Source organism: Trachinotus anak, unplaced genomic scaffold (assembly GCF_046630095.1).
Source record: "Trachinotus anak isolate AG129_WGS33_773 ecotype Australia unplaced genomic scaffold, CSIRO_AGI_Tana_v1 ptg000014l, whole genome shotgun sequence".
Lineage (NCBI taxonomy): Eukaryota > Metazoa > Chordata > Actinopteri > Carangiformes > Carangidae > Trachinotus > Trachinotus anak.
In genome coordinates this window covers 6,643,064-6,931,421 of record NW_027273865.1, presented here as the reverse complement: position 1 = coordinate 6,931,421, position 288,358 = coordinate 6,643,064, and the positions used below count along the sequence as shown (strand labels likewise).

The window sequence follows — 288,358 nt, the reverse complement described above, 5'->3', positions numbered from 1 at the left end:
CTCTTTACTTTACTATAGGTAATGGCAGAAAATCCTTGCAGGAGTCACCCTGGACAAGACCTGAAAACACATGACTCTTCTTGTTTATTTTGGCGTTTTCAGATAGAAATCACCCTTTCACAAGGTTGATCTCCAGTTGAGCGGTGACCCTCACACCCCCCCAAACACACTGTGTTATCCAGTTCATTAATTCACTATAGTGCTGTTATGTTGCAACAAACATCCTATTAGAGTGTCAAACTCTAATTGGATTTGAGTTTTCCATTATAAAAGTGTGTGTATCGGATCTCAAGAGGAATCTCAGAGGAAAGATACAATTACTGATTGTAGAAATTCTTTAAGATCATAAAGAAAATGAACCAAATACATATATAATGCCAACACTTCATAGTGAATGATAAATTACTCTGACGGTAGAGATTAAACAGCTGCTTTGCCAATATTTTTTCTGAACAATTCCCTGCTCTCTTGAGACATGACATGACAGTCAGATAGAGTCAGATAAAAACAACATCAGGGTGTTCGAACAAGTATGAATCTCACCGTGTATGCCGACAACACTGAAAAATAGATTTGCAAAGGTTTGACAAATACCTCAAAGGCTTTATCAGATCCAGACAAGTCAGGGTCATTAATCACCATTTTAGGACAACACACTCACTAACTTCCATCCCCATCCATCAGTTCCACTGAAGCTGGCTCTTTTAGAGAAATAGACATCCAAAATGACCTCAGAGGACCATTTTCCTTTGACTGGAAAATTAAATATTTTGCAGATATGCACCAACCTCTGAAATTACCATGTTCAACTAATTCCTGAATACTCTCCTACCCACCTGTTAGAGAATTAAGATTTGTGGCTGCCTGTTTGAAGGAGCGACACACTGAGGATCTGATTATCAACTGGATGCCCTTGCTGCGAGGCTGTTGAGCAGACTGCTGAATCTTGGCTGATAAACAAAGGTTCCATTCTCTCACTCAAAACTTGGGATGCTCAGCAGTGACTGATAATTTCAGTGGTGTCGCTCAGTTTGATTGATGGACCCTCGCCCTGCTCAGCCCCCTCTAGGTACCACAGAGAGATGTTTCTCATAAAAGATGATATATCAAACTGCATGTGAATTCCAAATGCAATTGTAGGGTCTAAATTGTCAGCATCCGTGAGAAGGAGGTGGGGTTGAGTATGCGTCTCTAGAGCTTTGCCAGTACCTAAGGTGTTTTATTTTAGCAGTGACACTTAATTTCAGTTACAGTAATGAAACTGTGATATGTTACAACAAGACATGTATACAATTCCTCAAAGGCCTGAGCCAGAATGCTAACACTTGAATTTATGCCATGAAACTATGATGAAAAACAATATAAAAATATTGAGGAAGACAAACTTTTCATGACTTCATACATATTTTACAGGGCAATTAACTTACTCTCACAATATTCTCTTCTCTAAACTGTGCAGATGAAAAAAATCTGGTATTATTTATAACTAAGAGCTAGAAAATCTACCACTGTCTTCAAAGAAAATGTACACAGTCTATCCCAGTGATAACAGCACAAATTAATCCTTGCTGTAAAGTATAAAAACGTCAAAAATATTTTAAGGGTTTTATTTCAGGCACTGAAAAATGCCCCCTGCTGTTTTGGATGCACAATAAAAGGCTAAAGGGAATTTGTATCCATGTTTTTATCTCTCTCACCTTTGAATGTAATGTATCACAATATTCAGTATGTTGCTATGAACTCAGTATGTGTTGTTATGACCATGTGCTAAAAAGGAGAGTCAACTTTAGATTGGGTTAAGGTTTGAACACCTGCGCTACTGAAGTTTCCTTGAGAAGAACGCCAGATTTTCTTAGAGGTCAATGACTCACTTTACTTTTCTTATTTCATATTGTAGTACATTTTAACTGACACATCAAAATGAGATAATCCAGTATGTAAAAAGCTACTTCTATTTGAGAGTGAAACATGATACTTGTAAAGAGCTGCTGTACCTTTTATTTGGCTGTATCCTTCTGTCTCCTCTCTTCCACGTAATCCGTGGTTTGGGCGATGCTCTGGGTTTGCATTCAATGGATACATCTTTTCCAAGCGTGGCAATGACCCGTATGGGATTGGGGACAAAAACAGGTGCAGATGCTGTGCAAGACAAACACACAACAGTTTAATGTGTGTTTAAAAAAATAAATTAGGAAAATATCAAGAGATGTGATGGGATCAAACCAGCTGCAACGCCCGTCAACAAGTAACGCTGAGCCATGTGTACTCATGAAATGAGAATTATTGTGAATCTAAAATATGTGGCTGTCTTTCTTTACTTAGAACTTAGTGCAAAAGACTTGAGACTTGTCTCTATGACTGTGTATTATCTTGGTTTAATCTTATTTATCTGGTAGACAGTCTTTTGTGTGTGTGTGTGCTCCTGTATCTGAGACATATGGTACTGAACATGGTGTTCCTCAAGGAAGCATTCTTGGTCCGATTTTGTTTTTATTATATATGCTCCCACTGGGAAACATTATTAACCATTACCATGTCAATTACCATTTTAGTCTGATGATAGACAATTGAACATCTGTCACCAAATGACCACAATGCACCACATGCTCTTATTGCCTGTCTCACGGACATTTGATGTATGGATGGGCAATAACTTTTTAAAAGTACATGAGGAAAATGGTTTTAATAGGAGTGTAAATGCATTTAATAGGAACAATACCAGCCCTGCTGTCCCAACTGGTGCTTATAGTTGTATCATGGTCAACACACAAAAAAACTTGCCTAATGTGGTTTTAATCACTGTCTGGTTGCTAAAATGAAATGTAATATAATTATAAACATCATACTCATTCCACCTCTTCAGCTTTGGTATTTTAAATTAATTATTTCAAAAATGCTACACTGTTTGTGTGACACATCATGACTTAAAGCAAAGTTGGATCAAAAGACTTCAACATTCATACACTACATAAATATTTTACATACTGTATAATATACCATACTTTGTCTTAATTCTGTGCTAATAGTAGCCACTGCAATTATACATATATCGCATTGTGTTGTGAAGCCTAATTACTAAATAACTGTCATCATGTTGATGATGTCATGGGTGGGTAATTTGAACTGCTTTGAGGAAATTTGTTTTAACCCACATTTAACCAGGCTGCCTGAGTGAATAATAAATACTAATATAAACATTTTAACAATTATGAGAACAAATGAAGTAGCAACGGTCTAAATAAGGCTTAAGGCATTAAAGGTGGTGTGCTACTGGTATGGAGTTGTAGTACACATCAAGGCCATCTACTGGCTGCAAGGCTTTGTCAGATGTGATTATTCAAATCCTGAATGATGCTTTATCCGTGACATTATACACAATGACAATTCAATCCCATCTGCAGCTCCAGGCTGACCCCTCTCCCGGTAACACTTGTGTCTTTGAGCCTGAGTAGTTGCCTGAGTGGCAGAGGTCCCTCTAGACAGGAGAAGCAGCTGAAAACAGAGCAGTTGCTGTGAGTATTTGTTTTAATCAAAATAAGAGCAGGCCTGCAGCTGGTAGCAGCAGTGCCCTTATTGCTTCACCCGCAACTCTCCCAGAAGAGCTGGATCTGGGACAAGATCACAGGCATGAGGGCAGCCGCTGCCCCCATGTAGCCTCCAGTGATCGCTCATCTTCAGCCTGTTATTAGCCATGTAATCTGTCCTGATAGTGTTTGCTTGTGGATATCTCCATGGAGTACAGGTCATTGGGATGAGATGCCTGGGGGGTATACTTATGAAAACATTCATCACCAGCTTCCAAATATCATCATTGTGACTATGACTCTAAGAAAGGCAAAAGCACCTCCTCCTCAGCACAAATAAAGCTTATCAAATCTATAACTTTTGACTCTTTCAGACAACACTGTGAATTAAAGTCAACTAAACAATGGTCATTGTACACAGATTGCCAACTGATGGTTTAGGAAAAAAACATCAGTTACTGCAAGTGGACAAAAAAAATTGTGTATTTGCCTTTGTGTATTTGCAGTCAGATTTTCAAAATGCCACAGATTCCCTTCAAAAAAGGGCATGCCACACAGACAGTAAATCAAACTGTCCCCGAGGGAAACAAGGAAGGGGAATGGGTGTCACCAGATGTGTCCCAGTATAGAAGATGACAAGGAGAAAATAGTGCATCAACACAGAACAGTGAACAGCCATTCAGTATGACTGTTGTGTTTTTAGCCTGAAGCCTTAAAGGCTGAAGAACACAGTTTCCTTGACTTTTAATGTCCTTAAATTTCTAAGTACTTGTTATACACGTTTTGCTATGTACAAAAAAAGTAGTTGTTTCAAAATAATGGCACATTTGTACAATCTGTGAGTTGGCAATTATGGATAATAATAATTTATTATTCAGTGATAATAGCACTGACTAATAAATATCTGATGAAAGTCATGCCAAAGTGAAGGTTTGTTTTCTCTAAGTAATGGGGATTGCAATGTAGTCTGTGCTTTGATGACAAACAATAGAGCAGAGATAAGACCCTAATGGAGTCATTAAACTCCATCAAAGAAACCATTGATGTCTCTCTTCAAGTGTTTGCTCCCATTAGTATAAATCTATACCTACAAGTCATTGCTTTTCATTCTCCTCAGGATAATGTAGAACTGTTCAAGGCTCTCCTCAACTTGATGTGTGCAGACACCTCATTGAATATAACCATAAGGGTCCCTCTTTTATTCATGCAGTCCACTACCAGGGTTAAATCAGGGACCATTGATTGGCAATCAGCACATCTCACAGTTCAGGGTTCACCACTTGCATTTCAATCTACCATACCTGTCATCTAGTACCTTATTCAGATGCTCATACTTGGTCTGCAACTTTCCTCTTTGCAAAGTATCAAGAAATATACACGGCGAAGCACAAAAATTACCTCATAAACTTTACACAAATTATTTTTTATTTGACTGCTTTGTTTAGTCTAATTTAAATCATGAACCAAATGTGTAAATACCTAAAATCTTCAGTTCAGCATTGGAGTAAATGGCCCCATATTTATTTTCTGCAACACACTGGTACATTCCTGAGTCCGCCTGCTGCACTTTGTGAATGGTCAGATCTCCATTCACTATTTCAACGTGACTCTGTAACGAGAAAAAAAACATATAAAGGAAGCTCATGCCTGAATATAGATATGCTATACATACTGCTGTGCATAGTGGACATGTACTTCCATAGGAATCATTCAGATGTTTCATAGTGCAATCAACAAAAGGAGAGGGTACTGTGAAGTGAAGAGGGTACCTGGGATGTCAAGGGCAAACCATTACGAAGCCAGCGATAGGTGGGCCGGGGCCTCCCTGTGGCCTTGCACTCCCATTGGAGCTTCTCTCCACTATCCATCTGAGTATCATTAATCATTCTAACCCACTGAGGAAAGGCTTTAAGACAGGAAAAAAAGATATAAGAATAAGTGAAATATCCTTGAAACACACAAGTATGGACACCTATACTTATGTGAGAAAGAACACACATGCACCATCAACACAAAGTACAAGAGGCTGTATTTACAATAGTGGATGCAGTAATGTACTAAACCACTTTTTTGTAATCCGTTAATGCTACAATCCTAAAAGGAGCAAAAACTATATTATACTTTAGGACAACAATAGAAAATGTTGCCTATTTGCTATTTATTTATTTCTTCTCTTTTGTGTGACTTATTTTTTGTGTACTGCCTTTTTATGTAACATGTTTTTTCAGTCTTTTAATGTCACTTTACATAAAAATCCTTGAATCCTTAAATATCCTCGACACACTGACATTCACTGGTTCTGCACCTTTGCCCCCTGCAAAACTTATAAATCACTTTATATGTCCAGTAATAAGACATCTTCTTTTTGTGATCCTCTGTTGCTCTCTTTAAACCTGAAGAACTGAGAGAAAATGCATATGTAATCTAGTGAAACTTGTTCAGGACCAAAGTGGCCTCCTAAACCAGTTTATCTCAGACTTGCTTTCTTAGAAACGTTTGTGGTTTTAACTAAGCTTGAATTACCTGAACTGGTTTCTTGAGAGAAGATTAAGTTATTCTCTGACTAATTTAATTCTTAAATCAAACCCCAAAGCAAGCAGTTTTAACTTCAGATTAATTCTATCTGAGTGGAGATTTATAATATTAGTGGTGTGTCTGTTCAAATGTTCAAGACGTGATTTTTGGTCAAACACCCTATAGACCAGCACACCTCGAGTCAAGACTAGTACAGTCACAATACCAGACTTTTGGTACTGATAAATTTTCACAATTCTTGATATCAACAAAACCACAGCAAAAAACACAACAGAGGCTTCTTTGCAGTGTGCTAACACACGAGCACATGCACGCACCTCCATACAGTCAGTGCACGATCAGGAGTTTACATTGACTAACAGGGTGACAGACCCAAGGTGTGAAAATAGACATTTAAAAAGTCAGTGTTATATTTTGTCAGTCTTAATGGTAATGATGGTAACCTAGTTACAAGCTCCCAGCTAACGCTGTTGCTATCTTAGCCTAGACAAGATAACGTTAGTCTTTGCGATACTAGCTGCCCTAATTCACAAACAATAACAGTAACATTTCAGGACATTAACATTTTGACGACATGTTGTTCATATAAAGTTAAACTGAAACTCACCCACCCTGAATTCTGTCTACACATTCGCATGTATGTTTTTAAGCTGCCTAGATAAGTTTGAGATGTTTCCTTCTTTCATTTGAAATGCTCTGTGGCACCGTCTGTATACTGGCTTTTGGCCGTATATAACTTGTTCCTGATAACCTGTGAAAAAATACAAAATATCTCCAAGGTTTGTTTTTTTTCAGCGGACCTGTTGCTGCACCTGCATTTGCTTCTGCCATTCCATGTGTTGTTGTTATTGTTTACTGTGCCTGCTTTCCTCTCTTCCAGTTTTAATGTCAGACTAGGATGCCTGTAGGGTTATTATACCATCCTTGTCAGTCCTGGACTCACATCTCCAGTACCTACATGTCTGGTATCTATGATGCTGTAGAAAAACAAGTACCATCACATTTTCAGAATTTTGGCATCGACTTGGTACCAAAGAATCAGTTCTCGTGACATCCCGAAGTCAAGACCAACAAATACCAAAAACCAACCAGAGAGTTACTGACAGAAACTAACTCTGAGTTCGATTAAATCCCTCTCTGAGATAGTTTTTTTGCTAAGTCCACAGAAAATACAGTAGGGATTTTTACTGATGGGGCCCAGAGTTACATGGTTGTCAAAAAGAGGAAAGCCATCCTCTCCCGTCCTCTCCTTTCCCCTCCTCATGCAGATCATGTTCATTTTTTGTATCATGTTCGTGAACATGTTCCTTTGTCTTCTTCCACAGCATGGCTGGTACATGCCATAGTAAAACTAGGCAACTGCCTTTCCTGCGGGCCCCTTCAACATCAAGCTTTTTTTTTTTTCTTTTTTCCACAGCCTACTTGCTTGTGTTTCTGAGCTGCATAGAGAGTTCCTGTCCAACTCCACAAGCTACACAGAATATCTGTCACAACTCCAGATCTGAACACTGTATGGGCTGTATGTACTTACTCTTCATCTTGTCTCTTTTCATCTACTGGGTCTTACATGTCATTGGGCATTTTAAAATTTTTATACATTTACGAGAATATAAAATTTACGAGGACCTTTTACTGGGACTGGATCATCCAGTCAGTGTTGTTTAAAGGAGAGAATGTTAATCAGTCAGTCACTAACCAAAGCTTTTTTCTTTTTTTATTTTAGTCTCCTTTATTTGTACTTTTTGCTATAATGTTTTTATACTTAAATGAGACATTTATAAATGCACATACATATGCAGCTGTAATCACCACTTTGTATTGTTTAGATAAAGCTTCCATGTAGATTTCTGACATGTTTTGCTTTTTCTTTGTTCTGTTTATACTATGAATCTATAAAATAATCTCTTCCAGATTAGTGTATAGTGTGACACACCATCTTAGACGCAAATGATGTACATTGCGCAGTGGTGTGTTTCTTGTACAGTGTGTGCAGAAAAAAGAAAACCCCGTCATTGTATTGCCTTCTCTACACTAACATGCCAAGCACATTCTTTGCTGTTCTTTGCATATAGCACCTTCAGTAGAAAGCTTTTTTGTGTGGTTTGAATGATTGAATGATTATGGTCAGGAAGGTCTCCCTCACAATGAAAGTTCACACTACCAGCTGACCTGTGTAAATTACATTTAGCGTGAGCCTGCTACAAATTAGGCTCCCTATTCTCCTTGTGATGTCAACAGAATGGAGGTTGCCAAGAAGTGCAGGGCCTTGGAAATGTGTCCTACTGAGGCTGAGGCAGTCCATTATCTTGGTACTGTGCACATGGCACAGACAGAGAAGAATGGAGGACATGCAACCTCATAGATAACTTTATGATCACAGGCAAAGGCAGTAATTCAACAAGCTTACTAGTACCTCACATTGCTTAGAAAACTAAGAACTGCTCTTCACTGTGGTCCATCCTGAAAGTGATGGAATTAGAGTAAAATTCTCAATGATTTTAGTTGATATTTGTGGGGATAAGCATAAATTTGGTAAAATAAATTACAGTAGTACATACCTGCATTGGATTTAAGCTGTGAAAATTAGAAAGTAGGTATAGATAAACTAGGCTAATTATTGGTATTTGCACCAACAGTTTATGTAATTAATGAGTTATTCATTTTTAAATCACTATTCCAATCTGTTAACTTAAAACCCATTAGAAACAGATGCAAACAGCAAATTTATAGAGGGCAGTATGTGTCCAATACCTTGAATGTGTAAGATTACCAGAGGAAAGAAAAATCTACATAAATTAAATAAATTAAAATAAAAACTAACAAGAGAAATATTTCAGAGCATTTTCTGCGTGGAACAAAACACCCCTAACAGTTAAAATGAGGGTGTTTAAGAGACCCACGCTTCTTCAGCTAAAAGAAACAGCTCATTCATTAAGATGATGAACACTTGTTGTTGAATTATCTGCGATGGGTATATAATTAGTCCTTGGGCTGCTCAACAAATTCACAGGGACCAGTACTGGTCCCCAGCCATGAGATTTGAGAATACTTTAACTGCCAAAGATTATATCATGAAAAATCTGGGGAAGCTGCAGAGCTTCCATAATAGCTTATCAAGCAGCTGAATAGTAGTTTAGACAACTATACAATTCCTGGAATACAACACATCAACACTTGTTTTCTTATACTGCATAATGTATGATGGCTGTGGAAAAGTAATAGATTAAAAAATTACAGGAACATGAACATGCTCAGACTCACTGTAGACTTGGAGATGCCCTTTGAAAGCAGTGCCTCCTCTTGGGTTCTCAGCTTTACACTCATACGTTCCCGAGTCCTCCAGCTGAATGCTGGGAATCTCCAGCACAGCCTGGGACTTCCGAAGCCTTGCTTTCTTGGGGATGTTGCCATTTATCTTCCTCCATGTGATTGTTGGCACTGGACTGAGGGAATAGAGGAATAAAATAATATACTTAACACGGTCTAGGAGAGGTAGCAGTAATTACAGTATATGATATTATAAGAGCTGCATTTTTCTTCCTTTAAGAGAAGAACATTACCATGAAGAAGGGTAAAATTCATATATACACATAGATTAATCTATCATTTGACAAATACCGTTTAACAAAAACTACAATTACTGAGGATGTTTTTGTATTATCTCTTAGGTAATATCAAAAAGATTCCCTTTTCCCTATTCCCTGGTTTGATTCTGTGGGAGAACTTAAAAAAAATATTTAAACCTTTTACAATTTATGAATCTTAACACTCTTACTAATTGTGCATGTATTAACTTTTAGATGTTGAACTTGTGCTTAATGCTCAATTCAATTGATCAATTTATTGATTAATCAAGTTCCTTGAGTTTTGGACAGTTAGTAGTAAAAAAAAAAAGAAAAGGCAATTTGTGACTTCAGTTTCTGGAAATTGTTGTGGGCTTTCTTACATTTTTGAATACATACTTATTCAAAGAATAACTGTGAAATCAGTAAAGGAAATCATTGTTAGTTGTAGCCTATCAATTAGATTTAAAAAGAATAACATTTAACTATAGAAAACATCGGCAATGACCTATAGATCCCAGAAGTCCTTAATTTGCAATTATGAATTGACACACCATGATGCCTATTTAATGCTGGTTCTGCTCTACATGTGGATCATTAACCTTTTGACCACTCATGATGTATTTACTGTACCAAATGACCAACCACATAGACCCCAGGTTTCAGAGGGACAGTGACAATATTCTAATCAGGTTATTACAACAGTCAGAGTGATTTTTATGATTAGTTTACGAGCAGTGTTATTTATCCTTGCTTATTCATGGGTTGCCCTATAGATCCTTATGATAGATGACTAGCACATGCAGAGAGTGTCTTACCACGCACTCAGTATCAGTAATGCTCTCTTGTATGACAACTAGAATAGACGGGTCTCTGAAAGATGGAAATGTGACACCATGCAAACCTCCAGTGAACCCATCAATCATTTAGCCAAGATGGAAATGTTACATCCCTGAGCTTTTTTATCTGTTCTAAATTCACAAGGACATAGACGTGCTCGGCTACAATGGCTCAAATTAAGATTCAGAGCATGTTTGATATTAAGCAAAGTGTTTTTCCCATTTGGGAGTTTTGATGTTTTGTGTCACATGTTTTTTTGTAGACAAATGGTTTAAACATTTTCTTTTACTTTTTTTTTCCTGCATTTTTTTGAACAGCTAGCTCATTACCTTACAGCATGCATTTAGGTTTCCTCACAGCACTGAGAGTGTAAAGCAACATACTGAATAAAAATGTAGATGTTTCAGACAAATTTCAGTAATTGGAGCTCTAAATTTCTGCTTGATATTTATGTAACATGCATTCCACTTAATCCCAGACAAAATCAAGAAATGTAATTTTACCTATTTGACAGTGATATTTCACATTAATCCAGACAAATGGTGTACAAAAACTATCATCGGTGTCATCATCGGTACATCCTCACCTACAGACAGTTTTATATATAGTGTGTTAAATCAAATATAGAATGGTTCCATACAGTGTGGGTACCAGTGGCAAAATGTGAGGTAAAATCAGATAGTATTTTCATTTTAATGCGCCTGTGGCAAGTGAGAACAACATAAACACACACTAACCAAAGGCATAGAGATTAACACAGTACTCATGAATATGGCTTGCAGTTATGAGGCACTTCCTTATATGTTACTGGTTGAGAATTCTGCAAGAGACCTCTGCTCCAAACAAAACTCTTGACTGACCAGAGAACATAGCAAATCTATAGAGAACTTGAGTAATAGGCTCACTCAGTTTGGAGATGAGAAACTCTGCCTGTCTGTGTCTTCTGTATGAAACTTCTGGGATAAACTCCCAAACTACGAAGCTCTGGTCATTCTGGTTGATTTTATCAAAGCTTACAAACTGAGTATTTTACACCCTCTCATCCTGAATGTGTTGCACACTGGCGTTTATGTAAGGTGTTACAGTTTTCAATTTAAGAAGATGCCCATAGGCAAGCTCTGTAGATTAAATCTTAATTAGCATTCCACACAATTGCTGTGGAAGAATTGGTTGGCTTCAGATCATTAAGATCTAAATATTATCTCACGATTTCGATTTCTTGGTCCCTTTAGGAAATTCTGCACTATTTTTAGGGGAGAGTCTACCTGAAACACAAAGCCACATTTTGCCTGTATGATCTGAGCAAAACAACTGTCTTTCAAAGGCATTAACCACAGCAGTATAAAATGTGTTGTCATTAAGAGGCACTCTCTGTTGCTGCTGACAATGTGGTCCTTGTGCTCCTGTGTAGCTCAATGAGGAAAGTAACTGCAAAGGGTTCAAGAGTTTGATTCCCTACGGGGTCACTGAAGCTAAAAGTATATCTACTACTCCAAGGCAATTTGGATGAAAGCATCCACCACACGCCACATATTATATTTTAAGTGGAAATGAGTGGGAGAATGTGTATCCCATCAAATATACAAGGCTTTTTGAACTACAGAGAACGTCATACTCCAATATCCCTTGAAATGCATGTAGCTAACAGAACTGCACTTTGCAGAGCTTCTTATGAATCAGACTATGAAGCCAGGGTTTTAAATTGAATTTGTGTTGTTTGAAAATTAGCAAATAGCACATCGCTGTCAATGGTGGCAAAAATTACTGCTCTGCATTAGCTAACAATAAGGAAACAGAACGAATATCTCTGTATATAGTACAGTAGTGATGCGCGCCTGTCACCCACCCAACAAATTCTTTTCCATGATTTAGCGACCTGAAAAGTTTGAAATATGTTCACATTTTAGAGAATTTAATTAATATTTTCCATGTATATTATATATTATTTCATCCACAACCCATCCGCTGTTCACCAGCATGTTAATTTTGAAAATCCACAGCTTAACCACAGTGCCTGTGAATATAACGACGATTCAAGCATCTCTATTGTAATTGAAATTAAGTAATTGAAGTAAACACTGGGGGTAGGTGATACCACAAAATTTTTTTTTGATCCGGTATCAAGTAATACACATGTCAATCTCAATACCGATATTACTACTGAATGCTTTGTCAAAGGTTTATAAACATTTTAAGTTGGCAGAATTTATACTGCTACCTGTGAGACCTGGGTTTGATTCCCAACTGACGCATGTATGAAGCAAGAGAAGCAGAACAAAAATTGTCTCCATTCATTCATGCAGCACTTTGTAAAAAAGTGCTAAATAGATGACAGTATCCCTCTTATTTGCAGGCGTCCCTGCATTCATTTTTAAAAGTTATTTTTTTAATGTGATAGGGACAGAGAGACAGGAAAGCTGGGAGACAGAGAGGTGATGACATGCATCGAACAGCCTGGAGTGGATTCGAGCCACCGAGGTGCCTTATGACTGCTTTTATGTGTCGGAATGGCACAGGTACCCTGTGCTTTGGTTCATGTTTGAGTGCACACAACGTAAAAATGACACAAGTACAGGTTGGGTGCACTTATTTGTGTTCACGTCAACGGAACATAATTTGCACAGATAGTTCTACTCTGAGTCCAACATAGAAGAGAGAAACTGAAACTGTTAGCGATCCTATTGAAGCTAGAATCAGTCTTCCAAAACAAGACGTAGTATCGGCAGTATTGGTATTCTGGGATCCATCTGCCCATCCCTAGTAAAAACGAATCTTGCAAATTGTTTGCTGCAGATTTCCATCCAGAAACCAGTGACTGTAAGCTGGAACCAACACAAACCAGCAAAGTAGTGGTTCAGATGATGACAGTGAGCAGTGCCATATTCTGCTCTAAGCTGTGCACTACATTTGGTTTGCAACTCTGCTTGAAGAATGAGCTAATTACTTGTGAAGTAACACTGGTCTGTGTCTACCGACAGCTCTTATGTAATGAAAAAGCCTGATGAGCTTTGTTAGGCCACACAATAATTTGTTTGAGTCCTTTTCACATAATAGATCTGCTCTGTAGGACAGTGTTAATGATGCCTTTTTCCAGCCACAGTTTTACTTGGTTTTATTTATCTTTATATTTATATGAAGTAATTTGAGACATCAGAAGGACACAGTGTTGGCCAACAATAGTAAACAGCAGTTATCATTCTACAATGAATTCATTTTCAAATACACACAAGTTACAAAATCATCATTAATTATCAGTCTTGGAGACATAACTAAAAATAACATTACAAGGTGACCAGAATGCGAAACACTTTAAATCTAAGAAGGGCTGTGTTTTTATTGCTCTCTCTTTCATTTTCCTCGTCTAATTGTTCTCTTTGTCCTTGACTGTGGCGTACAAAGTACAAAGTAGGCAAATATCACATCAGACAATCACATCAAGAAGCTCTGGCAAGAGCTTTTCTGCCCCATCTTAGCTAGTGGTGCCATCATACATATTGATCAACAGGAGAACAAAACCCATTTTAACTTCATTTTCGGTGCTATATAAAGACTGGCATTCCTTAATAGGGTGCACTGATAAATCATTCATCTCTATGTACAAGGGTAAGTCATTGGGATCACTGTCAGACTGAAAGCTATCATGCACAAATTACTTCATTCATAGAGCAAGGACTCAAGCTGCTTGGCCCTTCTACAAGCACCTCAAAACTCCTGCTCAGCTTCATGGGAAAACAAAGTGGTGTGAGATTAGAATGCAGTGTCTATATATTTAGGAAATGACTAACCATAATGCTGATAATTAATTGAAACAAAGGTAAACAATTATGAGGTCCTTAGTCATCTGTAGATTAGCGACTGTTTGCACATAAGACAGGAGTCGGCAATGAATAATTCATTCTGAATAATTATAAACAAAATGGAGTAGTATGTTGTAATATATTTAATTCTTTCTTGTAATGTCAAACACCACTTCAACTATGCTTTGAAAAAGAACAGACTGAAAATGTTTTGCAATCATTTTGATTTCAGTCTTTAAATTTTAAAAGTAATTGTGACTTTATTTTTGGTCCAGCCTAAAATTTCAAAAATATTTTAATGTAAAAAGGCAATAGTTTCATAAACCATGAACCCAGCAATGCTAACTTTAGTAACTGTGGTAAGTGCTTTGGATTTCAGTCTCTGTGGACAAAAGTGTTTTCCCTCCTGGCAGACAACTATTACCAATTTCATTTTTTCATAGACATAACCTTGGCTTTCTACATTCATAACAGGCCCTGAAAGCACCCAGGAAACACAGATACATTAGGGCTCTCAATTATGAGAACACATGGGTCCCTAGGGCTGAATTCCCTATTCAGTCTTCCCCACATGCACTAACATGTCATCTAACAGCAGAGCTACGATGCTGCACTTCTCTACACTCACTTAACATCCTGCCTGAAGACAAGACATGCCTGGTTCCCACTCAGGTAATGTAATTTAAAGAAGAGAGAAAAACACACGGGGCATTATCTAAAGGATCTCACAGTAACAGAGCAGTGATAGGCTGTAGTTTATTGTTCCTGGTGATTAATATTGTACTGCTGTAATAAACAGCTACCTATATTTGTGTAATATGTCCTTGTTTACTTACTTCCCCAGAGCAAAGCACTCCAGCCTGACAGTGACTCCTTTGGCAGCCAGAACAGATGTAGGAAAATGCACTTCAATTTTGGGCTCATATTCACCCATGACACCTGGAAAAGGTTAAGAAAGAGGAATTGCAGACATTAGAACCAAGCAGATTGAAACAGTCACTTACCCTCCCATTACCCATCATCCTCATCTTTTCTAGCAATATGCTACACAGAAACTGGGTATAGCGATTTAAAAATAATAGGGATGTCCACTTCCTTTTGCCACAGGACATGCTTTATAAGTATGAAAGCAACAACTGAGGAAAAAAATTAAATTTTGTGAGGATTCCTGATCTTTAAGCCTCTGACATACACACAGCACATTAAACCACATTGTACAGGTGTGGGACTGCACATTATGCACGCCATCTGGCATATCATTTGACAATCCACCTTCACTTTACACACTGTTTATCAATAGGGTTAGTGATACTGGTTAAATACAGATTCATGCGACTGAATAATATTTTTGATCTGTACAAAAAAGCATGGATTAAAGGATACACAGCATTATCCATGTCAAACAGATGGTATATTACATTTCAATATATTTTCATCATTTTTATGTAGTCAAAGTCTGTTGCAAAATACAGGAATATGAATTAAATTCTGCATCGGTAGCATACTGCTGTCTATGTACAACCATGTCTACTGTGTATGACATGATGGAAAAGCTCAAAAGTCATCACAAAACCAAAACATTAAGAGTAAGTTAGTTAGAGATATTCCCAAGAGCCAATGGGGAAAAGTAGTGTATTGTTCTCAAGAATTAGTACTCCACTCTACAATTCACAAAGACATTACGAAGTATACAAGTGTTAACGTAATATCAGTCTTGCTAAGTGCCACTAAGAGTAACACCTCCACTCTCAGAGCCAGAGGATATGTTTTCTTTGTTTCTGTATCATAAGGTGGCATTTATATCCATTTGCCAGAGCGATGTCAGATGACATTGAGCAAATTTGGAGTAACAAAGGAAAGCACCTTCTCCTGGGATCTAATTAATATTATCTGTCTTATTAAATGGACGTTTGCAATATGAATATTACACGAGTGATTTACTCTTTACAGAATAATGTTAAATGCACACACAATCATCACATGAAAACCACGGATGGACACACTGCTAACCCCAGCACCTGCTGAATTCACAAGAAAACATAGCAGACCATATGCAGTGCTGCTCCAGATGCACTGTAATGTACATAATCAGTAAGACAAATGACCAGCATGACATTTGAGAAACCATAATTATACCTCCTACATGTGCCTGACACTTTTTATGTGAAAAATGACTGCTGTAAAGAACGAGTGGAGTTATTGAATTGTAGCCCACTATGTATGGAAAAGGAGTTTTATGATATTTGTTCCAAAGAACTTTTCAATTTCAATCTCATTCTCAACATTTATGGCTCCAAAGCAGCCCTTCACATATAATGAATTTGCAATATTTCATTGGCTCATGCCATAGTATATTCAGTATCATATTCAGTCTCAGTGGCTGGACCTAATAGAAATGAAAAAAATACTGTCCAGGGTTGGCGTGCTAAAACATTTCTGTCCCTCAGTTTAGTGTAGCGTTATATACTATGTTCCAATTTTATTTATTAATCACATGAAAATTACATTTTCCTATTGTGGTTTGTTTTTCAATTTCAAAGCATGATGCCTGTCCTATAATTTACTACGACTCCGAGCTTATGGCACTGAAAAAGTAAGTGTTTTATTAGCTCTCTGGTCCAGTAATAGGTAGGCATTTAGGATGCCTCTCAGAGGCACTAATGCAGCTGAACTTTTGGAACTTAGCTAAGAAAATAGAAAATGTAGAAAAAAACATAATTTGTAGGTTTATATGTTTAAATTAATTAATTTCAACTACTTTCATATATATAAAACCTTTATTTCATATTCATAAATGTAAATTCCTTTGTATTTGTGAATTAGTCAAACCAGATTTCCCAGTGCAATAAAATTGTAATAGTCTAATAAAAACTTCCTTTTACTTTCTCCATCTCCATAGATTTGAATTGGTTCAGCCAATTCCAGGACAGCTGGATGGGTCTCCTTAATTGGATTGTCACACTCCTACTGTAGCACTCATTGAGAAAGCTGCCCTGAAGGCATTGATCCTCCATCTATACTGCGTCAGCAGTGCAGCCATGCTTAGTAATAAGTAATATACCAGACAATCTCTGGTAATTTAATTATTGATTTTTGATGATTTCGTTTTTTAAATGCATTTATTCTTGGGGACAGGACAGTGCTTTGACATGCAGGCAGGGCCAACGGCCCATTTACAATTGCTGCATGTTCTCAATGAACACAGTACATCCAAAATAGTCTTCTAATCCAGTTTTTTAAAAGCACTGACATGACCACAACATGTTGTTCTTTACCATAACATGGTTTTATATTTATAGACTGTATGTTGGTACTTTGTTGATATTTGGGCTAACAAAAAAACAAATTATTTTGACTACACCACTAAAATAAAAAAACAAAAAAAGTCATGCTGACATCCAATATGGCTATGGGCTGAAATTCCTCAATAATAATTTATTGTCCAGTGCAGAAAACATGCCCATGTGGAGATGACATGTGCCTGCAAACATTATGTTTCACTGATACTACTGTCAGTGTGGAGAGAGAAAATTTCTTATGGCAATAATAACGCCACTGGTTCTGCAGTCCAACTGCAAGCTTTATCACTTATTTGTAAGTCAGAACAATGGGTCAAGGCCCAGTCTGTAATTTTTTATGAGGTAGACTCTCATATAGAAGAGCTTTACATATAGATAGATAATTTGCATTTTGTGTGTTTTACTCTAGTATTTACCAACATTAATGAACAAACCTTTAAAAAATTAATAACACAGATATAGGTACTGTTTAGTGTTACCCCATACATTAAATGACCTGTCATACAGTTTGAGAACAACAGCATCTTTTTATCAGTAACTATTTTGATTAAAATCATTTTATAATACATGAGTGCCTATAAAACAATGTGTCCTTCTAACAGTAAGTAAATAATCAGACATAGTGGCAATTTTACAGTGATCTGGCATTTACTAAACAACTCATGTAAATGTGAACCACATGTCACTATAAACACAAATGTGTGTACACATAAATAAAATATAGGCCACTCCTGCATGGTAAACCAGGATGTAGCACATAAAACCTCTCTGAAGCTTGAGTTCCAGTGGAATGTTATTATAACTAATAGACAGGGGAAAAATATGGATGATACATGATAAATTACTGTATATAAAAGGTTGTGTAAAATATCTAAATGTTTTATTTGTAGCAATTGCAGTGACAGTAATATTTCCCTTTAATTTTACAGACATATGCTTCTCATGTGTTCTGATCCAGGACCATTTCACAGTTACTGCTATCTGCAGTAATACGATGCACACCAAAGAGATAAATCAAAGGGAGGGTGTTTCTGAGATGAACTGTATGTCTGTTTAAAAACAGTGCATTAGTCCAGAGTTCAGTGATCTGCTCAGGGTGGATTGCGAATTGACGATCAATGGCTTCCAGCGGGGTATAATGGAGCCCAGATGCTTGTTCTGATTAAGAGAGTCAGGGTTAGAGCTGACAGTGGTGAGCCACACACAGATCCAGCTTGAACTGTCTACTGTGTAATAATCACTCACTTTTACTGAGGCACAGATTGCAGTGTCTGATTGGTCAGACTCCAATGAATGAGGGGTGTACCCAGCATCGGAACATTTGGGTGTCTGCTGTGAGGTGTGCCAATGTAATTTTCGGCATTTTAGACCCAATTTCACAATATAGAGGGCTGCCGAGCAACATGAGATTTGCAGAGCAAGAGATGCCAAGACATTTTTTGGCATTATGGGCTTACAACTGTAGAGATTTGATTTGGCCATGTTATGCTGCTGCAGGTGCGAGTGCTGTCCTTCAGCCCATGTGTCATGTGTGTTTTTTATCCATCCATGAAGCATATTAAAACAATGACAGGACACTGACTACAGCCCTTCTGACTGTATTTTGCATTTGGTTAATGACACAAACCAATTATGAATGGTTATGAGGTCCAATTCATGCAAATACAGAGGGTAAGAAATCTTGCAGGAAGGCATGTAATCCTTAAGAGGTAAATTTGTGTTGCAACATTTAGAGCAAACCTGGTTCCGAGGCACAGAGGCCTTTTCACAGCTTCACTGGGGATGTAATCTCAGTGGCTCTTTGAAACCTTGACAATGACAGGCACCTGTGTGAAGTGATGGACGTTTCTCTGTGTAGTCAGATGTAAAAAGCCTGTAGGTGAAATCCACACCTGAATCCAGCAAACAGCTCCACAGCATGGCTCCTGAGAGGCTAGTATAAAAGAACAAAATCCCATCCACAGCAAGGGCCATTGATTCAGTTAATTTTATGCTGGAAAATGATTTCCCTGATGGCCAGTTTCACCAAAGCACATTGTGAGTGAAGAAGGCTCCCCACACTAATGTTAAAGCATTGCTCACTATCTATTTACAGTGTGTATGGAATTCAGAACGCCCTCCACTAACATGAGACTCAGTGGAAAGCAGAAGACCGCCCCACTTTTATTATCCTATCTGATCAAAATTTTTTTCTCCAAATGCATTATGATACAATAAAACGCACCAGCAGAATTTAAAATATGCTTTTACATTTTCATCTGTGCTGAACAAGTTCAGCAGGGGGAAGCAGTGTAATAGATCTAAAAAAAAATGTTTACACTTTCAGATGAACAGAGGGAGGACTTTCTGTGTAGTGTGTGCTTCATCCAGTGAAATCCATTAGATTTGTCTGCCTAGGGCATTCAAACAAATCAGGGCCTATCATGTGTGTGAGGTGCTATAAATCTGAGAGCCTCACCATCAGTTTTCAGTGTTAGAGGTGTTGGAGGGCTCATAACCCTTGCATTTGTCACCATGTTCTTCACCAGACAGATGTAACTTCCTACGTCAGAGGGCTGCACCTTCGAGATGTACAGGTTTCCTGTGTCCTGGGAGATGAAGCGCCGACTGTCCTCAGCAACAAATGAGGGGAACTCATTAAACACCCAGCTGTAGATAATCTCTGTAAAAGCAAGGGGAGACCATACAGATTAGAAAAATGCAGGACCTAGCTTTGTGCCTATTTTGACCTGCCCTTTATATTTGTAATAGTCATCTATACATTCTGTCAACATACTGTGCAATAAAATGTAAAGTTTCTAAAAGTTTCAGTGAGGAAAACTCTGTAAGCTTCATTTCTACATAAAAAAATACAGAGGCTTTCTTCATCTAGTCATCTGAGACATCTAGTCTCAGTCTCTCATTTTAGACTATTAATAACAGCATTAATAGTAAATCCTTGTAGAATAACAATAGCTGATTGTTGACTGAGTTTGTGGCACAAGCATCAAATCAACTACTGAAGCACAGAAATGGTTCTTGTAGTCTAACGGCATGAAAGACTTCACTATGAAAAAGATGCATCTGATCTGACATGTTAACTGCACTCTGAAATATAGTAGTGACATACCATCAGTAGAATACAGTGCGATTTCATGTAAAACAGTAAACACGAAGAAAACTATTAAACACAGATAAAGTCATTAATGCCACTGCTATTATTCATTGCTCAATACCTATGAAATAATAATATTTTAAAGAACTAATGAGTGTGGGATTTGAACAACAACAAGGGATCAGCTTGCTCATCAGTATGAAATGACTGCTGGTTTGTACAAAGTCCAGGAAAATAATACTAAGGCCCCTAAAGATGAAAAATAACAGGGTCTTAATGAGTCTGTTATTTGCAGAAAGGCTATTTTAATTAATTGTTGATGGTAAAGCTGGAGAACGATAACTGATTATTCCAAGGTAGTCTGATTCCAGTGGGCTTGGTTGTGTGAGTGCATGTGTGAAGGGTCCCCAAATGACAGGATAAGTCTTCTTTTAACCAAAAAATACAGGGCACAGAACGGGATTTCTCTCACTTCATAAATAATAATCTTCATAAGACATCAAAACTATTTGCATATAAGTTGAGTCTTTTACATTTCATTCATGAATTATAGTGTGTGATAGTGCAGGATATAAACTTCTGACTCCTGACAGACTTGGCAGCACAGATGTTCTTATGTATTTAGTATTCTTTAGTATCAAGTAATTCATGCTGATATACAAATTAAATTGTAATAAAAGAAAGATTACACAGTTGTTTACAACCAAATATGTGGGTTTGAAGAAAAAAACAAAAGATCCAGACATAGTCATCAAAATGACCCTGAAGAGGAATAAGTGGGTAATAAAATGGATGGATAGATGGATGGCTGGATGGAATATGACTATGATGAACACAGAGCTGACTGTTGACAGCATGCTGTTTGCTCTTTGTCCATTGTGCATAGTTCTACACGACCACATCCATCATTAAATAAAGAAAATGTGACTGTCAGTGACAAATTAATCTATTCAATGTTGCCTAGCAATATTTCACAACTCTTTGACTCTGCATCCATAATCTGTCTGTCCTGGAGAAAAAAAGAGGACGGCTATATTTTCTTTACACTTATCAGAGTCCTCTTGGTAAATAATGATTAACTGCTGTTTCAAAGATGCTCAGATCTGTAAGATTTGAACTGAATTCAACGCTTGATGTGAGCTCAAAAGGAATGGCTGGCGTGAGATAGAAAACAATATTTGAAATACAAGCTTTTCAAATTTTGTATGTCAACCAATGACTGTATATAAAGATAAATATACAGTCATTGTTGTTGTCAACAAAATAATTTTGAGATATTTGACAATTGACATTTGCTTAATCTACTGAGACAACTAACTGATAAGTAGAGGAGGCACAGTTATACACAACACAGTTATAATCCAGTGTCTGGGGTACTATGGAAACTACACCAGCTGCATCTGTTAAATAGAGAATAATAACTTATACTTAATACACGACATGTATAGGTGCTTTAAAATATAATACAACAGAAATGAAAATCATTTTTGCTACAAAGAAACAGCATTCTAAAAGACACCTAAGTTCCAATAGGTTTTATTCAAAGCTCATCATACTTTAGTCTCATGAAAGTAAAACACTATTTACCAAAGACACATAAAAACTGATCAAAAGCGCTCAAAGCCATGAAATAGAAAATAATAAACTTTACACATTTGAGTGATTTCAAATTATTTTCACTCATGAGACCTATCAAATTTAACCCAAACATTGTTTAACACTCCCTATACAATATGAATTTCAATTGTGACATGCCCTGAGTCACCGCAGCATTCATCACACTGGCAAATTTTATGGCTGTGGCATTTTTAAAAATTATTTAGTTGTTGGAGGTCATTTTTCATTTAAGTTAGCACTGTTGAATAAATAAATGATAAGCTTACTTGTTTTGTGTTTTTGTGCATAATCTATAAACATGAAAAATAAGCATCAAAATAAAGGCTCAACAGCCTGCTGAGGCTGTTGAGCCTGTTGTATGGTTATTATCAGACCACTGTTTGTACAGATAAATTAACCTAAACATTAAAGCTGTTAAATTGAACAGGTACATTTTAAAGCTGAAGTTGAGGAACTTTATAATATATAAATTAATGTTTCTTTTAACAATATTCATCTAGGTTGCTTTATCAAGTACATTTTTCAACATACATATGCTGCGAAAGGGAGCAGGAAACCTTCCAAAAACTTTGATAGCAATTTCTTAGATGTTGCACTGTTATTACACGGCAGTAATATTCAACTTACTTCAGTTATTCTTTGTTTTCAAGTGGCATAAATCAGACTTTGTAGATATGATCTTTTCTAATTTGTTGAACTGTTTGCTTCAACCTCTCTCACAATTAATTTAGCGACTTCATTCAGACAATAAAAACAAGAATGCAAATTATTACTACACTACAGTGTTTCTTCACACAATACTTTTGATATTGAGGTTATTTGATGATATCAGATGTAAATCTCTTTGTTCTGAATTCCACTTTTACTGGTTGAGTGATTATATACATATAACATACTCTGTATTGATCTGCTCTACTGATCTTACACAAGAAATGTTAACAAGAGGGTGTTTAACTGTATGTGATCATGGCTGAAACCTGGATCACTTTTACAGCTTTTACAAACCTTAAATGACAGAAAAATCATTGTATCCATTGCAGTGATCTCACTCCACAACATCATCTCCAGTATTTGATTCTAATCTTATTTCAATCACACTTCTAACCACACATGTACAGTGGTTTACTGTAAATGCAGTATGAAAACCAACATACAGCTGAAGCCAAGGCAACACCTGTGCTGTGACTGACAGAAAACTTTAAGGAAAATGAAAATCATCTGGGCTACACTTCATCTGTCAATAATTAAGAATCATGAATTTGTCTTTTTTTTTTGGTCAGCAATTCTGTTGATGACTCTGGTTGCTATCACGTCATGCAAAATGACATCCAGAAACAGGAGCAGGTACTGAAAAGCACTTGGCAAACATTCCCATGGGTGCAGTGCTGCAGTACAACAGAGCTGATGCAAACAGAAAGCCTGGATGATTCATGGCTCACATAACATCTTACATTAGAGGACAACTGCAGAGAAAGATATTCAAGATACGCCATTAAAGACCAGTGCCTATGCTTTGTCTATGTGAAATAATTGGCAATGTAACATTTTCTTTTCATTTCTAATGATCCAGCAAATTTGATCTCTGAGAATCAGTGTTCTGACTCTGTTATTGTCATAGCTTATCACACTCATCATTTGAACAGCATGGATTGATGGATGTATGGGAGAATGCACAGGTACTAAAACTTACCAACAAAATACAATGCAATAGATGATTACATAATAATAATAAATAATGGGAACATTCATAGTGAACAGTGCTGAGTTTATTGGCCACCCCAAAGGCAGTGAAGAGAAGAAAATATTTTTTCCTGTGACTGTGACTTTAAGTTCCTCTCCAAACAATTTAACAAGACTGGGTCACAGCCCAGTATATGGCTGTCATGCCTCAGCTGGATAGCTGAGTTCCCTTTTTTGTTTCCCCTAGTGTTTTGTCTTGTACTTCCTGTTTTATTTTGATACTCACCTCTTTTCTCGTTTCAGGTTCCTCACTTCCTGCCCTCATGTGTCCTCCCCTTGTGTGATTACCTGCCCTGCCCTAATGTGCTGCACCTGTGTCTCATTGTCTTCCCTCTCCCTGAGTATTTAGTCTCTGTGTTCCCTCCCTTCTGTGCCAGTTCTTCTAGTTCTGTATGACTACGTTCCAGCCTTTATTCCCCGTGTGCCTTACTCGTATCTTGTCTAGTTTTTGGTTTTTGACCCTGCCTTTGCCCACCGATTTTGATACCTTTGCTCCGCGGACTGATCTCCAGTGTACCGACTTTTGCCTGATTAAAGGACATTGTGAACTCACTTACTTGTGTCAATCTGCATCTGAGTCCGAGCCATTGTTCAGCCCTGACAATGGCTGCACCACCTACAGTCAAATCTTATAACCGTGACGTAGTCCGACAAAACCTACAAACACATTCATTAAAGACAAAGACTGGGCTGTGGTTTCAGTTATATTTACTTATAAAATGATGGCTCAGATAGTGTTAGATCCGACAGAATATCTTCCTTATTCTGTCTCTCAGACTACTCACAGCCTTCATCTAGGTTAAAGTTACTGCCTTACATGTTAATATAAACTCAACACTTCCTGTAATTGTTTCAAATTCAAAGCCCTCTAATAGAGCCTGTTTGTGCCAGAAACTCCAAATCAGTGACAAGGCAATCAGCTGACCAATGGTGGTAATATGATCACTCAGTCAGTCAGTCAATCAGTCAGGGACATTCCAGATCAAGGGCTGGCCCCACTGTTGCAGTCCAGCCAAAAATACTTTGCTATTGTTAATATTTTGTTGAACCTGGTGTTTCCCCTTAAAAAAAGAAAAAAAAAAAAGAAAACTGGGGCTGTAAACACATCAACGCTTATTTCCTTATTGCGAAATTCTTGATCAGGCCTTGTGCCCCGCCCACAACCGCTGCTTGCGCTAGGTTGACAGGTGAAAGAGCAGTGCATATCAAGATGGTTAGCGGACGAAACATGAAAGAGACTTCGCCACTGACTCTGGAGTTTACTGAGGAGTGAGGAGTTTATTATGCATCAAAGAAGGTGTATTAGAACGTTAAGCATAGTTATTCGTTTATGTTGTTTGTGAGCATGTAACTGGCAGTGGCTGAAACAGTGTCAGTAGCTGTGCTAATGCAAACTCACATGTTCACTGTACCGACTAGGTTTTGGTGACTGGTGAAAAGACAAGAGTGTATCAAGATAGTGTTAGAGAAAACATCAGAGATAGACAGCCCCATGTTTGAGCCTCAGTCAGACCCAGACTCACATGAGGAGTCTGTTGTGCACCAAAATCTGCAGCTAGCAGACATATCAGAATGCTTAGTGGGAGTTACCATCTTTTATTTGTTTATGCCATTTGTTGGCTTGTTACTGGCTGATAAAATGTTATATGGACACATTAGCAAGGTTAAAAACGTTCATTTTCATTGGATAGGGTTTTTAAGTAAAATTTCTTACCTGGTGAATGAGGAGGAGGGGTACACATGAGCACCACACCTTGGCCTTCACGCACAGAAACCCCACCTCTGGTCTTTGCACTGAAAGCACCAAGATCTGAAACAGCACGCAGAGACAATCCTTCTCAGCAACAGTCAAATTTATCTACCTAGTTACCTGGAATTATTTAGAAAGGGCCAGAACATTTATTTTTGTCCCTGCAGTCAGCCTTTAACTGAGGTATGTAAAAAAACACTAATGCATCAACAGGCTTGAATTTTTAGTTGGTGTTGCAAGGATAAAGCTTTTATCCACCACTCAATTCCAGGTGGTAGTTACCTTGTGTTTTGTTCTTTGCTCAGACACATTAGTTGAGTTCAGGTGTTCTCATCCTTGTAGCTGCACTGGTAACTTCTACTGGTTGTCTGTCTGGCTACAACTAATGATGATTATCATTAATTATTCATTTGCCAGATAATAATCGTTTGCTATGATATGTTAGAAAATAGTGAAAAATGTTGTTTTAATGTCCCAAAGCCCAAGGTCATATATTCAGATTGCCTGCTCAATCTGATCAACAGTCTGCCCCCTAACTATAATCAATTTATTATCATATATGAAAAAGAAAAGTATCAAATACTCACACTGAAGAATTTGCAAACAGAGAACCTTTGCAATGGTTGAGGTCAAGCAAATTAAAGGCAGTCGAATGCTTTACATGCCTGTTCACCACCCCAATTACCCCCTGAAGTTGTTAAAAATTATAATGAGAATCTATTTCTAAACTTTGGATTTTTCAAACAATTGAACTGAGTCTTTAGAATTAAATCATCCCAAATATAATATTACTGTTTCTCAAAAAAACTTAGTTTTTGCCTGCTTGTTTTTCTGAGTAAGTAGAACAAAACACATTTAATCCAAAAATCCCAGAGCTGCAGCCCTTCAGAAACTAATACTGCCCATTTAATTTCTAGTTGAAACGATGCCAAAATGTGGAAATTGAGCGACAGGGTGCTGACCCAGGGCAGGTCTCTGTGTCTCCACCACTTTCATCCCCTCACTTTGAGGGACACTGTTTACTGTTACCCTGGAAGTGGTCGATAATTATGCCTTAGAGTGACTTATGAAACCTGCATTTCCTCTAAATTTCTGGCACATTTAATAATGATCACGGTTCATGGCCTTCATTTTAAAATGCAGCACATGGTCAATTTCACCTCAACGTGTATTTTTAGTTTATTTTTATTTTCAGTGTGGTCACTTGTCTATTTTTTCTTCAATAAAGCACATAGTTGCATTTACTTTATGTATTGGTCATTTAGATTTTTTTTTAAAAACGTTCTGACTCAGGTAATGGCCACATTCAATTTGACCCACACCGGTTCAGAAGAAGCTGAAAGATCAATAGAATAAATTTAAAAGACAAAAATTCACAAGGCCATGGTAAGAAGAAATAGCCTGCCAAGTCAAAAAAAAAAATGCAGGAAGAATGTAAATGTATTATACTGCAGCTTTTCAGTAGAATCAGTCAGGGGAGTAGGCTGTCATACTAGCTGGATTTCTATGCATGCAATCTACACCACAACTCAGTCTGCAATGCTGAACCCTTCCTATGCTTAAAACAAGGCAGACTCAAACTGAACAGACTCAATCATCCAGACAGCATCCAATGTTGGAACAACAAAGCTAATATTGCCGAATTGTAGATACGCTCTCTTGGTGTCCAACCTTGTTTGAAAGGTTGTCTTGTGCTGCTATCCTAGAGTTACTCAATCCCATCATCCTGGCCCATTTGGTATGTATGTCTAGTGTTGATTTATTTCTGCTAACAATGTGCCACCACAATGCAGAGATGGAGAGCTTCTGATTGTCACCATGTTCACTACTGATTCACCAGCAGCTGTCACACCCTGTCCCTCTACCTCTTTGTCATTTTTTATTCATCCAACATGTAACATGACTTATTGCTGGTCAATGCCCTCTATTGTTAATGAGCAAATAGACAAAAGGTAAGCTAAGTGGATTTCTTATCTATTGATAAACAGGGTAAGGAAAGAAGCAAATGCGTCAGTAAATAAGTAACATAAACACCAACTGTCTGAGTACTATTGACCAAGGCTTTTTACATCCGCCTGCTGAAGTACAACAGCAGAAATTGCTGACCTACAACATGACTGGTACTTGGCAGAAACCCTATGTGAGTATGTGGTGTGTTTCTGTAGATATTCCTTTCTCTTCAATTATTCAGCCAGGCCATATATTGTGGAAACACAAGTCTTCTTAGCCAGCTTGTCTAATTTAATAAATATTGAATGTAATTTTCATCTTTATGTATTTCCATCTAGTTATTCTGTATAACCAACTGCTATAGCACAGTAACAATTCATCCCACAGTACAGTATATCCAGAGACCCATTACACTGGCACATGGGAAATTATACATTTTACATTTCGGGCAGAAGAAACACTGGTTGTTTGGATTAAATAAGTCATGGTTAGCATGAGCAGTAATAGTGAAATGAGAAAGAAGAACAAATCTGAGAGCCACCTACATAAACCTCTATTACTGTTTGATTGTGAAGTGAGAAGTGCAATGTAGAGCACCACAGCAATAATCATTTTACATGTAATGTTAGAAACAGAAAAAAGTTTTCATTTTCCTTTGCAGACTACAGTTATGTAAGTGACTCAATATTAATGACTTTTTAACAATGTAAAACCAGCATGGTCGTTAAAGCATCCACACAAATTACAACTCAACATATGTCTGTATAAATATTCAAAATCCAGAAATGCAGTGAGGAAATTTGCAGCAAGTACAAGGTGCTCAATGCAAATTAGCTATTTCAAGATCAGTATGAATTCAATCAATGGCCATTAACTTCTGATCATTTCAAATTTGTAGAACATTTCAGAGTGGGGTGTGTGTGTGGGTATTCAAATGCTCAAGTCAAAGCATCCTGTTAATTTCATTACTACTGTGCAGCTCAGAGTGGCTTCGATACCTGAGCCTCAGCCAGACTCTCGTCTGCAGAGAGAGAAGAACTCTATGGGGAGAAAGATCAGAAGCCTCCTTTCTGCTTGCTACCTTCAAAGTCACGGCTGAAAAACAGCCCAAGTGTGAGTTCAGCAGCTCAGAATTTCAAAACAAAGAGAGAAAAAAAACCCATCCTTCTCAAACATCTTTGGAGCAGAGTACATGACCAGTGGATAGGACATAGACAGCCTTGACTGAACCTTTCCCTCACGCACTCGGGCTGGTCCACTCTTACCTCTCCCCTGATTCCCTGCATGAAACTGAGCTGCGTTCAGTACGCCAGCTTGACATAACAACCCTCTGGAGTAGTGGGTATAGTGAAGTGCTGCACAGGCACATCATTTCAGCATTTGCCCAACCCAGCAGAATTCATTCAGGCCAGCCCGATCGAAACAATTGCATTTTTCTACCATATCTTTGCCCAAAACTTAAATTTTAACATCAATAAATCACAAATCTTTCATATGCGCACACACAAGAAAAGACTAAATACCGTAAACATAGACAAACTCTTAAAACCTTTCCACAAATAAATATCATAAGATCATCATAAGATCAAACCCTTACAGTGCCCAACTATTCAGGTCAGTTGGCTAGCATATCCAGAACTTCCAGGGCTCTACCACCAATGCCAGTAGAAATTATTACATCTTTATGAAATCTAATATTAACTGCACTATGTATATGCACACTGCATTCAAGCCTAATCAAAAAGGGTCTAGTGTACTCTACTTGAAATTATAGCAGGTACAGTTTGTAATATGGGAGGATACTGTTCCCTATCTAAAAACACAGTTACAAGGACCTGACGGTTGACTGTATGTGATGTCTTAATGCACATTCAAGTCTTAAAAACAAATAAAACCAGGTAATAACTTCTTTAACACATTCAGTCAATGAGGAAAGGAATTGCTCACGTGTATCTGAACTAGTTAAAGCAGTTGACAACGCATGTCATGTCAACGCAAGGAAATGTGCAGTGCCAACATGAAAAGAGAAGGAAAAGTTGTGCTCCACGCTGAGTGATAAATACCCACCATTTGTTATGCTGAAAGAGAGAGGGAAGGTTCTGCATCCAAATGTGTGCTGCAGGGCACCTCTCTTTGTTTCTGTGGCAAGCCTTCTGAAGGGTTGCATTTTAAACAAATGCAGGCTGAGTATGAGACTATTATACATTCGTGGTGTTGAATATATGTTTGGTATGAAGCTGAAAAAACAGCCACACGAATATGTCACCTGATATGCTAAACAGCAATGGATAAAATTATAGGAAAAAGAAATATGGTCATGGGATTAAATGACTAGACAGGTTTTCCTAATATAGCTCAGTGAAGCTCAGGAGCCAGCAACATATACTTAGCTCTTATGTCAAGTTAAGTGTGCTTAGGAAACAAGCTCAACAGGCATCTTATTTAAGGGCTGGGTGATGAATCTAATTTTATTTTCGATTACAATTTTGGCTTCCAACGATTATGAAAACAAGATTATCGATAAAACAATTATTGTGCTTCATTCTGTTTCACAACAAATTTCATCCCCCCTAAAAAAACCATCCCCTCATCCACTTCAGGGTTACATTTTGGTGCACATTAGCAACAGATTGAGCAGTTTGCCAGTTCTGAAACTTTCTATGTATAGTCAGGAGAGACCATGCCCTGTTTGGCTGCTATTCCATGCTCAGATATTTCCAACTAATATTGTGTATAACTGGAAAAACTACACAGACACAACACTTTTTGTTGTGAAATCTGTTTTTTTTATTTTGTTTTTTGTTTTTTTAGGTGGTGCTTGAAATTAGCTTTACTATCAACACGTGTGCTGCAAGGGTTGATGTGTTGTATTGCTTGCACACTAGGCGTTCGAAAATGTTAAATTAAAAAAAATGCTTTGTTGTTTTTAAAAAAAAGTTATAAATAAGTAATAAATGCGTGGTGTTTCCAAAGCCAATGAGTAATCATGTTAAATAATCGTGATCTCAGTATTGATAAAAATAATTGTGAGTATGATTTTTGCCATAATTGAGCAGCACGAACTTGTTAATTATTTTTTCACTTTCTGCTAAATAGTTGGACTATATTTTTGAACTGTACTCTGTATCCTGTAATCATCTTGTATATTTTCTTGTTCATTCTATGTCTTATCATCCTTATATGGTGTCTTATCTTATATTTGTTGCATTGTGGAGAACGAAATTTTGCTCACATATATGTTGAGTGTTCTACTGAAGTAACAATAAAGAACCTGAACTTCAACTTAATGAAGACGGGTTTTTAAAAATGACAGAAATTTGTAACATTTGTTTTTTATCACAACTTACTTCTTATTACATGATTACAGAATTTGCATTTTTGTAACTGCGGTATAACCAATCAGATTTTACTGTTTATGGAAATTATTAAATTTCCACCACCCATATTATCTTATTTTTATATTTTAATCTCTATTACGAAAAGTATTTAAACTATGTCACAAACTGAACAAATATTTGTTTCAGTGTTTCTTTCTATTACCATGAAAGAAAGAATCATTCATTCTCCCACTTGGATATTTCTGACAGGTTCTTCAGATCTCACAACAACAACAGTTGGCGAGATGTGGGATTTGTTGCTGACTCAACAGTACAACTTTAATAGTCGCACATGTTTATTCAGCGCGTGACATTTTACGGCAGTGGCTCCAAACCCCCAAGCCACAGACGGCAAGGCAATAATGTGATTCAGCAAAAAGAGTTGAATAATAATGATATAACTTTATAGGTGATTATAAGATTTTTTGCTGTAATCCCGTGAAGTTGGTGCAGTCTGCCTTTGCTGCATCTTTCTACTCCCTGTCACGCCTGGACAACAGGATACTGACTGACCTGTCTGTTACTGAGACTACAAAATCCAATTTTGTGTACAGATGGCTTGAGTGAAGCTGATGTGTGACAAACAAGTGGCCATCTCAACTGACATACCTGTCATTCAACCAAACATAACCCCAAATATACCCTCTGCTTCTGACTTCATATGCTTCAAAGAAATACTGCCAAGGCGCCTCTAAGGAGAACTGCAATTAGCTATACAGACCATAGCAAATGGATGCATATCTATCATGGACTACACTGTGAAAATGATGATTTGGATTTGAAGACAGCTTTGCTGGTGCTCCCATTTGCTTCAATATAGTCCAGTTTTTTGGGGATCTAGCCCACAATACAGGTGGCACTATACTTGTGTAATCATGTTGGTTGCTGCTTAGCAGGCAGTTATTGAGAAGGAAGATAATACTTTCCAATGTGAGATCATTCTATACTGTATTGTGCTATTAGGTTTTAATCATTTAAATACAGGAAAGCGCACAAAATAAAAGCTACAAATACTGGCAACCATTTCCAATATACTGTGTGGCATATCTATGGTTCAATTAGTTTTGTTTTAAGGATGAGCAACTACCGTCACCTTTAACAGAAAAAGAAGTGAAAGGTATCTTTCTTTATTGAATGAAATGCACTATAGAGAAGGTGCAATGCGAAACACTACACTGATTCCTTCCAACAAAAATGCTGGAAAAATAGCATAGGATGAGAATCTTGCATTGCCACTGTGAATCTAATGGATAATACAGTGTCAAGCAAACAGGCGGTATTTATGCAAAACCAAAAATAGCTGCCCATGTCCCAGCTTGAAGCTTAGACTAATAAATGAGTGCCTTCATGTTACATTGCTCATTTTCAGGCAAGTTCATTTTTCAGGAAAAAAAAGGGCTCAAGCCCAATTTTTTCCATACAGATTTGGCACTCAAGTGGAAAGAGAAGGAGGAAGAGCAAAAGATCTGGACAGTTGAGAGGACAGATGAGGGTACATGTTGAGGCGCAGCTTCTGTCCCTCAGAAACTAGCAGCACTGTTTTTAAGTGTGTCTGTGCTTTACCATCTGGGCATTTCAGCCTGCCAGTGGTATATGGTTTATATTTCATTTAGGACCAGTTTCCTTTGATTTTCGTTCACTTTTTTGATCATGTTCATATATATGTAGCTTTGTCAAGGAAAAACAAAACAAAACAAAACAAAAGAGTAAAGAAAACCTTCATGTGTTTCTGTTGGCCTGAAGAAAATTGTGTTTTTATAGAACAGAACTCTATCCCTTTTTCCTGTCTACAAAGTTTCAGGCTAATCTAGACATTTGTGTCCTAAGAAATTCCTATAACAAGTGTAAGTCCCCATAACAACACATGAGACCATGTACTATACTTAATAAGAACAGCCCAGTGACTGAGAATGGTAGCTCCCTGTAGACATGCCAATAAGGCTATTATGCTCCAGAGCAAACTATAGAGAAAACCAACAATGCATTTTCCTCTGAACATAGTGCACCTGGTCTTGCCATGTGTGCTGCCTTAGTCTCTGATGATGTTTTGGAGGTAGGCCAGGGGATTACTGGGGAAGAAATGTGCCTTTTGCTCTCATTTACCATAAAGACGTGGTATTTGAGGGAAGATACCCTGTTAGCAGTGCAACCCAACAGTATCAGTATCAGCTGGTGGGGACTAAATTCAGCATCAAAACCTTACTGTAGACGGTGCAGAGTTTATCTTGCCCTGGAACCAAACAGGTTTATTCTAACTCATTTAGGAGAAGAGGTTGAAGCTAATTATCTGCTATGAGAACTGTGATATTCACCCCTTCTAAAGACTAAAAAGTACATTTTTAAAATTTTGCACACACAGACACATGGAGCTACATGCTACTGTATACAGAACATCAGACTATTACTAGACTTCCTGTGAGTAGAATTGTAAAAAATAGTTGAATTAAGTCTACTCACATGCAAACTGTAACAGAGCGTCTCGACTTAGGACGGTCCCAAAGCTGTTCTCTGCTTTACACTGGTACTTCCCATAGTCAGTGATCTCACTTGCATTTGTAATGATGAAGTTTCCATCAATGAAGCTGTAGCGGTAATCTGCCTCCGCATCCACCTCCGTCCCATTGATGTACCACCTGAAAAACATGAAAAGGAGATTTTAATATGTTCGTGGTGAATGAAAAGCTAATGAGCTGTGTGAGTAGGATTGCAATAAGGAGACAGACAAATATATGTCACACCTGTATGTGGGTGGTGGATTCCCCCGTGCTTCGCAGTGCATAACCACTTTCTTTTCATCAGAATCCAAAGGAAAAACAACATCATCTGGCTCCCGGACAAAAACAGGCCCAAACTCTTCACTTTCTGTGAGAAAAACAGATGTAAAGACAAGGATGATTACAAGTATCACAACAGGAGCGCCAATCAGTTTTATTGTCCAGTTACTTCTTCTATTACTCCCCAGTTTGCTTAGTGTAAGCACATATTTTGTACAAACATCCCTGTAGGAAACAAGATAATAGGAAGATGTACACCTCCACAGTGTGATGAAATTATAAGCAACAAAGCAGACTGTAACAATAACTAGCATGACATTCTGCAGCAGAAGGCAGATTTTCAGACAGATACTAACACTGCTGTGACATATTGTATAACTGATGCAGTTCATTCAGGCAGGCATTCTAGTAATCCTCTGCGTGAGAGTAAAAATTATTACTTCTCAAGTACATATAGCAAATTTCTTAAATTAGAAGTGTGATCATACAGTTAACTTGGCTGGGTATGATTCATATAGTAAAAACATAAAGGTTTAGAAATGTCACACCTTTAAGCTCAACCTTTAATGTTAACATGGGTCTTAAGACACTGGGACCTGAATTTGCAGTAATAATTCTTGGCCAGGTTTAGGAGGGTTAAGGTTGCACATCTGCAGTCCTCACGAGGAAGCACATATGTTCAGACAATGGTATCCAGTGGTATACAACCAGCATAATAGTACTTATCATCTCTTCTCCCAGATCTGTTTCCTTCTACAAATAATTTTACCAACCCCCCACTGAACAGAACACAGCCAATTTTTTATTTGTCAGGGAGGAAATGTTACAAGAACACAATCTTTCCTTTTTCTGTCAGTGTTCCACCATTGTTTCCTACCATCCTAATGGTCTCTGGCAGTCCTCTTTTTTATATAACAAGCTCTACAAACAAAATTACAAGAAATAAAATAAGCCTGTGGTAAAAACATTATCTATAAAAATGGACCCATCACCATTCAGACATCTATAAATTCTGGGCAAGAAACACTTACTCTAAGTATCCCATCTTTAAAATGGCATTACTCAATTGCAATATACAAATAAATGTAATGAAAAGAGAAAATATTGCATCCACAGGACAACAAGAACTTATTTCAAATGTATACATGATGTATACATGTATGCCACAATAGTTTTGTTTTTTTTGCTTCTTTTCTTCTTACTTTTCATTTTGTGGTGTTGAGATTACAACATCCTTCTCTTCAAAATCTAAGCCAATGTTGCACATGTATCAGGATTAAAATTTCATATATATGGTTTACATATCTGCTCATATCATAGTGCAGGTATCCCCAAGGTATAGAAATATGACATTTGGAGCACTGATGCTCTGTCATGGTGTGTCATTAAGTATACTGTATGCAGGATACATAGGGAGTGCTTTTGTCGTTTTTGTGGCTGGACTTGTGAGGCATACATGAAGATTTCCTTACTGCCTAACAACTCTGCAGATGGTGCACAAGTTGTTACAGAATGTTGCAATGAAATAAATATGAAAAGTGTGTAACATTGGGATAGTCTTCATATTTTTGCAGTAAGGAGTCCATTGAAAGTTTGAATTACAAACGCTTATATAATTTAAAATTTGTGAAATGCTATTTAATATCTACATGACTACCCGTAAGCCAAGCTGTTAAGGTGCTCTTGTTGCTGATTGAAGTGGCTCTCATGTAAAATTTGAACTCTCAATGGCACAAATGCACCCACATATCGATGTACTTCCCAGCCTAATGTGTTCTGCTTTCAGTCTCTGTTGCAATTCTCTTCTGTTCCTTTAGAGTACTCTCCTCTTTGATCCAGCCTTCTGTTAACACAGAAGAGACACACTTATTGTGGGTTTCCTAGGTATATTGCATCACAGAATTCAAGACTTTTCAAAGGACGGCTGAATCTTGTGTCCTTCAGAAGAACTGTTTTTCCATGAGATAATGAATTTTTGAAGAAAGTAAGCCCAGTAAAAACATGCTCTTTGTGTTGACACTTAACAGCCCAAAACTGCAGCTGAATTTCTTTCAGTATACTGTATAGATATTCATGCTGTGTTTAAACAGACACCTGGTACATTAACAATACAACACTGAAAGTCACTAACCTCGAGCACTTCTCACTATTTAGTAGGGCTGAATGATGTGCACACAAATCATGTTGTGATTATATTGGCAGATGTTGTGACTGCGAGGAGTCATGATTTTAGCTGGAATGGTCATTTTTGAATTTCATTTTTACTGAAAAACTTTTAAAATGATGATGATGTGATTTGTTTCCCTATGTGGGGAGAATATGATTTGTCGGCCAGGGCATCTCTCTGACACCACAAGACTCATTTAGGGTCTGAGGTGATACATTTTACTGTGATCAAAAAAACTGTCGCTCCTGAGATTTAGATATTGCACTTAGCCATACTGCGATTTTGATAATAATTGGATTAATTATGCAGCCCTACTATTTAGGAATGTTTTGATGACATGTATCCTCTTTTGCAGGGTACAGTACATTCACAAAGTATTCAGACCCCTTCAATTTATTACACATTTTGTTGTGTTCAGTTTAGAATACATTTTCAAAAATGTCTAAAATTCTCTTTTCACTTTGTCATTATGGGGTATTGAATGTAGACTCACAAGGGACAAACTGAATCGAAATGATTTTAGCAAAAGGCTTCAAAATGTGAAACAAGTGAAGGGGTCTGAATACTTACTGAATGCACTGTATGTGTACAATCTCACCCTTTGTCAGCAATTTACTGCTCTACAGGGAAATAAAAAGCTTTTGAATTAATACCCTAATCTGTGGAGGAAAATTAATCAATATCAGGTTGCAAACCTTGCTGTGCATATAAAGCAAAAGAATCCAGTGCTCGTAGTGTTACTAGTATTAAAACGTAAATAAAATACACACGTCTCTACATCCATTCATACATTCATTCAACAATACCAGGACACTTCACCCGTCTGTGTTTTGCTTGTGGAGGCGGCCATGGTGTGTGATGACATGATCTCTATTTCAAATGAAACCATAAGGTTCCTGGTGCTGAAACAAGCAAGAAGAGAAATTGGATAATATCATGGCCCAGCAGTGTATCCCGAGGGAAGAGACCAAATGTCTGCTGGTGTCTGCTGGTCACAGACTGCAGGCACTCGTTAACTGCAAAGATTTATAAATCAGTAAAAATGATGGCTTTATACGATTTTTCGCAGTTTGTGTTAATTCTCCAAATATATTTTCTTTCCCCTAAAATTGAGGGATGATGCATGTAAAGGGCTACAATTCCCATAGTGTCCATCTGATGTGGATGAAGACAACCTAGAATTAAAGCTGGGAGTTGGCACTTTAACTTCATGGTTATTGCTTTATTTTAAACCCAGTGTGCTTTAGCTAAGAGCCAAAACAACACAAGAAGTGTCATCATCCCTCCTGACTGCCCCGTAATTATGGTTAACTGTTGAGCCTGATCTGAATCCAAACATAATGTATATTGTTCTGCAGGGAGCCATAGAAAAGGCTATGTGTTCTGCTTGAGCTCACAGGCTAAACTAAACATGAGTTTGACTTACTTCAAAGAGGACAACTGAAGAACAAATATCAGATTTTATTCATGCTGTATACCAACGTGGAAGACAACTGACTTGAAGTTAGTCGTTATTGTCTTTTACCTTGTGGGACACCTAGTTGTTTAACTATTGCTGGAACTGTGCCCACTTAAAATACATGTGTGTGAGACCATATGGAATTATTAGAGAGTTGGATGAAGAAAAAACAGGTGCCACAGTCTGTGTGAGTGTGTGTGTAAAATTCAAACTCATACACAAGCTCAGAAGTTGTTTAAATCACTCAACTTCAAGTGCCATGGCCATCTGTCAGTCACAGAGCCAAAAAGCAATATCCTCTTTAAGCCACCAAAGGTGCATTACTTTATGGCATCCATTTCATTCACTGAACATCAATCCAGTGCAATGGTATAATGCTCTTGTCACCACTGACAATGGAGAGGCATTACTCTCACCTTGGTTATAGAGATGTAAGTCATTTTATGGTTACATAGTGAAAATTCTGTCAAAAAGTAAAGGCCGACAGAAAGATAGGCAGAGTTAAAAAAAAGAAAAAAAAAAAGAAACATATATAAGATCAAAACAAAGGTAAACAGAAAAAAAGAAAGATTCCTGCTTCCTGCCTGTGTTTAACTGAACTAATTTCATTCTTGCAAAGTGTGCTATAGCGAGATCCTGTTTGCCAATTCAGCAGCTACTTCAGATTTCCATTAATAAAGCACTCCAGATGCAGTAAGCATGGTGTGATTAATCATATATTAAATTATATGATCATTATATTCTTTAGGATTATTCATACTGTAAGTCAGGACAGCAAGTGACCCATGTAGATTTATGACAGTGTGTTTCCATGCTGTGTTTGGGGTATTAAATCTTACCTTTTGACTAAGATATCCATCATATCTACAGCTTCTACACTGACAGGAACACAGAGAGAGTTGGATATTGCCATGATCCCACTTCAATTTCACAAAGGGCATGACCGTGGTCACTGCAGACCATACAGAGTGATGATGGATAGGTGAGATTCATTTCTAGACCAAATCTAAACAGGCAGACAAGGCTGCACATATCAGGTGAGACCAGAGATGGCAGACTATTGGCAGAGTACAGAGATAGCAGAGTGCATTCGCACCAATCATGTTTGGAGGAGTTTATTCAAGCTCTGGAGTGTCCACCTTATTAGTTTGGTTCATTTCAGCAGGTGAGAACAAAGTCATCTGAACTCATGTGGCATCTCCCATTCAAACTGAGACTACCTGACAATTCAGGTCTCAGTCCTGCATGATGTGACTCCAATGCAGTTGGTTGGGACTGGTAATGTAATCCAGGACCAATAACAGGAAATGACCCAGAAAAGAAAAGTTCTTTTGGCAGAAAGAGACAGATGTTGACATATGATATCTACCAATTACTCCTAACAAAATACACTGAAGGCGAACCACTCTTTACAGATAATCATATTTATTTATTCAGCTTTCTCTTCCTGTTTTCTTAACTAATGAACACCACAGCGCTACACAGTGCTAAGCACTGTGTACACAGGGGTTCATTATCCTAAAGTTATGGATGAAATCTATGGAGAAAGACAAGTTTCCAAATTGCTACATAAACGAGCTATTTGTGAGGTAACTTGACTTTAATATATGGTTTGTTTTCTAAGTGTGAATGTGAACTTTAACAAACCAAAAGTAAAACAAAAAAACAAAACCTTTTTGGTTCAGACAAGAGCAAACAAACGGCAGGTTTGACTGCACGATTAGTTTTACCTTCACTCCGGTAGTCCTCCTGAGAGCTGAGCAGACTCAGGGCTGACAGGGGGTGACTGGAGAAAGCAGGCCAGTCAGGAGTCGCCAGCCCACCACCCTGGTGTTGTCGAGGTCTGCTGCGTGAGTTGAGCACTGACGAAGAGCTTTCTGGTTTCATTCGTAATACTGCTGCATATGAAATAGGCCGTGCTGCAACAGCTCTTGCAAAATCTGGAAAAAAAGGTGAAGCACAGAGAAGCATTACATAATATTTAGTCATGACTGCATGACACTGGTTCTAGGTGACAAAATTTGGGCCAACGAATGGAGTTTTAGATGAATATTTAGTGAAGTGTTGTATATGAGATGTCTAAATTGAGGGAAAGAAATGTTCAAACACTAATTTGACTGTTCCAAATAACTGATGAACTCAGTTTATCATTACAGTATGAGGACTCATTAGCCAAAAAAATGTGTCCTACAGGGCAGAAATCTTGCTGAACAGGGTTTCAGCACTAACAGAATCTAGAACGCAGGATAACAAGGTGTCACGATTCAGAGATAGCTCTGAGTGAAATAGGTGGAAAAACCTAGAATTCATTTCCAACTGCAGAAAAGACATACACTGTTGAAAAACATGAGCAGTAGTATCTGTGATGTAATAGACTTGTGAAAATCCGCATTTTGGCAACAAGGTGTAGATTTGGAGCTCTGAAGCCCGACTGCCCAAATCTTTTTTGTTAAAAGACTTAATATCTACTTAATGGCTCAATAATTTTCCAAATCACCACCAAGACACCTGTTAAAAAGAAGCAAAATTACAAATGAAGACCCCAGCTTCTTGTGTGAAAACTTTTTCATTGTTTATTTTGAGAAATATGCTAGGAGTCTTTCCCCCTTGCCTTTCATGTTATCAGTCTTTTTGTGGAGCACCTAGCACCCAATAGAAACACGTATGTATGTAAAGGCACTTATTATGCCTTAGGTGAAAACATGCACTTCTTACAAGGCACCACAGATACACTGCATATTCTGGAAATCACTCTTATCAAAGTCTCAAATTGGATAAAATGGAAGGTGTAACAGAACAGCAGAGAAACAGCTTCCTTTAAAGTAAAGGAGTCCATGGGGGTTCAGAATGATATTCTCTCTGAAATGTAAACGGCAGTTGAGGCTGTCACTAGTCATTTCTGTCACCATATTCCTCTACCACTCACTTTTAAGGAATTCAATCCACTTTATGTAGGGTAATTTGCCATTGTGTTGTCTTTTGTGATACTATAAATATAACAACTCAAGATTACACACACGCGCTTAGTTTCCCTATGACAGATGATAATCAATACATATTTTTCCCAAAGCAACTGTACAATAGAGCTACAACAAATAGCTGAAATTACTGATCATATGGAACCATTGCTGTACAGTTATAATGCTTAAAACTAAGATGAAAAAGACTAGAAGCTGGAAGCTCTGTAAGAGTCTAATCAGAGTTCTGCAAGGGGGGGGGGTGTTTTGCACTTCATGATAAAGTGCTATGAAGGAACTGAACAAAACTGAGAAATAATTATGTGCCTTCGGGGATTTCTCAGCTGCAAAAATACTACTATCTACAAATGGAGAGTGGGCAATTATGTATCACATATTCTGGGTAGAAGCAGGATATGGAACTCCATTTGAAAATAAAGGTATTGTGAGTTTGGAAATTGATAAGCAAAGCAATTAGTACTTGGTTAGTAGTCAGTTAAATCATTTATCTTGCAGAGAATCAGCTCAGTTGAGGTGTAAACCACATTTCTGCTGTTGATGCCCACAGTTGAGTGAACAATGCAGAGCCTTTCACCTCTTCTCAAAATATGCCTCTTACAGCTGGAAAAGTCAAAAACCACGCTAACTCAAAGTAGTGAAGAATAGAGAAAAATAACAGGATCAGACTAACACACATATTTCTTATTTGTAGCCCCTATGACTGAATACCACCTTAATCATAAAATGTGTACATTGTGTATATTAGCTCATTTTATTGTGTTTAACATACATTTAACATGTAGGAGCAGTCATTTTGTTAAACAACTGGTTTTCTAACATCTAATTAGTCTCGGAAAAATGTGCAGTGACTTAATGTCATTTCTCAAAAGACATGTTTTTGAAAAGGGTCTTTTCATTTACCAGCAATTACTGGGTTTAATGCCCCTTCATTTCAACCACTGGTTTCCTTTTGGTTATGGTTTATTTATTTCTCAGTCTTTTTATTTATTTATTGCACATTGCACTTTCTGAGCAATATAATGATGATCCATTGTCTGGTTTTTCACACTTTTGCATCTCTTGTGCGATTCTGTTTATCCAGTTTTGTCCTTGCTATACACAGTAATTAAGTTCCACTATTACAGCCTCTTCAAAAAGTAACAGTAAATTATAGCAATATAATAGATATAGAAAATGATCTGTTCTCAGAAACATTCTCTCTGACACTCAAAACTCCATCACAAGAATTCAGAAGGTTTTCTAAGCATCAGCTGCCGACTTGCCTTTGTTACTCAGGTGAAGTCAATTTGCACTAATGCCTGGATGGAAACCAGAAGGGAAGCTACTGTTTGCAATGTTTTGTTTAACATGCTCATTTACCCAATACTGAGCAGTGACCATGAGACTCCTGTGTGACAAAAATTTAGCTAAATGCATCATCAAGGAAATTCATGTTATTGATATCCTCCAATCCTACCAAGGAAATATGAAACGGTATTATGTTAAATCAATGTTTAATTGATAACTATTTTCTCATCCTTTATATTTGAAACAAAGCTTTTTTTAGGCTGCCATGCACATCTGGATGGTGAGACCCAGACAGTGGATGCTTAGTAGATCAATGTGAGTCCCACTCATGATCATGTTTCCCGCTTTGATTTGTTTTTTGCTCAATTCAGACCAGAATCTACAGGTTTTTTTTAACTGCCAGGAACCAAGCTGTCAGCAGCAGACTGGACTTTAGTCAGTTTCTTGCATACATTTATATATGACTGAGCACAAATCTGCATCTCTCTGACTGACAACTGTGACACTGCTGTGACAGTTGCAGTGTGTTTGAGAAATTCAACGAGTGATGACAAGGAAACAGCTTGTTATAAAATAAGTTGATCCTGTTAAAAGATGACAGTTGGGCCGAGTTCATTTAAATAAAAGTTCCAAATACTGTCAAGACAGAAGCCTTATATATTTAACTACATGGGAGATGTACAGGTAGACAAGCCATATCATGTCAATGCCAGCTTGCATTGTTCTGTTGTGGTAATGTAAGTAAATCTATCAGACTTAATCCATCATTATACTGATACTAGAAAGGTATCACAATACCCTGGCGCTAAAAACAGTACTAAACCCCATTTTATTAGTATCGACACTTTAGGAGTATGAGTTGCATCAATGTATGACAGTGGAGCTGTGTCTTGTGTGCAGCACTCTGCTTCTAACCGTTTTTTTTGTTTCTTTTTTCCTGTAAGGGATATTCTGTCAGTAAGAGCCTATTCAGTCTGCATACTGTTCTTTCAAGTGAAAGTTATAAAAGGTCGCATTCCCTTTTCCTAGGAAAATAAAATTCCAGACTGGGGCTAAATTCTGACAAATTCAACCTACTAAAAAAAGTCTCTTTTGTTTGTTTGACTACTGAAGCCGACAGGCACTTGCTCTTGTCAACTGTCACCTTCATCTGATAAAAGCAATGACCCTTGCGGATCCCCCTGATCCCTATCTTTCAGAGGGTGCAAAATCACAAACAGTCATTGTTGAAAGGGCTGCACCTGCTGCATTTCAGGAAGCTCTACAGCAATGCCATCGGTGATCGTTTCAGGTCTTAACACCACCATCATGATAACATCAACTAAGGAGACAATGGCCATTTTATCCTTGAACAAAGAAGAAAAAGCCAAATGTTCCTGTTACCATGTCCCTATTAGTATATCTTAGGTTGTTAGGTTGGTTTACTTTAGCGGTGATCACCTTTCAGTTTACTATATTAATGCATTAAGTCTAAGTTATTATGTAGTATGACCAACCAGTGAGACTTACATGGCTTTGAGACAAGGGACTTAATGTATAAATTAACCAACAACAGAGGTTAAGTTGAGGCTAAAGGAGGATGACATGCTTCCAGTGAACCAAAGATAGACCTGGGAAAGGGAAGACTGGGGAGAATCTCACATACTTGTATTAGATTCACTTGTATGGGGCTGTTGGGTTGGCACTGCACAAGAGACAATGTGTGAGTCTTGGTCTTGCCTGCAGCCTCCAGACTGTGGTGTGAAAAATTAATTAGAATAACATGCAGAAAGTAGGTGAGACGCTCGTGGGGGCTCAAGTAGACGGACATGATTAGCCATAGCCTGCAAGATTAATGAAGACCTTCACTGGGAGATTATATTGACTGAAGCTGATTAGGCTTGAGAACATTTATTCAGTGGAATATCATTACAGATAGAACAATCCATACATCATATGCAACCTCACCTCACCTCCTATCACAGTGGACTACTTACTAAAACCCAGTCTTTCTTCCTTATCCTTGGTGGACTATGAGGATTGTATGAGTTGCTTCAACCTTGCCAGAGTAATGAATTGATGAGACTGCTGTGGTGCCGTATGATATATGGTATTAATGCTGTCGTGCTCCTTAATGGGAAGTGTGGGAGTCTCTGTCCAGCATGCTTGGTTTTTACTGATATTATTATTATATGTTTAATTACTTAAAACCTTTGGAGATACAACATAATCCTGCAGTAAAATTACACAAAATTAGAGGCTGTACATGTTCTCTGTTTCTAAAATATGAAGGAAACTTTTCTAATTAACTTGAGGCTATGTGGCACATGATAGCAAGACTCTGTTTCACAAACTTTGGCACCAGCACACAGGCTCATTGTATGCACTTGTGTACTACGGAAATCCAAATTCAAAATCCCCGGGCACTGATTATTGTGTTGATCACTGTACACACCAAAGACAATTGACTGCCAAGACTTGAATGCCGTGCCCAACTTCTCATGCTAACAAAAATCCACAATGACTTCTTTTTTTTCCTTTTTTTTTCAGTGCCTGGATGTTCGTTGTGTGTGTAAGAGAGGCTGTCACAAGTCAGGTTCTCCTGCCAGTTGGAGAAAGTCCATCACTCCCTGATGGTGCCACCAAAAATAGATCCCAAAGCTCTTGTTTTTAGTACAGATTAGCAGTAGAAAGTTAATAACCTACAGGATTGTGACAAATGATTATTGCTTCATGCTTGCAGTGACAGGCATATGCCATTTGGGTTAGTAGGATATTGGGACATTGGGAAATGCAGTTGACCTCTGTGGATTGGAGGTGACTTTTAACAAAGCTCCATATTCTCATGTTTATTTTTCAAGGTATACAATCACAGCAACATATTCATTGCAGGGTCCAGCACTGTGCAGGGCATGCAAATATTCATCAATTTCCCCATACGCAACCATATTTCAGTTGTATGACTCTTTTGCCCTTGGTGAAAATGACTTCCTGCATCACTTATACAGCACTACACATCTATATTCCCTGCAACCACTTTTAATATTGAGACACCTCAGAGTAAGCTGAGGTACAGCTGAATTACCATTCCACACTTAACACTCCAAGCAACATTGTATTGTAGAGACAAGTACAGAGGAAAATAAAACAGAACAGAGGGACTATTGTCTTCAAAAGTGAGCATTTCCAGAATATTCAGAGAGAGCAGTAGGTCAATAATGCATTACACAAGCCATCATGTCAAAAGTATCATAAAAGACAAAGACTGCATCACACCTCTGGGAACAGCTGCTCATGGCTCCTGCTGCTGATAACACTGAAAACCAGTTTGAAGTGCGGCACTTTCACTAAAATATGACATATTTCTGATAGTTGTGAGTGCTAAAAGCATGCTCAGCTCTCAGTGCTGTTTTGACTAAAGTGGAAAACCACTATTATTATAGATTTTCTTGGTTACCAATGGTCCATCTTTAGCCAAGACATTGTTGAGTAAAATTCTCCCTCAAAATCACAATCTACAGACTTCACATCCAACAGGTTTTTTTTTTTTTTTTCCTGTATCACAGTTAAAAAATCAATACCCTGATGTCATCAGAACTGCAGACATAATGGAGGGCAGTAATTTGACTCATTTGATATCAGTTATTGATAAGGCAATGCTCATGTGTTAATGTGTGCATGGATGATGACAGGAAATAAAAGTTCCTTCAGGAGAACTGATAAAAGTCCAGTGAGAGTCATCCCTCTAAAACAGCCAAACAGGAATGAGCCCAGAAATGTTTCCCAAGGTTGAAGAACAAAGAAAGCAAACAAAAGTAAAGAGCTGCCGTTGCTTGTTCTAAGAAAACAATATGCCTGAGGACAATACTGACGTATAGTGTGCATGTACTTTCCAGGGTTTCATGTGATGCCCATAACATTTCATTTGTATACACTGTTATATTTCCTTGCCCTCTCATTTGACAACTAGAATTATCACCTCGTGGTTGTATGCCTCCATCAACCAGTTGAGTTGAAGTTTCTATCCATGTCTGTCCAGGCTCAAATAATGTATGTATTGAAGACTTTGAGGGGATTTAATAAAAGCTAACTGTATTTTATCATAGTTATTGTAATGCTTGACTTATGGCCAAAAATCAGTTTACAGTTCATCACATCAGTTGAGTCCAAGTGGACATTTTGCCAGATGTAGAGGTCACAGTGACCTTGAACTTTGACATTTGACCACTAAAATCTCAGTTCATCCTTGGGTCCAAGTGAATATTTGTGCCAAATTCAAAGAAATTCCCTCAAGGCATTCCTGAAATATTGCCTTCTCAAGCATGGGACGGACAGACAGACAACCTGAAAATATAAAGCCTCCACAGCTGTCACAGGCACAGAGGCAAAACAACATGAGACTTTATGCAGGAAGAAATGTAGCCATAATTGTATAAATGGAAAAATGGATTAATGCAGTATGTACATGAAATATGGTGATCATCTAGTACAGCAAGTTTCATTAAGTGTATGTTATCCATACTTAACAATAACTGTGCAATTAAAAATGTAGACTTTATATATATATATATATATATCCTGTCTACTGTAGATGGAAGTAGAAAACAACTGGGCCACCATATAAAACTCAGTCATGCATGCACAGTATGCTAATGCGACAACTGTGTAACTACAATTTAATTTTCAACCAATTGAAAATTTTTGGTGACATCATCATTGTTGAAAGGTTAATGACCTTTGAGGTTAATGATCATATTTGACTGAATTTAAAAAAATGAACACTACACACAACAGAGTCTTCACTTACATGTAATGCCAATAAGATACAAGATGTACTCAACAGGAGGCTGATTTTACAAGCTTATATTCAGTTTGTCTCAAACTTGGAACATTTTAATTGGTTGTGTTCCAGAAAATCCACATATTGTTCACTTTGATGGCTGAAATGGCAATTTTTATTAAGACAAAATTAGATATGGTCACACTTTTCTCTCTAAATGAGTATGGAATGTAAAGGCGGAAAAATCAATTTCACAGTAAGCCATATAACGCCTATCAGAAAGAGCCAACCATTTTTTTGGAGAGGCAATTATTTTGCAAAGCAGTAAGACAACAAGAGTCTGTTGGCCTCAGATACCTATAATGAACAGGCAGAGCAAATTCTGCCAACTATATGCACCTAAGGTACCAAGGAACCAAATCCTGAGATCAAAAATCAATAGACAGAATTGATTCAGCTGAAACAAATTAGCTGCACAAGACACTGAGTCCCTGTTTATAAACTTGATAAACTAGTTGAAGTCTTGCTAAACAGAAAACCTTTGACTTTTCTATAGCAGGTTCCTTTCTAATATAGAGTTTAGTTCATTCAAGTTACTAATAAGTATCTCTTAGTTTGTGATGGTAATCACAGTAATATGAATAGCAGATGATTACTGCCTATGTTAAGGTTATAAACAGTTGAGTAGAGTTTGGGTGAGGTTAACAATATGGTATAGGAAGACACGTCACCACAAAATAGTTGGGAGAAGGTGGACAAAATAATACTATAGTGAGCAGTGTGGTGGCCCTTGAGGACAAAGTACTGCACATAAAAGAGTGAAAGCACAAACATCAAGGGAAATTTCTTCTAATGTGCAAAGACAGATAGAAATAAGGAAAACACATTCAACAAGAATTGCTACACCAGAGGTGCTGCAGACCAGTAGTGGGAGTGATGGGTTGAAATTAGGCAGCAACATTAACTTTTTTTGCCTGCCCATCAGACTTTATGTACCTAACTCTAACCCTTGATTATCCAAATACTGTATGTTTGGATATTTGTTCTGACATTTTCAGAGATTATTTTGTCGAAGAAGATGAGGTACAGTGTTGAAGCACAACGACCAGAGACCAGCTGAGCTGTCGAGTTTAAACTCATGAGGACAGGAGGACAAACAGCAGCGTTTTTGCTGACATCAACAGCTCAGCTTGGCTCAGGTAAACAGACTTTTTTAGCAAAAAAAAAATCTGGTGAGTGTAGTAAGAGATAATATCTGCTATCTAATCTGTCCAACTATTCAACTGTCCAATAAAACATGTCTTTATTATGTATTCATCTTTACCTTCAGACACACTGGTTGCAAAAAATATCATATTTCAACTCTGAGACCAAATTTTACCTACCAAAAGAAATTATAACATATATTGGAAAGTCTATGGTCAACAGAGCCAGTAACAAATTACCAAAGGGCTTGCCAAGATAACACTGTTCTTCCCAGGATGTTGGTACACACTGACTGGTCATCACAGGATGAGATGACTGCTGGTCGCAACCGACATGGGGGGTTTTCAAATCTCAGTAGGTCTAAACAGACATTATTTAAATAAACTCACCACATATTTAAAATCTAAACGACTACTTTCTTGCCCAAAAAAATATTAAAACTTAATTAAGGGTTAGGTTTGGTCAAGTACATGAAGTGTCATGAGCGGGGAAAAGTAATGCTGCTTATCTAAATCAAGCCCATCACTTCCCTCAGGCGTCCTGGCGCACCTCCAATGTAGCAATGCATGTTCCCAAGGTTGATAAAGTAATTTGGCTATTTAAGTTTCTTGTTTCATCAGTGAGGTCATTGCTGGTGAATATGGATATAAAATCTTTTGGTTGGAGATTTTATTCTGACCAGGGGTTTCTCACTGGTTTGAGTATTTTAGCACTCGCTGTCTTGATGTTGTAATGCTGTTTTTTGGTTCATGGTTTTAATGTGACTTTTTCAGAGAGCGTGAAAGGTCTCTTTAATTGCCTTCATAAGTTTTTGTGGAGTATGGAGTAATGGTCGAAATAAGTAGTGAGTTACTGTTGCCTCACTATTTCTCCTACACATCCCCCACTCCTGTGCTTATGCAAATAAAACTTGTGTATCTGTTAGCATAAATGTAGAAAAGAACACATATACAGTACTAAATAGAGTCTACTATATTGTTGGGTTTCTCACCGACAGCCACACTCACACAGGTGGTGCAAGCCCAGATTTGGTGGCCTCTGGCACATTCTAATGCCACTATTCCATCATATACACTGATCCTAACGAGAATTAGGCTTATTGTGGCCACACAGTTCATATAAAAGCTATCAGTACCTAAAACCACACCTAATCCTGACTGATCAAAACATTCATTCATGGTTCTGAGGTTGTGCTGTCTGAATCCTCTACCCACTCTATAAACAAAAACGCTTTGTCTAATTCTTATTTAACAAGGGATTTAAAACTAAAACACATGCTGCATCAGTACAATAACTGAAAATGTTACACATTTCCATTTCCCATGCCATTAATTCTAAATTAAAATATTCTTCTCAAATATTGAAATTACAATCAAAACTTTAATAAGGAATATTTTCAAATACCCTTGATCAACAAGTTACTGCAACTGGTGTTTTCCCATCTAATGAGGTTGTCCCCTCTCTGTGCAATCAATGCAATTCTTAATGTGTTTTATCATCAATTATTTTGGTAATATTTGTCAAACACTCTCTGCTCTCTAGTCAGCAGGACACAACCTCTCAGGGGCGTGCATGCACGCGCGCGCACACACACACACACACACACACACAAACACACAGACACACATTCAGGGCATGTGTGGGCGGGACTGATAGAAACAGATAAGTACATTTCTCTATCAGTATGCTTTCATTGTTTAGAGGTGGAGGCTAGTGGTGAATGTCCATGCATAGTGAATCGAAACTTGTTAATCAAAACTATTTTATTACAATCAAAAATTAATATAATAAAGCAGCCGGCTGGACATAAATGAGTTGTCGACTGTCTGGCTGGCAGCTGGTGCTTATGGAAAGCCCTGGACAAGTGAGGCTAGCACTGTGTGTTTGACTACCAGAAACTCCCACAGTGTTATTGAGTGCATAAACCCTCCTCTGGTGGGTTGAAAGAACCATTAAAAGGGCAGAATCCATTAGACTGGCAAACACATGCTCTAGACTTACCAAGGGAGACACTTGATCTGGAACTTAAAATTGTGCACTCAATGCTAATCGTGCAAGTAAAGATGTGCTAACAGAAAAGGACTGCCACGGTTTTGGCCACTAAAGCTAGGGAGATGTTTAAAAGCTACTTTGGATTAGCATGCATGTCCACTAAATGGATTTTTTTGTCTTTTTTAATAAAGTAGGAAAGTATTTATCAGGTAATACTTGTCAGGCCAGTCAGCCCTGCTCTTCAAATTGTTGTCATGCAAATGTAGAAATGTGGCTTTATCACTGGCTGATGCTGTTCTGCAGTCTAGAGCCACCATAGACCTTTATTGAAAAGGTGTGGAAAAACACTGTCAAATCTCAACACCACAATGAGAATGCTCAATGAGCCATGGTATCCCCACTTTTTCTCAGATTTAAATGCAAAATTCATCATTTCAAAAATGTGGATTACTCCTCTCCATGTGTGAAAAGACACAAGGCCCCTCTCACATCCATAAATGATGATTCTCCTAGCTGTGTCACATTTACAACTGCTATGTGAATGCAGTAGACTGCAGTGCGTACTGCAACATTTTCCTAATATCAGTGCTAAAAAACATTTTTCCGTAAAACAATTTTTCACTATTATTTCTGCACATTACCTTTGGAATTTCTTACCTGAAAGGCCACTGATGATAGACAGGAACAGAAATGGTTTCCATGGTGACCCCATACTTGTTGAAGAGGGTCCCTTCTGCAAGAATGTTAGCAGGTCTGCTTCTTCATTAAAGCTGTGCCTACAAACAGAGAGAAAAAAAGCACATCAGTTTGTGGGATGATGCATCACATACATTCACACAGCACAACTCTACCACGTTCCAATTCACTGTGCGAATCTCACCGAGTGACATCTTGGTATTTGGTTTCTTGTCTTATGATCATAGCAATGTTGATGACAAGATTAACACACTCCACGGTTACTTGTAAAATAATACAGCTGGTTACAACGAGTTTTGCTTGTGACCTCAATGTGCACTCCATAGTTTGACATGGAACAGCAGTTTATGTTACCTCTGCAGTAACTGGTGTAAAAAACGAAGTCAACAGAGTTTGGACATTTCTTGTTATTTATAGAACATACAGTATGTGGTTTAAAAAAAAAAAAAGCTCTATAGGATTCAAAACATAATTTCTATTTATTCAACAAAAGCAATGTTGATTTGATTGTATGTTGTCAGTTAAATCCTCCTGGCTCCTCTGATCTCTTTATGGTCTATTACGGCTCTTCAACTCTTGAAGGTCTTGTGCTGAGGAAAATGTTTCATGGAATCATTCACACTGTGACTGTCACCGACAGCACTAACGAGACTCTGAAATAAGCAGCCACTCATTTGTCTTTACCTGTCACTAAAATCCAATGCACTTGCCTTAAACGCAAAAAATCAGGTACTCTCTGTTTGCATATCTGAGGTGCAGAGTTTGTTCTTGTTTTTAAGTTTTTACAACTTTCAAAGCAAATGAAAATGAATGGTGTTGCCTAGATAGATATTTGCAGATTTTACTAGTGTGTTACTGAAAAAAAAAACCTCACACACACACACACATACACACACACACACACACACAAGGCTAAAGGGCCTGCCTAAATTGCTGCTGCTGGGAACATATGATTTACTGCACCAATATTTCATATAGTTTTTGGTTAATACTTAATATTCCCTGAATGAAAACACAGTCATCTACGTAAGCATTTAAACACAACAAGGTGAACCAAAAATATACTGCATATAGATGATCATTTTACCTGACCTATTATCTGACATCAACTAAGTGCCCATATATAATAAATATCCCAATGTCCTCCCTGTCGAACTAGGTTGTCTTTTGTCTTATACTTTTTGTGTTCATGTTCCGACAGTAACAAAATGTGAACATAATTGCAACAATGCAGTTAGCTCAAAATAAGTGGTCCTAAAGTTGAGGCTTTCATCATATTTAACTACTGAAATCTTCAATAGCACCATTATGAGTTCAGCATTAAAACATGACCACAATAACAAACTCATTCAGGAGAAAGTGACGTATAAAACACTGCACCTCTACTTATGGATGCAATTGTATTCGCAAACAATGCTAATGGGGTACACTGCTGATGGTGAGTAGGCTCACAGCATAAAGAGAATAAGGTGTGCTGACCTTGGTGTTTTCCCTCAGTGCCATTCATCTCCACACATAAGCAGCATTTTTTCCATTTATCTGATATTTTCAAACAGTCAAGGTGTTTTGAATGCAGACTCCCTCAGCTTGTTTCTCTCTCTCTCTCTCTCTCTCTCTCTTCCTCTCTTATCTCATTCGCAGTCTCTCTCATCTTCATTTAAGTTGTCTGTGTCATTAGGATCATTAATGCAGTGGCAGAGACAGCTCTGAGGGTTGAGGGAAGCATGTCCAGATCCAGCAGGAGTCGTCTCACATTCATCATTTATGCCTCCTTGTCTTTGCCTCACCTCATTTGCCCCCTGTCCTCCCAGAATGCACCAGCAGTAGCACTACTGGGTTAAACAATTAGTGACTTAGCAATTAGGCTATCTGTAATTTAGAGACAGAAAGAAAGAACCAGAAAGAAATAGAGAGAGAGAAACAAAGTGAGATAAACAAACACAATTATCCATTTCCTTCTTTGTAATGAAAGCTGTTTTTGCTGTTTTTTGTTGCTTGTTCCTCATATGTAATCTGCTACTCTTTGCTGTAAGTTTAAGCCTTTCCCTTACTGCTGGTATTTACTGCTTAAATTTAAAAACTGAAAAGGGGGGCTGACACTTAATGTTGCTATTTCTTGGTTCTCGCTCTCTTTGCTCACTGGTGTAAAGCATTAAATAGCTGAAGGCTGATTGTCTAGACAACTTTCTGCAGAGGCTGGTTAAAACTGCTCTCCTTTTTGGAAAAGGTTCTCACCCTCCTTCACCTCTTTATGACCTTCCCTGCATCTCACTTGCATAACGCATAAAAATAGACCCCATCATGACAGTTTGGTAGAACATGAGCAGAAGCCAATTGTATTCAAACGCACAAATCAGCTGAGGAAAGGATGCCTTCTCCATCCCATCTTTCAACACCACACAAACTTCACAACACACCAACTTCCACATAAGCCTCCAGTTAGTACCTGGGGTCAGATACTAACTCTTTGCTTACAGAAATTCATTACAAGCTTCTGTTTTATCTTCTCTGGCCTGGAGGGTGTTTTTGCAGAATAGAAGATAAAGTTCTTCCAAGACGTTCACATCAAACATGGAGTACTGTCATGAAACTCAAAGATTCTCCACTTTTGGTTTGGGTCATTTTGGCAGGTAAGATAATATACTGACACCATCTTAAAATCCCCAAAATATTGCAGGAAATAATTCCAAATAGCAAAATTCCGAATATATAATGAAAATAATTATTGGGTACATATGACAGCCACATTGCAAAACCTGACAGATAAGAACACATATGGATCTAAAATAAGTAAAATTGGACCTTTTTCAAGAACAATATCATAAGTTGCATTTTTACATTTGTACAATACACTTGAGAGCACACGTGATTAACAGTTCAATCAGATGTCAGTCTTACAGTGCACTGGATGATTTGATGTTTTGTTTGACACAAAGTGGCAGACCTAGGTTAAGTGTTTCATGGCTCACATATGTGCAAAGTGCATATGGAACGGCTTATTTAAAGTTTAGGAAGAAGAAGCGTGAGCACTGGATATGTCTCAGTATCAACAGATACCCATCGCTCTGTCAGTGTTGAAAATGAAAAAGTGCTATTAAATAATGGCTATTATTTAAAGTTGCAGTGGTACTAAATAAAGTGTGAGTGCAAGTGCACACAACTTGTATGTTGTTTCAGCAAATGTGGATACAGTGACAAAACCTTTAGAGAACATACACTATCATGAAACTTTATTTACCTGTGCCTTACAATCACTGGGTTATAAGATATAAATATCTCTCGTCTTCTGTCATGTATTTATCATTCTGAGAGAACATGGGTCCCTTGTGTGTATCAAATCAGGTTGGTCTGCACTCAGGCAGCCTGAAGTTCACCTCACTTGACTTCTCCATGTTTCACAGAACTCTGCCAGAAATGTCATTTGTGGACAAGCTTCTACTTTCCAGTCAACCATATATATGTATATGGAAGAAGAAACTGGTAGACCTGTTTTCAATTCACAAGAGACACACCTACACAAAACATATACTGTAGGCTTTAGATCATAATGGCATGTAAATGGGTGTGCAATCAGGCAGGAATATGAAATGTTCAATCCAACAAAACATGAAATTAATGACAGTATGGAACCGACAAGCAAAGCTTAAACATAACAACTTATACACTACCCATCAATTACACAGATAAAAGTATTAACTAAAATGTATATTTAAATCTCTCAAAGTGTATAATGTGGCCAGTCTTCTATCTTTTTTTACTCATGTGACAATTATTATTATTATTATTATTATGAAAACAATTATAAAGGCTTTAACTACAGGACCCTGTACAGCCAGAGCATCATATACCTGAAGCATGCTTACTTTCATGTCAGTGTTTCCCTGAATGAGGAATCTCCCCTGCGACTTGTCCCTGGTGTGGGCCATATACTGTACATTTAAGGGCTGTGGAGCTTGACTGTGCCACACAGGCAATCACAGCTCAGACAGATGATTATTAATGAGGTAACGTGCAGGGTGCAACAAGGTGCACTGACATATCTGAGAGCAGTGCCTCTACTTTGTCTCATTGCTGTCACATCATGTAGATATGGTTTCCCCAGCTAAGGTTCAACAAACCAAGTCTCAAGCGTCACCACAAGCAACACTCTCACATCCTCATCAAATGCTTGTTGAAGAATATTGTGTAATTTCAAGATAATTCAGGACAGGGAAGTGGTCATATGCTTCTGAAAGGACGCAAGAACAGGGGTAATTAGTGGCTGATGGCTGGTTTTTAGTTAGTACCCTGGCAGCTGCAGTTTGAACCAACTGTAAATAATTTAGAGCAGCTTGATTGAGAATTACAATTTTCTATATGGGAGAAAATTAAAGTGAAAGTGTGAAAGTGATCCATGGAAGACAAGACAAATCGATTTTTGCAATATTTCTTAGCTGAAGAAAACAGGACTGGATGAGTTTAGGAACATGACAGTCAAAAGTCATATACTGATAAAAGATGATACCTAAATTCTTAGCAGTACATTTGATATTTAAGTGAAATGGACCAATAAAAAAATGCAAAGTTATCAGGTCCAATTAAAAGAATTTCTGTTTTTATCAGGCTTTACGTAGAGGAATTTAAGAGACATCCTATCTTTGCTGAGCGCTAAGCAATCACCGCTCAGGAAGGCAGTTGGTTTAGCAGAGAAATAGATCCATGTATCATCAGCATAACAGGGGCAGGCTGCGTCTTGAAAGCAGCTGAACAAATGACCCAGAACAGAGGAAGCATGTACAATGGTAAGAGGATTGGTCCAAGGACTGACCCCTGAGGGACTCATGATTGCTGATATGAATATTAAAGCTGTACCTACCCAGTTATGTAACCTATCAAGTAAAATGACATGACCAAGTATCAAACACCGCAGTTACACCAATTAGAAAAAAATGGAATATTCACCTTTACCTGCATGCATAAGGATGTCATTGGTCCCTCTTGGTAATGTGGTCTAAATACTATGCTTGTGGTTAAAGCTGGATTTAAATTTATGAAAGATTTTATGAACCTCAACCATCTTCAGGAGTTGGTCCATAACGATTTTTTCAAGGCTTTTGGATAAAAAGGGGAGCTTGGAGATTGGTCAATAATTCTCTGATGGGGCTGGGTCGAGAGTGGGTTTTTTAAGAAGTGGCTGAACATTGGCAATTTTAAAATAGTCAGGTACGGACCCAGATGTGAGAGAGTAGTTGATAATAGAGAGAAGGCTAAGACCTAAGACATAAAATATGGATTTAAAAGAAATATGGGAACTGTGTCACAAGGACTGAAGGAGGGACACATATGAGCAGCAGTGTTTAAAAGGATCTGCAGGGCAATAAGAGCAAATTCAAATGACCTTGCCAACCAAAAAAAATGCAAAGTTTTCAGTCATTGCAAGATAAATGGGATGGAGGGAGGTATTCACAAACTGGTTAATAGCACTAAACAGAAACCTTGGGTTGTGTTTATTACTATTAATCAAGCCAAAAAAGATGGCAGTTTGCACATTTTAATAGCCTGATTCAGTTTAAACAATAGCTCCCTCATATGGAGGTCATGAACTTCAAGTTTAGATTTTTTCCATCAACATTCAGCCTTCCTATATTTGTTGTCTGATGTGGTCATTGATCCAAGGCATTGCATTACTAACTGGAGCAGTCCTGGAAGTGAAGGAAAAGTCAAGAGCTGATGTACACAAATCATTGTGTAAAGGCAAGCAGAGGCCATGATGACAAATGTCATACCCGGATAAACCCAGATACGGATTGTACGTTTTCACACTCCCTTGTCTCACCTTGTCACCACTGCTAATTAGCATACATCTTGTGCATCAAGGAAGTTAACTCTATCAAAGCATGAGACCAGAAATTTAATCACTGACATTCTAGCAGAGTACTTGTTACTGACAACACACACATACACACAAAGTGTTAAATTCTTCCAAATACAGTAAGCAGACAAAAAAGATAAAAAGGAAATTATCTTTGTCATTTGCATGGTACAATTTTACAACACATTCTTTTGTTTTATTATATGATCTCAATGCAGTCTTCTATTTAATATAAATGGCATACTATGTAATGTGAATCATTTTCAGATTTTATCAAATTAATACGAAATACATGAAATAAATAAAATGAAAAAAGAGAGATATCTTGAGATTAGCTTTTTATTCATCTGATTACTAAATGCAAGTGGTTCCACTCAACATGTGATTTGTGCTAATAGAAATAATAAGTAGAACAGGCAGTGGTGATTACAGAAGTGCTAATGATAGTCATAGCATAGTTCTATACACTGGCATCTGTATGGTACCAATTGCAACAGCACGAGTAGTACTTAGCAGCGTCTGCTTTCTCCTCAGTAATCATTTGAATATAATCACACTAAAAATATGTGCAAGAGGCAAAGGGTGAATGACACTTCAGTGCTCTCTATGGTACTTACTCATTGATTTGTGGATATTGTGACATGAACACTTGAAGACATGGGCATATATTACAGATATCTGATACACTGATATGAACAGACTTTTTGTGTAGATCTCATACATTTCAATGCAGTAAATAAGTGAAATTGTATATTTAATTAGGCCTACAATAAGACAGATTAGGTTGATCTAGGTGGACAAATTGTGTGGTGCCACAGTTCTGTCTTCTGGTATCGCAACATGAGATTATGGACATTTGTGTCACAGTTTTAGTCTCAGTTTCTGTTACACCCCTAAAATATACACAAATAATTTGAATTACATAATATCATTCATAATTACCAGTTATTACTGCAGGTAACTAGTTAGTTCATGTGTATATGAGAAGTAGTTCATACAATACGATGAATGTTTTGGGTCAGAGGGTGGGGGTTCATATTTGTTTTTTTCATTGTGTTTTAAAAGCCTTGGAATTTGTTCATCCTTGAATCAAAATGTACTACATTGAACAAGGACAATATTTTAGGAAAATTATTTATCTAGATAAGTTTCAGCAGCAGTCAATAACTTAATTATCTCTTTTACAGGTCCTGTCTGTTTCTGCATTTCTTGGAAATATTTTAGCAAAATAAAATTAAGGTAACTTTTGTGTGTTGTTAAAGTAGACAGCAAACATTGCTGAGAGATATTTTGCATTTCAGCCTACACACACTACTAAGCTCTTCCGAAGGAGTCTTGTTACACACACTGGAGGCTTTAATTCAAGTGCAAGAGGATGAAGTTAAAACATGATAATACGAGGGATTACGCTCACCACAGTTTCACTCCTTGGACCAAAACAAGCTCTTTGTTAATAGGATGTCTTTTCCAGATTAGCCTTTAGCTGAGTCATATTAAAGCCATGGCAAACTCATAAGAGGGGCGAGGTGCAGGAGGGGATAATGGTGAATGTTTGATAAGTGGGATTTTGATTGGACTTTCACCATGGCAGGGAAAATATGGCTGAAGTAAACAATGTAGATGAGTAACTTCTTACTAAAGCTCAACCCTCTGTGCATGCCCTTCAACAAGGCACTTTACCTTCATTACTTCCAATGGACCTAAAAAGTGCCCTGTCGTAAAACTTACACTGGGAAACTACCAAGTAGCTGTGAGAGTGTAAAGAAAAGAATTTCTAAAAAAGAGCATCTGTACTAGATAAAAAAGGGTTAAAATAGAATGAAAGCTACAGCATGCAACTTTCTGCTTTGAGGCAGGTAGTGTATTGTCTGTTCCACCATCCACCCCCACAGCTGGTCAAGTTCCCACTCCTTCACTTGTCACTCATCTTGATGAGCTGTCTGCTTAGAAATGGCATGTAGCCTGAGGGTGAGGTAAACAGCATCTATAAAGCCATCAAAGGTGTTATAGAAGCAGGTGGCGAATGCAGCCAGCACAGCCAATCTGCACGCAATGTTCACCTTGTTTTAGAAAGGGTCTTGTCTGCTGCACATTTACACATTCTGCTCTGTTTTACCTTTGTTCTCTAATCTGGTGCCAATATACTGTCCTTGACTATGCCCATATTGAAAACAGCCCCCCCAGTAAATGAAATGGAACCAAAATCATTTAATTTCTGGAAAACAGGGTGATGAAATGAAATTAATTTGTTACATAATTTATGTGATGATAAAGGTTACACATTTTAACTTGATGGTAGGCTACTACTTAAAAAAAAAGAAGAAAAAGGAAAATTCACTGATTTTAATTTTTTTTTTTCCATGATCTTTACATTCTGCTTATTTCTGACTGAGATCCGGCTTATCAATTAAATATCCCACAGGCTCTCTGTCAAGTGCATTCATTATTTTTTCATTATACTCACAGCATTCCAGTGTCACCACCCGCAGTTTTTAAAACATACCCATGCCACCCAAAACTGCACTGGGAACAGACAGACCTGTGGGAGTCCTGCTTTAATCCAAACCTCTGCTGTAGAGGATACACTAACTTCTTAAAGCAATATCTGAAGATAATTTCCTTCAACTGCCTTGTACAGTGCACTATGCAGTGTGACAGAAAGAGTCATTCAACATTTAATGTCATGTTTACATGGTGCTATTTGTAGAACTAGCTTTGTGCAAATAAAGAATAAATAAATAAATAAATAAATGAATGCTGATTCTTTTTTATGAAAAGACAAAAAGTGGAAAAAATATTATAGCTGTACAGCATTAGTTGCATTCGTACATTATACGTTGTACAGCAAAATATGACCTTTCTTTATAGAAGTGCAATATTATTACATTTATTATTAAATAAAAACATATACAGTACAGTTTATACATAGACACACAGACATACACAGAATACTTTTTTTTTTTTTTTTTAAGCTCATTCCATTTGTATGCAGCAACAGTATTTGAAACCAGTTTTTCCAAGTTAGTGAGAACAAGAGGTTAAAGTTAAAATGTTCCGTGACCTGACATTTTAAGTACTGTTTTTAATGTAACCAGAGAGCACAGGTAAGTAGGCAGTTTTTGCCTTATAAATTAATAGCCTTATAAATAAACAACATACAACGCTGTTCCATTTGGTTTGTTAAGAAGGACCATCCCACGTTTCCGTATTAAATACAATGGTGAGTGAGAAAAGTATCACCTTTAATGAAACACTGTAACATACACAAGAGGCTTCAGGGCTGTGGGAGATGCATGTACATAAACAGTGTCAACATAATCAAGTGCAAATAGAATTGTAGACTGTACAACGGTCTTTCAAATGACGAGAAACATGGCTTGTTTCTGTACAAAAACCCAATATTTACCTTCAGTGTGCTCGATGGGTTTTCCACATGGGTCTTAAAAGTGAATCTGCTATCCTCCTAGAGTCCTAAGTATTTATAATATTCAACTGTTTCAATTTCATGACCATGAAGGCTTGGATATGGGCAGTAGGCTGGATAATCTTTGGTGACCTAGAGAATAGCATACATTTAGTTTTAGCAGAATTTAAAACAAGCGAGGGAGTTCTGAAATGTGTCAAAAGTAAACTATAAATTTGCTGTGGTCAGATTATGAGAAAAGTTAAGTGGCATATAAAATAGCTTTGTTTTCTTAAAAGTGTACATTACAATTGGGGTGGCAGAGATGATATCGCTTATGTATGTCTTTTTATTCCCTATGCCATACAGGCATTGAACATAAAATGACTGCATCAAGGAACACTTGTTACATGTCTTGTTATTATTTTATCAAATTTCCACTGAGGTGGACAATGAAGTCAATCAATCAATCAATCAATCAATGCAAATGGTGACTAAGAGAGGACCAAGAATTGACCCTTGTGGAACACCTGTGCTAACACTAATGGGACTTGACTTGCCACTGTTAGAGACCACTGTCTTAGTTCTATCTGAGAGACAGTCATGGAACCATTTAACGGACACCAAATTAGTCGAGTTTATCCAGTAGAATATCATGATCGACTGAATCAAATGCTTTGGGTAGGTCAATAAAAAGTGCAGCAAAATGTTGATGACTGGAATTTTACATTTTTAGTTACCAAGCGATAAGCTAAAAATGTAAGCTTGAGGTGCTGCAATTAGATCAGTGCTGAGGTCTAAATTATCTGTACCCTTAGGTTTGTTAGGGTTGTAATTAACCAATTTACTATAAACCTTGCCATGGCTTACTGATCTAAAAGAAAATTTATTGCCAGAGTGGGAAATATTTGGAAGAACCTGTGGATAGACAACCAGCATTTATTGTCATAGTGTACTGTTTGTTAAACACTTTGCTGGATGAAACCTTTATATTACATATAAAGGTATGGTGTCTGTTCAGTATTTGACCTCTGACTTCTGGAAGTAGTTTTCAAAGCATATGGAATCCATCCAGCATGTGTATGAGCACGTTTAAGCATTAAGCTTTAATGACCAACTGATTTTAATAATATTTTAGACAAAATAATGAAAAAATACACTTAAAATTAAAAATACATTCATATTCAAACTGGTTAGTGGTCTATTTTCCAATGAGGTAACTGAGCAAAGACAATACTTTATGAGATCAGTTTATGCCAAATGCTGTTTAACATAGTTACTGAAAAGTTTGAAAATGGTGAAAGCTTGAAAATGTCAAAGCAAGCTGTCAATAGTGGTAACTGGAAGATGAAATGACTCTGATATAGTCTAGGAAATAACTGAGAGGACACACATGCACTACTAGCTAAAAATACCTGGCAAGCTATGTTGGCATAGGACGTTCACCAACAAACAAACAACAAATGTTTAATAAACATGGAAGACTAAATGTGTGCTTGGATTGTAACAGACTGTTGCTGAGGCAGCAATCATTTCAATTTCATTCATCGACCACAGACAGGGACATATATCTTCCAAACATGTTACGTTTGTAATACTGCACTCCTCACTTTATTCATCTAAATATGAATAGTCTCTCCTTAACTGAACAGCAGAGTCAGACTGTAGTGGTGATGTCATCTATAGACAAATCCTGGCGCTGCTACAGAGACAGTGAATAATGACACAACTCCTGGGACAATATAACAGCACCCATGGTGTTTTTACTGGGACATGAGAACATTTTCTGAATCACAGCTGAAAGCCCTACATTCAAACAAAACTCATTTGAATGCAATATTTAAAACCACAATCCTCTGAGCCCACAGCATCATTCATTAATTCAGTCTCGCAGGATCAGCTCTAGAAAGGTCACCTGATGACATCATGATTCAAGTCTTGATGCTCCGATTTACATCTTAGGGAGGCACTGTGTTTGTAGATACTGAATTTGTTGTTGAAAGTAATCTAAGTAGCATAATGTAAGTTCTGTTTAGAGTCGAGCTTCCCTCTTACAATGGTTTTAGTTAACATCTATATACAAGCATTCTTTATGAGATGCAATAAATAGCTGTTTTTCATTTATACCCTATTCAGTCTCAATTACTATTTAGTTTGACACTGATGGAGAAGGATATGACAGCATCCTTAAAGTCTAACAAGAGCAACACCATCAGTGTGTGTCTTTGATGAGGTTTTCAGACGAATGAGAAATGTATGGGACAATAGTGACTATCAGCATTGCCAAGAGAGTTGACATCCTCCCATTTGAAGCCTTTTAGTTATTCATAACAATTCTCCATTGAGTGTGAAGATAGACTGCAGCCTTTCTAACTACATTCAATCCAACTCCAGGGATGATGTCTATTAAAATAGGGTCAGTGATGGTTATCCAAATGGATAATGAAATTCTAATTGGAGTAAACACTTAGTTAATTATTTGGTCTTTAGGAAATGTGCAGTGTAATAAGCATCAGTGCCATGTCCTAAAGCCTCAGTGAGCTGCTATCAATTGGTGCAGTCATTTATCTGCTCAATGCTACTTTTGATGCTTAACCGTCCATTCAGCTGGAAAAGATGTTTAGAAGTTTGTGTCCCCCAAAACCTCTAAAATTCAAATGAAAGTGCAAGATGAATGATTGCTGCTACTGTCTATAACAAAGACAATTAAAGTTGTTTTTTGGAAGACTTGCAAGAAGTGATCACAACAGGAAAACGACAAAACTTCAGCCCTGCAAAATGTTACACACAAGACCTCAGACTATTTAGTGTGTATTATTGCAGATCTACCACCATCTCCCACACAGAAACAGAGGAAACAACTTTGTTCCACCCACGCTCCGCAGCTACACATTCACAGAGAATGGCTAGTGCAGATTAAAAAGCAAAAATGAAATGTTATTGTCACACCATACAGGAGGAATTCCTGGGGATGAGTGTATATTTTCAAACCACGGCCTCATACCTGACATTCAACTGGCTGTTACAGCCGAGGCAAACGATGTGTGAATGCTCAAAAACAGTTTCCTATTCATTATTTGAAGAGTTTATCCGCCTCTATCTCCACCGTCACAAGCGACATCCCAGAAACTACTGACCCGATTTTGACAAAACTTGGCTGAGTGATGTGTCGAATCCTTAAGAACCAGCATTTCACAAAATTACAATGATTTGCCTAAGGGGCCCCACAACAAATAAGCAAAATCACATCTCCAGTTTTGTTGTCGTTGTTTACGTTAATGTGAAGTACAATGCCACTGTACCATTTAATCTGAGGTCAAAGTGCATTAATAACATAACACACAATTTCTTAAAAACAGAGAATTAAGCACTTATGATAACCGATGACACCCTCCTGTTACCATCAATAGATTTTTGAAAAAAAGATATATCATTATTTCACCGTGATAAAGCTGTGTAGATAAAGTATTTCTATAATGTCCTACCCTCACTTCAGTGCGTCTCCCCACACATAATTATCTCTTCTGTACGTTTTGTTCATCCTTTCTACCACCTAGCATAGCTGTTTCAAGTCTCTTGCTGCCTCTTTTCACCCCTCAATGGTTTTAATTGTCCTGATGACCTCAATCAAAAGACAATTACCAAAGGGAAGAGAAGCACAGGCAATTATAGTCTTCACTATGACACAGAGCACACCTGAATGAAGCTAGCACCTTTCACAGTGGTAAAATTACATGTGCAGCCAGTGATGGTTGTCGTGATGAAGAAGTAAGCATGAAGTATGTGCCTGAAATGCTCATGTGTCCTTAGAGAAGACACTGACACTTCAAAGCCCAATGAGCGAGATGGTATGGTTTGAAGTGACATACATACATGAAGTTATGTGGAGGAAATAAGGGCAAGCTGAGATGAGATAGAAAATAGGTTAAGAGGGACTGTTAGCATACAGAGATTTTTTCCTTTAATATTACTCTCCTATTAAGTGACTGAAAGACATTTTCTAAGAATCTGGAAATTTGCTAGAACGTACTTGCAGTGTGACGATTACTGAATGTTTAAATTGTGATTACAGTAAAAATGACACATATTCCATAAACCTATACCATTTCAAAATGCATTGTCTGTCGCTAAAGTCCATCATTGTTTCAAGAATCAATGCACGGATGCACACTGAGGCTGGTTAAATGACAGTCATTTCCTGGACTGAGGGAGGAGGAAGCCACAAAAGTGTTTATCATCTCTGCAGCTGTTGTTGGGGATCATGGGAAGGGCAAACTGTTATTTTGTGTATTTATGAAGACATGGACAAATCCATATCACAACGAAATAAATATGCAAAAGTAAATGCTGAATAATATATTTGAGACTGTGCACAGTTCATGTAGTGGCATATTATGATACCATAATGATGATGCATTTCAAGACATCATCATAATGCAAACCAAAAAGCCAAGTCGATGTATACAACAACAGTACATTCAAGCTACATCCCTATTGAGTTAGGCAGATTTTAAAATGTCACTTTTAAATGTCACCTGTCTTGTCATAATGTCAGTATATTCACAGTCATCTCTGACATCTACTCCTCTAAGATCATTAAATTATAAATAACTGGCCAAACATTAAAAAATAAATAAATAAAACAAATAAACAAGGGATTCATTCTTAATGAGGCACCTTATCAGCATTTAACAACCACCCCTCGTTTCCAAACCATGTACTGTGTTATTTTCTTGAAATAACCAGGATGTCAGGTCATTTTTAATGTTGGATCCAAGGCAGAGGCCACCTAGGGAATTACTCTAACCTGAGGTAGAGATGGCTGCCAAGGGAGCATACACCATCAAGAAGCATGTTAAAGGTTGCAAAGTGACATAAAAATGATGTATCTAGCTATTTCAGCATTGTTCATAAATCGAAATGATGTCTTCAAAATTTAAAGAAAAGTCAGCAGGTGACCATGTTTTTCTTCTTCCTATATAAATACACTGGAAGTTTATGAGCATTTCAGCCTAGATTGTCAAATCAATAGTCCCAGAAAATGTGTGGTTCCAAACTGCACTGAGCTATTCACACTAAAACTTAAACTTACTGGCGTCTGTGCACAAGTAAGCATGAGTAAACAGTTTGGGTGTACACTGTACCTACACAGTGAAAGTCTGCCCTTCATAGTGCATGTGAGGTCAAGACTAGCTTTAGTAATAATTGCTGTGGTAGTTTTACTATGAGCTAAAGCGCCAAAGCAGACAGTGCTAACTTTCCAGAGAAAATGATAACACTAAGTAATACCAAGTCACGGTAACAACTATAAAGCAAAATACAATATTAAGTTAGACAATTGTGATTTCAACACATTCCGTTTAATGACAGTTTTTTTTAATCAAATTTGATATTTAAATAATCAAGTAAATGGATCTTGTCTTTATTTCTATTCAAAGTGCATTTATTAAAATTCCTGAGCCCAATCAATAAGCCTAAGATGAAAAGTTTCTTTGGAGCTGAGCCATACTGGTACAAACAACCCACTCTATTTTGTTGTGGCAGGGAAATGTTGTGTATTTTCCTCAGTTATCTCCTCTAAAAAAGCAAGCACCAGATAACAACATTCCCACTAAGGGCAAGCCTTGTTTTGTTATCGTAGAGATTTCTCATTGAAAGACGCTGAAATCTTTTCTGGTTTAAAATTCGATCAACATTCACAGAAAACACCTAATGAAAAACTACTTTTGTGTATGATGTACTGTAAAGCACAGGTAATTTGCTAATATATCTACCATTTAATTTTAATGTAATATTGACTGACTGACTTGAAACCATCTTTACTCAACAGTATAGATGGCAGGTTTCAAAGAGTACACCACACATCAGCTGTGTTTTCATTTTGTCCTTTGGCCAACTTACACAATTAAAGTTAATTAGCTACACTTAAAAAAAAAATGTCTGGATCAGTATTTCAATAAATTCAGACACTGCGTGACATTAAACAAACTGAAGACATCTGAACTTTCTAAATATTTAACTACAAAAAATTCTTCAAAATGTTAAGACACCCAGCAAGAGTGGCCCCAGAGACAAGGCCATGTCATTACTGACATGATTTGATGAGGTAGAAGGTGGACATGAGAGGATAAATGCAGCTGTAAACCCGGATGCAAACACCTGCTCTATCTCTTAAGGCAGTAGTAGTACTGCTCGAAAGCAGGTCACAAAAATGGCGTTGCCATATACAAATAATTGTAACTGATCATTTATTCTATCAATTGATCAGTCTTTCCACTATCAAGTATTTAACTTCTCATGGAAGGTGGAGAAAAGCTGGCACTTCTGAGCCAGGTGAACAAATGCGGTCAAGAGAAAAAGGTGTCAGATGTTGAACTGGTAAAAGGCTTAGACAGACAGTCCTAACAGTGAGAAAGCGATAAGCATTGAGCCCATCTGAAGTGACCTTATTTCTTCTGACATGTCATTTCTTGTGGGTGACAGATTATTTTACTGGATTCCTGTCTGTGACACTGAAAAAGCTGATTGTACATGTAGAGTGGCAAGTGTACTGGAATACCTTCAGTGCACTAATCAAGAGGCCAGCCAGCTATGGCTCAGTGGATCAAAAGAGCAGATGGTGATTTGTTGGGATGCATTTTACTTTTTAAGTTCAAATTTTAGGAATTTTAGTAATTCTCAGTCATGTTACTTGCTATTGCTCTTTGATAATTTATTCATATGTATGTATATTTTTCATCACTTTTTATTTCAGCTAACTAGATGAACTTCTGTTACAAACTGGACATCAGCCCTTTTTTAACTATTAATCAAAGAGCCCAGTCAGAAATGTGTTAACAATTTGTTCAGAATATGCAAGTTTCTTATAAAAGAACTTGCATTACTTTTGATGGCAGTGGGGTTCATAGTCTAATTGAAAGCTGCATGCTGAGGCTTTCCATTTACTTTCTATTTTCTAAAAACCTATACTCTCTCTGTGCATGCTCACACACTTGAGTTAAATCAAAGATGTTCCCCTGAGAGGAAGCACTACTCACTCTTCTATTGTTTGTCGTTTATGAGCACAGTCTCCCACTTCTGAGTGGGGCATATTTCCCCAGGGATCCTTGAACATGTGACACTAGTTTCAGGGGGATAAACAGAGGGCTCGTCTTCTGTTTGTCTTTGTACGTTAACTCCAATAGTAGCATATTCTAATAAAACTCTGTTGTAAGCTGAGAAAAGAGTCAAGTTGGCTAACTGGAGATAGTGCTGAGCTATTCTTTTTTTGGCTTACTATGAAGCAGGTAAACAAAAAATCATTCTATCTACAAAATGTAAATAATTTGATGGTCATTGTTGATCTGATTGACAATATTCAGTTAAATAATTAAATACATAAACAAGCCAAGCACTCACAGTCACTGATGCAAGTGGTGTCCAACTAAATGTAATAAATACATATAATAAATATGAGTAAAGGCTCGAAGGATCATGCCAATTCCCAGCATTTTAAACAGCATGCCCAAAGGTCACTTACATCCATCCATACTGCATCACAAATTCAACACATGTAATAAAACAAACAGTATAGACATCTGTCACAGAAGTTCCCCAAGAAATACAATTTGCTACTTACAGTTCATCATTTTTCGTTGGACTGCTACAGCAGGGCCAGCCCCTTAATCTAGAATGTTCCTGACTGGCTGACTGACTGACTGACTGACTAACTAGCTGACTGACTGATCTCATTTCAACCACTGGTCAGCCAAATGTCCTGGCGCTTGGGTTCGAGTTTCCGGTGCAAACAGGTTCTATTAGCAGGGTGTTTGCGGCCTGCAGTGTTGCCAAAATTTAGAGACTTTTTCTCAAACAAGACTGGGTATAAAGCTGGTACATGGCTGGACTGTATGGGGAGGCCAACCAGGGGCTTAGGGCTATACTTCTTGTTACAGGCAGTCTCCCGAGCTGCTCTGGTTTCCCAGCTGCTTAGGAACTGCACGGAAGCAGAGGAGCACTTCCAATACACCAAGCCTTGCCTCCATAATGGCAAATAATCAACTTTCTTTATATGTATCATAATTACTAAAGGGGGCAGAGCAAAGAGAGCAGGAGAAAGGGAGGGAGAGAGAGGAGTCATCGGTAAATGGTAAGCTTAAGAAACCTGAATAGCATGTAAACGACAGAAACGCCAGCAAACCAGGAATGAGACGATACGCTTCCTGCAGCACAGCAATAAAAGCCCTTCTAAGAAATAAAGGGTTTCTTCCCACTTAAATGCTAGAGAGCTTTTAATTTGAAATGGTTACAGGAAATGTTGAGTTTATATTAACACGTGATTCAGTAACTTCAACAGAGCAAACATGAGACTGAAAACAAGGCTTCAAACTAAAATAGTGGTATGATCAATTACAGATATAAAACTGAGGGAATAAGAAATAAAGACCTGCCTGAAATAAAAGTCTGTTACATTCTGGAGTTCAGATAAACAAAGGCTATTAGTACCAACTATTGTGGATCCAGTAAGAGGCTGTCCACTGTCTAGACAAAATAGGAAAGATATTCTGTCTCTTCTAACTTTCTCACTGACCATTTTCTAAGTAAATATAGCCAAAATCACAGCACAGTCTTTGTGTTTAATTCATGTATTTGGTGATTTTGTATTTGGTGAAGTGCTACAAGATAACAGAAGAAAAAAAACAAACACTTGTTTGTTGGCAGGTATGGAGAAACTAGCGCGCAAAGGATGGAGTTCCTGACCGACCCACTGAGTTCTTAGTATGATGTTAATAGAAACTACTACATTAACACTTCCTGCACCTGCATGGTTACATGGCTATGCTATTTGTTGTTCTCAGCACCAAGTGCTACACCTCATTCTGGGGAGTTATTTCTTGGAGAAATTCTTCTGCTATAAAAGAAGAAATGCACTGACATCACACCAACTCTTGCTAAATTCAATACACACCATCTCACCCGAGGATCTCCACCTCTTGCATCCATCTAGTTGAGAATAAGATAATGAGACAGCTGACCCTTCTCATAAGGAAAGTAAAGAAAAGAAAAAAAAAAGAAACAAAGAATTCTGAATATCTAAATGCGATAGCTCAGCTGTTTTGAGCTGTTATGTATAGACAAAGGGCAGCACACTTGTCTGGAGTGAAACAGCTCACACAGCAGAGGACTGAAAAAACATATTGAACTAAAACATGTCATGTTAAATTTCAAGTTCAATTATTAATGTATGTAATCACTTATTCATTTCATTTCAATGTGCCAGTTGGTAATAGTGTGTCACCTCAAAGACACAACTTAATAAAAAAATGGGCCATGGTCAGCCACAGATCATCACTGATGGCCCAGGAACACCTGATGGCCGACTATAAGCTCAGTGTACTGGGGTCCTAATCCTCCACAAAGCTGAATGAACCTTCTAATAAAGATTCTGCTTTATTCCCTGTGTCTTATCAGAGGAGGGAGACAGTCACGCAATGTGGTGAATTTACTGGATCTAAAATGGTTCATGGGGCTACTTATGCAATGTAGCATGAGTTGAATTACATTTTGCAGGCACCAAATTGTTGAAATTAAAATCCTTTCTCTCACTGAAAATGTAACACATTTAAAGTGTGACATCTGAGTGTGCCAAATGGCAAAATCCCTAAAAGCATCTATGCAGTTATTTTAAGATCTTACACAATTTTTTTCCTTGGAGAAGATATATATATGAATCAATCAATTCACTCTGACCTTAAAAAATGACAAAAGATTGCTTTTCTACAAGCAGTGGCTGGTACAGACTAAATAACCCAGAAATATCCCTCTGTGGTGACTAAACTCTGCTTTTTGGACAAAGACAACTTCTCTCTATCACTGTGTGATCACATTTACATACCGACTATTTCAAGCAACTATTTTACATGTGTGCACACTGTACATAGTTTTACAGAATCTTAGTGTTCACCAGCCAAGGCTACTGCAGACTTGAAGCTTTGCACTTCAATTTATTCCTATTCACAGAAAACAGCAGAACACAGGTCCTGTGTGTCGCACAATTATTCTTTTAATGAGCTCTGTTGAAAACTGAGATTTAATGAGTATGTGATCTGACACATGAAGGGACTGTCTCAAGGCTCATTGTTGGATCTCTACAACTCAGGTCAGCACAGTTAAAACACCCACTTATGCATGATGTTACACAGTTAACTAAAAAAATGACTCCTTGAATTAATCTGAATCACTCAGTTCTGAGTTAAGATACTGATGGTGTTCTATTCTAAAAAGTAGTATATGCAGTGTCAAGGCTGAAGCTCTTAATGGATGTATCTGAATGGATATACAAAACAAAGAAATGTATAATTTAATAGAAAATCAGCTGGCTGAGATGCAAAACTCAAATTAAAAGAAAAAATTAAGGCTATAAGTGCCTTTGTACCCGAGGTTGTTTTTCTCTTAACTGCAAGCTAGGATAACAGCTTAAATCAGAATTGATCACATAGCAGCGCTGTCAGCCACTCACTTATGCCTCATAAATTTCAAAATCCTTCTCAGAGGATTTCTCTCCTGTATGTTACAAAATCTTCTGAATAGGACATGTTTACCTCTGTATTATTAGTGTATAGTGATGTTATATACACTAATTTATCAGTCCTTTACAATATCCATTACATAATGAAACAGCAGTGATACAAAGTGAGATACCACCTGATGACATACTGAAAGCAAAGAGAAAAAGGAAAAGTACAGATGGGTTTTTAAGAGTCTCTTTTAAAAAGTCTTGCTTTGAAGGTACAATCCCTGCAAATTCGCAAAGCAAAAGATGCTTTTAATCCTGATTAAAATTCATGTTTTGAATTATGTTGATATCCGACTGAATGCAGACAATTAAGGCAAGAAGCAGAGAGGCACACTGAGAGAGTGGTGAAAACCAGCTATTAGATCTGTGGTGAAGTAAAGGTCGCATCTAACATGGCAATAATGTGACCTGATTTCCCCTGCTCAAATCAAGGGGCACAAGTTGCTATGGTAACTATAATATAGCCCATAGAATTAAAGCTGGTCGTAAAGGTGCTTTTGGAAAAGCCAGCAGTTGCTCTTAAATTGCTAGTGTTGTGACAGTGTTATTTTTACGGTGTGGTCAGTTTTGAAGAGTCAAAACTGAAAAGCAGCAAACCAGCCCCTGAAATGCAGCTATGTTCTTCTGTGACACATGCTCATTCCCAGTGCGATGCTGTGTAGTTCCATGGCACATTTGTGGCAAATGATGTATAGTTCTAATTAATTTGCAATGTATTTAAATGCGATCACCACTGTCTGGCTCCGTAGGTGATCAAGTGCCTTCATCTCTTCTATGGAGAATACAGCAATTCTACTTGCTGGTTAATATTAGCAACCAAATTGGGGATTTGCGTTTTATAATTTCATAATTTCTTTAATCCATGGTCATTAATTGTGATGAAAAAATTACAGATAATAGTTGTGGTAAATTTGATCGTGGCATACCAATAAATATGTGATTAATGCAAATGGAAATCTTAATCCTAAACTCTAAGAATCAAAAAAAAGGTTTTCACTCATTAAAAATGCATTAGAGCAAAGCATTAGGCTGATAACATTAGATGAAAAGGCAACATAATCAACGTGGATTACGGAATTTAACTTGTCTTCTGGAGGTTTTGACAGCACAACAGCTCATAAGAAATTGACTTGAGGGTGGGTGATATATTGAATATCCAATATAAATTGTCACATAATTGTTTTAAGATACCAGCATGAAATGTGGTGCTGAATTGCTGCATCTCGCACGCGAGGGTGTTTTCACACCAACTGTGTGTCTGCTGCATCACTGCTACTTCCAGCTATGTCTTTGTACAGAGTTTTCCTAGCCTTTTGTTTACCCTCATTCAGTGCAAGACAAAGACGCACACACACACACACACACACACACATACACACACAGTGAGAGTAACAGAAACAGAGAGAGGGAGAGAGAGAGAAAGAGAGAGAAAGAACACCTCTGCCCTTCACCTGTTAAATTATTGACATCATATGATTTTGGCCTAAATTGGGTTTGTGCTATGACCATATAGTGGCCTCATGTGGCCTCTACTTTCTCCGCATGCAGCTGCTACAATGGTTATACGTGTCATATTCAGATTCAGTCAAGGCACTGCAACTATCGTGAAAGGTGTCAATTTTATGTAATGTTGCTGGCATGATGTCAATTTTACTATCAACAGATGTTTTTCCTGTCTTTTTTTCATGGGAACTGACCTGACAACATGGGCATGAGACGAAAACGAAAACGTTCTGCACACACCACACAGGCACCATGTTTCAGGCCTTAAGGTTTAATGTCTTATGGATTTGTGTCTTTTGTTAGGGGTCAAACTTGGTTTGATTTCACCGTTTTTGCAAATTTGAAATTGTTCCAATAGAAACCACAAATGAATCAACAGTAAACAAGAATGTTTTAAGGCAGACAAGCATTGCAGGGACTAAAAACACCATAATGGTGCCATTTTATGCAACAAAGGGTTAAATTGCACATTTACGAAATGCTCTGGAGGAGATTTCAAAATATGGAAATATTTATTGTGTATCCTGACATAACCAAAAGATATTGCGGTATCATTTATAGGCCATATTGCCCAGCCCTCATTTGGCTTAGTGTTTTGGTAAGATGTTTTAGCTTATTTTTTGAGGAGCTGTGATGTCATCCATCTTTTTTATACAGTCATTGGAACATACCAACACAAAAAGGCTTAAACATAACGTTTATGCAAACACAGTAGAGAGAAACATTGGCCTGATGGTCTGACACTCTGGGGAAATCTTCAGTTGAAACTGTAACATAGAAAACTTACACTGTGCCTTTATTTTCATGTTACCTGCTCAAATGAATAGCGTGAATTTCACACTACCTAAGTACATATAGCGATAACAAACTAGTTTTAAATTTTCCTTCTGCTGAACAGTTAAATCATCACATTTTCTCTAAAATGAGTCTAAAAGTGCAGAACATAATGTGATTTATGATCAAACCTGCTGTTTTACTGTTGTAACTAACACAAATATCCATAATATAATCAATCATCAGTTAATTTTGTAATCTGAAACATCACAGCAATACCAATAACAAAAGGCAACAAAATGCGTCTAAATGTGCATTTAGATTTTAGGTAGATGGTAAGCCATAGTACGCCACATCAAGTCATAAGGATCATTGCATTTAAAGTGCATTCAGAAAGTATTCAGACCCCTTCACTTTTTTCACATTTTGTCACGCTGCATGCTGCCTCATGCTGAAATTGTTTCAATTCATTTTTCCCCTCATCAGTTTACACTATCCTCTAATGACACAGTGAAAATAGAATTTTAGAGATGTTTGTAATTTTTTTTAAAAAGCAAGGTTCAAGGACTTTCCAGGCCCAACTCCCTCAAATTCAATGACCCAACTGCTGTTAAAACACTAAAACTTTTTATAACAAGAACTAGCAGGCTTTACAGGCAACAATTAAAAAGAAAGAGAAGCTTGAATGTTGTCAGCACTTCTAAACTGTGCTTGTGTTGCAGTGATGGTAGACTATGTGGTCTCTCTAACACAGCTCAGCAAACAATATACTGTCTACGTTGAGCAATAAAGACAGAGACTTATTTACAAGTTGAAGAGCTGAGACGGTGGGAGACACACATGCAGACAGCGGCACATAGCCCATTTACTAAAGTTAAGTAAAAAACTATATTTATATCAAATGAACTTCAATTTCTATTTTTGCACAAAATATATCAATTCAAGCACTTTCAATTACCCATGGATATTTTCAAACAACTTTCAAGGTCTTGAATTCACAAACTCTAAAGGATTTCAAGGACCTGTAGGAATCCTGAAAAAAGAAAAACTGAAATATCACATTAACAAAATAAAGTAAAACATGCAAAAAGGGGAATGGTCCCTTGAACAATTTGAGACCATTCTGTGTTCTCCCTTTGAAAGACAACTAATTAAACTAACTAGCTGGAGTAGATACATGTGTCTGTTCCACACCACCTTACTGTTTTGCAGCAGATGTTTGAAGTAGCTGCTTATTAAAGGCTCAGAGGAGAATTCAGCCAAATCATTTTACAGCTATATTGTTAAGTGAATGTTTTGAGCCTTTTCAAAACATGTGCCAAATGCTGCCTTGTATTGTACTGCATTGTTCTGTCATCCCATGCTGTCAAACCTCCTATTCATCTGCCATTATGTTAAACATTACATCTAATGATCTACTGGACGGCTGGAAAATGACACGATTCAGTAGCCTCTCACCCGTTGCTCCTAGGCTGCTTATCTTATCATTTTATTAAGAGCTAATCATTCTGAGAGACATTACAAGAGGGCTGAACTCTGACATGTGAATTAAAATATCAACCATGTGAATTAATTACTACATGTATTGAATTTATTATGGCAGACAAATACAGAATACAGAATTTAAATCAGGACTAGAATTACCGCCTCACAGTTGTACAACAAGCCCAGTTGCCATTGATTAGCATGTGAAGTTATGGCCAAAAATATGTTTTTTGTGGTCTCAGTGACCTTTGACCAGCAAAATCTAATCAGTTCATCTTTGAGTCAAAGTGAATGTTTGTGCCAAATTTAAAGAAATTCCTTCAAGGCATTCTTGATCTATTGTGTTCACGAGAATGGGACAGACGGATGGATAACCCGAAAAACATAATGCCTCCGATGCGAAGGCGTGAAAACACCAACACTGCACATACCAATGTCTTTATCTCATACGTCATATTTTCATTATTCTTTTTCTTTAGGACCACTTGCTAAATCACTGCACCCATGATGCTACCCACAGCAAGCTGACAGTTGATATCGAGAGACCATGTAAAACCAAACATCAGCATTCACCAAACAATAGTTGCTCTGTATAGAATCTTCATAGTGAAGCTTTCCTTTAAAATGCATCAGTTTTTCTGTCTTGTCCCTATGCCTAATGGAGCTTCACACCATCCTAATATCTAGAGGACATTTTCCCGGTAAGTCCCACATTTATTAAAGCATACACTGTATACTGATGTACAGTTTTCTGCTTAATATTAGCAGTTCCCATTCAAGCTGCTCATTCACTGTGTGTCTAGTTAATGTATCAGATCAAGATTTTCATCAGAAAGTCACTGGTAGAAAACATGAAATCACTAAACATCAATCATTATTCATTCAAATGAGTACTGTTATGTCAGAGCATACCGAACGATATTAAGGAAATTATATTACATCTACCTCACTTGGGTAGAATAAGCATAGTGTTTGTCACGAGAATGAACAGGGAGCTACAGCTAACCATAGCAGCCTTGTTAGTTGTATTCTGACAGATACCTCCATACACATTTCATCTCTTGGGAGAAAGGAGGCATGAGAGTGGAACGCAGCAAGTCATCATGAGCCTGCAGGATTCATGACTTTGTACTGTAAGAAAGGTGACTCGAAAACACTCCTCCTCTGTTAATGTACAGCATTGTTGCCTCATGTTAAAAAAAATGCCCACTGGGTAGCAAGCAACATCACTGTGTGGCTTCAGAATGAGTGAGTGGACAATAAGAAGGTCTTCACTAAAAAAGATATGCAATCTACTGAACAGCATTTTGACCTCAGGGGTTATTTTCATAGATTCACACAAATGTTTAATTCTGAAAGCTCAGCTCAAAGTAACATAAAACACAAAGAAATAAGGGTTACGGCAGTTGATAATAAAGATTCCAATAAAAGGTATAAATGATGCAACAACACGAGATTTAACATCCAATTAATTATTTAAAAAATAATCTGGTCGGTTGCCGCGTGTTATTTGTTTTAGGACATACTTTTACAAGAAGCTGAGAAGCAATTTCACATTAATGAGCTAGCAAAGAGGACTGTTAACCAACAGGGCCTAAAGACATTTTCATTAGGGTTAAAGATCAAAATGTAACAAGGTAATTCTACATAATTAGGTATAAAAACAAATGTTACATGAAAATTCATTGATCTCTTGGGGTGTCTTTGATTTCTCTCGACAATGCTGATGCTTGCCCAGAGTTACTCTCTATGTCTTAGGAGGCTTGACTTATTAAGATAGCACAGAATAGACGAAGAATTGTAAAGAAAGGTTTGGGCTCCAATGAATTTTAAACAGGGTAAAAAATTGCCCCTAACTAATTCTTTAGGGGGATCAATGCGCTGTCTAAGGTAATGAGAAACAGAAATAAGTGTAGAGTACTAAAGAGACTGCGAGTGAGATGCTCTCTTATGCTGTTGCCCCCCAAAAAAGAAAATAAACAGATTTTTGAATAGATCTACTGGTCATAGATTGGGGTACAAGAACAGACTGCTCCTACTGGTTCAAGTAAAGTTTATGCACAAACCTTCCCTGCCCCCTTTTCATCCCATTTATTTGTCTGCCACGCATGGTATTGTTTACTAACGCAAAAATGATCAAATCATGCCAGAAGATGAATCATATTTTTTGACTTTTTGAACCTGAAGGTCAAAAGTACGTAAATAATTTAAGCTAATCTTTCATTTTGTACTATCAGCATGATGCAGATATAGCCTTAGACCCTGTATTCGGCAGTATTTGACTCCCCTGAAACCACATAGCCTGTTTTTACACCTTCATCTCACTAATCTGTCTAGAGCATGAGATTGTTAGACGTTTGGAAGATAAAAAATCAAAGAGCGTTGTGCTTCATCATGGCCCTGGTAGATAAGGCCCTTTACTGTCACATAAAATCAGGGGCTGCCTACTGAAAAACACTCCATCCTCAGGCTATTCCCCACCATCACCACTACTTTCTCCATACCATCTCCACAAATACTTGATGTTCACTTCACTGACAAACTATTTCCAAAGACAAATCAAGCTTACTACTACCTATTTCAACATGTGAGTAATGTGACCAAAGTAGAAGTCCTCTGAGTAAGGTGTGCTGCTGTTTAGCTTTAATATTACAGTGTAACAGTTTGCTTTGTTGCTTCAATAAAATACAAGGAGCTACTATTTTAATGATGCTTAGCTAAATGGCCTTCAGCTAATTTTGTTGTGATCTGTGCCTGAAATAGGGTGTGTTTTGGTTTTTTTCTAACAATACTCTCATTTCCAATAACTATTTAAAGGCGCATATATACAATTAATAACCTTTAACATTTTCACAAACACCCATTTAAACAGTGGCACAGAGGAAGCCTGTGGGCATCTGCAGATGACTTGCACAAAGTTAACACAATGAGGACAGCACAAAGACAAACAGATAAAGGGACTGCATAATTAACCAACCTGAGGCTGTGGGACGTATTAGCTAACCACAACAAGTTATTTAAGTCATTTAGATCAGCTGCTAACTAAGGAACAGCAGGTTCCAAAAATCATTGATGCTGTCATTTCACTCGCGTTAATTGCATGACTGCTTACCATACTGTGCACATTTTTCTTGATACAGAGATTTATTGTACAATCAGCTACCTTCATCAAAAAAGCCAGATCAGAGAACTGAGATGATGATATGAGGCCGAAACTGTTTTCCATAAGAGGGATGCCACACTGTAATCAAATTAACAGTTCTTATTTTGTAGTTGACACATGCTTTACTATGACAACATCAGAGTGAGTTAAGATTGTCTGTTTGACTCATTGGACATCAAATCCAAGTCATTCATTACCATGACAGGTGGAGGAGGGTGCTGAAAGTCAGTCTTTCTTACACAGATGCTTCAAAGCAATTATATAAATTAAGTTGTCAGATGGGTCCTGAGGGACGTTTGTCTTCCAGGCTCTGCAAGACCAGTGGGCTTCCCTCACAAACAAAGTGCTAGATATGAATGCAGCCAAGCAAGGGTTTGCCTCTGTCAAGATTACCAACATTTCTTAAAAAGAGCTTCTTTAATCTAACAAATTCACGTCATCTCAAATCTTAGCCGTGAAAGATGCCAAGGACTTATTTTCTTAGTCACTGTTGTGTTTTGGAAACAAAATTACACTCTTGCATTCTCTGGACACTGAAAAGCATGTTTACAGATTTCAGGATGCCCTGCAATTCCCCAGCACTTCCTAACTTCACCTTTGTTACTCTATAGGAATAGCTACACAATGCTCTAAATACTGAAGCCTGCACAGTGTGATATCATATGACTTTTGTATCTTATAAAAACAGCAACCCTCTTCATGGACATGCAGAGTACAAAGTGTGATCTACAAGACATTTTTTTTCCATTTGCACTTTATTAGTCTCAGATTTGTCAGTGAAGATAAAACTCCCTTGGGTGCCATTGTCTTGGTGCGACAGCTTCTATCCCTAGCCTCTCTCTTGTCATTGCTGGTATACAATTTTTCCAGTTTCCCAAGGGTTGTTGTCATTTTCAATTAGCTGCAGTCTAAATGATATCTCTTGGCCCATGTCAATAATCATTTCAGTTAAGAGGATGGGACAGCTGTAACTTCAAGACATATTCCATTTCCATCAAGGTTAGCCAATCTACTAATTTGCATTTCATCTCACACCTGCCCCCAAGTGGATTTACAAACATTTAAAGCCTGTATTGCAAGCAAATAACTGATTTACATCCGATAAGGACAAGGATAACCTCTAATTCGTGCCAAGTGAAACAGGCACAGCTGTTCATTCCCTCCATCTATTCCCCTGATATGCAGGTGAAGCTCCTTTTGATTGGAACTGCGTCTGGCGACTTTAAATATACATCTCTTGGTGAGATAAACCATTTTCAGATGATCTCAGGAAATTAAACTAAGCGGTGGAGTGAGCTAATATGACAATCGTTTAAGCACATTAAGTCTCATGAAATATATATCTAGATTAACATTATGGCAAATTATAACCCGTTTCAAATCACGAGCATGCCTTCATGTTAGGCTTCCATCATTAAGTCTTAATGGATGCTGTATAACACTAACAGGAAACCATAGTAGCATTAGACCATGATATAGGTTACATGATTTTTACTCTGATTTACAGTTCAGTACAGTGCAGGTAAGATTCAAAGATATAGTGTCACTGTAAATTTGAACCCACATTTAGTATTTTTTGAATGGCAACAAATGCAAAACACCCTCGAGTAAAACAGGCTCCAATTCATTAATTAAAGTTAAATACGTTGCCCTCCGTCCCCGTGAAATGATTTACCAAACTGAACTGAATAAAGTTCAGAGAGCAGTTTGAGTAAGAAAAAAACGCCAGATGATTTTGCTGAATCAGGTAGAATTTTACATCGTAGTAAAATTGAATATTGATTGTGCCCATGTTGAAAACGATATATTGTACAACTACAGTAAAGTATATGTGACATGACAGTTGAAGATAGATGTGCTCAACTCACACTCCTTCAAAGAATGTGAATGAAATTGTACTGGAAGTAAAAAAGACTGAGTAGGCTGCTTTGCTCTGTTTATATCCCACTCTCACTTACACATACATACAAACACACAAAAACATACACACCACACAGTAACTCGACCTGGAGCCCTGGACCTGCTGCATGCATCACAAAAAAATTGTGAGCCTCACGATATAAGAAATGTCAAAAACCTATTTCTTCCATACACAAAATTATCCCCACAATGTTTTCTTTCTTTGGTTAAATTTTTGGAGTAAAACTATATTTAAACATAATTTATGTAAAATTGTGGAGTGAGTGAAGCACACAGACCAGTAGACTAGTTTCTTTATTTTTAGAAAGCAAAACTGGTCCAAAGGTACATGGGTGAAATCTTCAGGAGTCTTGAATATTATAGTGACATACTTATTTACTTCAAATTAGAAACCTGCCTTAAAGTAGTATGATGCTGTTTTTGGTGTCTTTGAATGGACCTGCATTATAAATGAAGAAAAGCCACAGCAGCAGAGGGATTCACTGACAACAGACAAACATTTAAAGGTTGAATTTTCCTCTGGCAGACTTTATTCTGTCTGCCATCACTTTGCTAATTGCTGTCATCACAAAGAAAGCCCCACAAACTTCAGGAAAAACAATACAAATAATGTGTAATGGCTTAATAATACCCGGTGCTCTCTTTGCATCCTCCAAACCCAGGACTGAAAAAGCCAGATCAAACAAGAATCTGCGAGCCCCTAAGCCACAATGCACAAACCAACTGTCACCAGCACAGTCAGATGATAGCATTATACTAAACATTCAACCGCAGCAAAACCACAAAATTAGAGTTTGGGAAATTTGCATATCTCTGATTAGATCATTCCTGTGGGTCTACTTGTGCAGTAAGTGGCATGTAAGAAGCCTCCTGCTCTGAAACCTAAAGATGCAATCCCATGCACACAAAGGACCTGCATCTGCCCTTAAAGAAGAGCTCTATATTTCACTAAATATTTTTCATGGGTCCCTTTCAGCTCCTATTAAAAGCAGCTAGACCTCAAAGCCACTTCAGTGTAAAAACATTTTTAAGTGCCTCCCTTGTCAGCACTGTTGAGGGTTCCTCATAGACACCTTTAATTTGTGCACAAACCTGGACATATCATTCCAACTTACTCAACACATAATAAATGGAAGAACTGATTCATTTTGAGACTTTGTAGTTTGTTTGGGCATCTAGACCCATTCAGCAGGTCCATCACCCACATGCTTTAATTTTGACTCCATTCACCCTAAAGAAAAGGTAGAAGTTATTAAAAGAACAAGGGGAGAAAGATATATATATATATATATAAGAGATATAAGAGGAGTGGGTTGTCGGTCAAAGTCGACACTGTTATCTAGTTAAATGACACCATCTGAAACTATTCTGCTCCTTTTAGGTGATTTTATCAAGATTATTATCAGCAGCGTGGTCATCACAACTTGTCCCTCTATCCACAACCTGCGATCACTCACACAGCTGTAGCTACCTTAGAAGGCGAACAAAAACAAATGAAAACACCAAAGTAATATAGTTTACTCACCTGAAATACAAAAAAAAAAGTCGCCCCTCGTCTCACTTTTTCTTTTCTCTCTCAGGTGATTCCGGCTGTGGCGACCGCCGTAGCTTCTCTCCCTCCCGACCCAAACGGCGGAATGGCAGCGGTGTACAGAATATCCAGTGAAGTCCGGATCCTCGTCTCTGCCGCTCTATCTGGTAAGCCAGCGTAAACAGTACATCCTCAAGTGGAAAAAACTGAAATACATAGATCTGTTTCTTTTTCTCAGCCTCTTTCACCCTCGACCGCAAAACCTCGTCTTCCACTTCAGGGAGCTTTCTGCCGGTGCTGTGCGTCGAGGTGGACGGAGGTTTGGTTTGGTCTCCTCTCAGTCAGCCTCCACCGCTGCAGCCGGCTTGAGGCTCTCTCCGCAGCGCAGCATCCCAGCTCACTGGAGCTGAGGAAAAAAAGGTGGCCCCCAGTTAGCTGTGAGGAGTGGCATCACATCACTTCTTGACACTGCTGTATGGTTATTCCTGTCGGGTTTGTTTGTCCATTTGCGTTTCCTTTCTGAAATTGGAAAATGGTAAAGTTGGTTTGATGTAAGGTGTAAAAACAATGGATGCCTGTGTCGTGTATGAAAGTAGCATGAATAATTTTCTGACTTGAGCTACTTCAATTTTAACACATAGGCTAGCAGAGCAGAGTGCACATTTAGCTAAAATTACATCCCAAAGTGACAATACGAGTAAGAGCGTCCTCTGCAGATTCCTTCCTGTTTTTATCAGCTTTTCATTTTTACTTATTGAACAAAGTTATTTAGCTAACTAACTAATTTAGCTAGCCGTTTAAATGTCACCGTTAGTACCAGTTAAGCTAACACTGACTTAGCGTGTCAAGCGAAGTTTAGCTAGCAATATAAAAAAATAAAATTAAAGTTTTCTTCTGGGTTAAATTCATTACACAAAAGGTAAAAGTGAGATAAATACAGATAAAACTTTTACCGTCTTCACGGATGCGAGTCTGAAATTCGCAACCCCCAGCTCCCGACGTGTCGGTGGTGCCCCCCAGTGGCCACAGTGCGCAACGACCTGTGCCGTAAATATTCTTTATTTTGAAGGCGCTAACCGGAACTGTTACAGTGTGCCTGTGGCAAATCCAGAATTCAATTTCAATTAATTATGCTTTATTGTCATGAATGTCAGGTGTACAAAATTGCCAAAGGATAGCACAATTCAATAATTAAAAACAATACATAAAAAATATAGAATTCATTAAGTGAATTAAATAAATAAATTGATAAAAAGAAAAAGAAAATGTCAAAGTGAACAAACTGTGTGTGTGTGTGTGTGTGTGTGTGTGTGTGTGTGTGTGTGTGTGTGTGTGTGTTTCATATGTAAATTAGGTTATGTCAGGATAATCATTTGTCACATTCAGTGATGTTTTAATTATGTGTCCTTCAGTCTGAGACATGCAGTCACATGTCGTGCAGCTTAGTGTGCTGCATATCCCTCTCCTAATAGAATCTGTTGCTTTTCACTGCCATCTGGCTCTGTGAAGTTTAGGATTAACAAATCAAATTTCTTAAGTATCGCACTCTGATGATATTATATTCATCAGATTTCAAGAGAAGTGCATCTCTGCCTCTACCTTTACCTGTCGTGCAGTGACAGGCTCTTTCCTACGATGCTGGCCAGGATTTATTGTGTCACCGTTTGTCTGTGGCTCTGGACTGTGGTCGCAGAGTCTGTCTGCGCTTTGTATCTCTGACAAGAAGGAGATACTCTGCTAATTATTCATTTAGGGCCAGATAGCAATTAAGTTTGTTTTGAATAGTGGTTTCATTCTTCAATGTTCTAGATAGGCATCTTTTGTTAATTTAATGATTTGGTTTACTCTGATTAGTACAGCAGGCTTGGAGCAGTGCCGGACTGATTCTTACGTGCAGGTTGCATAGAGCATATGTTGTACCACCCAGTCACACAGGCAACATCAGGCTACATCTGTGGGCTGACCTTACTTAAATCAAAACTTGTAATAAGTGTCAGTCACAATAGTGTAGCCTACAATATTAACAGTGATGCAATACTATTTACATTACCACTAGGACCGCCTTTACATAAGATTAATAGTTCTAATACATGTGTTAGTCCCACTGAAGAATGTGGACATGTGGTCACCATCTTGCCATCATCTTTCTATTAGTTCATCCAATTGTTTCAATCTGTTTATTTTGAAAGTACTCTCTGAAAATTTTAGTATGAAATCATGTCTGCATTGACACTAGCTTGATTACTGAGAATTAGTTTGATATGTCCATGCTAACGAGGCTACTAATAAAGTCTGAGTGGGGACTTTTGCTTTTTCAACCCTCAGTAGAAAACTCTTTCAAAATAAAACTTTCCAAAAAGACTCAAGTGTAATTATGCACCGTGACCACTGGAGGGTACTGAACACTTTTTTTTTTTTTTTTGCATTAAATACTTATTGGTGAAACATTTGTCAAAACTAGTCAGTTAGTCCCAAGCTTGTGACAGTGTGACATTTCTCCAATCATCCTCATGTCTTCTCCTGTCAAATTCTAATTTTGGTGTTTACCACAAACTGACTTTTATTAGTATTAAGGGGGACAGGTCAGAGTTTACTGCTTTGCCAGAGGACTTTTTGACAGGATAAGTGTCCATTGATATTTGCACTTGGTTGTAGATCCATACAGGCTTCACTAATCAATATGCCACTTTACTACCTCCATGAGCTTCAGAATAAGATTGAGAGGGACCTTTGGTGGAAAGGCTTTGTTTGAAGTTTGAGACAGTTTGATGTTTTTTTTGGTTGTTTGTTTTGTTGTTGTTTGTTTTTTTGTTTGTTTGTTTTGTTTTGTTTTCCATTTGTAGCCTACATAGCGAATTATTAGTTTATTTTAAAGCAGGTCTCTCCAGTGACAGAAGAACAATGAGTAATGTCATAAAAAGGTAAATATAAAGATGAAGCACATACAAAAAAAAGAAAAAAAAGAAAAGAGAAAATAAATAACTAAGTGAATAGTTGTAAATTATTGAGAGTAAGCCTATATCAGGCTGAAAGGGTGAGATGTTTTCTTTTATGTTCTGCACTAAAACTCACCTTACTGTCTGTACATATGTTTTGTGTTTATTGTATCCATTCATTACAACTGGTCCTCTGCATTCAGTCGAAATTATAAAATGTCAGTGTGTCATGCAGCACCGCCACTGCTCTCTTAACACAGCATTAATGGTACTAGACTGGAGAGTATAGATTAGTTCCTTCTGTTGCATGTATCAGTTGCATAGCTCATATTGCCACCCTCTGCTGTGAGTGTCTGACTGACAATATGGAGCTAACAGCCTATCTCTATCCCCATCATTAATTAAACAGTACCCATGACTGAGTGCTCTTCCTATTGCACAAGTGATCGATTCCAGTGCTTGTAGCTCTTATCAGCCCTTAGATGGCATCTTTTGAGGAGCAGTATTTTAAAGATCCCCCTTACAGTTGTGCTTGTTAGCACTGGAGAACTTTGCTCATAGTACACACTATGAAATATATTTCCAAGGATGAGCATATTATTTCTTGTTTTTTTTTTTTTTGTTTTTTGTTTTTTTTACCTTAAGCTTAATACTTTTAGGCTGCACCACCAAACACTGAATAATGTTTCAGATCCAAAGGATATGGCATATACAATTTGTCTTGTACTGTAAAACTACTGGGCAGTAAACTGTTCAGTGTTTCAATACAGTAAATATATACTCTACCATTATCTCTAATGCAGTGGCATCCATTCTGCACATAAGTCCCTTCATACTTGGGCAAGTATTACAAATAAATGTCACAGAGCAAAAATCATAAGCAGTCGAAATGCTAGTAATCAACCTCGATCAAGAAAGGGGCCTGTTCTGTCTCAAATACTGTATCTTTTGAAGATATAAGAATAATTTTGGGAGCTGTACATTAATGTGAATTATTAATTATGTGACAAAAAATTTAACTAAAGCTAAACCGGAACCACACCCACTAAAGCCACATGTTCAAGCACAGCTAATCACATGAATTTGTTAACCAGACAATGTTATCAAGATGGCAGCCCTGTGCACACTGCAGGATTCCAAGTCCAATGCAGCAGCTGTTGTCAGATGCAAACCTGCCATATTGCCTGTGAGAACAGACAAGCTTTGGTTTAGTTCGGAGTGTACTGACACTACAACCTGAGCGCACGAAATAATGAGCACAAAGGTAATGCAGCCATCATGAGGAACCAAATCTGAATGACCTGTAGACGTCGCTGCAACTCATTTTAGGCTACAGTGAGTTGCAGATACACGCTGACCTTTATGAAGCTCCCATGCTAATTTTATAAATTAAGTCCCTTGTTTTTCTTTGTCTTTGTCTTTTCTCTCTTCTCTTGAATGTTAATGGACACTTGCACTTTTAACAAACTGCAAACATATAATTTTCATATGAAACATAATTACAGCGAAGGAGGATAGAATATAGGAAAGCCTCAAATTTCTCAGTTGTAAGTCTTCCACTGGTGCTGAATAAACCTGTCACACCCAACAGAGAAAATGACATGTTGTTGGTGGTAAGAAGACAGCAGTTGCATATTATTAGAGAGGTGGTGCTTTGCAGCAACAAAAGGATTAGAAATTAGGGCCTGACAACAAATGGTAACTGGTGACATAAGTTGTCTGTAAGGATGCAGGACTCTCTTGAGACAAACTTTATATACTTTATATTGTGTTGGTGGGTAAAATCTGTGAGAAGCTGGGAGAACGTAGGAAAACTATCAGAGACAACTTTCCTCCCTGTCCCCCACCCACGTGGGCATGCTAGAAAAAGACCAAACTTGTACTTGAATACTGAACTATTTTCGAGCAGATTCCTGAATGGTGCTGTAAAGGGTTGAAATTGTTCCCCTTTACAATTAAGATGCAGGTAAATGTGGTGACAGCAGCCGGTGCCTGGAGTTACTGTAAATGTGTCTCATAGGAATCAACGGCACATCACTGATCAGTCACAACACTAGGCGGAACCTGTTCCCCACATAATCTTCCTCCACTCATGTCTGTCAATGTGGGAATGAAACCCTTCACACTTCTGAAGACACAAATATCTGACATCTGCGCTTTGCAAGGTGGTGTGTGATGTTGCAGCTGACTGAACCCTAATTTCCCAAGTAAAGGCTAAGGAGAAGGCAATCCTCAGCTTTTGAGCGAACACAGCACTATCCACCAACAAAACGTCTTAATTTATCTTCATTACACACTCTGAGAGCTGTGTTGTGCTACACTGCTTCCCACTTCACTACTGCTCAGACTGCTGCACCAACTTCTGATTCAAACATGGAGGATAGCATGGAGCCTATCTTTTGTGCAAGCTAATAAAATGTATGTTCACATATGATATTTCGGCTGAATAAAAATGGTGATAATATTATTTCTAAGTTTGAAAATAATGCCAGAATAAAAAAGGTTTTATTATTTTTACATGTTCATTCTGTACTTGTGTGTGGGTTTTATTTGGTGAGTGTAAGTCTTGTATCTGCCGGTTCACAGTCTGCTGCTATATAAGTGTCAAGGCGGCATATAGGCCAACTAGTACAGATGGTGAGTTACATTAACATGCTTAGAAAATTTAAGCAATTTATATTTATTGCTCAGCAGATGCTGGCTAGAGAGAGGTGGTAAATTATAATTTAGCTGGTAGACTGATTCTTTTCATTACTGGTAGCACCAACATCTGCTGGGCGGAGAGCTTATGCATGCAAGTGGCTGCATAAAGTCACACTGAGGGATGGAAGATTTAAAGACTATTTAAAGTAAGTAAAAAAAAAAAAAAAAAAGACAGAACAGAAATCACAGGACAGTTTGAATTTATTACAGATCAAACTTGTCTGGGAGTTGGAGACTAAAGGATGCTATGTTTTCACCAGAGACCCTTTAGCACCTCAAGCTTGAAAAGATTAAACTTTGTAAAATACAACCAGTAGCCGATGTGTCAAAGCCAACTTTTCTCCAACATTAGTATAAATATGCTGTGGTTAACTTTGTAAACACCGTAATTATGGTTTTAGTAAATTAACTTGATTATATGAATTCACTTCATTCAACTTGTCTAAAGGGTAAAGTGGAGCACTTAGCTACTAAAGAGTTAGTGAAAACCAAAAACAGAGCTAAAAGAGAGAGAATACTGGACTTGCATCCATCAGGTTGACTCCAAATGAATGCTAAAGTTAATGCTAACATGTTGTCAAAGGTGATATGTCAACTTTGTGTGTGCAACTTGTTAACACTGCCCCAAGTGGCCAAAAATCAGTTATTGCAGATTCAATATTAATAATTCAACACCCCAATTAGGTCGGTGTAAGATCATTGCATTATGTGTCACTGTTTGTCGACTGCTTCTAATTTAGCGGAGAGCAAATCTATCCCATTTATTGCAATTTTTAAATAAAATATTTCAAAATGAACGGAAATATTTTAGAATATTTTTCATGTGTCTTATAGATGGTAACATGTCAGGTAGATCACGCATATGTGGTCCCACTCCACTCTCTGTGCTCTGGGCTCTCTCTCCTCCGTGAAGTGTTGTCCAAGTCATCCAGCTGCCTCAGCGTCCAGTGGATCCACCTGCAGAGAATGTGAGATTGTCTGCTGTCTCCCTGCAGAAATACAGAATGCATTTGTCAGTGCTTGTGCCAGCAGAACGCTTGTATCTCAAATCGCCCCCATCAGAATCATCTAGTGCAGATAGTCACTGTGGTGCTGTCTGCGCTGCTGAAATAACACACTCCGACTCCATTCAGCTGTGATTGGAAATAACAATCATAATTACCAGAGTGTAATCATATCCCTCAGCAATGACTGTCACCAGAGAAATACCATTACTCTAATGTCATAACAAATCAGCTGGTTTCAAGAACCAGAAGAAAGAAGAGGGAGGGAGAGGCTGGACTCTATAATTGGAAAGGTTCAGTATCATGTATCATGTATCATGTATCGTGTAATTTCATGCAATTCTGAAAATGCCGTGTCACAATCCCTGCGGTTGGGTCTGAAATTGAGTTTATAATGCCGAAGTAGGTTGGAAGATATTTGTTCTGTGTCTGTTTCCATCTGAGAGGGGTTTTGCCTTATTCATTCATTCTCCCAGCCATTCACACCCCCTGCCATTCACAGAGTCTTTGTCAATTTAGGAAAAAAATAGCACATATCCAGGAATGAGGGAAAAGAGTGTTGGTGGATGCCGCCACTCACCTTCTGTCTCTGCTCTTTGTGGGAGGATTCCTCATCTCCCATGTGGTGGCCCATTTGTTCTGGAGTAATTCATTACCTGTTCACTCAGTAGTGACAACACCTCAATTCCATCTGGCTCTATTGTCTCCTGGGGGCCCACTAGCCCCAGAATAATAAGGACAGCCACCAGGAAACATATTTGCTCACCTATTACCTCAATAACTATGTAATGATTGATTCCTTGTTGGATTATCCATGTGTCGCAGCACAGCCAAGAGCCTCTTTAATGAGAAAGGCACTGCTCACTCTACCTGTGCCACTCCATTTCAAAACACAGATGATAAACCAAGCATACACCAAAGAATATGTGACAGCCGTTGTCAAAGTTGCGTGATAGGTACTGTGTTTCCCAGAGTGGAGTATATCAGTCAAGTTGCCCGAGCTCTGTTTTTCAGAGCTGAAGGCAATGTAGAATTGGTTCTGTGCTGAGAGCATGAACAATGAAAATGTTGCCCCGACAGATAAAAAACCATTCCACTTGGCCAACAATGTGAAAACTGACCAATTTCTCCCTGGGGAGAAGAAAAACACACAAGTTCAATGAATTGCTACTTTGAAATCACTTGTCCTCATCTAAAAAAAAAGAAGTGTTTTTGCCTCATCCAAATGTATTCATTCACTTCTGCTGGAGCCTCATGTAGTTTGACACTAAAAGACATGGGTTCCTTCAAAAGACAGAGATACTGCAGCCATAATGTTTCTATTATGTAGGGTCAACAATAGCTACACAGTGGCACAAACCCATGGACACATTGATATTTAACAGGGTTACAGCAGTGTCATAACTCAATTGATGGGGCCACCTCAGGAGCTGTGGTCACAACCACCCACTATAGGCTGCACCCACCCGGAGTGTCACTTCAGAGGCCAGCAGCTGCTACTGACAGCTGGACACATGTTGTCGTCCTCTCCCTGCAGGAAGCTCAGGAAAGGCTTTCTGTATCCTGGAGCTACACTTTGAATCCATCCTTGATCACAGTAATATCCCTGTTCCAGAGCTGGGAAAACATAAATTGCAAGGCATGACGCTTCCTGTGGTGCCAGTCACTTCACATTTAGCTAACATTTTGGGCAAGCGATTTCTAGAGCGATTTCCAGTGGATGTAACAGTGGAATAAGCTCACCAATATGAAAACAATTATTTGAGATACGAAGGGATGCAAACATCAGGGAAGAATTCAGGCAAACACTGAGCCAAATTCACAGACTCTACAGTATCTATCGATTCAGCTGCTGTTATCATGGTTTATTTGTGGTCTACAAGACATCATTAGTATTTGAATTTGCCTTCCCTCCACCCCCTCTGTTTCACACACACACACACACACACACACACACACACACACACACACACAGAGCACATTTGTCAGTCTTTTGCTCTTAGTATCATGCGCCTGGGATCTGTTCCAGCTCGGCTAAAATTGATTAATAGTGGCTTTAATTCCACAGAATGCTGACTGCAGACTCGGCAACTGTGGGTCTTGAAACATGCTCCTTCCAGTCTCATCATCAAGATGTGTGTTTTGGAGAAGTTAATGAATAAGTCATTAGGAGGTGACTATGATTGATGCTTTAGAAACAAACAAGCTACCGTCGGCTTCTGCCGGAATCAGCGTGGAGGCCAGACAAACTGCAGGTGAACCAACTGCAGAGTCGAGCAGACGGCACAATCGTTCCACCATATGTGCATTGTCTTCCCGATGACAGACTATTCATATGTTGGTTGCTCTTTAAACATGCTTTTCTTTTGCACAGTCTATGGGATCTCTCGCTGGACGAAGCAGCAAAGCTCAGATCTTCTCAGAAATTTGATGTTTTGCTGTATAGAAACGAAAGCACTAGGACTTGTGCAGAAGTTATAATCAGTGTTGTGATGGCAGACGTCTTTACTGGAAAAAGCTGTTAGCAATATTTCAGTACTTCAAATAGTCAGGCATAAATGCTATCAGCAGTTAACATACAAAAAACAGCAAGTTGTCCTGCTGCTTCAGTTGGATAAATAGCATACAAACAGGGTTTCCCTCTGTTTCTTTATTTTTAGCAGCAAGGAAAAGCCTCCAAAACCAGCACTTAGACGATGGGAGGCTTCAGCCTTCCATTGAAACCTTCACTCATAAAATTCTCTCAGTGGTTTGCAGCCCTTCAGGTGGGTGGTGGAGCATGCATACGTCATCACCTCAGTCTCCTAAGTTTAGACCTGACCTGGGACCGAGGTCACATTTTGTCTGTGGTTCACTGAACTGCAAACTATCAAAGTGAAAATGCAGCAGAGAAAATCTGAACAATAAGAAGACAGCAATCTTGTGACAGTACATTTGTGTGTTTAGGAAAACATAATCTTTTAATTCTGTTTTTTTGTTTTTCTGCTTTACTTGATAATGATGTTATAGGGAGACAGGAAGGGAAGGGAAAGAGAAGGATGACATGCAACAGAGGGCACATGTTAGACTTGAACCCAGACCACTGCGAGGACGGAGTAAGCCTTGATGCATGGTACACGCTCCAGCAGGTGAGCTACCAGGGTGCCCATATGAAAACATATTTTATATTCAGTGTCACGCTGTATGATATGCTATTGCATTTGTCTATTCAAAAGACACTTTGGTGATTTAAAATACCCACTAGACTGTAGGGGACCTGAAAACCTCCTAGAAACGTCTCTTATAGTAATGCAAACTCAACACTCTGCCCTCCCCAGGCTATAATACAGCAGCGAAAGGTAATAAGCTGCTCTAAAGACAAGAATTCATGCAGAGACAAGCTGTTGAAATAGCTCTAAGTTGCATTACCACCCGACCCTTCAGCAAAACAATTTCAAATGAATAACTGCGGTGTAAAACATAAACTCATATAATTCTACCCATGCTTTTAAAACTGCCACATAAAAAGGATGCAGAAATCTTGTGAAAGAGAGCTCTGCAGTCATTACAGATGATTATATTAAACCTGGGTGATGTAGGCTTAACAGAATGACTTTAAAGGTTGCCGGTTGATATTCCCAAACAAATTACTTTAACACAAACCACTGATGTGTCCTCTAAAATGGTTCCCCTGTGCCCGGAATGCTAATCTCAGCATACACTGTGGTCGTACTGGGCAACTTCCAGATGTAGCTGTGTGTGGAGCTGGTTGAGTGTGAAATAAGCATTGCTTGCAGAAAACATTTTCTGAATGAATAAAGGTTTGTTTAAAACTAAGATATTGAAAAAATGTATAGATAGACTGATAACTTATTTTTAGTCTTACTGTATCCAAAATAAAACAAAAGTTGCCTCTGCCTGTTATCCAGCCAACAGTTACATTACCACCACAACAAACACTTCAGTAGTATATGAATGATCATTTCCAGAGTTGCTCTATGAATAAAAAACATTAAAGATCCCCTACACATGTTTTACAACATTTGAAAATACATAGAAAAATTTGCTTTGAATAACTGTGTGATTATTATGTGGATTTTCCACAAAAAAATTGTTTAACTAAAATTACAGCTACTCCTTCTCGCTCCAGCATCCAGAATCTATGACTGTGGACTTGAGGTGTCAGATGTGTAAGTTACTGCACATACTGGACCATGATTGGCCTTGATTCACAAAATCAACATGCTACATGTGCGTCTTCAAGTCCCATTTAAAGAATAATTCCACTTTATTTCAACCTGTTGTATTCAAGTAGCTTTTTAAACGAACATAATTTTCCCATGAATCATCTGAAACACTTGTCTCTTTGAAAGCCGTAACTTGTAGGGGGGCAAATTGGTGGCTGACCTAATCACCCTGCATATTTATCCACGCACAATGGTTTGTTTACACCTGCGCGGCTGACTCTCACTGCAGTTACAATGTTGTCAAAGGAAGCTCAAAAGACCAAATGCAACCGCAGATCATGCTGTGGAGTATTACGAGCACGAATCACATCAATGAGGTGGTCGATTGTATTTATCCAGACTGGAGTAAACAGACGAGCCGCGAAATCAAACAGGCAGAAAGGCAACAGGGCCGACCTTAAAGACAACGTACCTCAGGAAGCTGGTGATGGACTAATGAGGCCTAATGAAGTGGGAGAAAGTTCTGCTGCATAAAAGAATAAGCAAAATAGATGGGTCAGAGGAACACTCAGCTCCTCATACCAAGAAAAGTGATTACAGCATGTCGTATGCTATGTGACCACTTACAAATTGTATGTCCCACCAGCAATAAACACAAGCATTTGGTCCTATTCCTGAGCTGAAATTACAACTATAGTTGAGAGAAAAAGTTGCAATTAAGTTGGGCAATTATCTCCAGTGAAAAAAATATAAGAAAATATAAACAGATATATAATTTGACATCTCATGTAGTGTTACGCAGGGTGATCGCCCTGGATGTATATCCCTGTAGGTCAGACTGTGTTTGACATGACTCGTGTTTATTTGGAAAACTGTATGAGGTCCACGCCGATTGCTCCAATTTACGCCGTTTAATGTGAATCCTCACTTCCCTGAATGTCTACTATGGAGGTGTCACAACCCACGGAGCCGCAATGGCCACGTTCACTGGAATTACACCAGGTCGAAATAATCTGGGATTAGCCTTTAAACTGAGCACAGAGAAACGTTCCTCCTTCAGCAGATGCATGTAAAATCAAGGTCCAGGTGAAAAAAAATCTGCACATGCATCATTCTGCACAGTGAAAGTGAAGTAATAATAAGTCAAACTGCGCAGAGTTAGATCATAACAGTCAAAGTCAACAGGAGCTACTGTAGAAATAATTATGTTTGTCAGTAGGCCTACTGGCAACCTAAAAACCCTCACACACACGGTTTACTGTTGGCCTAAGGGGTCTAACATACACAACACGTACACATACACAAGTAGCCAGTGCTTGTAATATAGAGCAGCACCCTCTTTATTCCTCTGAAGCACCTATGCTTTAGAAAAGTCAGTGCTCATTTGGAGATTTTTCCGACAGAGAGCTGCTGAGCTTTCTCTGTTGATAAGGAAACTAACATCACACAAGCTTCAACGTTGCTACTTGCTCAGCTCACTGTGAGCTCTTTAATTACCGTGCTTGTCTGAGGGGCGAAGGCATGGCTATGCAGCCCAGTGGAGATCCAGGGTGACATTCAGGCCTCTGCTGGAGGACAACAGGAGACCCTCAGCTGCAGAGCTTTAACCTGCATCAACACTTCGCTGTATCAATAAATGAAAACAGTTTCCTGCTGGAGATGCTGCTATTGCTCGAGGGTGTTTATAAGAGATGCCCAAGCTTAATAGGTGTTTATTTATTATATTGATATGTTTTTTTTTTTTATTAATTTAACTTGCATTTATTTTACATATACATTACATACAGGAATCAGTGACTGGGAGGTATCCTCAGTCAGTATCTACAGATCAGAGAAGACTTTAATTGTTGCACTTTTTGAATGGATGAGACTAATTAGTTAGTAATCAGAGCAGGGATCCAGCAGATTCTGGTTCAGCAGATTTGATCGTCACGTCACATCACGTCACATCACGTCACTTAAATAATCTCAGAATGAACAATAAACACAAAAAACGCTTATAAAGTTATTAGAAAATGTACAATTTGCAGTTAAACATAACATTCTCACTACTTGATTTCAAGAGGAACATTTTTATTTCACAACAGCCTTTTTGTGTACATGTGAATATTATCACAAATATTGTTCACATTGTTTTTTTTTTCTAGTTTTTTTCGTCTGTTTTCTCTTGTTATCTGACCTTCCTCAGGCAGGTTGAGTTGGTTTGCAGTAAAAGCAGAATACCTCAGATAATTTAAATGTTTGCAACTGTCGGTCTGTACAAGACTCAAATAGCTGACTTGATTTAGGCTTGTGGTTTTATCGAGCGACTGCTGATCTTATCTTTGTACCTCGCGTGTTATTGTTCAGGTTCCTTCTCTCCTGCTCAACAAGCTACCTTTACTCCTCACCTCCTGCCATGGAAACCTTCTTTATGGGCCTCAGAGGGAATTATTCACAGTCTCCTCAGGGCTCTGACAAGGTCATGGGCTTTCTGTCTCCCCTCTCTCTTGGCTTCTGTTCTGAACCATAATTGATTAGGTTAAGCAGCAAGAGAGGGAAGGTCACGCCTGCAGCGGGTGATCTGGAGAGCTCAACAGCACGCGTGGCCACAGACACATGCTCTCCATCACTTGGAGACAACCACGGCACGGACAGGATGAACCGCAGCTTTGAAATGGATCCAGTCAGGACAAGATCCATTTAGCTGCAATGGGTGCTGCTCAGATTTTACATTCTCCAAACCACTGGATCATGTATCAGGGGCAAAGTGGGAAGTCTGGTACTTTATTGCTCTGTAATGAAGATTCATTTTCATTTTCAAAAATACAACACATATTCATTTTGACATCAAGAGCCTGTCAAAATACAGCATCTGGTCACACATCAGCGCACAAAGAAAATCTCAAACTATATTCTTCAGTCATTGTTCCTGGAAGGAGACGGAAGAAAAAGGATGCTGAGCCCAGTTTGTCGAGCCTCTGAATCAGCTTGGCTTCATTAGTCAGACTAGAATTGTTCTTGAAGGACATAAAACTCACTGAATTGGGAGGATGTGGGTACAATAAAATCTAGGGGAAGATCTGGAGTCGTCCCCCCCCCCCCAGCACTGGAGTCAGTCAGCCAACACAGCAAATCCAAAAGCAGCAGCTGCTGGCCCAGGTTGATGCTATTCTGTGTGAAATATCAAAAACCTGACAATGCTTACATTGTGCGAGCCATGCAGGCACAAAATAGGAGAATTCAGAATTCTGTCTTCAAAAACAAAATAAATCCCACCCCCCACCAAAGAGATTTGTTTGACATGTTGATTTCTGGGCTCTGATGGTGTTCGTGAGGTCATTTTGGATGAACATAAGGAGATAAATATAAAAAAACATTTTTCTTATGCCAACCACAGGGGTTGAGCCTGTGGAGAAACTGAATATCATTCCCATCCCTCTCACAAAGCAGGTGTAAACAACTCTTTTTTTTTTTAGTTTAACGTGATGTGGGAAAAGGTAAACAAAGGATGAGAAGAGTCTCAGCCCTCTGGTTGTTTGACATTCCTTTGTTGTCTCCTTGAATAATCAAAAGGAGTAAAGCCATGGTATTCTCTGTGCTACAATTGTTGTTAGACATGTATCACCTGACTTTATTCACAAACAGTTTTTTTTCCCCAACATGTTGTTATTTTCTGTGCCGCAAGTCCACTGCAGCTCCAAATTGCAAATTGAGAGCTGGCGGACGATTGATTGATTCAGGCACATTTAGATTTTCCTGCAAAACAAACAATTTAAAGGGTCAGTTCAGCCAGGAAGAAAAAAATCCCACCTTATTCCAAGCAGTATGTAGCAATGCAAATACTTCTGGTTTATTTACCAAAGTTTAAAAAAAAATAGCTGTGAGACTAGTGCCTCCAGCCCAGTGAAATGGAGGCTGCATGAAATTTCATATGTGGCACTCCCAGTCATAAAAAAAAAAAAAAATCAGCAAATATCAATCAAACATATCTGCATTGCTACATAGACAGAAGTGAGAAAAATGATTATTAGGTTACTAGGAAGAGAGATGATACAGACGGGATGTGATACCCCAGTGACACTTTGGCATCATTTGAATTATTAATTGGCCATTCATCTGAATGCAGCTGCTGTTTTTAATTTACTCCGACTGACCAGGGATCATTGTGACTCAGAGTCAAGATATATGAAATACTGTACGAACAGCTGCATGCGAATGAGCAGCAGGGCTCTGTTATCCCTATGCAGAGTGTGGCTCAGAGAGAGGCAGGCCAGAGCGATGATGAGTCCATCCCTTGCGAATAAATTGGGGTTGACTTTGTGAGGGCCTTGAAGGAAGGGAAAGGGAATGGAATAAGAATGTGCTGTTGCTATGCTGCAGGATAATATTCATGGGAGATGAGAGGCAGCGGTAATGTTAGGTGAGGGAGGCGGCAAAGCTTCATGAAACCTTTGTGAGGTTGAAGGCCGGATGACCATGGCCACTGGCATCGCCGTGAAAGACGAGGAGGATCTTATTCAAATGGCAAAGTCAAACCGAGACGACGCTCCCGTTTTCATCAGTGACCCGAGAGGGAAAACAATAACACTGTGGGACTCTGCCTCGTGTCCTCGTGTTGTCTCGTCTAGATGCGGAACAGAAGCTTGACAATGAAAAGAAGTCAAAAAATAGCATGTAGCCCAGTGTTAAAACACTCTTGGAAAAAAAAGAGCTTGACAGCATATCACTAAAGGCTGCGCCATCTTTTTTTTTTTTTTTTTTAAAGGGCAAAGCCTGATTTGAATATTCATAAACAGCTCTCTCTGTGTTTGAATGCATTAATGAAACACAAAATGTTTTTTTTAAATGAATGCAGCAGTAAAAATGCAATAAAAGTGTATGACTTTCTGAAGGAGGTCATTAAAATTTGAGGGAATTATAAATCCTTTTCGAGAAATAGGGCTTTGAATGTGGCGATGAAGTTGAGCAATTAAATTATTTAGACCTCCCACAGCGAGAAATGGTGCTAATTAGCATCAGACTACTTCAGCATGATGAGATGAGCCAGTATCACACAGGTGCAATTGTCACTTTGTTTTGTTGAATAATGAAGGCGCTGACATTTGTTTCAAGGGCTCGTTACCTCTTGTACTGAGATCTGTGCAGGAAAGTCGGATCTAGATACGAGTCTTATTCGTAATCTTCCTGGAGCTACATTTTCAGGTAAAATAACAGTTTTTTTTTGTTTTTTTTTAAACCAACCATTTCATTATGCCTATCAAAGACACACACTAACTAAAACAAATTAGCTGACAAACAGAGCATTCTTGTAATGAATTGGGAATTTGAAAAAGCTGTTTGATGGGCTATGACAGGAGGTATTCGTCCGCACATATCTGACTCTGCCATATTTCAGAGCCTTGCGCATTGTGAGTAATCCTGTCATGGTGCGTCTCTGGCTGTAGGAGTGTGACAGTAAAGCGGGGAGGGGGAGTTGGGCTGGAGGGGGCTGTTGGGGGTCTGGAGCGGAGAGCACAGCTTGTTACCCAGACATGAGGATGAGTGGCCGGCTGCTCGGCGAGGAGGAGAAGCTCCCAACAGGGGAGTGACGGCGGTGCGTGCAGGGACAGCATGATGAATGAGGGAGGAAAGCTGCAGGTGGCCATAAATCAATATCTCCACTTCCCTCCTCTCTTTTAAGGTGGATACTCCCATACACATCCTCTTGTTCTGTCTTATTTTAAAGATGATGGAGGAACACCCTGAACTAACACAGTGATATCCCTGAACCTAACCTCTGGGCAGCTGTTAGCCTTTCAGCTGCCCAAATAGCCCCTTCAGAAGAATATCATAGCTTTTCAGCTAAAGCAAACTACACAAATGAAGTCACCCTCAGGGGGGTCTTACAGGACTGAGTGCTGTACCACTAAATGCATTGGTCTGACTCCATGAATGATTTATCAAATGCTTTGTAGCTCATTTTAGAGCTGTTGTGTCTCCAGAGCCAAGACAGGAGAGCATTAATCCCATCTCATTCAGTGTTCCTCTTAACAATGGCATACTGCTGAATAAATACACTGTCTGTTACACCTTTTGAGACTGCCATTATTCATACAACATAATACATAGCATAATGTATTTGGAGACACTAACTGTAAGCTGGGTGGCTATAATAAAGATATTTTACCATTAAAAGATTGGTTCACCCAAATTACATCTCTGTATCGCTGTCCTATTGTAAAAAAAAATGAGCCCATAGGTTGTTTGTGCAGCAGCTTATTATGACCCATAGTTACGTATGTGGTTACAACATTTAGCAGCTGTTGTAGCTAATTATGACAGGAGCAAAGGGAAAAGTAGTCAGGGAGCGACAGGTTCCAGATCAGGCTGGATGGATAGGTCAACAAAACACAGGAATATGACACAGTAGAGTGGTGTTCGATTCCCATGTGAAAGTAGCAGTTGATGTTGTTTCTATTTTCCATGACTGTTGAACAAAGTTGACCATGTTGTTAGTACTGCAACAAAGATCCTCTAATGTTGAGGAAGTGCTTATTTTAACTTTTTCTAAACTTAACCCAGTAGTTTTGGTGCCTAAACCTAACCAAGCCATGATGGTTCATGTAGTAACCATGGCGACGAAGGCACGTATGCTGCTCTCGGTCAGTGGGTGTATTATTGTAACTGTGACAACCAAGGACCAGTACGCCTGCTGCCGTAGGGTCGCTATTTCAGGAGACACTATTGGTCCCATCAGAGGGTTGAAAAAAACGACCTATATGTTTGTTCAGGTTGGAGGACTGGTTGGCACAATAGAGGTGGATGGAATTGTCTTTGTGATATTTGAAAAAATGATAAAACAGATATGACATGTCCTATATAGTTATAGACCTCAACATCAACTGGTCACTTATGTATGTTATTATTGTAAGGTTTTTAAATGCATATGTCAATGGAAATACATTATTTCATAAGTACATCAAAAATGACCCATATAGGTGCAATCATTTTTGTTAATGCTGTTATGTCAGTTTTTTACTAGAAGTGATTTTCAGTACAGCATGTCCATCTTGAACGCACTGTTCCCCAGAGTCCCAGCAGTCATTTCATAGTAGAGATTTCTGTTTTGTGTTTTTGGTCCTCTCACTATAATGGAGCCGGCTCAGCTGGACAAAGGTGATGTCTCACTTTGTGATAGTCATTTATGTGTTGGCCTAATGTTATAGAAAAATACATACTTCCTTATATGAAACCAACTTTTAAGGGCTTCAAAAATACCTATACAAAAACATTTATGTTTTTAATGTATTTGTCACTCTCATCTTCAAACTTGTAAATAGAGTCTATCTCTAGGTTATGTTATGAAGCCACTAAGCTAGTTAGTCATGGCAATGGTTCACCAATTCATATTCACCTTCTGTAGCCTAAATAATGGCTGACAATTTAATGTTAGGTACCTATAAAGCAGAGTAGTTTGGTCATAATAGCAAAGTAAATACCGTTAATACCTGACAAAAACAACTGATAATGAAAAGAAACACATAGATTATATGTTAAAAAAACGTTAAAAAAAATTCAGAAAAATATGTTTGAATAATTTGTGGGATCTGAATTTTGTTACAGAAATATAGCAACAATATTGTATGAGATTGTTGCAAAAAGCAGCACAGAAAGGGTTAAGTTAGATGAATTAGACTGATTGACAGCTCCTAAAAGGAGGTTGAACTCAGGTGTGCATCCTTTTTTTCTGATCACCAGCCGAACACTGAGCTTCTGTGGTGGCAGATGTGTGACTGTGAGGAAATAGAAAACTAGTCAAATAACATTAACACCAGTTAGCAGGAATTATTCAAACCTTTCACACAAATGGATCCTCGCCATGTGCCTAATGTGTACAACCCTCACGCCCCAGTGTATTCATTCAATTTTCATCCTAGAAATCATTGCAATTCATTTAGCAGTCCTGCTGCAACATTTTGCACAGGGCGGAAGCGGACATCTCAGATATTTTAAAGTACTGCCTCTCAAAAGACATTCGGCCAGGCCAGTCTCAGCCACAGAGCAGCTATCTGCTTTGCTTCCTCCATTATTGACTTGTCTGTATCAGGACTTCCCACGAGTATCGAGCAAACACAGTGGCCTGCAGAGAGCTGTCTCTCATCATCCCCTGGCTCTTTACTCTCCTTGACAGCATCTCTGGGCAAATATTTGACTTGAGATAAGTTTCACATTACCAGGAGATCTAAATTTGTTGGTAAAAATGGCACGGCCACAGTCTTCATTTGGGAGCCGAAATTGAGCTGACACATTCAAGCATCACCGGCCAAGTGATCACCACACACTGATATGTGACCTAACTGAACAGTGTTCAGTTTTGCAGTCTTTCTATGTACTCTTCTGCTGTGAAGAAACTCTTCTGAGATCCGGAAATGATAAAACACAACACGTTGATGGTAGGATCAGAATTTGGTGTCACCCGTATGAATCCATGGACCCAACCTTCCTTGTGGTGGTGGTGTAATGGTGTGGGGAATGTTGGGCCCCTTAAAGGAGCTATTTATAAGATTTGGTATTGCTACATAGCCAACGTCAGCATTGATAGCTGTTTACTTACCAGTCTAGAAGTTCAGGTTGCAAGTTCAGCTTCAAGCTTAATTCCTTTACTCCTGGAGAGCCGTTTCCAGGAAAGCTTCCTCTACTACGTATCATCGCTTTCCGATAGCGACTCACTGTAGCCTCCAATCCAAGTGGCCTTGTCAAGTGAAAATCAGCAGCACCTCCTCCCAGCGAGAACCCACACATGGTGATCAGAAAAACGTACAAATAGCTCCTTTAATACAAATCAATCATTGTCTGAATGTCCCAGCGTATCTGAGTATTGTTAATGACTATGTGTTTCCTTTCATGGCCACATTTAGCATCTTCTAACAGCAACTTCCAGCATGGTAATGCACCATGTCACAAAGCAAAAGCCTTCTCAGACTAGTTTCATTAACTTGACAATGAGCTCTTCAGTGGCCTCCCCAGTCACCAGATCTGAGTCCAATAGATCACCTTTGGGATGTGGGAGGCATCTTGTGGAACCATGAAGAACTGGGGATTTGGGTTTTTGAGAGCAAATGGAGGCCATACCGAGTATTAGACTGTTTCCCCTAGTATATTTCTAAATCTGTGTGCAGACTGTGTAACTGATGTGTCAATAATGTGTGAAAATGTCTCCTTTTTTTTCCTTCCCGTGTAGGTTATTACACTGCATAAGTAATCATCTGAGCAGAACTATTTTCACTACACCTGTAGGAAAAAAAAGCATGTAGTAAACTTCAGTCCAATTCTCAGTGTATAGCCATCTCTCCGTAGCCCAACGGGGACAAAAATAAAAGTCTGAGCCGGCACCGAAGGAGAGAGTCAATGAAGCGAGAAGAAAACATACCCAAGGTTCAAAATGTTAATGAAGCCCAAGGTTGTTCAGGGAAGAGAAGTTTACGTTCTGACAAGGCTTAATAACTTATTAATATGAATTTGACATGAAAAATAACCTGACAAAAAACCTTCCTGAGCGGAATAAACAGGACTCTAACATCAACAGTAAATTGATTATATCAAATTATAAACACACAGAAAGCCACATTCAGTCTCCCATCCATTTATATTTGAGGAGCAAAGCACTTTCAAAATCTTCGAGAAAACAAAATTCACTAACAGAAGTGTTTTTTTCATTCAAATGTTAAAAGCATGCCTTTGCTATTTGTAGCCCGGACTGTTTTATCTAACATATCAATATCAAGATTAAGCCTGGAAAAGAAAGAAAGGGAAAGAAACACAGAACAGCAGGAGGTATACTTGTGGTTCACAGCAATCAATATACTTATCAGTGGGCTACTTCCAACTGCTGACCGACATCAAAGAGACAGACTGTTGAGGGATTCTAGCCTCACGCAATGCAAATTGTGCAGTGAAGAGTGCTGGGAATGAAGCAGGGTGTCAGGGAGCGTTGCTTTAGAAATGCCCCAGATTACGTCCATGTGTTTTCTATGTGTCTCTATACGAAAGTGTCTATTTTTTCATGCAGTGCACACGTGACTGAACGAATTCATCCTCTTCTAATATTATGTTATATGTTTGTTTTTGGTTTTTTTTTGGGTGAGATGATTCAGTGGGAGTTGGTTGGCCCAACTGACTCTGTAAATCCAATACCTCTGGGGGCTCAAAGATTATTTTTCAGCATAATAACCCACAGCTCTGAGGATCAGTCTTCACCTTCGCAGTAGGCATACCTCTTCTTTCTCGTCTAAAAAAAAGCAATAGCTCAGAGAATTGCAGAATGCATTTCACTAATGCTACTTCTCAATAGTCAATCAGTTTTATGCACAACAGAACCAAACAGTCCTCTAATTGTGTTTGTGTAAGATCTTTTTGGTATTACATTGGCAAACAGTGCTGAACCACCCACTTCCACTTCACTGAACAAGAAAATAGGGCCTCAGTTATGCTGGCAGGGGAGGATAAATCTGCCACTCCTTGGGAACCATCACACCTCTACTGGACTGCAAATGTTACCACACTTATCAAAGGAGCATTTTATGATTAATAACTACTTTGAAAGAGCTGTTAGCTGAAAGACCAACTGTCATAATATTCACCTTATGTTCGTGGACACACAAAGTCAATTTTGCTAGTGCTACAGTAGAGCGGGGGGAGTCTATTCTCTGGGCTGACTGCCAAAAATTGACTTGTCAAAACAGGAGTAACACTTCAAACCCTGTCCAAATCATCTATGCTATATGGCACATGTTATGACCTCAATAAAGCATGGCTCAAACAGGAGGTCAGCAGCTTATACAATTCTAGACCTAGCCAAAAGTAATCATTTATTTTATAATAAAGTGATAAAAAAAAAAAAAAAGAAAATGCCTGAAGGGGCAAGGAAGCCAAACGAACAGGACACCAAGAAGGCCAATTACTCAATGTGCTATTTCACTGAGAGCGTCCAAACACTAATGAAAAATATAGTGAAGAGAGAACAGAGAGACTTTACATAACCAAACAAAGCTGTGAAAAGAAAATTGTTCCTGAATTCAGCATAAGTGGACTTTTTTTTTTTTTTGCCCTTTGACTTCTGTCACTCTCATCCAAAACACTACTAACAAATTGTTCCACAATCACACAAAAATGAATCATTTTGTTATCATCTTCACAGAGAGCATGACATTTGGGTATTGAATGTGCAGCCACAATAATACGCCTCTCAGTGTTTGGTAAGGAGGGACAATAGATGACATAAAATGGGACACAGTAAATGTTACATGCTGAGTTGCCAACTGTTGCTACCTGAATAGGATGGAATGTCACTTTGTTTTTGTCTTGTTAAGAAGAGGTTCCTCTTAAGAAGACCATTAAACTTGTAGGCCTGCTTGTTTTCTTTATCGCTGTCTTCATCTGCTGTATTTCACAAACCAGACTGATGAGTGACAACTTTTGTTACTGTGGCTTATCAGCGTCAGTGACAACGTAGAATTAACACCACAGGTGGAAAGAGCAAATCAAAATTGTGTTACAAATCAAGCACAACTTTTTAAATTTGATCATGTTTTCTTCAGTTATTACAATATTCAGGTAATATTTTTGTTATGGGCAGGCTGACTAGAAAGGAAAAGTTACATTCAAACGTTCAATGTTATATAATGTTTTGATTTTATTTACTATTCAGTGAAATTATGTAATATATGATGAATGTTACTGAGATGTGCAGTGCCTTAATGTAGTTATATTATCATTCTTTTATTTTCATTACATTTTTTTTGATCATACACCTTTTAAATTTTCTTAGTAAACATTTCCAGATGGACTTACTGCTTCCTGGAGATATATTTCAGTGTTGCTGCTTTGCAGGAAACTCTAATGCAGCAGTGGCAGTTTTGGAAAACAAAAAAGAGAGCCGCCTCATTCTGAGCAAATGGATGACTCATGCCTTCAGAAAATGTAATAAAAACAAAACCTCCTCTCATTCAGTTCTAAAACATCTTGAGCATTTCGGAAAAATAACAAGTATTAAGCAGTGTTGTTGGGTCAAAGCTGATAAACGGTTCTGAAATTAAAAATGTTTTCCACTTACTCTGAATTCACTGACGTGCTGTGAAATTATGCAGACTGTTAAAACATGCTGTTATGATTACTAATATGTACAGTTTAATGGATTTCTTAATATTTTGGACCCTCACAGCTTTTGTTCAACGGTGCTGCATAAAGTGGCTCTCTGGTTCAAAGTGTATTTAAACTATGCGGACTTCCTGGTGTTGTAGGTCCTTTTTTTTTTGTAGAAAATAATTAATCACTCTGGACTCCCACTATCTCAATATTGCAATTAAGGAAACAAATGCATGTTTATAAACCAATAATGGCCAACATAAACAGCATCAAATTCAATAACACAGTCTATCACATCCATCACGTCTAGGCACTTGTGCTGTTTCCTCTTAGACTGCTTTGTCTAAGTGACAATAGCTGGATCAGAAGTTACCAGCTGCATCTCCCGTCTTACATTTGCTGGCCTAATGATGTTAAATGCAGATACACTGCAAGAAAATTGATGTGAACTTTAACTAAAACTGAAACAAGTTTTCTAAGAACCTTAAACTCTGCCAGACAAGTCTGTGAGCCCATGTTGCTCAAATGCAAATGCAGCTCATAAAGGAAGAAATCATTTTAGGACTGAATATTTCACTTTTTGGAGACAACATGCAGCGTCAGTGATATTAGCAGATACAATATAGATATAATATACTATATATATGTGTATGTACTGTACAAAATGTTGGCACGTAATGTGAAAGGTACAACTGAAGCTAGATTTGAAGAGAAAACCACTAAAATGTTGTAGACATTTCGACTTCTTGTAGCAGGAAAAGCACAGGTGTATAACTAATAACCTCAATTAAAGCCCCCATCCATTTAGGCGTCTCAGCAAGCCAGCGTGCAAGCAGGGTCCTGACTCTGGCACGCCCAAGTGAAGCTGCAGCTGTTTACGATATCAGGCGCACCTGTGTTTATGTCAAAATGTCCTCCATGAGAATGGCCCATGGGGTCATCTGTATTACTGACATTTTCAATCTTGTTGCCTTTCAAATACATTGTGAGAGATGGTGTTGTGTCAAAGAGAAAAAAAATATATATATATATTTTTTATTTGTCTGGTTCACTGGGTACAGCCACAATTTCATATTCTCTCTTAGCTTTGTACTGTGAAACTTTTCTGGCATTGTATCTGTGCTAGTGATGAAATATCTGAAAACCCATGAAGGGATGGACATATGCAGATATTCACAGCCCACTGGGGATTGCTCCTAATGAAAGCTGTATTCTTCTGTCTGTTTATTGAGCACCACTGTTATATGATGCATCTAAAGCTAATGCTAACAGCCAAGCTGGTGTTTTAGTCTCTGTTAGTTAACAGTGTCTACCACCATGCTAGCAGCTGCGTGAGGCTGTACTTAAGAATAGCAATAGCAAATATTTATCATTTTCAACATATTAGTTTAGTATATTAGCATGCTACCATTTCTAGTTAGCATTAAACACAAAATACGACTGAGGCCAATAGGAATACCATCAGTTTTGCAGGTATTTGGTCGTTTATGAAAGTATTGGAGAAATGAAGTGAAATGATACAAAATTAGAGAGAAATTGTCTGAAAGGAAGCAATGGTTCATACAGAGAGACCTCAAGGCTCTCAGACCTTCCCACATCACCATCTGAAGTAAGACGCCAGAGGTGCCAGGGGAGTTAAAAGACTGGCCCCGCACCAGGGAGTGGGAGGCCTATGTAGGTGTTAGTTTTGACACCTATACACATATTGTCTTCTCTTTTCTTGGATAGAGAGGAAGCTTACATTCCTCACAGAGGAGATATATTATCTTTTTGCTTCAGTCCCTAAGGTGCCTCCCTCATCTCATAATAGACCCAAACTGATCAGAACGTCGCTTCATTTGTTGTTTGTATATTTTATATGAATTCTTATTTCACTATAACACATTATGTGTATGCTTGAGGCCTAACAAGTGTTGATTGTATTTCCCTCCTCATAAGACATTTTCAAAATTGATTAAAAAAAAATTAAAAGCGGCATTGTTTGTATCCATGTTTACTTGCTGGCAGTCATCTTTTTCCCCACCTTTGCTGAAGCATTTCTTAGCACATTAGTGCCACCTGTAGGTGCGCGGAACACTGTGAAACCTTTGGCAGAATTGTGTATTGCCTTTCTTGTATGGATTTGTAAATTCACATGAACAAAGAAGACACACGTAAAAAAATCCGAAATTCCAAAATGTTACTAATGGTCAGCCCACAGGGAAGCTGTGACACATCATTCCCACAACTGCTGTAGCAGTGGCTATTCTGCACCTCAACTCTGTTCCATTAATCTGCTGGCGGATTTGTTCAGTTGAATGGATTTCTTCAACTTTACTAACCCAGATGAAATGCAGACACACCTGCTGTAGCCTCATTTCCATGTACTGGACACAGATGATAGTGGATGAAACCGCTCTAGTTTGCAGATGACACTAGCCTAAGACTTTATGTCCAGGTGTGCATTAGTCCACTGTGTGTCAAGAGCTACAAATAACCTCAAACTAAATTGTTTGAGAAGTTTTCCAAATGATTATTGACCTTCAAAGGGCCTATTTGCGTCAGGGTTTCAACAGCCGGTTAATCCCACTCATCTGAGATGCTGTTTGAAGTGAAGTGCAGGGTTTGAGGTATGAAACAAAAAAGTAGACTGAAAAAATCAGCAAGGAGGACGGACTGGACTGTGATCACCTGTCCAAGGTTTTTGATTTATGGTGGGTGAGTGATATAGTCTGCATTTCTATCCTTTGGCATGTTTTGACATGACCTTTGTGTTTTTACAAGTAAAAACAAGTCTGTTACAGTTTTTATCTTTTTTTCTAAAGGTGGGGGGAGACATGAGTACTTACATGAATTTATTTTGTATTTACACGTATTTACATGATTTTGTGAATAAATAAATGAACCACAAATGTCAAAATGTGAGGTGCCAAAGCTGCAACCATGCTAAAATAAATATCTACAAATATTATAACAGCAAACTTTATTTAATTTAACATTATTCCTAGTGCCCCTGTATCATATGTATTGTTGTAGTGTCCTCAAGTAAAGAACATGCACATTTTTGGTGCATCAAAAATATTCATTTTCCATTTAGACTTTATGTATTAAAATTACAATTGAAATTAAAAGGAAAAACAAAGAAAGTGACGTTGCTGTACTAAATTTGAACGTAAAAGTGAACTAAATCCCCCTCAAAATGTTTTCTTCCATAAAGCCTGTGTTTCTGTGAGGAGGCCTATGAATAAATGTATACTAAAACAGCAGCTGCATGTGGTTCCCACTGTAATGGTAAAATACATTATCCCAAAATATTTTGGCCCACACTTGCCGTTTCCTTTTCCTTAGTGGACTTCAAGTTGAAATACCCATCCAAATCCTCACTCCACCTCTATCCATTAGTGTGCAATGCACTGCTCACCTTTGACGTCTCAATCGAAACTGGAGATATGCCTCCGAAAGATGAGTGCAACAGATGCTTGGGGCGCGTCAGCAAATCCCTGTTTAAACAGCGATCACTCATAACAACATCACGGCTTTTTTAAATCACTGGTGATAAATGTAGCTTGAAATTGCTATGTCTTTTCCCCCCAAATGGAACAAATTGGCAACCGTGAAAGTAGACACAGACATATTGTGCAGTAATGACTGGCAGGCTTCATGACTTATTGTTGTGTCCAAATTTCAAGAAAATCTGAGCGTAGGAGGTATTTTTTTTATGACCAATACAGTTGTCATCCTCTATAAAATACTCTTTTGATGTCTAGTGATGATCATATTACCTTTGCCAAGTAACCTGTGTTTGATAGTGTAATAAATCAAGACAAACGGCAGATTTAAATACAATTTGGTGGAGGTTAGTCCATGGTTCAAGTGGCAATTTATTTTGGGATGTCATCAACCTTTGGTGCAGATAAAGCATTTTTTTAAAAATATAATTGTTCAACATTTTATGAGGTATTTTAAATGTTTCAGTAGTTTTCTGCAAACTACATCACTGCAAAAACTTGATGAGAAGATGAAGAAGATGAGTCAGTTGTACAGCACTATGAGTGAAATGCTAACGTCAGACCATCGTGACATGCTGATGTTTAGTAGACGTTTACCATGTTCGCTGTCTTAGTTTAGTATGTTAGCATGCTACCATGTGGTACTCACCACCAAACATGACGAACAGCTATGGTTGATGAGAATGTCATTAGCTCTGCAGGTAGGATTTGTAGGTATAAATATAGTATTGGTGAAATACAAATGTTTACTTGATGATGGTGCTTGAGGTAAAGTTACATGATCATCCAAGTCATTAGAATTTGTCCTGTGGGGACCATGAACATTTTATGACGATCAATCCAATAGTTGTTGTGAGAATATCACTAAATGCTGCAAATGTGATCCTCATGGTGGCGCTAGGGGAAAAACCAATCTGGAAATATGAACTTTGTAAGTGCATATGAACTTGTATTACTTCTTCTGTGTCTAAGGGCTGTATTACACAATGTAACAGATAAAACATTCACCATATCTAAGATTAAAGCAATAGGTAACTTTTAACAGTGACAGTTAGATGCTCATAGGGACATTATAGTGAAGCAATGATCTCACAACCCCCTGAAGAGTGATGGAAATGCATGACGGGAGGCATATACACACTTAAGCTGTACCTCTATGCGATCAGTATAAAATGGTTTTATTATGCTGTCTGTGATACACATTTCTTATTCACTGTTACTTAAGCGTGGTAATTCTATTGATATTTTGTTGCCTTTTCATGCACATCTCAGTTGAATGAATTTGGCACAATCAAAATGACCATAGCAGCATTTAGATTTATGAACTGAAAATACGCATGTGATTACACATGCTTGCAACTGTTGTGAAAACAGAAGCACGTAATTGGTTTGGTCTAACAAAGAGGTCTAGACACGTGTCCTTCCAAGAGTTCTTTAAACCCCACAGGACTTTCAAGAGCAGTGGAAGAGCATATGCTGCCCACAGCATGTATAATGACCCCCATCAAAGCCATCAATAACCATAATGGTTACCCAGACATTTATGTTACAGTTACTGGGATGAGGAATGAGGCGTTTAAGTCAGAGGGCAACCCCTGTACACACTGATTTTAGAACAGTCCTGTTCAGTTTTTCTGATTTTGTTATCAAATACCAAATGATCGTCTGGGATAACAGTAATGATCTTTTGCAAATAGCTGTTATTTTGTGAAAATTACATTTAATGAATAAAGTCAAAGACAAATTCCTCACAGGCAGACAATCACAATCTTGGCCCTAATGTAGTTAGCAGCATCAGCAGCTCCTCTGATTTCAGACCTCCTGACTTGAGGCTTTCCAGCTCAAATGCTCCAAACTAACGTGATTTGAATTTTTTTTGTCATTCTTTACACGAGGAACCCCAAAAAGATGATTTTTAATCATGCAATAATTCTGAATTTAAAAACTAAAACAGTCTAACAGTGTATGTGGGCTTGACTTTCAGCTCCGTAGCTGCCTTTTAGGAAAATAAATCAAATTTTAATTTCCACATTGACCATCTTTGATCATGTATGTATGTGCATAAGTAAAGAGTTTTAACCCTTATGCATTTTCATTTTTTAAGATATGGATTTCTGAATAATCACTTGCTACTTTCATTCCCCTTCCCATTGATGTTATATTCATATTGGCCTTAAATGTTGAAACATCTTGTTACAGATTCCATATCACACTCATTTGAAAGTTAATATGTATTAAATTTGTTCAGCCTACGTGCAATTATTATTTTTTCACTATTAATTCACACATTTTTATCATTGTATTGTTCTTAACATCAAAGATGCACTTTTTTTTTCTGTCTGTGAGATAATTAATGTGAATAACAAAGTATGCAGTGGTACATGAATATTGATAAGAAACCAAAATGTAGATTTTCATCGATAAGTCTTCAAAAACTTATAACATGGTGTTAAAAATGTGAAAGCTGGATGAAAAAGATTTGACCAAGGTCATGCAAATGGAAAAGAGAATATCTTGAAACCCCGCTGCCTCTCCCCTTCTGATAAACACCAAACCCACAGTTTAGAGGTTTCCCAACAGAACCAAGGCACTCAACACAAGCACCACAAACGAAAACTTTCACCTCGGGGACACCAGAAGCCTCCGACTCAAAGCTAAAGCCACTTTGATTAGTCTGTCAGGATCAACCTTTGCAGCGAGGACTATTGACAAAAATAAGGCTCTCATTCATTAAAACTGACTTTGCTTCAGGTATTTAAGAAAGAGATACAATACTACAGTACTACAGACAACACAATTGTGGCATGTAATAATAATAATAATAATAATAATAATAACAATAATAATAATAATCTTTTTCATGGACCACTTTTCAAAAGCTGCATTACAAAGTGCTTGACAAAGACAGCAAAAATAAAATCAATGAAATCAATGAATTTAATAATAAATAATAAAGAGAGGAAAATCGGATAAAAAAAAACAAAACACTGAGGTTTATAAAAAGTAATACAGAGTAATTATAACCAAAAAATAAATTAGTTCAAGGGAAAGTAAAACCAGGAAAAGCTCTCTGATAAAGATATGTTTTAAGAAGAATCTTAAAAGAGGTTACGGCCTCAGCCGACCTGATATCCTTGGGCAGATCACTCCAGAGCTATGGGGCCGTGACTGAAAAGGCTCCCCCTTTTGTTTTTAGCTGGGCCTCTGGAACGGACAGAAGACCTTTGCAGGAAAAGATCCATCTGACCATGCCTTTTAGGAAGCTTCCTTGCAACAGACATCTCTTCAACTAGCTGGTTATCAGGGCCCAAGTTCTTAAATTTTTATGGGAATCAGAGGTACAACACCACACTCTCCAGCTGAGCTGCTTGTTGGTATTCTGGAAGTTGATTGAGGCATTTGCAATCCATGTCAGTCAGCAAAATGATGTTCCTAGCTGCCTCAGCTGGTTTTCCAGTTGGTCAACTCCTGTTAAGTTGCAGATCAAGAGTCCAGGGTTTAAGTTCGTACATCACAGCAAACTTTGTAACTGTTCAGAAATGAAGGAAGGCTGCTGAGGTGGTGATCAATCTTGTCCAGCAGCAAGCTATTTCAAAGGGAAGACAGCTCTCCAAGTTTGAGTCCTCTCAGTCTCCTTGACTTCATTTTGGATAAGGGATTTCGTCAAGTTGTTGGAGGCTGCAAAGGTTGTCTCTTAATCAAGGACTAAAGTATCTTGTCATTCTCCCAACCAACAGCTGCATCACCAAGTTATCAAGTTGGGTCATAAAGTGAAATCATGATCCCCACAAGCCTGTCTTCATGTGCCGTCCATTGAAATGCTTGAAGACATTCTCACAGATGCCTTCAATAATGCTTTAAGGTGCCTTAATAGCCTAAGAACTCCACTATGACCTGGGCACAAATTTTGTGAGGGCCAAAAATGAGTTCAGAGAAGCTCTCAAACAGTACGATGCCAAGGCATTGGAAGCGTTCCTGGCAACACAACCAAATAGACAAACATGCAACAAATATACACAACACATCCAAAGAGAGAAACATGCTGCAAGTAGCACAGTCGACAACTGAAGTGTTTCCCCAGGGACACAAAAATATGAACCCAGCTGGAAAGTGTTCAATGCTTATTGATGTTTGCTACTTGACAGTGGTGTTGGAAAATACTATCAAAATCTATAAAATATTACAAAAGAATGAAACTTGTTTTCTGCCCTGTTTGCCATTTGGTGCTGTCAGATTGCCAAGGTGCCAGATCAGCAGAATTTCCTGCCATGCTGAGGCACAGCATCTTCTGAAAGTCAGCTGACAGACAGCTTACCCAATCCAAATAAAGTGATACTTAACAGTGAATATCATCTACATACGCTGTGTCAGAATTCATGATCTATGAGGCTCCGACAGATACAAATACATACATTTTTAGAGAGATTCTTTCATTTAAATTTAAACATTTTGCAACCATGAATGTGATTTCCATGGAGCTTGCCACAGTCATAACAATAGAGCTTTCAACAATGAGGGCTGCCATTTTTTCATATGCCACAGAGAATCCAGCAGGTACAGACAGGCCTGTCAGATTTTGACTAGAGAGCCTCAGTGGTGGGAGCTGGGAACCTGAGCCTGAGTCAGTGCTGTAAATACATACAATACATACATCTACTGCTGAGCCTTTATGCTTTTCTCTTACATCTTTTTCATGTGGTTTGTCCAAGATGGGAGGGTGGCTCATACATTAGCTGAAAAATATGGTTCAGCTATGAAGCTGTCAGTCAAATATCATAAGTGTGTCAGTAAATAATGCCATTACCTCTTTGGCATAGGGTGACCCCACCAGCCCTGCATGAAAAGATAGTTACAAGCCTACCTGCAACTCGCAGCTGCCACTTGTGTAACTCAACAAAGCTGCTTCTTTATCTTCTGTTACTTTCTTTTGATGTAGTTCAGTCCGTTTCAGAGTGCAGCCAGCAATATGACCATGTTATAATTCTGGAAAATACATAATCATCAGATGGATGCTATCAAGTTACAGTTTCTCTCATTTCCATGTATCCCTCCTGGACTCATGCTGCTTCTTTCCCGACATTATTCTATCAAGGGACTCAAAGCAAAATTATAATTAAATCACATGCATGTTCTCAGTTAAGGATCTGCAGCATAATAGTAATGTGCTGATGTCAATCATGAATTCAGAACGCTATCTCAAAATTTAAATTAGAGAATGTCACACAAAGGGGGAAAAAAAATGTGTGTGTCTAAGGAATTATTCATTTATTTTTCTCCACAGAAGAGAATCTTCTGTGTCTATCAACACCACAAGTGGAAATTAAAGGATTTTAGTAGCCACCCTGTTATTTTTACATATTTCAAACCTGAATGCACAACAAATTAAATGCACAGTTAATGTAATAAATATGCAGCAGCATTTACAATATGAACATGGACACTGAGTTGGAAGAATTGCGGTTTTCTGCTTAAAGCTGAAATGTGTAATGTTTCTTAATGAGATTATGGTTATTTCTGTGTCATACATTTTGCTGAATCACATGAAAAAATCTGTATGCACTGTGGTTGGAGATAAAAATAATAATAATGATAATAATGATAATAACAATAATAATAATAATAATAATAAAACATTTTAATTTTAAGCCCCTTTCAAGACACCCAAGGACACTTTATCAAGCGAATAAAACATAGAAATATAAACTAGATAAAACACAAACAAGATTAAACAATATTTGATTGAATGAAAATAAAGTACAAGATATAAATATGCATACATGTGCATACATATACATATATATATACATATACATATACTCACCAGCCACTTTATTAGGTACACCATGCTAGTACTGGGTTGGACCCCTTTTGCCGTCAGAACTGCCTTAATTCTTTGTGGCATAGATTCAGCAAGGTGCTGGAAACATTCCTCAGAGATTTTGGTCCATATTGAAATGATAGCATCACACAGTGGCTGCAGATTCGTCTGCTGCACATCCATGATGTGAGTCTCCTGTTCCACCACATCCCAAAGGTGCTCTGTTGGACTGAGATCTGGTGACTATGGAGGCCATTTGAGTACAGTGAACTCATTGTCGTGTTCAAGAAACCTGCTGGACAGGGTCAGCAACAATACTCAGGCAGGCTGTGGCGTTTAAATGATGCTCAGTTGGTACTAAGGGGCCCAGAGTGTGCCAAGAAAATATCCCCTACACCATTACACCACCAGCAGCAGCCTGGACCGTTGATACAAGGCAGGATGGATCCATGCTTTCATGTTGTTGATGCAAAATTCTGACCCAACCATCCGAATGTCGCGGCAGAAATCGAGACTCATCAGACCAGGCAACGTTTTCCCATTTTTCTTGTATAGTCCAATTTTGGTGATGGCGTGTGAATTGTAGCCTTTCCTGTTTCCTGTTCTCAGCTGACAGGAGTGGCACCCGGTGTGGTCTTCTGCTGCTGTAGCCCATCTGCTTCAAGGTTTGACGTGTTGTGTGTTCAGAGATGCTCTTCTGCAGACCTTGGTTGTAACGAGTGGTTATTTGAGTTACTGTTGCTTTTCTATCAGCTCGAAGCAGTCTGGCCATTCTCTTCTGACATCAACAAAGCTTTTTCACCCAGAGAACTGGATATTTTCTCTTTTTCGGACCATTCTCTGTAAACCCTAGAGATGGTTGTGTGGAAAAATCCCAGCAGATCAGCAGTTCTGAAACACTCAGACCAGCCAACAACATGCCATGTTCAAAGTCACTTAAATCACCTTTCTTCCCCATTTTGATGCCCAGTTTGAACTTCAGCAGGTCGTCTTGACCATGTCTACATGTATATGACATATTTGTGTCAACGAGCAGTTGAACAAGTGTACCTAATAAAGTGGCTGGTGAGTGTATACATACATGCATGCCTAGCCTACCTATCCACATACACACACACACACATATACACACATAAGAAATGCTATTCACCTTTCTGAATACCATCCAACTTCACTTCAGTTGCCTTCACACTACCAGTTAATGACATTTCGTACACTGCATAATAACACAAACTTGACAGATGCTGCACCATCTTTGTGTAGTCAGCTTTGAAGCTGGGTATGCAGGTCTGAGTTAAGAGCGTGACATGGCTCCTTACATCTAACTAGGAGTAAAAAGAGCCAGTTACACAGCTCCAAGCAGAGTGCTGTGCAAACGTCTGGCCAATGCCAGCATGGACTTGCAGAGAGAGGGAGAGAGAGAAGTACTGCACAAAGGACATCCAGAGAAGTGCACTTTCCTTTAATTGTGTTTTCATGCCTAAAGCTTCGGTTCCAGTAGGTGTTTGGTGGGCTGATGAAGACACCAGTGGGTTTTCCTGTCGGCAGCCCTTCCTAAGCACCATGGAGAGAAGAGAAGTGACTGCAACCTGCAGTGAGTGGTCCAACAGAAAACGAATGATTTTCATCATCCCTCAGAGGTTAAAGAGAAAGAATTTCTCTTTAAGTCCTCTTTTCTTTTCAGATGTAATTATGTCTGCTACTAAAGATAAACTTTACTATGTTACCACAAACTGAGTCAACGTGTCTTTGTGCTTAGGACACCACTAAAAGAATCTTGTATTCCTTGTGTATGAGGTTTGAAGCTTAGGTGGTACAATGGCTGTTCTTGGGGCAGCCGCACAAGCCGTCAGCACAAGCTAAACTTTAAACACGGACAAGCCACAGCAGCAAAGCTCGCCGTCTACCTAGCCAGCATGAAGAATAAGAGGAACAGCAAATACAATGAAACTGGAGATAATCTGGAGTCCTAAGGGGGATCTGTGGTGGTCATCTGAATTAGCTGTCTGGTAATAAAAAACTGGCACTTCACTTTTTTAAGAGGAGAAATTATGAGAAAGTAGATTAATTGCAAATATATACATCAGCAGTATTATTTTTACATCCAGCTGGATGTAAAACGTTAAAGCTTAAAAACAGTAATGTGTCATCTTTCAGACTCTCTTCATGCCCTCTCCTTTTTTGTTTTCACCTAAAATGACATAGTTGCGTTCAGTATCTCCTGGTGAATATTTCAACCTGCCACTTTTTTCCTCACTCTGTCTGAATAGATTGGCAGTGCTAAGAGAGATGATAATGGGTTTGTTTTGTGGGGGACGTGTGTGATGTTCAAAAAAGTCTCTTCAAATAATCCTTTTCTTTTGGGGCTGGAAAAATCACTTGGATGGCAGACTGTTAATAAGGCTTGTCTTTAACAGCGCCGTGGCATAACATAAATCTTGTATCAACCCTGGGATTTGATTGATTCTCTCAGGTATGACTCAGGCAGACAGAATCCACTGGCAAAAAAAAGTTTTAATTTTGAAAAGCTAATGAGCCAGAAAAAAAGGCAAGTTTTTTGTGAGTCAGTCAGTTCGAGGAAACGTTCGAGGTTCAGGGAGAAATGCTGCAGGTCATTAAATTCCTCACCACTGAATGTTTTCAGTGTGTAACCCCAGACCATGGCCAAACAAGAGATTTAAGATTGAAATTTATTTATTTATCATTCATTGTGAGTTTATGTTGTGATGATGATGTTTTCACATAGCATGGTGCTTCAAATAAGCAGGTCATCCTTATTATAATTATCATTATCATCATTTGGTCAATCTTCCCACTGAAATTTTCATTTTCCAATCGTTTTCTAGTATCATATCTTTTGTTGTACCTTAGAACTCAGAAACACAGTCTCAACTTTTCTCTGTTCTTGAGATGAAATCTAAAATTTTACAAGGACAGTTATACTCACCATGAATATTGTGATTACATCAGGTGGCATTTAGCTTCAGGCTGTTTGTTGTTCACACATACTGTATACGAGATGTGAGCTAACCTTTGATGGCTCCACCAAGTGTAAAAAATCCCACTGGCATCAGTATACTGAAGACTGAAAATCTCTTGAATCTCAGTGTCTATTTTTAGTTGTGAGGCCTTGGATCAGGCTCTTAATGTCCAGTGGAACATGAACGATTGCTTTCCAGAAGACAGTTTAACCTCATTTGGCACTTAGCCTGAATGACATACAGTTAGTATAATGAAACTGAAGCTTTGGCCGGGTGAAGACGTGTGTGCCTGTTTTTGGGGTGTATGTTTTTGCATCTTTGTGTACATCTGCATCTTTTGTGTATAGCTTCTGCAAGTGTGAGTGTGTGTGTGTGTGTGTGTGTTTTGTGCGTGCATATGTGTACAGACTAGCCGTGGGTCAGGCTGGGCTGAAAGCCAGCAACATCTGCAGAGGTCTTGTGAGAGTGCTGCATGGAGAAGCAGCTAAAGATACTGTACCTGATCACTGTGATGGATGCCTGTGAGCCTTGTGCGCACACCGACATGCACACCTGCCGCCTGTGCCCCATTTATTGAATCCATGAATCAATTTAATGAGAAGAGGACGGGGTCAGGACTTCAATAAACACCACACGAAGCTTTCAAATTTAATGTCTGAGCAATGAATGATACTATATGCTCAACAAACGCCCATTGCAAAACACTTTCACTGTAAAGTGGAAATGGGTTTGAAGCAATTGCCACGTACAGTGCATACTGTTGGCTGGATAAGTTTTACAGCTGGTGCATAAACATTTCCAAACACGCAGTCCAAATGATTTCAAACTAAGAGCTAAGAATAATTTAGTTGTGTGCCTGTGTGTGTCTCAGAAGGGTGGTGGGCTGGAGAGTGAGACTTGAGAGGGAGAATGAGACATCTTCCATTGGTAATCAATACTGCAGCAGTGACCTGAGCATTTGCTCTGTGATTCATCCCATTTAGAGCTACAGGGTTGGCTGTCTGACAGAGACAAATCCATGATTTCCCTCTGGATTTAGTCATGGCAAATCCACCCACTTTACGTGGCCACCTCTGCATCTACATAGTCATTGATACCTAATGGCTTCATCCCACCTCCTGCAGTGAATCTTTGAAAACCTTGTCTGAAAGTCACTGGGCTGCTTTGTTGCAAAAATCAGCTTGACAATCTGCAGAATTGCTGCGCCTTTTAAGCCACTTAAGTTTGCATGAAATAACCTGAGCTTCATCTTTCAGTGCAATTTCAGGCCAAAACAATCCCTGTCAACCTCCTGATCTTCACATGCTGTGATTATAAACTTACTTTCCCCTCCACTGATTTAACCATGAGCATGCTTCCAGTCATGAGGTCATCCGATGCACTGAGGACGCAGCAGAAAGGACGAATGGTTGCTATTTAGATGTCTGTGGCAGCAGCGTCCCAGCGGTGAATACATTTTTCTTCATCCACTGGGGACGCAGGGACTAATGGAGCGTGAGAGTGGCAGTTCCCCTGGAGTTGTGTAGCTGAGTCACGCCCCCGTTTGGAGAGGAGCTGTAGGCAGCAGTTGTGTGAGACCGAGACAGAGAGGGCATGCTGTGAGAGTCTAGGCCAATTCAGGGGTAAACATCAGTGGCAGTAATTGGAGAACAGCACAGCAGGGCATTTCATACATTTCTGATCCATGTGGCTCAGTCAAGAATATCCTGACTGTGGACTTTTTGAGTTGAAAAGGAGTGATTGTCTGTATGCCAAAGGTCTTTTCAGTTTCTGTACAGAATTTGCTGAACACCCCATGATACATAGTCCGCATATATTTTATAGGTCATGACTTCATTGATTAAATAAATAGAGAACTCAGTGGCCCAGAAGAATTTCCCGGGATGGAGATGCTGAGTAAGTTTTAATGCAGGGGTCGTACATGTGAGTGCAGGTGTAGATAAAGAGCTTGTTTTGGCTGCTGGCACACTAAGCTGTTGCTGTCCATCACTTTTTCTAATTTAGTGGCGCTCCAGTGGAGCCATTAGTCCTGTATTTGTAATGAGACTGAATCAATATCATTAGTCATCCATTACAGGTGTTTAAGGAACTCCTTTACAATCTATTCATCTGTCCCTGTTTTCTTCTTTCTGTATTACTTCTTTATCCTGCTCGGCTTGTAAAGGTAATATAAGAAATATAGATAACATGAACACCTTTAAAATATAATGCAATTCCAAAAGATAGTCCTGAGCAGGCTATTGCATTCATGAAGCTTATGATATTCAGTTTTTGTTAATACGCTCTCACAGAGATGTGCTTACTTTATGGTAATTTCAAAGCATAGTTTGTGCTGTTTCTTGTAATGTGTTGTGCAGTGGACTTAATGGTGGGAGACAAAATAACACAAAAACCTTGCAATATAATGCATATGTATAAGCACTGCATATAACAAAGAATGCTGCAAAGGCAATATAAGGATCATTTGTGCTTCCAGTTTGATAACATCAAAACATGTATGTGTGAACACATGCAATACACACACACCTCGCAGGTGCCTTACTAAACTTGCTGGGAAAGTACAAGGTTAGCGGTGGGAGTGACATCCTGTGGTTCCGCTGCGGTCTCTTATCGGTGTGTGCACCTTATCATTCAGCCCCACAACAGCCAAAACCCACAGAGACTATTTTAGCTGCACCACCTGAGAAGAAATTATCTTTATCAGTGTCTGTTGCATGACATTCTGCTGTGTTTCTTTCTGTGGGTCCCAGATAAAATTATGCACTAAAGACGAGCGGCAGAAACTGGGAGAAAATAAGTGAAAAGTGATTTGTTTACAGATACTTTTATATACAACACCAAAGCTCAGGAGATGCTTGACCAAATACTGTCATGCTCAGCATATTTTTCTTATTTGTCCTCTTTTTAGTTTGGCTGTCATTGACAGTGCACAGACAGACAGACAGACAGACATAGTTTTGTGCGGTACAGTCTCCACTCAGTAATATTACCCCTTTGGCCATAATAGGTTGTGTAGAACAAATAATACCAAACACAATATGCTCAGCAACCAGAACTTTGAAAGTGGACCTTTCTGCAAACCTCAGACTTACATTTTTGAAAAATCCTTGCCTTTTTTATTTTGTTTGTTATTCCGCCTACAGCTGATAATGCTAACATGATTTAGCTTTGGTGGCTATTTGGTTAAAAGTTGAGCAATGGTCCTGCTTATGATTGGATAATAAAAATGTGAATGCCAAATCCTAACTGTGACTGTGATTTATGAATTTACTGCACATGGTCAAAAATACTCATTAGGTATTTATCTCTAAAACTATATTATTAAACAATTATAATATCTGAGGGCTTAGTTACAGAAACTAGAGAGAATTATGCCCAAAGTTTTATCCCCTTGTAGCTCAGTTGATTTAGAGCACATTTACATTCACATGTAAGTATCAGTCACACAACTCAACCCTGTGCAGCCAATCATTTCCAGCAAACAAGCTTTAGTAAACCTTGACCATTTTAGCAACTTGCTAACAAGCAGCTAAAGACCCTGACACTTTCTCAGGAGTTAGAGGCCAAACTGTAAAAATATTAGACTCACATTGGTCGGGTGGACAGAGGAACAACTTCAATGATGATGGCAAATGACCACAAAGTATCTTTTAGCAACTCGATAAGGAAATATAGATGTGTATTTTTTTGTCAGTTGTGTGCATTTGTTAGTTTCCTGCTGAGTTCTTCAGCCACCAAGTGACCAAAAACTGAGCTCATGCAGTGACTAAAGAACTCAACAGTAACTACTGCATGTTTACTATGAAGTGGCTGTAAATCTGTTTTACTTTACCTAACTTGTCACAATAAACACATGGTCTTGAATATAAAGATCAATGATTTGCTGCATGTTATAAGCATAGTTTGGTGGTGGCTGGATTTTGCACCTAATGCCTCCCCAGTGACATAAGTCAAAATTATTCCACTAATGTATAATGATATAGGAGATAAAGTACACGTATTTACAGCTTTTTTTTTTTTTTTTTTTTTTTTGAGAGTGTGGGTACATAAGTACAACTCTGACTGGACATCATTCCAGCAGAAAACAGGAGTTTGGATCTTGTCACACACAAAGTGTATAAAAGTTCCTCCTGCAGTGAAAACACAGAACTAGTAAATATCTTCAGTGCACTTTTAACTTGTCTACAACAAGCTGTTTTATACTATACTTTCATAAATTTTATATGAGCCATCATTTATTATGGATTTATATTGGGCATGAAATGGTGGTGTCCTCCGTCTCTTATTAACCCCCAACATTATGAAAACAAGTGGAGTGAAATGTCTCATTTGCAACTTTTGAGATTTTGTCATTCTTCAGCATATTCTCAATTAATGGTGCAAAATGACACGAAGTACCCTGCCCTGGGGGGAACCTACACGGACTTCATTACAAAGTACTTTTAATTAGTCTTTGTAATTAATGGCAGAATATTGGGTGCAGAAAGGCTGGAAGCTAAATTGATATGCCCATAAACATTTGCATGTTCATTGGCCAGGGTGGCAAACCGTCTCGTTTTTCCTCAGTCAGGTCAGAGAGGAGGCTTGAGAGTTGAACTGCAAAGGGATTTAAAGGAAAATGTGTATGTCACCCTCTTAATCAAGTGGGAAGGGAGGAGGGAGGCTGCATAATGAGATAGTGAAACTTAGGTGTGAAGCTGGGTTATCTGCATTTTCCCTCCTATTTTTGGCTGACCACACTGAATGCTACAATATGTCATCCAGAGGGGGCTCATGGTACAATACTCGCCCAAAGGCATGTAGTATTAAATGTATCCTATAGCTGTAATTTGCAGTGTCAGGTTTAGGAGACTTTAGTGCCTTAGGATGATGGAGATGGTTTATAGTTTTAATGAGGTGGACAGACCTTTGTCAACTCAGTAAAAAAAAATACATTCTTGAGAAGAGCAGGCCCTCACAAAAAAAGGCACAAGTGGTTTTATCACGCGTGAAACAGTATTTCATATTGATGAATACACGTGATTTAAAACAGCTGTAATCAACTTTTTTAAAATAGCAATGTATCAAATGACAATGTGAAAACAATATGACGTGTTGTGAAAGGGGTCAGTAGTAATGAACCTACAGAGAATTACCACTCTCCTCTGCAGCTCCCCTCGGCTTTACAGAGCTCTATAGTGAGTTTCGGCCCATTGTTTAGCTGTCCATCCACAACTGTTCTGATTCATTCTTGTTGTTGTTTTTGGCTGGATGATTTTTGGCTGCTGCATGCAGCTGTTTTCAGTGAAAACCCAATGTACACTACCTGGTCAGACGGACACAGCCAGAGACTAGCAGAGGAATATGGTGAAGCATTGAGCTGCAAAGAGAAAATATTTCCCTCAAGGCTAAAAACAGAGTGAATGTTGGACGTACATTAATCAGACAGACACAATCACAGCTCCAAATGATTATGTTGTTTTTCTGTAACTGCTGGATGTGTAAACAAGCAACATGTTCAACATAACATCTTAATGTAGTGTTACCTCGACTTAGAACGTTATCATAAGGGAACTCTAAAAAGAATAAGTCTATTAATGTTTTGATCGAACTGATGTTTGTTTGGGCCATATATCAGTTGTGATAATCATACATCCTTTGGTCTCAAACTCAGACAGTATCTGAGCTCAGCTCTGAGTTATTACATTTTCATTTTCATTAGACATTTCCATAGTCGTCTGCAGCTTATTTATAGGCCTCTGCTGGGCTGAGCTCTGTAATAAACACAATACCGACACGGTTTGGAAATTCAGCAATAACACATTTTCTCTATGTTGTCCCACTGGTTTTTTGGTTTAGTAAAGGGGTTGAATTCTTATGTCAATGTCATATTTCAATGTTCCCTTTTTAATAAATTTGCAAAGGTTTCTAAAATTCTGTTCTCTTTTTCTTTATGGGATATTGAGTGTAGATCGATGAGGGAAGAGGCTTTCATCACAAGGCTGCAACATAAGCAAATGTGAAAAAAGTGAAGGAGTCTGAATACTGTCTGAATGCACTGTATGTTTTGCCAGGTATAATAAATTAGATGGAAATGGGGGCAATCTTTAAGAGGAGTAGCAATAAGAGAGAAATCTTAGAGAAGTGGGTAAGCTTTCTAGGAAGCTCTGTAGACCGTATAAGCACAGACTGTCATTGGTGTGTTGGTGGAGAAAGGAAATCCTTCAATATAAAACCTGAAACCAGTAATGTTTTTATCAGTCCTGCTGTGTGCAGACAGCTTTTGAATTCTTTGAATATTAATCAACTTCTCCACCATCTGAAGCTGTCCAGTCACATTTCAGAACATTAAATTAGAGTTAAATGATATGGAGCTGGCATGAATCATTAACCTGTAGACTCAAAATTGTTCAAATCTGCGCTACAGAAAATGGACAAGCTGTAATTATCCCCTTTCTGAGCTGCCAGGTTGCATAAGAGATCAAGCTGAGTGTTGAATTGAATTTTATTAAATGAGAATTCCATGTTCCACTAAACATCTTGTTACTTTGCAATCTGTTTGTAAAACTTGAAAAGGACTCTTTTCCATAGGAGAAATGTCTTTGAAAGTTTAGGAAAAAGGCAGAATTAAATTTCTTTTTTTTTTTTTTTTTTGGTATAACAATTATTTGTGACAAATTTGCATATTTTTATAATTTTATAATTTTGTAATTACCAATATCACAAATAAATTTTCGAAGCAAACAATCTATTCTTTTTACATCAATTTTGTATGTGTTAAAAGAAAAACAGTATAATGTGTCAATTAGTGAGTTTTTGTTAGCTGTTCTAGCAGTGCTTTCCCCCTGTTTCCAGTCTTATGCTACACTATGCTAAGCACCTTCTGGCTGTAGCCTTAAGTTTGGACATATGTGATGTGAAGTGTGTCTCTTCTCATCTTAGTCTCCACTAGAAAGTAAATAAACATATTTTCCAAAATGCTGAACTACTCATTTAAATCTTGTACGTTTATGTGGCTGAAGACACTCAGAACAACTGATCCGGGTTTCAGGTATTATCTATTTCTACTGGCAGATAATACTGATTATGTAAATAGAATTTGAACTTTCAATTTATACTACCTTGTCAGTCCAGGACATTGCAGTTGAATAGTGTGTGCATGAATAAAGTTTCAACTTTTAATTAAACCAGAGTTTATTGAAAATTATATTAATAAATCTAAAGTTTTACAAAACTAATCCATTATTTGTCCACCTGCTTTAAAGCACTTTCAAAACTAAGCCCAACAATAGAAGTCTCCGGTCTCAGTGCTGCTGTTGTATAGCAACAAGACACTGAAATAGAAAGTATTTTTTTCTACATTGAAGCCTCTCTCTCTCTCTCTCTGTCTCTCTTGATGAAATGTATGCTGATTGCAGGGCCTATAGAGAGCGAAGCAGTTGCATCTGATAAGCTGTTCATTGTAATCTGTGCCAGGTGGAAAAAAAAAAAAAAACAAAACATTCCAGCTGCAGTTTGTGGATCCAGCACATTTTAAACAGGGTAGAAAATAGGTGTCAGGGGTGCTTGCAGGTTGATGTGGGGGAATGAAGGGGGTGATAGGTCTGCCAGCCTTAATGTAAATGAGTGTAATTAGTTAAAGCTAGTTACACGGGATCGATGCCCCATTATGTTGCACAACGCAACAATTCTGCAAATGAATGAAAGAGGTACCATGAATGACAAACAACACAGTGTGACATGTGGGCACTTTTCTATATATAATATGCAGTTGGACGTCAGTGCCGTACATTGTAGGAGTCAACAAATGATGAGTCCGTGTACATCAATCAAACTATTACTCTTGTAGAGCAGCACAGAATAATGTTCTGACAGCGCTGGACAGCATCTTCATTAAAAGAGGCGGCTATTTGGGTCTACTCCATAAATGATACAAGGTGTTGAAAATACATCAGTTCCAAAACATCATTTGATGAAACTGTTTCCCTCCAGCTAATTCCCTTTCAAAATCCTAAAACTGTCTCAATTTTCACTTCAAATTAGGACGTAATCAGCTGCAGACACCTGAAATGAATTTCAATTGACCGGCATTTTCAAAACATTATGAAAAATACCTTTTTCATCTTACATTGTAACCCAAAAGAATTGAAATAATCCATGCTGTGAAATTTCTCTGACAGCACAGGAAGCTGCTGGAGATGTGAGTTTTTGAAAGTGTGTGACTGACATCTAGTGGAGGACACTGATCAAGAAAACTGTGTCTACTGTAAAATACTCCACACTAGAAATGAACACCTATGATTAATAATTTCATACCTCTAAAAACAAATTTGTTAATCAGACAAAAAAGTGCTTTCGTTTTGTTTAATCAATTATTATTTTCAAGTGTTGTTATGATTTTGGAAATGTAAACACACAGTTACTGAAATAGAATCTAACAGTTGACAGTGTAGTGTATGTAGAGACAATGTCTTGCACTCGTTAGGATTTTGATGTTTTTGAACATACGGTAGTTAAACTGTTGAGACAGTAGATTACCTGCTATTATCACCACCCTCTCACAGTGAGGCAGTGCTGGAGGCTGTAACTTGACCTTGCCTCTTAATGGCTGTGTGACAATGGTGCCCCGTCCCACTGGCCTGTCTGCCCCTCTGTTGTGTCTATTTATAATGTCCAGACACAGTGCAGAGGTTATTCCGAGGTGCCAGCAAATACAAGGTGACAGGCACAGAGGAACAAAGGGTGAGAATTTTTACTGTTATTGTTCCTGTTGTTGATTTTATTCACCAAAACCTGGTCTTTTCAGAAACATTTTTTTTTAACTGAACAATTCCTCATTGTGCATCAAAGATAGTGTACTAATATTATTAATCTACTGTATATTTAAGTATATATATTTAATTGATGTAAGATTTAAATTAACCTATATTATTTATGCACTCAAAGTGTGTATTGGAGGACATATCTTACTATTTCCTTTATTTGTTTTTGTTTTGATTGCTTTTTAAAGTTTGTCTGACTTGTATATTAGCAATATATGTCATGGTGGTAGCTTTGTTTCTGAGTAATTAGTTTCAACATAGTTCCAAAACGCAAATCTAGTCATATTTCTTGCATTAAACTCTTTTTAGATGATCATAGTTTTCTGTTGGTAAACTACAATGGTTAATGCATTTGTTTGTCACTATTTGAAGTCAACATTTAACATATACAGCACAGATTGTCACAAAAGATAAAAATATGTTACTTAACTCCCTGCTATTTTTTTTTTATGTTTTTTTTTCTCTGAAGATGAAGAGCAGAAAGATGTCGGTGGGGCATCATGAGCATTGTGACAAATGTTACAATGTCCACTGTCAGGTCCCGGTGCAGATCTCTGTCTCATGCATGGTCATCAAGTGTCGTAAAAACTGTGGCGCCACCCTCCACATGTGCAAGCAAGAGGAGCACCAGCTCCTCTGTCCAAATGAGACGGTCCCCTGCCTCAATGTCAACTACGGCTGTCCTCTCACCATGCTGCGCCACAGGCAGGCCAAACACCTGGAGGTCTGTCCAGCCAGCGTGGTCTGCTGCTCTCAGGAGTGGAACCGCTGGCCTGTTTCTGAGAGTGATCTGACCTTCTACAGAAATGTCTCAGAAAACCCGCAAACTGAGCTGCAACTCGATGTTGCTATGGCTCTGAGGGACCAAGAGTTACTGTTTCGATCCATAAAAATGAAGAACTTTTTTCCTGAGCTGATGATGGAGGACCCTGATCTCCAGGATATCATTCCTGGGGTCAACAGGCCTGTGGAGGAAGCTTGTTCTTCAGATTATAGTGAATTTACAGACAATAGCTGTGCAAGGATGGAGGAAAAAGAACTCAGTCAAGAGGAGGGGGATGCTTTGGCAAACAGCGGAGACGTGGAGAGCATCCAGAACTACAGCTCCTGGGAGAAAATATTTGCAAAGGAGATGGGGGGATGCAAGCAAACTGTCCAAAACCTAAATAAGAAGGAAGAAAAAGGAAAAGAAAAGGAGGAGCAAAAATCATTAAACTGTCAAGGAGAGATAAGAGACTCACACCTGAACCAAGAGAATGCTGCTGCCGCTTCGAGCAGGGGTAGTGTAACTGGCCTTGCACCTTGGCAGGATGGGGTCCTTGAGAGGTTAGGCAAAGAAGTCAACATTGCAGAATATAACATGTATCTGGTGCACCATGGGGCGATGTTGATTAATTTTGGCCAACTTGCAGCTTGCACCCCGAGAGAAAAGGATTTTGTCTATGGGAACCTGGAGCCCATCGAGGTTAAAACAGTCCGCTCATTCAGTGTTCCTACCAGCTATCGAGCAAAGCGCAGTCACCTGAAGGACCCTGCGCAGAAAGCCATGACCGTACACCAGAGTGTCGACACCGCAGATCTGGGCTTGTCAGTTGAGGACCTTCCAATGTGTGATGAGGTCCACTCCACGCTGCTGTGCTCCCTGGAGAAGGAGCTGAAAGGACATCTGATCTCAGAGAGTGTGGCTATAGATGGCCTTTATATAGACACTGGAACCCAAACATACAACTTTTGCTCTGCTCCGTTCAAAACAGATGCATCCCTTGCTGATGTCATAGCAGACAAACCCCGTGGTCTTTATGTACATGTTGAAGCAGAATCTGTCACCAGAAGACATAACAAAACAAGTTCAGCATTCAGCTACATGTGTGGCCACTTCTTTCGCCGTGATGAATGCCGCTCTCATTTCAGGAATGTGCACTCTGACATACAGGCCTCTCTTAGCGGCTGGTTACAACAACGCTGCCCCTTAGCATACCTCGGATGTACTTTCACCCAGACAAGGTTTCAGCCTGCAGGTCACCAAGCCACACTTAAATTCTGCCAACATGCCAGTGCCTTTGTCCTCCAGCCACAAGTCCCATCATCCCTCTGTGAAGGTGTAAAAACCTCCAGCCTTCAGAGAAATGGTGTACATAATCTGGATCCGCTGAGCAGGCTGCCCCTGGAGATTCTTCAGCACGTTGCTGGTTACCTTGACAGTTTTACATTATCTCAGCTGTCCCAGGTCTCCCATCTGATGAGAGAGGTGTGTGCCACATTGTTGCAGGAGAGAGGGATGGTCTCCCTCAAGTGGGAGAAAAAGACATATTCCCATGGGGGAAGCTCCTGGAGATGTCGGAAAAAAGCAAGTACCCATATGTTTTTTATTTTGTTTTTTTAGATTTTCTTGTTTTATTTCCATCAAAACATTTAATTATTATCATTTTGTACAAATTGCTTGAATCATCCATCATAACTCTTTCTGGTCCCTATGCTGCAGAGTAAATTTTTATCATATAATTATGTTTCTTCATCTTACTGAATGAACGCTGTCATTCTCATGTATTCTTTTGATCTCAACCTTGTACTCAGGGAAGGGAAAGTAAACAAGGCCAAACTTCTATATTGGTTCCATTTTAGTATTTGGCAGCATCCTGGTGACTGTCATCGGAAAATTTCAGCCATTCATACAGCATGACAGCTGCTGCATTGTAAACACTCTCCAGACTCTTCAGCAATATTACAAACTAAATCACAGCCGTGCTGGCAACAGTTAATTGGTTCCCACTGGAGCAGCCACTGGAGATTTGCTACTTTTTGCTACTTTTTTTTTTCTTTGTCAAAAGACAGCTGCATGTGAGGTCACATGTGGATGTTTGGAAAAAAGGACATTTCGCGTTCTTCTCTGACTTTGGTGGCAAAGTAATGGTCTAGTAACTACACAGATGAGCTAAGCATCATTTATATGTGTCACGTGTTGATTTTGTACTACAGTTTACAATTAAGAATAAAAAAAAATATATCATCAACAGCTCTACAAGAAGCACTTAGCAAACCTCTGCGAAGGCTGCACAATCATTAATTTAATTTAATTTTTATTTTATTTAGCAACATAGGTGTAGTGCTACCAGAGTGCACTGAAACAGTACTCAACACTCAATACTACTCCTAATGAGGAAATGATATATTTCCATGAACCACTATGCCACCTCCTCCAGTCCTCCACCACCACCACTCATTAATTTTCTTTTTTCATTTTCCACCCTAGACAAAAAATTACTGTGGACTTTTACCATAACATAATATATATCAAACCATCCAAGATGCAAATAATAATACACAAAAATTAAATAATGTTTATATGATTTTTTAAAGCAGAATGAGCCTGCAACAGAGCATTTGAACACTTAAATATTAAAAATGAGTTAACAAACTAATATCCAAATTAACGAAATTCAACTGGAAATGGTTTGTGGAACACATTTGGCTTTACTTGTGAACTATCTGGGTCTGTGTGTGTGTGAGTGTGTGTGCATGTGTGACGCCTTCTCTCTCCACTCAAACTCGGTAATGTTACAACAATCAGTGAAAGAGCCGTGAGATTGATGGACTGCAGTTTCTTACCCACTTTGGTCCCCATGTTTGGATTTATCTTGAAATGGCACCTCTTAGGACAGGAGTACACTTGAACGTAGTGCTCCACTCACACACGAAACATACCAGACACAATGATGGATGGTGTGCTCAATACTTTTAGTCTCATTGCTTCTGTTTTTGTGCATCTTCTTTAATTGCTCTTGATACGTTTCTGAGTCTCCATGGTTTCTCCTGGTGGCACCTTCTTTGGTTGCCCATTTATCCAGCATCTCATTGTCTTGGATGGTAGGGCTTCTCCCTCACTGGTGCTAGATGTCTGTCTTTTTTGGTAGATTTTCATCTTCGTCTGCAGCTGTTTGCTAAGAGAGTCATAAACACTACCTACAGCTTGATCTTCAGTAACATCACTGAATGTCAGAGGATAAGTTGAAACAATCTTCTTGGCAGTTTCACTAAGATATTGTTGCTGGATGGATGGTCGGGGTCTTCCCTACCCATCAGGTATGCCAAAAATACAAATGAATGAAAATAAGCAAATGTAGTAAACAACTGGGCCCTTAAAAGCAAAATAAGACACCAACTCAATTTAATGAGACATCAAAATAAAGGAGACATATACTGGCCGGTCAGTCCATTAGAAACAAAAGAGGAAAACAGCATCAATCAACAGCTCTTAGCCTGGTCCATTTTTGGACCTCTGTATTTAAGCAGGCTCCCCCCTCAGCAACGTCTTTTGTCCAGGCCAGGAAGGAGGACTGAGGGAAACTCAAACACAAAAAGAAATTAATTAATGTAACTAATCCAAACTGATAATGAGAAAACTGCAAACTTATGCTACAGTAAGAACAGAGGATGATACAAAGCAATTGTCAATATTTATTTTTCTTTATACTTTGCAACTGCTAGAATTAAACCGGGAATGCTTTGTTTACATCAGACCACTGAGCTGGACCTTAGACCCTGTGGCTTAGACCACTAGACCAAGAGGACGCCCACTGGTCTAGCAGTCTGAGCCTTGTGGCTGCCCCTGTGGCTGCCACAGTGTCTACCTAAAGCCTGTCTGGAGTTATGAGAAATTGGGTTGAAATTTGAAGTGATTCAGACCAATGACCACTGAGCTATGACCATTTAAATTTGTAATTTTGCTTCATCTATACATGAAATACCATCAAATGTGTAGAATTCCTACTGTAGATGAGTAAACATCATCTAATTTTGTTTGCAACTGAATATCAGAGTTGTGGCAGTTTATGTCAATGGATTGGGAAAGAATGGGAGGAACTTGGGAACCAGACTTGCAAATAAAAAAACTGACTAAAAGAACATGCTGACACTTAACTAATAAATCTTTCTTATACAATTTGACTAATTTTCCACTGATTCCCTTTTTTTTAAGCATTTTTAGTCGTTTTTCACACATCCTGCTGTCAAACAAATCAACAAACCTATAAAATAAAGGACAGATACAGTATTAGTGTGAAAATGTGTGCTTTCACATTTACTATTTCTGTACTGCAGTGATCATGGGACAAAGAGTGTGCCGATGATGTCAGTGATGTGGAATGGCCTGAGCTGCCAGTAAACACAGTGCTACCATAATAAGTCAGATATGTGATCATTCATGGAAACACAGGATTGATAAGAATGTGTGGCCGACAGCTGGGTATCTGCTTCCCAGTGAAGGGCATAATTTGTGTAAATTTATAATGGGTGAACACAGAAATAACATCATGCCCTGACATGTGATAAAAATACTCTGTGATCTGGATTCCATGGGTATTAAAAAACATTTATCTACATGGACTTAGAGCTGCAGTGTAGCTGATAGATGCCTTGACAGCAGCCTCCTACACCTACTTCAGCTCTGTCTCTGTGCTTTACAGGTTTGGGAGTTCAGCTCTTTGTTTTCCTCTGTGGACAGATGGAGCTTCAGCAATTCTCCTTCGATGTCAGATCACCTGAAAGCCTGCTCCTTCTACCAGAGAGAGGAACGCACTGAGCCAGTGGTTTTAGCCTGCCTGGGAGAGGTCAGAGACAAACACGGGGAAGTAAAGCATAAAAGATAATGTGCACGGCCCCAGAGCTCAGTGGGCAGACCATAACACGAGCGATGCCACGAGAAGAATCATTCAGGCGTGATATGTATGCACCCACAAACTGCAAAGTCGATAAAGTCTCCACATATACAGCCGCTGTATGGAAACAGAAGGGAACTCAGAGATGTTGTGTGCTGAACCCCTGCAGACAGACACTGTATATGTGAAGAATTTATTGTGCCATAAACTGCATCTCCACAAATCATTTTGCCTGTTAAGTAGGTAAAAATGCTTCAAGGTTGATTTATGTATGTAGTGCTTTTACGAGTTTATTGGGAGAAAATTAAATTTAAATAATCCCTTTGAGGACACTTAATCTGAGTTTTAGAGGGGCCTGTATTGTACTCTTTGTCAAGTTATTTGTCTTTGTTTACCATATTGAGTAGATTAGTGTTGTTTTTTTTTTCATCTTATTTCATTATTGGCAGTATTTAAAAAAAAGAAAGAAAAAAAAGAAAAGTGCAGCAGATGTTGCTGATGGTGAATGTTTTTCAATATGACAAGACTGACATCTACTGGATAAAAGCTGAAGTGCCTCTTCTGTGTGGAATGGTGTCAAGTTTAGTGTTTGACTGCTGAACATGATATCACGTGTCTTATTTGTCATATTCGATTAAATACGGCAGTGCATGCTTTGCAAGAAGACACCAACAACTTTGTTTCTTATTTTAGACTATCTTTGTTAAGGAAAATGAGAAGACTGTGATGTATGTGTGTCGTTGACATTATACCTTATAATAAATCTAACTTGCAGTTGGCCTAATTTATTTTACAGCAGCACACTTACAAGAATAAAAAAGACATTAAAAGTTAGAAATATTCTTTTATTAACCAATGACTTCATAACAGAAAAGGTGTCCAGGTAACAAATTGTCTCCATTAATTACTGCATCTCTGACACTTCTGGGTTACGTAGTTTGTTGATCACCTCTGAGAGCATATTGTTGCACAGGGCGGCATATGGATTAAGAACCACAGCCTGTTGTCGAGCAAATTCACTTCCAAGTGCAGCTGCTCTCTCAAAGTCTGCTCTGGCTCCATCATCCTGACATGTTAATCTACGTAAAAGGCCTCTTTGCACCAGCGCCTGGCAGGCAGTTCGTCCAGTGCCACCGCTCAGAGAGATGGCTTGGTCCAGGTCCTCCAGGGCTCCTGAGAGGAAAGAAGAGCTCTGTGAGGCACACACATGTCTGGAAAGCTGGATTTTCATCTTGTAATGTTTACATCTGGGCTTGAAGCCAGCCTAGTGAAATATTCAGTCAGAGTAATGTAGCTGAATTTGTGTTTAAATGACTTGGCCCCCAAGCATTGCAGAGTATGCTGTCAAATAGAAAAAATAAATATTAACATTAATTCATATTTTAAAAAGTGAATAAACACCAGACAGCCTGATGTTTTTCATTCATCCAAAAGGTACAACAGTAATCTTAATACCGCAGCTATTGTCGAGTAATAAATAAACCACATTACAATACTATTCTACAACTCCCAAATACAGCAGTCATTCAGCCTATGTGCAATTCGTGTCACGTTTCCTGCATGTTATCTTCAGTGCATATGCAGGTGTTTTGTTGAGAACATCCAGCGGATCTTGTCAGTCAGCAAGAACAACAACTGACACCAGGTTACAGACAAAGTGAAAAACACAACCTAAAGATAGAAACTCCAATTTTAGACACAGACAATGCAAGCAAAAAGATGTTACAGTATTGAATACGTGGTGTGAATGACAGAGTGATCGCCTGGGGGTGAGCATAAAATAAACCACAGCAATACTCGCAGAAGTCGCACAATCCAGGATATCGAAATTAATTAAATTCATTTAATTTTGAATTTTTGTGATGTAAATTATATTACACTGAATCTATACAATACTGGGGGACCCTTTATTTCATTTATTTGTAAAAGCTATTATTTCATGTTGACTTCCTAAATGTCAAATGAGTAAATGAAAAGAAGCAGACAAAGGATTGGAGATGATTCAGATTTGACTCCCTGTAGTTCTGTACATTCAGTGTATACAACCCTGCCAACCCTTACCAGCAGGTAAAAGAAGCTAACACAAGGCTAACTCAAAGCCTGCACAGTAACACCAGTTAGAGAAAGCTCTGATACAGTGTCATGCTGACCTTTCAGCACACTGCAGTATCTATGGAAAGCGTTATTATTGAATTTGGGGCATGTACCTGCTGTGTTCCCCTGCAGCCGCAGGGCCTGTGCCCGGTTGTTATAGGCTGATGCTCGCTGAGGCAGGATCTGGATTGCCTGGCTGAACAGTTGAAGTGCAGCTTGCAAATCCCCAGCCTCTGCTGCCGAGACGCCCCACATCTCCAACTCTTTCACTTGCTTCAGCAACTCTGTGTCAAAGCCACTGTCTGGCAGGGGGAGATAAACAGGTTGAAAACCACTCAAACTCAATTGACAGGTACCGTGGCAAAGAAAACACAGAACTGTCACCCAGAACTCAACTTGGATTAAAATGTCATGTTTTTTTAGTCTGGGAATGGAATGCATTCAAATAAATTCAATATGCTATGAAATGATAAACATAAAAAGCCATGACATGATATGAAGAGACACATCGAGTCAGAAGCTCATGCTCACCATCATCAATTAATTCCTCCTCTTGGTTCAGGCCAGGGATGTCTCCAAAGGGGGTGGTGGGGTTGAATATAGCCTGGAGTACAGCTCTGTCATGTGCTGAGGCCATCTTACGCTTTTCTGTACAGAAAGCAGAGAAAGATGGCAAAAAAGGAAAACCATGACACCTAAATTACAGCTGGGTGGAGAATTCTTCCTCCCCTGACTTCTGCCATTTCCACCAGCCAATCAAAGAAGGGGGTGGAAGCAGAGGTGGACTTTGAAACTTGCCTGCGCTGGAGCACATCTGTATTTGGTTAACTCAAAAATTCAGGCCATGGATAACTGCACGCTGCAGAGCTGCTGTTATAATGGCAAGAGGAGAAAGAGTGAACATGTTATCAGAACTACACTCTTTGATGGTTTCTGCTCAGTGCAAAGTGATGATAATGTTTTTACTATGCTGTCTTAAGATTTGCAGTTATTGAATACTAAAAAAAAATACAGAAGTGGAGGAAGTATTCAGATGCTTTACTTAAGTAAAAGTAGCAATACTCAATTAAATACGCATGGAACACACACACACACACACACACACACACAACCCCCCACAACATGTACTTACAGTATCAAAAGTAAAAGCACTCATTATACAGAGTGCAGTACATTTTTATGGATTATTGATCTGTTACTCCTGCTGCATTAAAGTATAAGCAGCATTTTAATATTAATAGTAAAAGTTCTAGACAGAGCAAATTGTGACTACAGTATATACTGTCATGACTCCTGTCTCATCCCTCTTTATTTTTGCCATTCTGCGCCTGTCTCCTGCCACTCTCCTTCTGCCCACCAGATGTCCTCGGGCTTCCTTCCTCCTCTGTCTCCATCACCCGACTCCCCACGCCCACCTACTCCGCTGTCTCCCACTCCATAATCACCCAGTCCTGACTCCCACACCCGCCTCACCTGGTTCCCATTCCCCAGTCAGCTCCCAGCCGTCCCTCCAGACTCTTCTGTCACATTGTTGTCTCTGTTGTGTTCTGCTTGTTGCAGCTGTTGTGGTCTGGTTCCTGCGACCTCTTTTGTTCCATTTGCTTTTTCCTCTACCTGCCTGCCTGTAAGCCTTAAGCCACCACCGTCTCTCCCATTAAAATCGCTGAACCTGCCTGATAAAAACTGTCACTGTGTGAATTACATTATTATGCTGTTTACTAGTTTAATCAATCATGAAGTGACTATGATCATATGCAGTGTTTTATATTTAAATATATATCCTGTATGTGCAGTTTTAGCGTTCCTGAACACCAATAGTCAACTCACACAGGGGTTTTCCATTACTGTTGACTGATTAGACCTCTTCTCAGGACAGTCCTCTTCTGTTGGTTTCCTTATTTGGACAGGACCTACTCAGTAATTATTACTATTAGTACATAGAAATTGATAATATCATGTAATTTGAAGCAAAGCTGCATCCAGTTATACTAGAGTTTCAGTCAGTCGTAGAGCAGAAGCCCAGTTACTGGAGGTTACAGAGACTAGTGGGACACAGGTAAGTGAAAGAGACAGACATCAGCATGCTACCTCAGTGCTGCTGGAGCACAGCCTGTGGCCACAGGAGTCAGTACTGAGCACACAGCTGCTACCAAAAACAGTTTTGGGGCCCTACAGTTAATTTCCCTCTGTATGACAACTGAATTTTCAAATAGCCCACCCGTTTAAGTTTTATTAAGGCTTAAAGTTGTGTATAATTGAGGGCAAGGCCGCTTTGTTTGGTGGGGGCCCTCACAGTAGGCTAGCCGCTCAGTGTCTAGCTGCTAGCTGTTTGCTAGGCTTCACTACAGCCGGTGGGAGTCACGGAACTTGACCTCCAGGCCGAGTTTGTGATGGCGGGGCCTCTTGGAGGATTTTCTCATGCAAATATGGGAAATATAACATGACCTGCTGTGCGGCTGATTAACTAACGGAACAGGAGGAAGTCTGTGCTCCTGCTTTTTGAGGTGAGTGAATTTCTAGTATCATTTTCGTCCTGTGTTAGCACTAATTAGCAAGTGTAGGTGTCTGCGCTAATCATACCTGGCTTCTTAGCTTAGCTCGTTAGCTGGCTAATTAGTCAGCAAATTAATTACCCTCAGGTTAGCCAGCTACAGTGCAATCCGGAAAGTATTCACAGCGCTTCACTTTTTCCACATTTTGTTATGTTACAGCCCTTTTCCAAAATGGATTAAAGTCATTTTTACCTCAAAATTCTACACACAATACCCCATAATGACAAAGAGAAAAAAGTTTGCTTGAAATTTTTGCAAATATATTAAAAATAAAAAAACACATGTACATAATTATTCACAGCCTTTGCCATGACACTCAAAATGGAGCTCAGGTGCCTCCTGTTTCCACTGATCATCCTTCAGATGTTTCTACAACTTGATTGATGTCCACCTGTGGTAAACTCAGTTGATTGGACATGATTTGGAAAGGCACACACCTGTCTATATAAGGTCCCATAGTTGACAGTGCGTGTCAGAGCACAAACCAAGCCATGAAGTCCAAGGAATTGTCTGTAGACCTCCGAGACCGGGTTGTATCGAGGCACAGATCTGGGGAAGGGTACAAAAACATTTCTGCAGCACTGAAGGTCCCAATGAGCACAGTGGCCTCCATCATCTGTAAATGGAAGAAGTTTGGAAACACCAGGATTCTTCCAAGAGCTGGCTGCCCGGCCAATCTGAGTGATTGGGGCAGAAGGGCCTTAGTCAGGGAGGTGACCAAGAACCCAATGGTCACTCTGACAGTGCTCCAGCGTTGCTCTGTGGAGAGAGGAGAACCTTCCAGAAGGACAACCATTTCTGCAGCACTCCACCAATCAGGCCTGTATGGTAGAGTGGCCAGATGGAGCCACTCCTCAGTAAAAGCCACATGACAGCCCGCCTGGAGTTTGCCAAAAGGCACCTGAAGGACTCTCAGACCACGTGTCTGATGACACAAAGATTGAACTCTTTGGCCTGAATGCCAAGTGTCATGTCTGGAGGAAACCAGGCATCGCTCATCACCTGGCCAATACCATCCCTACAGTGAAGCATGGTGGTGGCAGCATCATGCTGTGGGGATGTTTTTCGGCAGCAGGAACTGGGAGACTAGTCAGGGTTGAAGGAAAGATGATTGCAGCAATGTACAGAGACATCCTTGATGATAACCTGCTCCAGAGTGCTCTGGACCTCGGACTGGGACGAAGGTTCATCTTCCAACAGGACAATGACCCTAAGCACACAGCCAAGATACCAAAGGAGTGGCTTCGGGACAACTCTGTGAATGTCCTTGAGTGGCCCAGCCAGAGCCCAGACTTGAACCCGATTAAACATCTTTGGACAGATCTGAAAATGGCTGTGCACCGACACTCCCCATCCAACCTGATGGAGCTTGAGAGGTTCTGCAAATAGGAATGGGAGAAACTGCCCAAAAACAGGTGTGCCAAGCTTGTAGCATCATACTCAAAGAGACTTGAGGCTGTGATTGCTACCAAAGGTGCTTCAACAAAGTATTGAGCAAAGGATGTGAATACTTATGTACATATTATTTTTTTATTTAATAAATTTGCAAAAGTTTCAAGCAAACTTTTTTCAATTTGTCATTATGGGGTATTGTGTGTCGAATTTAGAGGTAAAAAATGAATTTGATCCATTCTGGAATAAGGCTATAACATAACAAAATGTGGAAAAAGTGAAGCGCTTTGAACACTTTCCGGATGCGCACACACACACACCAGATGCTAAAGATGTATGCTTGCCATATGCTTGTTGTCAAATCGGCATGGAAGTCACAGCTCCACCCACACCTTTCCTCTTGCCCATTTTTTGATTAGCCGGGAGGTAGGCAGGGTTAGTCACTGTCACAATGCTGAGGTGGTCTTGCCCACTCTGCTCTACAGACACCTGTAGGTGCAACGAAATCTACCTCCATGTGCAAACAAAAATCCACTATGTGTACAGTGCAGGTAAAAAAAAAAAAAAAAAAAAAAAAAAAAAAATATTAATAAAAGATGAAGTTAACCTAAAAATTATCAGTGCTTGTACTGTCACTGGGAATTCATCTTAATTCTCTCTGCTCATTAAATTTGTAGTGCCAAATGTCTGTAATGCTACTGTAGTGCTTCACTCTGACAGCAATCAATAAACTGCTCAGCAACATTAAAGCTAGCTGGTATTTAAAATGTATCTGATGGTTCAATTTATTGTCTTGTGAAAAAGAGTGATGGAGCTAGTCAACAACAGCTAAAATAGTAGTAGTTACACTATAACGAAGTGTTAGCTCCATAGCTTTTACAGGGCAGATCAGTGTAGGTAAGTGCATTTACTGAACTATGGCATAATGTGGGGTGCTTGTACTTTCCATTTCATGCTACTTCACTATGACTTTTTACTCCACTACATTTAGCACTACACTCACACGGGCCATTTTTTACTTATGATATTTGAAGTACAAATTGCTTATAACATGTACTTAAGTACCATTTTCATAATAGAGTAATAATTGAGTATTTTACAGTATCATATTATTACATTTACATAAGTAAAAGACATAAATACCTCCTCCTCCACTGGGTCAGAGATAAAAATAAGGAAAAAACAGGACAAGAGGCTGGAGAAACATGGCTAGTCACAGCTTGCTGCAGACAGAAATGGGTGGAATTTGTGGGGAAACTACAGACAAAATGGGGATGGAACATTTTCGGCCTGATGATCAACAGGATTTTGATATTGTTATTTCCTAAACAATATGGTACCATTACTGAATAAGTCCAGGAAACTGCTTTTCATTGCAGCCTTTCAAAATAAGGTATAAATAACGGATGTATTGGAAGACTTAATGAAAACTATGCTGTCATACCTGTGAGCTGTTGCATTGCAATGCAGCTTTGCTTGTACATTGTTGACATCATAATATAGTAAGTTTTATAACCCTGTCCTGTCTCAGGAGCGACACAGGAGACATCCAGATGAACCTGTCCAAAACCTGCCCCCTGCTGTTACTGCTGGCCTGGAGGCTGACGCGCTTCGATTATTTGCGATAGAAGAAGGCCTTCTAAAGGTAAGATATGTCTTTCATGAACTGCATACAGTGAGACACACTTTGATAGTTTGATGTTTGTAGGAGGGTTTTTTGGTCTGGATTGTTATTATGAACACAATTTCTATCACTGTATGTGTTCATCTCTGTGATGAGGATAGCAGTGTTCAAGATTTGGTCTGCTTTTCTCCTGCTGCATTCCATGGTTGTCACTGCAGGTTTTTCTGCAGCCATTTGGCACTTAAGCATTATGTAGGCCAGTGGAGTGATGATTGCATCATTTAGCATGTAATGGTGTGTTATGTCTGTATGTACAGTGAAATTACATTTAGATGTATAGTGCAAACCATAATACCTGATTAGTAATTTATTTTTACAATACACTGTGTGTGTGTGTATGTGTGTGTGTGTGCGCGCGTGGGCATGTGTGTGTGTGTAAAAGAAGTATTTAGTAGTATAGAAACAATTTTAGAAGACAGTGTAGATATGGTAAATGATTATTCTGTACAGTGAACATTTTTCTTTGACCTTTGATTCTTCTCCCAGTAAAGTATTGAAAAGCTGTATCTGTTCAGGTCTCAAAATTATTCAGATGTAACAATTTGAAGAGGAAAATCCCTCTGGCGAAACTGCTCACATCTCATTCTGTGATGAGGGGCCTCAAACAGACGTTGCATTGATTGATCACAAGCCAAAACAGTTGGTGTAAAAATAATGTTGTGTAATGCTACACACAGCAAATCTCTGGTGTGACAGTATACAGTTAATCTGCAGTGCAAACCACAGTGTTTCATTACGATGAAGAGAGAATCTGTGGATTACATATCCAGATTCATGTCAAGACATAGAATGGGATATTGTGGTACATGTTTTCTTTTGTACACTTTTGTGTACACACCCTATAGTTCACCATCTTGTGTTAATCCAGGCCTGGTTTCATTTAAAATCAGGCGTGTGATTTAGAAACAAATTATGATTTACAATCAACATCTGACAAATGGTGTTTTGTAAGGCTGTCACAAAAATTAAATTAAGTAATTTAAATTTAGAAAGGGATGACAGACGCCAGGAAAAACATCACAGAATCAGAAGAAAATCAGTGCATACAACAGATAGTTAGATTACAGTTGTGACATGAAAAGAGTTGCCTCTTAAGGGATCTCCACAGCAAGAGTTGTTGTTGCAAGTAACAAAGAGCAGATAACAGTGCTGGTGAACAACAGATATTGCCACAGTAGGAAACCGATAGCAGCCAAAGTAAGTGATATGAATAAAAGTGAGGTTTATCAAAACAGTACCATCAAGCATGGAAACACTGGCTCAGAAAGTAACTGCAAGTATCTCCAGTTTATGTGTGTAAGTGAGTCACAGAGATGAAAATGGTTCCAGCTCACAGCCTTTTTCTGTTGTTTGCAATTACTGGCAGCAGTGATCTGGAACAAGAGAGAGCTCATGGAGGTGCAGGCTTTTGGGACGAGGCAGATCTGATGTTGAAGTGTAGTGGCTGAAACACAAAGTTTGTTATGAAAAGGTCCTCAGTTGATAGAAATTGGGATTTCTGCTTGGTGTGAAATATGAATTTTGAAGTCTCTTTAAGAATTAATGCGACACCATTATATGTGACACCATTATATCCTGAAAATACCTACATTTCTGAAAGAGAGATTTATTCACAATAAGGCGTAAGGCAAAGAAAATGCCTTTGAAGTGGATTGCGGTTCATTTTCTTTAATTATAGTTCCAGTAAGACAGCAGCCAGTCTGTCTGAAGTGACAGATTTGTCCTTGAGAATAGCAGCCATACATACAGAGGTGTACAGTAACTGGACATTTCACAATGCAGCCAATCTATTAGAAGAAAATCAAATCCTTCCTCCAAACAGAACAGCTAATGAGATGGCAATATCAGACTGAAAAGTGGGAAAGAAATGGCTGTTCAGTCTGAAAAGAAGGCAGATTCTCAAATATAGTGCTGACTTTGTTGTAAACATTAAACAAATGATTGTTCTTCATTATGTATTTATCTATTTTTTTTTTTTTTTTTGAGCAAAAAAAGATAAAAAAGTAAAAATGGCACGTCAAAATTCCCACAGTTTGAGGTTTTGTCCTTAAAAAAATATTCAACTGACAATCACATAAAAACTGAGAAAAGCAATTAGCAGTTATCAAAACCGTTATTTAATTCTCTGCTAATGAAACAAATAATTGACTAATCATTCCTGCACTAGACTGTATTCCTTAATACAAGGACTGACATCTGTGACCCCGGGCACCAATAGCTGAATCATATTAAGCCCGTTTCTTCTGTTTGGGTTATGGCCATGAAGTGTGGTATGAGTTTATACATGGTCGAAAAAATGCTGAATAAGTTCACACCTGTGGTAAAACCATTTCCTTCATCCAATTTAAAAATATTTGGTGCTCTAAAATTACTAAAGTTGTTGCACGATGTGTATAAAAATTTGAAACTCAAGAGCCTCATCTTGCAAGTAAATTATAAGCCTTTATAACACCTGCTTGACTAATGCTGCAGGTTTTAAGTATCTCATTTAAACATCTACTACTGCACTGCTGCAATTCTGTATTCTGTGGCCATCCCAAGACTTAATTTAGCTGTGAGACGAAAATCTGATCTGGACAAATTACTGCGAGGGTTTAAAAAGCCAATTAAAAACCTTAGACAGTATAGTTATTTGCCTGGATGATAAAAATCCATGAGGATTAAAAAAGAGTCTTGATTGCTGGGTAGAGAGAAGTTTTCTTTTTTACCACTTGAGAGAGCTCTTGCTGCTTTTATTTCTGCCGGGCCCTCTGTTCCCCATTCACCAAGTCAGCACAGACAGTTTGATCCTGCAGGACTCCCATTTTCCACAGGGTAATAAGAGTTAAAGAGTGAGGGCTAGGCTATCATGTTCACGGTCACTTGGTAAGCAGCAGATTTTCTGCAGAAGCACAGTGTGTCCCCCATGGCCTCCCCTATGGTGCAAAAGTGGAGAAGCAATTGTGTGAGGATTATCAGTCTCCTATTACTGCAAATGTCAGTGCATCAGCACCACTCAGCCTGATTATGTCAATAGGGAAACACACTGGTCGTGTTTACAGACTCCAAAACCAAGAGCTGAGAGGATGGAGTTGCTTCTGCTGCAGGCCAAGTGGGAAATAAAGAGATAATCAAAAAACACTGACCCTTAGTGGTAGTGCTGCTGTAAAACCTACTACCAGTACAGTAATGTACACATTCTTCGTAGTTCCTCTAAGCAATAATAAAGACAATAGACTGATTAAATCTGACCACAACAGCAGATTATAAATAATGGAACAGTATTTACTTAAGTGCTAGTAGTGAGTGAGACAGCAGTATTACTCAGCAGCTGTTTAGCTGACAGAATGGACATTTCTTAACATAAAAGCCCCTGGTGGACTCTTATAAACACACCAGAGAGAATTTCTAAGTTATCCCTTCAGTACAAATGAGCAGCAAAACATAAATAAATCAAATGTTAAAGTGAATAAAATTATAATATAAGATCAAAGAGTCTGCTGCAGTTGGTCCTCCAAATTTTCCTTTTCTTCTCTTTCCCAACTCTCCCGTTGCTTCATAATGTCTGGTAAAGAAATGGACTTGGATATAATAACAACCCTGAGAGGCTTTAGCTTTGCTCCACTACTGTCTGTGAATCTGACATCAAAGCTTGTGCTCCTAATCCTTTTGCCCTATGGAGGTAAACAGGGGCCTGTGTGTCGATACCTGGCCTGTTTTGATGACGAAGGACTATCGCGTGCTGTGCGGGGGCATTCTGAGCTGGATTAAAACAAAGTAATCCGTTCTGTGGAGGGACAGGGAATAACTGCAGAGGTACCAGAGGTTAAGCAAATAAACAATGTGCTCCTTTTATGGGAAATCTTTAGCAACACCCTCTGTGCTACAGTCCCATAACTACATGCTATGTCCTGTCTGCCTTGCTATAGACATGCAGGGGAATATAAACTGTTCATCCTGATGGCTTTATGTGCAGCTAATAATGGTTGGCTACCCACTTCTAGGCTGTAGCATTAGTCATATTTTCATCTGTAAATAGCACAACCCTCTGAATAGCAATATAAAATATGAAAGCAATGGATATCTAGAGGAAGTTGTCTATTATATGCTGTAATAGGCCATGTCCACTCTCTCCAGATTGGCTCCCAAAACCAAGTATCTGCTGTATGTTATATGTTTTATGACATTTGTGAATTTGTAAACAGGTTTAATGGCACCCCCTGTGAGGGAATGTGGAAATGCTTTGTTTGGCTTATGGTTCAGCAAGGCTGAATGTGGCAAGGCTGTCAGGCGCCACTAATGTCTCCCACAATAGGCTGTTGCATGTGGTGGGATCCATCATCATAAGTCACTGCAGTTTAACTACAAGCTTGTATTGTTGTTGCAGTTTGGCTTTGCAATTCAATCAGATTAGTCCAAACACTTCATATGAATCTAGTTTTAATTCAGAAGTAAAATAATAGTTTGTTTATAATAATATGACAGATCCCTGGTGTGATTGGCTATCACACAGCAATTTTCCACCCTGCCAGATGACAGTTCACTGATGTGTCTGCTGTGCTGCTGCCTGCCATCCTGCCATGCTCTGGATGGGGTTGGTGGTACCCCTAAAAGAAAATTAATGAAAGCAATAGCCTAGCTCTCTACATTGGCTCTACATTTAGTACCCCCTTGCAAGTGTGTGTGTGTCAGGTTTTGTGAAAAATGGGTGAAATGGTTAATAGTTGTGGCCATTTACACTAAGTTATCGGCCTGTCTGAAATGTATTGACTCACTGTCATGAATTTACTCTGGGGTTTATATTTGGTGGAAATGGTGAGATGTATAGATACAGATGGATGTTGACTGAGTTTGCTGAAAAAAAACAAATGCTCACAAAAGTGGTTTTAAATGTTGATTTTTAAACTTTGATACCTGAATTCGGTCGCAAAGTTTTTTACCAACATGATTTATAATATGTGATATAATAATTGCATGAAAAATGGCACACATACGTTTCTCATTCAAGGCACGTTTTGGATTTTGATTTAACAGTTTAGTCTACCAGCCTTTATCCAGTAGGTCACACTCACTTTTAAACAATCAAGAGCAATTCAATATCTGTCTAAATGTGGACATGAGACGATTTGTTTAACACACTGGAATTGAATGACATTCTAAGTGTAGAAGACTGTAGAACAAGACATGAAACAACCATAAAAACAAGACGATTTGTGTCTCAGGAGCAGCTCTGCCTTTTAAGATATGACAGCAAAAATTTGAATTGGCTTCACAGACACTCAGTCACTCACTCACTCTTCCATTCATGATTAAAACAATGATTGTATCAACTGAAGCACTGAGGAGAGACAAAACGAATAAAACCGAATAGCAATTTTAGGATTTGGGATATCTGGACATGTAACTGTAATGTTTTCCAAGAGTAATGTTGTGGACCGTAGCCGGAACTGTCATAATGAAGCATGGATGATTTATGGTTTACTTGGGCAAAAACAGAGGGATTTAAGTGGAGCAGGCGGCTTTGTTAGAAGTGTTCTGCCCCCTCTTATAGGCTGATAGAAAACAACACACTGAAACTTTCGAACAAAACTAAAACTAGTGAGGTGAGCCAGTCTTATAGATTTCCCCAGGCTAATGTACATTTCAGGCCTGTTGGGAATGTTTTGCAGATGTTGAGTGAAATTTGATTGTGGGTTTGGAGGGATAGTGTGTGTGCCTTTTGTTTGTGTGTTGGGTGTGGGCAGGGGAGGGTGGTCTAACACAGCATCTGTGCTGCTACTCACAATCAATCTCGTGTTGCCATGCAATTTAAAGGTGCAATCTATAATCTTGAGTGTAACGCCACCCCACCTGGCAGTATGTGTCTGAGGCCACTTTCCCATTCAGATAAATGGGAAAGTTGTCTCAGACTAATGGGAAAGTGGCCCCAGACTTTTCAACCCCACTGTAAGTATGTTATCTATGGTTAAAGAAATGACCATTCATCAATTTCCATCTGTTTTCAATCAATTTTTTCAATACCTCTTAACTTTTGTAGTTGCAGGGGCTAGAGCCTATCCTAGCACACCCTGTCAGTGTACTTCCTGAACAGGCTGGTACACCTACACACACAACATTCCCACTCACATCTTCATATACAGTATACACAATATAAAAGTTTACTTTAAGTGAATAGATTGTGAGAAACAAGTTACTAGTACTGACCTGTGAGGGAAATAATCATGTTACAGCAGACTGGGGTTAAAAAAAAACACAACTGCAGAATTGCAGACGTGTAGAGCCTGATATTGAATAACAAAATATATAAAATATACTAGGGATGCACCGAAAATTCGGCCACCGAAAATTTGCGGGCGAAAATGACCAAAAGTGCATTTTCGGTTTTCGGCCGAAACACCTAAATCACCGAAACAACACGGCCAAAACTTGTGTTCACGCGGCAGACGGCGCGTCCAGCACACGGGAAACGGGATCGCGAACAAACAGCGCAGCCACCAGCACGCGGTAACGGGATAAGAGCCAGCATGTCTGCGGTATGGACTTATTTCACTATCTCAGAGAAAGACCCACGAATAGCGATTTGCTAAACATGCAATGCTGAAATTTCAAGAGGGGGTGCATCTGCAAAGAGTTTCTCCACGTCGGGTTTAATTTATCACCTGAAAATATAATTGACATAATCATTTCTTTTGGTGTTTTGGTTTTCGGTTTTCGGCCTTGGTTTCCTCATTTTTTGTTTTCGGTTTCGGCCAAGAATTTTCATTTCGGTGCATCCCTAAAATATACAATATATACATCAAAACCAGCATTTAATCCAAATAAGAATAAGAAATCTATGTACAGTATACACATCAGAAATAGCAGGAATGTGTTAAGAAAGGTTGGAGGACAATAAGAACTGTGCAAAATGAGTGTGTACTAAATGCAGCAAAAGAATAATATAGACAGTATGTACAGATGGTAGTGCAGCAATGCGTTCACCTGTCACACAGTGGTGAGCTGTTGTACAGCATTACAGTGAACCGTATGCAGAATGCTCGATTTTGCAGAGATCATTATAAAAGCAAACTCTTGTGAATGTCAGAAGCATTCAGTTCCCAGCAAACAAGGCTAAACCAGCAGCTGTTTGGGAAGAAAAACAACATGGCTGAGTCATGGAGCCATGCCATGATCTGATGACAGGGCGTACTGCCAACACTGTTGTGCAAAATCCTATAGCTGGGCAAAGTTTTGATTATACTTTGCTCTTGGTGCAATAATGCAGCACCTGCATGCATCGCAGTCTGCTGCAGCTCCTGCTGCATGAAAAGGGGCTGCACTGCTGAGCCATGACATCCAGTTCAATCTAATACTGGCCCTTCCTGATGAAGCCAAAGTAGCTGAAAGGCAACTAAAGAAAACCCTCTAAAGTCATCCTCTGGGGACCAGAGATATGGGACCATTTGTTCCAAAAGTCACTTCCCTGTTCAAATCAGTGAGAAGGACAACAGCCAGAGCGCTTGGCTTTAGCTTCCTCTGAGCATCACATAGGAGTGTGTGGGGCTCAGTAGCTATACTCTCTTTGGCAACATTTACCCTATTTAAGCTGTTAAAATTGATCCCAGACGACGCACCTGTGTGTGGCAACTTGCAGGGGATTATATAGTATATCATAGTTAGTGTCTTAGAGGAATCTCATTACAGTTTGTCCATGAAAAAAATAGGAAAGAAATGATAGATGAACAAATAATGCACAGATTCACTTTAGGGTGAATGTGTGTTTTAGCTTTTTTTTTCTAATATTGTTAATATATTTTTTTATGGTTTATCTGTATTGTTGTATTTATTTTTTGTATTGAGCACCAGAATTAAAATACCAGCTGCATCTTATTTATGAGGCAAATGCATCTTTGCCATTGAACGGAATTTATGAATTCCTGTATAATGCTGGTATTATTCTTTTCCAACCACACTGACAGTGCATACACATACAGCTATTCAATCAGTATTATTCCTCTGCTCATCTGACAGCTCTGTCTGGGTTTATAAGCATGAGTAAGAGTCTCCCACTGTGCTCCAAGGACTAGCTGACATTTTGGATAGTGTTGAGGATATCTTTGGTAGAAAGAGAAACATTTGCTGGTGCAGAACTCAATGCACACTGAAACAGCTTAAGCAGCCACAGTGCAATTGAATATTCAGCTATCTCATGAGTTCTTGTTTGAATTCAATAACAACGTAGGACATACGCACGTGATTGTGTCTTCTACATGACAGCTTGAAATCAATAATCAGATAGATAATCAAATACAAACAATTTAACACAAATTACTATCCACAAAGTATTACATCATACCTGTACCATCTGGGAAAGAAAAGAAATATAAAATGTTTTCCCACTTGCATTTTTTGTTCTTTGCCCTGGAAAGCACACATCGACCTACCATCACATTTCTCATGCATTTTTTAGAGTCAACTGTTCTCATGCCAGGATGCACTTGAGAAGGCCTATCTGGTCTTTGTGAGAAGCCATCTGCATGTCTTTAAAGTCGTCTATTAGAAAGTTAAATGAGCACATGAATATCCCTGGAGATCGTTTACCTGCATTGGATAGAAAATAAGATTTTTATGGTGGAGTAGACATTACAGTACAGCCACAAAGTAGAATGGATAGCCTTGGTCCAAAGCTTATTTAACACTTGATGTCATGCGGCTACATCATTTGTGCAGGCGGGATAACTCATTTGGAAAATGAAAAGTCCCTCGGAGTGATGTGCAAGATCTAATCGGCCGCAATATTGTATGGTTTGTAGATTACTTCTTGTCAGCCAGTTCACCGGGTGCAAAAATGGTTGGTTAATGTGTCAGACTGGATTGTCTGAAGGACTAAGTATAGCTGTATAAGAGTCTGAAATTTGTTTTGCATAAAAAAAACCTTTCCATTACAAGGAGATATTGTTCACTGTCCATCTTATCTATGGATATGTCAAAAAGCCTGCAAGAAATACAAAAATATGGGAAAAAGCAGCAACCATGAAACAGATGATATTCATTGCTGTTTACTACCAAGGCTACAGGATATCATACAAAACCCCAATGAGCATATGTGTTCATGCAGTTATGCATATTGACCAAAGGATGGAGCCCAAAGACAGAGCTTTCCAGTCGTCCTTCTGGTCACTTCAAGGGATTCAATCTGTGAGGTTCATGCATGGAGACTGAATAAAACATGATGCTTTTCTTATGCCCTCAGCAATACAACAACATCAAGACTTCATTTCATCGCTGTCTGGCCAAAGTTTCATTTGATTATATTCTTTTTCTTTTAGTATTCAACAGTTTCAAGGGCTTATCACTTAGAGCAAGGTCTTAGTTTTTGTTGTGGTAACTGAGAGCTTCAAGGCAGTTTCCATTAATATAGGTCAACAAGGTATTAATAGAAACAACAAGGAAAAACATTTATGGCAAATTTACTGGGGTTTTTTTCTATGGTGACTCAACACATTTATATCTGGAGGCAGTGTTTTCATCTGGCTCAGATCTTTCTGGAGCTGTCTGCCCACTCACAGCTCCCATGTAAATATAGTTGTTTGTTATGAGCTATGGCTCCGGCTAAAGGTTGGAGGCACTGACCTCAGTCCTGCTCTAATTAATCAACAGCGTGGCGCAGCGTCCCACACCATTAACCTTACAAGAATGAGAGGTTCAGAGATGACACAGGTCGGACCTGCGAAACGAAGCCACTGATTTCATGAACTTAGTCCTTCCTGGTGTTTTCAGTTCAGCTGTTATATCCAGGCTAAGAATTTCATAATTTTAGGGGCAGGGCCACTTGGCCTTCAGTGGAACAAAAATCTTTAGTATGCAAAAAAGCCACATGCCAGGGCACAAAGGCCATTGAGTGATTTGATTCTTACAAATAAATAATTTGCCTTTCTAATAAGAAGAAAAACAAGAAAATAAGACAGATGACATTAAATTATTCCCTTTCCAATATAAATAAAAAGGAAATATATGTGAATATATCATTATATATCATATCATTTCAGAGAGCTCTATAGTTTCTGTCATTTTTATGGATGTGACCGTGTCCCGTTGACAAAGACTGGAGCTTGAAAGCAGCTTCCACCGTTCTGAGATCAGCTATGACATTGTCTGCATTATACGCATGTGCACGTGTGTGGAAACTAAACTTGCCCATTAAGTATTAAGAGGCAGCAGCAGCAGCAAGTAAACGAGTAAATTACACAGATTTATCATCTTTGATCTGCAGCAACTTTTAGAAGTTAAAGACAGAATATTATTTTACAAGTAGTGTAGAGAGAGAGAATATAATTGTGTGAGATGGGACATGGGACAAGAAACGCTGTTACTACTAAAATTACATAGTTGTCAATTGAGGAGGTGTGATGTTTCTCTGTTTGATATCCCTCTAATATCCACCATTGTTCATGTGTGTTGTGTTGAAGATGATGTTGAAGTCATGATAGCTTCATGTGTAGCCACAGTGAGGGGTAAAAAGAAGTACCTGGGACCAAAGCAAGTAGAGTTGAAGAGAGTTGAGTCAGTACCATGCGGAGGAGAAACACTATTTGAGCTACAGCTAGCCAGACTTTCTTTACCAGCCTGAATAATATCTGAAATTCAAGCAAAAACTTTCATGATAAATACTCAAGGAGAAGATTACATTTCACTCAATGAAAAGAAAAGTAAGAAAAAAACAGGGTTGGTTGATGTGTGTGACACGTTGTCCTCTTGGGGTTGATGTACAGTACGTTGATGCATTTGTACATGAGAAAGTGTATCTGTTATAAGAGAGTCAAATGATGGATGTCAAAAATCCTCCAGAAATCTCCCTTAAAAATGCTGGTGGTGTGGATTGCCCTTAAGAGAGGAGGTTGTGGTGGATGATTAGATGTCCTGTCTCCTACCAAATACTCAACTGTGGTTTCTTTTAACTATGATCACAATTTTCCCCTGCCCTCAACCAAGTAGTTCTCCCCAAACCATAATTTTTTGACCTTCACCACAAACTTTTCCCAACATTAACCAAGTAATTTGGCATCTTCGTTCTGCTGAGTGGGATTGCCAGATCAGCAGATTGTTTGAGGAAATGTTTATATTACATTTACTATCCAAGATGATTAGACTGTCTTAAAATGTATGTGCACATGATGGAACCTATGAAATGCTCTACTAGTGGAGTTCAAAGTTCACTTTCTTTCCCATGAGCACCTGGGCAGAGCTTATGGAGAAAGGCAAAACATTATTTTTAATTCACTCTCCAATCTGCTTCTGAATTCAAGCCATAGCCCTTCCAGTCACAAGTCTACTTTTCAAAGGTCAGAGAATCTCCGGGAGAAATAACCATCTGTTCCACAGTTGTCTTGTACTCTATTTGGGGATGTAGAGAAAGAGAAAATACAACTTGCCATGTGCAAAGGAGAGAAAAGTAAACTGTCAAGGGCAAAAATACCGAGCTGTAAATCAGTGAAGCATCAGCCCGTGCACTTCTTCACTTGCTGATAATGAAAAAACCCCAGTTATTCATCACGTGTGCTTATCTTTTGCAGCGTACTCATCGATGATTTCATTTTGCTTCATGGAAACACTGTATCAAGCAATCATATGTTGTGACAAAATGTGTGAGCAGATGGTAATTTCTACTGGAGAGTGCCAGAAATTAATCTGATGACAAATGCTGAACATTATATTGATAAAGGGATGTAATAGACAGAAGGAGTTGCATGATATTTTTGAATTTCAAGCTAATTCTGATTCAGTTTCCAATATCGAAAATCCATCATCTAACTCTCAAAGTCTTCTCTGATTGGGTAAAGGTGCTCACTCACCAGGAGCTTTGCCAGACACTGTAGTTGGGAGAAAATCAAGTGGGCTCAGGTTCAGTATTTTTATCACTGTCACTCCCTGATACACGTGTTCACAACCACATGCATCAACGGTAAACCATATGTGTTGATGCTAGGGCTGAACAATTAATCCAAATATTATTGAATTGGCAATATGGCCAAGTGCAGCATCCAAATGGCAGGAGCTGCAGTTTCTTTGAGGGTAAAATTTGTCACACTATACAATAAATTAAGCCTTGTGGTGCTACATATTCTCCAGATGTAACGGAACACGCTTGTTTTTTACAAACCCAACAAAAATGACATTTTATATTTTTTTTTCCCAGGGAAAATGAAATCACCACAAAAATGACCACTTCAACTGAAATCATGACTCATATCGCAATCACAGTATCTGCCAAAATAATCACGATAGGATTTTTATTCTTTCTTGCATTTAGCCCTATAGCAGATACACTATGCCATATATAGAGATACACACCTAAATGTAAAAACGCCAGTATAACAGTGTGGCACAGCGGCCAAATAACCACATTCAGTCACACACCTGCAGGAGCACATCCCCTCCTTCAGGGTCTCAGAAACAGCAGGATAGAATTTGTGCCGACATGCACAATAAACCAAAACGAGCAACACAGCGGGGACAAAGACCGTAAATGTCATGACTGCACGTCAGCACTGAAATTATTTCACTGTTCCATTTAGTCACTTCTGTTACAGGGAGAGCATGAAGAAGGTTCAATATGTGTCACCGCTGATGCTCTGATGCCTGGTTTTATCTTTCTGACACTTGCAGAAAGATATCACAACAGTTTGTCATGCAGGCCTGTAAGACAATATTCATCCTGGGAAATATCCCACTGGGACATAACTATATGTTATGTTATCCAGTAGGCTATTTATACTGTAGGCATATTGATTTACAGCTGAATTAGCAACAACATCTGTCTTACCATGTGACAGGGAGAATAGCGTGGTGCAGCAGGTCTGAACAGGGCCTGGGTCTGTTTTGAAGCTCTTTGATTGGTTGGGCCCAGGCTCACCTAATAGGCACACTGGTGGATATGCATTTGCCACTCATAAAACCATATGCATAAAAACAGATGCACATACAGAAATATTTGTCTACTTGTTCAATGGACCCAACTTTAAAGTTATAAAAAAAAAACAAACGTAGTATTTGGCCCCAGAGGAGCCCTTTATTCATCGCTCATCCCAGCATGTTGGCAATGTCGTTGGTGAGATGAGATCATCTCTGATGGTCTCCTGCTCTGCTGAGTGATAGGTTTCATCTGCGGGGGATGTCACCTTATGTGACAGGAGGTGACAACCTGGAACTAATTTATTCTACTCTTAAGGGGAATTCCATTTCTCGTCTGCTTGTTGCACACGCCAATAGTACATATTGTATAGTTAGCAAATTATAAGACGTCTTATCGGCCGACCAGAGTGAGAAATGAAGTGTATTGAATCCATCTTGGTGGTGTAGCAATAATTTCAGAGTAACGAAAATCTGACAGGGATACTTTGAATAAAGTATGAGGTAGTCATCTCATTCTTTCAGTGACAGCAAGCAGGGGCTGACGGCAAAACAGGTAAGCACGTGAATAAATGGATGTCACTTTAATAAATGTATCAGACTGTGAAATCAATTATAATTGATCCCCCATTTATGAAACTTGGCAGGGACATTTATTAAGCCTCTGAGGGTTTGGGGTTTGATTAAATGGGCTGAGCTGCTGGGTCTGGTTGTTTTCATGTCAAAACAGCACTTAGTTTTGTAAAGTGCTTTAATAGTGTGTCAGGTAACATTTATTTGCCAGTTGTGTCTTGTCAGTTTGACAACAGGTGTTGTCTTCTACACGCAGGGTATAAAGCAGTGTTGGCATTCTTCATAGTCTCAGGTGTAAAAACATTATTTCAGCTAATTATGAGAAAAAATACATAAATGATAATAAATTACCTCTTAAATATGTCACATGAAGACTCACATATTGTACATATGCACATTTTTAATTACAAACAGGTCGAACCCTTTGTTGGTTGTTCTGACAATCAAAGCCTGAGGCTATTTTTTTTGTCACTACTTCTGTGACTTGTTCCTGCCACATGGGTGACATTTTAGATATGCGACTCAGCAGCCTTTTAGTCAGCTCAGCCAATCAGAAGTAACGTGTTGACACAACAAATAGGCCAAGATGGCTGTGTAGCAGCAAGTTATGGCCGACTAGGTTATTTTGTTGTAAGCATCATCTATGATTATTTACTTCCAGACAAATGTATTTTCTGTGCTTAAACTTTAAAAAATTACAGTCAACATGAGCAATGACTTGGCTTTTAGTGGTATTAGATTTGCATTAGTGCATTAGATTGCATTTGGGTCTCTCTCCCTTCCTCTCTTCTACACACACACACACACACACACACACACAAACACACACACACACACACACACACACACACACACACACACACACACACACACACACACACACACACACACAACCTACAATTCAATTTTGGTAATCAGATTTATTTTCACCATAGACAATGCTGTTTCCGCCAGAAGCCAATGTTGGAACCTTTCATCAACATCTTGACACAATCACAAGTCAGATGTCTAATTTACATTTGGCCACATGCCACCAAGCTAATTAAAGATTTAAATCCGTTTGGATGGTGAACACAAATCGATAGTTCTTCTTTTTAGACACTTTAGTGGAGTCATCAGTTGGAAAGTTTAGCACACAAGTTGGTTTAAGAGGCAGCTCCAGGCCTGAAACCTACAGTGACTTAGACTCAGTCCATGTGGAAATAGCTTCACCTTTCCTTATGATTTCCCTGTTATACAATCACTCTGCATGACGCAATAGAAATGATGAGAGGGGTAATTTATTTCCACTCTCTTTCACTTTAATCGTTGGTGAATGTGTTATAATGACAACATCTCTGTAATTATGGCATCACTGACTGTGGTTAGAAAAATGTCAGATGCAGACTCTTAAAAATTAAAATAATGAATTTAAGTGGAAGTGCTCTTTCATTAATTCATTTGTCATTCATTCATTTTCTCTGCATCTTTCTGTAGCAACTTCTTTTTAATTTTATGCCATTTTAATTGTTGACATCATGCAAAAGTGATACCGATAAGGAAAGCTGTAAATATCCTTTAGTATAAAATCTGCATCACATAATAATTTTGAGGTTGTAATGGCTTTATTTGAGAAAGCACCTTGAGAAATATACAGGTGCAAAAAAATATTCACTGATTGGAAAAATGTTGAAATATTGGTGGGGAAGCAGGTGCACCAGTGACAGCTTTGGCTGGAGGCATTATGTTTTCAGTTTGCCTGACTGCACATAGGTACGAAACTCCCATTCTTGAGAACTTGATATATGAGGAACACCTGGAGGGACTTTTGTTACATCTGGTACAAACGTTCAGTTAGACTCAAGGATGTACTGAGTAGAATATGGTGGTCAAAGGTCAAGGTCACTGTGACCTCACAAATGGCCGTAACTCAAGAATTCATCTGCTAGTTATGGCAAAATTGCTTAACAGGGTAAGAATGAGTTTGTCCTTAAAGTTGTCTTTGAAAGTTCAAAGGTCAACTTAACAGTAATGATCATAATAATGTTCTGTAAAAACACTTAATACCTTCTCATTAAATTCCATCAAAGTCTTCTTTACAAATATGAGTCTGAGCAGAAGTGGGTGTAAACTAATCTGACTGGTTAGCAGAGACGTACAACCACAAGGCAGTCATTCTCTCATTTCATGAGACTTAATAATTCAGTGCCTTAAAGCCTGGAAGTCCTACGGGCTGCACTGCAGATCTTTGTAACCTGGTCATTTCATGTCAAGTATGAGTCCAGCAGTTAGTGTGAAAGCTAATGGATTTCATATTGTGTCCCTCTCACCTGGGAATCGTCTCACTTCAGCTCCGCTCTCAGATACAGTTTTGGTTTCAGCTGTTTGCCCTTTTAGACTCCCAGAGCAGGCTGCCACTTCTGTTTGATCTCTGTACAGTGTTTGAAACTATAGACAATGTGAGTGGGATCAGTGCGACCTCAGCACCTGCAGTTATTGCATTGATTTGGATCAAATTGTAGTTGTGTCTTAGGTCTTCACACCAAAATAACATAGAGTGGTGTAATAAATTTGTACTTCAACACCCCAAGCAGAAAATTGTCACCTGTAATGCCTGAACACAACTGGAGATGAGGAAAGGTTGACAAAAATATCCAACTGATGTCAGCAAAAGTTGTAAAAGCACACTGACTGTTACATTTTAGATGTCAAAAGGTTCTGCTTCTTCAGAATGGATAAATATTTTAGTCTTGCCACTTCAGGTCATCTGGTTTCCTTCCTTGGATTTTACCCCAGTGGAAGATTTTCAAATATAAATACGATCAACGTTGATTCATTCTTTGATGCTTGAAAGCTTGTGGAAAAATACTTTTTTTTAACTTGGGAGCAGGACGAAATGCAAAAGTCTTATCACTCCATTATTTGTCAAGTTGTAAGTGCATACCTCTCCTGGTCTCATTGTGTTCATGATCTCATAATTACAGTTATGAGGGTGCTTTGCTGTATGCTGTGCTTTTGCAGTGTCTGATGTGACTCTACAAATTTTAGTCTTTTATTGTATCAAATAAATATTTCCTTATTCCCCAAAACTGCCCTTGGTATTCTTGCATTCACTTTATAAAATCTTTGCCACTTAAGTCTCTGATGAGCATATCTGGTTTAAAAGCCGGATGGCAATGACTCACACAGCAGCTCTCTGGTTTCCTGCTTTAGAAATCTCAATTAAACTCTAGTCTGTTTTAGGCAAATATTCAAAAGTCATCCTGAGTTCCCCCACACTGGCTGCATAGACTTAACTTAAAATAAACTTTCTGTTTGAGTTGTGATGACAGCACAGTGGTGAATAAAGTGCAGCAGCTCTTTAACTGTTGCACCTCTGTAGATAAAAATTGCGAAATATTTTGTTGATTCTCAGGACTTAAATGTGTTCTTCACTTCATCAGTTGGAATCTGAAGAGATAAGAGTGCAGAGATAAAAAAGAAAAAAAGAAATATGTCACTGTCTTACTGCATAGTCACTTCACAATAGGTTTCTTTTATTCCATTTGGACTCGAGCCTCTAAAAGTTTTGGTGAATACCAAAACATGTAAAGAGTAATCTTGGAGCACATGCCAACAACAGAACCATTACTCATGATAAATGATATTCATATCACATCCTGTGCTCACAGCCCGTAGCTCACCCCAGATAACACATACTCATTTAAGACTTTGAGGAAAATAGAAATATTTTCTAAAAATATCTCAAACTAGTATTTAAGGCTTCCCATACTTTTATGTGTCAAAGATGCCTCAGTGGAAACATTTTAGATGAAGAGCTCTGAATTTTTTTTGCTGTGACCTAAAAAGAACCAATAAAAGTCACACAGAAGAAATTATTGAGTGCACCTGAACTTTTATCTGTTGTTTTTGGCTTTGTCTGGTTCCAGCACGTGCACCTTGTTTTCAAATTAGGCACCTCTTATTTGAGGCACAGTGAACTATTCAGGTTTGGGATGCAACAATCAAACTTGAACAGGCTCCTCATAAGAACAAGAAAAGCAGACATCAACTTTCTTTGTCTGTGTCCTTGTCAATGACATTAGCCTCCTTGTCACTTTAGCCCAACTACCACTGCTTATATATGGCAGGTGTAAAACAGTGAGACTAATGCTTCACATAAACTTCTCTCACTTGTTAACTGTGACAGTCACTGCTGTGTGAACTCTCCGGGAAGAACTACAGAAATGTCAACAAGTCAGTGGCAGAGTAGCTGGAAAGATGCCACCACTGACAGTTACAGCTAAATAAGATCCAATATCAACACTTGTTCAAGGCAGGAATAGTACATTGATTGACTGATTAATTGATTGAGTTATGGAAAATTAGACACAAAGAAAAATCCAAGGGATAATATGTTAAAGTGAAACACTTATTTTTAACATGGTCCAAAGATGCTAAAGGACAAAGAAACACAAAGAATCAAGAGACATTTAACATGAAACTAAGAAATAATAAAAACAAGACTAGTATATGCCTGGACCGTGTATGGTCAAATCCTGACTGACTGTATAACCATGATGAATAAATAAACACCAAACACCTAAATTAAAGACAAAGACTGTGCTGTGATTTCAGCTATATTTATAGTACCAGTCAAAAATGTGTGTCACACACTTTCCCATTCATTTGAATGGGATGGCTTTCGTACGTAGCCTTGTTTTCAGTCGCTCCCTTTTGCCCTGTTAATTTATTGCATTGTGTGTTAATATAAACTCAGCACTTCCTGTAGTTGTTTCAAATTAAAAGCCTTCTAGCATTTCAGTGGACAGAAACCCTTTATTTCTTAACCGGGGTTTTATTGCTGTGCTACAGTATTGTCATTTTTGGTTGCTAGCATTTCTGTTGTTTATATGTTAATCAGATCTGCTAGTTTCTTTCGCAGTTACTGATGGATTCTCTCTGTCCCTCCCTCTCTCCTGCTGTTTCATGTGTCTCATGTTAAGTTTTCCTCCATCTCCTTCAATAATGGTAATGTAATGGAAGTAAGTGATTTGCTGTAATGGAGGCAGGACTCAGTGTATTGGAAGTGCTCCTCCGCTTCCCTGCAGTTCCCAAACAGCCGGGGCTCGAATACTGCCCATAACAAGAGGTGAAGCCCTAAGCTCCTGGTTGGCATCCATACACGGTCCACTCATGTACCAGGTCCCCGTCTAGTTTGAAATTAGTTTCTAAATCTAGTAACAATGTGCTAACACTGCAGCCTGTAAACACCTCCCAAATAGAACCTGTTTGCACCAGAAACTCCAACTCATGGCATTGGGCCAACCAGTGGTGGAAATATGATCACTCAGTCATTGAGGAACATTCCAGATTATAGGGCTGACTCCACTCTAGCGGTCCAGCCAAAAACAAATCACCACAATTTAAAGATAAAAAAAAAATAAAATGAAACACCCACACCAAAAACAAGGACAACTTAAGTAATAATGTCATTGCAGATTTCATTACAAATCTGTTCCATAAAAAAAATCCTAACCTGACCTCTGTAAGCCTCTCTCATGTTTGAAAGCTGGATGTGTACAGACGGAAGTTCCACAACATGATGCCAATGTAACAACAAAACAAAAAACTTCTGTCTGCTTTATTCACTCGATGCACAATAACATAAGTGCACTCAGGTCACAATCACAAGATGCTTTCTTGATCTTTCAGTTCTGTCAACATTGCATGAATGCTGTTTTTCTAGTAGTTTAGTTTTTTTATGTCAGAAAATAGACAGATGTGCATTGCAACCAAAATGTCATCTTCCTGCTGGTTAGTCTGACAACAGGTTATTACGATTTGCATTTTTTTTTTTATTTATTACATTTTCTGTCAGTTGGCCAATAATTTATCTAGTCCTTTCAGCATGAAATTCAAATTACTTTTAGTTATATGGCCCAAAATCACATGATCATCCCAGATGCCTCAACATTCTGTACAGTGTACTACCATTAAAAAAATAAAAAATAAAAAAAATAATTCCTAATTTTATGCAGATTTTCAGGACAACCTCAAGAACCCCTGAGGTTATCCTGAGCTGTAGTTTGGGGAACCACTATTTTAAATGCATCAAGGTCATGTAGGCTTCATGCATTGTCTCCCTCACAGAGATGGTGGACAGTTTCCTTTATCCAGCACTCCACAACAAACTGTCCATTGACATTGTATGCCTTTGCCTATCTCATTAATGTAACTGGAGCATGCAGAAATGCATTCATCCCATTTTCACAACATTTGCAAAGGACACTCTAACGATCTAAGCAGTGATATTGTAGATTGCTGCAGAAGGTGGGTGAAGATGGGTGTTACTTGAGACTCCTTTAACACAACCAAACAGGTCCAGGAAGAAAAACACACTTCAAATGGGCTTTTATGGTTTCAAATATACCCCTCAAGGTCAAAACAGACCAAAGCTTCCAGCGACATTTACAATAATATGTTCAATTTCCAAACATTCCTAGGTATTTCTATTCTTATCTTTAGCCGGCACCGTATTGATTTAGTTTCACACAGAGAAGCGCGCTGAGGCTTATGGAGTAAATGTTACCTCGTAGTTCTGTAACAGAAACTATCAAATTCTTACAGAAGCCACACAAAAATATAGCTTTTATTTAATCACTTGTGAGGCTGTTCATGGCACACATACTAAATGTAGCATTTTATTAGAGCTCACATGTGACATTCTCATCTGTGGCTTCCTGCAGGGTTATATAACTCAAACATCCCTGCAGCCAGTGAGACAGAAAATGTCGTCTTCAGTTCACTGAGGCATACCAGCCCCTGACAACCATTACTGTGGCCCCGTGCTTCCTCTACATTGTGAGCATGAATACATTTCAATGACTCCCACATGCTCAATCTTTCATGACAGGGATGTGTGTGAAATCTTAAGCCAGCCTCCCTACCTATAGTGTAGTGCACGGTGCACAGCTAGCAGTGGTATCAGGATCCTAAGCTGACTGGCAGAGGAAGAGGCTTTTCATTTTTACACGCTGTCACAGCTTTCTTCACTTGCATCCTGCGAGATTGTTTAAAAGGAATAACCCATCTTCTGTGAAGAATTGCACAGAACAAGCACAGGAGTGAAATGGAAAAATCGAGAGTTGAGGATTTGGTTCAGTCCACAGTAAAAAGTGGAGAAGATCCTTTTAGTAATGTGTGAATTATTGGAGGTTGTAATGATCAGATTAGATAATTCCCTTTAATTCAGGGTAAAGAACAGTATCACACTATAGGCACTAATCATCTTTCTATGCAGAGTCCCTTGTAATGCTGTCTGCTGCCACATATATGGTGCCAGCACTAAATATGCAAGAAAGAGCAGAGGCTAATGATGCTTGCCAATGGGGGCTTGAGTTGATATTATAACAGATTGCACTTCTGTCAGGCTCTAGCCAGTGGGAGAAAGGAGAAGCTTCTTTATTCATGTAGAAAATTACGAGCACAAAGAGGAGAGGTAAACGTCATGGATGGGAGAGAGTTGTTTACACTCTAAGGGAAATTTTACACTTCAAAGGACTGACTGTGTCTCAGTTTTGACAGTGAAAGATAAAGGCTATTTGAAATACATTTTTTTTCTCTTTATAGTTTCCAATCCAAGAAGCCATTATTGGTCCTGTAGTATCTCAGTCATATATATTTTTCAGGAAGCTTATCTGAGTGCTCTTGTGATGAATTTGCAAATTTAAACAATAGTGTGTCCTCATTGGTGAATGTTAACTCTCCCTTTCAGTCCTCACGTCCCACAGGCAATACACATCAGACAAGGTGGATGTGTGATTCTTATTAATAAGAATGACAAATGTAGAGGGAGGAAAGATTAAGTCCTGGAATATACTGTTGCTGGCATGAAGGATGGTGCAGCCTCTGACAAGAACAGATGAAATGGGTCCAGATTTATTATCAGATGATACGTACATATCATGAATTCATTTAAAAATGCAGAATGTTTGAATACGCCCAGCTCTTGCTGCATATTTCCTCTGATGCAAGAGACTGTCACCTGTAACTTTGGCCAGACATGTCTCTCCTTGGCCCATTTATTTCAAAAGGAGTGTTGGAAATTCACCAAAACATTATACAAATCAAAAAAGTTTAGGGGCCTCTGCTGTTAGCTGTCACAAAGATGAATTCACCTCAAACAGATGATGTGTACTAGCTACAGTCTTTGTGTCTCAGCTCACAGACAGAATGTACTCTTCGAATGATTATGATCCAAGTCTGAAAGTACGTACGCTTTGTATGCAAACCGCTCTCTCTCAGAACCTGTAGTGCCGTAGCAAGCTGTTACCTGGATGATTTGTCAAATAAGTTGTCGTTTCCCTTCTTTTGATGTGCAGTGTTCTGTCGTCTTCCTGTGAGAGCCCTTCTCAGATCTCCCTTTCAAAAATTTTCCGTCTGAGCGAATAAAATGGTTGGAGGCATAGCTAGCATAAACATCCTCTTTGCTGAGATTAAAGCAGTGTTTCTATGATGAAAGTGCATACTTAGATGTTTTGCTAATTTTCATCTATTTCGTTCTCAGCATTGTCAGCTCCCATTGTCGGGATTGTGTTGGTGTGGCACATTTGGATGTCTGGATGTGATGGAGAAAGTGTGGAGAAAACACACAGTTGCTATATCTGCAGAAATACTTAAATACTTTAAAAGTTAAATAATGGTAACATTGCATGGCTTAGTGTATTGCGCTAATTGAGTTTTATCACAAAGTGCTTCAGGTTGTGTGTGTCGCCCACTTGTGCTTTCATGTTGTAGAGGTGCTAATCTGGTGTTAGTCCCCATTTCTCTGATTAAAAAACTTCATGAGAAAGCAATTGTGAAAGCACTCTCCTTCCCCACAGGGATCTGTCAGGTTCTGACCTCTTTCTGTGTTTGACCACTCACACTGATTTCCACCACAGTGTTCTGCTAGAGTGTACAAGCCAAACTTAATCTCTTCCCCTCCAGTGTTTTTTTCTTTTCCTTTCTTTCTGTTTCATCTTAAATCATCTTGTGCTTGTGTATTTGACTTAAGCAAATGGAGGAAGAGGGCAATGAGCATGTTATAGTTCAGTGTTTCCTGAGTGTCTACAAGATCTCATTTTTTATCTGGCACTCTTTTTTTGTCCTTGAGCAATTTCAGCGTGAGGCAATAAAACATCCAGGTACACATGAGAGAAGTAAAAAGAAGAGAAGAAATTGCCCTGTGCTCAGCGAAGCATAGACAGGACAGAAACAGAAGCACACCGTCACTGCCTCTTTGTACGAGTAATGTGTGATAGATAGATGGATAGATAGACAGACAGACAGACAGACAGACAGACAGACAGACAGATGACGTAATTCATCCCTGAAGGGAAATGAGGTTGTTACAGTCCGGTGTATTAGAATACAAAAATACAATAGATTAGAATACTGAGGTAAACAGAATATAAATAAAAATACAGAATGGCAAGATATAAATACCATAAATAATAATATACTATGAATATGCATATGTAAATAGAAAGTGCAAAAAAAGGATACAAATATTGTATGAGTATGATATATAATATCAACACGGTTAGTATTTGGAGTGGAGTGTTGTGATGATTCAGAGTGCAAAGGGTGACAGGTAGATTTAGTCCAGGTGTGTAATCTTGACTCTGACAGAGGTAGATGAGTTTACGTATACTTACGTATACTCCCTCTGATCTTTGGGGGTCAATCCTTTCAGCAACCAGAAATCACACAGAACAACTTTACCAGCACGTTGTTCAACATGCTATCATACACAAAGGCATCACCTCAGTCACTTAAACTATATGTTAAATTGATTTCATGACCTTGCAAACATAAGTTTAGATTCTGTGTCAAGTCTCCATCCCTGTAGTTTTTTAGTTGAAAAATGACAGTTGACATAGAAGGCTTTTTTTTTTCTTTTTTTTTTTTTTCAAGATAGATAGATCTGAAAATAATTACATTTGTCAGTCATCTATCTTTGAACAACACAACATTTTCCATAAATCCTTTCATATATACTGATACATTTAGACTGACAGGGAAATGATCTAACAGAAGAAGGAAACTGTAAGATGGAGCACTTTTCCAGGCAAGGACAACAAAAATGCTCTATATCAGTTTGTGTTCAAACAACCTGTGTCACTGCTGCTTCGGGTGTTTCATTATCATCAGATCTAATCAACGAAAAGTGCATGAAATTAGATTGTAATCAGATTACTATTTTGTGTGGCCCCTAAACCTTCAGTATCCCTCATCCACGTTTCAGGCACTGTGGACCATTTAAATGGAATGATTTGTAAACTGCCCTCACACTAGTCTTACATTTTCCTTGGGGATTTTAAAGCTTTATTATGTGATGTTTTTCTAAGTATTCTGATCACAGTTTCTATTAATTCCTTGTTTCTTAGTTGTTTTGTTGATTGTGTTTTTGTTTCTTGTTCTCAGGTCTCTTTTGGAAAAGAGATCTTAATCTTAATGAGACTGCCTGATTAAATAAAGATTAACTTTAAAAAAATAACAGTGACATAAGATGTCAGTGATATGAGAGAACACAGTGTGAAGACTCATAAATGTGACTGAAAATAGAGTGAACATACTGATGTGTGCATCCCACAGAGATTCAGAGCACTCTCCCTTGCCTGTAGTCAGGCAATTATATACAGTAAACTGGAGTGGAGCTGCCCATACTCTGTAAACCAAAGGGGAAGAAAGAGGAAAAGAAGAAACAACATACAATGCATTATATGTTTCAAAGTGACTTCAGAATGAAGTGATCACCAGAAGAACTCAGCTGCAGCCTTGAGTGTTTTGCTAAAGAGAAAAAGCCTCTGCAAGAGAGGTCATAGCTCCACCGAGGCCACATATTGGAAAATTTTAATCTGCACCTTGATCTGCATCAAATACAAACAGTGATGGTCATACTACCTTGTTTTTTTTCATATCATCTAAATCCTGTCAGCAAATATAAGGGTTTGTATAAAGATTAATTATTTTCAGTTTCAAGTTAGTTCGGTTCAACTCAGAGTCGTGATCACTGATTTATGGCCATTTGAATTGATCATGTTTCTGTAGTGATATCTATATTTTGCATGATTGCTCAGGTTAGATGTGATCGACATTTGGTCACAAGTGTTAAATGTGTTTAGCTCTTACAGTTGTTTGTGTGAATCAGTATTTACCATTACAGATTACAATACAGATTGGCTGAAGGAGGACAAGAAAAGCAGACAATCTGTTCAGGCAGAAATGTGTGAGGCCACAACTGAAAAATGCATCTTGCATAAAGAAATTCAAGGGCAGAATTAAGCTTAAGTGCTTTAGAATTAAAGAGGGATGCAGCAATCCAACTTGCCTCCTCTGATACTAATTCCAACACCCATACTTGTAATTCCGTGCTTCTACATCTCTTTACAAACCACTTCACTCATGTGGTTTTGTCTTGTCCACCAACCTAAACAACCTGCTAAACAATGAGGCTCCATCAGCATTGTTTTTGGCTGGACTGCAACAGTGGGACCAGCCCTATAAACGCGAATGTCTGTGACTGAGTGAGTGATAGAGTTGCACGTTCAAGTGACAGAGTCATGAAGTGTTGGACACAACAGTGAAGTGGAAAAATATTTATTTCTTAACAGGACTTTTATTGCTGTGCTGATGTCAGTAAGCGTATTGTCTCATTTTGCTGGTGTTTCTGTTGTTTGCATGCTATTCAGATCTGCAAGTTTCTTTAGCAGTTACTGATGGCTTCTCTCTCTCCTCTTTGCTTAATGTCATATGTTTAGCTATTCCTCTGCCTCCTTAAATGATAACTGTTCATGTAATACATGTAGTTTATTTGCTGTAATGGAGGTGATGCTCTGTGAATTGGAAGCATGAGTTCACTTGCCTGCAGCAAGTGAAAGCCAGAACGGCAAGGTGGCCTGTTACAAGAGCCGTAGCTCTAAGGCCATGGTTGGCACCCATACATGGTCCAGCCATATACTAGGTTCATACCTAATCTTGTTAAACTTCAGTTGCTTAAAGTTTTTTGTTAATAAGATGTAACATCAGCCCTCATCCTTGGGCCATTTATTGAAGTTTGTTGTCTGTATTCAGTAGCATTAGAAAAACTACAGGGACTTCAGGCCTACCACTTTCTTCACATTAACTTGTATTGAGAAGCACATACAGAAAGTGGCAGCCTTACACAAGTTCTTTTAATATTATGGATGAACCAAGCTAGATCATGGTCATTTGGCTGCTGTGTTTAAGGTCGGTAATGACGCTGGTACTGATCCAGCCAAAACACGTTAACCAAAAAAAATGCTCACCTTAGCCGAGTTAGTAAACAAAAAGAATCATTTTAGTGGAAGCTGCTGTGATTTCTACCTGAAAGCATCAAATGGAGGTAGCAGAAGCTTTGTTCATTAATGCCACTGTACTGTTGTTATGAGAGGTGGAGAATATATTTATTTCACTTTTGGGATTCTTTCACATCAGCATACAGTAAATAGATTTTTAGGACGGAGGTGTTCACTTTAATATCCCAGGCCATTTGTCACCGTGAAGGCAAGAGCTGCTCATCAGCATTTTGAAAATTATATAAGCATCCAGGAGAATACTCAGTGTTCAACCCCGCAGAGCTTGAAAATGCTCAGTGATACTTTGATTCCTTGGATCATTTTCAGTGCTTCTTTTACCAAGCAGCAGTTGACCCAGGAGCATTTTGAAAATAATAGAGAAAACCATTTCCTTCTGTGGATTCTCCATCCATCCAGTGAACTCCTTTTAATGTCATCTCCCTTCAAAAAAAGCCTGCTTTAAATTGACCAACAGATGTTAAGTTTTAAGTATCCTTTGATAGCCCCGCTCTCTTATTTAAACTAGATTTACATCCAAACTTAACCCTGTTTTGCAGTTGCGACTTTTACGTTGTTTCAGCTCTTTTGGATATCACACTATGAAATAATGTTGGTAACATCACCATCAATAGAATCCAAGTGTGATGAGTACAACCTGTGTGTGATAGATGTTTTTTTAAGATGGCCAGCTGCAATTATAAAAAGACGTCACCTTCCACTTTGCAGCTCCCATGGTGTCTGTGGATTCTGTAGAGGAACAAGTTTAATATTTGAATTGACAATGTGAACCAGAGGAAGTTGCTCATTTAATCAGAAAATGTAATATGCAGTTTTGCTCAAACCTCAGTTTGAGAGTTTACTGAATTTCATCAAAATGTGTTATGTGGTTGTTCAGTGGAGAAATAATTTGTAGCTGCCTTCTCATCCTGTTGTCTTTGTTGAATTTTTGCACTTCAGCACAAATGATTTAAAATCTCAGCTGTGTGGAGCTTTTGAGGTATGTATGTATGTATGTATCTGATGTACATTTTGGGTAGATTTGATTATTAGAATACAACAGTGAAAAGCATATGATGAGCATTGATAATGGAAAAACATCTACAACCTACTAGCACAGACTCCACTCATACAGTTTTGCAAGGATGAATGTTCTTTTCCATTACATCCATTGTGCATTGCTTATCCACGGGAAGCCACTTGTGATCTGAACAGCATTGACCCGTGATACCAGAACCTGTCATCATGAAATTTCTTTGTGAATCTTTCACTGGAATGAAAAGATATTTTGGTGTCACACCATGCAGTTTGGTAGAGAGGTGAGAACGAGAGTGTGGATGCCCTCTGAAAGAATAGTTATTATAAAACATTCAAAATGCTATGTATCAGGTCTCCTCGCCACAGGGAAAAGACTCTGCATATACCATAACACGTCCATTTTCACCCTGTAAAGACAAGTATTGTTCGAGTTTCACTACTAGTGCTGTTCAGATTGTCCTCTGTGTAAAGATCCAAGGGTATTTTACTCTCAAGTCTCTCTGGACGTCAGTTCTTTGTCTTCATAGATACACAGAGTAATAGTTCAGCCAGGTATTATACAGCAGTTTCAGAAAAATGTTCATGCCAGTAAGCCCCACAAGTCTCCTGACAGGATGACTTTATTTCTCTTAGGGCTTGGCGATATGAGTTCAAATTAGTATCATGATTACTTCAAACTTTTACCTTGATTAAAATTAATGAATTATTGGCGCTTATTTGTCTCGCTCTTTTTTTCAGCCGTGCACACTTCATATTCAGCAATGTGATTGTATTCCAAGTGATTAAACAAATTGGTGGCATTATTTTTGGTTGCTACCCATGTAGCATTCACCACTCTCTGGTAGTCGTGACCCAGTACCCTGTCAGGAGGTGAGGCAGGTGTCTGCATTAATGTTTGCAAAATTCTCTGTTTGACTACAGCGTAACTGGTCCAGCAGTGTTTCCAAAAGTCTCAGTTATAAATTTTGGAGTAATGTGGATGCAAGGCATAAACGTAGCAGCAGTGATGTGTTTTATGGTATTAGTGTGGACGTAGCCTGAGGCCTAGTGTTTGAGCTCATGTCATCCATATCGCAAGCTTCGCTTTTAGTGAACACGGACTAATGTTGGTTAGACGGAGCAGAGGCACATGATGTGCACATTGAGGAAAGTATTAACCAAATTAACTGACATCAGCAAGATTAAGTCAGTTAGAGGTTCTTTACTGTATGTTGGTTTTGATACTGTTTTGGTTCATTTCCTAGCCCTAATGTCTATGCAAATAATCCATTATGGCTTAAAACATCTTTACTTTGTGGGTTCTCATAAAAAATCTTAAATCTTGCCATATTTTTGCTAGAACTAATGGGATTCACCTGAGCTTAACACATACATGTAGGAGCAATTTTATATAACCAGAACAGTGCGTGTCCACAGTACTATACATGTCACTGTGCAAGTAGTCCACAGTAACAACCCCAGTAACCACTGAGCCACCCTGTGTAAATGTATAGAAACAGGACTGACCCAACATTATATAGTATGTGTTAAAAGCAGAGCTCAGTTGAGTTTATTCTGCTGAGGTGTTTTCAGAATACTAAATAGTAAATAAAATTGGGCCATGGGTGTTTCTCCTTTTTACGAATTGCTGCTTATTTACTTTATTACCTCTGAACACAGTGTGCCTTCCTTTCAGCAAGACAACAGCGCACAAAGAACTGAAATTGAATTGTAAATGCCTGTGGCACATTAATTGGAAAACAGCATAATCAAATCTACAGTACATTAATGTGACATGATTTATGCTGCTCTGCATTTTGTACTGTGAGAAATCATGGAAATAATGTTTTATATTATAAATATGAAAATCTGCTTATTCATACCAGCAATTTTTCCAAATGCAAGCTACTGTAGAGGGAAAAAAAAGTACTAGAGATTATAGATTCTATGTAACTGTTATTGGAGCACAACCTTTAGTCTTTTATGTTTTTTGAAGTTGTTGGTCATGAACTTGAGAAGCACCATAGGTCATATAATGTGGGGAAGGTGCAGTTTGGCACTGCCACACTTTCCTATGATTAAAAACCTAGATGGCAGAATGAATCGTGTTTGCTTAGTTGTGTGGGAACTGCAGATTGAATATCAATTTCAATTATTCAGAAACCAGTTACACAATTAAATTCATTACATCGACATTTTTATGACTCAACAGCTCATAACCTAATGTGATATCGTAGACATTATTAGTTTGCAGGTATGAAACCAGAGACAGTTGTAGAGTTGCAGACCTAACATGGAGTTTTTATGTAAAGAGAAGCTCATAAATTGACTAATATGAAGGTCAGACTTGGTCTGTAGGCTTTGATTTACATATGTACACATAAACTTTGTGTCTTCATACATCTAGTGTTGAGCTGTGGCGGTACATATAAACTGGCTGAGGCAGCACATAGAGCTACACTCGGCAGTAGATATTCTTTATATTCACACCTGACATAGAAGCCTAAATCATAAATTAGAGCTGCCATGAAGAAGAGTGTGCTGTCGTCTCATTCAGACCCTTCACATCTTACCCACTTGAATTTTTGATGTGTGGTTTGAACTCTTTTTCACACACAAGAAAAACAAATCAAAACTAAAAATGAAATCCAAAACTGTTGCCTGGAGCAATTACTGCAGACTTCTAGCATGATGCCAGTTCTTCTGCCTCCTGCGTCCATTTGGTATCTTTTGGTATAAAGTGATCACAGACCAGCCAGGCTGGTAAACATGAACATGCTGTGTGCAGCTTTCTGGCAGGATTTTGGGATATTCCAGTTCAATTTATTCAGAAATGCATTTTCTGTTGCCATTCAGGAACCCGAAAATTTGTCCAATGCAGCTTTATGTCAAAGTCTAAATTATCCCTTTAAGGAAAGAATGCAAAGGACTGTACTTAAATAAGCTATTGAACAAATGTGCACATGTGAAAGTATGAAATGGCATTTTCAAATCTGTGTGCCTCATTTTGAGGGGAAAATGCACTGTGCAAAGACCATTTAGCCTATGGGCACAGGTGCCAGAACCTCCATTACTCATTCATTTGTTTTTATTCAGGTTTCCATTTGCATTAAAAAAACAACAAAAAAACTGGGAGATATAGAAAAGCAAAACAAAGAAAAATGTGCTGCCATTAGACGATCACATCGGATAAATGTTGAGTAGCTCCTCACATCAACACCTTTACCTAAATACTTACACTCATTACATATTCAGATGTGTTTAATAATTGGATAATTATAGTTTTCAACTTGTCAGTGGTAGATTTGGTTCAGCAGTAAGCGTGAACAACATCACATTTTCACCCATGACTGACTCTCTTGAGGTTGTAAAAGGCTCAACAATAGCTTAAATCACAGAGCAAACTTCCCTGGCGAGTAATTGCAACACTTTATCTGATCAGCTGGATGCAGAATGTTTTCTGCTGGTTCTGCCTCATCACACTCATCTTGCTCATTGTTGCAGAGGCAGAGTCGAGACAGAACCAGATTAGAGTGTCCTCTGATGAATTCAGCGGAGATACCAAGCTCACAGGTACTGCTTTACACAGAATTACAAATATGGTGAGGCAGCTTGTGACAGGGCAACAGTGTGGTAAGCGGTGTGCACCCAAGTGAGACAAAATACAGCTAGATAGTAAATCACTGGCTATGGCTCCTGGGCTGAGCGCACTGGTGGCAGTCGCACTGTTGAGCTGCATCAGGGATGAGGCACCGTATTGGCAGTGAGCTGAGGATGTGTTTGAAGTGATGAATAGTGGAACACAAACACACAACGTATCTGGGCACATCCTGTCTCGCTTAGTGTACAGCCAGGGTTTGCTTTGCTGGATAAAACAAATTCATCTTCTCGGCCCAGAAGTAAAAAACCGTCTGTTTTCTTCATGTATCGGGTATCTGCTCAAATGCAAACAGTGTCTGTACCTTTTCAGATTTTAAAATCTTGTGTGCTGTAAATCCTGTATAGAAATGCAGTCCATTAGATGTGATGCTTGGAATGACTCTCAAGTGATGCTTTGTACCCATTCTGCAGTTTTGAATACCTCCTCTTTCTTGCCACAAACCATTTTTGTCATTCTCCTTTTGCTTAAACTTAAAACAGTCAAGGGGCAAACCAAGAGACCATATTCATCTTACTCTTACAAACCATTCTTCACACTTTGTGTCACTGTTCCAGTTCAGAGGAATCTCACCTTTGTGACTGGATAATGTCAAAAACAAATTGTAATGTTCAGTCATCACTTTCTTTGCCAGCACAGAGCCCATGACATGGTGAACATGTTCTTCCAAAGCAGTATCAGAGAAAAATATTGGTATGGAATAGCGTAGCAATAGCTTGCATGCCTGAGGTGAGTTAAGCCATCAACTGAATGCTGCACCTGCCTTCAAGAGGGCTTGATCAAATTCTTCAAAAGCTTGCTAGCATTTTGCTGCTGGCTGGATAAGCCCTGCTGTTGTCCTGCATTGCAGTGGAACTCTTAAAAAGGTAACACAGCCGAGTGAGCCCATCAATGTAACAGCCAATAGGAAGATCTGCCCAACACGGTCCATAACTGAAGACTAAAACTTTCCTGAAGCTGGAATTTCTGACACCAAATCTAAAAAAAAAAAAAAAACAAACCTCAAGATTTGGATTGAGGTTTGAGTCTTTTCGTCTCTCAGCGGCAGCACAGAAGCAGATGAAAAAAGGCCACATCTAATCAATACAAAAGAGTCAGGGTTTGTGCTCCTTGCTCTGACTGTGTGCCTCTTTGAAGAAATATGGGGGAATGTAAAAGAGTACATTCTGCAGACCTTGTCATAAGGGATTAAAGAGAACTGGAACATGATACACAAATATGACAAACTTGTGATAACAGTGACAGAATGGAATTGGAAATGTTGAACCCAGTTTAGAAAATTCCTTTTATTATCGCACCAAAAACCCACTCGACTGTCAATGTGATATTTTTAGTTCTTGGCTGTGCTCGGGAATATTAGAGAAAAATCCTAATTCCTTTGTAGTGAAGTATTACTGTAATTTCTCTGTCTTGGTCTCCAAGTGGTGCAACAGTCTTCACCTCATTACCACAACATGTGTGCAGTGATGTTGCACTGACATTTAAGTATAGTAACAGTAAAAGATGAACATAAACAAGAGGAAAGAAAAACACTAACCCAGCTATATATTGGACAGGCAGATTTTCATAAAATCAGTCTGGGCTGATTAGCATAATTAAGAAAAAAGAACTTACTGCTGTGAATTCTCCTCACTTTTAATGGGATGATGAATTGTGTAGTGGGTTGTTATTTTAACAGCCATATGGCTGTCTCTCAGGAATTAATTAATTTTACATATATCTTTGGAAAGGTAGGCTTACTCAAAATTACATGAATTGATATCATCCACAGAGCAGATCCCCCTGCTGCTCTCATTTCATTCACCACAGTTTGCTTCCTGTGCTACTCGAGGTCCTCTCTGTAAACATATTTACACACATTTGAAGGTTACATACACACACTCACTATTCAAACCTTTGATCGAATATCCCTTAGGCATGAGGGAGAGTACATTGTATCCTTTTTGACTCAATTATGGGGTTCATGATTGATGCAAGCCTTGTAAATCTGTGAAAATCTGAATTTCTTGTTGTGGATATAACTCTAAGCAGTCAGTGAGTACACATGATAAATGCAATTGTCCTCTGTATTGTTCCCCCATACAAAAAAAAAGTTAAACACGCCTCACACTGGGCATGTGTGAGGGATGTACACTATCTTATGACTCTGCAGTCTGCTCTCTTGGCTGCTCGTCAAACAATGCTATTATCCCAGATCAGCATGTGCGACATGGGTAGATAAGAGCTGGTAAATTATACAGCCGTTATATACTGCAAGAGGGAAACGCTAAATTCTCCCCAGCAGCTACATTAAATCAGCATCTCTCAACAGAGAGGTGTCCTCCTTTGGTTTGAACTCATGTATAAGTGTTTGCTGCATGGTGCCTCATCTCCCTTTTAAAACACCTCTCACTTGTCCTCTGTGGAGGTTTCTGATGTCCTGCAGCACTTATTACTAAACAGCTGATAGCATGGATAGACTCCTTTGGAGATCCAAGTTCTAATTATGTAAATGAACGAGACTTTATTTTAAGATTGAATGCTGATAGTGAACTTTCCATTTTTTGGTAAAACTTCATTCTGCTCGTCTGGAAGGTCAGCCTCTTTATTTTTTATTTTTTATTTTTTTACTCAAAGTCCGGCCTTGAGGTATTGCCGACAAAGTATAATCACTATTCCACATTAATATGCTGATCAAGTCCCAGGTTCCAGGCATAGACGTGGCTTTTCATCCTTGCCATCCTGCCCTCATATTTCCCATCAAATATGCAACATCAAATATGCACAAGCATCATCATTGTAGTTTTTGGTGTACCCTACCTGCTACAGGGTTACTTCCTGACATCACACGACGGTTCACGCATCCTGGCTGCCCATTTGAGCATGAAAGGATGGCTCTCGTGGTTATGCCTGGCTGCAGCCATCATCTACAATCTGTTTGGGCAGGGGTGTTATGCATTCTAAATGCATTTTGCAGAGGGAAATTACCTCCCTCTGAAGAATGCTTAACACACAGTGCCTCATTCATTTTCCCTACAAAAACATGAAAATTCCAAATAACTTCTATTTCAAACAAAGTGTATTAGCTGAAGGCAATAGCCCTCTGCAGTGGGGAGTACCACTGGTTGTGCTAATACAGCTTTAGTTTATGAGATCACTGCCAAAGGCCAATAGAAACCAGTTAGTTATCCACTGTTCTATAGGTTTTTGTCTTGGGATGGGAATTGATAAAATTTTATTGATACCAGTGCCATTATCAAATCCAATTCTTTATCAAAAGGGAATTGATTCCTGATCATTTTTCTCTGTGAAGAAAGGCAAGATTGCACAGGTTTTTGCCACACAGTCACACCTGACTTCGGTTTGCCTATACAATGTAAACAAAAGCCTTTAGACTGTAGCAGCAGGATTATGATTCATTTTTTCAAACTGATTTCCTTTACGAAACATATTCAAATATAAAATACGGTGTATACTACAGCTTGGCTAATGAACATTTCAAATTCAATATTGAATCAATAGTCAATATCAATCTATCTTGCATTAGTGCAGAGTTCTAACTGAACTTTGACTGAGAGACTGGATAATCTTTGTCATGTTTTAAAATAATTTCCACCATTTAATGTGTGGACTGGTCCCCACAGAGGTTACAGCTGCTGGAAAGTACAGGTTTCATTTGGTGCAGGTGCACATGGATTCATTCATGTGTGATGCAGTTATGTTTTCCAAGCTGCAGTTCATAATCACAGTTGCCAGTTGGCGTTTATCAAACTGAAGAAATAGTTGTATTTTAACATTAGCCTACTGTTATTTGCTGACATCAAACTTGGAGAGGAGAGTAAAGAGAAAGTTTACCTGATTGCTGCTCCTGCAATTTTCTCTCATGTTTTGTTTTTCTCTTTTCATCACCAGAAGGAGAGTTCTGCTTCATCCTCTCATCAAAGTTGTTAATATTGACACCCACTCTGACATAGGGGTCCTTGTGTAATTTACAGAGCCCTACGCAGCTTGCGTATTGAGAACATGCCATCGATTAACAAACAAATTGTTAAACTCAGGGGCTTACGATTCTGACAGTTCGGACGATTTGAAACCGATTCTCAACTGGATCTTGATTGCACCCCTGTTTTTGTCTCACCTCATTTTTCAGAAGGATCATTAAAAAAGTAACCATGTATTCCTAAGCTTTGCATGAAATATCTTGTGTCTTACATCTTTGTGGATGGCCTGTCGTGATGCTGATGCAGTCAGAACAAGCCCATCATACCTTGCAACATCACTGTCATTTCCATAATCACAGTAAAGAATGTCTTCTTCACTATCGCTCCTCATCTGAATTGTGTGAAGAAAAGTTTGCCAACTGTGTCAAAATGGTTTTACATATGATCTCCACTTCTACACAAAGAGCATTTACAGTTCATCTGCTTATATATATATATATATATATATATATATATATATATATATATATATATATATATATAAACATATTTTAATGCTAGGAGAAAAATATGACACATACATTACCTCAAATTTTAGTTAGCAGAATAAAGAAAGCCTTCACAGAGACTTTAAAAAGTAATGCCAGGAGTTATTTTCATAATTCAAATATTCAGCCAAAACATCAGCCTTAAGTCAGTGTAATGTTGAACAGTGAATCCTGCAGTGTACTAAGATTTGTACTTCACAAACTCACAGTACACACAGATCTCTGAACAGTGATAACTGTCATCCTGAAGGTCAAGATTTTCAATAGCCTGTCTTCAGAATTTCAGATAGCCAAGGTATGAAGAGATGGAGATAGAATAAGAAAAAATGATTAAAGTGGAATCTGGCATTTTCTGGATGAATGCACTTTGGCACTCAGAGACTGATTGTGAGTGACACTCTATGACCAGTCTCAGCCTGTCGGAGCATCTGTGCTGTCAGAGACAGAGTAGGGAGGAGGGGGGTATGGTTGTGTTATCATGTGGCTGTTATTCTCTAGCGGAATAACTTACAGCTAGAAGATTATATTCGACAACAGTATACAGAGAGAATAAAGTAATGTTGGCATTTCTTCCTTTTTCCAGCAGAAGTCTGTCAGGTGATTTAAGACACCTTTGGCAGCCATATTTGGGTTTCTTCTTCTCAGTTCAGTGGTTTCTAACAGCTGATTGTGTTTCTTAGGTGAGACAACAAAGCAACAACTTTGTTGTCTCACCTGGATTTATTAGAAATGGAAAATTGATTAAATTTGATTGATTTAGAATTATGTCAGCTTGTTTGCTTGCAAACCATAGCATAGTCCGCTAACACATCACTGTCTCGCTCTCAACACATCGGATTTCCACACCAGATAATTAGCTCTGCCAACACTGGAGGACTGAGCCTCGTTTTTCTGGGAAGGAAAGAAAAATATTTCTGAGATATTCTGACTTATGCATCTATTAAAAAATAGTAAGCAGATTGTATGTGAAAGGGACGCATTTCTTGGTTGATATTTGGCAGTGTCTGGTCACGCACTCTGTAGAATATTTTGGCGATGAAAAGCAACGAGAACAAAGACAGATTGAAGAGTCCACCTGTTTCCAAAGATAACCTGGTCAGACACTGAGATCAAAGATACAACTAAGTATTAGAGCCACTTTTGGAGAAACTCTGTGTCTCACAAGTCTGCACTCACAGGGACAAAGGCAGTGAGTGTAGCCTGCAACTGCCCCAGCCTTGGAAACATAGGTGTTTCAAATTGATGGCAAAGCGACCCTCAGACAGGCGTAGCCCCGAGAGAAACCGGGGGCCACATGGTGCATGATCAATGTGTCCTGTAATTCATATAAGTTCTCGCAGCGAGCTGCGTTCTTCATCGACGCACAAGTGAACCACCACTAAGAGTTGTCATTGCTTAGTTTGGTAGTGATGAAGGTTCAGTGACAAGGATGGTTTAAGAGACGAAGACAATATTCTGACTTATGAATCTTTTTAAAAAGAATATTAAGTGGGTTGCTTTGTGTGTCAGTGTGGGACACATTTCTTGGTTGATATTTGTGAATGAAAGAACCTATGAGGCTGTTCTGACTGGCTGTACTAATGAATAGCACAAAGGACAAGTGTCTTTAGCTCATTGTTCTGTGTCTATTTCTGTGTGAAATGTGAAAGAAGCCCTAAGGGTTTATGGGACATAAACAGACTGGTGACAAGCTACAGAAAAAAGTTACATACTGTGTCTCGGAAAGGTGCTGGTCAGCATGTGCGTTGTCATCCTGTGTCCCCTGTTGTTTTCCTTTAGTTTGTCACCCGTCTGTAGGAGTAACACTTGGCACAAATTTAAATTATCTGTTGTCACACTGAAATATTAGCCCTGTGCCGACTACAATATTGCAACTATAATAATAATAATACTATGAGCATTTGCAATGTTAGAATGCATGTAGCATGAATGGCTAGCTACATGCTGACATTAGCAAATGCTAAATAGTGTGTCAGCAAGCTTGCAAGAAACAACCTTTTGTATTTGATTTATAACATTCCTTAATTAAAACACTCCTCTTTGAGCCTTGATAAATAAAAGTCAACACAGAACAAAATAAAACAATTAAATAGACAATTTCATATGCATGGATTTGTAACTCTTGACGACAGTTAACTGATAAATGCTGAGCAGTTTTATAACACCTGAGGACACAAGTTACATACAGACATACAATAAAAAATACACTTTCACTTTTAAGTCCCTGTATCTGAAAACCTAGAAGAGGCTTTCTGAAAAGCTTAAACATGATGCTATGCTTCACGTACCTTGTCTCCTTAACATAGATACAATTTTAGCATTTAACAACTCCAGCTGCCATGAGTCTTGGACATAATGATATAGTATCATTCACTCTTTCATAGCACTAGCTGTCTTTCATCTCTCAGCTGCTGACAGACAGATATTGTACATGACAGCCCTCTTTTTCAGGTATCTATTTCTGATCTGGCTGTTTGGACAGTTTTCCAGTGGACCGCCATGATGTTGTCAGTTGTGGCTGCCTGGAGATTTATGATGCAATCGCACAGCCTCTATAAAAATGTGAGCTCAGTAAGCACCGAGGACATCATTTAGCTTAAATTTCACCAAGCTTTTGTTCCAATAAGAGAAAGAAATTGTGAAATGTCTGAATATATCACCCTCTTTGCTCGTGAAAGAAATATCGATGGCCTCTGCTGCTTCATTGAGGTCTGGAGAGATAACGTATTTGAAACCTTGATCTGATTGGAGAGCACATGAGCTGCAATTGTAGGCTGCTGCATGAAACAAAGGTTTTCTGTGGCTGAGGGAAGCAGTTATGCTGCTTTTGTTCTCTCTGCAAAGCTCCTGTTGGCTTGGCCTAAGTCAGGATGACATGTTCACCTCCTATCCTCAGTACCTATTTCTGGATGAGTGTAACTTACTCTGACATTGCTAGGGGCAGCACTTCCTCTGTATTATTCTCAATATAAAATCTCACTAATGTATTTTGGCTGTTATTTATCTCAGGCAAAAAAAAAAAAAAAAAAAAAAAAAAAAATTCTGAGCAAGAAGAAAAAGGGAATAAAATGTGTTTTGGACCAACATAGCTGAAATTGCAATGTTCCTAAACATCTGATCTGTATTTTTGATCACCTCAAAGGAGAAGCAGTTTATAAATTAATTTTGTTTGCATTCAGCACCAGTTGGACAGAATTAAAGGACATGAATTCCTGAGCTAAGATGACATGTCTAAGAGAAGATACTGTATATATCACAGAGGAGTAAATGTTGTTTCCTGAGCACAAACATACAATAATTCTGTTTCTAACCATCTGCAGAGAATACAGCTCATGTCACAGTATGAAATGCTCTGGTGGAGGACCCAGGGTTTGCTTGTTTACACGTATATGTTAAACGAGTTGTTTGCACACACACACACACACACACACACACACACACACACACACCAGACCACATTTGAGCTTTGTGCAGGGTTCAGCTTCAAATCCCCAATGATCTCTGTCCAACATGGATGTGTGCGAGTAATATTAAACATTGGGAATACTACAGGTCCATTGTTTGCATAGGATTACAAGATTTTCCTCTCTCAGCCTCGGTGTTGATTTTATTTTTGTAATATTTAATGTGTGTCCAGTCCAACAGAAAGCACTACTACCACTGCATATTAAACAGGAATTGCCAGAAATGATTAGAATTTTGCTTTGAGGTTTCACAATATTGGTGTTTTTGTTTTTTTTTGTGTATTTTCTGTTGTAATTAATGACTAAATCAATCATCATTATCTGCAAAGATGTTCCATAAGGCTCGCTAAAGAGTTTCTACGACGGATCGAGTTGCACATACTTGAATTATTGTGCCATTTAGTGAATAATCTCAAAGTGTGTCTTTGCTATTCCCACAGGTCTAAGAAGGGCTTGGGGCAATACGGGGTGAGTCAGACAGGTTAGAAAGAAAGAAGACGACTCAAAATTCATTTTAATCAACCTTTTCTCACCACATATAATGGGCTACATTTTGTTATCTAGTCCATCTGGATAATCACCTTTGGTTTCTCGTGGTGCAATCAGTTTGACTCTGTATCAAAATTTGAATCACAGAACATGGCACAAAGAAGTCTTTGAGGGGTCTGATAGAGAGGGAGGATCCTGGCGACATGACCATTCTGAATAAAATATTCTCAAAGATTAAAACTAGCTGCTGCCATTTAAAGGGAAAAGGGAAATTCCGTAATCAAAGGTGCTCTTGTGAATGGCAGTGTGGTTTGCTTTGGATTGGAGTTGATTAATTTAATTTTTTTCAGTAGCAGAGGAAAATGGGAGAGATGCAGATAAGATGCATCAAAGGCAGTCACTTAAACTGAAGGCTGTGATGCTGCACTGGTGCCTGCTCCACTGCCAACAGAATCCAGGATGATTTTGTTTTTAATGTTCTCCATCTCATCAGTGTAAGCAACACGAGAAAATATTGCTAGTCAGCGTAGTACAAACATAAACTCTGAGTCAATAGTAATTGTGCTTTTAACTGTGAGCAAAGCAAACGCGATTTCAGGGTTGTGGATCTCACAGCTTGTTGTCTAATATTGACTCAACTGTGAGATGTAGGGATAACAAGCAAATTATCCAATCAAGTCATTGTCCTGTGATGGAGAGTAAAAGTAAACTAAACTCATGCTCATCATTTTTATTAAGCTCCATTTCTGTGTTGAGAGTCTTGCTGCATTTCAGATCTCAAACCTGTAGCGACTGGCGAGATGCAGTCGGATCCTGAGCACGGCTGAGAGCTCTGTTCTATTTATAATGCACAGGGCACTCGCCTGTCCTCATGAATAAACCTTACTGGGATGAATGCTTCCCACTGGGACTACAATATGGAAGCGAATGGGAGGGTAATGTCTGCACTTCCATCACACAGAGACAGAATACATCAGCGACTTCAGCAAGTAGGAAATTAACAGGTTCAATCACAACTGGAGGATACTGTCAGGTTTTATACTATATGCTGTAGAGATATTTTCTCAATTTTACTGTTGTTTCTTCTAAATGATTTGAGTTATGAAAAAGCACATATCTGTTATGTTTGCAAATCATACAATTCCAGTACATTACTTCATTTTGCAGCAAAACTAAATATAGTGTGGTGACCAAAAATGCTTTTATAGCACAACCTACTATGAGGTGGTTTAGTGCTTCTAAATATATTGTTGTAAAATGGATTGTTATTGAAAATACATGTATCATGGATTCAGTGTGTGGTGTCAGTGATCAGAATCAGTGATTCCCAACCAGGGGCACATGCACCTCTGCAGTTGAGAGGGATACATGGAGAGTTCAACTAATTAACTCAAGTCAACAAAAAAAAAGTAGCTAAAATAGTAGGGAAAAAAAAGTAGAATTAGCTGACAAATGGTTAAAATAGTAAAGAATAAGCAGTTTAAATAATTAAAAGCAGTGGTGAAACACTTTAAATGGCTCAAAGTATCAGACCAACATTTGAAATGGAAAAAGCAATGGTTGGCTAATAGTGATGATAAATGGCTTAAATGTCTGGTATGAATGAAAAGTTGCCCAAAGCAACCTAAACATTTACAATTCAATTTATTAAAAAAAATGTTGTTAGAATATTCTTTTCTAGGTGACTAATTAATAGTGTTAAATATCATCTGGTTTATAATCAGTTCATCAGACTGTGTTTGGAGCGTGATGCTCATCTGACCGGGCTGTTGGGGTTTGTGAGGTAAAAACGGTTGGGAAGCACCGATTTAAATGATTAATGATCTCAAGTTGTGCACTTTGTGTTGGGGATTTTGGCTCTTAGTGGTAAGAGGTCTGATACAGAGAAACTCTGGTGTGAACTGAGCGAGAGCGACAGTAAAGCAGTTGTGTATTGTTTGTGATGATTAATAAGCTCAGTGACCTCTGGATAACACTGTAGCATAGAAGTGATGACTCAAGCATGCAGGCAGCATGATTCAGGAGGATACTGTGACTCTGGCATCCTGTTTTTGCTAGTTTATGATACATGTGTTTCTTAGTGACATCTTATGACTTGTTCACTCTCTAAATTGAAGTCAGTGTCCTCCTTAAACTGACACACACATGCGTTCCATGTGTGAAAATATTGTTAATAAGTAAATCACTGTTAAGCCTCAACATTGATGCTGCTTGTTGTCGGGGCCAAGAAAATGCCCGTCAAAATTCAGACGCGTCACCTCCTCTTCATATTTAATACCACAACAGCAGCCCCAATTTACGTTTTAATTCCCATCTCCAGCACAGAACAAAACAGGCGGCAGAATTTGTAAACAACTGTCTCTGTTTTTTCCAACTCAGTGCTTTGATGTGACCCTAAGGTGATGCCAATGGGATTGACAACACGCTCCTGCAGAGCTTTTGGATTTGGAATAAATCATCGAGACAGGCCCTACCCTCTCTGTGCTGTGCTCCTGGACACTAATATATCTCCCACATAGCTCAGTGCCCCAGTCCCTCTGTTCAGATGAGAAAAACGACAAGGTGCCTTGGGGGAAATGAATTGCATGCATGCAATTTGCTAATACATGAGAGAAATAACACCTCATAAATGTCAGTAGGTAAGGGGGAAACGGTGTAGATTTGACAGCGGTTAATTTATTCCCAACAACGCACTGCTTATAATACAGAATGAAGGTGTGAGACATCTCAGGCTTAAACCAAAGTCTATCATGTCAGAGTAGTAACAAATGAGAGACACAACAAAGAGAGATGTCTGATGCTCATACTTGTGGATAAAAAACGACCACGAGCTGTAAATGCACACAACAGAGTCAATGATAGGTGAGACTCCCAAAGGAAAAGTAAGCAACAGTTACAATTTTATATCATTTTCAATGTATCTCTACTGGTCCTGAAACAGTTGTATAATATAATAACAGCAACACGTAGAGCTCATATCTGGCCGTTTTTCAACAAGGGTGTTGTCATTTTAGTTGTCATGCATAAGAAAATGAACCCCTAATTTTTGTTTGTTATCTTTGATTAGGTTTTGCCAGAAACAGTCGCAGCAGGGGATTGCATATTGCATTACACCCAGATTAATGCAAAACCAGTTGGCAGATTATCCTATGGCTGCATCACATCTCATTTCACGGGTAAATAAAGGATCAAGAACACATTAGAGACCACTCGCGTATTTAATCAAGTTACAGCTGAACATTATTTGCACACATGACATAATAAAATGTTTCATTTCAAGTGGTTGTTAAGTATTTATGCCACAAATCACATGACCTCTCAGAATATCTCTGCCCTTTTCATATTTTATGCCTCCTGCCTAATTTAAAGGAGAGAATTAGAGCATAAAATTACTTAGCTCTCTATGTGGGAGGAGCAGTGGACACACACACATATGACATTCAGAGCTATCCTTTTCCTCACCCCGAGATGCTGCCAACAAAGGAGATATTTCCTTTATTGCAGGATGTGAAAATGTTCAATTTAAAGCTTCACTTGCATCATGAAAGTTCACTTTCATGTATTAAACTGTTCACCAGCAACAGATGCAAACACACAGAGATTCAGACCCAAGCATGCAGAGTCGGGGGTGAGGGATTACATGTTGCAGAATTACAATAACCTGATTAATTCAGATGTAATCAGTTGCCAAAAATGGAGTAGATCACACTCCCTTTGGAATAGCAAATTTCATCATTCATCATTTATAATGCAGAAATGGAATTTTTAATTGTACGACTTTGAACAGAAATAACACTGTTCACACTACACTTTGCAGTTGTCCATCATATCTCAAATTACACAGGACACCAGTTGACCCAAAAGTGACAGATATCAAATTATATGGCTGCTTTGAGTTGTCCAGAGAATTATCAATATCAATTTATGAAAATTGATATCAATTTAGACAAGCTGCGTCACCTAAAATCAGATTAACTTCATCTGTGAGTCATTTTAATTTGGATTATTTTAATCAATCTCAGTCTTTATTTTCAGTAAGACACAATTAACAAAATACTGAAACCAGACATCCAAAACTCTGCTGTCTTTAATACTTAATAGGAATAATACAGCAGAACCTAATTTTAGTTTGTACTGAAACGCTGTGTATACACCACACTGCACCAAAATAGCATGATCAGAAAATGGTTCATAGTTAAAACTGAGAACAAAGACCACCAGTGACCACACCTACTGGATATAATACAGTGAGTACACACCAAGGAAGAGTAGCTTGGAGGATCTAAGGCATTAATTAAGGCAGTCATGACATTGCTAAGTCTATGAAAGCTAAAGTCTGTGACACATAAAGTGTGGCTCCTGAAAACAAGCCACACTCTGCTGCATCATTTCATTCACAACCAGTATAAATAGTGATCACAATGGCAGCATCATGTTGTTTTCAGGGAGGCTTCACAAAATGTTAAGAATGCAATCCAGGCTATAAAGGTTACAAGAAGAAATATGTTTCCCCCCTGCCATACCAGTGTCACAACAACCAAAATATTACAGTTACTAAATAAAAAATAAATGTCTGTGGCTTGTCACTTCATTGCACATTTAATATTGTTGTGTTTTGTAACCTTTATTTAACAAGTCAATTTAAATAAGGACATTTCCCTCCTCAGTGCAGTGGCAAGCAGGCCGTTGCACTGGAGGGGGAAGTGCCCTTATCCTTGTGTGTGTGTGTGTGTGTGTGTGTGTGTGTGTGTGTGTGTGTGTGTGTGTGTGTGTGTGTGTTCATACACATAGTAATATATACACTCACTGGCCACTTTATTAGGCACACCATGCTACTACCTGGTTGGACCCCTTTTGCCTTCAGAACTACTTTAATTCTTCATGGCATGAATTCAACAAGGTGCTGCAAACATTCCTCAGAGATTTTGGTCCATATTGACGTGACAGGATCATGCAGTTGCTGCAGATTTGTGTGAAACGTGTGTGTATGTGTCTAATTTACAGTGTATATAGGTATACACAGTTGTGTTTTCTTTAATGTAAAAGCTACTGAAACTACATCTGCACCTATGGCACATGCTTACAAACAAGTCATTGTATACATTGTACCATTCATGTTAAAAAGTAGAGCAAAGGCATCGACCTCTACAAGAGGAGTCACTTCTTAGCCTCTAGAGGTTCTGTAGTCCAATCTCACAGCAGCATAACAGGATGTAAAACATGCATGAGTAGCTCATGGCATCATGGGGGGTGTTAACTAAGCCAGCCTTGACATCTCTTATATAATACTAATAGGGAATGCAATGTTCAGATCTAACCAGTCCTTGGCTTTCTTGTGGTGATTCCACAGCAGCTCTTTCAACAAATATTCCATTTCCCCTCTGTAATTCTGCATTGTCTGTAATTCTTTTATTATATCTATTTTTATTATTTTTTTGTCTAAATAAAACGAATGACTTGTGTGCTTTAAATGCACTTAAATGCACTCCCTTGCTCACACCAGATGCACATAGTGCTCATTGCTCAGTCAGTCATTTCAAATGTAGGAAATCCATTACACATGCATCATTGATTTTAAGCTGCATTTGCATTGTGTGGAGCCTAAGGTGTTGACTGTGTTTGGAAAAAGAACAGTTTTTACTGGCAAACAGAGCTCAGGCTAAAGCAGACACTAAGCACTAGTAAGCACTTTGTTTCCTGGCTTTTCTTTGAGTTTTTCATTATAATATCTTTCACAAGTTGATAAAAGCAGGAACAGATGAAAAATGACATTTCACACAGAAGAGGCTTTGATTTTCTCAGACCAGTGTGCTTAAAATTATTTGGTTCCGTTCCAGGGCTGCAACATTGCTGGCACAGTGATTATAATTTTTTAAAAACTTTTTTTTAAATGAAACAAATGTTGGCAGTTACCCAGGTCTTCTGCAGTGTATTTTAAGCTCTACAGTTTTTGTTTGCATGCATGCACTGCTCGCTCAACACTGTGATCACAGTGTCAGGATGTGGGATGTAACACATTCATTTAGAAGTCAAATGTGCCACTGCCTACAGCTGCACTTCTCAACCTGTGTGGCTTGAATCCTCCAAAATCAAAGTGACAACCACCACTTAAGTGCTATAGAATGAATTAATTTTCTCTAACCAAGCTACTTTAAAGCTGAAGAACTGAAAAAAAGGTTGTGGTTTATTTAAAAAGGGACTTTCACCACCAAGAGGTGAGACACATATAGGCCTATATATATTTTATCTGTAACCTGTGGTGCTGTCTGTTCCACATAGCATTGTGTCAGCTGTTATCAGGAATCCCATACTGAACTATGCCTCAGTTTATAACATTACATTAATCATGTCCCTGAAAATGAGTTTAAATATCATACTCTAAAACTTTACGTCCCAAACGTGCTACAAAGTCTACACTCTGGTGAACATAAAACAGAGGCGCCTCAAATCATTGTGGCTGAAGTATTATTACGGGGCTGATTGACTGTCTGTTGTGCCTTCGACTCTTGCATCAGTACGCGTCTCATTTCCTGACTGCAACCACATAAGATTTATTTGCATTTTGTTTACAGCAGGCAGGGATGATGCGACTCCAGTGACCATGACATTGCCTCTCAGCACACTGGCGTAGTAGTAAGTTGGGAGAATATCCTTAAAATAGGCTCAAGCCCCTGTGACAGCAAGCATGCAAGCTACTCAAGTGCCCTTGAGCACGACACTGCATCAGCTCCAGCCGTTCTGTTCTGTAGCCGGAACAACACTCTGACCTCTGTGAAAAGACTACTTCTCATTCAGAAATCTGGAGACTCTCATGCATAAAGAAATTTCAAACTGTGAAAGCTTTCCTCTCCAATCACGAGTAAAATACAAAAGATACGAGGATGTCTGACTGAGCTGCATTCTGGGAAAATTATTTTTGTCAGATAAGAGAAGGTTTCAACAAAAATGTGGAAATTGCACTCGACTTTTGCAGCGAATAGTCCAAGTACTAATCATTGTCAGCCATAATTACTGAATGTCACAATGCCTGTTGCTTTGTGGCTTGATGAACTGTTTTCCTCTCTCTCCCCACATTCATCATATTTTATTTTGTCTGTTGCTTGGGAAGACATAAAAAACTGGGGCCGTTCCCCACCAGAGGGAGGGAACAGTCTCCAGGGAGAGTGCGACAGACGTGATTATCATCCATCTGTTCAATTAACTGTCAGCTTTCTCAGAAATGAATGAAAAGGGTGCAAAAATAAAGTACATTGATAAAGTCAGGAGACAAATTGAAACAGTGGCCTCATGCATTTGAAAGTGTGAAATATGGAAATGGACACATAAAATGCAAACTGGAAAAAAAAGGGAAGGATTTAGCTAATTTCCGACAAGAGCCTCACAAAATATGCATAATATCGATATCTTCCCTCTCTGACAAGTGATAAGGATAATGAGCTTTTCTTCTTTCTCTGTCGGATTCAAGGAAATCACATTCTCTATGTTACAGATGTAAGTCTCATTATCTGACCTGAGTTTCTTCACTTCAATTCCCACAGTCTTTGCTCACTAAGCGCATCGAGCTGATTAAAGAACTTTTCTAGGAGACTAAGCCTGTGTTATGCGTGGGTCCTGTGTTATCAAACCACAAGCACAGCCCTGTGCTCTGGCGGCCAAACAGATAGTGTAGCCTCCGCATCCCAAAGCTGGCTTTAACTTTAGACACCAGCTCATCACCTTCTCCAGGTTCCCTCTCCTTCAAACAGCATCACACACACTCACACACACACACACACACACAAACATGAACGCAGTGTGTACCCATCAAAGCATCCGTGCAGTGAACTGTACTTTTGCAAAGCTACACCAAACAGTATCTTGCAGAATGTTTGGTTTGCTCTCATTTTCATACATATTTAAAAGTATCAGAGGAATTCTCACAAGGAAATAAAACATTTCTTCTGCTGAAACTACAGTGTATTTATCCTCAGCAGATTGATGTTAAATGAATTGTCAACCATTTGATAATCAAATAAGTAAATAAGTTATTCATCAAACAAAATGCCGAAACAATCACTGGTCCTGGTAATTTGCTGCTTTTATCACTTTAATATTATTGTTAATTGATCATTTTTGGTTTTGGATTGTTGCTTAGATAAATCACGAATATGGGAACTAGTGGTTTTACGTACATTTCATAATCCATTTATTAGTTCAGAAAGAAAATAGCTGCATGAATTGAAAATAGTTTACAGTGGACTGTACATGCTGGTTATTCTATAAAGTCCAAAGAATCCATTTATTACCTGAGAAACTTTTTGCCTCAGAGATCAATTTTGAGGATGTCAGTACTGATTCATTTTTAAAACTCATTCATCAAATGAAAACACTGACAAGCCTCATATAATCCTCCGTAAACCGCAGTATATAGCCCATAGTTTGTACAGGTCTGTATGTCTTTTCTTCACTTCATCCATGCATGTTTCTCAGATGTTATCTTTGAATTCAAGTTTGGTCCACTTATTGAAACACATGTATTTTTAATTCTCAGGTGGTTTGAAGATTGTATTTGGATTTTTTTCTGAAAAGTGAGTTTTGTTATAACAAATTCTGTAGATTTCTTGTTCAGTTATGAACTTTAAATATGATTTTATACTATAACAAATGGTCCAAGGTTAATACTTCTACAGTACAGGGTATTATGCAAACACCGTTTTCAAATGTGAGTCTGACTTGCAAAGACGACACTGTTCCAAGAACAGTGAAATGATGTTGGAGATTGTGTTTGATTGAGTCAGTGTGATGGCTTCTTCCTACTTCCATGGGGACAGTAAAAATATTGTCAGGTTGGGTTATCATCAAAAAGAGCCTCGGACCATCAGCGCCTGGCAGTGTTGTGGGGAAGGCCATTTGGCTACATTTCCATGACAACATAAAATATATGATATTACGAATTGTTTAGTTAAGGGGGCTTGCTCTTTGGTCATTTGCATGCAGCATCTTTCAGCTACATGACTATTGCTTGGTAGAGAGGCTGCAGAGAGTAATTTTCAGACAACACAGTGATTTCAAGCGTATCGTTTCGGCCAGTTTCAAAGGCTGACAGAGTTCTGCACTGAAATGACAACATTTTCAAAAGTGAAATTCACTCTTTGGCAATTGTCTGTATTAAGTAAATCACATGAGTTCTATTCCAATACAAATCATTGTGTTTTTAAAATGACAACAAAATGCTGCTATTTTTCAGTGTTCACTTTACTTCCTTAAGGAGACACAGGACCCAGTTTGCCTTTATTATTCCCACACCAAGCCTTCAGTGCACATTTCCTTTTAACAAGTTTGAAACACAGCATGGCGCCTTGCAAATTATTCAATCAATGACTGCTGCAGTGGTGGCAGGATGCCTGTATTGATCATACAGGCCCAAAAACTTTGCTTTGACTCACTAGTAGAGTGTATTTGCTGTCCCAATTAAAAAGGGTCTCACCCTCTCTAATATATTCACTCATCTCTGCATCTGTGTGCACTGAAATCTGAAATCTAACACACCTATTATCCACTGGCTGGCTGGGAGGATCCCTTGTAGCAAACTACCAGTCGAGGCGGATCGGTGAGAGAGATTGGGCTTCAGCAGGAGCTGTCTTCAGAGGGGGAGGAGGGGGCTGAAGTACTGTAAACTCACTGCTACTTTTTAATGAACTATTCTCAGAGCAGGTTAAATAGAAACTCTGGTTTATCTCAACCTGGTGTATTTCTTACAAATGTGACTATTGTTACTTAGTATTAGTCATAGTAACATGCAGAGAATCTGTACAGATATGCAGACCTTAACCCTTAGAAGCTTCAAGCAGTATATTTGGATCAGCTGTCAGATATTGTCAGGCTCAGGGCTGAAGAGCACCAGTGTCCTGATGATCACCTGATTGCACCCTCTTCTTTGGAGGTTAAAAGCCTGGGGGAGACTTGGGGAGCAGAAAGGCAACATGCCTCACGTCTCCTCTGCTACCATGTCAGACACACGCAAGGAGAGAGATACAGTGTTGAGTCAGTCAGGAAAAACCTCAGCACTCTGTTGGTCCTGCTCCAAACCTGTACCACCCTTTAGTGGGCTCCACCTTCTCCTCACAGAACTGGGTTTACAGCATCTTACCATTATGTCATGCAGCAAAGATAAATATTTAGAGTGAATGCTGATAACTGAGTTTTGTCAACTGGCCCTCAGCTCCCAAAGGTGGCCCTCGAACTAAGCTATTTGACTATCACAGATACAGGATGTTGTAAGTCAAATCCAATCCTTTCAGCTGCATTGTTCGGTAGATTTTGGTTGGATCAGCAAAATTCACATCCTGAGGAAAACAGGCTATAATCAGTTTCACCATCCTGAAGTCTTATCAGCTCCAGCAGATCCTATTTTTTTTATTTCAGATATCTCCGTATTCCCGAATGTTGCTACCTTGGCTAACCCCCCCCCCCCCCCCCCCCCCCCCCCCCCCACACACACACACACACACACACACACACTTTTTCACAACAACTTTATAAGACCGGTTGTTACCGGGAGGTGAAAGCTGATAACCCCCTGGCATGCTCAGAGGGTATTATTAAAACTCATGCAGGCAAAAAGGCATCAGAGATAGACTGGTGGACTGTCGGGGTTTCAAACAGGAACATGAGACCAACATGACAGATCACGTTTTTCTGATGGAGTGTGTGGATTTATTAATCTGTGGCTGTTGACTGGGTTTTATTTTCTGTTAGACGACTTATATTCCTGCAGCATGCTTGATCTCTTTGAATCAGATTGCACCTTATCAGAAGAAACAGACTGCGCAGAGCTATCTTAAGATACTGCAGCAGGCTGAGCTCTCGATCCACGTGTTGTTCGATAGGCACATTAGCCACATCATCATTGCAGCCTCGGTGACACTAGTGCCCCCCCCCCCCCCCCCCCTTACGCTTGCTAAATATCTAATTGAAAAGCAGATGTTTCTCTCACATAAGCATTAAAGAGGATTGATCTTGAGCTGATTCTGTGCCCCCACTGTGATAATATGGAAATAAACAAGGTACACAGGAGTACTCCAGATACAAACAGCCTCCCATCTCTCTGTCAAACTGAATGTTTTTTTCCTGATCTCCTACAAAAGAAAAATGAAACCTATACATGTCTTACATCTTGCACTTTCTCTCAGGTTTTACCACGGATGAGAAATGATAATCTTATAAGATCCATGACTCATTTTTCTGATGTTTCAGCCATAATAAAATATATAATGGAACCCGGCTGTTGCCCACAGCTAGAATTTATTCAAAGTAATTTTGTCTTGTGTGCACCTCCAGAATGGTCCCTGTGATGAGCCCTCTGCCACTGCCCACCCATTTGCTGATAGCCCACTGGTCACTCACCAACTCTCTCATTTTCTCTCTGCAGGCCTTTGAAGCCCAAGACTGAAATTAAAGATCTCCAGATATAATCCTTTCCTCCAGCGTTTGGCTCTTCTTTCTCCATGTTGCTCAGCACTTTAACTCCACAGACTTTGCTACGTACAGTAATATGTATTCTACTATTTTACTATAGTAATTTATACATGGAGATGCATAATCTGTCAATCTGGAGGATCATCTGCCTCACCCAAGGGAAAGTTTACTTTTCTTTTTTAAACACTTTAACTTGAATTTCTCGGTTACACATCTGGTTATCAAATGGCTAAACAGTCTAACATTACTTCTGGTTAACACCTCAAGTGATGTTATTTTGATCTGTGTAGTGATTAATTGTGAGCATGTCCCAGTGGATAAGTGAGTGGGTACTTCTTAGTTGAATAAAGAGTGTGCCGGTATGATGGAAAATACAGATGTGAAAACGGGTGAATTTTTTTTTACAGGTCTGTGGGTTAAAAGTTAAACTCACAAAGTCACTTTTTGCTATGGCTAAAACTTTTCCATGTGCAGAGTTTGTCACCACTAACGACAAATAGTAATCCCATTCAAATGACACAATAAACCATATCTGCTGCCTGCAGTGCATTTCCTGAAAGCTTAACATAAGAGCTATTGATTGGATGCACATCTGATGGCTTTTATAATTGTTAATATTGATGGCAGGGCAGAATATTGCATTGAAATTTGCAAGAACACAAGCAGTGAAATTACTTTCTGTCTGTTGCCATGCTGTTAAAAGCATTAAAGTGTATTTATGGAGTGCAGCCATTGTCTGTCTTCCTTATGTGTATGAATCAGCCGACAGTCTCCTCTGAAACATCAAATCATGTCTTTCCCTTATATTCTACACAGATTGAAGAAGTACACCAACCTTTTCCTACTTTGATTATCTTATTATTGTGAAACGAGACAAGTAGAGTTTACTTTGTTTTGATGTTGTGCAGCTGAGGTGTATGATGCACATCCTTTTTATGTAGACACATTTATGCCACCTCATAAAAACTGGAAATCGGAAATGTACACTGACATAATAAATGCAACAAAGTGAATTAAATAAGTCCCAGAATATGTTAATTCAAGAAAACAAAATAGTAGAGTTCAGAGCCCCAGATGTTTCATAAAGGCTTAAAGAAAACAGATGTGTACAGGATATGATGATAAATCTGTACATATAGAACATATAATATAAATCATACATAATACACACACAGTTGCAGTTTCTAGGATAATGTCCATGATATTTTGGGCAGTGACAGCTCAAACCTCCTTTAAAGCTGCTCAGGCTTTGGCCATAAAAGCAAAGGAGTAAATGTAACATGTAGAAAAAAAATATGGAAGAATTTGTGCACATTCAAAAATAAAACATGAAAACTGTAATATTCTGTGACAGAGTACTCTCAGAGAAATGTGGTTGGACCTAAAGGCCAGTACCTAGCATAAAAGCACTGAAAAAGACTTAAAAGTATAAAATGGGCCATGAGAATAATCAGTGCCAACTCTGACACCTTTTTCTTGATGTGTCGGAGGAGCAACAAAGCTGCTCTCTTCAAGCCCTGGTTATTATAAGTATACTGATAATACACTTGTGATTGTAGGAGTATAATATGATACTCTTATATGCAGTGATACTTCAGTCCACTTATAGTAATGGCACTTTTACTGGGTTTATTTAATTCCAGGCTGAACATTTTTTTCATGTTGTTGGTGAGAGAACATTAAAATTATATTTTAACAGGCCCAAAAAAAAGTAGAGCAGCATTAGCAACAGTGTGTCATGTTGTCACCAGCCTCGACGGTGGAGCTGGTATTATTTTCACCTTGTGAGTGTGTGTGAGTGTCATCATGGCAAAATGTCATCCTGGACACACCTATTGAAGCAGGATCTGTGAGGACTTTGGCAGGTTTTTTTTTTTTATATGACTGTGGACATGATTTTGTTGCCGTGATAGTGTCACAACTGTGCAAGATACAGACAGCAAACTTTCCAGATGTGTCGCTGAGATCAAAATGAAGTCTGAGCTTGAAGATGGGTATGATTTGACCCATGAATGCTAAGCACTCATATAATAATGTAGCAATAATGTGAGCTGCAACCAAGACCAGTAGGTATCAGTAGGTAGCAGTGTGGTAGGAGGCGTGGCTTGTTGCATTTGTGATCACAAAAGTAGTAGTAGTACACTCATAGGCCTTTAATGTCAAGTTGCATTCAGAAGCAGTATTTTTTTAACGTGTTATGAAGTTTTGTAAGTTTTATAAAGCTTCATAACACCAAATGTAATCTCTTTTTATGTTTAATCTCTGCAGATCTGTGCTGTCTGTTACACAAAACAAGTCCAATGGTGACTGGCTTAAAAGTTTATTTTCATACTCTGCTTCTGTTTCGAACTGCCAGCTTATTTAAGTGTTTCCTTGCATTAACACTAAAATCAAGAGTGTGTCACTGCATCCTGATAAATTTATGCTAATGAGCTGCTGGTAAATAAATCATGAAATATAAATAGAAGTTAATAGGCACCAACAGAAAGCATGTGTCTCTCTGCAAACACTTTTAATGATGTATTCCTTTGAAATAAAGAAATGAAATCAACTGCCGGAGGCAATAGTCTGGAATAGCCTGAGCATGATGCAGTCAGCATTTCAAAATGTCCAATCTGGGTTTTTATATATTTACTTTGCATTAATTTACATAGTCTAAGGAAAACATTTCTTATAAATCATTTCTTTTTCTGTCATGGCAGAATTTATGTTTGTTTGTTGGCTTGTCATTCTGTCTGCGTGTTTGTGTGTGTGATTACTTGCAGTCTAAAGCACAGAGATGGCAATCTGTCATGAATATAACAGTAAACAACTTTTATTGCAATAACTGATATTTGTTGTTTATCAATGGCACACTGTGGGCGCAGCGTTCTGGAAACATGCACTCTACAAAGGGTTGGCTTTAATGACCATATTGTAGGTGACACACCAGATGATAGAAAGTGTAATTACACAAACAAGTAATTTGCTTAACTTAATGCTGAATCATCAAGCATCCCAATTGGAAGATTGAGACTCCGACAGTAGCACAGTGGCAGAGCAGCTGTGTCACCTTCGGGTGTCCTCCTCGGACTCAGAATTTTTTTTTTCATTATTACTTTATAAAATTGCTGATGTAGTCTCTGTTGACAACAATGTGGAAGTTTTTTTCCACATTACTTTTCGACCTTGTAGACGTTTGCATCGACTATTTGCTCTCTAGGTACTGAGTCTAGAGGTGTGGTTTGTGGGTGTAGCTGATGTTAAATTGCCCTTTAATATCCCCGTGGTGTCCTGAAGCCACGGTAATGGAGAGTCTTGATTTTCTACAAGGAGTTTTCCATCACCACGGGGGTTGTTTTCCTGCATGGTAAATCCTTGTTGTATAGGACCAGGAAGGATGTCAATTATATTAGGCTTTTTATCGGACAGGACAAGCCTGGAACATTTTCAGCAAATTTATGAAGCACATGTGCTAAACTGTGGCTTTGAATGCTGGCACAAAAGCTGGATTCAATTTGTTCTCCATTCAGCAATCAATTCAGCAAAGTGGATATTCTTTGAAATTCAAAAAAATGGAAAGCTTTTGGCATGAAAAGGTTGTTATACCCAACCAGGAGATATCAGAATGAATACTCAACCATTAGCAGTTTCTATTTACAATTTGAACTGATTGGATTGAAAGCAAATCAACCTCGGCTGCCACACACGGATATCAATGACAGTTACCTGCCTTCCACAGCTTTAGAGGGAACAGTTATGCTAAATCTTTTCTATTTTTAGCACTGATGAGTGAAATAAATGTGGCTTATTGCCATCAGGAAGGTACTGTGATTATGAAACCATGAGTGATTTAAGGACGGATGATAGCACCCTCAGAATGACAATTTATTTTTCATGTGAGGGGAAGTCTGGTCGCTTCTGTACAAGAGCAGAAACATCCACATTTTAACAAGGCAGCCAGTCAAAGTGGAGACAGCCTATCTAGGCTATAGGACATTGAAGTGGCTTGAAAATGAGTCCGTTGATAGATAAAACCATGTAACTTAGCAAGTGCTGTCATGCATGTGATACATCTCATTATCCAAAGAGCTGAGATTTTATCCTGCTGCCACTGCAAAAGTTCCTCCGTGCTGAGATGGAGCTGTACGATCCACAGTTTGCAGAGATAATGCGATCACAACACTTTCTGCACAGTTTCCACTGGAGCAAAGGGCCACAAACATCATGGCTGAACTGAGCAGTACGGTTTTGAATATGAGAAAATACAAACAGGGAATATTATGGGTTGGAGTTGTACTTGAGAAATGGACAGGTCAGATTCTCTTGGCTAAGAACATCAGTGCTCTAAAATTTAGATACTAGAGGTGAAATTATAAATTCACCTACTCAACCAGCAAAAACCAGTTTCCACTTTATTTTGTGTGTGCGGTAGTGTGTCGAGGTCTATTGTTGAGCCAGTGGAGAAACCTCTTTTCTGTCAGCTCAGCTTTCTGCCACATTAGCTCTTTCTTTGTTTATTAGCACATAAGCTACGGCCAATGCTCGCTCATTGGCAGCAGCTAGTTAGCAGACACAGGTCAATTGTATTGTATGCTCTTCACTCAGCTGCCAGCTACCCAGTTTACTCGTCTACTGTAGTCAGTGAGTAACAGCGTGTGACTGCTGCTTTCTAATAGATTGATTTCCTCTTTAAGTTGGGAACAGTGGCATTTTCCTAAACGTTCCCCCAAGAAAAAAAAAAAAAAAATCTACACACATTCGCCCACATGCACAGGTACATCGTCTTTCCTTGTCTTGTGACTGAAACACATCAGCTTTCATAAATAAAAGACTGAATACCTGTGCAGTGCACACTATTTGAAATGCTGTGGGCTACAGTGCGTCATCTATATTTCTTTGGTCAGCCATCATTTTTTTTGTGTTTCAGCTTGGTATTAAAATGAAACAAAAACAGCCATGAACTATAGAAGCATATTGCATTTAGCTTGACAAAGAAAAATCACCAGGTTTTCTCACAGTAACAAGGTCTTTTGTTATGATTAGGAGATATTTTCTTTTTTATTACAAGATCTGCTTCCATTCTAATGAAAAATGACCCGGTAATACCATGTTTTTTTTTTTCCATTATTAAGCATCTGTTTTGATCTTTACAAGCCTGTCTTGCCCTATAAAACTAATAAGTGCACATATTTCTGCCTCAGCTTTAACAGCATCATTCATTTAAATCTACCGATTCACTAATAACTGGGACGTGCTACAAGTAATCACTTTCTTTACAGACTTAAATACAGTGAGGTGATCAGTTTTAGGCTAAAGTTTGCATTGGTTGGTTTATATTAGATCCTTGAAGTTTAAAAACTACAAGCTAATACAGAACATTTAGTTCATGTGTATTCCTTACAGGCATATTAGAAAGTGTGTTTATGTCATATTTCTCCCGACACTGTACTTGAATTATACTAACATGTCAAGAATTCTTTGGGATATCACCGATACCTTATAAAGGTGTTAATAGCTTCACTCTTTAATATGGTTTTGTGGCTCCTGAATGGAGCTGCTCTAGCAAACACACGGGCCTGTGAGAGGTTGAATTTACCTCAGTTCACTTCACCTTATAACAACACTATTCATTCTGTGAGGGATGGTGAAAGGACAGAACATATATAATATATTGAATATTCTAAATCAGGGATAGCAGAGTCCAGATGTTTCCATTTGCATATTAGTTCTATCGAAGTGCAGGACGTGGACTGAGGTCAGGTCTCAAATGTATATATGTATATTTAAAAAACCTTACCAATGCCCATTGTTAGAAACCTCATAAACCATCTTATTTAAATTTTCATCGATGGTCACAGGGGTATTTTTCCTTCAATTTGTCCAACACTGGGCTTCTGAAGGAGCAAGGAGGTCATTTTTTTTTTTCCTGATCCTTTCCCAGGGCACCACTGACAGTAAAACTCTGTGAGACTTCCTCTCTTCTTCTTCCAGTGATTTTAGGAGCACATGCTGGTACTGCCAGAGAGCCAATTTCTGTCCCTTCGATTGATATTTGAAGAAAAAGATAATAAACTGTCAATAAACTATAAAAGGTTGATAAGACCTTTCTGTTCCCTCTGAAGGAGATTAGCTGCCTTGTACAGCGCAGTGTTGGCTTTTCTCTTCTCTGCTGTGCTGGTGTTTGTGTTTTTGGGAACATGAGCAGTGAAGATTATGGTATGTCCAGTATGAATGATGTCTCCTGCCTTGAGATTACAGTACTTACATCTAGGAATTATCTACACTCGTGTGTGTGTTCCTATCTATCAGCTGTTGGGAGATTTAGCAACATGTTGTCACCAGAAAATTGAATCAGGAAACAATTTGTCTGTAAGGCCTCTGCAGTTGTCTCTATGGAGAATGCGGAATTGAAGACATTACCAACATAAGTCTGTCTGGTAAAAACAATTACCATCCACTATACCAAGTCATTAAGTTAAATGGTCAGTAATTTGTTTGGTACAATTTAATTGCACTGTATTAAAAGCTGAACAGCAGCCGTGATGGTATGTTTGTTTGTTGCTTCCAGATGTTTGTATGCTGCAGGGTGAAACTGCTTCCTATCTGAGGAGGACAGGTTTTGGTAACATACAGTATAATGTAAGATTTCCATATCTACAATGTGAAATTTAATTTCACATTGTAGATATGTCTTCGTTCAGAAGGAGCTGCAGACAACTGAAGACTGATTTATAGGACACAGATTTCTCTATCAATGTTTTTCAGGCCAGTGAAACTAACAGTTTAGGATCAGAAGAGTTGTCTGCTCTCCAGGGAGACAGACTTGGGCCAGGCCCAATGCAGATTTCATGCTATTCTGGACGGCTCAAAAACTGGATTCTGTTTCGCTCATCAGCACTTTGCCAAAGTTCTGCCACAATTTCTGTGCACACAATTGCAAGTTTACATGAAATCACCGGAACAACAAATGTCGTGCAGTATAAATCAGTGTTTGCATCACTAGCCGAGGTGATGACAAAATTTGTGACTGAAACAGATTAGACTCGCACATTATGTCAGCGTTATTGAAATATGACATAATGTGAGTGAATTAGGTTTTTCCTACACTGCCTTGGAGTTAAAAAAAAATGGCCTATTGAGTTTAATGGGGTTGTAATGAATTAGATTTACCCTTCATTTGTTTGGCATGAAATTGTGAATAAGAAGCTTTAAATCAGGAAGTGTGTCAGCCAGGGGATCATTTCTGAAACGTGACACATGAGAGAAAATCTAAACAAAGAAATAAGATCACAATGAAAGGAGATCACACAATAAAAGAAAATGATTTTAAATGAAAAATATTTTTTATTTATTTATTTGTTTTACAGGTAATAGGATGTTTGATAACTTATAAACTATTTCTGTATTTGCTGTGGAGGGTTAACATCTACCTGTAATATTAGGGCAAGTAACTTCAACTGAAATAATCAGGCAATAATATATCACTGCCTCTATCTTTTTAAATCAATCCTGCACTGATACTGTCATCAGCAAAATATCAATTACTTTCTCTCTGCAGTGAAATGCATCATCACAGTTTATTTGACACTGATATATTAATCAGAAAACCCTTCATCACATACATGTATTGGGCCTACCCTATAATTTAGCCATCACTACTTTTTCATATGCATCTCTCAGTATTTATTATGCAGGACAGTTCCTAAATCTCTCCACAGCAGCGCGGGCCTCGCCTTGAGCTCTGGCACAAGCTGTAGTTCAGAATCAGTGTATCAGATTTCATCAGCTCGCCTGTAAATCAATCACAACCTCAGCCGCTCGATGAAGGGGGCATCAGAGTTAATTCAATGAAGTCAAGGGGCAAATTCAGTTTTTTTTTTCTTTTTTTTTTTTTTTTGTTTGGCAGAGCACGGACGCTTTTTGTGGGTATGCTGAGATCTGGACTCTTCACACACTCAAGTTGCACCATTGCTGATTAATGAACTCCGCTCACAGGTTTGTATTTGACAAAACAAAATGTCAAGTCGAGTTTATCTGTGTGCTCCGAGGACAAATGCACTAGTCTGCTTTTACTGTGTTCAACAGGGCTGTAGGTTTGTTTATTAACTCCTCATCCTTCACTTGGAAAGGAAAGTGTTTGTTGCACGTGGTTGTCCATTTTATACAGCGTGATTTATGTTGCAGTGCACCAAACACCACACTGACCCTAATAACCAATTGGCCCAGTTCTCTTTTGCCATGCCAGGTAATTTCTCTTGCTGTTCAGCAGATAATTCTGTGCTGCTGATAGTAAATCATGATTTTGGCTCCATGCAAACCTACAAACTCCAAAAAACACAATCGACTGCAACATCAAGCATGCTGGGCCAGGTCTGTTGTGAGCATCTGAAGAACTACTGTCCACAAGAGGGAAGTGTTATCACATCCATCCTCCCATTCATTTGCAGGCAGCACCATCACATACAAGCCTGATCCTGTGTGGTGGCTTCTAGAGAAGAGGATGAGCTGGTTGGTGAGTGAGGAAGAAGAAAAGAAGGAAAAGGGCGGGGGGTGGCTGAGTAACAGTTAGTCAGCTCTCACAGCTGGCTTATAGGGTATAATAGACTCCCCTTCCCATGTGCACAAACACACACACACACACTCATACATACGTGTAGAAAGAAAATGTTTCATTTCAGTGAGTCCTTTTTCCAGGAACTCTTCCTTTAGTGCCACTTCTCCTGTTTTTAAATCACACAACCTAACCTCACTATGAGGATATGGGAGGATGACTATCTGGATCATATTTTAGCTTTCACCAACCCCACCCTGATTTATTTGTCAGATTTGTGGTTCACATGAGGTCTGGGGTGCCGCAGGGGTCATTGAGGGGATCCCTGATGCTGCACCGCATATGAAAAACACTTCCTCACTCATTCTGCTAATTTGAAGTCAATGATGTAATGAGTGATAATGTTTATGGGTTTCGCTGCCTGTGCACCTCCTGCCTGTATGATGGCTTTAAAAATGGGATTGTCAGTCGTTGGGCATTAATGAGATTAATTTAATCTATTTTGAGCATTTTCATGTGGGAGGAAACTAAGTATAGAAAATAGACATTTAGAATATATGTTGTCCTTAATTCCCCTGACAACTACGTCACCACAGTGAAAGTACTGGTTCATCATTGCCCTTTTCTCGTTAAATAAGAAGCACTTTCATAGGTTTCGGTGGCTCTGCAGATTTAAGCGGGGTGTCAACACACCAGCAGCGTTTTCTATTGCATTAATTCACTTAAGCATGACTGTGCACGTCGTGTTTCTGTCGTCCTCCCACATCCCCACCCTGTCTCATCGACGGATCTATCTCCATCCTCCTGAAATGATTCTTCCTTGGCGCGCAGTTTTATCAGCCTCTGCTCCAGACGTGTCATTTTAAAGACCCTTGACGTGCTTGAAAAGTTTGAGAGTCACTTCCTCACTTCCCAGGAGGCTAGCAGGCTGCTGTACTGTAGTCTATCCGTGCGGTGCTTTTGCTTCTTGCAGGACAATCCAGGCTCCTCCCTTGCACAACGTCACCCGATCCCGATCTCTCCCAAAGCGTCAGCGATAGTCGGCAGCACACTGTGGTGGCAGATCAGCGGGGCGGTGCGCATAGCGGGGTGAAGCTACACACTATTTCATCCCAAACAAAAAAGAGCTGAAAAAGGGGGGGGGGGGCGCATCCCTCCATTTCCAGAGTTACGACAACTTCGCCACCCTGGTGTTGTGATCTGTCCGGCCGTGGCTGCAGAGAGGGGAAACCGGGAACTGAAGGAACTAAAGCAGGGACGCTGCCAGCAGATTATCTCTTAGGTGTTGTGTCAGTTTTCCGGAAGGAAAAAAAAAGAAAGGCGACATTTCCCCGGAGGAACTCTGCAAGTGTTGGAAACTTCCCAGCGCAGCATCGATCGAAGACCTCCCGCCCACTTTACCTCTGATCCACAATAGGCTACTGGAAAGGGGGGGAGAGAGAGTTCTGCAGCCTCTGCGGTGGATGGAGCAACAAAGGCTAGATGGTTAAACTAGAAGAGCTCCTTTGACAAGAACCCAACTCTCCTTTCTCTCCTCGCCTGCTGTTTCCTGAAAGACTCCGCATCACCTAAACGGCAGCTCTGCAGCCGCCTGGATCTCATTTTGGGGACCCGGCCAGGTTCTACTTAGGGCAAACTCTCCGCCAGCCAGGGAGTCGCTGCAGACGCGAAATTGATGCTTTGGTACGGCGAGGCGCACCACCGATCCTCTAGTTTTGCGAAAGTGTGCTGCTGCCCATTGAGAGAGGTAGACTAGTTGGGGCCGAAGTGGGATTTGCAGAAGTTGCATGCTTGGTCTTTGTCGTCTCGAGTGAGCCCTATCCATCCACTCTCGGGTTTCCAGAGAAGATCCGGATAGTTGAGGAACCATGGCGATGTGTGTGGGGATGTGGATACTCCTGTTGGCGCTGCACATCCAAGGTAAGCCGCAGAAATAGACTTCAGCAGGGAATCATCGGAAACGTTTCTGCCCTATTCTGTCATCAACCCCCCTTGCTCCAGTGTGTGTGTGTGTGTGTTGCATTATGTTTCGCAATGACACGCACTTGATTAATGCATGAATGGGTGGATCGATGTAATTGGCTGCTTTGCGTTTTGCAACAAGATGTGCAAATGAGTGTGAGAAAATTGGAAAGTGTTTTCTGTCCCAGAATCCAACCCAGTCTAAACGGCTGCAGAATACTTATTTGACTGCAAAATAATGAACTTACCCGGGCAGCAGGCAGATGGCGACATGTGCGAACCAGCCAGCAGGCCAGCACTCTCCCAAGTTCTCCAATATCTCATTGTAATGGCAACTCGGGGCCACAGCGTGCTCTTGAATGATAAATGAAACCTGTGGCCTGTTATCCTCATCTTTCCTGTCTGTTTGTTCTAGCCTAATAAATAGTATATCAGCACTTATTATAAGAGCTCCCTCCAAACCCTGTATGTTGCACTAGGGATGGGAACCACAGGCCTTTGCTGTTTTCATTATCAGTCATTTTCTATGACACAGGATACGGTGACATTTGTATTCCAGAGATTTGTCTCAACTCACACTTTGAGAGATTGTCCTGAATACATAATAGAGTGTAGAAGTCAGGTCACTGTGTGTGTGTGTGTGTCTGTCTGTGCTTTGGCCTGGTGCTTGATAAATGGAGTGATAATTTGACATTGATCACCCTGACATCAACTCTTCCCAAAGAGGACCTATGTGTTTAAACACATGGTTGATAAGTGTATCTGACTGTAATTGGAAAGAGCATTGCTATCCTGGTTATATCGACAACCTAATTGGAAAACAAAACAAGCCAATAACAAAACAGCATGTATATACACGCCTGTGTGGGTTTTTGAGGCTTAGCTGAAAGTTGACTGGTTTGTTTACATCTTGGACGGGTAAACTTTGTCTGGCGCCCCTATTTTAAGTGAGGAATGGAAGAGGGTCAAGTGTGGTCAAGAAATGTCAGATCATGTTTTGAATGGCTCTGATGTTGTCATTTTCTCTGACAGACTGCAGAATGTACATGTTTTAGTGAACTTGTTGTGATGATGCTTGGCTCTAAGTCTAATAAATCTAAAAAATCCTTTTCTAGTTGAATATGTAGTCACATCTTGTTTTTTTTTTCACCTGCTTCGAACTCGGGAACAGCTAAGATGTTGACCTTGTTCGCAGTGAGGCTCCTTGTGGCGTCATGTGTTTAAGACTGATTGAATACTTTGATCAAAAGCCCTGTCTGATTTACATTGAGATGATCCCTTTGCTTGTGGAGAAGATCAGGATTAACTGGTTCCCTTGGAATTCACGGTGGAAATCTTTTGAAGCTGTTCAATCAAGGGAGTGGAAAATGTCTCAAAAATTGCACTTAAAGGCTCCTGGAAACGTCTTATTTGAGTAAAGCAGGAGACATTTTCTAGGCCTAATTAGACTACACACAAATACGCCTCTCTGCTCTTTTTTTTTTTTATTGCTGCGGTTTATTTAAAACCAAAAACACTGCATAATTCATTCTTTCAGACATCTTCATGAAGGGAAGGGCTTGGAAATTTTTTATTTCAGCAGTTGTTTGGAAGCATTTCTTTTGACATGCAAAAACAAGAATCTGGTCTTTCACCCTGAGGTTAAGGGTGCAGCCATAAATGCCCACTGTCTTTGATGGTCTAATTGATATACAACATGTTCCAGACTCTTCCCTCATTGCCCTAGCACAAACAAGTGGGAATGGCCCTAACAAATGCAAGCAGAAGCAAACCCTGCTGCAGTTATCCATCAGGGAAAACCATTTGTTCCTGTCATGGCAATAACCATTTGTAGAAAACACAGGAGTGCCAGATTCATAAACAGAAAATATTCCAAGCTGCTCGCCAAATAGATTATCAAATAAAAGGAACATTGAGAATAATGGATCAGTGAATAATAACAGCAGCTCTGCTCCCACTTTCTTATATTAGCACCCGGTCTCTCCAGTATTCCAGACTGATATTTAATTGAGTGTGAATCGAGTTAGCAACCAGGTGGTTGTTTATGGCTTGGCTCCATCCCCGGGTCCTGGTGCTGTACGAGCCCATATAGATATCACTCTCAGCGGTGGGATAAGGAGATTTTCCAGCTCTAATTCTTCATCTTAGTTGGATTAAACATTTGGGAAATGAATGCTGAATGGTGGGCGAGCATCAACTTTGAATGTTCTATTAATGCAGGCTTGGAAATTGTGTAGCTTTGAATTATACTCTTTGTAATGACTTGGCACCACACAAGCTAAAATCACTCTGCTGGAGACCCCCGTCGTTCAGGACTGTCAGTCATTTCAGGCAGTCTCTCACACGAGCTCCTCCTGAACGTTCAGCAGTTTGTCTGTTGAATAATAACACAACACCGCTGGATTATTTTGCGTGTCACTGTCCGTCAACTGTGTTTATCCGCGATTTGATTCTCACGTGACGTCTCACGAGACATGTAAACCACAAGGGACGTTTCCTGTTTGGTTTTTGATGGACACTTTTATTGTCACGACTCTTTAGGGTTAATTGCAGAGCTAACCATCTGATTTCTATGCACAAGCTTGTCACTGAAGCCTGACACACGACAGTTCATTTTGACTCCAGACAAATGGTCACATGCTGGGCTGCTGCAGTGTGTGCTTGTTTTTCAGACTCATCGGAGGAAAATTGAAGTCGGCCTTTGTGTATGAAATGTCACACACTTCAGTTGGATTGACTGATTGACTGAACAGTCAGGGGGTGCTGAGGACAATCATATGCATACGCATAAATACCATTGAAATAGACATGTGATGTTGAGGAGTGAAACAGGCAGGAAAATGTCTCCTCTGACGGGTCGTGGAAGGAATACTGCCGCCACTTTGAAACATTGTAATTAGCATTTTGACTTTTCTCATTTGTTCTCTCTTTTGAAGAAAACTGTAATTGCCAGTCGGAGGAGTTTTGTATTTCATTTGGATGACAGCTGTGATATAGTGAAATGGAGAGAGTCGCTATGGGATTGTTGGGCCTTGATGGTTAGAGTGTGAATGCAAATTGCTCTGATCCTCATTCCTTTGGGGAGTCTCCCTTTGGTCCCTGCTGAGGTGATGGATGGGAGAGAGAGCTCCGAGTCCTGGGAGACTAGCTTGAGGGGAGCTGACAGGAGATTAAGCTTCGCTTTTGCCATAGGAACTAATGGAGCCACTTGGCCACTCAAACTTCATCTCTTTTAGCATTTAGCTCATTGTGCTTCTGCTGTCAGCTCTTTAGCAAATCCTTCTCCAAACACTGTGTGAAATGTCTCTGTGACGCATAGTTTCTGTTGTCTGCTATGATTCAGGAGTGGCTCTTGAACAAGTGATTTTTCTTGTCATTGGCAAAATATTTAAATGAGCCAACTTTAGTTCCACACACCACAGCGGCTGATCCAAGAGCCACACTCTCACTTTTCTTTGTAACTTCTTGGTGTACATCTTCAGACCCTGTGGCCTCTGCATAAAGGCTGCATATCGCATAATAAATGAATAAAACATGACGATACGCACTGAACCTAAATAATGGAATGGTTGTGACGAAGTGGAGGGTTCTCTGCGTGCAGAAGACTGCAGAATAACTGAATGAATGTTGAATTAAGTTCACTTCTCCCATTGTTTGGAGTCTGTAGTTTTATGTTGAGGATTTTAGCCACGAGTGTTTGAAAGGCTTGAGTGAGCAGCTTGCAGCTCTTCTACATGTCTCTGTGATGATGAAATGGTTTGGATCTGATCTCCTGTCGCTGAATGAAGCTATTTTAGGGGTTAGGGAGGTTTAGTCAAATATCACCAGTAATGTTCGTCCCAGACGCCGGCTGTCTAAGGTTACCAGATAGCTTGTTTTGTCAGAACATGAAGTTCAGCATCACATGCAGTGTTTTCATTTGATTGTTACTTTGGTGTACAGTGTGTGTTGGGTGTCCCCCCCCTGCTCCCCTGCCTCCTTCACACCAGACAGTCACCATCTTGGATCAGGATGGAAAACACGTTTATCAGCAGGCTGCAGCTGCAATGTTATGCTTTAAATCCTTGAAATTCTTCTCTGTTTCAACTCGAATCGCAGAATCAGCAAAGTAAGGAAAAAGGAAATCAATAAAGTGGATCAAATCTCGCCCTGAGTGCTTCTGATTTGGTATTAATCTGTCAACTCTTTTTCTTTCTATTTAGCCAATTCTTGTCAAGGGATTAAATGGTTAAATTCCTGCTCTGCTCTTGAGAATGAGAATGGCATTGCCTAACTACACTTGTTTCATATTTTCCTTGGCGTTTGTCAGGTAGCTGCTCCAGCATCTGAGGATCGGCTTATTATGGTTCCTGAGTTGATGTAAATCTTCTCTGAAGAAAAAGTAAATAATCTCCCATGTTGGAGGGATTCTAACAGTCTGCAGTTTTCATAAGACACCGTCTTGGCTTGCCAATAGTTTGTAGAGTTTCTCTGCTCTATTTCTCCCTTAGTGCTCAGTTACTATAGTTACTACCTGTAATCAGTCATATCTGTTAAAATAATTCATGTTTATTTATTTACAGGAGCTGCATCAGTTTCTGTGTTTTTCCCAGCTGCTGTGTGAAGGGAACACAGCCTTTTAATGCATCGTTTCAGTGTGTTTTATGCAGTCATCTTTTATTTTCTACTTGCCCAGTTTAAAACAAGAAAGCAGAAGAGAATACCATTCTTTGCTCATTGTGTCTGGTTTTACAACTGGGGCATTTAGTCACAGGCTGATGTGGGACTGAGAGAGTGGATAATTCCTGGTCTTCCCACTAAGGCTGTATGCCTTTAAAATAAAGCAATAAAGCCCCCCCATGTGACTGCCTGAACTACCACGTCAGTTTACAACAGGCAGCTGTGCTGATGTGCCTCCATTAAGGAGCAAAGACCTCCTGATGACCAGTCAGTGGACAACCTGCAGAGTCTGAGGATGAAGCAGAAAATGGATCCTGTTAGGTAGAAAATTTTAAGTCTGATGTGGTAGCAGAATTTTGACTTGATACCAGTGCCACCAAAAAACCATCAAGCAGTGACGCTGAGATGTGCAGTGAATTTCACTTGACTTAGTTAGAATTGAAGGTTTAGTCACAGTGGTTGTGTGCTCATCTGGTTCAGCTCTGAGCTTCTGTTTTCTATTCCTGGCTCTGGTTTGTTGAACTCGTTCAGATGGACTGTGATTCATTTTAACTGTGATGGACTAGTTGATGCAGTTACCATGTGTTCTGAACCCTGCTTGACTCAGTTGAACTGTGCACTGACTTGTGCAGCCTGTTGATAAGAGCTGGCCTGCAGCTCTGCCTCTCCTGCATCAGTTGGCACAGTTTCAGGGCAAATATAGGCCTTAAATAAAAGACGTGAGAGAAGTTTTTCCCCTGACTACAGTATTATTCTGATGTTGCCCTTTGCCACTATTAAATAATTCCACTGTTAATTGTTCAATAGTGATAATAAGCATAATACTTTTTTCAAAGCCAGTAATGTCTTCTGGAGTTTCTTTCTTCCTCCTGTCTTAAGAATTTGAAAGAGCTGTTTTTATTCTTGGTTTCATTTGAGATGTCTTATTTTTTTTGACACTCTAACATCCAACTCTCTGCCTCTTCCATCCTGCAAAGAGCTAATTCGTAAGAAAACATGACATTTTTTCGAGATTCGTGACCTCAATCGGGTCAACATATAAGACACTGAATATTAGCACAAAGTGTTTCCAACTTCTGACTGAAAACATCCGCACCGCCTTCAAAAACCATATCTGTCAATCCCATTACAAGCCTTCCAGCTCACCCACTGCACATGCCATTCGCTGATAAATACCCTCCAGGGATGAAGGTGAAATGGAATATAAGCTTGCAGAACACGTTCGAATGAAAATATCGAACGTTTCTGAAAATTTAGCAGCGGCTTCAATCTTTCGTTACGGAAATGTTGAGAATCAAAGTAGCATCGAAATTTCCGTCATTGTGACAAAGCACGCGGGCTTCCGTGAGGCTCAGAGCTGCTCTCCTGCCAGAACTTCACATTCTTCTCTTTTATTTCCTACAAACTTGGGTGCACCCGCTCCCTCCCCACCTCCGTCTCTCCTCTCCCCTTTACCCGCTTCGCCTTTGAGGATGGTTGCGTGCTGAGAGTCGGCTTGGTTAGCACTTGATACAAAAGGGGGTTTGTTTCATGAAATGTTTCCCTTTTTAATGAGTGATGGTGTTCACTCATTTAATATTCCGCACTGATATCTCTCCGGGAGCTGACTGTGCTTCAAAGCAACAGCATGGTTGTAAATGGGAGTGGGTGAAGGCGGGAGGGGGGGCAGCAACAGCAGTAGTGGTGGTGGTATGGGGTGGGGGGGCTTCTGCTTAGAAAACACAAACACAGGTTTATTTATTCTCCCTGACATATAGCTAAGCTCCCAGTGTGCTGCAGCTTGGTGCAAAGCTCCTTAGTGCCCTCGTCCTGTGCAGACAGACGAGCAAAATATGACTGATAACAGGTCAGCTCTGTGTCTGTCATATTTCTCCGTTTGTGTTTGCACCGTTCCCTGCTGTGATCGACTTTAAAGATAATTGCTCGGTTCAAAAGGACCTCAATTGCTTATATGTGAGCATTTCTCAGAATCTTTCAGCCATTATTTCTTCACTCCACCTGCGCTGACACGATAGTTTCCCAGTGCTTGTCATTATAGTGAGATTGAGGTCAGCCCACACGGGTGGTAGAAATGCTTCAATTTTTGCCTGTTTTTCAGTGCACATGGTTCAACTTAGCATACGAGAGATGAAGATGAACATAGAGATGGCCTGCAGTTTGGCATTGATCCTTCCATTTTGTTAGTAGGGTCTATGCCAAAGCAACTAATGTAGTCTGCTATTGATTCCCCAGTTTCAGGCCTGGCTGAATTTCACTCCGATGTTGCATTGTTTTCAGAAAGTCAGGTGTGCCAAATGGCCCCCGCCTCCTTCCTGTATGTCCCCCTCTTTTTAAATGGCAGTGCAGTGCATGTGGTTATCAGCAGATTTTGTATTTAGATGTGTGTGGAAAAGAGGTGGGTAGGGATGGGTGGGCAATATAACCACCAGCCCCACCTCAGAGTGGAGAAAGAGGTTCTGTTTATCCCTTTATCTCCAGCTGTAACAGACTGAGTCTGTGTTAGCACTGCCCCTATTTACACTATTGACTTGTATGTATAAAAGCAAAGCTGTAGGGTATGGCTGTGCTGTGCTTAAACTACAGTGGGGTTCAAAAGTCTGACACCACTTTCCCATTGGCGCTATATACATGCATTCACTGCTCTAAATGCAGCACTCTAAATAATAAATGTAACACATCATGTGCCAGTAAAAGGAAGAGAACAAGGGAAGCATGCCTATCGTGTTCTTTTCATACCGCACATTTATTAGGAGCAGCTTATACAAACATGAAGCAGAGGGACTCATACTCATGAATAGAAGATGTGCACATACATGTAGCCCCTACACTTTCATCAGAGGTCCACTGCAGTATCTGTAATGCACAGTGTTAGGGACTGATGGCCTTGAAAGCAGGTCTTCCTCACGAGGACCTGCTCCCATACCTGTCTGTCCTCTACCACCCTTTGTATCTACGAGGGACTAACCAATGTATGGTTGATATATGGGTCATGTTTGAGAATATGTAATGAGTTCTTTTAATGGATATTTGTTGCATTTTTTTTTTCAAATTTAAGTTGAAATAAAAATAAAGTTGAAGCAGGATATTTTACAGATGAAGATGCACTTTATTATGAAAGATCTGTATCGCTGCATCTTCTGCGTGTCTGTCAACAGATATGGTCACAGCAGTATTTCTGTGATCCCGGTCAGACTCTGCTCTCTTCTACAGATTGTGTTCATTTGCAGTTGTTTTTATTGTTTTTGGAGAGAGAGGTAGTGCCTCCTGGTGAACGTTGTTCTTTAGAGTGTCAGACAGAATGATCACATTTCCAGATTTGAAAAGTGTTCACTGATGTTTATCATCCTGTTAGAGCAGCACCTAGCAACTCAAATACAGGCTTCATGTGAAGAAAAGACTTTCATGGCAACTAAAATAAGACTAAAAGTAAGGTTGAGCTATAGTTCGGTTTAGAAAAAATAAAAAATAAAAATAAAACAACCTTTGGTTAAGGTTAGAATAATCCAGGTCACAGTTGTCCTCGATCAGACTACTATTCCGCATTGACATTTTGTCTGGGTTACTCTCTACTATTTCCCCTGAAGGTAATCATTTCTAATGCAGAATAGTTGCATATAAAATGACTGCTTCACCCCCCCCCCACCACCACCTACCTCTCTTCTCATCCTCTTCCTGCTCCTCACTTCTTCTTGCCTCTTCCAGCTAAATAACTTTGCCAGGGGTTTCCACATGGGAGCCTCCACTCTGGCAGCACACGTCTTGCTTGGCTACGGGTCTGCAAGTGGAATTAACCAGTCAGGAATCTGGAGAGGGCTTTGATAACAGTAAAGGAATCACGCAGGGCCATTTTGTAGTTCACAGCAATTGTCAGTTGAGCCATGACGATGCCAAATGTCACGTCAGGCCAGAGAAACAGAAGGTTGGAGGGGTCAAGGGTTCCCTCTCACTTCCTCCCACATGTCGAATATGAGAGTTATAACATTTATACCATGATAAGTTATGCAGATATTAATGGCCACAAGAACGCCCACTCACTGACCCTGCACCCACATAGCTCATAGTCTCCCAGATGAAGAGTGAGAGTGGAAAGTCCATTTTCTGCCTTTATTGATGTATGAGAGATGAATTCTTTCTCCCATTTTAACCATATGTTCTGTACACGTAAGGCATGGTAAATATTTATTTGAGATGGATGCAGGGACTTGTAGTTGCTCCCGGCACTGTTGCCAGTGTTATCAAACTGAAAGTAGAAGCTAAAGAGGAACAAATGTTGGAATGGGGGAAATTTGATATAGAGGCTGTTTAATACCACAGCAAAACTATTAAAATACCTTCCCTCTTACAGCCTGCAGACTCATACTCTTCAGGATGCCAAGTTTTAAATTGCAGAATGGGTTCAAGGATTGTACCTTTCTTCCAAAATTGTGAAAAAAAAAAAATTCCAATGAAAACTTAACAGCCTAAATGTAAAGAGGAAAATGGGGAAATGGAGATTTTCATGTAGACGATGCGGGGGAGGGGAGCTTGCAGAAGGTCATGCTGCCTGCGAATGAGGAAATGTTCCAAGGGTGATTCTACTTTGCCTTGAAATGGTGTTCTTGGCAGAAGTTCTGTGGAGGCACGTTGGGGCCGCTCGCTGGAAGAAAAGACTTGTGCAAATAAAAGTTCATTCAATTTTTTCCAGCTCATTAGGCCTTTTTTCTGTTTCTACGCGGGAAGCCAGTAGACCCCCCAAAACCAACTTAGATTCTCCATTAAAGCTATCTTCAAACAAACGGGCTGCCTGTTGCATAATTGTGAGAGTATTATGACACATAAGACAGTCAATTAAATTAAAAAATCCATAATGTGCTAAAGATCATATTGTCTGCTAAATTAGTCTAATGAAAGGCTTTCTTCATTTGAGTAATGAGTGATTGAGATGCTCAATCAGATCTTTTATTACAAGTGAGTCCAAGTCGAGATGAAATGTTAGTCCCATGTTTCAATAGGCTGCTCAGTATGCGATGAAAGTCAAGAGATAAAACTGATTGGATTTGCCCCACATCGTCAAGGGTGTGTTTCATCCCCGCTGTTTCATGAAATTTTGCTTAAGCTGGGAAAAAAAAAAGAAGCAGGAGTAAGTGGCGCTCCACTGGAAGTAATCCAAATAACACTGGGCTGATTCTGCATGTCTCTGCACGGGATTTAAAGGGTTAATCCTATTGATTGGGCGGTGGGATTTGCCCGTGTAATTTGGTGGAAGTTTCTCTGACCTCTCACCGTTGGAGAGATGCGGTGTGTGTGAGTTTCAGGGGCAGTTTTGTTATGCGCCGCACTTCCCCGGTCTCCCTAACCCCCTCTTTTCACTCTCACACTGCTGACGCTTTGTGACTTGCGTGGGGTGGGTGTTTGTTTTTGCTGGGAAGACCCGGGAAGGAGTGCACTGAGGCATGAACACGCGCATTTGTGTGTGTGTGCGTGTGTGTCGCAGAGTGCACAAATGCATACGTCTGTGCGCAGGCCAGAGGCACGTTGCTGCCCCCCCTCCCCCCCAATCCTGACCCACTTTCTTTTCCCTGCCCGTCGCTCCCTCTTTAATTGCCGCGCGGCACACTGAGGCCATCTGCTCAACTGAGGCCCGTCGCCATGGAGATGCTGGGAGGCTTTTCGGATTTGCTGTGGACTGACCAACAGGGAAATAGAGGTCAGGGAATGGGGGTAGGGTGTTGGACAGTCACAGGGGCACCACAAGTGTATCATCTGACAGCAACAGTACACCTGTAAGATACATGTGAAACAGATGCTGTTAGATCCTCCCAGTGCTTTTTTTTTTTCAGGGGGAAAAAAAACATGTATCTCCACAAAATCAGCTTTTCAAGGTGTATGATCCAGTTCTTTTCAACGGGCCGTTAGAGGTTCCCCTAAACCTGAGGAGCATCCGACATTTTAGTCCCTCAATTTAACCTGAGACATGGAAATAATTCTATTTGGAATTAAATGGATTTCATCTGACACCAATAGTAAACTGGAATATGTCATACCAAACAGGAAAAAAAGTTTCATTATAAGTTTTTGCATTTATATGAAAGTTTTCAAATTTCTTGAGTGTCCAGAGAGAAAAAAAAAGTTTTCTGAATATTACAAATTACACATTTCATTTTTGCTCTGAGGGCATTTTTAGACAAATGGCTATTTGTCTGTGTTCAGATTACTGTGCTGCCTCAGTCAGATGTGTATTTAGTGTCGTCTCATCTGCCTGCTCCGATCACATTGAGCTGTGTTCCTTTATCCTCATGAGTGTCTTTGTATATTTTGCTGCTCCTGCTTATTTCCCCTCCAATGACACGCCTCAGTGAGGAAGCAGTTGTGCTGTGTTTCCAATTAACACTCAGGCGTATTTCAGAGCCGTGGTCCGCACGGCTAGGTCGCCCCTCTCTCCTCAGTCTGTCAGCTGCACTTGCATCAAGTCTGCCCTGCGTGTTGTTTAAACATTCAGATATTCCACGCCCGGTCCACTGGATCCCTTGGCCAAATAGTTAAATGTGGCATTTTATTCCAGGAGAATGTTTTACTTAATGGCTCTGATGGAGTCTTGGTATTGACCTCTGGCACATGCACAGCCCTGAGCTTTGGGAGACACTCTTTATATTTACTCCACTTTTAAAGGTCAATATTGGTAGCTGTCATCTCTGAAGTGCCATTTATAGGTCAATACCTCATTAGTAATCTGGTGCAGTTTGGGTCAAATGCAACTGCTTTCTTGTTTGTGTGGTTGAGCCGCAACCATTTCTACTGTGCAGTTTAGAGAAACGCCACAGGATTCAGTCACACTGATGCAACACCTGACATGTTTAATATCATTTAGTTAAGAAATGCAGAGCTTTAATAAACAGTTATTATCCATCATACATGTGGATTTTTGTTTCAAATTGTTTGATCTCTAAAATGGAAAAAAAGGACAAAAAAGAATGAGAAATATCCAGGGTGACATCTTGCATATTTTGTACAACCAACAGTTCAAACGGTTTTTATAATGATATGAACAAAGCAGCAAATCCTCACATTGAGAAGGTGCAAACAGAGAGTGTTTGGTGTTCTTTTGCTTAATTAATGACTTGACTGATTAATAAATTATCCCAGTTGTTGTCAGTTATTTTTTAGTCTTCAACTTCAATTAACTGGAAGACTAATTCAGCTCTATTACTCGCATGAGGCTACGTGGGTCTCCCACTGGTGTTGCTGCAGGCTACTTTCGCTCTAGCAGGTATTTATGTGACCAGGAATGTAGTCAACATGTCACGGCAGACAGACTAAACTGTGGCGGCAGGTGTACATCTCCTACAGCTTGGTATCTGAGTTACAGTGTGTTTCTACTCCGATTGCTTAACAAGAATCAGACCTCCTGCACAGGCTGTCAGCAGCCAGCGACTCTGATGCACTCACCATCTATACATACGGTGACGGCATCTTATTTTGCTCCTCCATCACCCGCCAGTGACAGAGTAACACAGGAGGCTGTGACAGCGGAAAAGGTAGCTCTGTCAATTTAAGCTCCAGCGAGCGCCCGATCTCTGAGCTGCCCAAATGTACAGTGAGAGCTGAAGTTAACAAGACAATGTACCCGGTGCCTGTAATTGGGCCGGACCCTTTTCAGCAGTGTGAAAAGATAGAGAGGCCGTCTGTCAGCCTGCTCTCCAGTCAAGGTCATGATGTCGAGCACTGGCTGTGTTGTATTTGCTGCCATGCCCTTCGTCCTATCACAGCTTATCCAGCAGCTGCTGTGCAGAGGTGGGATGAGAACTGCTGTGCTCTGTGGGCAGCACACTAGATTATGTGCTTTGAGAGATTAATCAAATCGTATGATGTTTTGCTATGAGTGAGTGACCAAGTAAAGTTTCATCCAGCCAGTCTTGCCAGCGTATGCCGCTTGAATATTGTTTTGTTTGTCTCTCCTGCCATTGTCTAAGGGGCAGCGCATTTTTAGCTTGGCATGAGCTGCTGCAGTGATGGGAAATAAAGCGTCGTTCCAAAGGATTATGTCATGGTGGAGCACTGTGGATGGACCTAGTTAGCTGAAGTGATTTTCATAGTCCTTGTTGTGCCAAACTCCTGATTGCAGTTTGAATGGAGGCCACGCTAAAAGAGGACTCTTAATTACCCCTCTTTAAGTGCACATGCTGACTCGACAGTGGTGTCTTTTGATTTGTTTAACGAGCCTGCCTCCCCTCTCCTCATTTGAACTGAGCTTTATCACTACTTTTAGTATCATCCAACTCCAGACTCTCCTCTGCAGCCGTGTCCGTGGCTGTTTATGCTCAGAGGCCTACACTAAAAAGAGTTTCATTCACTTTTTATGGACAGCACAGCAAAGAAAGGTTGTTCACTGTTCAACAGAATGCAATCCACTCCACTCAACAAAATATTTATTTATTTACCCTCCCGATGCCATTTTGGTCTGCAGAATCCCCGGAGAGGAAAATGCATTAAGCCACTCACTGTATTTACTTGTGTTGGATTGATGCTGATGTGTGAGGGCAGGCCAGAGGATGGAGGATGGGAAATTGATCATCGGTGAATGAGTGTCAGGGGAATCTTGACATCCACAACTGCTTTTCACGCTTTGAGCTCAGAGAATCCATCAAGCAGAAACTCAGTGCCAACTGAGAATACAACTACTTACCACATAGATTAAGACATTGCTGTTTGTTCAGGCATACACACTTCAGTGGCGTTCTCTATTTGATTGTACAGGATAATTGACTCACCCTGCTTGTTTGTACCTTCTAGCTTATTATAACTTGCAGTAAACCCAAACATGGACTCATCAGAGTAGTGAACCCCAGTACATTTGTTGATGTGTTTCCTCTTGCATAGTGACAACATGCTCATACAGTGTGAAAATCAGCCCATTTCCCATGTTACACTCGCACTATAAGTATGCATCAATCAAATAATTGGAAGGACTCCAGACTTTCAAGTCCCTCCAGGAGTTTATGGCATTGATTTAGTAACACACAGAAAAACAAAACAAAACAAAAAAAATCCCACCAGATAATTTCAGCAATATTTGCACCTGTCCTTGGACAGAAAGCTGTCATTTTCATAATTCCTCTGCAGTACATCAACTCCAAATCAGCAAAACATCGCCCTTTGACTCGCAATCATTGTCGGTGGCTGCACTTTTGCCAAAGATAAACACAGCAAATGTAAAATCTCTTGATATGTTGCACAGTTAGGCATCTACAATCACAGTCACCACAAGATCAAAATAAATGGTCATAGCAGTCACACAGTCACAGCAAGGGGAACTGGTTAAGTACAGCCGACTGTGAAGATGGCCACAGTTGTGTTACATGCAAAGGAAAGTGTGTTGTTAAATGACTGAAGGCGAGTGGTTTTATGTTAGAAGAAATGGAAACATATTGGGCGGATTAGCAGTTTTGCACTCAAAAGGAGCTCCAAAAAATACTCGTACAAATGATAGTGTAATAGCACAGGCCTATTGTGGAGGACCTCTCTATTGAGTATGGGAACGACAGTCATGCATTTGCAAGGTAATCCTCGGATCAAAGGTCTGGTTTATTTAACATTTCCACAAAGAGTGTCTCTAAAACTAAGCACAGCTAAGAGTCTGTATTCTGCAAATACACTTTGAATAATGAATATCCTTTTAAAATTACCTGTGAGATAAACAAAAGCCAAAAATGAAAGACTTATCTTTCTGTCTGTCTGTGAGGTTTTCCTTCCCACACACCTTGAACAGACTTCTCATCTGACAAATCTTTTCTTTTTGTTTGTTTTTTTTTAACTGTGAAAGGCCTGTGAGAATTTCAGAGGAGAGCCAATGAAAACTACCATTAAAGGCAGTGTTATATGTTGAATTAAAGGCATTTTGAGGATGGGTAGCAGGATCAGGATCTCCCAGGCATGAATAAGCCCTTTGTGCTGCATGTGTAGACTCATTTGTTTAGCTCCTCCGTGCTGATTTTCATGCAGTAGATGTGAAAGCAGACTTTATGAATAACGAGGGGATTACAGGCATTACTGTTTCATGATGATGCAGGTTTATGTGAATCCACATAATTGTTGATTATTTCTCAATCTTTGCAGGAGTCTAAAAACTTGCTCCCTCAGGTTGGTTGCCTGAATACGTGGGCTGCAGTTGCCTTTTTAAAATTGCCAGGTCATTATTGTAAATCAAATTTTGCTCTCAGCTGATTGCCCTGGTTAAACAAAGCTTTAATTAAAAATTAAAAGCTGCACGCTAAATTAATGTACATGTTTTGATGCAGTTTCTTTCACACAGCTCTTAAAGGTGCAACTGAAACACCGTGTGTCTGGTGCTTGTTCTGTCAGTCAGGTAACGTCGCTGTGGGTGGCTGAGGCGACTTCCTGGTTTACTCAGAGTACTAATTAAATTTCCTTAATTGATATTCTTAACTGGTTATGACTTTCAGATTATTCACCATCATGTCTTGAACCTTAGATTTATGTTTAATATTTATAGGAGACTGTCAGGAGCTGTCAGCCTCCTATGAATCAACAAGGCTTCAAAACTCAAGAGCCAGTTGATGTGCAATAAATCAAAGGCAGAGCAGGGAAAAATCCCACCAAAAGAAAAAAAGAACCAATTAGAAATGTGTAACCTTTCTGCACAGAGGCTTACAGTGTGATTTATTAGTATGAAGCTGTTTGCTCCTCCCTCTTCTATTATATGTTTTAAGTATTGGAGGAAATGAATATGTCTAAGAGACTGAATGAGCTCAGGCACCATGACTTCAACTCATGCATTACAATAGAGAGTGTGCAGGCTTTTCTTTCATGCAAAGTCTCCTCACACACACACACAGCAGCGAGGTACTACTATACTATCCAGCCCTCCAGAGTGTGCTTGCATGCATGGTGGTATTTTTAGTAACACACATGCACACACAGCGGTCTGTGTTTCCAACGCGATGTGACAGGGCGGCATCATGTTAAGGAGGCAGTCAGATGGTCCTTAACGCTTTGCCCAGAGCGCTGCAGAAGGGATGTATTTGTACCCAGCGCTGGAGAGAGGTCACGTGCTGACCTCATTGTGTGCACGAGTAAGTGCACTCTGCAGCATCAGTGTGTAGCTCCCCTCCACATAATGAGAAAGCGACTTATCTCAACGCTTAAAGCTAATTGATTGATTTCCTTGGTACAAATATCCTCGACAGAAACATTTTTTTATCCTCTCAAGTTGGTTGAAGAGGCAGAGGAAGCAATGAAAAATGAAAATGGGTCCCCTCTCAGAAAACGGAAAGATTTAATATTTTTATCCCTAGAAAGAAACTGGCACGCTTTATTACTCTTTGCCTCACCACCCCCACCCAACCCTTATAGGAGGCTGTGTGCTACAGCACTGCACTGCCATTGAAAAGCACTTTGCAATGCAAAAACCACATTGCTCCTTCGTAAACACAGAGGTTAATGTCTTATTTACACCCCCCCCCCCCCCCCCCCACACACACACACACACACACACACACCCCCCCCACCCACCCACCCACCACCACCACATGGTTGACATGTTTGGCACAAATGTCTTGCTGTCTTTTTGAGACAGTGCAGGCAAAGGTGATCCAAGACAGGCAGATCCATCTTCCGCTGTCCTCCTCTCAGTGCCTTAGCCTTACGGAAGTCCCATATCCCCCTCCCTGGATCTTCAAAGATTGCAGCTGGCCTGCTCCTTTCACCGGTACATTAACTCTTGCAGCCCGCACTGCTTCACCAGAGCAGATGCCTAGAGAAGAAAACAAAGCCAACAGGCCAGGGGGTTAATCACACTCATCTAGAGGTCTGACGCACAGTTGCCAGGTGTGTCACGCTCAAAGTACAGTTGGTTTCCTTCTGTCGCTGCTCTTTGACCTCTGCCTTTCACACCAAGTACAGTCTGTGTTTGGAAGCACGTGAAAAACAGGGCCTGCTCAAGATCCTGATGGATTCTGTTACTTCCTATATGTCAAGTTTACATGCAAGTCGTGCAGAAGTGATTTAAGCGAGGAAGGAGTGGAGAATTTTCTTGATGGAAAGTTAAACAACACAGTGGTCATGAAACACTTCAAATATTTTTCCTTTGGTTTTGAGTGAAGCCCATCAAAGAGAATTCTGCACAGGGCATCTGACGGGACTGACAACAAAATACCACTGTAGCCAAAGAGGGATTACAAAACACCTTGAATTTGTTTCAGACCTCCGTGTTATTACGTTTTGTCAAAAGTTATGGTTAGTTGTGGCGATAATGTTTTCTGGTACAACTTTGTGACATTCGATTTCACACAGTGTACTGGCATGTGCTCGTTCTATCTTTCATAGATTGTTACACAGTATAGATGGGTGGCAAGTAAAAACTGTTATTCCTTCAGCTTCACTGATCTGTGACATTCACATTGTAACTCTGATGGTATTGCTTGTGACAGACTGTATTTGAGTAAGGCCAGGGTTGTTCATCAATATGCCAGTGAGATTTTCCCGTATGTTGGCTCTTGGCAGCATATTGACTTTGTTAGCATTTAGAAAATAACTTCATTTTTGTTAAAAAAGAATCATGAATGAGTAGTTTCGACATTATTAGTTCATTTCAGACTGAGGTTGTTCATAGTAAAGACCATCAAGGTTGTCTCTTGGCCTCGTATTGTCATAAATGGGGATGTGGAATTTTCCAAGCCGGTGTTGCCTCACTGAAATTCTTGTTAAGTCTGTTATATGCTTATCATTTCTCTCAGTTCCCAGCGATGCATTTGTGTGGTAAAATGCCAATTCCCTCTTTTGAATGCCTCTCCTAAGACACAGCTGCCTACTTAGATAGCTAATGGCTGTGTTTTGTGCTGCAGCACTGTGAGGCGAGTGTGGCGTGATGGCATTTGTTCTGTCTGCCCAAGGCCTGCTCTGTCATTGTGTATTAGACCAGCCAGTGGCCATGACTCACACATGAACCCTCTGGGCGCTGGAGCTCATGGAGAAGACACAGGAGTTTAACGTTCAGCACCCGGAAATACATATGTCATTGTGAGAGAAAGGGGAGGGGGAGGGGGGTGGTGGTGTGCTTATGGGAGGTGCTTATGAGGAGGTGTTAGTGAATATTTTCACATCACAACAGCTGGGGCTGCACAGCTAGTTTCACAGCGCTAAAAGTACCTTTTTCCTCAGCGTCGCAGTCATCACTATAATGAATTTGCGCTGCATTTGCCGGAATTCCTTCTGCGAGCAAACAGCGTGTCCGGCTCTGTGGCATCTGCTTCCTTGGATTTTCTGTTGATTTAGTTGATGTGTTTAGGCACTGGACTTTTCTTTGTCTGCTCCGTCACAGTGCCCCCACCCCCCACTTCCACAAACTGTTGCTTTCTACTTTTGCAAAGTCTAACCACATCACTTTCTGTGCTGCACAAGACTTTTTCACAGCAAATGTAAAAGTTTTGATGACCTGGCCTGGCTTGCTTTGAATTTAATGAATTAACGATTAAGAAGGACAAAACAAACATTTGCATAAATGAAAATATCACAGGTTATTGCTTTAACCTGGGTCCCAGCTTCCTGTTTTAATTCCGGTTGCCTGCCTATCTGCTTCCTCTGACGGCTTCATCTCACACACAGACATATTTTCAGAATCATATCCATCAATAGATGTCAGGGAGAGTCTCACCCCCCCCCCCCCCCCCCCCCCCCCCCCCCCACCTCCCACCCTCTTCACTGACAAAAACAGTGGCCGTTGTATAACATCATCTATCATCCTGGGGCCTTTGTTCAGCATCCTGTCTCATACGGGGGCCAGCAGCCAGTGCGAGGGTGGCATTCTGTTTGACAGGCCAGCGCAGATGCTAAATGACAGTGACACAAAGAGGGGGCCCACCACGCAGGTCCTGACAGCACTGTTTTCCATACAGAGGAGGCTTGACTTGACTTAAAGGCCCAGCCCAAAATCAGATTACAGCACCGCTCTTGACACCTCTTTGGCCTGGTTTTGATGTTTGTAATTTCCCTCGATAGGAAACACTTTTTCCCCCTGAACTGATGTGACTGCTGAATGTCAGATTGAAATGTACTTTGAAGCACTCAGTTGTTTTTTGTTGCCTAAAAACGATATTCATCAAGTGTCTTTGTGTATTTTTATGATAGAAATATCTTAAAAATGTCATTTCAGCTTGGAAAAATTTCCCTTTTTGTTGGTTTGGAGTGGAGCCATGAACCCTTACACGACTCTGCAACACTTTACCTGACATGTATCATCAACTGTGTGTCCTGTTGAAGTGTCCTCGAGCTAAAACCTGGACCATTGTGTCTTACTGTAAGTCGCCCTGGATTAGAGTATTTGCCAACTGCCTCAAGAGTAAATGTAATGATAATATTCAGTACGGTGTTTCAGTTTACAGTGTATCCATTTTCTGTGATGTCCTGGAGGAGAACTGCTGCTCTGAGCCCTTTTGTTAAAATGCTGAATATAAAGTTCATCCATATCTGTTGTAGGGATATGGATACAGAGACACGTCTCCCTCCCGTAGTCAGATTACACAGTCCTGCCATTTGCAAAGTTGTTTTTCTTGCTTAGGTGTGTCGAGGCTGGTTTTGTATTTACATCAGTTGTGTTTGTGAAGTTACTGTATCAGCTGAAGGCTGTAATCTTACAGGATTAGCGAGTTGTAAAACCTTTATTGTCTCCTATTATTCCATTTTCGCTGTACCTTTTGTTTGACACCAGTTTCCGTGGGTACAAGCACCCAAAATGTTTGGACAAGTTTACATTTGTGGACATGGAAGCCCATGATCAGAATTTCTTTTGGATTATCAGAAATATATAAATAAAATTTCACAAGATGTTGCAAATATGTGTCCAGCAGCAGAAAGAGAAGAATTATATTAATGGCCTCATTTCAAAGCTCTTTTTATGCAACTTTGATGTCCAGTCAGTCTCATTGTGTGGGATCCATTAGCGAGAAGAAAAGCTTGCCTTGATTTGCCTCTAGTGAAATAAATGAAATATAAATGTAGGGTATTTATAGATCTGAGGTGGCTCTGCCAGAATGTGCCTCTTTGATCCTAACATTGATGAGAATACAGATAAATGCAAAGGACGTGCAGTGCTACACGTTGACTCACAGCTGACTGACTGTCCAACCGAAACCAACATGTTGATACACGCGTGAAGACTCAGCTGTTTGTCATGTTTGTGCACTGTGGTCGTTCTAGACAAGAGCTGAGGTCACTTTTGTTTGTCAGCAGGATATCTGAAAACATCAGAGTTTCACAGATTTCTAATCTCAAACATAGTTAAAATTAGACCAAAGTATTTGTTTTTGGTGCTGCCTTGAAAATTTAGGTTTAAATTCAGGGATTTTAAGAAAGATTTTAAACAGTGTGAGATTGTACATGTTTAACATTTGTGCTATTTTCTCAAGAACTTGCGCCCTCGTCTGATGAAAATATATGTGAAGGATTGTGCAGCCTTGGTGGAGGTTCACACTGTCTGAGTGCTCTCTACTTAAAGGAGCATTAGGTAATTTTTGAGCTTCATTTACTTTAATCAAGTTGCATAAATTGCAGTGTCTGTATAAGACCTTGTCTCTGGCAATTCCACACTTCAGTCTCACATCTCCTTTACTGTAGCCTGCTACTTAAACCAACACCTTTCACTTCTCATACAGATGATCTTTGACTTCTTTCTAAGAAGCGGAAGATACTAAACTAATGCTGTTTTGCTTATTTTGTGGCCTTGATTGTTGTGCTGTGTCACTTCAAACTGAAATTGCATTGTGTAAAAGGGGCTAAAGTGATTAAAGTAAAATACTGCTGTAATCTGCGAGTGACCACTTTCATGATGCAAGCTGCCAAAAAACCATTTGTGAAGGAGTGGCACTGAGCCTTTCAAAGCTAGAGTCCCACACAGACAACACAGAGACACTGCTGCCTTATAAAGCTGTCATTATCTAAAGAGTTAAGGGACACCATGAGGAGGGGGAGGGGGTCCACAATCACAAAACAGGTTGTTTTGACAAAGCACAGAGCAAAGGTCCCCTTTTATTTAGTTCTGAATGGGTTCACCCCTGTCTTGGAAGGCAGACTCACTTGTGCGTTGGTGGAATATCACACTACTTGTTGTTGCTATTTCAGTTAAAAAAAACTGCTTTCGTCCCTATTTAAGGACAGCAATTCTGACACCATGTCTGGGTATGGTGCAGCTAGAGGGTGCTTCACACTTGCCATTAGGAAAGATAAAGATTTAGTGTGCAGCCTAGCGATTCCAGGAACAAGCCATAGTCTCTCCAGAGAAGTGAGTTTTAGCTTTTAGTAGCCTAAACGCCTGACATTTGCTTTAGCATTAACCACTTCTGTGTTTAACTTTGTGGACTGTTGGGACCATGCACTGAGAGTCGGGTGCTCCAGGTCCTGATATAATGTAAACTTGCTATAGAAATGTCGAGAAACTAAAGGCTGCTCAGCAGAGGGAAGGCTGACTCATCAAAAGTAGCTCAGCTTTCTCCTTGGGGTGGAAGTTAACAGTTTTGTTCGTCTGGCCTTATGTCTTTTATTTTTAGCAATAACCCGGGGAGACTTTGTAGTCTGGCTTTTAGTCCGTCTGCATCACCTGATCCCTTAACTGTAACAGCATCCCTCCCTCCACCTTTCCATTCTTTGCTGCAGAGCTGAAATTCCACCCTTCTTTCCCTGAGAGCTCAATGCTGCAATCTTTTTTTCATAAACCACCGCACACTTCCTCATTTCCATAAAAAAGACACTGAGCAAGCAGTAAATTTTGTTTTAAGAACAAAACTATAAGTGATTACACAGACATCCTTAGATGAAATGCTAACAAGCTTTTTTTTTTTGTTTCAGGAAATGAGGATTTTGTAAATTCATGTCATAAAGCTCTAATAGGCGACAGGTGAGAAGCATCTGAAAAGCCTGCTGCCGAATGCAGGCTGTTTTCCAGTGACAGCTTCATCTGTGAAACCGTATTCTCCAAGGGCTCAAAGCCGGCCCAGGGATCACTGAGACCGTTTAAGATTACATGTTTTCAGGCAGGGAGCAACAGATAGGTGAAAATAATTGGCTTCGTCACCAGTCGCCTCCCCACCTCCCCTCCCCTTTTACTCCTGCCGCTGACGACAAACAGAGCGACACAGCGAGGTAAGAGGAGCCCAGCCTCCCAACACCCACCTGAGCCGCTCGCCTAATGTGCACTGATGCTGTTACCCAGCTCCTGTGGCATATAATCAAGAGAGGGAACCCTTCTGCCCCCCTCTGATTGGGTGTAAAAGAGGTTGGAGACCTAGTTTCATGCAATTAGTGGAGGAATGCCAGACGCAAATGGAACACAGAAGTGTTGGCAAAGCATTGTGATGGGATTGTTGGGGCCACGGGAAGTATAAAAAAAAAAAAAAAAAGAGGACATTTGCCCAGAGGAGGAGTAGCACTGTACAGTATATGAAACAATAAACTGTAATGGACGTGGGGGAAATTATCCACATGCAGCGTGCTTTTGGGTCGGGGCTTATTAAGGAGGGGCATTGTGGGAAAGTGAGGCTGCTCAGTATAACATGATAAATATTATTGAAGTAATGCAGATGGTTTGGCGCAGGGGAGCACTCTGGAGGGAAACAATAGTGAATGGGTATTTCTGTAGTAATTAAGCTCTAATTTGTGTTGACGGGGGATACGGTGTTGATGCTTTCGCACAGCTCTTGGCCAAATCTGATTGGTGACAGAGGCGGGGAGGAGACCTTTTGTGTTGACACAAAGCAGCTCAGAAGGAAAAAAAAAAAAAAGCAGGGCATCAGAACTTGGGAATTTATTATGAATGCTTTAAATGTCAAGTTTTGAATATTTGTACGAAACATAACCAAAACAGTGATGCTTAAGATGGGCTGTGTGGTAGCGCCGCGCCTCAGGCTCTAGAGGAGTCTTAACAAGACCTGGCAGGTTTCATGATGGTGTAAAATTAGTGCAGAAATACTCATGTGCAAGTAATTTGGCTTGTTTATGTACTTTAGCATTAACAAGGCACCTTGCTGTGTCTGTTGGGATATCATTCTGTTGTATGTTAGGGTTGACTTTTAAGTTAAATGTTACAGGATCCAAACAAGAGCTGCAAATGATGATAATTTTCATTATGGATGAACCTGTCAGCAATTTATTTGATGAGCAGATTTATTGTTTATTGCACACATTTCTTTTAATTTGAGAAGCTGGAGCCAGCAAATGTTTGGCATTTTTGCTTTGTAAAATTGTTGGAGATGAATTTTGTCTAAATTTCCTAATAGTTTCAACGTCTTCAGAATAAAAAATAAGAATAAGAAGCAGTCGTGCTGGAAAATGTCAGCATGTATCAAGCTTACAACATGCTACTCCCGTGTGAACTTGATACATGCTTATATTTCCAATGTTTTATTCACGTGAGGTCCATCAACAAGGAGTCATGCAATGAGCAGGTGTTGCAGAAATAAGAGCGCACTGTGGGACAGAAGTGGTTCAGCAGTTGTTGGGTTGGGGAATACGGCGTGGTTGGCTCAATGGCGTCCCCGTTAGCGAACCAATTAGAAGGAAGGAAAAAAAAAAAAAAAGCATCACAGATAAACTGGGAGTTTTCTGTATGTGTAGCAGATGCTCTGGGTTGGACGGGAGCGTAACGTCCACACCTCTGAGTGAATTTACAGCTGCAGGGAGATCTGAACAATTTCTCCAGCTCGTCTCTGGGGAATTTTTCCACTCTCTGTCTTTGTTTGCCCATCCCCCTTAAGAATGCTGCGCTGCCAAAGTGTCACTGGGGGTTTTAAATAAATAATCACAATATGCACTTACCAGGTGACAGCTCTGCATTCTCTGCACCCTCCACAATCATCTCCTGGAAGTTCAGGTTTGAGCTCTGACAGGAAGGACAAGTCCCTGCCTGTACCTGCAACACCAAAACCAACTGTCTCTTAGCCAGTGTTGAAACAATTACTCATAACACCGGGGGCTCAGCCCAGTGAATAGGGCTGTTGTTGAGCTGTTGTCATGTGAATATTCCACTCATGGATCATTCTTGATCTTCCTGGACCTGCACAGTTTACACAGACCTTGACATTGGTTCAGTGTCACCTCACAGATATTGAAGAAAGGAGGTGGGATCCAACAAAACTGTCACATTGTGGAGGCCCACAGTGAAAAATGCACAATAAAGTCATTTGTTTGGAATAAAAAGGAGCGAGCAGATTGGGGGGGGGGGGGGGGGGGGTGCGCGGTGCGCGCGCGGGGGTGCGCGGAAGGTGCATCCCCCCGCTCACAGTAAGGCTCTATTATCGCCTGCGCCATTTTCCTCAAATGGCACAGTGTCCTTGCTGCAGATGTTGGGATTTCATGTGTGGTTAGAGCATTTTCATAGCCTTTCAGATCCACTTCTTATGGATAATGGCAGGGGAAGGGCACTGAGTGGCTGTCAAACCTTGAAGCTTGTTTGCACAAAGCGCAGACTGAGGCGTGTTTGGCTGGCAGCGGCGCTCACAGGGTTTTAAGCGTCTCATATTGGCCATGTCGTGGTTAGTGAAATGTGTAGAAATTATATGTGACTCTGGCCAGAGAGTAAGCTGCGGCAGAGGTGGCCACACCCGGCTCGCCCACATGTCTGCTCCAAACCAAAAAAAAAAAAAAAAAAGTAGAAGCAAGCAGCATGGTGACATCAGCTGTGGACCAAGCTGTTTAACCGGTCTGTGGATGAGAGCTGTAATCTAGAAGAGCCGTTAAACTCACCCCCAGGTGGTTTGGACTGGTGTGTGTACATGTACGTTTGCTGAAGAGGGAGTGTTTGTATAGTGTGTATTTCCATTCGAGATTTGTTTGAGTTTGGGAGAAGAATATTGAGTGTGTTGTTTAGGCACTGTGAAAGCTGTGGATTAGCGTGGTCGAGTTTGCACAAGTGGACCCTGCCATTGCTAAATAGGGTCAGAAACGTGTTGTATTATGCAGGGGTGATGGTGCATGTGGGTGCCTGAGTCTTTTTTATGCAGCAAGCAAGCATGAACAGCTGTGAGGTGTAAGCCCAGTGTATGTTCTTAAGGTCATCCCAGGTGGATGATGTTTAAGAGAACAAAGTAAAGGGTATTATGGAACATATTTACCTGAATAAGACGAGTCTTTCCTCAAAGCTTTGGCAGAAGGTGCAGGTTTTTGTGTGCTGTGTGGCCCAGTTTCAACCTAGACATCCAGACATCTTTTGACCTGCCAATCACCAGAACTGTGCTGACTTTGTTCACGTCACTGTGGATTTCTGGGTTTCCTTCGACTCCCATTTGAATCCACCAAAGTTTTGTTATGCAGTTTAAATTATACAAGAAACGTTTACCCAATTTAAGAGGAGAAAAATGATGATTTTATATGTCTTACATTGCATGTGACACCAATAACAATGCATGGATATTTGATTTTCTCAAGCTCGCAGCACTGTGTCAGTGTCAGACTGACTTCTGTAAACAAACGTGTCTTAAGATAGGAGCAAGAGGATCAGGGAAGAATGACTGCATTTTAATAGAGCTGTTGAAGTAGAGCCAAAGGCAACATGGACACATTTATTCCCTTCATGATATTATGTTACTGATATGTTTACCTAAACTCTAATTTGAACAACATGGAAAAGCAAACATTATGAATGTCCTTCAGCTTCAGCTTTAAATATTTTACGGTGGGATTTAATACATATCTTTTAAAGTCTAGTGTGAAATTCACCATTATTCCAAATCTTGCTTTAAACCTTAAAGCGGTGGATGCTTCTCCTTCACAGGTGTTCAAAATGAAACTTTTTCACAGAACTCCAATGTGCCACTTGCACCTTTCAGTCTTGTGCTCAATGGCAATTTTGCTACGAAAACCATGTGGCTTTTGAAAGCAGGATCGGTTGTGACACCATTACCTTACCTTTCTGAAATGTCACAATTTCCCACTAGAGACCATGAAACAGCCTTATCACACTGACTGGCTGCACCTGTCTGCTGCCATTAGGCTTGCACAGCTCTCGACCGTATCATTCATAGAATTTTTTGTTTTTTTTTAACTTCAAATATATTTATCTTAAAAAAAATTGCATTAAGTATATGTGTATATGTGCACATGCATAGATGATATTTTCTGTGCTGAATGTTTTGACTTCTGGCTCTATAGCCCCCCTCCTCTCTCAAGAAGCCTCAGTGTATTGCTTAATTGACCTGCACTGAACCAAAGACTGCCTTGTCTCTGAGGAAAGAGATTAAAAAAAACAAAAAAACAAGTGGACACGCTTGCTTGTTGTTTCTACCCTTGTTGACACATTCTGTTGGACAAAATTATTAGGCAGCCTGCCTCCGATCTATTCAGCTTGCTTTATGTCTGTGAATATTGTAATCCTGTGGGCTGTTTACTCATTCTTCTTTACACCCACATTACACAGCACTGTTTCTTCTCAATGCCACATCTGCTAACTGCATCTGTGAAGCGGGTGCCAAGGCTGGGAACCAGGTGTGCTCCCAAACATGACCCAAGTATTACAGAGATTATAGAGTCCTCATTTGTCAGGCAGAACTCTCATCCCTCCCTCGCTGATGACTGGAGACCTTTTAAGACAGGCACGGCAATCTAGAAAACTCTCTGCCAGGTTAAACATGTTGGCCTTGTTATTGAAAAGGACACATATTTTGTAGGATCGCAAATCACCCTTTTGACAAGGCCGTCTTCATCAGAGTTTGATAGAGCCAGAGCCTCACAAAGGCTTGTCAAATGTCAGTTTATCCCAACCCCTATTTGTTTATTTTACATTTGTTGAAACTCTGCACATTTAACCAGGTGTTTTTTTATTATTATTATTATCATTTGGAAAGGACTCAGGTTTATGTTTCTTGTAAAACTCACTCTGGAAATGTATCAACGTAGGACAAAGACACATTTCTGCAGCATTTTCTACATCCCTCAGTTGTAAATCAAAGTCACACTTTGCCAGGGAGAGCTTGTCAGCAATGTTCCTGGTAGATTTGACTCCAAAGAGAGACTTTTATGAACTATGTGAGCCAAAAAGAAAAAAAAAAAAAGGCTGAAGCTTAGTGATATGTTTCAGTAAACTCACCTTGCAGGTTGTACAGAACATGCTTATCTTCTCACGTGCCACATGCCTGATATTGTGCGAGCATCTTGGCTCTTGGCAGCGGTCCTGTCACGTTTGAACAGATTCAGTATCAAATATTTCCATAACAGAAAAGCGAAACCCATCACTATTACGGACGGTAGATGAACACAGTTTATAATTCCACGTCAGAAAATGAAACATATATATATTTTTTGGAGCGTGACTTCACCACATTTCTGTGTCATGTACATAGAAAACATTCTCTCATTTTTTTTGTAACACACCCAGCATCACATGCACAACCTTGTTTACCATCAACAACTCTCCCAGTCCGGACATGTTGCTTTGCGTTAGCATTTTTCCAAATGATCTCTATGGAGACATTCCAGTGTATGTTTACTCAACACGGCAGCACAAAACAACATATGCGGACAACACTGGACGAGGACACTCATTTAAAATTCTGCTTAAACTAGTGAGCATATTGATTCTCCCCTCTCTCATTAATTCTTAATATGTGCACAGAGTTGAATGAAATGTAGGTATAAATTGGAACATAATGTGGCACATCCCAGAATAAATTCCATGCACATTACTATATAAATACATATTTTGCTTGATGGCCCTTCACTGTCCTTTAATTAGCTTAATTAAATCATTCAACTGTGTTCTCATCACGGTCTATAAATAAGCCACATTTTTATTCAGCTGTTCCTCAAGGATATTTTCTGCTGCTTTGGTTCCATAATGCAGTTCTAAGCTGTGCACTGATGCTCACATGAAAATTTGATGCACTACACGCTTGGTTCTCCCCCGTTGCTGTGCAGGGGCAAAACAAGCCTCTCCCTTCCCCATTACCATTTGATCCGGCTCCCCAGCTGTTTCCATGCTCTCCGTCCTCCGTCCTCTCCTGCGACCTCCAGGTCTTCCTCTCTCCCTGTCTCCTTTTTTTATTTTTTATTTATTTTTTTAGTCTTTCCATCTTTTCATACATCATACATTCATACACAAATTTACAGGCTTATGTGTAACACTGGTGTGCTGCTTCCAGCTTCCAAAAGGAGCCAGTGAGGAGCTTATGTCTCCTCTTCATGAAAAATTCACCCCTGAATGACCTTTTAGGTGTCAGGAATCATAGAAGCATTGGAACATGGTCTTTGGGTGCTTTTAAGAAACTACCTGGGGGAAACTGCAGTGCTGTCCTGACATGCACTTCGTTTTCTGCTCTGGTCACTTCGTTAGACTTTCTTTTTTTTTTTACCCCGAGCCACTGATTCACTGAAATCAAAATACAGTAATAGAAAGAAAATCCTTCCATAATGATGCTAAACACAACTAATTTCCCTTGCTAAGCTCTTTGAAATGACTTTGGAGAAGTTCCAGCAATAATCCCTCACACTTTCACTTTGCCAAACACCTATTCCTTCATCAGGAACTTTATTGTTTACAGTGTGGGCGATGCACACTTACAAGGTAGAGCGCAGTATCTTGCTAAACACGTAAAAGGGAGACAAAGGAGACAGCAAATAGAAGCTGCGTCTGATAAGATGAATCTCTGAGGAATGAAAGTGCTCATCTCCGTCTTTCCGTTTCTCATCCCACCGTTTGTCTATTTTTGTGTCTCTCCCTTGCCTTTCTCATAAAACTCCCACTCCTTCTTTCATTGTGCCGTCCCTGTGTTGTAGAACGGTAGTAGGTTACTCTTACCCTTGGATGTGACAGTGTTTGGGACGTGTGAAGGAAAATTAATACAAAGATCTTCTTGTCAGTCGGTTATTGGAAAGAAAACAGGAGGTGTTTTCGCTGCTGGAGATGTATTTTTCCATTTCTGTCTTCACTGGTTTTCCTGTCAGTGCCGCCCCCCCTGCCCCCCCCCCTCCTCCTCAGGAGGATCTGCCACATGGCTGCAAACCATACAGAGCAGGCTATATAGTCAGTGTAAACATGTCAGAGCCAAATCTTAGGGTGATCACCACAGCAAGGTCAGTCAAGGTCAGTGTTGTCACAAGGAGAGGACACACACACACACACACACACACACACACACACCTTACCATTCAATAATGCTGAGCTCTTATTTTATTCATGCTCTCACCATGTAGAACTTATTGAATATTTAGACAAGATGAAATTTAAATTTAAATTTCAATCCTGTCTGTAGGTGTTTGAATCTAAATGGGTGTTTCATTGAGCCATGAACTGCATGTAAAACATTCGAACAATTTCTGAATTAAATGCAGTTAATCTGTGACAGTATCTCTGTAATCTGAGGGCTCTCCATTCTTGAAAAGTTTGGATTAATGTGGCGTTATTGTAGATAGCTGCTGCTTCAAGGGCATCTCCTTAGATTCAGATGAAAGAACAGAAATAGCAATCAGTTTTCAACGCGCAGCATTTCTGCTATGATAAGGAGGAAATATGGGCAAGAGTTAAAGTGTCAAGGAAGTGCTCGACAGCAACTAGTCTGATTGCTTGAACCGTCAGCATAGCTGGAATAGAAATGTCAGCTCAGTCTGTGTCAAATTGTTCCCTCAGAAGACGGGGGGGGGGGGGCAGGCACCAAACACTGCAGCTTTATATAATTCATGGCACAGTTTTAGTATTGTTATTACTTATAGTGACATCCATAGAGCTGAGCTGAGCTCATTGCTGCACTGCACACTGCTCCCACACTTGACTTGTTAAACGGCTGTTCACACATTCGAAAACTCCTCAGACTTGGCTCACTAGCTCAGGATTCCACTGCAGCACTGTGGGACAGACCAAGGCCCAGCTGATTAGAAAACATAATTATTTTGGCATTGTAATCATCTGTATGGCTCATACTTTGAGTTAGAAATTATATCCTTGTGAGTTCATTTCTTCCTCCGGCTTTTGGAGTCTAGATGTATCTAAATCTAGATCCCATGGATTACAGGGATGTATACCTTTTCAAAAAAATGCTTTTTAAAAATTTTTATTGCTTTTATTATCTTTTATATGTGCCCGAATCCCTCAACAACATATCGCTTTTTGTATGTGTGTTCTTGTTTTGCTTTTTCTTTCTATGTTGTATTGAAGCAGATTACCTTTTAGTAGGTGTCACTTCTTTATAATGGCAACGACATAGTTCTTCTATTTATCACACATGCATTCATTTGCAGCTAAAACACACTGCAAACTGCAAATCAAACCTGACTGACTTTCACCTGATTTTTTCAAATGCCATGCTGTTGTGTGCGTCTGGGCTGTGATTGGCTCGTCACATGAACACAATGCTAAAAAAAAAAGACAACACGCACAACAACTCACAACACAGCGGCTGAGATTTACAAGGCAAAGCTGCATGGAAAGTGTGATATTTTAGAATTTCAAATAAAACTCAATGACAGCTAATGCTTTCTCTTGCACTTTGTAATGCATTTCAGCCACAGACACGCACACACACCAGTGTAAAATGCATCAACTTTTTTTTTTTTAACAGCAACCTGCTACTCACCACCCAGTTTTAAAGTTAGACTGGGTGACTTTGGCTGAATAATGGCCACTGTAGCAAAGAGTGGCAATTACATGGTAATGTTAAAAGGTAAAATGTAGTGTAACAGTGGCACAGGTAGAGACGAGTCATATGGTCAGTGAACTGAACTGTTGAACAGCAAGATCCATCTGGGGCTTGCTGACATTAGCTAGATTTAGCTACTATAAGCTACTGGTCATACCAGTCAAACTAGGGCTGTAGAGACAAAAGCCCTGATTATAATAAAGCCAGTAAGGGTGTGATTTAATACCTTTCAATTCAATGTTTCTTTCATGAGGTAAAAGGTGCTATTTTATCTTTCCAAAGCAATACAGTCTCGCTTTAAACAAACTCAAAACCAGTTTTCTGTTAGTGTATATTGAAATATTTGCGTCACAAAATAGAAATGTATTTATTTCAACTTTTACCACATTATTTATTTAACTTCAAACTCTTTACCATTATCAGACATTAGATTGAAATGCATAGCTCCTTTTTTTTATTCACAAATGGCATCCGCCCAACTGTTATCCAATCCAATTAAACTGCCATCCACCCTACGGCTAATCAAACTTTTAATTCTCTTATGGTGCCTCATTCTGTAATTGGTTTATGTAGTCAAACCAACAAACAGTGTAGAACTAGACTAGTAATCCCCTGACAGACACACACGCTGAGTTGGCTAAATTAGCTCTGAACAAACAAACAAACAAACTAACAAAAAACTTGAGGAAATTAGAAGGAAAACTGACACTTGTTAGGTGGTTGGAGAAGGCCAGTACAGACCTGTAGTGGAGTATTTGGAGAGGGGTTAACAGTAACTCTGAGGGATGAAGTACTAAGCCAGAGGAACAATTATACAGTAAAATTGTAGATTGGAACATAATTGCTTGGTTTGCAATTTTCTTACTGTCTGTCTCCTTTGTTTGATTTTAACAACCTGCAATCACAGAGAAATTTGTAATTTTCTTCTCTGAAGTGAAGAAGTGATAATGGTACTTGTTTGTCTTTCTGTCACAGCATGAATGCCCATCTCTTGTATTCACTTGGAGATGTGTGCTGAATTTGAATGTGTTAATCCAAACAATCTACCTCCAGCAAAGTCTCCATGGACACTGGCTACTTACAGATTGGGAGCGAATGCTGTTTTGAGGCATCCTCAGTTTGTACACTTTACCTGTTGTGTTAGATTGTAGTAATAAGACAGTGGGAGGGAACAAGGTCTTGGATCTAACTACTAGGTGTGTTATCTGTGGAAGAACAACAAAGGGAGTAGTTTACATACATTTCACTTTTCAAAAGGTAGCACTCAAAAAAAAAAAAAAAAACCCCAAAAAAGGTTGAACATAGACAGAAATTTTGTGCTCCGTGCCTTAACATGACCAAGAATTCATCTTGTGGAAATTCATCATACCATTTTAAGAGGGTTCTTTGTATAATAAGCATGCAGAGGTTTTGGCAGCCTCTCCTGCTATGGGATTTTGTCAAGCTCCCTGCAAAAATGTACAATGGCTGCACTGATTGCTTTTGTAGCAGCCCCCTCTTTGACCCCAGCGGTGTGAGCGTTTATGCTGCTGTTGGATTCTATTTCAGCAAACGTGAAGGAGATCTTGAAGTACGGTGACATGGGCAAATGCATGTTTCTGACTTGCAGAGAGTTGAAAGAGCAGCATGAAATAACAACCTCCCCAGCACACAGGGCCCCTTTGTAACACTTCTCAGTTGTGAGGGGAGAATTATCACAAAACTACCAGAGGAAAGCGCTACAGTGTGCTTTGAGACCCACAAATAGTCCTTATATGCTCTCTAGCTGCGGTAGGAATGGCCTATAGCAGTGATCGGAATAATAATCTAAAAAGAACAGCACTATCTCCACACACACACACACACACACGTACTCAGAGGGCTTTGTTTAGGTTGACTTGTGAAGTAAGTTTCCTGGAGTTTTGAGTGCTCCGCTGTCTTCCATCAAAGGAGTGACTCTTTTGAGTTGTGCAAGGTAAATCATGTCTGGGCAGGTCTGTAACGTTGTTTATGCTCTTCTCTTGTTGTATTGAAACATAAGCAGCTGGCTGTACAGCCTGCAACGTACATTCTGACAGTGGGGATCCTTCAGGTGTTCACTGGAGTGTGTCACGGGTTCAGCAGAGCCAGCTGATATGAAGGTTGAGAGCCATCAGCAGAGTTCAACAATGTTTCACACTCTTGCTCTGACTGGCTTGCCTGGTAGAAAAAAAAAAGGAAAAGAGCAGAAAGCACAAACAACCTTGGAGTTGTGTTCCCGTCACAGTTCATCAGCCAAGCAAAGTCAAGCTGGCTGAGCTGTGGGAAAGAGGGGAGCGTCACCTCAGCCTGTCCAGGCCTGCTCACCCTGCAGGGGAGTGGCAGGACATTAACAAAGCGTGGCCACCTCAGCCTCCTGCAATGAAGAGCCGGAGCAGCCAGGGAGTGTCCTTCACCCACCTAATCAGCCAAGGAGTAGGACACAGACCTGGCTGCCCCACATCCTGCTAACAAACTGTCGATAAGGATCCCCATGCAAAATATCATGCTCGATACGGCCGTTTCTGCTTGGCTAGTCTCACGGATAGAGGGCGAGCACGGCGTTGTCATGCAGCATTCTTCTAACTAGGTCACGACAAGTTTCATTTTAGTGCAGCCGAGCGAGATCTGCTCGTAGCTAGAAAATGGGTATATAAATATTTAACAGTTTTTTTTACTAATGTTTTTTCTCCCCACAACAACAGGATTTTTTTTTTAAAAAGGGGGAGAGGCATTTGTATTCATAAAGAAAATTGCATTTCAAAACTATAGCAAAATTATGGTGAACATGATAATTGTTAAATAACTAACTGTTTGGGGAATAGGAATACAATACACTGTTAATTGCTCCACACCATCGATGCTCCAACCTCCCAGGAAACTAATGTCTTTGATCATTGCCGGAACAGAAGAAAATATGCAGTTAAACCTAAATGCATCTGCTATTAATGTTATTTTGTTAGTTAATCCAGTTTCATTAGGAACAATAAGTTGACATAATAATGAGCTGCTCTTGTTCTAAAGCCTCATGTGTGAAGTCATGGTTTACACATACATGTACATTTTTAGAATGATTTTTTTTTTCTTTATTGCTGCCAATGTTCAGAAATACAAGCTCGTCATCAGGTAAAATGTTCAATTTCAACAGCTACTGTTTAAAATTTTTTTTTTTCTGATCAATCATTGTGTTTTTACTGATTTAAAAAAAAGGGTCATCGCTGCTGCTGATTAGTTTTAAACTTTTGAGCCTGAAAAAAAAATATTGTCAAAAAATGTCTCTTATTATTGTCTCTGCCCTGCACCAAGCCTTAGGCTCAAGCATCTGTAGCTCCAACAAATCTATGACGTGAGCACACACTGCAGCTAAGCAGGAGCAGATAAAAGCAGCTTTAAGAGCCCAGTCTCTGTCGATATCCCCCAGCCCACCACTGGCCATCATCACTCAGTGATTTACTGGATTTTATTCCAAGACAGTGACAGAGTGTGTGACGGGTTAGCACGAGCCTCAGATGTGTTTTGAGGCTGTAAAAGGTTTTTATTACAGTCCTTTGTGTGAAATCTGGCTTTATTTGTAATAATGTTGTAAACAGCTATATAGTCATGGTCATGATGTTGAAGAGGTTACAAGAAATATGTGCAGCGTTGTCAAATAAAATGCTGATAAGATGCTAGCTGTTAGCTTCCTTTGCTATTTATGCTTGGAATAAACTCCTGTCAGTTGTTTTATTGTATCCTTGTTGTCATATCACCGTTGTGTGTGTGTGTGTGTGTGTGTGTGTGTGTGTGTCTGCATAACTGTCACAAATAACACAAGTCTATCCAAAGATAAAATGATTAACGTGATTATTTGTGTTGCTTTCTTTTCTTATCCTAAACATATCCATCATTCTGAAATTAATACCAGCTGTAATTACCATACTGATATGCATGACAGATTAAAGCACAATTATAAATAACTTTAAACAAGATTAAACACAAGATTATGCCCATAAGGAATACACCTGTCACAGCTCGCTGCCCTTTATTTCACTCTGGCCTGTATTAGCCCATATGTCGAGCTGTATTCCAGCTTCCATTCACAACACTTATGTGTGTGTAGTGGTATGAGCCTCTCCAAGTTTGAATGCACAAACGCAGTTTTTGTCAATTTTCAAGACACCAGCATTCTGCTCATTTCTGCTCAAACATTTTCTCCCAGCTCTTCAGGGCTGGGATTGCAAGCGAGTGAGTTTGGGAGCACAGGGTACACTTGCAATCTGTGAAGGGCACGGAGAAGATGAGAAATTTTACCCAAGCAACTATCATTTCTTGGCAACAGATACGCACACTATCTAATGCACTGTGGTTGAAAACACTGGCATTTATAATCCTAGTGGCAGTAAGTGTTCTCTAGATGTCTATAAAAATACCCCAGCTGCAGGGCAAAACTCTGACCCTTAACCAGCGAGAGTCTAAATTGTTAAGTAACAGTATATGCAGAAAAAGATATATTACCCCACAGTTTTATTAGCCAAACATTGTCATTTTAAGTACACAACTGCTTTTACAAGTGTTGTGGTTTTCTATAAACTTACCTTTTTTTTGCTTCATGCATTATGCAGAATGTAGAAATTGCAGAACAGGAAACTAGTATCTTTTGAGGGCAGAATGATGAAAAAACAAAAAAACATTTAATAATAGAGCTGGGTATCATAAAATTTTGATTCTCTTGTCAGCATCTGAGTTTCAGTACCATTCTATACATAACGCTGAGAAAAATATAAACATGTTTTTCTTCAAAACCCTTTCAGAGGAGCCTAACGTTGAGAAAAATCTTGATTTAAATCAGTAAATATCTGACATAGTAAGTTAACAAGACTTTAAAGTCAGACCAAGAATTTTGTTTTATTATGGTGTTGGTACAAATTATGATGTTTAAAACATTTTCCACATGTCCCATATATTTTACGAGTCTCTGTGCTTGGCTTTCCAGTATAGCTTCGGGATACTGCGCCACATCTCCCCCCTCCGACCCTTCCGACCTCGACTGAAAACCAGCTCCGAAAAAAAAAAAAAAAAAAAAAAAGAACATACATACACGAGATAGGGCCAAAGAGCAGCTGCAAATGGAGATGTGACCTGGCACTTCAACCAACACCTTCAGTCTTTCCTTCTGGAAACCCAGTTTCACACTTATTTGAAACCACTACTGGAGAAGTGTGAACTCGCTTCTTTCACTTCACTGTTGTGCTACATCTTCATCAAACATCTCAATGTTTAAACTTTAAAGTGGTGAAGCACTTCCATGGTTCTTCAAATTAGTAGCATATTGTAATGGGCAATTTGGTGTAGCAAGTCATTAACAAGTTGATAAATCACCCCAAACAGCAAGGTTATTTTCTTGTCTATATTTCAGTCACTGAAGGCTTCATATATCTATTTCAGTCGGATGAATTAACAGTTTCTTACCAATCATCTTCATTCAGTAACGATGAAATTATGCCATCAATTGTAAGAGTGCCGATTCTTTTCAGTGGGACAGATGAGAAATATGAAAATGAGCACATCTGACACTTTGTTATTGCTTGCTTCACAATGTCAAAATCTTTGCAGTGTCTATTAAGTTGATTTAGTCAGCGACTTTTATTTTCTCACGGCAAACAGAAACAAGATTACAAACCATATCAATGTGATAAAAACTGCAGCACAATGCGCCTCTGTGCTCAGCCACTGAATCATATCAAGACAGACCAGTTAGGTGACTGTGTGGGGGAGGGATTCAGAAACCTGTGAAAATGGAAGTACTCTGGAGATGAAAGAAGTGATGAGTGGTGTGTGGGACACGGTTCCAGATATCTTTTGGTGAAAGTCACCCATCCCTTGAAGTCTTATCCCATGGCTAAAGCTACCGTATTAGGTTTCATTTTATAGATTATTGTGAGATACAATGTCAGAAGAAGAACATTTTCTCTGTGAGAAGCTTGCGAGTGGAAAGCCTACCAGAAGGGATGAAATCAGTAAGGTATCCACGAGAGCAGGTATCTTAATTCACCATCATCCAAACTCAGCTGAAGTAAATTGAAATGTCAATTTCTGGATTACGTCTCCAGAGAGCGTGGCCAGCTGTTGCAATTTGTGAGACCCTCGCTTTAAAAGAAAACCAGTTACAGTCAGAGAGAAAACGTGTGGCCGAGACTCCATAAACCCTGTGATTCCAGTAACTTACTTGGAGAGGCTTCAAGTGAACTTCAAACATCTTTTTAATGATCTATAATCCTTTGGCAAATCTTCAGTGGGCAGCTGGGCTTTCAAAGTTATTTTTATCAGGATGTGGAAATCATGATGAAATTAAATCTGAAGCTGGAAAAATAAAATAAAACATATCGCAGTGTGTACTTGTCTCGCTACATTTTATTCTGAACATTTTTTAGCGAAAGCAAAGGCAAGCCGATGCACTTGTACAAAAATATGACGCCCTCTCACTGAGAACGACTCATTCGCTTTTTGATATGACTGCAAGAAACAGCAGAGGGAAGTGAAAAGAGGAAGAGGCAAGTGAAAGGTTCTTTGCAAGCCAAAGCAGCACTGGCTGGAAAAAAAAAACACGTTGGGCCTTAATGGAGCCATTGATCCTGCGCCAATGGAGGACACACCCAGAAGGGGACTGGCTCACAGTGAGGAGACAGGTGTTCGCTCGATATCTGTCCCACTTCTCTGACCTTAAAGCTTTTAATCAGCTCTGCCAGGGAGCTTGTCAATCCTGTCAAACAATGAGCAGCCCACAGTATAGACACAGTAAGGGAGGGCAACACGAGGGTAAGAGCTCCAAATAATACTCCTGCGGCCCTAAGGAAAAAGCCTGTACATGCAGTGTACAGTTATTTCGTCTGGGCTCCCACAGGACACGCCCTGGTGTCTCTGAGCTAGCTACAGCAGTAGTTTAAACCTTGTCAGCAGATTTCAAAGGCTATTAATGTCAAAGTGTAGGTGTTCACGTGAGTGATTTCATCTGGCACTCTGGGGGTAATGTTTGTTTGTGGCTACAAAAAGCTTGGGATTGACTGAGACAGACAAACTTAGCATGGCCTACTAATCAGATTTTTTTTTCTTCCCAAAACAGAAAAGTACATTTCTTCATTAGTTACTCTCCAGAGTGAGTGACAGGGATTTCAGTACAGCCTAATTGAGTTGTTGAATCTCTGATCAATACTAATTCACCATCAAGATTCGTCAGCCATACTTTTTTTCTGTGTTTCATCAAAGCCCTATGAGCCAGAACCTGTTCCATTCTCACAGGCTTATTCCACTGTGTGTCGTTGTGCACTTTGAGTCCGAATTGGCACGTAGTGAAGTTTAACTACAGAATATCTTTTAACACGGAGGGTAATTACGGTGCTGGTTTGATTGCAGTTAATAGCACAAGCTGTCAGCGTAGCAGTCACACAGCAGTCACACAGTTGCAATTTGGCCACAGTGAAATTGCATTGAACCACACAATTATCTCCAGTCACTGGCAGCTCTCTTCACCATTGTTCATTTTATCTAGATGCTGCTTAGTGTTAAGTTTTACACTTAAACGTTGAGATCCGCAGCAAGTGATTGTTGAGCCTGCTGCTTGAAATCCCGGACAGTTTTTTTTTTATCCAGCACTCTCTGGGCTGGCATAAAAGTTGAAAGTTGAATCCCACTCCTCCATTTCCAGCAGTGCCTACGAAGCTATGAGTTCATTTCCTGACATTCTTTATGCCCCAAGCCCACAGCCCACCCACTGTGAAGTTTTCAGATGAAACTGAGAGAAACTCAGAGATTCCTATGATTGATTACTGCTCCCATTCTTTCTCCTTCCAGTCACATTTCAGGAGTGCCTGTCCTGTTTTTTTTTTTGGTTTTTTTTGTACATCTTTGAGAATGCACCAAATGGATTTTTGTGTCCTGGGTCTCTGTGTCAATACACATTGTTAGACATCTAACAACCAGTGGAGACTGGAGTAACTCTTACCACCCGTCTCAGCTTTCAGGCTGTTCCTTTCCCCTCTCTGTGGCTTTGTGGTCCCCTGCTTGTGTCTCCATGCCAGCTGCTCTACTGTTGAAAGACCAGGGCGAACTGTGCGGACGTTTAAATGCTGTTATTTTGCGTTCTTTTAAAGCTCTCTGTCAAATAATGTCACAATATGAAGAATAAAAAATAACTGTCCAGAAAATAAAATGCTTCCCCTGATAGTATCATTAAGTCTTTCAATAGCTCAATTCACCAATGTTGTTTATTCTCTTCTTGGACATACAAGAGACTTGAATGAGAAACGGTTGTGGTGTCAGAGTGACATTTAAGCCCAGATCAAAGATATTTCATAATATCCCACATTGGCTTGATGTACAGAAAGATGCAGTATGGAAACATACTGAGCTATGAGAAAGTACTGTATATGATGGAGACTGGTGGGAAAGACAATACTCCCAACACAGCTGGAAAGCACATGCAGCAGAATACTAACATGCTCCTGAGATGTGGTGAGCATTCCAACGGTTATATGTATGTGGAACATGGAGCCGTACTCGCCTTGGAAAGATAGGCTGTGGTCGTGGTTTAGGAAATGGTTCAGCCCTGGTCTCGGAGTTCTGCCGAGAACCGCTGCATTTCATAGAGGTTTATGATGAAAACACACATGAAAAAGGGGAATTTGGCAAAAGCCAGAATCCAGCATTTATGCTGAAACACTCTGTGTTCCCATGTAGCCATCTCTGCCACATCTTAGCATTAATCTTGTCTTCTTGTATCACTCCTCTCAGAGAATTCAGGGCAAAATGATCCTGAAGGAAAAGCCTGAAACCTTGAATGTCTCAGGGAAATTGCACGTGAAAAATGAACATGCATTACAGATGTGAAAAAATGTTTAAATAACAAGATAAGATAACATGTTCAGGGATAAAGTGTAGCATGTCTAACTTTATCAGCTTAAGTAACTGTGCACATTCATTCCTCCAGTGGTGAAAACAGGAGACTAATCCATGCCTAAATGATGTGACTGCAGGGCAAAATTCATAATCCTGTTTATTTGTACTTAATTCCTTGTACACGTGAACGGAGATGTTCGTTACAGTGTTAGGTCGATGCTACTGTTGAGTAGATATTATTGCTGTCAGTTTGCACGCGGTGTTGTTGGTTTAGACCATCACGAGTGATACGACGGCTGGTAATCAGCTAAAGATTTGCTATTGTGACAATTCTTATTTTGAGCAAATGCACAGCATTTGTCAGAGTCCCGTGGTGATCATGACTCAGACACATACTAAGTGTGCTTGTTAATTGATAGCAGACTGGGGCTTCAGCCCACTGCCCACTCCAGCTGGAGTGTGAATTCCCTCTCCTATATGTTAATGAATCCGCTGTATAAATGGCCTGTGCCAGAAATGCTGGAGAAAAATAGCTCAGTGCAACACACCAATAAGTAGAGCTGTGTGCACGTTGCCCCCGCTGTCCTGTTTATGTCCCAACCACAATTAGAGATGCACTTTGATGAAAGCCAGATCTTCTATTTTTTTCCACACATCTTTAAAAATGCATGATATGCACAACACTAATTTCTTTCAAGAAATCTATGGAGGCCGCTCCGATAACACACAGTGGAAATGTCTGAAAAAATCACAAGTGACTCTAATCAAATATTGATTGTGCGTTCTCTTTTCTTGGTTTAATAAGCCACTGGTCATGCAACAGTGCTTCTCTCCATACTCACACTGGACCAATTTACCTCCCAAAGGCCTCCACCGGCCTGCACGCCTGTGAGATATCAGCTGGTCTTTGTCAAAAAAAGACAGAAATAACTCCACCTATAAAGGTCAACTCAGGTCAGACGCCAAAAACAATATTCTTAGCTCTCAGTGAGTATTTCTAAAGGTCACCTTGCTTGGGGTGAATGGATTTACACCCATTTGATGTTGTTTTCACTGAGAATGCAGAAGGGCTCCACATCACACATCCATTTCCTTCCTTATGTTCAGCCAATAATTGATCATTCAGTTTCAGCTGAATAGTTGTTTGATTTTTGAAATCTTAATGTTTTATAATGTGTCCAACACAAGTGCTTGGCATAATCACATGGAAGTATTCAGTGTTTGTACTCTATGCAAGACTTATCTTTACTTGTGGACAATGGAACAGATGGTGTGAGAGAAGGATTTGTCATGCATGGTTGTCCAGGGCCAGACTCTTCCTCAGCACTTTTTGGCAGGACTTTATATGCGTTTCATGCTGTATTTGCCGGGTGCTTAGCAGAGGTATAGGGTACTGCTGCGGTGCTGGCTCAGACTGAGTCTCCCCCATCCTATACGTCCCACTCCAAGACCATTCTTATAGATAATCCTGTGTGCTTCATTGTCTGATGCAAATTCAGTGATGATACTGGTGGTTCTCACTTTGAAAAAAACAGCTTTAATACTGAGTCATGCAGGCAAAATGAGCAGCTGTCGTAACCAGTGGTGATTCATTTCCCCTACTAATTATTCAGTCCATAATTTTATTATTATTTTTATGAAATATCAGAAAACACAAAAAAGTGTTCATGACAAGTTCCCAAGGCTCGAAACTACTTGTTTGTCCAACCTACAGAGAACCCAAAGATATCAGATAATAGAAAAGTAACAAAGGTGGACCAGCAGCATTTGAAAGTGAGCAGCCATCAACCACTACTGAAGACCTTGGTTTACCTGTATATCTGCACTTTATATGCATGTATTGTGTTCCTTTTATGTGTCAAATTAATGTTGATCTGGATTCATTTCCCTTGTACTGTGCCCTGAAGAAGAGTTTCAGTCTGAGCTGCTCTGACCTTTGCCAGAAGTACTGCTTCCTGAAGGCGTGAGGCGCAGCATGCTCCTGCAGCGGTTGTGTTTTGGTACCATGATGTCGGCTCAAAGGAGATGTGGACATAGCCTCTGTGTCACCCTGTGCTAATACTGAGATTTCCACAGGAGGTGTGTTGCCTGCAGCATCGTCTCTCCTCCACTTTAATATCCTGAGTGCTGTAATCTGCTCACCACGTCTGACCCACTGTGTGTCACTCTCACCACTCACCCTCCCCTGTAACTCCCCAAAATCCTCTACATCACATTTATGTAACTCCTCCTTAACGCCTGTGAGCGCTGGGCCCACACCTGCGCCCACGAGGCCTGGGCCCGTCAGAGAACATAATGCTTCTCTTTGCCACACGCCTGTGGCCCCCTTTTTATTTATTGATCATCTCTGTCCTATTAAGATCTTCAAACAGCTGCCCTCGTCTGAAAGCCCAGGGAAACTTTTGCATTATTGAAAAATAACCGGCACATATTGTGTGTGCTGAGCCCACTCAGTGGATGAGATGCTTTGTTAATTGTCTGGCCTGTGTAAGTGCTCCCTGGTGTGTGGGCCAGAGATTTGTCTGATAAGATGTATTATTATAGCCGTTACTGCTCACTCACCACAACATATTGTGGACACCACACTTTCAGACACCGGTGATACCTGGATCTGTTCCCTGTGTTTCTTCCCTAGGTTTCAGCCAAACAAGCACAACTGTACTGCTTACAGTCATTCATTTACCAGGTGGGGGGACCCCTCTCCCCACCCCTTTCACTTGGACCTGGCCTTTTGTTTACTGACAGTTGCTTGCTATCTGGTATCAGGGGGTGATGTCATCTCGCCATTTGGTCAGGTAACGTCAGTGCTGTTTACTTTGTGTTGTAGAACCGAAACCGTGGTGGCCTTGTTTAGTTAAGCTGCAGGGGGAGGGAGGAGGGTCAGAGCTCTCTGATACTGTGTTTACACTTTATACGTGATCTCTCTCTCTCCCCTCCCCTCTCTCTCCCCTCCCCTCTCTCTTTCCCTCTCTCTCTCTCTCCCCCCCTCTTTCCCTCTCTCTCTCTCTCTCTCTCTCTCTCTCTCTCTCTCTCTCTCTCTCTCTCTCTCTCTCTCTCTCTCTCTCTCTCTCTCTCTCTCTCTAAGCCTTATTTTTGGCCCATCTTTATTTGTCATTGCCGCGGTCAAAGACAACTAAAATCCCAGATTACTCCTAGCATATTTCCTATTAGAACAGAATAAAAACCATTAATTACAGGAAATCCACAGGCACTGTTACCCATTGTATCTATTAAAATCAGACAACAGAGTAAGAGGCTCCCAAAAAGGGCATAATATACTCTACTGTGTCATCTGTGTTGGGTTCTTTGAAACTGTCTGATAACAAAATGGAGCTGCAGTGTTTTCCACTGTTTCGTTCAAGGATGAATCATTATCCAGCTGAACTAAGATGAGAGGCTCTGTTGCAGGCAAACTGATGCATCCCCTTGACATTTGAAATGCCTTAAAGCTGCTCGAGGGGCATGTGTCTGTGTGTGTGTCTGTGTGTGTGTGTGTGGGCTTTTGCTCTGAACCTTGTGTTGCCTCAGAAACGATGGATGCAGCTACATTAGGTGAGAGTGAACGGTTGACTGGACCATGCTACGCATTGCCAACCTGAAAGTTGTAATTTTAGAACCCTGGTGGAAAACACACGATTACTGCGCTGTGGCGGTCGGTCATTACATTTCTCCCCCCAAACAAACAGCCCTCGGGAATAATTCAAATGAAATGCGCAGCGCCTTTCATGGAGCATTTCCAGATTGGGAGGATGCCTAAACTAATAAATATTCCCGATAATCATTAACATTTACAGCGCAGCAGATGTTACATTGTCCTCAATGAACGAGTGTGTTGTACAAAAGAGCATTTCAAATTTGAACCAGATAGTGGAAAATTTGTAACAGGTCTACTAACCATCTGTTCCAGTGAGGTTTCCCTTGCCTCTGCAGTTGAATGTTTGCTTGGGGAGACAGAGGGTAAAGAGCGCTACTTTGGCAGGTACACCATTGTTTACCCAAGAGACCCAGCTGAAGCACCACCAAATAGTGTCTGAGTGTAGATTAAAACAAATTCTCTGACATACACTGCTCCATCTCCAAAAGCTGAACGGCCGGGGTCGACCACCAGCAACATTATACATAAAATATGGCTGCCCTTGCTAAATGAAGTGCCCTATCTGGATGTGTTAAAGCCTCCAGCACAGTGAAAGAGCTCCCAGTTATCACTAAATTTACTACATAATGTATTTTGTAGAGCATTTTGAAAAGCATCCCCATCTCTTGATAACATACTATAAGTGGAATGCCACTGGTTGAGCTCTAAAATACTGACTGACAAAAACCAGCAGAAAAAAATCAGCAACTAATGGGTGGTTTGTGTGTGTGTGTGTGTGTGTGTGTGTGTGTGTGTGTGTGTGTGTGTGTGTGTGTGTGAGAAACAGAAGATTTGGACTCCCCCTAAACACCCCATGTGTGGCCATGAATAAGGGAGCTCAGGGGCCTGTGCCATCGCCGTGGGAACTGGGTCTACATTAAACAGTCATTATCCCGAGTGAATGAAGCCATGTTTTATCTATCAGCATCCCACTTAAGTAACAACGGAGTAACCATATCAAACATGAGGAGATGATGTGATAAGCTGTAAAGCTGCATTTGGAAAGAAGTTTATTCCAAAATACTCCTATTCCAGCTGCCTGATTCACAAAGTGGATGCAACGAGACTGTTGCATCTCTACAAACTCAGTTTCAGATTTGACCTATTTCCCTAAATTGAATTTCAGTGTCGGGGTTAGACAGAATCGTGAAATCCTCCCTTTCAACAGGAAGTGACAAGCGAGCGCTCGGTCCAGTGAAAAATGGAAGCTCTTCTTCATCTCCACCCCAGAAAAGCCACTGAGAAGACGACATTTAGGTCTAAGACGAGTGCAGTTTAATGACATCACATTACACATTTTCTGGGTTTTGAAGTCTACAGACTTCAAACAGCGATGTTGAGCTGCCATTTGGGACTGACAGTGTGCCAAGTAGCCTGGTGGCGCTTTAAATAGAAGACATTAATGAGTGCCTCTTCTAAAATATGCATTCAGTCCTATTTAATCTTTGCCTCCCTCACATCGCCGCAGCGAGAGGTGAATTATGCTGAACTTTATTTGACTCAGGCTCAAATGGATATTTCTTGGATGAGAATGGCCCAAGTGATGGTAAACATGCCAATAATTGTTTTCTGAAATATTATTGGTTGTTGGCCAGTTTAGCAGAAAAAAAAAAAAAGACAATAGTGTTACATATCCATTACGAGATGAGCTGCCAAATAGCAGTTGTTTTATGGAAAGGAAGCTTCCTTGGATTTAGGGGTTGGAGGCCTGGTTTTCAATTTAGGTTTTGATGTTGGTGTTATTGTTTTATATGTGGAGAGAGGTCGGGTTTAACACTGTACAGAAGCAAATCTGGGAACAAACAGATGGATTAATGCAGTATATTTAATGTTGAAACTTTTTTTATTCTCTCTGCAGCAGAGACAAAAAGCAAAATATTAAATGTTAATGTCATGTTTCTCATTCATTTTTGATTTGTTATGGAGGAATCAAGCTTGTTTTTCATATTTCATAAATTTGTTTTCCCATCTAGGTAACAAAATTTCAGATTGAGATAAACCCACTCACCCATCAGCTTTTGTGATCAGAAATATTTTGAGGAAAAAAAAAAATTGCCCTGCAGTTCTGTACTTCCCCGGATACTGTTTCCACACCTGTTGTTTGGCCCATGCATTGTCCAGCGTGCCATACGCAAACATCACAAAGCACATGCTTTTTCTTGCTGCCTGACCGGATCTTATTACAGTTCTGTGAACAGGCCTTGGGACTCTGTTGCTATCAGTGCAGGACCAGACGGTGCAGCAGCTGTTTTAATAGTGCCCCTTATGTCCCACTTCATCCAAGTCAGCTCACCTGGTGTGAATCAGACCACTCTTCTTTTTTCATACTCTGCCAGCTTGGGCATACTTTCTGCTTTGTTTGTTTGTCCTATTGCTTTTCCTTCCAGAAACAGGCCTCCTCTCTCCACTGGCAACTCTCAAACCAATGTCTGGCCTCAGGTGTATTAGAGCATGACTGTCCCCTCTAGTCACCCTCCTGTCAGTGTCAGAACAAAGCAGCAGCAGCAGCAGCACAAGCAGTAACGCTGGCCAGCCTCAAACCTGCAGCACACCTATGACTCTCCCTGAAGCTCCACCTTCCTCTTTGTCTCCCTCTGCCTCTCGCCGGTTCTGCATCTGCACTTTGCCGAGCTGTTCTTTTTTTTCCTCCTCTGACTCACCCTCAGTCACCCTCACAAAATCTACCTTCTTAATGCCTCTTGCATGCATGTGGCTCTGTTCTTCTATGGCTTTGCTGCTCTGTGGTGTAGTCTGTAATTAAAGCTTTACTGTGTGCTCAGCCAAGGACTCCTCTAGTCCTTGAGTGAAAGGGGTCCCCGTGGGTGCCCCTGGTCCTTCACGGAGGGGATTTGGGCTCTGTGGCTGCATAATTATGCCTATTCCTCTGGATTCCATTTGCGTGAGCTCCTGTTTATTTGCTTCCATCTGAATCAAAGAGGGAAGGGCAGAGCGAAGGAGGGAGGGGCTGCGGCTTCTCATAAAGCCAGCCCCTGCCACTATTGTTTTAGCATGCAAGAGGATGAGGTCTGGCCAGGTACATATTTATGAGTTTTTACAGCCCCCCTGCACACACAGTCCCCCCGCTTCGCTCCAACTTAAGATTAAACTTTAACTGGTGTTGTCACACAGTAAATTGTGTTTGCTAGTTCAAAAAATATCATACTATAGCCGCCACAACTGCTAATCTAAGCTGTGATAAAATGGAGTAAAGCATTGCCTTGAGGTGCACAAGGACACAGGTGTTTCTCAGGGTACAGATGACAAGGTTGCCAGTCCTCCCTGTCAAACTGTATTAGTAAATCAATCTGTCATCTTCCAATCCTACAGGTTTAAATCTCTATAGAGAGGGTCTTGCTGATGTGGTCAGAAGGAAATGAAAGATGATGTGTACTCAGTAACTGTGAAAGGTTGTCATTTTGTTTCTTATATGATTTCATGTAGACAGTGAAGGCTGAACTTGAGTGAAAGCATATAACAATGGAAAGAAATTGTCTTTCTCTCGTAATGCACTGCTTTCCGGCATGAGCCATTCAACCTGAGAGTTGTGCGCCCACTGTGAAAGACGGAAAGAAATAAATTGTTCATCTTAATGGTCCTCTAGCCACAGTCTGCACCAACTATTGCCTCTTTTCATGCATGTATTGTGCCCCGGTGTCCTTCAGCTGACTACCTACAGTTTATAAGAAAAATCTTCATAACAGTCCCTGCTGCTGCTGCTGCTGCTTAGACAGTCTGACACCCTGCATGCACAGAGCCCCCCCTCCTCTCTGCTTCAGATTCCTGTATCGGTGAAGATAGACTACATGAGATATTGTATTCAGTGGGAGTACACATAAATGGATCTCTCTCATGTATTCTTACACATTTTAAAACCCCCTGTGGAAACTTTATCTCTGAACGCAGGGATTATTCATCATTGTGATGCAGTTACCCAGTGTTAAAGAGCTGCTCTGTTTTTGGTGCATGTGTACAGGCCCCAGTCCTCCACTTGAAGCCACGACATATTTTCTCTCTGTTTATGACTTGATTCACTGGTGGCTTTATGAGTCCAGTGTGATTAACGGAAGAATTTCAGTCTTCCTTCCTGTGGGTCCTCACCTATCCATGGGAGATAATTATAGCTGCGGCTGGTTGTAAATACAAACCCAGCCAGGGGTTGTCGGACGAGGAAATGGGACATCATCAGGCTTCACCTGGAAAGGAACATAAATCAGAGTCTGAGATAACAAAGATGTGTCAAAAACAACAGGATGCAGGAGCCCTGCCATAGTTTAATGACACATCTGTTCAGACTGCAGTCAGTCCAGACCCCAGATCAGGAGTAAATGAAGGTTGACAATGTTTCTCTGCACTTAAGACTCAGATTGAAGGAACAAAGAAGGACGAGAGGAGGAAGTCTTATTGATAACACAAGAGCTGCAACAATTATTTGATGCTCATAAATCTGTTAACTATTTTTTTGCAGTTAATAATTTAGTCTGTCTTCTCAGCTTCACAGCAACAAGGTTACAACTTCAAAGTCTTTGTTTTGTCTATCCAACCTACCAAAAGCTGCCTGAGATATTCAGTTTACAATGATCTAAATCCTGACTTCTGAGAAGCTGGAACCAGTGAACATTTCTCATATTTGCTTAATAAATGACTGAAGCGATAAAACGTTGTTGTCAGTTGATTTTCTGTCAATCAGCTAATTGTTTCAGTCTGAGATAAAAGCAGGGAGTCTAATGAGTGTCTAAATCAAGGATGTTAACTGCTAATCAGTGGCCATACCATGCATCAAGTGAAAAGCAGATGGGCCTGAGAGTGGAGGGAGCTGACACCTCAGTTCAGGTCAACATAAGCATGAAAGCCTGAACCACAGGCAAGTTTACACAAGGTCCGTCTTTGTTAATTGACTTTTTTGTTTTTTGCTATCAAACTCCTCACATGCTTAGATAGTAAAGAGAGGGACATAATTACTGTGTTTTGTTTTTTTTTTTATATAGCTAATGTGTGTTCTCATTGTTTTGAGTGCCTACACAGGACTCCTCATTGTTTCTTTTAATAGGAGCTTCAGGCAGTCATTGAAGTATTTGTGAGTAAAAAGTAATTAAAATTACAATGGGCCTAGCCAGTGTGTTGCTGAGTGGGTGGAGGGTGAGCACAGCAGACGATGACTTGGCTCCAACTCATTGCCCTTGTACTCATTCATTAGTGATGCATTGGTTCTCGCTCAGCCCTCCCATCTCATCAGAAACTGCACCCTCGTGGACAGAGGCAGGGTTGTATAGATGTGCCCATTATGTTAATAACAACTCCCCCAGCTTTTGCACACAACCACCACCATGTACCAACCCTCATGCTGATGTATAGGGAGCAGCCGGTGCTTCTGTAGCATATGGGGAGGGGAGTGCGGGGCTGAATCCATAAGTTTGACTGTGAGTGTCAGGTGTGCATGTTCTACCCAGGAGGCCAGAATTGAATCCTTGACTTTCAGTGCAAGTGCTTGCTATTGAATGGAGTGCTTTGCTTGGCCTTGGACACCTGTTAATAATATTTTTTTTTTCTCCTCTCTGTGTTACTTCTAGCTGGCGACGGACAGATGGTGCAGATGGACCCCAGTAAGTCAGGCTTTGTGGGTTCACAAGTGGAGCTGCGCTGCATTTTCATCAATAGCAACCCGCCAGTCAAGATCTCTCAGGTCACCTGGCAGAAGCTGCTCAATGGCACCAAACAGAACGTGGCCATAGCCAACCCAGCTCTCGGCGTGTCCGTCCTGCAGCCCTTCAAGGAGCGGGTCAGCTTCAAGCAGGCGGCGGTTCGTCATCGTACGCCCTCGCTGGAGGACACCACCATCGTGTTCTCTAACCTGCAGCTGTCTGATGAAGCTGCCTACATCTGCGAGTACACCACATTTCCTGCGGGCAACCGCGAGAACATGGTCAACCTCACTGTATTTGGTAAGAAATAGCGAAATGTTGAAATTCTGCATATTATTGATGACTTCCTTCAGATTGAATCTACAACAGCTGTAATTTGAAGGATAAAAGTGGTAATATCTTGTATTCTAGTATGAACAATGGCCCTCTGTGCAGACCTGCATGCTACAATTTAATTTTTTTGTCATTTAGTTTGTTTTCCTCTTTGTTAGGCCTGATTTATCTCCCTGGAGGCAGGTGTTGAACACTCAGCATAGGTTTACAACGTGTTTTTAGCCCAAACAGAAACAAGTTACCATCTTTAAAAGCTTGACCATTTGCAATTTTCAGCAAATTTCACTGGTGACATGTATATTTTCAAAGTGTTGTCTACCTATGAAAAAAAAACGTATATCATCTCATCAATGTCACATTTTCATGAGCTGAGAAAACAGTCTCTGTGATGAAGCATTTTCCCCATGACTTTATATTGTGTATTTAGCTGAAGAAGTGGGAGAAATTTCTCAGACCAGAAAGGAAAACTGTAACCCTTGTCTGAAAAATTCAAAACCACCAAATTTGGAGATGCATGGTTTGGACAGAGACAGAAAAGAAACATGATCACTGTGTGAGATCAGAAATAGCATCTAGAGTCAGACTTTGGTACCCAAGGTTATTTGCCTTGGTCAGTAATTGGTTATTTTAAGTTAAGTTTCCACACGTTTTAGTGGAAAGATGGATTGTGCGGATAAGATTGTGTAATTGTTATAGTGAATCATGAATGTGTAATTACGCTTTGAGCCAAGATAACAGAAAAAAAAATATCAGGATCTACATCTCAGAATCACTTAAGGAGCAGTTTTCCCAAACATGTTACCACTGGCCTGATGAGCAGGCACAGGATGTAAAACCTGTCACTCTTTAGGCAGAAGAAGAACATTCTTTTGAATCAGATAACAGGGTCAAACTGATGTCTCCCTTTTTCGTGAAAGGCTAAAAGAAAACACTTCAATGTTACATTGCCACAGGCTTTGTTGTAAAGTAGGTTGAATTCTTCTAAAACACCTCAGACCAGAAGGTCTCTCTCTGTTTTTTAAGATGTCTGGCTGCATGTTTTGGTTGAGTCTATAAGGCTCTCGTTCATAGAGTACGAACGCTTGACGTTGGAATGAATATTTGACGGATTCATGATGGGATGATTGGAGTGACGTGTCGTTTAACACCAATCCCAGTTTGGCCCGTATGACTTTTAGAAAATAGGAAACCGCCACAGAGAGCAGTCAATAAAAATGGCAGGTGAGACGGAAATCAATAAGGCCACTTCAGGGTGTGTAATTTGGCTTGAATAATCTCTTTTTTTTTTTTTTTGGGGGGGGGGGGGGGGGCCTGCTTTGAAAAGGTTGTGCGCTGACTCTGATTAGAGATCTAATTCGAAATTAAGTGTTGGTGTGTTTTCCATTAAGTCCCAGTAAAGAAAAAGCTCTTGGCTTAAGTAGTCCCTGTTGCCAGAGCTTCTTGTTAGTTCCGAGTTCCCATTTTGTGTCACTGAGCCTCTCAGGTCTTTTTAGGCTTCTGTGGCTCAGTGAACGTCAGGAACCTGTGTGCAGATAACTGACTGGCAGCGCTCAAAGAGGCCTCTTCATGGCCTATCTCTTTCAGTTGTGCATTCACTCAAGCTCAAGCCTGCCTTTTGATGTACTAAAAGTAGATTGCTAATTGGCAACTCACAAAGGATTCAAATTGGATGACTGTGCATTTGGGTAGGCAAGGGGCTTCTACATCTGTGAGAGCTTTGACGACTGCTTTCGGCTTTGAGGAGGGAAAGAAGCAAAACTTTGCCTGATTTGATTTACAACACTGTTTTCATCTCAGCCACGCAGTTTAATTTACCTCAATCTAAGACTGATTGTGGGTGAAGTAGACAAAATGAGACATTAAAGGAAGATTGAAACTAAAGAAAAAGATCTTTGTTTAATGAGTTTTAATTTCATTCCACTAATTTGATTGCTTTCGCCTCTGCAGCTCGGCCCATGACTCGCATGACCTTGACAACGCCCACGATTGTGGCCAGGGCTCAGAAACGCAAGATGACCGTTGCCACTTGCGTATCAGCCAATGGCAAGCCCCCGAGCGTCATCAAATGGGACACCAGGTTGAAAGGCGAAGCCACTTTCCAGGAGACTCGCAACACAAATGGGACGGTGACGGTGCGGAGCAACTACGTGGTGGTACCGAGCCGCGAGACCCACAAACAGAAGCTCACGTGTATCGTGACATACCGAAATGAAAAGTTCACAGACAGCGTGGTGCTCAACGTGCAGTGTAAGAACCTGCTTTCCTAGAACTCCAGTGTTGTTCAGTTTATATGATGGTGTCAGGTGCTGTGCTGTTTAGAGCAGGTGGATTTAAACCTGTTTTAATCTGATATTCAGTGATGTCATGCACCCAAAAGTTGTGCATCCTGTTGCAAGAGGACACCGACACCATAGTTTACAGTAGACAGCTCCTCTTTTGTACACACCTCAGAAACTGTCCAGTTACACAAAGTGAAGAGAAATATACACAAATGAACTTATGAGTATGCACCAGACTTCCTCTAAATCTATGATTTTTTATTTTTTTTTACTCCAAATTTGAAATTTTTGTAAATTACTCAAGATAAAACATTTAAAATCCAAATCTTAAAAAATATATAGATTTATTCAGAGAAACTTTCAACTTTCAGATCAATTTTGTGCTGACAGTGTGTTCACTACTTTCCTGGTCAATTTTATTCCCTTCCACATCTGTCTCACAGGTGTGCGTTAGATTATACTGTAGTTACTTTGTTTTTTGAATAAGGAATCAGTTTCAGGGTGAAATAGCAGCAGAGCTAAAATGGTTAAAGGTGTGAGGAAACAGCTCCGATGTTTGTAGCAGCTGTTGAAATAAACAGACCTGATTCAGTTGAAATCTCACAAATGGAACTCATTTGAACTTTTTACAACAAAGGATGGGTTTTTGAAAACACAGAAGTTTAACATTTGACATTTATTGCACATAGCTACAGGACGCACATTATAATCAGGATGATTTAAGTGCCATCCTTGAATAACAAATGAATTTTAGTTTATTTTTAAATTCAAATTATAGCTTCACTGCTCTGCAATTGTCTTACCGTCTGATTATTGAAATGCTTCAGCAGAGGTACCATGGTGACATGTGTTTTGGGGTGATGTTGTGGAGGGATGAGCTGACATCAGCGTGCCTTCCTTGCAGATGAGCCTGAGGTGAAGATCGAGGGCTTTGATGGGAACTGGTACTTGAACCGTCCGAATGTGCAGCTGACCTGCAGGGCCGACGCCAACCCCCCTGTCACGATCTACCAGTGGAAACTGTGAGTCTGCCTAAACCCTAAAAGCCCTTAAGGCTCTGAGGACAAGACAGCATGGCTACATGTTGTTTCTCTCACGTTAGATTCCTGTTTTTGTGGAAAGCTTGCCAAAGCACAGGAAGGCTATTTTACAGAATGGCCCGGTCAAATGGAGTCTGTTCTCTCCTAACATTTGTTTCAAAGCATACATATACATATATATACAACAAAGTAATCTACAAAGATAAAAACACAGAAAGTTCCTTCATCCTCTCCAGAAATGTGTCTCCGTTTGTTTGTTTGTTTATGAAACGGGTAATGAAGATAAGACCAGGACCTGAGGCAGAGCACAATGGGCCTATTACAGCAGCAACACACACCCCTATCTGCCTGACGGTCACAGATACTGGGAGATAAATGCAAACAGAACACGGTTTGCTTTGCTTTTGGGGTTTTGCTTTGAAGTCTGAGGACCAGCATACAGGTAGAGGGGTACCGGGGCGTCATTGTTAGTGCTGTTGTGTTCTCCGGAGGGCCCGGGAGGCAGCAGTTTGTCCCTGACACACAGAGCAGGGTGCTGGAGCTGAAGCTGAAGTAGGAGCAGTGGATTAGGCTGGCATACCGCAGGGCTGACATCAGTGTTTCTGCCTCAGAGACTATCACTGCAAATACACAACCAAGAACAGATACAAACATGTTTCCAAGGCCTCTGGGAATCGCCGAATAACCTCGGGTTTGATCTGCTTTGAGTAATGGCATGAAAATTGGTCATGTGGAAATGATGTTGTTTAAATATATAGCATAGAGACATGAACAGAGCACAACTTGAACACAGAGCTGTTTGCTGTAATTTGCTCTGATCAAACCCTCTTCACTGCATTTTGATGTCAGATTCAAAACTCTTTGAATATAAAGCATCATGGTTCTGAATCAAAGTATTATATGCTAAAATGAAGAGATTAATGCAGCAATTTGTCCTGTAATTGTGCAGCAGAGGTTAGTTTGAGAAATATGTCAGTGGACTTTAGTGGATGTGGATTAATAGAACATTGTGCCCTCATTGTATCTTCTCAGTGGGCCACCGCTAGATTTTAATGAGGCATGTGGAGGTTTTTTACCTTTTTTTTTTTTTTTTTTTTTTCCTTACATATAGATTTAGCTTCTAAGGCAGAAACACTGATACACACACAGCAGCAGCAGACGAAGACAAGACAGAGAAGATTTGGCCTGTTTATTTTTTTATCGCAGGCAAAGGGAGATTTAGAGAGATAGGGGAAGATAGGGAGTGAAGAGGAGGAGGGTGAGGAGATGTGATCTAGAAAGACGAGGGCACTGTGCTGACAGATAGGAGAGGACGGCCATTGCTGCACTGAAAATGAGATGCCAAATCTGTTGTGAAGGTTCCCCTGGGCTCCAGTGTGGAGGTCAGCGCAGGACTGTGACGGAATGATCCGGAACAGGCCGGCAGGATTGCGTCACACTTAACCACAGACAGACACGCGTGCTAAAAGTGTAGCTACATCCAATAAATATTAATGTCTATGATACAGATCCACACTATTTCCAGAGACAATCAATTGTTGTAGTATTTATCTTATTCAATGAGTTCAGAGAACTTGCTTTTTCTAATTCATTTGGCTTGTTGCTGCAGCTAAAATGAAAAAAAAAGTCTTTATTTGTACCATCTGCACTTTTTCACACTTTCCCTCTTTGTTTCTCTGCATTGTGGGGAGTGCGCAGAAAGCCTTGGCATATACACAATCCAAGCACCTTTGATTTTTTTTTTTTCTTTCTTTTTTTGTTCTTTCTTGGAGCACAATGCCGAAGCTGTTTCTCAAAATGGGTTAATGGGGAGCTGTGCAGAAACAGCAGACGAGACTAAAAAAAGGACACAACCTGTTTGAACTATATTGTTTGTTTGTGAGATGCTTGTTTGTAGGGCATTTGTGGCTCGCCGCGCTGTACTGTAGCTTTCAATGGGCGCAGGAAGAGTAAGTGGGAGGAAGGGAGGGCTGAAGAGTTGTTTATTATCACAAATAACTCAATTACTTTTGTTCAAAGATTTCAGACTTAATATGTTCCTTTTCTTTCTTTCCCTGAAAAGCCGTTTTCCAGCGTTCACATGATACAGTTTGGCTTGCTGAAAGACACGGGGTGCTGCTATAAATAACGACGGCAGTATTATTGTTATTATGGCTGTTCGCAGTGTGATTACCTCAAACTCTGCTCTAATTAGATGGGTTACTTATCTCTATTGAAAATGTGATTCTATTATTCATGTCGATTAAAAGCCGCCAAAGAGAACTGTTGGATCACTTCCTCGGTCACTAATAGCTGTTGATAAAACTCACACATTACTTAATTCCCCTTTAACTGATATTTAAGTCAGGTTTATTCTAAAGCATCAGTGCAGCCAGTCCTGACATCACAGAGGCTGCAAAGGATCATGCATCTCTTTATTTAACACAAGCAGTTACTAAATATTACTAATGTTGTCACTGGGTCAGTGTTTCCCTTAGGATTTCAGCAGCAGTGCTGTTGTGCATGCTTCTCTAAGCATGTGACATCCTGCCACTTATTTAGGTGTGTTGGTGGAGGAATGGCTTAAAATAACCTTAGAATTGTTACAGATTATTCATGCTCACCTTGCCGTGTGTGTTAATATACCAGCAGCTTTTGACATTTGAAGGGACACTTGGGAGACCCAGATTACTGTTGTAATAAATATCAAAGAATGAAATGCCTCAACACATACATGATATTGATAACATAAACTCAATGAGCCACTCTTTCAGTCTTTGAAGTCTGAAAAATTCAGATGTATTTTGATTAATAAGATAAGTGTCCAGGACAAAAAAAAATCTGTGCTTGCAATGTTTTTGAGAAATTAAACATTACATTTTTAAGCACAGGCGTCAGCACCTCATTAACGTCCAAATGACTCCAAAGTGGTGCTTCGTTCATTTGCACATCATTTGTGCAGGTTTGTGCAAGCAAAACAAACATGTTTGCTTCATTAATTCTGAAGTTGTGAGCAATACACCCGGATTAATAAACTGTGAGAGCTTGAGAAGCGCAGATGTTTGTTTGTCTTGCACAAATGTGCACAAATGTACAAATAAATTACACCACTTTGGAGCCATTTGTTTAATATTAAAATTTTAATATTTAATTTCTCGAAAACAGGTTGAGCACATTTTTATGAACTTCGTGTGCACAAATGAATTGAAATAGTTTAATTCATATCCTGATCACATTGGAGGCCGACCTCACGGAGGTGCAGTATTTGCACAAGGTTCAGTAGTATTCCCTACAGACGTCAGAGATGTGTTGCTCTGTCGTTTTATAAAGCTGTATCTGTTTAATTAGACGCTCAATGTGAGTAATCAGTGGGAAATGTGCAGGTATTACGTGCTTTCACTGTGCGTGCTTGCATTTGTTTGTGGGTGTGTGGTAGGATCCCCTCCGTTTCAAACTAGCTCCAGGTTACGTTTTGTCATGAATATTAATTAACCATGAGGAATTTCAGCAGTGGCGCGCATAATCTGAATGCATATTAGGGAAACACTGTGGCTACTCCAACAGAATGAAATCCCACATTAAACATGATGTTAGAAAGCTTTTCAGGCCAGCTAAACAGATGGATCTTTGATTAAAGACACCATCCTTTAATACCATGTACATGTTAGTTTGAAGACTAGAGAGCAGTCTTCATTTCCTCTTTTAATATTATAATATAATATAATCTATGAGACCTGAATATAAATATGAGTAAAAGTTCACATTTTGGTGCCTGAAGCACGCACGTACATATATATATTTTTATGTATTCAACTTTGAAGCCATCTCCACAAAACCATGCGGTTTATAGTGAAATCTGTCTCCTGAATTGATGTATAGACTCTTTGAGTCACCCACATCTATACACACACCACATAAATGTGTGTACATGCGCAGGCCGGCCAGTCATCAAAGAATCTGCATCACTCTCAAGCTGTTTGTTAGCCTTTCATTTTGATGCCCCTCAGGCTCCACACACACACACACACACACACACACACACACACACACACACACACACACACACACACACACACACACACAGATGTCTCATACAAATGCAGACATCTCTGGTTGAGGCCGAATCTGTGGTGAATCGCAGTTTGCCAGCCTTTCATTTCTGCAGCAAATCAATTGGGCTTTGCAGAACAGCATTTGATAGAGGCTCACAAGGTAGCTGATTATTGAATCGTGACATACTGTATTGAGGGTTGTTTGCAGCTCCATTGCAAACCCATCACACAGGTGGCCAATGAAAAACAACTCGACCATAGCTCTTTTTATTACTTTTGTTCTGAACTGTGGGCACTTTGTTGCCCATAGCAAAAAATACTGTGTTTTTTTTTTTTTTTTTTTTTTTTTTTAATACTGACTTGTCCTAAAAATGCTCTCTGGGATTGATTTAACCGCAAATGGATCAGATGTTTGTTTGTTACATTTTATGATAGATTAATTAACAAATAACTCACTCAGTCTCGGCGCCTTTCTCCCATCACTGAAGAGCCACACTGAAAGCCTGTTTAGTGTAGCTTAAGTGCTCAATGTGTGGCCATCGTTAACGTGAGGCCTAATTTTGTTGCCTGTGTAATGTCATTTTGTTCTTCTTTCACTGTAATAAATGGAGCATTACATTGTTTTTAATGGTCTCCCACGCCAGTGGATCTCAAAATGTTTGACTGAGAGGAAGCCCAGGAGTGAAGGAGGGAAGTCTTTTTGTTTAAAGAAACCAAAACTGCCACCAACACCCAGCAGCTCACCACAGTCAGACCAGAGAGCTATTTAATATTATCACTGTCGTTTTTTGTGGCTCTACTGACGTTGGATCCATTCAGAGCAGCCGATGAGCCTTATCGACGGGAAGGCAACAGGAAGTGGCTAATTGTGACGAAATGCGATACCTTTTCTTAGCCTCTGGGCTCTATAAAAGGGGTTTAGATAAGAAAATGGATTTGTTGGTGTGCTGGTGATCCATGACCTCAAAGTGTGCTGACCTGATCAAAGGACAAGAGCGGGTCTGAACGCTGTAGAGACGGCGAACCATGAAGACAAACACCTCAGGCAGGAGAAACAGGCTCCAGTTCTCATTGACAGCTCAGCATTTGGTGGATTCTGCATTTATCGCTTGATCAGCTGCCTCTCTTGACAGCTCCCCTGAGTTTTGAGTTCAGCCATGTGAGCTGCGCGGTAGTTTAGGAAAGAAGCCCCCTCCCACCACCACCACCACCCCATCCTCACCCCCCGCCCCTGTCTGTTTTGTATTTCACATGCCAAAAAAGCCCAGTGTCCTCAGGCATCAGCTATGTCTTACCTGTTTGGACCTGCTGGGATTCCCTGTCCTCATAATTTTGTTTGGACTTGATGGATGATGGCTGAAATATAGCGCTGTCAAATATTCCTGGTATTTATCTCACCCCCACACACACATTCAGGTTTGTTTGGCACTAGAGACTGTATTTTTCATGCGCTTTGAATTGCTTTGCTGCTCCTGGGAAAGAGATTTTTTTTTTTTGCTGTGGTCTCGTGTAATTCTGCCTTTTTATGGTGTCTTATTATTGCCCCTCTCTCTCTCTCTCTCTCTCTCTCTCTCTCTCTCTCTCTCTCTCTCTCTCTCTCTCTCTCTCTCTCTCCCTCTCCCTCCACAGCTTGAACGGCTCCCTGCCCAGTAATGTGGAGATCAAGAACAACACCCTGTTCTTCAAGGGGCCGGTGACCTACGACTTGGCGGGCACGTACGTCTGCGACGCTACCAACGGCATCGGGACTCGCACCGGCATCGTGGACGTCAACATCACAGGTAGGTTGCTTGAGGCTGTCTTGTCCATTCTCTGTCTCTTCGGTGAATCTGGCATGGCTTGCATCAGTACAGTACCCCACAAAAAAAAAACTGTTGTCAGGGGCCGCCGGACCCCCATCTGCCCGAATAAACACAAGCATCCATGCACAAGCACAGAGCAGGTGATTGGAGCAGGCCGCCTGCGTTTTCGATGTGGTTCCCACCTGCCCGGGCTGCGCGGCTCCCTGCTGCACCGTGTGGAAGGTTAGATGAGAAAAAAAAAAAAAAAAAGCCTCTTTGTTTGTGTATGAGAGCTCCACACACACACTGTGAGAACACAAAAGCCGCTCCCTCCCACCCCTGCCCTGTTACGCACCCAGGCGCATGCGTGGGAGTGATATAAAGCAGGTCTATTATCAGCACCTAAAATAACATCAAGGAAAAATGGGGGTTTGAGGTGAGGGTACTGTATTGATCATAGTTTGCTCGCATCACGCTCACATTTCTCCAAACAGCCCGTGCCTCTTTCGCAGTTGAGCGCTGTGCTCGTTCTTTTGTCTTATCTTCTTCTGTCTTCTGGGGAAAACAAAATGCTGAACAAAACTGATTCAGTTCCCCCTGCCTTCCACATAATTGTTGGCACACACGCACTGTGGTTCCTCTGGGTTCATATCCATAGGAGACGATATTTTGCTCTCAAAGCCCTTGCTGCAACATATACAAGATCTGACATGCTACAAATGCAGGGATCCTCTTCTCATTGGTACAAGCTGTGTGTGTGGTACTGGGAGACTGTGACAGTTTTGCTCTGGTCAGAGTGGAAACATTTTCCCCCTTGTCTCCTCTGTGCTGCTTGGTTTCTGGGAAGCGGGGGTGTTCTAACTTGCATTGCTTTGCATGTTGACTCATGTTGTGTCTCTGGGAAGGCTGTGCTTGCTGTGAAGTGAACAGCTGCGCCTTACAGTATCACTGCATACTTTCTTTTCTGTTTCCTCTCTTTCAGTGTGTCGTTCCTTACTGTTAAGGTTAAGGCTAGGACAAAGCAGCTTTGTAGGATGTGATGTCAGCACCTGCATCCACTGTAGGCGGGTTAGTAGTGTGATAATAGAAATCTCAAAGGGGCCATGAACAGCCCTTACTTATCAGACAGGAAAGTGAGGAAGTAATCTACCGTCAGGAAATCACCCTGCACCAGCTTGTATTGAGTAATTGTGTTCCAAAAAGATTGTACTGTTTGGCAGAAAGTACTGTATCCCTTTGGAAAGGCAAAACAAAGGCACTAAAGTAATTTTCTATTTCTGCTTTTTCATTGATTGCTTAAATTAACAGACCACACTGCCATTGTCCCAGTAGCCCTTCTGTTTATTCTCATCATTTGTCCATATAGTTTTATGGAGTGAGTGAGGTGAACAGTGCGTGGGTACATAATTTGAGTGCATTCAGTTTCAATTTGTCTGCATATAAAATTGAAATCTAAATATTGTTCTGTTGTTTTTTGTTTTTTTTTAATATTAAGAGCAGTATTCAGCAGTAGATTAAAGGAAATGCAATGGCTGATTTTGATGCTGTGAAAACACTCTTGGCTCTCAGCTGGACAGAGTTATTACTTCCTGGTTTATTATTCAGAGACACATAATTCTGACTTTAAGTGTTTCATTTTTCCTTTAGTTGAAATGTAAGTATCCTCATTCCAAAACATATCCTGAAGATTAAATGTCACGAAGCACATGGTGGTCTGTTCCTCTGCAGCGGCCCGGTGGCTAGAGGTTAGCCCCAAGTGTTGTTCTATATTGTTGGTCCTGAATTCCTGTTTAATATACAGTCCCAAAGGGTCCTGTACGAGCCATAAAAGCATGTTGCCAGTTCCCATAGTAACAATGACAAGTTAAAGGGAGGAGAGCCAGTCTCCCCGCTACAGTTCAGAGCCTCAGCTCCAACATGGCGCCCAGTCAAACTGCAGAAAGCTCACAAACAGCCATGACTGTCAGACGTTAGTGCGGTTTGGATGCAGAGCCGGGCGCAGCAACGTGTACAAACAGGGACTCAGCTGTCCTGCCCTTGCATCTCGTGCAGGTGCAACATGGATATGTTACAATAAGGATCATACACTGTGCTCTTTGCTGACGTTGTGAAATGCTAGCCTATCCCTGTCTTAATGTAGGCTTGTCAGCATAATCTCTCACACTGCCGAGGAACACCATTAAGCTTCACGGACACGTGTAAGAGAAATCTCTCCATTTCAAAGACATTTCTGTGAATGTGGATCAGCTCCGTGGTAGGCTGTGCATCGGTTATGATGGAGGTGAGCTTGAGGGTGAGCGTGGCATTACCTACTAATTCTTTGAAGTGCTCTGTGCAGCCTTGACATTGGCTGTGCATAATGACCGGGTGGTGGAGGTAAAGAAGTATGCTGATGCTTCATTAACTTCAAAGAGCATCTTTGTGCCTCCCAACAGTCTTGGACAAGCACAGCAGAGACATGGCAGGTGAGAGAGCCCACTGCTGGCCGCTGTTCAAGGCTGCAGCACTGGCCCTCAGTAACGTTAGCCAAGTGTTGTCTGCAGGAAAGGAAGGTGACCAAACTGATAGCTGCAGTACATTAGTTCAACACAGAGCTACCAGGGCTGGCAATTTCTGGACTAGTGCTAAACTTGAAATAATTATTTATTTTCCTTGTTAAAGGGCACATTTTAATAGTCTTTGGATTTAGAGGTACTCAGGAGAGTTCTGTGTTTCTAGAGTCAATAATTGAGCCATCACAGCTTCAGTAAACTCTATCAGAGAAATGACAAATATGACACTTGTGCATTGTGCATAGTTTTGTCACCATCAAGGTCTAGATTTGGGCAAACACTGCTAGCTACATTATGCAGGGATTTGGCAGTAGCACTTTTTGTTTTCATTTTGAAGTTGATTTTTAGATTGGCACAGCAATATACACCTGCCAGGGAGACAACCCTGCTCCCAGTGTCAGGAAGATAAAATGTCCGTGACAACTTGTTTGTACCACAGAAAAGCTATTTTCCTACACTGGGAAACAACACTGATGGAGCACTTAAGGAAGGCACATTTTAATCAAGCTCCTCAGTTTTCATGGACGGATTTGTGGGAGCCGCATAACTGTCACCTCGGCAGATAGCGGGGCAGCAGAGCACCTTGTTTCAATTAGTTTGGGGATAGTGTTTGCTGTGGAGATGGCATCGACTACGGTAAGCCACATTGGGCTAAGACGGCTTTCTCCAAGGACATGTGTTCTGCAGATATGGTGTCGCTTGTCAGAATCTAATGAACCACTCTCCTGTTTTAATCAATCCTCACTCTCGGAAAAAAAGAGGTGAAAAAGGAAGTCTGAGAGAAAAAGAAGAGCAGGAGGCGAGGGAAGGGGAGAGGATTTATAACAAGAGAGGTTAGCTTCTGAGGACAGAAGGTGTCGTAATGCTGTGCAGATTGTTAAGCCCCTTAAGGCAAATTTGCGATTTGTGATATTGGGCTGTATAAATAAAATTTAACTTGACTTGACTTGGTGTAATGGGCTTCTTCTTAGCAAATACCTCTCTCATTCAAATTCAGTTCAGAATTCTCCAGAGGGAAACTTGACAAGTCGTCAGATCTGATTAATCAGCTAATTACTAACAGGCATCAGAGGCCCTATTAAAAAATAGAGACAATTAAACAGCCTCACATTGAAAGTTATTTTTGAGGATTCATTCTTGGCAGCTCAGAACTGTCTAATAGGAATGCCAATCAAACATGGACTGTAAAATACTGCAGCTGAGAAAGCCACAGAAAGAGGGCTGAGTACTGTGGTTAAACTCAAAGATCTTCCTCAGCTTAAGAGAGCAAAATCAGTCTTTCATTAAGATAATCAGTTCCTCCAACATCACACTCTTTGTGCTCGAAACAAATCGATGCTGCCATCTTAAATTTCTTCCCAGAGCATAATAAGACGTGATGAATGACCATTTTGTCAGGATGGCCTTACAATTATGTCATTATCACCCCTGAGAAAGGAGATGTGTGGTTTTATTCTTGGAAGTTCCCACTCTAACGTGACGTGGGAACATTTCCTCCAGTGAAGCAGCACATTCGCTGCAGAATTAATTTGTTTACCCCCACGAATAATCTTGTAAACTCGATTAGATATTTTTTAACCTTGACTCTCCCACATAATCTTTGCAAGATGAGGGAAAGACAGTGCATAATTCCCGCCACATTAGCAGAATCAGCTGCGAGCGGTGGTATCAGATCAGCTCGGGGGTCAGCTAGTGTGTGAACCTTTCGGTGATTCTGCCTATGGCCCTGGCAGAGCAGACTTTCATCCTCCTTTGTCGAAGCTGTGGCACCGAGCTGCTCTGGAGAGCAGGGGTGCAGTCAGCTTTGCTGCAGGGCTTTACCACTCGGGTTAAACTGGATGGAGTGGGAGCGTTCTCTTCAATTTAGCAAGAAAGCATGAGGATGGATCCTTCTGTAAGCACAGGCAACCAGTGCCGGCATCTGTTCACGCTCGCCTGAACAAGCAATAGTTCCTTCCCGTATGGGAAAATGAAGTTGAGAGAGAAGAGGTGAGGTGAGGGGGAAAAAAAAAAATCATAACCACATGGTGAAAATGAGATGAATAAAACATAGGCAGTCCAATGGAAATATAAATAAATAAAGGTTTCCATGTGACTGATGGAGATGCTTCAGTGGGTTTGGTTTTTGGAATTTAGTTGCAGAGGTAAAGTGGATTCTAGAAATGGGCTGTTTACAGCTCCTGGTGTTCACTGCTTGTCACTTTACTCCATCCTTCACATCCTGCAGGACGATGATATGCAAAGACAGTGGTGGTGAGAGGGGCTGACATTCTTCAAAATGTACCCGCATTGACTTTTTCACTGTTTATTTACCAATCTCATTTTAATTTTACCGGCTCCACATAACCGGCGCAGGCTAATGAGCCCATTGCCGAGAACATTAGCTATGTCTATATAATGACTCCAAATGCTTGCCACCAGGTTGGCAGGGCAGCAGCATCAGGTTGGCAGTGGCAGAGGGAGCTGTCTCAGCAGAAATTGAAATTACTGTGCAGGAGATGTTGCTCTGAGCTGACATTACATGTTATAATTGTCATAAAATCGATGCATGACACACATTTTTACTATTGTCAAATTATAGCTAGATTTACATAGATAATGTCAGACATTTAGTAGACATTTATCCTTTATTAGACCAGTATCAACCTCATTAGTTCACATTTTACAAGATATTTTTCCAAACCATTCCCTGGTTCGCTCTCTTTTTCCAAGCACATCAGTAGCTAAGGATGTGGATGGTTTAAGGATGCAATGAAATGGACACTTGAACTACAGCAGTCATGCCTTGCAGCCTGTCCTATCAAATGAAACCTCCTTCCTCTCTGTAACTTGCAGCTTGCTGTTTTACTCTTACGATTGATTCCCTGCTGCCTTGTTTCTACAAGAAATACTTCACATGAGGGACATAATGATAACATTTCATGGGACTTTTAAGGGAGATGACAAGAAGCTTGTTGTGGTTCTCATGGCAACTTCAGCTATCGTCCACAGGGGCTGGCAAATCCCAAAACAATCCAAAACTGTGTGACTTTCAAAAGAGTTTAATCTGCAGGAATGCTCCAAACTCTGACTTTCTCCTGCGTTTTCTATGAAAACACTTCCAGTCCCCACTCGTCATCTCTGCAAACACCAGCAAACTGTAAATAACTGGAGGTGTTGATGGTGTGGTTCATTTTTATCAGCTGAGAAACAGGCATGTTACTCTATCCGTTACAGCACAGGGTCTGTGGGTTTTCTCAACGTGATATCGCGCTGATCGCCCCGTGTAATAAAACTTGTGAGACCGAGGCGAGAGCATCCTTGAATGAAACAAGTATCACACCATATATTACCAACATCTAACAGCAGAGCTGCTCCATGCAGCCATTTGTCTCTTTCTTCTCTCTGACAGACAAGAGACATTATGATGTCAGCTTTGCAAAGGCTCCCCAAGCAATGTGAAATTTGTTTGTCTTCGCCTGTCATGGTGGAGTCTGTCTCAATCTGTGCGCTATAGCACTTTGCGCTGTCGCCCTCTCACATCGCCCGTCTGCATTATTCATAGATCCAAAGGCCACACGTGTATATCTTGTATATCATTACACCCTCACTTCAAGTAGACACATTGTGTCAGGCAGGTTGAGGAGCATAGTCACAATCTGGGTCTTTGCTCCCCCTGCTAGCTTCTCATCACCCTTGAACTTCCCGATCAGGCGTCAAAAAAGAAAAACCCTGGAAGGATTTGGGTGTGCAGGCTGATAGAGCGACTTTCTAGCCCCCACATCTTCACTACAGGAGGGGCTGCTCGCTGCTCACATTCTGCCAAGATCACACCTCATTATCCAAATGAGACATTAGCATGAGCTGCTCCCGCGCTCACACACCATAGGCCGCCCCATAAAGCCTCGGCTGTGTTGTTCTGTGCCAGGGAAAAGCACTGAGGGGGAAGACATCGCGGCTGCAGCTCGTTTTTTTTATTTGGAGAAAAGAGATAGCCCAGCTAGAGGAGTGAAATGGAAATGTCACCAGGGGAGAGCATGTGAGAGCAGAGCAGCTGAGATCGTAGTGATTTATCTTAACATTTGTTTCTGCATGGCTTGCTGTTTCCTCTCTCCGGAGGATATGCAGAGGAGAGGGATGTGGCAGACAGATGGAGCAGGGGGATTGGCTGAGCCCCTTTGGCCCAACTCTGCTCCTCCGTCCTCCTCCTCCTCCTCCTCCTCTCCGTCCAGCCGTGTGGTGTTGGATCTGTCACGCCTCCCTGAGAGCCTGATGAAGTAGGTCAGACGCTGTCCCAGGGTCTGACCACTGGCTCCAGAGCTGCTGCTGCTGCTGCTGCTGCTGCTGCTGCTGATGCTGCGTGGTGATTCACTCATTACACACACATCTCCAAAATAACAACAAGGAGACTAAAACACAAGACGGAAAAAAAAAAAAAAAAAAACAGAGCAGAGGCTGAGGGGAGGGTGGTGTGCTGTGGCCCGACGTCTCCTGGTTTAACACGTACTAACATCTAGATTTGTTTGCTGCGTGTCTTCTGATCCAATAACTTCACCCTTACAGCACTTCCGCTTAGCAGGGAATGTGGAGATGCATTAATAATGCTGCCTTATGAGCAAACGTGATTTGTAAAAGAGCACTGGTGTTTTGATGCTTGTGTAAATATTCATTGGTCATTAAAGGCGCATTAAGAAAAATTGTTACGCCCCTCATAGCACAAAATGACCATATAATATCTGCAGGGGATATCTGAAATCTTCTGGAAGAGAAATATTTTCTGTGGGATCTGTGCTTAGTCATGATATGACTTTCTTGTTTATCTCAACTGTTAACCACCATACATGTAATCCACAGACTGTCAAGTCTTGTGGTATTCTTGGTCAAGAGCGGAGGCCAAGAAAAAGAAAAGACGACACAGATTATGTGCTGCTTCTGTTGTGTGTAGATGGAAACAAAGAGAAGCCTCCGCTTTGTGCGACAGGATCGTTCTGCAAGTCACTGCATGTTCACAACATGTCACAGATGATGTCACCTGTGTTGTGATGCCAGTATTTCGCAGTGTTATCTCCTCCAGCACATCTGGCGCCTCTTATCCGTTGGCTTTTTACAGGAAATGGAATTTGAATTACAAGTCTGGAGGTTTTAATGGCGCGAGTGGCATTTACCTGTAAACAAGATAAACTCATGCCGTCTGTGAAATAATCAGGGGAAAAAAAAAACTTGTTGACAAAGAAGGAAACGGTAGATACTGGAAAGAAGTGTATGATGGTGTGAAAAGGGGCTTTGCCTCGGTGTCGACTCCCCAGGCAGCACGTTGACTTCCTGTCAGTGATGAGCTTTTATTCGTTGTGGCAGAATTGTATTTCCATGACTTCACAACCACTGGCAATTTCAGACAGGGGAGTAATGAGGATCGTTGGAATCGCTGAATTAATGCATCGTCCCCCGATTGTCCTCATCCTCACTCACCCGCTCATTATTCCATTCTTTACTTGCTGTTTTCACTCCCCAGGCTCTCAAAGGCACTCGCTCCGTCTTCTTCTTTTTTTTCTTTTTCCCTCCTTGCCACTCCTCCCTCTATCTTCTTTTCATCTTCTGTTGTCTGCTGCGTGTTCCTCATTTGGTCATATTAAAACACCACACCCTGTACCACTCTTTGAAATCCTCTCTCATTTTCCCAGCCTCTGTCATAACACCTTGTCCAAGTGATTGCGCTAAGACTCAGGAATGAGACTCCGTCTTCTTTTTCATGTGCAGACATGACTGGAGCACACCCAGAAACTGTACCTGCAGGACAGGGTTGTGAAACAGTTTCCTTTGCTTTACAGGCCCCTCTGCCTCAGATGTGCCTCTTCTTAAATGTCTTTGAATATTTGCTGCTGCTGGTTGTTTTATACTGCAGCTTACACCAAAATACAAAACCGTGTACGCTGTTTCCTGAAGCTACGAATCTGGCACAGACCTTATGTGTCATTTCCACAAGTCTTTTTTTTTTTTTTTTTTTTTGAGTTCACCCCATTTGTTTCTCTTAAAGAGTCACTTGTGTTTTACACAAATGACCCAGAGGGAGAACACTCATCAAGTTGTGAAGGAAACAGATTTTGTCACTAAAATGTTTGGATGCAGTAAATCATCCACTCAATCAAGTCAGATGTGAATGTTCAAAATAGTATGATTAATGCAGTGCTGAACAGCATGGTTGCAGCGTTTGAGTAGCTGCAGTATTTCTTGTTATTCATTACCTGCATGAATCTATCATGTCCCCGGATTGAATTATAGCCTTTCATAGCACATCCTGGCACCTATTAATCTCAATAGTACATTTTAGTCATTGCAACTCAAGGTTACGCTACTATCTGCATATTTCCAGAGTGGTGTTAATAGACACTGCCTTTTGTTGCCTGGAACAGTATCAGGGCTGTTGTTGTGCTGCTTTGAGCTCTTTTTTATCTATCTGTTGGCAGGTGTTGCCGGTAGCGATGGCGTGCTGGTGGAACGCCTCCTTCCTCCTCCGTGCTGTCAAACACCCCTACGTCCCCCAACCATTTCAAATGTGTTTTATTATTAGTGTTTCTGTAATGTGATTAGTTTGCACCATAGCCACTCTTAATTTTTCATACTCACATTCACGGAGTACGTGTCCTCGACAAAGCCACAACGCTGGGGAAACGGAGAAATCTTCTTTTGCCATTTTGTTATCTGCGTGTGTGCACAAGGCCTGCGTGGTGAATGGGAAGTGGTGTTGTGATGTGACCTCGCGGTGGGTTGAGTACGCAGCAGAAGTGTGCTGGATAACACGTTGAGAACAGGCAGTCCTCTTTGTCAACACGCCTCTTGGAGTTGCAGAATAAAAGCAGTGTGTTCCTCCACTGCACAGAAATGATGTGATGAGCTTTTCCTGGTGTTTCCGAGATTCTTCGGCTTAATGTACCCCCATTACCCAGGCAGAGCCATCTGAGGCCATATGCCTCTTCTGCACTCCTCCTTTCCATTCTCCCTCTAGTAAAACATCTTAACTCCTGTAAAAAAAAAAAAAAAAAAAAAAAAAACTCCATACGTTGTTTGTTGTTACAACTTCCAAGGCTTCCTCAGGAGGTGATGCACCAACCAAAAGAGCCAGAAAAATACCTGAATGTTTACAGCTGCTTTCATGTCTGCATTTTGTTTGAACTATAACATATTTTTAAATCATTAGTGTTCACATTCACATTCTTCAAATACTGGTGTCAAGAGGTGGCGTCACTTGATCCTTTATAGAAGTGGAGGTGATGGAGAGAGCTTTTGAAGGCTTGCTGCATCACCTTTTATTACCCATATTTGGTTACTTCAGTGGTCTCACCTTGTGTTTTCCACCTCTCCAAGTGGTAAATATCAAGTCTTTGCAGCCTTAGAAATGCATGGCCAAAAGCTGCCTAATTAAGATTGAATAAGGGGACTGATGGGAGCAGAGACACATCCTCACAGAGGAAGACAGTGAAGGGTAGAGGAGAGGATTACAGGAGACTGTTTTCCCTTTTCTCTCCTCTCCCTCAATCCCCTGGATTTCCACCCCTCTTTGGACTTGGTGGGAGGATGTGTTCTCGAGCTGGGGTGACCTGGCTCTGCTCTCTCATTCATGTGTGTAATGAAGGCCGGTGTCTGAATAATCCCATTAGGTGGTCAGATTAAAACCTGAGCTGATATTTGAGACTGTGCCCGGCACCGCTTTAGAAATTGGAGAGCTTTGCTGTCGGCCCTGCATGCGAGAAAGGGTGCAGAGGAAGAGCAGCTGAGGAGAGTGACTGTGTTTGGGAGGTCCCTCCGTTGGACTGAATGAGTGCCATTGTAATTAACGCAGAGAGTCAGGCTTCAGTGGCATCTTTACTTAACCCAGTACCATCCTTTCCTACCAGAGTAATACCCAGAGACTTATCATTTCCACTAAAGAACACAGCCCTGATCGAGTGCACTGGTTTTGACTCAAATTTTCAGGGCAACAATTAGAAAATGATCTTCTGCTTATGTGGGGAATTTGTCTTTTTTGTTTTTGCATGATTGCAGAAGTTGTCAAATCTGCAGGTTTTTGCACTGATGTTCTGATTTGACTCCATTTGAAGGCAACGAGGAGCTTTCAGGATTCAATTCAGTGGCTCAGTTATAATCAGTTACTTTTTTCAATGAGTTTCACCAAGATGGTTTCCCCATCAGTATCATCCCTATATATTACATATATTAAATGTAATAGTTTAGGGCAACACTAATAAACGGCGATGTTATCTGCCAGTTGTTTGCCCTCAGTGGCCTCACATACGCAGATGAGCTAAGCATCGTTAAACCTTGATGTGAAAATGAAGGTGTGGCACGAGGCATGAGGAAGTTTAAATAAATTTACATCAAAACAGAATCATGTCTCAGTTAAATTAATCGTAATTGATTTGCTGCCTGAGTGTTTCAGTGCTCATCAGATGGTTATCAGATCCAGCTCTTTTCTGTAGAAATCACCTGATGAACATTGTTTTGATCTGTGCTAACAAGACAATGATGTGTGCCATAATGAGCTGGTAATAAATCAGCACAACAAGTAGACAGACACACCATCAATAGCAGTAAATCTTTGTTTCTGGTCTGACTTGTCTTGCTCTGCTGCACACCGCGCAGACAGGCCTGTGCTTTAGCCCTGCATGAAGAGCGAGCCCCCTCCTTTCTTCCTCACTGTTCGCTCTCACTTTTTTTTTTTCAACCCTCTCCTCACACCATTTGTTTAGGAGATGGTGTAACTAACTGTATTGTTATATTTTCCTCCCATCTTTCTGTTGAGGATTCAGCGTTTAGCATTGAAGTTAAACGTGCCTCTGCTCTGCAGCTTTAGACGAGCGCTACCTGTGCGGCTCCAGGCTTTGATCACGTTTCAGATAAAAGCCTCTCCCGTCTCTGTGCTTGATGGAGCTTTGTACTTTCTTCTTTGTTGTTTTTAAGTGAAGTTGTGTATGTAAGGGACATTTTTTTTTTTTTTTTTTTTTTTACTATAAGCAACGACTGTGCTTTAGTCGTGAGCGTTGTTTATCTGCTCGTGAGTAGGTTTTGTGCCCCTTAAAAGTGTTGGAATGGATGTGATGGCTCAGTTTAGCTCCAGATATGGTGTGGCCATGGCAGCCGTGAATTTAAAACATATCTTTTTCTGTATTTGCAAGGCTAAATCCCAGCCTCCCAACCCTGGCATCTTAGTCATTGTTTGTCTCTAGCAGGCCATTAGTCTCTGTCACTCTGCTCTAGATTAGAGCACATCTTTGCTTCATTTGATAACTTTCTCTCTCTCCCTGAATAGTATATATACTTTTCTCTTGGAAGCGTATACTATTTTTTGCTGTCTGTGTTGCTGCCTGAGAAGAAGCTTCATGTTTATCAGCTCTCTTGATGCATCGTGGCTGTGTATGCTTGGCTGCTGATAATCATCTCTGACAGTCCTCTGTCTTTTCATTACCCCGACACTGATGATGAAGTTGCTTATATCTCATGCTGTACTATTTTATGCTGGACTGGACTGTACTGCGATCTATCACTCAGGATGTTTACTTGTTGGAAACCTACAGAGTTGAATGTATTAACTGAAAGGCCACATGAATGAATCTTCCACAGTTTGTTCATTAGAGTGTTTCATTTTGCTGTGCCTCCCAAACAGAGAAGAAATGATGGCTAATGCATGCTGACAAAGCTTCATCCATGTCGCCTCTCTTTGATGCTGCTGTGTGGTGGCCTCACTGTTAATTTCATTCTTTCCATGTCTGAAACTGCATGTGACTGTTAATGACTGAGCCTTGCTACACTGTTGGTTTGGCTCCTCTGGGGTTTGGGTGGTTTGTCATGGGGCCGTGTCCTTCCTTTCCCCTTTGCTTTTCCGTCCTTGTCTCCCTTACTTCATCTTTCCTAAAAAAAAAAAAAAATCTGCACCTGCACAAATGCACCTCCTCCCACCAGAGCACTGACACACTCCCTTCCATCTGTCTTTTCCTACCCAGAATTCCCTAACAACCCGCAACCTGGGGACCCTGACATCCCGACGGAGCCGCACAATCCAAGTGCCGCCATCTGGGGCGCTGTGGGGGGAGTCGCCCTGTTGGGCGTAGCGGCCGCACTGCTCTTTGTGTTCCTGCGCCGCCGCCAGCGCACCTTCAAGGGAGACTACAGCACCAAGAAACATGTGTTTGGAAACGGGTACAGCAAGGCCGGTGGCCTGCCCGCCCACCCCCCCATCCCCAAGAACCTGCAGTACCCGGATGACTCGGACGACGAAAAGAAACCCGCCCAGATTGGCGGCCCCGGAGGGTTTGAGGCGAGTGAGCGCGACTTTGACGCCGAGGCAGAGGACCTGAAGAGGCCCTATTTCACTGTGGACGAAGGAGAGAGCCGAGATTATGACGAGCGGACTCTGGCTTTCCAGTATGACCCTGAACCTGAGATAGCCGATGATATGATCTCTCAAACCGACGGCTCTGTCATTTCTAAGAAAGAGTGGTATGTGTAGTGGCATGCAACAACCAAACCAAACAACCCTTTGTCCCCCACCTGCATTCCACCACACCCTTCACTTCCATCACAACCCCACCCTCCCATTTGTCAAACTGCACCCGTCACAGCCCCTCGCCCCCTGACTCCCCCCACATCAGACCCCATCCAACTAATCTCTATTAGAAAATCAAGCGTCTATTTAAAGTGCTAGCAACATCAACTTCTCAGCACGACAGCATTGGTATCAATTCCATCCGGTGAACGGGCAAAGAATAAAAACTAAGGTATGTAAAAGGACCCATTGTCGCTGACCTACGAGGTCAGCAAGGTGGTCGGTTGATTAATACTGGTGTATTATTCTTTTTGTGTATTTTTTTTTCATGTTATAAATGTATTAAATGTAAACAGAGACTGCAGGTTGAGGTTTTGCTGAGCACATTTGTGAAAGTCCTACACTGGATGTATGATTTGTTTTTGCCTTTATTTTTTTTTTTTAAGTTCTGTTTTTCTATCACCGTTGACATTTTGTTACTTTTGTGTCTTTTTGTATGATTTTTAAGTGACCAGAGTACTGAGAGTTAAATGTTTGACATAATTACAGGTGGAGTTGTGCGTGTTTGTAACTTTGTGGTCAAATGTTTCAGAGAAAGAAAAAAAAAAAAAAGTCTGCCATACAGCATCGTTTCTCTCGTTTCTCACTGGGGTTGGCGTCCACGAAATGATTCACTTTTGTATATTTACAGCATTAAAAGCAGACGTGTTATTGCTGTTTTCCAAAGACATGCTAATAGTATTTCTTGACCCTCTGCATTTATATGCCTGATTTGTCTCTGATAGGGAGCCAGTCTACTGAGCCGTACTGACGTGGCAGACACAGATAAATATTGAGTGTTTTTCAATTTTCAATCATGTTAAACTAGTTCCCACCTGAGTGAATCAGAACAGCAGGGGAGAGAAGGGCTGCAATCGTGTCAATACATGACAGTTTCTACTTTTCAGTGGTGCATCACAATCACGTCCAAAAGAGGTTTGGTGAGTCTCACAGTGAAACCCTCAGTAATGCTCTGAAATGTCGTAATTGTCACTTGACTTGAACAGGTTGACCTGTGTACCCGAGCTCGAATCTTACCACTATAATGAAATGTGTTGAGTTGTCATAATTATGTTTTCTTCTAACCCTTTTTTTTAATCAAATGGATGTCAGAGAAAAGTGTCAGGGGAATTTCCCATTAATGACTTTTCCTCTCATTATAATTATGTGACTTTGTACTGGAGAGTTGGCTCAAGCCTCCCCACTCACACCAACGGCATTTTCTATGAGGAGTCATCCACGGACACAAAGGACACAGATGGGAGGGAAATGTCAGCTGATGCTTTTTACTTTACATTTACAGAGAACATTTTAAATGTGTAAAGGGAAATCAAAATATGATGGTGACACCGCTGGAGTGTATAAGAAGTCACCTGCTGCTTTCATGGTGTTTTTGATCCATCTCCTGTTTCTTTCTAAAACGAATTTCAATCGCTGTTTGGGGGATTTTAAAGGAATGATTGGTTGTCCTTCCCTCGCTGATGTTGGCATCTGAATCTGCCAACGGGGATATAATGACCCAGTCGGAAGGCATTATAGATATGTGGGGTCTTTTTTAAAGTCATTGTTAACAAGTGCCAGTGGATGCTAGAATAGCAAATGACTTGTGTTTCTCCTCAGCACTGAGGTCCATTACACAATCAGCAAAATGTATTTGCTTCAAACGAAAAAAATAAAAAAAATAAAAATAAGTTCAATGTGAAATATCGGATAAAACAGAAGCAAAGGAGTAAACCCATGGATATAAATGACATATCTGACTGGCTCTGAACAATATAAATACTGTATTAAGCCTTATTTTATGCATGTTTTCTGTGTGGGTGTGGAAGTGCGTATGTTGCTATTTTTTCTGTATCAATTCCAGTGCGTTTGTCCTCATTTGCAGCTCAAAAGACAGCACTTTGTCAGTGTTGTCAGTATTGACAGAGGTATGAGTTTGTGGGCACACAGTACCCAGCAACAATATTGCAGTTACCACAATAAAAAAGCATATAAATAAATATAAATATATATAAATAAAGATGAAAAAATAACATCTCTGCGAGCAGATCTCTCTGCCAGCAGGAGATGTGAATGTTTTACGGTCCACGCTTGTCTACTGTATGTTTTTAGATGAGCATGTTAATCATGAGCCTCAAACTACATTGTATTTTCAACACAAATTAACTTTGCAAAACGGGAAATATCACATTCTTATGAAAGGTTTGGTTCAGTTTCATTTTTCTGTTGATTTCAGTATCTGCAGCTTTCTCTCGGTTTTTTTTTTCTATTCTTTCTTCTATTTTTTTTTTTTTTTTGTATAGTGTATCCACTACAGTTAGAGAGCGATACATGAGGTTTGTCACAGAAAGTTCCAGAGGGAGGAAAACTAATTGACAGTCACAGGGGTTGCTGCTTTCAACGTGCAAAGCAAATTACAGTTTTATAGCCTTCAGTTTTCCACATGGTTTGCATCACAGCATAATAGAGACTAAGGTATGAAAAGCATGTCTTTATATTTTACTCTTGCATTCAGTGCCTATCAAAGTTAGGAGACATGATTTATTCTGAACAGTTGCTGCTCCATTATTCATGCTCAGATTAACACGATAAATAACACGAAATATGACATGGGCTGCAGACTTCTTTAAATCAGACAAATTATGTCTGTTTTTTGTTTTTTTTGTTTTTTTACTTGCAGTGAATTTTAGTTCATGTAGTGGGGATGTTATTCCATCTGAGCTCCAGCCTGATATTAACAGTTCAATCCTTAAATCATTTGATCTCCTAGAAGCTGCTTTTATTACCATGTTAAAGTGTAGTGATGGTGAAATGTTAACACAGCACTTCTTTTACCTTGAAGAGTCCTAAAGAGATCTGACTTTTGCTACTTAGTCACACATGGCTGACTTTTCTAAGCACAACAATCCAGTGAAATCAGATTTAACTTATACATTTAAATTTAAAAAAAGAAGCAACTTTGGCCCAAAGCAAAGACCAACTCTACCTTATTTTTAAAGCACAAATTTAAGGTTTCATTTTACTTTTATTCCTGCAATCCATCATGAAACCACTGCCACGCTTGCTTCTCAGACATGTCGGAGAGAGAGAGAGAACACCTTCTGATTTGAGTTGACGTTCTGTATACTGGTAGATGTAAACATTGTCTTCACGTTGTCGGGGTGTTATGAGTTTCTATTTTGTAATACTGACTGTAACTTCATTCCATCCTAATCTACTTTTTGTATTCAGTATGTTCAACATTCCACTGTAAATACTGTACATACGGTTGAGATTATAGTCGGGATTTATTTAGGGACAATTGCGTAGGGGCCCTGTTCATGTAAAATATATTTTGACTGCAAACATAGAGACTCGATGATGAGTAGACAAAGTTGACACATAGCTTATTTCCAAAGTCCCACTTAAAAATGATCCTCCAGTACGTTTTTAAAACGCCACTAGCGGCTTCACTGTCATACAAAGGGGTAATGCATACGATTTGTCGATTTAATGTTATGGAAAGAAAACGAAAAGAGAGAAATTGTCTGTATGCAGCCATGTGAATGTATATTTCTGAGGGTGTTACAAATATGAAAAAAATCTCTTGTTCAATTGTGATGACCCAGTGAAGTAACTTGTATTTGTTTTAAGCATTAAATGAGTTCAATAGTCAACAATGTTCTGTCCCAGTTCACTGATTGGATAGATGTGTGTTATCTGGTTGAATATGGTTCATGTCTGCAACACATTTCTTATTGCTGTGCATTCATTTCAGTAATAGCAGCACTTTGCCGATAGCTTTGATCAGTAATGTGTCCCTCATGCAGGTGCTTTTTTGGATTTATTTTCCAGCTGTTTCACTTCATGTGAGCCTCAAGTGTAAGACTTTTGTTCTGCAAATAAACTTTTCTTCAGTTTGAACAAAGATAGACTTTGTTAGAACAATATTTAAATCCAGATGTAGCTCTGCTCCCTGAACAAATGTCATTTTTGGCCGAACTCGCAGAGGAACAGTGAGTGTTCAGGCATCCAGCCATTAGACAGAGCCACACTGCGCTCGATCGCAGCTTCAGGTTTCAGAATTAAAAGGCTTCAGAGGCGGCTACAGTGCTAAAGGGGGATGATTCTCTTTGGATGCATCCATGGTTCCTGCCATTGTTCGCTGCAGTTTTTGTGCCTGAGCATATCTAATAATAAAGATTATAATAAAATCAATCAAATATAATGAGAAAATGCCCTATACTCCAAACACAGTATATTACTTATATTAATATACTTGCAGGCGTAGAAGGTTCATTTTGGTGCTAAAAACAGCTTCCACCACTGAGAATTAGTTATTGCAAGAAGCTGAAACGATCCTGGTGTCACATACTTAGAATCGTTTTATGAGGCTAACACAAGATAGATGAGGGGATACATGCTGCACATAAGGAGGGTCTCTGATGGTTATTACAGTAGCTTTTTGTGGATTTTTCCTTTAATTGGAGAGCAGAAACTGTCAGACAGATGCTGATATTGAGTTCAGTGCTTAATGAAGCTACAGTGATATGATAAGAGAGGCCCAGTGTAGAGGCAGACAGATCTGTCTCAGACTGTGGGACTCAAGTGCAGACATCTGCACCGTGCACATTAAGAACAGCCCAGAGTTTGCAGCTGTTGCCATCCATTTGCTAAAAGAGCCCTTTGTAGCCCAAGGGGCTTTGATGGCACATAGGCTCTTAACATGCATGGCCGTCTAGTTTTTTCTCCTCCTCACAGAGCCGCCAGTGGAATCCTACAACATTTCTTCTATCAGGCTTCTCTTAGGATGAAATATGGCTGGATTTTTGTTTTAAAATATCTTCCTCATGGGCCATAAATTCAAAGGCGGGTTTGCTAAAGTGCCTTGTATGGTATGTGATGTCACTCCATTCAACACAGGGTAAAATCACAGGATTCATATCACAGCTATGTCGCATCAAAGGCTGCAGCCTCTGTGGAGAAAAATGAAAAATGTGCTGTGCCTGCCATGATGTTATGCAGATCAGTATGTTTTTCACAGTTATAATTATAGTTCTCATATATTTAGTGTTAATATGTTCAGACAAGCTTTGTGTGTGAAGCTGAGTAAGTCTGGTACAGTGCAGCCCCATGGGTTTTCAGTCTGCTTACTCAACTCGGGCCTGGACTCTTACATTTAGCTCACATTGGAATAAACTCTTTACTTTTAATTGTTTGGCTGCCAATGAACTAAGAATTGGAAAAATGTATCAATCCAAATGCCGTCGGTTCAGCCAATACCACGAGTCGTTAAAACTAAAGTGATTAAATGGTTAATGAACAATTCACTGGGCTGGAGAGTTTCCTCACTGATCAGTGAAGGAATTGTGGCCGCGAGGCCCACAGAAGCACACAAAGGAGGGGAAAATATCTGATTTCTTCAAATGAATGGTGTTTCCAATCAAGACTCTGCTGTGTAAGTTGCATTATGAAAAGTTCTCTCAGTAAATGTTATCAGAAGACTCCTAACAACCTCCTGTGTCACAGGCTGTAAAGAAGAGTGTACCATGGTTTGTTTATGTATAGTTCTTTCTAATAACCTTTTTGTTTGTTTGTTTGTTTGTTTTACATATGCAAAGGGATTATTTGTGGCTTCTAGAAATCTTTTTTTTTGCTTTTGTTTCTACTTCTTCTCAATGTGTTGCTGTTTCAGGTCATGAGGTCATCAGTTATAAAAATGTGTTACAGTTTGCTCTCATGTTCAAGTTCAGTTTTTCATGGCAAGGAACACAACACAGTCACTCTGCGGCCTTCAGCTTCGCAGAGTATAAAGGACGCCTTTTATCAGTTCGGGTAAACCAACTGCACCATCAGAGAAATGTTTCTGAAGGTGGAGGCGCTGAGGGTCGGGAGTGTTGTTGCTTTTGTTATTGTCTAACATGCAGCTTTGTCTGAGTTGTTGTTATATGATTTGAATAGACGCCTGCCAGGCAATCAGAAACAAATATGCTCTATGTACACAGTATGAAGTAGCTTTAGCTGCTGCACCACTTTCGTATAGGATACAATGTTCACCTGATAGTTTGGGGCTGTGTGAGGTAGTCATGCACAGTCAGTGTGTTACTTGCAGTAGATTCGCTGCCAGTTTAGAGAGGCAGCCAGGAGCACGGCCACAGAAGCAGAGCGATGTGCTGGTGTGCACGAGGTCAGTGGAAGATGCAATTCACTCAGCTGACCTGCGTCTGTTCTACTATTATATTCTAAATGAAACAAACTTTCAAACGGATATTGGATTGCTTCAGTGGGCGTCTTTTAAAAGTGTCTAAAACACATTTTTTCACAGCTCTGCTAGTGTGCCGTGTTCCCTGCTGCCTCTGCTAACTGGCAGCGCGCTGATCTGAATCTGCTGCAGGTAACACACTGACTTTGCATAACCACCTCACACATGCCCACGTCAAATTACCCAAACTATCCCTTTAATACAGTCAGTAATGTGATCTGACCAGACGTGATGCTGCTTCAGTTTAGCAAGAAGCATGAGAAGAGTTTTCATCTCTAACCCTAACCCTGTAAGAGGTCAACAGCAGGAACAGAAAAATAAATTGAAAAATATTGGATAAAATACATTTAACTTTAAAAATGATGCCAACAAACACAACAGTAGATATGTGAACTGATTCCTAATGTGGGTTTGTTTTGGAAGTCTTGCTGGATGAGCCACAAAACTAATATTTAGTTATTTTTATATAAGAGTTTCACCATTAAAACACATTATCATCCTCTCAGCTATTTCATACTGCTACTTTGTTCTGAGTCTTGATGTCTCTCCAAGCACAACTATAGCTCCATGATAATTACCAGGAACGAGGCTGCTTACTTCAGCCGCTGATGTTTTCCCATTTCACTCGTGGTTATTTCCATTGGTCATCGGATCAAAGATGTCCTGGGATGACTTGTGTCATCTTCTCGCTCCAATTTTCTGAGTTTTGACTCTCATTTTGCTGTTTTTGTCTCCTCCACTTTTTTTGTCTCTGAGGCAACGAGTGGCGCGATTAAAGATGACGCATGTTTCACTTGGAGCACCATCCGAAACACAAGGCACATAATTTGCAGACGTATTCCTGCCATGACCAAACCGGGGAAATGAAGTAAGAAAAGGAACATTCGCGTCTCAGGCTGAGCTCAGGCTGTTTCTTTCCATCCACTTAAAACCGCTCTCAACAATGAGCCGAGTGAATTCTCACACTGAAATGAACACTATTGTGAATGGGTAGATCAGAAGTGTTGTTTTTCTCGCTAACGCTGACACCTGGCTCATGTAGGGCTGATTAGGTATCTGCTATCCACGTGGAACTCTTTCAATGCTTGTGTATGTGCTTTACATAAAAAATTAAAAAAAAATTAAAAACATTGTGACTACAGCTACAGTATGCACACCTGACACACTGAGCCTGCAGACAGCTCAGAAAAATCAATGAGCTGATTGTCCAATTGTTTCCTGTTTCCTCATGTGAACCACTGTCCTCGCAAACCTCTCTGGGTAAACCGCCTCATAATGGCGCTTCCGATTCTCATGTAGTCTCTGTAGCTCCATCTTGTCATCTGACAGCGAAGCGTTTTTCACAGAAGAGCATAATGCATGTGGAAGTTCATGCCGTCCACGCTCACTGTCTGAACCGAAGCAAGCGCATCATCCTCTTCCTCCTCCTCCTCCTCCTCCTAAACCAAAGACACTGCTGCTGGGACGTAACCCAGGTCTCAGGGGTGTTTTACCTCTATGGTTTCCACTGGGATGCACCAACCCTGGGAAATTTGAAGCGGTTTGAAACTGCGATCCAGATTTGAAATAACAACTCAAAGACTCTTAAAACAAAGGTCTTCAGTGTTTAGACGATGATCCACTGGGCATTACCCTTTACCATACATGACCCTCTCTCTCTTTGTGCTGCAGCCAGTAACCAACACCATCAGCATAACAACCAACCCGCTACAAACCAGAACTAAATTACTGACTTCAAAACCATACACGGCCCTACATGTCAACAAAACCACCATAGCTATTACAGTGTTTAGTTTAAACCAAACATTCATTGTTTTTATGGGAGATGTCTGCAACAGGAGGACTAAGAAAATACATTCAATAGAGTCTGAGTATTTTTCCTGCAATGAAAACACTAGCTATAACTTTATTACAATTTTAACCATGTAATACAATGTGCAAAATAAAAAACTGTAGCTCAACAGTATCCCCTGACCAACATGTATTATTCGTATTTCAAAGCAAATAAAAGCAGTTTTATGGAGAGTTGAGAAACACAGAGAAAGACAATAGATGTGTCAGAACTGAACACATCCTCAGACCTTTGATATCTGGTCCAGAAAATTGCGAATCAGTCATAAACCACCAATCAAAAACAGATAAGTCACCAAAATTCATCCCAGATAGCAAAATGAAACTTCTGACCCAGTATGCACTCAGATTTCCATGGCATGTAACTTGCTCTCCAGGATCTTTGTTCCCAGGTCAAGCTTTTGTCATCTGTCGACTCACACTGACACTCAGTTATTTATACCGATTTGATTCTTCAGACCACTCCTCAGCTTTTAATTATGTCACAGTCACGCAGCAAAATAAGGAACACGTTTTCCAATTAACTTTTCCATCGCGCAGAATATTCTCGGACATTTGTTTGCTGGGTTTTGCCTTTTGTTTGATAAAGCACGTTTGGCGTATAACCCGATCGACTGGGCATGCAGTGAACACGCACCCAGTGATGGACGGAACAAGTCAATTCTATTTCCAGAAAATGTGGAATCATAATGAATTGGCAATTATTTGGATTAACCCAGGATCAATCTGTTGAAATTATTATTGCCTATTATTTTGTAAATGAGACGGCTCATAAACAAACTGCTCGGATCCCATGAATAAATTTGCTGGCATCTTGTGGGATGCCCGGAGTAGCTGCTGGAGACACACACATATATATACATACACACACACACACCATCCCTCCTTTCACGCCCTCCCATTTTCAGAGCCAGTCATGGCATGAGCAGCTCTGCTATCCAGCTGCGTATTAGCGTTCTCCAATTAAACTCAGCCATCCCAGAGCAGAACGAAAGGCCTAAACCCTCTGGTGAGAAAAGTGCTGACAACCCTCATCTACAAAGTCCTGCTGGGAATACTCTGTCCCTGCGACCATTTACCCAGCGTCAGAGAAGTTGTGTGCGTGTGTGTCAGTGAGGTTTAAGAGGGGCCGAGAGGGAGTTAGTGTGCGTACCCTTCATCCCTTTGTTTATCAGTGCTTTTCTCTGCACTGTGCCTGAGTGACCTTAGACACACAATTACACAGTTACAGTTTTCATGTGTGTGACCAGAGATTTTTTTGAGAAAATGTGTGAAGCTATTTTTCGTGTTTGGCTGTGCACATTTGTGGTAAGAAAAAAAAAAAACAGCTTAAAAATGGTTCATCAAAGGCAGTTGACAGCTTGTCTTGTTGTGTCATGGCCTAAAATTAAAAAATCCCTTTGAATATGAATTCCTGAAGGAGCTGGGCAATGAGGCAGATTGTGATGGACATTCCTCAGTTACACAGAGACTGGGTGTGGCTGCAGGGACAGAGAGACAGATTTCAAGGACATGCTTCCACCTTCTACATTTAGTGCACATGATGTTAATGCATATGTGCACAGCATACATCCTGTGCAGCAGTTATAATAAAGAACAAACACAGATTTCCTGGCATCATTTTTTTGGTAATTTTTGCTGCAAAGCCAGAATTTAGGTTTCCAAAGTTGCACGCACACACACACACACATTTTTTTTTTTTTTTTTTTAATGAAGCTGTTTGTGTGAGCTGAATTCCCAAACGACTTTTTACTGAGGTGATTTATTTTTATTATCCAAGTTTGCTGAGTGAAGATATTCAGATTATTATGACAGGATACTACATGTATTAATTTTCTTCACTTATAAATAATTGGAGTGAAATGTCAAGGTAAGCTATGTTTACCTATTGGCTTTTTTTATTAGTTAACAGACATATTCACAGCTAATGGGCTCTACAGTGATGCTGTCAGGAGAGAGTAACATCAACATGCTCATCATCACCAGAGCTCTCTTTATTATTTACACGTTTTATACATTAACAATACCTCCATTCTTCAACAGAAGGACCAATTACGTCAGTGCAGAGTCTGTATTGACATGCATCTATGAAGAAAAACTGTCCTCAGGCCAAACTCAGATCTCGCCCATGTCCTTGGTGATTATCATGCATGAGCCCACTGCTCTTACTGGGAGAGCAAATGCCTCACAGGATGAGTCAAATCTCACACAGCATCAATATGTCAGTTGAAATTAAAATTTCCCTTGTCCCCAGACATTAAGCTCGCCATGAAACGAACCTTCACCTGTTAAGAATCGCTGAACCCGCTGAATATGGGGGAGAGCTCCTCCATCCACATTCAGAATGATTCATCAACCCAGTTACCACGAGTTCCAGCCTCTGACAAATGGGACAAATGGGGTAAATTAAGAATCCAGTGTCTCCCACCCCCACACTCTCTTCCCTGACTATTGACTCTCACAGCTTTATCAGTGTACATTAGTGTCAGTGCCAGTCTACATTTAGACTAACTGTGCCAGAGGAGGCAGCCCATCAGCACATACAGCCATGTCTGTCGTCATGCAGAGCCAATGACCCTTTGTCAGAAACAATCCTCATCAGCAGAGCCACCGGGCCGAGGCTGTGCTGTTCAGTCGCCACATCAGCGAGACTGTCTCCAACTCATAACTGATAATGCTGGAGGATTTTTATGTCTAAACACACCGGTGTCATCAGCCCAGTTCACGGGAAAGTGTCCTGTTTTGTCCAAACTAAATTAGGTGCTGTGGAGGAATATCCACCAATGACATGGAGCGATTAATCAAAACTAAAGCAACTAAACTAAAGAATACAAATGATCAACTAAATGAAAGAGACAGAAAAAACTAGACACATCAGCCTCACTCATATGTTTGGTATTCTTTATTATAATACAACACTCAGTGGTGTTTGCATAACATATCATCTGATCTTCATCTAAGTCACAAATGTAGACAAACACAGTGCCCCTAAGCTAAAATCACACAAGCAATGACAATCCTCATTAAACCTCCACAGCACTGGTGGAAAAAGCAAGTGAACCCTTGTGTTTTAGTTTGAGACCATTGTGGAGAGTTTTAGACTGTCCTTCCTCGAGAGCTGCTTCAGCTCAGACATATTCTCAGGATGTCTGGTGTGAACGACTCTCTTCAGGTCAGTTCACAACATCTCTGCTGGATTAAGGTCTGGACTCTGACTGGGTCACTGCAGGAGGTGGATTTTCTTTGTTTGAAGTCGTTCTATAGTAGATTTACTTTGATGTTTAGGGTCATTGTCTTGGTGCACAGTCAAGCTGCTCTTTGGCAAACTTCAGGGGCACGGCAGGCTTTTTGTATGTAGAGCAGTGGCTTCCTCTGAGCTATCCATGGTAGGACACCGTGCTCCATGCAACCATGGTTTACATTAGGTCACAGACTCACAAACAGAGATGTTAACAAGCTCCAGTCATTCCTTGAAGCCTTTAGCTGTTGCTCTGAGGTTCTTTGTGACGTTACTGATCATTCTGCGTTGTTGCTTTTGGAGTCAACTTAGCTGGACGCCCACTTCTTGGGAGAGTAGCCACAGGACTAAATCATCGCCATTTATAGACAGCTTGTCAGACTGTGGACTGATGAATATCTAAATTCTGTGAGATGACTCTGTATCCCTTGCAGCTTCATGCAAATCAACGGTTGTTAATCCTCTGTTTAAGGCATTGTTAAAGTCCTTTATTTTTAATAAACCAGACAACTCCAACCAGCACCTCCAATCTGGTTTCATCGACTGGTTTCCAGGTTTGATAATTTCTCACTCTAATTAGCTTTTGTTGATGCCATTAACCAAGGGAACACACACTTTTTTCTAACCAACACTGTGAACATTTGAATGGTGTTTTCAATATGGACAAGAACAATACAGTGACTTGTGTGTCATTACTTAAATAGATTGTGTTTGTTTATTATTGTAACTTAGAGGATGATGGGACCACATTTTAGGATATGTTTATACATAAATGGATTGTTCACTCACTTTTCCTTGCCACTGTCATCACCTCTGACAGACAATCTTTCTCACTGCAGGCTTGACCCCCCCCAAAAAAAAAATTGGAATATGCCAATTAAAATTTAAATGTGATTAGTTGTTAAAAAAAAAGGGAAAGTTTTTTAGAATAGATCATTTTTCTCCACAGTAGGAAATGAGGCAGGCCGACAGGGATGTGGAGGCAGCAGAGAAAATGAAGCAGTGGGATCTGATTATACGCCAGGAGGGACACACACAGGTAGCTGCAGCAGCGGCTGACTTAACCACTCAATTATCTTTGGGCACCAGAGGTCATCAGAGAATATTTAATTGAGTCCAAAGTTCTACATCTTACACCGCTCCAAGTCTCAGAGTCTGTAGCTGTGGACTTGGGGGCTTTGACCCCCTAACTGTGTTCTTTGAAGGCTCAGAATGACTGCTAACAAAAATAAATCTCCTAATCTGCTACAAATACATATGCAGAGCCAGCCATTGATTAGATTATACTGCAATTTGCAAGTCCATCTTTGAAAAGCTGATCCATGCAAAAATGCAAACAAACTAACTGATCCTCACAGCACAGCCAGTCGGGACTAATTCCCCTGAAATCTTGTGGCTGGTTGCCATGACGAGTTGCAACCAATTAGTTGCCTCAGGAGGATTGGCTTGCTCAAGCAGCAGGTTTCAATACCCAAACCTGAGGTCAGTCACTGAGCCCACATCAGCAGAACCAATATTGCTTTGTTCTGTGAGTGTGTCAGTGGTATTTAACTCTCCATTTGAGGAAACAAGCCTCAGGACAGAATCTAATTTCAGGTGTTTGAAACACAAGAAGAAGAAAGGAAAGATGGATTTCTACATAAAACACCATAATAATAATAATAAACCAAGTGATCAGATCACCAAATTTTTTATGTTATTATGTTTGCTCAGATATCCCTAGAGCTGTCCCACAGTGCGCTAACATGTATCACTTACTCTTGGTGAAACATGTCCTCACATGTAAATGTCAAAATAGCTAACTTATCCATATCTCCCAAATCAACCCACATGACCATCACAGAAACAACTCATTACAATTTTAAGACCCGGTTGAGTTTGGGAAATACCAATGCAGGGCTAATGCAGAAAAACATCACTGTTATGCACGATTGCCACTTGTCCTGGATAATACAGGATCGTCCTGTATTTGAAAATAAAATGCTGCATCCCGTATTTATTCAATATTTATAATTTGTCCCACATTTTAATACCAGCATTTCATTTATAAACTATGTCCTCAAAATGCTGTGAATGATGTAATGTCAAGTCAAACCAAACCAGTTATAGCCTACAAATGAACTGGAGAAGTTTATCAATGAGCAGTAGACTGTTGAGCTCTGTGTGCTGTGAGAAAATACAACTCTGGTTGCCTTCTACAGATAAGTAGCACAGCACCCTGGTGGCACACAGGGTTCGAGTTCGACCCTTGGCCCTTTTCTGCACGTCATCCTTTTTCTCCTGATCTCAGTATTATGCTACATTTTTGTTAGCCTTGATGTTTTTGTTAACTGGGTTATAAACACATGGAAGACTGTGTATCAGCATTTTCAATTCTCAAAAAAGCTTTGCATCAGTTGTGTGTCTGCAACCCTGCTGTCACAGTAGAAAGAACCAGTGTCGAGTATTGGTGCAAGCTGGGACATGAAGTGCGTTAAAGTCATGTGCTTTGTTGAAAAGTGTCAGTAAAAAGTGAAACCTTAAATTATTATTGAATGGCTTTACATACTTCACATGTATACACCACCATTACAATGCCAAAATTCATCCATGCTAGTTTTTCCCAAACAGACACAACTTAGATTCCACAGCTGTCAGCAACTTGTATGAACTAAGAGTTGGCTGCAGTGTTGAGAAGCCAAGACAACTGGTACACAACCAGAATTTATCCAAAGGCCAGTGTTGTTTATAAAATAAAAGTTAGCTAGCAAGCTAACCAGCAGATGAGCAGTTTGGATCTTAGCCTCAATGCAGGTCTCTTTCTTCTCGCCTGGTGTGTGTGGTCCATGGGGTCTGTAATCTGTGTGTGGTTAGTCGATATCACAACTTTGTTGATAGAGAGCAGGTCAGAGGCAACAAGTGCCTTTTCCCTGACTCTGGGGACTGAGCCTTCAGTGCCCCGTGTGTGACTCCAGCACTCTCTATGTTATCTCGACAGATAGTGCTTCCACTGCCTTACTTGCCATGAAACTGAAAAACAAACACACAGTCTGAATGAATATTGGCTTTAAACTGGACAAACCTTTTAACTGCAGAATCTGCAAGATCATAAAAAATATATTTGCAAATAAAACCTTATATGATACTGTCAGAAACACTGTGTGATCACAGAGCGTGAACATACACTTCTGTCACAGAAGGGGATAACTATGAGTTTCTGTCATTGGCCTTTGAAGGAGTCATGATTTTTTATCATCAGCCTCTGACTTAATTATGCATGTTGCAGGAGTTTTGCTGGTGTATCAGGAAGCAGTTTGGCTTTTGGAAGGAGGAGTATTTTTAGGGAACATGAATAATCACCAGGCATTTACTGTACTTGAGTAAATTTATGTTTTCTGGTTGATGTGCCATGAGATTTTGAAATATTTTTGTTTGAGCTTTTATTTGCTAATCAAAGTTGGAAATGCATTAACATAATTTAATGCTCACTATGACTGATGACATGTTTATTTATGTGTGTTTCTCCCTGAAGATGATGAAGGCAAAGAGGCTGATAATCACTTGGGCCTTTTTCTAAAGAGCTTTGTCACAAATTGGCAGAGGCCATGAGCTTCAGAGGCATTCCCCTGTACTGTTACTACTTGTTGATCTTTATTCATGACTTGGAATCTACACCTGAGGTGTTTACTTTGCATTAACCACTCTCTGTGTACTTAATCATCAATCATTTTCATTGCTGTTGCACTTTTGACATGACATGAACATTTTTAGACAGTCAGGACGCTTAAGGTTTGAATTTGTTGCCATAAAGTCGACTCATTTAAATTTAGGGATTTGTTTTCCGCCAGTTTCATTACGTACATCTGTGACACTGTAACTTCTCAGGAGAATAATGTTTGGAGCATTTTATGCTTTCGCTTACATCTTGGGGCTCTGACAGCTTCTTCTTGAAGCAGGACAAAAAAAAGGAATGAGTCACTCTACACACACAGGTATCGGCAGAAGGACTTCCTGCCATGAGGAATCCTGTCAAAGGGAAATGTGATACACTAATGTTTATTTAAGAGGGTTTCCTTTCTTCTAATGAATAGCATTGTGGGGTAAAAGCTTCCTGTTTGAAGAGAAGGTATTCAGCAGTGGCAAGTGGAGCCTGGCTGATTGCTTCATGACTAACTTGGAATAATGTGGCTCTTGACAAGAAAAAACACAAGAAAACAAAGCTCCACTTTAAACCTCGAATTAAAAAGCTCGTCCACAAGGCTTAACTCACATTCAGGGGATCCGGTTGCTTCATGCTAGTGCCAACTGTGTCAGATGAATTTTATTTGTCCTGTTTTTTTGTTTTTGGTTTTAATAAAAAAGATGACATTCTTTGGGAGACAAGGATGAACGAAGTACTGTAAATACAAAGTATTTGTGGCCAGGAAAGAGGTTTTAGTGTAACCAGTACATAACTGTGTGCTTTTTTCTATCATGTCAATGACAGAGTTGATGTACGTTTTCTTGTGAGTGGCCCTGCGGCCTCAAACTGTAGCACTGCATGTGATCATGCCATTGAAAAAACAAAAAGGAAAGAAAAATACAGCTCCAACAAAACACATTTATTAGCTGGCTGCAGTGTATGAGAAGCATGCTGAAACACAATTCATCTGGCCTTGATTTTTTTTTATTTTTTTTCACAGTCACAGTCATATGAATGAACGATGACCAGGGTGTATCTGAAGGGGCCAAGTGCTGTTACACACAGAACATGGACAATCACATAAAACGTAATCATAGAGGATTGGTTTGACAATTTGGGAAATATGTTTATATGCTTTCTACTCCAGAGTTTGATTGATACCACTCTCATGACTGTACAGTAAATATAGGACTATTGCTAGCAACTGGTTAGCTTAGCTTGGGATGAAGTAGGACTGTCACAATACCGGGTTTTCACTAGACAATTATGCAGGCTAAAAGAATTCATAAGACAACATTAGTGTGATATCTATAGAAAATGTAAATAATAATGGTGACAATAATGCTATCAGTCTAATGCATCTTTAACTTTGTTTATAGTGGGATTTTTTCAGCAAATGAATTACAGTTAAATACGAGGGAGGTGGAGAGAGAGTCTGTAACCATAACTGTACAAATGCACAGTGGATAAACGGACAAAATGCCATTTGGATATTATCCTATGTGTACTATTAACACAATATCAATATTTCACTTTCTAAATATCATGGTTATTGTACATACTAGTGTATCGTGACACCCCTAGTACAAAGACTGGAACCCGGGGGAAGTGGCTCCATCCAAACGTCACAAAATCCCACCAGCGTCTAAAGCTCTGAGAGTAACATGTTATATCTCCCTTTGTTTAATCAGTACAACACTTTTCAATATCACATTCTCCTTATCCTTTTGCTTTACACCAATTATTTATTTTCAAGGTCTGCCAGCCCGCTGACATTATATGAGATGCACAGGAAAAACAAGATGATACAGCTTATAGACGACAACTCCCTGCAATGAGAGAAAAACAGCTGAGTTTAATAAACTTTATTCATCCCCACAGGCACCAAGCACATGATACGATATATAGCGGTGCATCAGCTGTACATAGACACTGATACATGAAAACTAAGCCCTCCAGTGCAGCTGTAAATATGGTGCAGTGCGATGTTGGAAGATGGAGTTACGTTTCATTTGTTGTGGTTAAATGGAGTTTCAGCACTTGGGAGTGATGTTAGAGTGAAAAGTCTGGGGTTCATTAAATTGTTAAACATGGTGAAATGCTATTGTGTTATATGCTGTAGCGCTAAAGAAGTGGTATTAGTGTTTTCATGTTCTATCTTTATATCCACAGATCTCAACTACAGTAGTTGTCATAATGAAATGAGAAATTCTAATAAGAAGTTGTTAAATTAAAAAGAAGATCTGCTTATTGTCACCTTTTTCCTCAGAGGGATTGGTATTATTGAGGCAACAAACTAAAGGGATTTTAAGAACTGATGTGTTCTTTTCAGAGAACCACAGAAGGGCCCGGAGCTGTTTGACTCGCACTGAAACTCCTTGTGTTTTGACACGTTGTCTGTCTTTGATTGGCAGAGGTCGCACCTATCCTCATACCTGTGTACTTTGTTACTTCACAAGCTTTTCACTGGCCCAAATGTCAAACAATTCAACCAGTTAGCTTCATCATTGAGCTGCTTATCCTTGAGCAACCCAAAGGTCAATTAACCAGAGTGTTAAGAGTACCAGCATCACCAGGATGAGCAATGTGACAGCAGCACTGGAGTGGCTGCAGGACTGGTTTTAGTCATGTTCTGCAGAAAGTCAAGTAATCAAATGTGAGATGAGAGAAGTCCCAAATGTATGTATTAATTATTCACCTCACCACAGAGCAGCTTATTTAGTCTTCAACACTTGTTTCAAACAGGAGCTTGTGAAATGTATATTTATTAAAGCCTGGGTGGCATGCTTTAATTAAAATAAAAATAATGCTGCTTTATTTGGTTTACAAAAATAATGACAACAAACTGCAGCGACAGCTCATGAACAGAGCTGCAGGGCAGCCTGAAAATATCTGCAGGGCTAACAAAGAAAAGCTCCACAAGAGAGATGACAAAAAAAAAACCTGAAAAATGACAAAAGGAAAGAAAAAGCATTCACACATTTCTTAGATACCATTTCAGAGACAAACTTTCTATCCGACATGGAAGTCCATTCAGTTTTTTGGAACAGATTATTCCAGGTTTTGGTTATGAAATGAATTCTGGCCTTGGCATCATTTCAGGAAAGTCACAACAGTTTCACCAGTGGCTCTTGTCCAAGGTATTAGTGATGGTTGGGAGTGAACAGACATTCATGGAAAAGGGATTTTCAAGCAGGGAGATGTATTTGCTATTACAAAACATGGCACTGTAAGTGTCCAAATATTGTGAAAAATAAAAGACATGCCAACTCTTTATTTGATTACATTTATTGGCACCAAAATCATAATGATCTTACAGGGAGCTGATCAAAACAAAAAAAAAAGGCCTTATTGATTGAACATATACAAAACTTAACCGAGAAAAAGAACTGAAAGCAGCTGAATCCATGTCTGTCTATACAGCCCCAACAAAATGGAACCTAATGAGCTCCTCATAGTGTAGGGACTATTTGTTACAGTGCTATTGTATTCGATTGCGTAATTTTGTACATTTAGTCGTGTTGTTATTGTGTCTGCACTCTATAATCATATGCTATTATTGATCTGATGACAGAGACTTGTAGCAGAGCTGATGTGGCCACTTTAATGACGACAGC

At 39.8% G+C, this 288,358-nt stretch overlaps 4 protein-coding genes across 9 annotated transcripts in view; 2 read left to right on the top strand and 2 right to left on the bottom strand.

Moving 5' to 3' along the window:
- Positions 1 to 81,759, bottom strand: part of cntn5 (contactin 5) — a 100,201-nt gene extending 18,442 nt beyond the window's left edge. Inside the window, exons 1-14 of one of the 3 annotated variants that reach the window (XM_071496390.1) lie at positions 81,543 to 81,759; positions 80,838 to 81,108; positions 80,584 to 80,753; positions 50,366 to 50,484; positions 39,217 to 39,426; positions 33,825 to 33,948; positions 33,544 to 33,719; positions 25,724 to 25,819; positions 20,017 to 20,220; positions 15,096 to 15,198; positions 9,321 to 9,502; positions 5,294 to 5,430; positions 5,004 to 5,133; positions 1,995 to 2,139 (exon numbers count right to left, since the gene is read on the bottom strand). In XM_071496390.1, coding sequence (XP_071352491.1) covers positions 1,995 to 2,139; positions 5,004 to 5,133; positions 5,294 to 5,430; positions 9,321 to 9,502; positions 15,096 to 15,198; positions 20,017 to 20,220; positions 25,724 to 25,819; positions 33,544 to 33,719; positions 33,825 to 33,948; positions 39,217 to 39,426; positions 50,366 to 50,420 — 1,562 coding nt within the window. In that variant the 5' untranslated portion in view covers positions 50,421 to 50,484; positions 80,584 to 80,753; positions 80,838 to 81,108; positions 81,543 to 81,759. Of the gene's footprint in view, positions 1 to 1,994; positions 2,140 to 5,003; positions 5,134 to 5,293; positions 5,431 to 9,320; positions 9,503 to 15,095; positions 15,199 to 20,016; positions 20,221 to 25,723; positions 25,820 to 33,543; positions 33,720 to 33,824; positions 33,949 to 39,216; positions 39,427 to 50,365; positions 50,485 to 80,583; positions 81,109 to 81,542 lie in introns of all 3 variants that reach the window. The other 2 variants (XM_071496389.1, XM_071496391.1) reach the window with 2 other exon arrangements.
- Positions 81,760 to 124,894: 43,135 nt separating this feature from the next.
- On the top strand, positions 124,895 to 131,012 carry LOC139632336 (F-box only protein 40). Its single transcript, XM_071497229.1, has 2 exons — positions 124,895 to 126,938; positions 130,054 to 131,012. Exons 1-2 carry the CDS (start codon positions 125,010 to 125,012, stop codon positions 130,234 to 130,236), a joined length of 2,112 nt encoding a protein of 703 aa, XP_071353330.1. The 5' UTR covers positions 124,895 to 125,009; the 3' UTR covers positions 130,237 to 131,012.
- Positions 131,013 to 131,069: 57 nt separating this feature from the next.
- ttc36 (tetratricopeptide repeat domain 36) lies at positions 131,070 to 133,087 on the bottom strand. The gene is made up of 3 exons (XM_071497226.1): positions 132,871 to 133,087; positions 132,453 to 132,641; positions 131,070 to 131,418 (listed from the first exon to the last, which is right to left on the bottom strand). The coding sequence occupies exons 1-3, from the start codon at positions 132,974 to 132,976 to the stop codon at positions 131,150 to 131,152; spliced, it is 564 nt and encodes a 187-aa protein (XP_071353327.1). The 5' UTR covers positions 132,977 to 133,087; the 3' UTR covers positions 131,070 to 131,149.
- A 1,104-nt stretch (positions 133,088 to 134,191) lies between these two features.
- nectin1b (nectin cell adhesion molecule 1b) lies at positions 134,192 to 273,411 on the top strand. 4 transcript variants are annotated; one of them, XM_071497225.1, is made up of 9 exons: positions 134,192 to 134,395; positions 137,815 to 137,928; positions 196,169 to 196,257; positions 196,710 to 196,774; positions 247,108 to 247,479; positions 249,460 to 249,759; positions 250,696 to 250,813; positions 256,492 to 256,643; positions 269,170 to 273,411. In XM_071497225.1, exons 5-9 carry the CDS (start codon positions 247,122 to 247,124, stop codon positions 269,673 to 269,675), a joined length of 1,434 nt encoding a protein of 477 aa, XP_071353326.1. In that variant the 5' UTR covers positions 134,192 to 134,395; positions 137,815 to 137,928; positions 196,169 to 196,257; positions 196,710 to 196,774; positions 247,108 to 247,121; the 3' UTR covers positions 269,676 to 273,411. The 4 variants fall into 4 exon arrangements, with proteins under 4 accessions (XP_071353326.1, XP_071353324.1, XP_071353325.1 ...); XM_071497223.1 differs by lacking the exon at positions 134,192 to 134,395 and adding an exon at positions 134,418 to 134,843; XM_071497224.1 differs by lacking the exons at positions 134,192 to 134,395; positions 196,169 to 196,257; positions 196,710 to 196,774 and adding an exon at positions 134,418 to 134,843.
- The last annotated feature ends 14,947 nt before the right edge of the window (positions 273,412 to 288,358 follow it).

Coding starts and splice junctions, on each gene's coding strand:
- nectin1b (XM_071497222.1), top strand. CDS start 198,682: ATGGCGATGTGTGTGGGGATGTGGATACTCCTGTTGGCGCTGCACATC. Junction 249,760..250,695: donor CGTGGTGCTCAACGTGCAGT/GTAAGAACCTGC, acceptor CCTTCCTTGCAG/ATGAGCCTGAGGTGAAGATC. Junction 250,814..256,491: donor ACGATCTACCAGTGGAAACT/GTGAGTCTGCCT, acceptor CTCCCTCCACAG/CTTGAACGGCTCCCTGCCCA.
- ttc36 (XM_071497226.1), bottom strand. CDS start 132,976: ATGGCCTCAGCACATGACAGAGCTGTACTCCAGGCTATATTCAACCCC. Junction 132,642..132,870: donor GGAGGAATTAATTGATGATG/GTGAGCATGAGC, acceptor TCCCCCTGCCAG/ACAGTGGCTTTGACACAGAG. Junction 131,419..132,452: donor GCTGCAGGGGAACACAGCAG/GTACATGCCCCA, acceptor CTTTCCTCTCAG/GAGCCCTGGAGGACCTGGAC.
- LOC139632336 (XM_071497229.1), top strand. CDS start 125,010: ATGTTACTTAACTCCCTGCTATTTTTTTTTTATGTTTTTTTTTCTCTG. Junction 126,939..130,053: donor CCTGGAGATGTCGGAAAAAA/GCAAGTACCCAT, acceptor TGTGCTTTACAG/GTTTGGGAGTTCAGCTCTTT.